General features: G+C 41.5%; 1 protein-coding gene and 1 long non-coding RNA gene across 8 annotated transcripts in view; both read left to right on the top strand.

The window, feature by feature from the left end:
- Positions 1–6,211, top strand: part of LOC144367033 (uncharacterized) — an 11,468-nt gene extending 5,257 nt beyond the window's left edge. The window contains exons 2-3 of the long non-coding RNA XR_013426237.1: positions 3,106–3,162; positions 6,025–6,211. This is a non-coding gene — a long non-coding RNA (uncharacterized LOC144367033). The remainder of the gene's footprint in view (positions 1–3,105; positions 3,163–6,024) is intronic.
- Positions 6,212–56,571: 50,360 nt separating this feature from the next.
- Positions 56,572–269,058, top strand: Sfmbt2 (Scm like with four mbt domains 2). 7 transcript variants are annotated; one of them, XM_021723043.3, is made up of 21 exons: positions 56,592–56,897; positions 87,894–88,045; positions 95,869–95,960; positions 98,152–98,392; positions 164,479–164,567; positions 166,241–166,487; positions 172,526–172,623; positions 190,824–190,925; positions 194,043–194,190; positions 207,415–207,497; positions 213,523–213,649; positions 224,328–224,441; positions 226,700–226,742; positions 228,833–228,903; positions 230,526–230,665; positions 242,639–242,748; positions 252,480–252,655; positions 254,328–254,494; positions 254,869–255,126; positions 256,087–256,215; positions 264,458–269,058. In XM_021723043.3, exons 2-21 carry the CDS (start codon positions 87,946–87,948, stop codon positions 264,596–264,598), a joined length of 2,676 nt encoding a protein of 891 aa, XP_021578718.2. In that variant the 5' UTR covers positions 56,592–56,897; positions 87,894–87,945; the 3' UTR covers positions 264,599–269,058. The 7 variants fall into 7 exon arrangements, 6 of the variants coding, with proteins under 6 accessions (XP_077879307.1, XP_021578718.2, XP_005320352.2 ...); XM_005320295.5 differs by having other exon boundaries at positions 56,595–56,897; positions 95,866–95,960; XM_040276603.2 differs by lacking the exon at positions 56,592–56,897 and adding an exon at positions 59,532–60,415 and having other exon boundaries at positions 95,866–95,960.
- The last annotated feature ends 19,300 nt before the right edge of the window (positions 269,059–288,358 follow it).

Genomic DNA, 288,358 nt, shown 5'->3' with positions numbered 1-288,358 from the left:
GAGATGATTTAATACTGTGAAATCTGTAAGTTCAATCTATCAAATTAAAACTTCCAAGTATTTTAAAAAACATATATGACTGGGTGCACCACTGCACACCTGTAATCCCAGGTACCGGGGAAGCTGAGGCAGGAGGATCATGTTTAAGGCCAGCCTGGGCAACTTAGTGAGACCCTGTCTCAAAAAAATTAAAGGTCTTGGTATATAGCTCAGTGGTAGAGTACCTGGGTTTAATCTTTAGTATGGCAATAAATATAAATAAATAAATAGATTAATTAATTAATTAATACATATGGAGATTAAAAGGTCCAAGAACAGATCAATTAATGATATATATATGTTAAAAGTAAATTAGTAAATAGAAATACATCATGCTAATGCTCATTAAGAGAATGTAAGGGTCACTATGTTAACTTCAGAAAGAGAAGGCTTCAAAGCAGGAAAAATTATTAGGGATAAAGAAGTGCATTTACACGATGATAAAGAGGTCAATTCTCCAAGAAGTTATAATAATCCTTAACATGTGTGTGACTAATAACAGAGCATCACAGTAGGTGAGCAAAAACAGAACAACAAAGAGAAATACATGAATGGACACCATCATTGAAGTTAGAGAATTCAATGCCCTGTATATAAATGAGATAAATGAATCCAGCAGAAATCATCTCAGAAAAGACATAGTTGAAGACAACACTACCATCAATCAATTAATGTAGTTGACATCTACAGATTATTTCAGTCAACAACAGTGGAATATACACCCTTCTCCAGCCTACAGGGAACATTCATCAAGACAGACCACATCCTGGCATATAATACACACTTTAGCAAATGTAAAAGAATTTAAAAATATTTTCTTCACTTTATATAATGTCCACTCTCAGACTACAAAGGAATTAATTATATTAGAAATTAATAGCAGAATGATAAATAGAAAATCCCCAAATACATGGATATTAAACAACATACTTTTATATAACACATGAGCCAAAGTACTTTCAAGAAAATGAAAATAAGCATCAAAATTCATGAGATGCAACAAGAGTAGTACTTAGAGGGAAATTAATAGCATTGAATGCTTATGTCAAAAAAGAAGAAAGATCTAAAATCCATAATCTAAGTTTCCACCTTAGGAAACTAAAAGAAGGGTGAACTAGAGAACTAGGGGTTGTGGCTCAGTGGTAGAGTATTTGCCTGGGTTTCAATCCTCAGCACTTAATAAATAAATAGATATATAGATAAAGTTATTTTTTAAAAAGAGTGAACTGAATCCAAAGTAATCAGAAAAACAAAATAATCAGTTTCTAATATAGGAAATGAAAGTGTGGATATCACGACAGAACCCATGGACATTAAAAGGATTATAAAGAAATACTATCACACTCATACATTGCTGGTGGGATTGCAAAACGGTGCAGCAAATATGGAAAGCAGTATAGAGATTTCTTGGAAAATTGGGAATGGAACCACCTTTTGATCGAGCTATCCTACTTCTCCGTGTATACCCAAAGGATTTTAAAACAGCATACTACAGCAACACAGCCACGTCAATATTTATTATAGCACAATTCACAATAACTAAACTGGAACCAACCTAGATGCCCTTCAGTAGATGAATGATAAAGAAACTGTGGTATATATACACAATGGAATATTACTCAGCAATAAAAGAGAATAAAATCACGGCATTTGCAGGTAAATGGATGGAGTTAGAGAATATAATGCTTAATGAAGTAATCCAATCTCAAAAAATCAAATGCCAAATTTTTTCTCTGATATAAGAAGACTGATTCTTAGTGGGGTTGGGAGGGGGAACATGGGAGGATTAGACAAACTCTAGATAGGGTAGAGGGATAGGAGGGGAAGGGAGAGGGCATGGGGATAGAAAAGATGGTTGAATGAGATGGACATCATTACCTTAGGTACATGTATGAAGACACAAATGGTGTGAATATATTTTTGTGTACAACCAGAGATATGAAAAATTGTGTTCTATTGGTGTAATATGAATTTTAATGCATTCTATTATCATATACAACAAAAATTTGATAACCTTAAGGAAACAAACCAATTCCTTGAAATACATGATTTGCCAAAAATTCCATCAAAAGAACTGCCCAGTCTGAATAATCCTTCAGCAATTAGTAAGATTTCAAAACAGAAAGCACCAGCGAGGCCCAAATGGGTTCCCTGGTAAAGTTTAACAAATTAAGAAAGAAATTGCACCAATTCTCTACAATCTCTTTTAGATGATGGAAACAGGGTGTTCTTCCTGACTCATTCTATGAGGCCAGAATTACCCTAATACAAAAATAGGATTAAAGGTCTTATGAGAAAATTAAATTATAGACCAGTGTATCTCTCATAAACAGATTACCATAACTCTATAGTTTGCAATTAGAAAGTGTGAATTTCTCACTTTCTTCTTCTTTTTTTTTTTTTCTTCTTCAGATTGTCTTGGCTATTTGTGGTCCTTTGCAATTCCACGTGGGTTTTAGAATTACTTTGTCCAGTTTCACTAAGAAGGAGATTTGGAATTTCAATAGCTATTGCATTGAATATGAAAATTGATTTGGGTTATAGCAGTATCCTCCTTGCATTATTGGAAGTTGCTTTTCTACTTTATTTTGTTTTGTTTTGTTTACTAATTTAATATTTTTATATTACAGATCTATTTAGATCTTTTACTTCTTTTTGAATCAATTTTGGTAGTTTGTGTGTCTATAGGAATTTGCCTGTTTCACCCAGGTTATCTAATTTGTTAGCATACAATAGTTCATTGTATACTTTTAAATGATCTTTTAATTTCTGTAAAGTCAATAGTTGTGTCTCTACTTTCATGAGTAACTGAATCATCTCCGCTTTTTCTTGGTCACTCTAACTAAAGTTTGGTCAATATTGTTGATCTTCTCAAGCACTTTTTTTTTCTTTTTTGGTTAACTATTTCTCTAATCTCTCTATACTCTATTTAATTTATCTCTATCCTAATCTTCATTAATTGCCTGCCTTTTGACTTCTGTGTTTAGTTTGCTCTTTTTCTAATTCTGTTTAAGGTTAAAAATGAGTTTATTGAATTAATATTTTTAAAATCTTCTTTTAATATAGGCATTTATAGCTATAAATTTTCTCCAGAGAACTGCTTGTACTGCATCCCATGTTTTGGTAAGCTGTTTCATTCCTCCCTAAAGATTCTCTAATTTCCCTTGTGATTTTTTTTTCTTTGACTTATCAGTTACTTAGGAATGTGAATTTTACAGATCTTCTGTTATTAACTTAGTTTTATTACATTGTGGTCATAAACCATACTTTGAATGATTTCAATATCATATAGGAAATTGATATAAGGAAAATGTAAATGGTATAAAAACCAGAAGTGATAAGGAAGTTCCAGATCTAAAGATGGTTGAGATTAACTATTCATAAAATGACTGTTCACACAAATAGAATAGACTAAAGTAGCTTCTGAATCAACTCATCATAAAAGCCAACTCAGCGAGAGAATAAAAATATTCAGTTCATCAATTTTGCATAAATCTACTAGGAAACAGACACAAACCCACCAGGAAGAAGACAATAGACTGTACTAACCACTGATAGTCTCTTCTTGAACTTGTGAACCTTTGGAGCTTTTTGTTGTTTTATTAATTTGTTTGTTTTTGGTGCTGGGGATTCAACCAGAGGCAGCACCCGTGCTAAATACATGCTCTACCTCTGAGCTCCACCTTCAACCCTAACCTGTTTTTTTTTCTTGTTCTTCTTCTTCTCTTCCCTTTCCTTCTTTGAAGGATCATGAGGCAGATAAAACTGTGGGCTTATTAGATCCCTGTCTGTGTTAGAACAATGTCCCCCGACCCTTTGCAAAGATGCCCACAATCCAGTGTCTAGAACCTATCAACATGTTACCTTGTGCAGCAAAAGGGGTTTGCTTATGTGGTTGAGTTAAGTATCTTGAGATGGAGGATGATCCTGGATTATCCTGTGGGACCCAGTGTTACCTCAAGGTTCCATATAAGAGGAAGATAGGAAGGTCAAGGAGAGAAAAAAGATGTGACAATAGAAACAGAAGTTACGTGCTTTGGGGATGGAGGAGCAGATCACCAGCCAAGGAGGCAAGCAGCTTCTGAAAGCTGGAAAATGTAAAGAAACATTTTTCCCCATAGAGTCTCAAGAAGAACCTGCAATTCTGTTGACACGTTATTTTTAGTCCATGCAACCCATTTCTGACTTCTGACCTTTGACACTGTAAGAAAATAAATTTGTGTTGTTTAAACGACCAAATTTTTGGTAATTAGTTGTAGCAGCAGTAAGAAATTAATATACCCAGGAATAGATAATTTCATTTCGTGATTTGGGAGCGAGGGTTAAACACCTAGCTCTGGTATCAGAGAACTTGAATGAATCCAAACTCTACTAAGTAGCTCTATGCTCTGGGTAAATTACTTAACTTTTTTGGATTTCAAATTACATTTTTGGTTAAATGGATCCATCTCATAAAATAATTTTAAGGATTAAGGGAGTCAATGAAGGCAACACTGTTAGAACAGGCTCTGGCACACAGTAAACATTCACAAATTGTAGCTCATTTTATATGTGGTTGCATGTATCAGCAAGCACTAGAGCTAGGGAGAAGAAGTGCTTTGAGAATTCTATGTTGCTGTAGCTGGGCTGCCGCTGCCATTATCAATTGTTTAAAATCCAGAGAATGGGTCTTTTGAGCACTTAGACACCAATCTGTGCTCCAGGGCTGCAAGATTGCACCCTCAGGTAAAGCCCCAGGGCTCCCCTGCAGCTGCATATTCTCTCTTGGTTCTTTTCTGTTTCTTTCAGTCTCTGAAGAGACCCTCAGAACGTTTGTGCCACATGGTTTTAGTAGTTCTTTAAACCAAGTTTCATTTCTGTTTTAAATACTCTAGGGCATAGTTAAAACAATCTGAAAACCAGCATGACTCTTCAGTTTCTGATTTACTCAGAGAGATTACATTTCCGGCCACCACCTCCTTCCCCTACCTAAACTGAAGCAAGCATAGGATTTCCCCCCACATAAGAGCCCAGACTTTGGAGAAACAGCCAAGTTTTGTGAGTAGTCACAACCAACTTGTGGGTATGCCTGTGCATGCATGTGCTGCTCTCCTGCCATCTGAGCAGATGTACACACATTAGCTGTGTATCAAAGATGACATCTGGAGCTCTGTGTATCAGAGTTTCAGAGTTGTGTGACGCAGGCAGCTGGAAGGTCAATCATATTTCTGGAAGGAAAGAAAACATTGACTGAACTGAGTCACACAGACTTACATTTGTTTCTTTCTAAGAGTTTTATAGTTTTATAGTTTGTGCTTTTAGGTCTTCGACCACTCTTATGTTCATTTATATACAGGGGGAAATGTGGGTTCAAGTTTATTTTTTTATTTTTTACTTATTATTTATTTTGCATCTGGATAACTATCTCAGAATCATTTGTCAAAGAGACTGTTCTTTCCCCATCAGATTATCTGGGCACACTTCTCAAAAATCAGTAGAGCAAAAAAAAAAATAATAATAAAATAAAAAATAAAACAGTAGAGCATAAATTTAAGGATTTATTTTCAAATTCTAAATTCTATTAAACTGATCTGTATGTCTATCCTATGGACATACCACCTTGTCTTGATTATTGGAACTTTGCAGCAAGTTTTGAAATGGGGAAGTGTGAGTCCTGCCACTTTTTCTTCTCCTTTCAAGAATATCTTATTATTTTTGCTCCATTGAATTGTTACATGAGTTTAGGGTTAGTTTAACAATTTTTTTGTAAAAAAAAAATTCAAAATTGGGGTTGTTTTGAATCTATAGATCATTTTGGGAAATATTTCCAGGTTAATATTAAGTCGCCAATCTGTGAACACAAGCTGTCTTCTCACTTATCTAGATTTTCTTGTTTACTTAGAAGATATTCTTTTGTTTTTACCAAGTGAGTTTTATAGTTCTTTTGTTAAATTTATCCAGTGTAAAATTTTTATTTTTATTTTTATTTTTCATTGTTGTTTTGAGACCAGTCTCACTATGTGATCCAGACTGGCTCCACACTCCTGGATTCAAGCAATCTCCTGCCTCAGCCTCCTGAGTAGCTGGGTCTACAGATGCACACTACCATGCCCAGCTTTAACCGAAGTATATTTCTAATATTATTATAAATGGAATGATTTTCTTATTTTCATTTTCAGAGTGTTCATTGCTAGTGTAGAGAAATACAGCTATTTTTGTATATTGTATCATACAACTTTGCTAAACTCATTTAGTAGCTTTAATAGATTTTTGTAGATTCCTTGGGACTTTCTGTATACAAGATCATTTCATCTGTGAAAAGTGATGATTTTACTTCTTCCTTTCCAATTCAGATGAATTTTATTTCTTTTTCTTGCCTCAGTATTCTGAACAAACCCTCCAGTATGATGTTGACTAGAAGTCATGAGGTTATCCTGCTATTCAGGGGAAGAGTTTAATCTTTTTACCATTAAGCATGTGGGCTTTTCATAGATACCTTTTATCAGATTGAGAAAGTTCCCTTCTGTTGCTAGTTTGTTGAGTGTTTTTGTCATGAAAAGATGCTATATTTTGGCAACTGCTTTTACTGCGTTTATTGAAATAGTCATGTGGTTTTTGTCCTAATATAGTTTGTTACATTGATTGATTTTTCATCTGCTAAACCAACCTAGTATTCCTCATGAGAACTTCCATTTCTCATGTGCAACTTTCATTTTATAGTGATGCCCATTGCTGTTGGATCACGTGACCCGATGACTCACCCAGATCAGGATGATAAATCCTGGCTGTGTGATCATTTGATAGCTCTTGGCCAGATGCTCAGTTTTGACCAGAGCTTAGTAGCACACAACTCCTTTGTAAATGATGTGTGGGTCCTTGAGGCAGATTGTATGACTTTGTTCCAAACTCTAAGGATGTGCACAGTGACTGTCCTATAGGGGCTTGTCAAAGCTCTGTATCGTTCCTTTCCCCACTACATATTACCCTACTACTATCAGGGATGTTTGCACTACAGCTTGAACTTGCTACAAAATCAATGTTCTTGCCCCATTCAGAACTATCTGCCTTGCATGTCTCTGGATAAAAAGGTTGTAGCAGTATTATAAGCACAAAGTAAATTGCTTTCAAGTACCTACCAAGCACTGTGCTTTATACTTACTGGATCATGTGACAAAATGCAAAATTTTGTTCTTTAATTTAGAGAGAACAACCCAGCGTGACTCAGGCCACACACTCATGTTCACTTCCCAAATGTGGCAGGTCCCTGGGTCTTTTCTAGTCTCACTTTCTCCATAGTGTACGTTTCTTATGGAACTATGCAAAGTACTACATCTTTCTCATGAGGGCCAGTCGACATAGTGCACCAACATAGTGGATCCATGGGATGATCTGTGGCATGTCCAGACAGTCCACAGCCCTTTAAATTGTGTTATGATGAAAACCAGAAAAATTAGCAGAACCCTGTGGCTAGACTGTTTACTGTTGTCCATCCCATGCAAATATGAGCTGTTTTTGGTGCCTGTAGTGATAGATATGTAAAGGAATACACTGCTCAGGTTAATAACTGTGTACCGTGTGCCCACGACTGTGGAATCTACTCTAACAAACATATCACAGCTGGCCCAGCAGCTGCAATTTGACTTACAATTTAGTTAAGTCTGTGGTGATGGTCCACAGATATCCCCCTAGCTGGCTTTTTGAGGGTCATACTGATATTAGATGAAAATGTGCTGGAAGCCTTCAGTCGTGCACTATCCCTTCCACATTTTAAAGATCCCTCAGGAATGTTTGGACTCCAAGTTTAAAAAAGGAAATTGAGTGCTGAGTGTCCTGTGGTATTCTTCCTTCTCTCCCACACATCGGCCTCCTTACAATCTGAGCATAGCTGAGCATTTTCTGTCTCCCACAATGATTGATTTAGATGCTTGCCCTTTTTCTTTTCATAAAGATCAAGTATGGTTAAAATATCAGTATGTTGTCTTTTAAAAATAATACCAGCTCTGGTCATCATCACAGATGGTAAGATCATGTTTGACTTTCCTCTCAGTTTTTTTTTTTCCCCATTTAAATCTGTCTTCTTCTTTTTATTTTATTTTATTTGTGGTGTTGGGGATTGAATGAGGCATGTTCATTCTCCACCGCGGAGCCACACCCCCCAGCCTTTATCTGTCTTCCTAATCACACATACTGCACTGTGCTCAACATTAGCCTTATTATTTTGAGGACCACTTCCTTTCAGGTTCCTGCTATTTCAAACACATTTGCCAGTGGGGATCTTTCATGGTAAAAATGTGAAAAATGTCATACCATCTAAAATCATTTGTTCGAAGTCAGTAATAAAAATTTCGAATCTATATTTTTTTTAAAAATTATGCCAATTAACCTGTTAGCTGTCTGCCATGAAAGCTCTAGGGAGGCGTGTGCACCTTTGGCCCAATCAGGACTTGCCTCCTAGCAGTGCCCTGTGGATCTTGTCACTGATGCTTCATCCTGATTGTTTGTCCACTGGCAGTAAACCCAAGTGAGAGAAACCTCATGCATGCCAGTCTTCAAAACTGAGCCAGTTTTTATGGACTGGCTTGGCTCAAGAGGAAAAGCTTCTTTACCTTGCTGAGGGAAATGAAAATTTGAAAAGCAATGTGGTACCTATTTATGCCCATCAGATGGGCAATGATAGAAAAGTCTTTTAATGTCCATTGTTGCCCAGGTTCTGGATGGGTGCTCATATGCTATAGCTGGGAGGAAATTAGTGCTTTGGGGAGCGATTTGGCAATTTCCACATACCCTATAACTCAATGTGGCTTGATACACAAATTCCTAAGGAACCCTTCACATACAGACCAGACAACTTGTGTAAGAATTTTTATATGCCTTTAAAAATAATAATAATAATAAGCAGAGGAAAACTGAGACTCTATTAACACATGATGGGTAGAAGAATGTGAATGATAAGTACATGTAATGACGTGGAAAGGCCTCAGAATCAGTACACGAGTAAAGAAGAAAACCGCAGTGACTGTATTTGTTTCCTGTAACAATTTACCACACATCTGATGACTTAAAGCAGCAGAAATTTATTCTCTTATGGTTCTGGAGGTCTGAAGTCCACAATCAGTTTCACTGGGCCAAAGTCAAGATGTTTGGGGGCTGCACTCCTTCCCAAGGCCCCAGGGAAGCTCTTGTTCTTGTCTCTTCTGCCTCTGCACATTGTGACTGCTTTCCTCCCATCTCAGCCTCCTCCTCTTCAGGATGAGTAAAACCGTCTTTAAGGATACGTGAGATTACATTTAATGTGTAGCAGGGAATCCAGGATGATCTCCCCATTTTCAGATCCTGAACCTAATCACATCTGCAAAGACCCATTTTTCTAAGGCAGAATTTACAGGTTCCAGGAACTGCTATCTTTGTCCATTATTTGGTCTACTCTAGCTACCTACAAAGTGATATTATTTAAATGACATTTTAATGCATGTACCATAAAGTTGTTGATTTGGTCAAAATGAGTTTTTTACCGCTCTTAAATCCTTTCTCTTCTTTTTCCTACTTTCCCTGCTTTTAGAGTGTCCACATAGACAAGATTAGGCAAATGGATTTAAATAGAAACTTCCAATTAGCGGCATGCACTGGATTCTCCTGTGGCATCCTTCCTGTGAAAGAGCTACTTTCAAACAGGGATGTTGCTGTCAGAGTATCAAAAGAAAAAAATAGAAGGCATCTGAAGGACCATTTGGAGCAGAAATAGTTTCCTTTTATTTAAGCTGGTATGTTTTAGCTTCTGTTGCTATGACAGTCTTATCTTATCTTAACAAATACTCATGCAAGATAATTATAATATTTTGCTAATATATATTAGTAAGAGAAGCATAAGAGGATGATTTTGCCATACTGAGCAGCAGGGCGTTTGGAGGCAAAGAGGATCTGTGGAGAGTACACAGGTGACTTCAGTTTATCTGTAAAGTGTTTTTATTCTTCAAATCAGTGGTGTTTATTATATTATCTTCTATACTTTTTGAATGCCTGAATCATTATATTAAAAAATCTATACTAATAATGGATAAGAGAGTAAGAATTATAGATGGGGAAAATGATAAAATGTATTTGGAGGGAAAAAATCTATATGTTAATGTGACAAATAATCACAGATGAAAGGCTATTTGATTGTACTGGGCTTATTCCATAATAGCCTTTCTTTCGTGGGGTAATGATAAGAATGAATCATATGTATGAAATTTCTTTCCAGGGGATCAAGGGCAAGAATCTGTCCCTGGGGAAAGTATGCTCTAAATCCACAGATCCCTGACTTTCTTAGTTACTGAAGAGCTTCGGGCAAGGAAGTACCTTCAAAGGAATAGTTAGGAAGTCCCGAGGAGCATTGGGCACACATTTTAAAGGTTTTTGTCCACTCACTGAAACAGCGCTTTTGTTGAGCAGGTTTGCAATGGATCGAGGTTAAGTGAAGAAAGGAAATGGTGTGTAACTCACGTTAGAAAGGAGCAGTCCTCTGATGAAGACTTCTGTGAGGCTTGTACATTGGAGGTTGGAGGTTGAGCAGAATGCCTTCTACCAGCTCTCTCCTCCAGGGGCTTAGGTGAAACAGAACCATTGCTTTATAAGGATCACAGTGGTGCAAGCATTCTCAAGGAGTATGGATAACAAAAACCTTGACATTTGTAGTTGTACCATGCAGGTTAACATAAATCTTTGGTATAAAGGGGTCTCAAGGCCCAAGAACAAAAATTTCCATCCAGGACAACTCAGTGCTCCAGGAACAGATTCCCCAGGGCCAGACCGTGGTTTTGTCTTCCTCTGTTGTTGGCTTTTTAGAGCCACAAGATTACTGTATCTTTTTATTTGTTCTTTTTAGTTATACATGACACAAGAATGAGTTTTGACATATCATAAATACATGGAATATAACTTCCCTTTCTTGTGGTTGTACATGATGTGGAGTTACACTGGTTGTGTATTTGTATATGAACATAGGAAAGTCATGTCCAGTTAATTCTATTGTTTTTCCTATTTCCATCCACACTTTCTTTCCCTAGATTCCCCCTTGTCCAGTCTGTTGGACCTCCACTCCCACCCCCTACATTGTGAGTCAACATCTGCATATCAGAGTCAGAGAGAAAATTTGGCCATTGATTTTTGAGGATTGACTTATTTCACTTAGCATGATAGTCTCCAGTACCATCCATTTACCTGCAGATGCCATAATTTCATTCTTCTTTATGACTAATATTTCATTGTGTGTGTATGTACCTCATTTTCTTTATCCATTCATCTGTTGAAGGGCACCTAGGTTGGTTTCATAACTTAGCTATTGTGAACTGAACTGCTATGAATATTGATGTGGCCACATCATTGAAGTGTACTGAGTTTAAGTCCTTTGGTTATATGCCAAGAAACGAAATAACTGGGTCAAATTGGTTCTATTTCAAGTTTTCTGAGGAATCTCCATACTACTTTCCAGAGTGTTGCACCCATTTGCAGTTTTACCAGCAATGTATGAGTGAACTTTTTCCCCTATATCCTCACCAATATTTATTGTTACTTGTATTCTTGATAATTGCCATACTGACTGGAGTGAGATGAAATCTTGGTGTAGTTTTAATTTTCATTTCTCTAATTGCTGGGGATGTTGATGAACATTTTTTCATATATTTGTTGACCATTCTTATTTCTTCTTCTGTGAACTGTCTCTTTGGTTCCTTAGGCCATTTATTGATTATTTGGGGTTTTATTTTTGATGTTAAGTTTTTTGAGTTCTTTATATATCTTAGAGTTTAATGCTCTGAGGTGCAGGTGGCAAAGATTTTCTCTTATTCTGTAGGCTCTATCTTGATGTTCTTCATTGTTGTCTGAAGAAGACTTGCTGTATTTTTAATATATTTTTGTAGTTGTAGATGTACACAATGCTTTTATCTTTATTTATTTTTATGTAGTGCTAAGGATCAAACCCAGGGCCTCACACATGCTAAGTCCTCTACCACTGATCCACAACTCCAGCCTGGCTTGCTGTATTTTTAAGCAAGACACCAATGCGGGAGGAAACTCCACATTATCTGTGGTCCTGTTTTCGCTTTTTGGGTACCCAAATGCCAAGTCTATTTTCTCTTCCCTTTTCTGAACCGTCTTCTCCTCCCTGAGAGCCCCATGATGCAGTTTCGACTATGGTTTTCTGCTGCCTCTCTGACACTTTTCTAAGCAGCCATTTTGAAGTCAAGGCCATACCTTCCAGGGTAGGAAGAAGAGCACATTCATCCTACACCAACACATTGCCTGCTGCATAGTCTTTCTAATCTGTGCCTGAAAGCCCTGGGGATTTCTATAGAGCTTTTCTCTGGCCACTTTGTTAATATTTTGTCTGATGATTTTGCAGATGCCCTGTTCTATAAAGTGAAACAAAGTTTTTTAAAGTGTCATTTCTTTATACAAACAACATGTTCTACACTCTGATGAATCACTTTGTTTCACATAGGCACCTAGTTCCCAATCCCACCTGCTACATCAGCTTTTAGAGTGATTTCTAATTTTAATTCTTAAGGTACACACTGTAAATGATCATATATATATTAATGTATATATGAGAGATAAATTATATATACATATATATATATACATATGAGAGAGAATATATATATATATATATATATATATATATATATATATATATATATGAGAGAGAAAACATTTTAATGAATTAGTTCTCCAAAGGAGGGCTATGCAGAATATGTGTTAAAATTTCTCATCAGTTCATATCTGGAAGGGATCATCTACTCATTCAATTCTTTTGACACATAAGGAAATGGAGGCCAGGGGTGTGGTCAATCTGGCCATGGGTCAGAGGGATGTCCTGACTTCCTCTGGGCTTCTGTTTATGTAGCACTACCTGGAACACTTTTTCAGAGGGCCGACCCTTCCCACCCCACCCCCAAACTTCCATTGGTCCTTCTGTGTATGGCGGACACCTCCCCTGGAATAGTTTCTGTGAAAATCTCCCAAATCCATAAAGCACAGAGCACCCTATGCTCACGGCTCTTATTCCTACCCAGTCATGACATCATTTGGGTAATTCACCTGCCAACCTCACATCCTGGACAGTGCCTTCTGTGCACACTGGGTTTTTCTTTTGCTCACACTGTATGACATGGGGCTTCCCATAGCACCTGATAGATGTTGAAGGCATATTGGTTGAGAGATTGGATCCAGGTACCCTGATTCTTCCAGAGAGAGCAATGTCCTTTCCCTTTTACCAGACCCTGCAAAACTTCAAGAGTGTACTTTTAAGGAAGTATTTTGTAGGCAAAGAGATGGATGATATGTTTTAAAGTCCTACAGTTGCCTTGGCAAAAAAAAACTTGGAAGCCATCCTGCTAGTCCTGGAGCAGCTTAGAGAAGTAGCCAAGCCATCAGCAGATTGTTCAGTAGCAGTGGCCTGCTGTGTGGTATTCAGATATGATATGCCACAGACTCCTTGCTGCTACCTAGATTCACTTCCACAGGAAATGGTCTCACTGAGAGAGATTTTCAGATAGCACTTCTTCCCATTATGCCTTTTTGGAGAAGCAGGCCATAAATCATTTAAAAAATGCTTTCCCATTTTGTTTTGTACTGGAAATCATTTGTTATTTACTGGCATTTCATCTATGTTAGCTGTTTGCCCCAGGTCATGACATCAATGCAAGGATATTTTTTGATGAAATGTATTTATTATTAAAGATTGGCTTCTGTATACTACCTACTTCTAAATGTCTCAGTTTAGTATATTATTACCCTGTTTAGTTTCCGCAGAACGTTTCAGAACCTGACAATTCTTCTGCAGTGATCTAGCGTTACTGTAGGAATGAAGAAACTGAGGTCTGGGATGTTTCAGTGGTTGGTGGGGTCACGGACTCCTGGCTTTGCTCTCTTGACCTCTGTTCCACTTCCTGGGTCCCTCCTGTGGCTCCACACTGCTGGAGTATTGCAAGTTAGCAATCCATACAGAACACTATACCTGTGGACACTGATCAGCTCCACGAGTAACTACCAAGAACTTCTCAATTCAGATAGGTGAGAAATTACTGTTTTCCTTTGTTTCTTCAGGGTTGTAGTTGTGGATTTTAATAGTATGCTACACCTATTCCAAAACAATACAGAGCCAACCACAAGGATATATCCATGGATGGCTTATTCTCTTCAGTTCAATTTAATTCACTTTGAGTAAATAAATGGCCATTACAAGGCCCTGTGACAGCTCCTTGGAACTACAAAGATGGATGTCATGGGGATTATATTATTGACATAGCAGCTGATAGATTTTTCTTCTCCTAAGTACCTTCTGCCTTTCCCCATGGATTACCACCATTAAATTTATGCTGTAAAGTTATTTTTTTCTAGAAAGAAATAGCAGATACCACCTAAAAATAAGGTGGCATATTGTATTCCAGGGCCTGCATGGGAGCTGAGCACACCTATTGTCTGCCCCCAACACAGCACAAGGTGTGGGTTGGTGTGAAACACATCATACATGGAGCATTGCATCGGTGCAGCAAATTTACCAAAGATGGGATGTCCACTTGTCCTTCAGTTAAAATATAAATTTTTAAACTAACTTTCAGAGACATGGACTCAATGTGGAGCCAGCTCAACCAGTAGCATCTGAAAATCACCAAATCACCAGATGGTGACAATGATACTGGAGGGGTCATGGGAGTGAGTCTCCCAGGCTCCTTCAGCATTTCTCACCAGGCAGAAACCAACAGCCAATAAGTCCTAAAGACCTTGACTGGACCACAGAGAAGACAAAGAGCCGGCTGGAGACTCTTTTCAATGCCTCTCATGACTTCAGAATGTGGAAAGCTGGTGACACTGTTGGCCATCAGCCCTTTGACAGTAGATCCATGGCCTTCCTTGAATGGCAGGCATGTGGCCATGTTATTGGAGATTCAGATCAGCAACAGGGCAAGTTTCCATGATAAAAATCTAGGCTACAGCATTGTAATGGGCTCCCGATCATCTTGACAAATGTAACTTGGCGTGAATGATTTACACGGATGTATCATTGTGAGAAGGGAGAGTCCAGCAATGGAAATGAAAGCTCCCTGGTCAGGGCATTTGGTTGCTATGGAATAGTAGTGTTTGATTGTTGTGGATATAAGGAAAGTCTGGCATATGAATAAAGGAAAAAAGTAGACAAAATGCAATAAGCAGTCACCCCAGAAACCTGGTGTTCATAAAAAAATGCTTGTTAGTTAACACTGATTTTTGCTTCATGTTGATCTAATCTAGTCAGTTAGAGGGTGTCAGATGCTTTGTTTATTCATGCATTTATCCAATATATATTTACCAGAAAGTTTATTGTGCCAACCATTGTTCTAAACTCTGGACATGACAGAATGGAAAAAAAGAGAATCTCTGTTCTCATCAAATTTGCTAAGTAAATAAAGATTCTCTCTGATCTTTGAATGCTTTTATTTTAGTGCACCAAGTAGACCTGGCATAGAAAAAAGCATAATGCTGATGTGGTAGGCGGAGTGTCTCCTGCAGACTAATGGCCATGCACTCCCTAAGGTACACCTGGGTGACCACTGAAAGTGCCATATTTTTTCCTTAAGAAATGAGAAATCAAGTCCCAGTACCATTCATACAATGTGATTTCATTTTGTTCAAACACATAGGTACAGAAAAAAAAATGTCCCCAAAGCTGTACAATTAAACTTTAGAAACAATCACGGGATAATATCAGTTCTCTCCTTTTCTATATGGGCTTATTTTTCTAAGTTTTAAACACAGAATGTGTTTTGCTTTCGTAATCAGAAAATGCTCCTTTAAAACTATGTATTTTAGCTTATTATTTTAAAAAATAACATTCGCAAATAATCGCAAGATTAATTTAGTCCTTGCAGTTTCCCTCAAATATTAGATAAGGAAGGCTTCTCTGACTTACTGGCTTATGTATATTAGAACTATAGACAGAGTTAGAATCGATAATCCTAATTTGTTAGACCACATGCTTTATTCAATCAACTACATTCTTCCAATCCGGGGAAAATGAATGCTATCTTCCACGTATTGATCTGGCCTCCCCAGAAGAGAGCACTGAGGCAAGGACTTAAGTGTTGGGAATTTATCTGAGAAGTGAACCCCAAAATCGGGAGGGGGGAGTGGGGAAGGAGGGAAACATAAAGCTTGCACCAAAGAGAAAGTCCCCACTGGGGTCAGTCCTGTCAGGACCCTGAGGGAACAAGCAGAACATACTTGACAAATGTTCTCTCAAGGGGAAAGGAAGCTGAAATACTTACCCACCAACTCGCAATCCATGTTTGTTAAGTGTTGCTCCTAAAGCCATTAATTTCCTACCACTTCCTTCCTGTCGTACGTGCAAGATAAGCAGCCTGCTATGGCCGGAGAAAGCCCCCAAGTTAGAAACCCGGTGCTTAAGTAAGGATGCCACAGACAGAAGCTGCAGGAGACCCCTAAGGTGGACTGAAGGATATGGGTGGGGGAGCACTGACAGGTTGGGTATGCTTCTGCAACAGCTCTAAAACCCCCGTAGCTTTATAAACTAACGTCTCTTTTGCTGAAATAAATACATTTGCATGTTATACAAATTTGCTGGGCATCTATCTCTTCCTTAAATCCAGTCCACTGTGTAGTCCTCCCATCTCAGAGCCCTCTGCTCCCAGCATACAGATGGGGAGAGGCTGTAGAAGATGAATACAACATGGGTGCTGTGCGGCCCACCCTGCTAGCAGAGGAGGTCACTTGGACATGCATTCCATCCCCCAGTACTCATTCATGGGTTCCCAACCAACTGCCCATTTTGGAAATGCAGTCTTCCTTTATGTCCAAGGAGAGGATGAAGGAGTTCATGAACCTCTAGCAATGCTCTGATGAGCTTCTGGTTTCCTTGTGTGACCTCACAGACTCTGAAGATCCAGTACTCAGTGCATACTGTATTCTTCAGAAGATGCGCTTGAGTTGTTTATGTAGACTGTTTCAGATGCAATTCATTCTATGCAATTTTAAACATTGAGGTATGTTTTAGTCAGCTTTTTTTTAATCACTGTGACCAAAAGACTTGATAAAAATAAGTTAGAGAAGAAAAAGTTTATTTTGGTTCAGAGGTTCAGTCCATGGTCAGCTGACTCCATAGCTCAGGGCCAAACATACGGCAGAAGAGCATCATGGCAGAGGGAAGCAGCTCAGGACGGGACAACCAGAAAGAGAGAGACCTGTGCTCACAGGACAAAATACAAACCCCAAAGACCCACCTCCAGTGACCTACTTCCTCCAGTCACACCTTAACTGCCTACAGTTACCATCCAGTTAATTTAATACACGGATTAGATCACAGTCTCATAATCTAATCATTTCACCTCTGAACATTCTTTCATTGTCTCACACATAAGCTTTTGGAGGACACCTCATATCTGAACCATAACAAGGAACATGGAAGAGAAACTATCCACTATCTGTGCTAGGGTGTGACAAGAGCTCTAAATGAAATCAGAACAACCAAGAGCCAATTCTGGGCCAGTTTTGAAGAACTCTATAATTTTAGATATATTAGCTTCTTGATCTGGAAAACAATAAAGTCTCTTTTAGTTGCACTTATCTATTATCGTATGTATTCTGTGACCATACATATATAGTTATAGAAAGTAGGTGTGTGTGTGTGTATATATATATATATATATATATATATATATATATATATATATATATATAGAGAGAGAGAGAGAGAGAGAGAGAGAGAAACCTAAAGGAACATAGAGTAACCCTTCAGTGTCCAAGGAGAGTTAGTTCTAGGACTCCTCTCAGATAAACAAATCCACAGATGTTCAAGTTCCTTACATAAAATGGTGCAGTATCTGTATATAACTTACAGCACTTTCTCCCACATACTAAACGATCTTTAGATTACTAGATTTTATCTAATACAAAGGCTATACCTCACTTTATCCACTTTTAGCATGTGGTACTTGACATGTGGTACTAGACATGTTTAGAACTTTCTAGAAAAATTGTTTGAGCATTTGTGTTTCTTGGCTGGTCACATCCACAGATGCGTAATCCATAAATAGGGAGGGATGGCTGTATATGTTTACTTTTTTAAAATAACAGACACAATTCTGTATGAGCTGTTTTGTCTCTGTGACTAGAAGACCTGGCATAAACGACTTAAAGGAGGGCAAGTCTGGCTCAGTTCCAAGGGTTTCAGTCCATGGTTGACCAACTCTGTTGCTCCAGGGCTGAGCGGAGGCAGGACATTATGGCAGAGGAAAGCTGCTTGGCTCATGGCAGCCAGGAAGCAGAGGAAGAGAGAGAATGAAAGGAAGAGGCCTGGGAGAAGAGAAGTCCTTCCAGGACATGATTCCAGCGACCTGCTTTCTACAACTAGGTCCTACCTCCCGATAGTCCATCCACGTTATTATGGATTAGTCCACTGATGAGGTTAGAGCTCTCCTGATCCAATCGTTTCTTAAAATCCCCACCTCTGTACATTCCTGCATTGGGGACCATGCTTTCAACACACAAGACTTTGGGGAATGTTCTAGACCGTTACACACACACACACACACACACACACACACACACACACACACACATGTTAGACATATTTAACAAGGCCAGGTAGGCTTAGACTGGGCTAGAATTTCCACTCTAGAATGTTCCATATTAATTGAATGATCCTTTCTGTCAGTCTTACTATCTCGCCTCCCCTTGAGAAGAGCAGTAACGCTGTGGCTCTCAGGCCAGCAGACAGGTGTGTGTCCTCAGGGCTGAGGGACTGCTGGCAGCAGCCCCTGGTGAAATCCCCATTCTAGAAGACTGTGGTTGCAGAAACAACACAGGTCTTGTTGGGAAATCCAAAGAAAGCACAGAGCTGTAGTCAATCTCATCTCACCCACAGGGCCATAAGCATTGCTCAGTTCTAATGTTTCTCGGGTGAGAGGGGCTTTGGCTATTTATTGTACACCAGAGACCAGTAAAGCACATACCAATTAAAAGTCTGAATTTTCTAGCTAACAAAACAGTGCATGGTGCCAAAGGACAGGGAAGTCTTTTCTTTCAGCAAAGTTTACACAGTCAAAGAAGTGGGGAGAAGGACCATAATTTCAGGCAACTCAGCTGAAAGCATTTGATGTTATAATAGAAGTAGTCATCCATCTGGAGCCCAGTTTATTTCAGAAAAAGATCACTGGGAGTAGATTTCCTATCAGGTACGTGAACTGATGACCATGTTCAATAGTTTCAGTGACTTTTTCATTTCTCTTTCATTTATTCATGCACTCCTTTTTTTAAAAATCATTCTTCAGAGATTTATTGACTGCCTGTCATAGACTAGAATCTGTGCTAAATGCTGGGTCACCTCTTTTGGTTGCTTCTGTCTGAACAGAGGGGCTCATTAGGTCTGATCAGCTATTGTGGGTTAACCTGGATTGTTCTCTGAGTAGCAGCCTATGGAACAAGGATCCATCCAACTCTTGTCCCCAGATAACCCTGGTTTATGAATTAAAGCCATAACAGTGCAAACTCATCTCTGTTTTTTTCTGTATCATAAATGATTAAAATACCTCTAAGCAATGATTTCCCATAATTCAATGAGGACATGGGGTCTGATGAGGCATAAAGAGCGAACAGAATTAACTTGTTCTAAGTGCTGTGCTAAGTGCTCTTCTAAGTATATTTCACACACCAATGCACTCAATTCTCCCAACAGCACTACGAGGTAGACACTATTGCAATTCCCATTTGATAGAAATGGAAACAGATGAGAAAAGATGGTTTTCCACTTAATGAAGGAAGCATTTGTTGTTCTTGGATTGGTGACACATGGCCATTCCCTGTGATTCTTCAGAAAAGAGTTCAATACAAAAAAAAGAATGGCTTTTTTCCTACAAAATAATTGGAGAGCTCAGAGTCCTCAAATTTGACCAAAGAGAAGGGACTCAGATCACACTGCTTGAAATACAGGAAAACCATTCACTTATTCCTTCATTCAAAAATTTCCTCTTCAGTCGTGGTATCTGGGATGCAAAGATGAATATGCCTTGAGGAGCTCTCTTAGGAAAGAAGGTATTTGTGTAAATAAATAAGATATGTGGCTGCTAGGAGGGGAAGACTGGAGGATTAGTGGGAATAACTGGTACTCAGTGATCACTAATTCTAGGCTGAGATGGAACTCACCTAAGAACTGAACATGCATTAAATCTTCTAGTTCTTAAAAAGTCCCTATCTTACAGATATTATATCATCATCACCATCATCATCATCATCATCATCATCATCATCTTAACTGAAGACACAAGGAGAAAGAGGTACCAAGAAGTTAAATAACAGGGCCAAGGTTGTTGGGAGAGGCAATCTATGAATCCCAAGTGTTCTTTCATGATCCCTGGCTGCTCTTCAGCTGTTTCTTAGGATTGCATTTGATCAAGAAACCATAAGAGCTGCAGTAACAGCTCTCCCGGGGCAAAAGGAAGCTTGTTTATTCCAAGCTCAGTGTTCCTTTCCTGAAATGCAGCCCACTTCATGTGTATGCATCCAGGATGGGCCCTTGGTCAGCACTTTTAAGACTTGGGGGCATGGGGAGTCACACAAATGAAGCTCAATAAGCTGCTTTTGTTATAAGTGACAAAGTCTTCTGATCCAGAAATCTCAAGTCCTCTGCCAGCATCTGTGAAACAGCCATAGGCTAACTGGACTGTCTGTAAATAGGATAAAAATCTCAAATTCTGTATGGCAGCTTGGGAGGCTGAAGCAGGAGAATTGCAAGTTCAAAGCCAGTCTCAGCGATTCAGCAAGGCACTAAGCAACTCAGTGAGACCCTGTCTCAAAATTTAAAAACAAATAAACAAACAAACAAGAAAAATATCGAAAAGGCTGGGGATATGGTTCAATGATACTTTGAAATGCACAGTTTGAACTAGTACTAATATTGCATCAGAAACAAGCAAATAATTTTTCTTAGTAGGTTAAGGGCAGGTTTTAGAGAATGTGGTGTTTGGATGGGATTTGGAAGGATAAATAGGAATTTAACAGAAAAACAAAAGGAGAAAGAACATTCTAGAAGAGGAGATATGTACAAAGACTCTTCCACCAGGAAGCACATGGCATGTTGAAGACCCTGTGAGATGGCCGGTTGTGAGACTGGAATGCCCAGTGGAATCCTGCTGGGTACTGGATCGAGCATGGTGGTTGGAGAGATAGTCAGAAGCCAGCACACAAAGGGCAGGTGCCCACTCATCTGGTAAAATCATTTTAAGGATCAAAGGCAGGGAGTTGCCATGATCAGATCCATGTTTCTGAAAGATCCTCCTGCGATGGTGTGCAAGATGTTACTGGAGAAGTCAGGGAGGGAGAGTCAGGAGCAGTAGGAGTAACCTAAGTAAGATGTGATGAGGGCCTGAACTTTGTGGCAGGTGCAGTTGAAGTGCCAATATTTTAATTTAATGCCTAATGAGAGCACTGATTAGCTTGGAATTACTCCAGCCAGAACGGTTGTGTGTTTAGCTCCCAGTCTCCATCTTTCTACTTCATTACGGAAGTGAGAGAAGGTCAGCTGAAAAAAGCCACCTCGTTTCTGTCAATTCCAGATAGAAGACACTACTGAGAAGCTGGTTCTCCTCCACTCTAAGGCAAGAATAAGCACAGATGATCCTGTGTGAGATCATCGTGGCCCAGCAGGATGCAGAGAGGCTGACAGGAGTTCCTATGCAGAGCAGAGAGCCTAAAACCTTCGCGCCCTTGTGGGCAGTAGAGCATACCACAGAGGAACATGTCATTCACTTTCTGTTTTTCCTTTCTTTATAGGAAAGATTCTGATAATAATAAAATGGTCGTGGTAAAAGCAAGTTGGAGGGTATTCATGACAGTGGAGAGCATTGTGAGTTTATTTGCTCCACCAATGAGAAATAGAAAATTGACTCTAGGTTCCTAGTGTTCACATATCTTTAAGTTTAGTTATGAGGAAACTGCAGTTCAAATGTTGCTGATGAAAATATGCTTGACTACATATTATAGACTTAGTAAAACAATCCATAACAAACTAAATTAATAATGAACAAACTGTAACTTGTAGTTAAAAAAGCAATAATACAAGTTATTGAAAAATGTACCTGGGAGGGCTGGGGTTGTGGCTCAGTGGTAGAGCGCTCCCTTAGCATGTGTGAGGCACTGGGTTCAATTATCAGCAACACATATGAATAAATCAACTAATAATTAAATGTTCATCGACAACTAAAAAAATATTTTAAAAAATATACTTGGGAGAGTGTATTTTAAATTGCCTAACATCCATTAACCTTTCTTCTTCCTACAGAGCCCAGAATTCATTGAGAAATAAACTTTCCTCTACAAAAACACACTTTAAGAGAGATGCCTAGCCCCACCTTAAGGTGGTAGATTCTAGTTTGTCTAAGTCCAATTCTTCCAGCTGGGATTGGTTTAGGCTTAGCAGGTGGCAAAAATTCTTCTAGACACTGCTGTGTCTGTGGGTAGTGCCTGGAAGTGCTTTATCCACCTGACAACCTTGACACCTGTCAACACGAGGACAAAACCAATACAGAGATGAGGAGGAGACAAGAGACAGGAAGCCAAACTACCTTAACTTTGTACTTGGCTATTGTGTATGTAAAAGGAAGGTCTGAGAGCTAAAGGAAGGATTTCCAATTTTACACCAGTTCTTGGCAGAAGGCAAAGTCTAAACAACATTTTTTAAAAATTTGTTCTAAAAATAAGTAGGAACATCCCACCACTTCCAGAGTTATTGGGGGTAATGTCTCCTACACTGAGTTTCCAGTAATAGCTACACTGCTACTTGTTGAATACAAGGTATGGATAAAGCTCACTGCTAAATGATAACTTCCAGGGGTCAGTTTATTGCACTCATGGTAAGTTTAAAAAAGATTCTCATAAACTCATTTTGGCTTAGAATGCACAAGCTGGTGAAAATTCCTTTACTGCCCTTTTCTCTATTACTGTATGCTGACTTTCTCCTAAGGACACCTGTCTACATTCTACATTTAAAAAGTTTGGACTGTCTCATCAAAGCCAACAATCTGTTCTCTCTGATTTTTTTAAATAAATAGATTCTTCCTGAAGAGGGTGTGTGAAGTTTTTCACAATTTTAATTGAAAGTTAGCTAGTCATCATGTGCAATGAAGAAATAGTTTCCTAGGGGTCTGAGACCCTGGGATATGGTCTAGTGATCTTTTCCTCTTTTGTACTGGATTCTTCTCTGTGCTTTAATATGAAATGTTTGTGAACATTTAATTAAACACTTAAATTATCAATTAACATTTGTTAAATTCTTGAATAAATGTGACATTTGTTAAATTTTTAAAAATATTTACAAGCGTTAAATTATCCAAATCTTAGATTAGAAAACTTCTTTAGGGCTGGGGTTGTGGCTGAGTGGTAGAGTGCTCACCTAGCACATGTGAAGCACTAGGTTCAATCCTCAGAACTGCATAAAATAAATAAATAATTAAAAAGGTATTGTGTCCATCTACAACTAAAAATATATTTAAAGATTTTACAATCAACAAGTACATGAAAAAAATGCTCACCATCTCTAGCAGTCAGAGAAATGCATATCAAAACTGCCCTAAGATACCATCTCACTCCAGTAAGATTGGCAGCCACTATGAAGTCAAACAACAAGTGCTGGCGAGGATGTGGAGAAAAGGGTATACTTGTACATTGCTGGTGGGACTGCAAATTGGTGCGGCCAATTTGGAAAGCAGTATGGAGATTCCTGGGAAAGCTGGGAATGGAACCACCATTTGACCCAGCTATTGCCCTTCTCGGACTATTCCCTGAAGACCTTAAAAGAGCGTACTACAGGGATACTGCCACATCGATGTTCATAGCACACAATTCACAATAGCTAGACTGTGGAACCAACTCAGATGCCCTTCAATAGATGAATGGATAAAAAAAAAATGTGGCATCTATACACAATGGAGTACTACGCAGCACTAAAAAATGACAAAATCATAGAATTTGCAGGGAAATGGATGACACTAGAGCAGATTATGCTTAGTGAAGCTAGCCAATCCCTAAAAAACAAATACCAAATGTCTTCTTTGATATAATGAGAGCAACTATGAACAGAGCAGGGAGGGAGAGCAGGAAGAAAAGATTAACATTAAACAGAGACATGAGATGGGAGGGAAAGGGAGAGAAAAGGGAAATTGCATGGAAATGAAGGGAGACCCTCATTGCTATACAAAATTACATATAAGAGGTTGTGAGGGGAATGGGAAAATAAACAAGGAGAAAAATGAATTACAGTAGGTGGGGTAGAGAGAGAAGATGTGAGGGAAGGGGAGGGGGGATAGTAGAGGATAGGAAAGGTAGCAGAATACAACAGTTACTAATAGGGCATTTGTAAAATTGTGGATGTGTAACCGACGTGATTCTGCAATCTGCATTTGGGGTAAAAATTGGGAGTTCATAACCCACTTGAATCTAATGTATGAAATATGATATGTCAAGAGCTTTGTAATGTTGTGAACAACCAATAAAAAATAAATAAAAATAAATAAATTAATTAAATTAAATTTTAAAAAAAAGATTAAAAAAAAAGAAGTCTAGAGGAATTATATCAACTCTGCTCTTTCTAGTTGCAAGGCATATAGAGATTTTTCACATCTTTTAGATGATGGTGTCATTACAAGTAAAAGAAAACAACAACAAAACATAAAAGAAAGGACTCAGGTAAATACATCAGCCACTGAAGAGCTGATACTCAATAAAAAAAAAAAGAAAAGAAAAGAAACAGAACAATGACTTCTTATCAGCTGGGAGACAGCACCAGCTCTAATGACCCAGCAGGAACTCTGGGGACCAGACATCTTTTTGTGTCCTCAGAACTGGACATCTGTCATTTTTTTACTTGTGATGGTGACACTTGCGACTGTTTTATATCTGGTTTGCCCATCTGTGCCAAGAGAATTCAAGGGGGATGATAATTTTTCTTTCAGATCTTCAAAGTCCTCTGGTTTGCATCACTTGTGATGAGAAGCCAGTCCTTGTTCCCACTATTGACAATTCCTTTGATTTTTAACCTTTTTAAAAACTCTGATTCAATGGAATAATTTTCTGTCAACCTGAATTCCAATTTACTAATACTTTCTTTTGAAGATTTACACTACTGTTAATGCCATCAGTGAGTTTCTTATTTCAGATATTATATTTCATAGTCCTAGAATTTCCATTTTTGCCCTTCTAGAGTTCCTTTTTCTCTCCTGAAATATCTCTATATTTACCCATTTTACCCACCTCTTCCTATAAATTCTTAGAAGCATTGGTTAGAAATTCTTGTCGTAGATGCCAATAACTGGGTTTAACTGGATCTGCTTCTATTGACTATGTTTTCTTGTGATTATCAATCAGCATCTCCCGTTTCTTTGCATTTTTCATAATTTTTTGCCTCTTGGTTATGTGAACGAAAATACAATGAAGATTGAAACATGATAATACTTTTATTTTATTTCTCAGAGAATGCAGGCCCTTTTCCTCCGCCTGATTTCTTCTCAAGTCTGACCTGGATCTGGGCAGAAGCTTGATCAGTTTGTGAAAACCTATTCTTCCTCTCTCACAGCTCTTGCTGTCTTTTGGTTATTATCCGTATTTGAGCTTGTGGGCTTTTCATTTTATGCCTTAAGGTTTTTTGGCACAAACTTGATAAGGTTTTGAAATCCAAGCATTGTGGGAATCTTTTTTCGTCATAATTCTGTTCTACATTTTAGCCCCTTCTTGACTCATACTTTTTTTGTCAAAGTTTGAGGGTAAGTTACGGATGTGAGTTATTGGCCTAATTTGTTGTCACAACCGAAGCACTTGTACAATCAAAACCACCCCTCCAGTCTTCACCGCCATCTGCAGCTCAGCTGATTTCTTCTCCTCCCATCAGCCCCTTTAAGGAGGACAACGCTGCCATACCTAGATCAGAAACGCTAGTCAGGAACCCAGCTCTCCTGGCTGTCTCTTGACCAATGACGAGCTCATTTCTCTGAGAATCAGTTCATTAAGCCTTCCATTGTTCCCTGATCTTTGTTAACCCCTTGGGAAAGTGTGATTTTTATTTTCTCTAGGGGTTTCCAGGTTACCATGGAAACAAAGGTCTTTCATGCCCTTCTGAAGTGATGTCTGAATCAAACATTTAATTTTTTTTTTAAATCACTAAAAGACTATATGAAGAATTTGTTTTTATACTTTTGGAGTAGAGAAAGTCCTTCCAAAGCAAGACCAAAGTTTGGAAACTCATAAGAAAAATGATTTAATCAATCTCTCTTTTCTCTCTCTCTCTCTCTCTCTCTCTCTCTCTCTCTATATATATATATATATATATATATATATATAATACAAATATAGTACAAATATCAAAACAAATGACAGACTGAGAAAAAATATTTGCAAAACATAAGACAAAGTGTACTTTTTAAAAACTAAGAGATATTTACACATAATATAAAAGGAAAATTAAGAAAAGTGACTAGTTGACACAAAAATTATTATAAACAGAGAACCAACATGAAAAGATGTTCAAACTCACTGATAATTGAGAATTATAAATCAAACTAAGACACTTTTCTAATCTTTCAATTTGACAAAGTTCAGAGCTACCAAGGCTCTGGAAAGCAAGCTCATATGCACCGTGGATGAGAGTGTGAATTAACATAATGGCCTTAGAAGTGCTGGCTTCATGTTAACTTAAGAGTGTTTTTTTGGTGATGAATAACAAAATTAGAAAATTAATATAACATTTGACCCAGAAATTTCAATTCTAGGAATGCATACTATAAATATGCTGAAAATGTATGTAAAAGCATAACCATTGTTACATTGTTTGCCAGAGCAAAAACTGAAAATAATTTTAATATCTATAATAGAAGCTGATTAAAAATTTATAATGTATCATCTCAGTGGAATGCTCTTGAAGGAAATTAAGAAAGCTACATGTGCTGATATAGGTGTATTACTAAGGTATGTTACCAGTAGTAAAAAATCAAGGCATAAAATAATATCATTTGTATGTTCTGATTTGTATTTTAAAAAAAATATGAATGTGTGTCTATAGGGCTAATATCCAGAAGGCACACAAGAAACTGCTGAGGAGTGGGACTAGGAGTTTGAGATGGGACGGGGATTTCTTTTCATTTTAAACCATATTATTATTTGAATTTTTAGTATCAAAGACTATTATGTTCATAAGTGAAGGAAGTAAGTTTCGCTCTGTTATGGAATAGGATATTGAGTGATGTTTATCACTAACTGACTTACGCTGCCTGGTGCTCTCTCCCAGACATCTCATATTCCCTTTTGAAAATCCTTCCTGAGCCTGCTACAAAGGATAAGCAATGTGTGGATCAATTAACAAATGAAACTGAATTTATTGACAATTTATTGTTTGAGATATGCAAGTTAGCAGAATCTTCTGATAACCTCACATTGTTAATAAATTTAGCAAGCCTCTTTCTTAGAGATGATCAGATAATAACTTACGTTGCTGACTTCAGCAAAAAAAAAAGCTAGTAGTCATAAAAGCTTGGAAAAATGTAAGTGGACTTTTGTCTTTGGGTGATTGAGCAGTTATTCCAGAAGAAAGAAAGGATGTCTTCTCTTGTGAACTATAGCAGCATTTTGTGAATCAGGAAACTTTGCTCTGGGAATCAAGACATGGGTTCTATTGTCTACTGACTGCTGTGGAGGCTTATATTACTTATTTTTCCTTTTGGGGCCTTATTTGTAAAATGCTGATGCTTAAGTTTGTTAATTCTTCTAAAATGATGTAATTAAAAAGGAAAAGCAAAATAAGCAGCACATTCAATATATTAGACTTATTAATTTTTTTATAACAATCTTAATGCTTATTCACTTTGCCAGAAAGATCCAGTTGGTCTGTGGACCTGGGTTCATCTGAGCTTGGGTGTTGATCATCCGGGGAATTCCTGCTTCTCTAAGCTTTGGCTTCTATGATCACTGGCAGTAGAAACACTGGCTCATAAAAATATATTAAATGCATGTTTATGGTTTCACCCATTATCTATGGATCAATAAATGCACACCCTAAATTTTATGCCAAATGTCATCTTATTCATTCAGGTGGAGAGAGGTTTACCTGATGAGGTCGCCCAGGTCATGATTCAGAACTCCTGAGCTTTGGCAAGGAGCTATGGTAAAGCCCCATTCTTTTTCTTAAAACTTCAAACAAGGTTCCCCAGCGAGTCTGGGGAAGGCCATGCCATTGTCAGAAAAGCCATTCCATATCTGTGTCTCTGATGCTCCAGCCCGTAACTACTGAACTCAACCAATTTGCTGCGATACGCATCGATTGTCGGCTGCATGGGGCTCTGCACTAGGGACACTGCGAAGACGAACAGTGGCTCATTCCGGGGGTTAGTTTAGCTCTAAAACTGGACAGTGAAAGACCATTTATCAGTAGGTGAAACAGAACTGTGCTGGAGCAGAGCCAACGGGAGTTCAATTAGGCAGAGACAAATGGAGGGAAGGGAAGGGCCGGCGCTGGCATTAAGTGCAGGCAGCATCTCCTTAGAAACGGGGCTTTTCTGCAGCGCTTCATGCTCTGCTGATCTGTCCCCAACCCCATCCTGCAGAGAAAACACCAAGGGACAAGACCAGTAAACCAAGGCAGCTTTCTCTGCCACAGAAAATAAAACTGTAGCAACGTGGCAGGCTTAACTATATTTTAGGATAGAAAGGCTGAGACTGGCTTCCCAGGGAGCAGTTCTGTTTTCTTGGCTTGTTTGAGTGTTTTGGCAACAACAACAAAAAAAAAAGTGGAAAAGCCACTCCCCCTTCCAAACACAGATAATATTTTTATGAAGTCATCTTTCCCTTTCATTTGATCAATGGTTTTCCCCAAAATGGACCTTCTGATTAAATTACATTGTGTATATGGAGAAATGAGAAATTCTAGTTCATTTTTGTTTCATCTTTAAAAAAAATCTACCTCCCACCTTCTCTTGGATCTTTTGTTATGCTCCTAACATATTAACATAATAGTGCACGGTCATATTCTAAAAATAAATAATTATGCACTTAATAGGAAGCTTAGGCTTCACCAATTTTTATTCATTTACTTTTACAGGCTGGGGTATAATCCAATGAAAAATTTTATAGACCACTACTTTAGAACCTACAGCCTGAATCATAGCTTCTGCCACTTGCTCCTTCCTACTTACAAAGTTACAACCAAGGGGCAAGGAAAATCCTGGCTATTATGATAAGGTGATTACCTGTAAACCAGGCAAATGTAGGAAATGTTTCAATTGAAAAATATAAAAAGCAAGTACAACAAAAGTTAAGAGTTTAAAGGGAATAAAAAGAAAGATTCAAAGAAAGTTATGAGTATAAAAGTTTAAAGTAAGGACAGGAATTTAAACAAAGTCATATTTCAGATTACATGATGGTCTTCTTACAAAATGTTTTAAGAAAGTACCTCACATTCTGGGATGGAAATATCCTCCAATTGAGGACTCTGGTTCCTACCTTCTCTTTCTCCCGTGGAAGACATCCTGGAGGGCTCAGCACCTGGGAAGGGTACACCTTGGCCTTCCATTTATCTTTCCTAGAAGTTGTCTGAATTTTTGATTGAACATTATATTTAAATTCTGACTTCTTCAGGCTATGGAAGAAAATAAATAATGGGTTGCAAAGCCATGGATGGCCTTTGTAAGAGCTGACCCCTGTCCTCGTGGGCAGAGTCGACTGTCTCCACAGCATGATTTAAACTTTACTGTGTGAGCATTGAGGCCCCAGTTATTTCTTCCACGTGCACCCAGCTCTTTTCCAGGTTGACTTGCAGCCTTTGAGCCGAAGGCTGGACTCCCCTCACTAAATGTCCTCAGCCGATGCCTCCCCCATCCCTCTCACCTCAACTCCTTTACATCCTAAGTCCAAGAGCAGCTTGAGATGCAAACTAACCAAGTTTAATCAGGAGAACATTTGACAAGCCTGCTTGCAAACTCAAAGCTGTGTTTGTTTTGGAGAATCCTGAATAAATGGAGCTCGAGCCATTTCCTGGATATGGAGACTGGGCAGCTGAATCAGGTGCAAAACAAAATCAACAAGAAGAAAATCAAATCCCTTGAAGTAAGGCGCTGATCACCAGCTGGAATGTGGGGCTGAGGTCACCTCACTATTATACAGTGAGATGGAAAGAGGTGCTCTGAGACAGGGAGCTTGACTGTCAGTCAGCCTGAGGTCAGATCAAATGTTCAGGATTTTGTTGCTGGTTTTTACATTTCGACTATCATCCATCTCCATAAATCTCCTTGCAGGCTTACTGTTTGGCTATCGTAGACTGATTGATTGTCCCCAGTTGCGGTTATATTTCATTTCCAGTTTATGACTTATTAATATTTTACACGTTATGGGGATTCCTGGAGTGAGTGCCGTTTTCAGAATGCTGGAAAGCCACAGTTGATCTGTAGGAGTGGTTACAGAGGTTTTGGGGAGCCTTTGAGTTCTAACATAGTAAAGTGTTCAGTGGAATACAGATATCTAAAACAGAGGGGATTTGGATTTTGCTTTGAAGTGGGAATTCATTTTTTTTTAAACTACTGATTTGAACTATGATCTACCTCTTCAGGCCCCAAAGCAATGGCAACCTTGAACAGAATACCCTCACCAATCTGCTACTGAGTCCAAGAAGCACGAGTACACCAAGGAGACTGCATACATGGTTTAAAGAGGGAGCAACCCGGGAGTAGTAAGAATCATCCTTCCTGCCTGCCATCTCCTCTGTTTTCTTGGGATACTTCTAGGAATTGAAAGTGTAAATTACACTGGTCAAGCACTGATGGATCAGGGGAGAAATGGAGAGAGGGACCCTACAGTCTCCTTTCCCCATTTCTGTTCTAATTTTACCTTTGTCTCATTTTGCAAACTCTTCTCTAACTTCCCAATCAGTTTATTTTATAATACATGGGAGAGCTTTTCCACCATGAAAGCAAACCAGGAAATGTGTTTAGAGGCCACTGCAAAGGTCTGAGCCTTGGAGGGACAAAGATCTAGGGTTGCATGCTAGGGCAGTCTGCTCTACTCCCAGCCTCCTGCAGAGAGCTTCACCAACTCATATGCCAGGAGGCATGTTCTTTATTGTCATTGTCACCATCTCTAGTTAGGTGACTGCCATGCATGACCAGAATTCCCAAAGGTATCGGAGAGCAGTGGAAAGAACATAAGCCTCCAGGACTCATCAGATTCATCTTTGAATTCCAGGCTTTGTTCCTCATTAGCAGGCAGGTCATTAGGCTTCTCTAAGCCTTAGTTTTCTGATCCCTAAAATGAAGATGGGAGCAATCCTAGCTTGTCGGGTAGGATTGACAGTGTGGGGTCACTGTCAGTGTCTTATTAAGGGTGCTGGGCATGTACCATCACTGCCAGAAATGAGCAACTCCAATATTTAGACTCTTACAACTGTGTTAAGTAAGAAAATAGATTTCTTTCTTTTGGGGGAGAGAGCAAGGAGGAGCTGATACATTTTTGGAATAATAATCTCAAGCCACAGTTTGAAGATCTGAATAACATGCCTCCACATTGGTAGGATCTTTGACACCTAAGAAATGTCACATGTTTTATGAATACCAACCTTCCTAACTCTCCTGTGTTTGCCCAGCAGAGAGACCAACTCACCAATGCTGACAAACTAACAAATAAAATCTTACATTCCTCAGCTACTGTTATAGCCCTTGCCAATGTTTTAAGCCACAAAAATTAAAAAAAAATCACAAACAAAAACCAAAACCCACACGCACCTTGTCAAGGCTTATAAAAACTGTACAGTAGATGCAGAAAGTTTCCAAGCAAGAAATTTCTCCACACCCCAAATTATTTGTGAGATTTTATTAAAACAGAAAAATATGTTCCTTGCTTGAACCAATTTCCATGTTAAACATCTGCCTTCATCACTCATTTTTATTACCAGTCTAAACACAGTCTGTTTCAATGGAGGCCATTTACAGCATACAATAAAACGGATTCATTACTCATTTTCCTCTTATTATCTTTCAATTGCTCCAGCTCTCGATACTGCTTAAAGTGGACATTAGACCCCAGTAGCCAGTATATTACAGGATGCAATTGATGATAATTCTTAACACCCTCCAGCACACAGACAAGGAACTAACAGCACTTCCCCTAATCTCCTGGTTTGTGCTGCTTTTCATCACATTGATTCCATTTTCATCTCATTAAACTTCTCATTTTTCATAGGAAGTTCCCCTTCTCCTATTCCGTACCATGTCTCCTTCTTGGTCTGTAATGATCCCAGGCCCCATTCAGTTAACTTAACAATTTTCCATTAAAAAAAAAAAAAGTGTACACAAATACCCGCTACATGATTCACATAATTAAATATAATTTCTCTAGAAACAAACTGACAACAGCCACTAAAAATTTAGCCAGAGATTGAATTACAGTGCTGCATGCCAGTGATATTGGTTTTGGATGACTCTCAATGGTTATGTCACAATCCAAATAGAGTTGACAGTCCCAAACTCTGCCCTGCCATTTATTGCATGGATTATTATAGTTTCCCAAAGCCACCTCTACTTCCTCTGGATGGGTCTCACCACCATCATCATAACATTACTTTTTGATACAGCTTACTAAAGTTGGAATTAGTGAGTTCCAGAAAAATACAGTCTGGGAAAACAAACAAACACTGGTTTTAGGAATTCAAGTTAAGGTCACTTCATTCATAGATTAAAAAATTACATTTTTATTTATAATAAACATATGGCTGTTTCTTTTCTAAAACTCCAATACATTTGTAAATCTCACAGTTGCTATGGGTTTACTAAAATGTAATCATTTTATACTAACGAGGATTGGAATCCCCACCTACCATTCACCATCTACGGGACCCTGAATGAGTCATCTAAATTCTCTACATTTATTTCTCTAAGTGTATTAGATGCTTCATAAAGATTAGCTCTGGTGTTGGTACCCACTAGTTATTAGGTGGCTAATTATATGACCTGCTTTTTCTTTTTTCTTCCTTTTTCTGCTTGCTGGGAATTGTATCCAGGCTCTTGCACAAGCTAAGCATGTACTCTAGCACGGAGCTACACCCCCAGTTTTTAGGTGCTATTCTCATTAATCTTCACAACATTCTCTATGGTTGGTGTTACTGTCCCCATGTTACAGATGGGAAAAACTAGCAAGAGAAGTTTCTAATATGTTTCAGGATTGGGTTTAGAATCCATGACACCGTCTTCAATATCTCAGATCTCCACAATATACCATCTAAGAGCCTGAACTCAAGTTTAACTCAAGTGTGTCTTAGGTTTAGAAGGCTTTGGAACCTGTGCCATAAATATCTGGTCATGACCCATGTTTATGTCTATCGTGCTAGTGCACTGGAAGAAGCTCATCCAAGCCGGAAGTGTTATTAGTGATTAATAAGAACCTTGGTGCTAGCTTCTAAGATAAGTAATATTGTATCTTGGGTCATTTATTAGTACTAGAGGTAGGCAAGAAAGGACTTAACAAGAAGGCCTGTACCATGTCATCGACGTAAATGATAACATGTAGTGAAAAATAGGGCAAGGAATACTGTTGGGCTCAACTTTAGTCATATGACTTAATTCAGCTTTTTTTTTTTTTCATGATATAAGCTGAGTTTCAGAAAATATGGTCAGGATTTATAATGGTTTAAACATCTATTTCCTTAAAAGGTTGACTTCCTGAGTCAAAAAGTTAACCTAGCTTTGATTTCTATCCTTGAATAAATCATTACAGATGAGATCACTTTAAAAAATTTTAAATGTGCACAAATGAACATCGAGTCATTTTGAATAGAAGGGACATCTGGCAGCATTTGGATTTAGAGCATCCCTCTAGAAATATCACTGATTTACTGACTCATCATTTGAAAGCAATGCGGCTGGGTCAGAGGGATTTTTAGCAGTTTTATGAGCAACTGCCCCCCTCTACTTTATAGGAAGCAGAAAGGGAAAGAAAGGGGAAGGAAAAACAGAAAGAAGTGTTGAGAGTCTACCATAAGACCAGGGTAAGTTTCTTTCATATGCTGACTTTAATTCTCCCAGCTGCCTAGTGGACTGATGTCCCTTTAAGCCACTACTCTGACCCAGCGTCATTGTGCCCTGTTCTGGCCTTGTCTGCTTGGGCTCATCTTGTGGAACACATCTTGCCACGTGGATGGGATACAGCTATTTTCCCAGCTACACAACAGACTTATTTCAGTGTTCAATCCACCTTTCTCTCATTTCAGATCCCAGTCTTGATTTCACCTGCTTCCTTTCCCCTCCCCTCTACTCTAGCCAGACTTCTTCTGACCAGGTACCACTCTGCAGATCCCACTGCTGCTTGCCAGTTCTCAGACTTGGAAATGATGGGATGTTGCCTCCAGAACTCAGTGAAGAAAGTTAAACCTGGAGGAGTTAAAAAAGGGTTACTCTTGGGGGTTAGGGGAGGCATCATGAAAGTATAAGGGAGACCAATAGGGTAAAAGGGGAGGCATGGGTGGGGGAGGATACAGAGAGGTATCTGGAGGGACACTGATCAAAGTATGTTGTACGCATGTGCCAATGTGCCCCAGTGAAACCCACTGTTTTAATTGGCCTCTTCATTGCTGTGATCAAAAAGATCTGACAAGAACAATTTTAGAGAAAGAAAAAGTTTATTTGGTACTGAGGATTTCAGAGGTCTCAGTCCATAGATGGCCAGCTCCATAGCTCTGGGCCCAAGGTAAGGCTGAACATGGCAGAAGGGTGTGGTGGAGGAAAGTAATTCAGGACATGACAATCTGGAAACAGAGAGAGCTTTCCATCATCAGGAACAAAATATATACTCTAAAAACACACCCCCAAAGATCCACCCCCTGCAGCCACACCCTACCTGCCTATAGTTACCACCCTGGTTAATAGATATCAGGATATTAGCGCACTAATTAGGTTGAGGCTCTCATAACCCAATCATTTCACCTCTAAACTTTCTCTTATTATTTCATACATGAGCTTTTGAGGGATACCTCATACCTACTATTCTGTGTAATTAATATGCAACAATGCATTCTACTGTCATGTAAAACTAATTAAAACAAATTTAAAAATCATAAAAGAAAATAAAATGAAAAGAAATGTAGGCCTTTATATTGAGATAATTGATATTCGGCCAGCTGTTCTCCTTGTAAAATGGGAGGAATCAGGATGGTATTGGCATAATAAGTGCTGGATGATAATCTCAACAGGTGGACGGATGGATGGGTGTGAGAACTCTTCAACAGGCTGGCTCCTGTCACTTCTGGGTGTCCTGTCATTTAGCCCTCCTTCTTACCTACTCCTTAGTGCCAGCCTTCCCACCTGGGTACCCCGAGAAGGGAGACTAGGAGCAGAGGACTCCAGTCTGCATTTAGAGTTGGCATCTTCTGTGCTCAGAAACATCCAGGGCTTTGCCATCAAGGAGATGCAAGTTCATCAGCAAAGTCTTATTATTCGTGTAGCTTCGAGTGAATGACTAAAACTTACTCAGTTTACTTCTTCAGCTGAAAAATACAGGTGATTGATTTCTTCCCATTCTATGGGGGAGAATTTATTAAGAGAATATTTATAAAAACTCCTTGCTTTCACAAATAGACAAGGAGGACATAGTAGATTTTTAACACATTTGCTTCTTTATTTCAAAATCCAGCGGAAAAGGAGAAACAAATGTCTCCTAATCCCAAAATGAAAACATATGCTCAAAAAACCTCAGAACCATCCGTACATCACACCCATATAATCAGAGTATCATGGAGTGGCCAGTCCAGAGTCTTTTGGTACTATATTTTTTTGTCTAACTCAGCCAGAGAACCCTGGAGATAGATCGATTTCTCTTTATGACGCTCTTACCGAAGGAGCCCATGGAAAACACGTTAATAGATTTTCCGGACTGTCACCAGAATGTGGAAATAAAACTGGACTGTTAAGATGTAAAATAAAGTAAAAAAAAAAAAAAACTCTGCCAGATTCCTACCTCCTGGATTTAGGATTTTAAATTTTATTAACCAAAACATTTTCTTAATTGCATACTTCATTGGAAAACTATTGGAACTATTTATAAAACACTTAGGTCTTTTTTAAAATATAGCAAGGATAAGCTTCCAAAACTAGTGGCGTGTTTCCATATGATCTGATCTGCTGGTTACTTCAACAAGGAAAGTGTTTGTTCTCCTCTTTTCAAACACAAATATCTGCCTCTCTCTCTTCATGTGCTTTCCTCATGGAGTACCACTGCTCTCTCTTTGTTTATGCTAATGTAATAATCTGTCCCTAGGGAGTTCTGGCTAAACATAATATTAAATAGTCAACAACATAATCAATTATTTTACCAGCAGGAATGGCTTGTTTACTTAATCTCTCTTTTAAGGAACAGTCATTTCTAGAAAGGCATTTAATACCTTGCTTATTTTGACAGCATCAGGAAACTCCATTGTTAATCAGAAGCATGTTAAATCAAACAGACATACATAAAGGCAACAGCCAAGATTTGTCAGCTGGATTGACTTTTATAGCATAAAGCTGTAAAAACATTTTATAGGAGAGAAAACCATATAGCAGGGCTAGAAGCTCACACTATGTGACAAAGCCCAGCCTCGCTGAATCCAAAGACAGAATTGTGCACTAAATACCCAGTTTCATTTTAAGGCACTATTTTAAGAGGACAGGAGTTCTTGGAAAATTAAATAGTCATGATGGGAGAAAGTATTAAGAATTAATGAGTCTATAGAAGAGATAAAAAGCCATAGATTCTGAATCACTAAATGTGTTGGTTGATTTATTTTGACAGGTGCAGTTTAGTTTTAATGATTTCAAATAACACTTCATAGTAGGATACTAAAAGTCCTGCTGTGTGTGGTTATATGCATGGCAATAAAATCTTGGCAAATATGAATTTTACTATGAGTCTTAGTGGTTAAATCTTCATTAAGAATAACTTGTTCTTCAGGTTTGTAATCATTGAGGCAAAATTACACAGGTCTCCTCTATGCTTGACCATGGGATTTTTTTGGAACATCATTATTTATCTCCAGTTCAGAATACAATTTCTTTCTGGGAATATTATGTATGGAAAATAGCTTCCGGTGCCAAGTTTTTACACAACTTTGATGTTTCACAATATGTCATGCAACTTTTGCCTTAGTTTCCCAAAGATGCAAAAGAGGAACAGTCATTTCCTAAGGAGAGAATGCATTAACATCTGTAAGGAACGTTAAGATCTCTATGAAAGAATACTTCCAGAGAGAAAACGTAGGCCTTGGAGATAAAAAGAGCTGTGACTGGAGATTTCAAACGTTGCGAAAGTTATTGAAGAATAATAAAAAAAAAATACTAAAGGGATATGATTATCTTCAGAAAGACAGATGTCACCAGACAGACTACAATACAGTGAAGAAAGAGATATTAAAAGGGAGTTGGAGGGAGCCTGGAGGGATTTAGGCCCCAGGCCATCAGCAAGACTGAGACTTGTATTGTAAAATCTCAATCAAAAAAGACCACAAATCTGAATGAAATGAAAGCAGTTCAACTGAAACTTAAAACTGAGGCTTCTAGTAATGAACACCAAACCTGTTCAGTCCTGTGTTTTCTTTGTGCCTCTAATATTTCTTTTCCACATTGTAGGGGACATTTAATTATTGCTTCAGGCACTCTGGTTTCATCCTCCTTGTAGATCCCAACAGCCAGATTTACCATCACCGTTCCCTCCTTGGTGGTAGTTAGGTGGTTTGTCTACATGTCTTCAGCTTAAATAGAACTTTCCCATCCCTTGGCTTCACTCTGTGCTTGGTATCTCCTGCTCACAAGATGACTTGGTGTATTTAGAAACACACCACCCACTTTGTGTGAAAAGCCTGTAGCTTTGATGAGGTAGTGGGCAATATCACATTTCATGCTGTCGAAGAACAACTAACTGAAGTTAAAGCGTTCTTTCCCAAGAGACCCTGAAAGCTCCACTGCTGGATGATAATCCCTTCTCTGATGTGATTTATGACGTGGCCTGGCATGGTGTGAATATGTCCTCTTGATATACATTTGCACAGTGACCCACTAGGGAGGCTTGTGTAAGGGTGGACCTGGTGGGGAGGGGGCATCCAGAAATGCCTCAGTTTTTGCATTTTTTCCAACACTCCTTATCATTAACCATAGGGTTACTGAGGAAAATCCTAAGTAAACCCTCCAGTTTTACTTGCTCTTCGTTGACTAAAAATCACCAATTTTGGAGTTGGGCTTGGTGGTGTACACCTGTAATCCTGGAGGCTCGGGAGGCGGAGGCAGGAGGATCACCAATTCAAAGCCAGCCTCAGCAATTTAGTGAGGCCCTGTCTCAAGATAATAAAGTAAAAAGGGATGGGGGATGTGGCTCAGTGGTTAAGCACCCCTGGGTTCCATCCCTGATACCAAATAAAATAAAAATCACCAATTTTGAAGGTCACATAGCTGGGCAATACACGACTGGCGCCCCACTGACTTTGCAGCAGATCACACCTCTGCCATCGGGCTATAATGGTCCCCTCAGGTACTGGAAGGCTGCTTTTGTAGAAAACCCCACTCTTCACTTGGGCCTGTAGATGGAGACAGGGCGGAAACGCTTGGCATCTCTGCCTTCATGTTGTGTCTGTCTCTTTTGTTGCCTTGACTCTTGGCTCAGATTCTACTCAGCTCTGCATGTAAACATGTTGGTCGTTTGAGAAATGTTTTGTCCAGAACTATAGGGCTGACTTCACCTGAATTTGCCTAGTTTCTCTCTCCCTCTTCAAGGGTAAAGACACCTACATGTCACCATGACTGGAAACACTGGGTCTTAAAAGGAATGATTAGAGGTGGAAACAGAGTTCCTGGAAAGTCTCCACCCATTCTCAGAAGGGATGTAAATATTCCCCCTTTTATTAGCCTCTCCCTCTCCCCCATTGCCCCTATCCTTTAACTGTCCTCTCAGCTCCTGTAGCTGACAACTGGTATATGAGCAAAACTCCCCTCTTCTCTCAGATGTTGGTTTTCCTGTGGGGTGAACTTCCAAACCTGGGGTCAGTAACAGTAGAAAATTAGGGATTCTCAAATAATACGTCATGTGAGCAAGAAAAAAAAACCTGTGTTTGAAATAAGTCTTGGAGGAGGAATCATCAATTTTAGAAACTTGAAACTCACGAGCAATTCAATAGGCAAAGCTGATTGGACTGTCAGTGTGGTAATGTTAGTGGAAGTCCTGGGTGCACAGGAGGAGCTCAAAAAATAACAGGTGAATCCTTTGCACAGAGGGAAATGTGCACCAATACTGTTACACACTAAAGGCCTATTCAACAGGATTCTCTTACACAATTGGGATATGAATTCAGGCTGCTGAAATTATATTATCAACCACATTTTTTAAAAAAATTCAGCCTTGATACAAAGGAACATGCATCACAATTTTCAGGCTTACTAATGTACCCTGTAACTATCTTTAAGCATCCAGGGAACTATTTCCATTTTTTTTTATCTCTTTCTAAATACTAATTAATCATTAGCCCCTCCCAAGACTTTAGAATGGAGACCAGACTTGTTTAAATAATCTATAATTGTTTGATCTGTCCCAGGATGGAAATATAAATGTTTCTTTCTTTCAAAAGGAAAAAAAAATATTCTAACTAGTACCTAGCTGATTTGAAGCTGTTTGGAAAATCAATTGAGAAATTGAAATGATGGGTAATCATAGTGTACAGCTAAGATGTTGCATTTAACATTTATATTTTTAGAAGGGGATTACATTTTAAATATGGCAATAATTATCATATCATGGAGAAGACAGCCTAAAAAAATTTTTTTTTCCCTGCGGTTGCACCTGAGAACTGAGGGAAAAAAAACTAATGTTAGGAAAACTACTCTTACGAAGCGAAGACATTCTACCCAAGAAATAGTAAGAGTTTATAGGTCTAAGGCTGGTATGTTAATTTCAGAGTTCAAGTGGGCACATGAAATCGGAAGTTTCTTCCCAGTTCAGCATCACCTGTAATTCCACTTAAAGCCACAAAATTAACACAGAGCAGTGTACAATATGTCAAACAGCACTGTATCGCCTATTTACAGTGTCCTATTTAGGGGATTATTTAAGAATTTTTTTTTAGTTGTAGATGGACATAATACTTTTACTATTTATTTATTTATATGTGGTGCTGAGGACTAAACCCAGTGCCTCACATGTGCCAGGCAAGTTCTATCACTGATGTATAACCCCAGCCCTCCCATTTAGACTTTAATCTCATCAGTATCAAGAATCAGCCATGTGAGTTTGACTCCCTCCGTCACATCGCTCCATTTTTTTCACCTGTAAAATAAGGAGATTAAACTAGATTAGTGCTTCTCCAACTCTAACTTGCAATCCAGTCCTCTGGGGATCTTGTTAAAATGTTGGTTTGCATTCAGGGGTTCTCGGGGTGGGGCTTGAGGGTCAGCATTTCTACTCAGCTCCACAGAGATGTCAGTAATGCTGGTGTGAGGACCACATTTCGGGTAACGGTAATTCATCCTTCTCCTCTGTGTAAGATACTTCTTTAGGTGACCCAAAGATTGCTTGCATTGTTCACGGGGGTTAGATTACTACTTCTCGTCTTGTCTTCTTTCATGACCTAGAAAAGGGCCCAGCTTAGGTTTTGCTTTTTGTGGTTTATAGTGTCTTTGGAATGTCTATCAGATGTTGGATGTAGTCAAGTTTAATAAAAACCACAACCTGGGAAAAGAATCAATTCAACTCAGCTCAGTTGAAGACCACAGACCCAGGGATTTATGTAATTACCTCACTTTCCGGCCACATTCCCTATGATACTTTTTAATGGTCTTTGACTACTCAATTAACACCTCATTAAATGACAAATATTCACTATATTTTCTTTCAGTTTCTTGGACTTGTCACCTGCAAATGAGGCAGCTCTTAAAGTATTTAGGTGAGGGAGTGTAGTCTGGATGGCCAGCCCAAGAGCTGAGCTTCGGAGTGTCAGTTCTGCTGGGATGGTAAGGTAATTATCCTAGGATAGCATTCCGTGCCTTACGAAAGTATTGGGTTCATGTTTATTTTATCCTCTATAAAATATGGGCTTCCTAACTGTCATGATTTAAGCTATCTCCAAAAAGCTCCTGTGTCAATGTAGTAATGTTTGGAGGTAAAATGATTAGATTGTGAGAGCTGTACCGTCATCACTTCTCCTAGTTGGAATGCACTGGGTGGTAACTGTAGGCAGGTGGGGTATGGCGAGAGGAGGTGGGTCACTTAGGGTGTATCCTAGAAAGACACATCTTCCCTGCAGCCCTTCCTCTAGCTCTCTCTACCTCCTGGCTGCCATGAGAGAAGCATGGTCTTCCACCATGTCCTTCCACCATGATGTGCAGCCTCACCTTGGGCCCAGAACAGTGAATTCGACCCATCTTGAATTAAACCTCTGGAATTGGGAGCCAAAATAAACCTTTCCTCCTTAAGTTGTTCTTGTCAGGTTTTTTGGTCACAGTGTTGCAAAGCTCACTAACATACCAATATAAGGAGCACAGCTCTGGAGCATGGATCTGGAGCCTGGCTCAGCCCTTTATCCCATGTAATGATCTTGGACAGGTTACTTGCTCTTTCTATGCTTTGGTTTCCTTATTTATAAAAAAGTGGAAATTTTTCATAGAACTGTTCAGAAGACTAAGTGAGGTAATTCCTGTCAAGTGCTGAGAATTCTACTTGGTACAGTGAGTACAATAACGATTGGCTAACATTACTGCTCAAGATTCAACTGTCAAATCTTGTTTTGAATCATATTCGTTGACTTGTCAATGAAACAAATGTATTTCCTGCTTGTTGTATACAAGCCATTATTTAGCAGCCATGATAATCCCTAGCATTAATAAAACCCTCACAACTTATAAAATCTTGATAAATTATAAGTACTAGAAATTAGAATAGTTCATTAATTGTTGTATTGTACACTTATGGGGAAGAAAAAAGAGGTACTTAAGGAAACACAATATAATAAAGAAAGACAATTAACAGAGAATTGGGTAATATGTTAGATTCTTCCTATCCACTCCTCTATAGAGAAAGAGAGAAAGAAAGAAAGAAAGAAAGAAAGAAAGAAAGAAAGAAAGAAAGAAAGAAAGAAAGAAAGAAAGAAAACCAAGGAGATATATTATATAACTCAGTTCATGCATTTTGTCTAAAGACTTAATTATAATCTTGAAAATTTTGTTTTCCAAGATGGAGCTAGTATTATTGTTTTTGTGATCATAAAAGTTGAATAAACTTGTTGAATAAAAATAATATATGAAAAAGCATAGACTATCTCAGAAAGATCAAGAAAGACAGACGTAATAAGACAATTTTGGGAGGGAGTATGGAAAGGAGGGAAACATTATTTATTTTTTACTCTGGTATCTTTTAAATTTTATACCATATGCAAGCATTGTCTATTAAAATGGTTTTTTCCCTAAATTAAGATGCATGATGTCATTACTACATTACATGATGTAGTTATAAAGTAGAAAGTGAAATTAGTCATCATATTACATTTTCATATTTATGTTTTCAGAGTCTATGATTCTAAGGATTTATAAATGTATTTTGTTTACAAAAATGAGATCATACTTACACAATGCTTTTAAAATAACTTTAGTGTCAAAAATGAATCTAGAACACTTATAATGTCTATATTTGTGTGCGGGTACCTTAGTTCATCTGGTCAACCCTCTACAGATGAGAGTTTTCAACAGTTCTGTGCTGAACACCTTTATGCATACATATTTATGTAACTTTTATTTTCTTAGACTATACTAGAAGTTCAACTGCTGAGCACAGATATACACATAAATTTGAGATTTAAAAGGAGCATAGTCTGAATAAAGAATGAGCATTTCCTCCAGTTCTCCCTCCATGGAAGAGCAGTGTACTGTGGTTAAAATGTAGGTGTGAAAGGGATAGATTCGCTCCTGCCTCCCCATAGCTGGAGAGAGTGCGGGACTTTCATCGATGGCACCATCTGTCCTATGCCAGGTAGGGAAATAAGAGGGATGAAGTTAGGTCTTGGCAAAAAAATCACGATTGACATTCCTGGTTAAATTTTGCTTTTTTTTCTCTGCTTTTCCAAAGGAAATGCCTTGCTTCATCTTTGAAGCCGCTTTAGAGTTATTTCCACTAAGGGATTCATAACCAGTTCATGTTAACATAGCTAATGTTTATTTAATGGTGAGAGGGTAGAATTTGAAGGAGTTCAGAACAGCTCTTCAGATCTCTAAGCCTGAGTGATACCTTGCACCCGAGTAGAGGAGAGAAATGACAAATATGAGATTTAGAAGGGCTCAGGCAGTCTGTATTTGATTTTCTTTTTTTAACATGAGGAAACGTGGACTGAAAGAGGGTAAATCACTCATCTAAGCTCATATAACTGGTGAAAGACTGAACGGAATGACGAATGTCAACTTACATTCTGTGTTATTCACATTATAATTCCAATTCATGATTATGTAGACTTACTAATGACTGGATATTGGCTAGCAGGGAAATTTCCATTATTAGATTCCATTGTTACATGTACAAGCTATTTAATAGTTACCTTTGGGGCACTCAAATGCTCTAGTTCCCTCTAGTTTTGTTTACCTACAAATGGAGTGAGGAAAAATGGCTTGCTCTGGGGGAATATTGACATGTATGTGGAGATATTTCCAACTGAGATGAATGAGAAGCCAAATTTTTGTATTTAAGTTTGTAATTTTTTAAAATTTAGGATCCTGCTTTCCTGAGTAATATACCAAGTAGCCCTTGCTGAGCAGAGTTACTGGGAAGACCTGAACACCCAAAGCCAGCTCAGCTCTGATGTCCCCTACGGGTGTCAGAACTCATGAGATTTTCAAATGATCCTCTCTCTCTCTCTCTCTCTCTCTCTCTCTCTCTCTCTCTAGAGAGAGAGAGAGAGAGAATTTTTTTAATATTTATTTTTTAGTTTTCGGCGGACACAGGTCTGGTGTATGAATGGGGCCTTATTATCAGGAAGAACAATTAAGTAATTGATGAGATTAGCCTGGGATAATGCCTGCAGTATCCTTGGAAATCTGCCAAAAGAAGAAAAGTGAGAAGAATGTGTTTTAAAGTTGTTTTTTTTTTTTGAAATGTGGAATCATTGAGGGAAAAGGAAGTCAATTTCCAACTCTGCCCCCAAATCTTTCAAATCTCCCTCCCCATTTTAAAAGTATCAATGGCAAGGATGAAACAATTTTTTTCTAAGGCAAAGTGTCAGTTTTTCATGAGCTCCTGTGTACTTGTAAACTAGACTACAACCAGCACCTCCCTCTCAGTCTTTGGAAGGTATGTTGCACTTGAACATGTTCCTGCTTTACATAGAAGTAAGTGCAGATCACATGAAATCTATAGAGCTGTAGTTCAAGTTCCAAGCCTTTACTGGCATATTTCCTTCTTGCTTAAGGGAGGTCGGTCTTTTTTGTTCTAGTAAAGCTTTCAACTAATTGGTGGAGGCCCACCCACATTAGGGAGGGCAATCTCCTTTACTCCAAATCCATGGATTTAAATGCCAATCTCATCCAAAAGACACCTTCACAGAAACATGCAGGATAAGGTTTCACTAAATATTTAGGCGCCAAGGTCCAACCAAGTTGACACATACAATTAGCAATGATAGCTGCCTTCCCTAAATCCCTTACACTAACACTTTTGCAAGAGTGGGAAGAAGGCAGAGAAGTTCACTGGTACCATTTATTTGCTTCTAGATTGTACCCCAAGCCAGTGGTCTAAGGGTGCACCATTGTTGAATGAATGTGTGATATGAACTTCTCTCATGATAAAACTGTTACGTTCCTAGCTGTTCCTGCTCCCCTCCAAGACTGCATGTGACCTTCTTACAATTAAAATTCTTGAGTAGAGTCACCATATTGAATGTCAGGTGAAAGCTAAAAAATCCCACAATAGGAAAGAACACGAAAACATCATGAAGAGGCTATCCATCATCGCTCATTCTAGGGCAAAAACAAACAAACAAACAAACAAAAAAAACCAGTGGAAAGCCCCTGCCTCTGAACTCTGCTCATGTTAAACATGCCAAGCAAGGTGCACATTTTATTTCATAAAGCAGCACACTCAAGTTGCTTTGAGATGTGACTACCAACGCACTAGCAAGTGTCCTCCCAACAAGAGCTGGGGCTGAGGCTCCAGAGAGCAAAGACAACATCTTGAATGGTCCACGTTTGAACTGTTATTTGAAGCTGGCAAAGGGCTGCTGCAGAGGCAGGCATGAAAAAGACTCTGTGGTCTCCTCTTCTATTCCTAGGAGTGTTCCCCATTTGAGAGTCACGCAGCAGACCTCAGCATCCCCCAGATTGTTATGTCACTAAGATCTAGTTTCTGAAAATAGCTTTTGATGAAAAGCACCATCAGCCCATCCCTGAGCCCCATCAGCAGGATGCCTCCCCCTGCTTCACAGTGAAGTGACACAGGCAAATAAACCCCAAGAGAGCAAACAGTGAGTTTGTGGAGGACACGGGTCACTCAGGAGCTATGTAAACAACCTTTGCTTTCAAAAAACAAAATCTGCTCGGTCCCTTTTCTTCCCAGAAGCTGAAAAAGGGACAGAACTGTAATGACTTTCATATGATCTTTCAAAGAATACATGTGATGGTTATCACACTCATTTACACAGGGGAAAGGGGACCTATCGCTGCCTAGCTTACATTCATTGCCAAAGCCAGGAACTAATCCCATGAACACCCATTGCGCACCCTCCATGAACAAATTCCTGTGACAAGTATCAAATTCAGCTTCAGGATTTTAGATAATGCATTTCTTTTCACTTCTAAAATTTTGTTAAACATTTTCTCTGACTTGACCAAGGGAATGAGACCAAGGGAATGAAGAAAAAAATACCTGGTATTTTTTTTAATCTGGAAAATATTAGCCTATTCAACATGACTGCTACTACCTAGAATCAAGAATAAAAAAATCATGAAGGTATTTCTGTCTCTAAGAATTTCCTGGTTTTACAGACTTTCTTTCTTCTTTTACTTTTCTATTTTTTTTTTAAAGCAGATTAAGGCACACCAACAAAACACTTGCAAAAAATATCAGTCATACTGAAATTTTGTAGCTCTGTTCTTTCTGTGATTTGAAAGCATTTTGACATAAGGGTACACCTATGACAGCAAATTGTGCCTAAAACAATAACTGAAATAGAACCAACAATGACATACAAAGACCTGGACTGCATACAAGTGGTGCCTTGCAACATGCCCAAGGGGGAAGGGACCAATGTAAGTACCTTTATCAATGTCATTTTGCCCAGGGACTATCTTAGTCAAAAATAGGTTGTTTGCTCAAATTCACATGAATCAAGACTAAATTTGGTTATTGGGACTTTTATTAGCTTCTTCCACTTCTGAATTCCAGGATAGTCTTTTTCTGGGGTTTTCTTTGATTCTGATTTGGACTAGAATTTGAAACTTAGCTTATTATTAAGCAAAAAAGGAAGAATAAGGAAATTTTTTTAAGTACTTTAAGTCAAATGTCTCCACTAGTCCCTGGGGCATTATATATTGCCCTAATTTCATCTCAATTCTACTAAAGTTATCTCAGTTTCAGAAAGGGTAGATCTTTTTAGGAACATGGTTGGAATTCAAATTCAAGTTTCTTTGTTCTTTCTTCTTTTTTACTCCACTACTTTGGGGTACAGTATTATTCTATGGCTATCCATCTCATGTGATTTAAAGCAATTAGTTTAGGAACATGCTGTTGGTGCCATCATCTGCTTTTCCAATTGAACATTAAAATTAGTTATACTTGTAGGGATTAACAAAGATTAGTTTCCCAAAAGTAATTTTGCATTGGTATATATGAAGGCTTTGTTTTCAATGAGTAAAATATAAGTTAAGGCCTTGTAATATGCTATGAATCAGTCATTAGTCACATTTTTTGTTTTGGAATATTTTATTTGCATTTTAAGAAAGATAAAGCTACTGAGCAATAACACAGGGAGAAGATAGCAAGAAAGTAAGAAGGCCAATATCAGAATCACATAGGGTACAAGACCACACTAATATAGAAAACAAATTTGGGATGTAATCTGATTTAGTCATTCTACATATAATTCTGAATTACAAATTCAAAAATGTTATGAGCTTGTAGTAAAATTTATGAACAGGTGGCAGATGAGAGATGGAGAAACTGGAACAAGTAATTTTTAAGAGTTTTTTTTAGATGTTGATGGACATTTACTTTATTCATTTATTTATATGCAGTGCTGAGAATTGAACCCAGGGCCTCACACATGCTAGGCAAGTGTTCTACCACTGAGTCACAACCTCCGGCACCCATAGTTTTTAATCCTCTATTATATGCCAGTCCTGCTATCTCTCTGAGACAGAAATTTAACTTTTATAATAACTGAGGAATAGTTATTCTCACCAGAGAACCTGAGAGAGGGAGGGAGAGGAAACAGGAGGACTAATGATGGCAAAACAGGGATTTAAGAGCAAGTCCTTCTGGCTTCCAAGCTTGGCTTTTTATCACACTGCCTGAGGGACAGATGTGGAATCCACAGAATCAGGTATTTTTTAAAGGCCTCTGGTGACGTTGACAAAAAAAGATAATGAGTAGTTTTAGAAGTGCCATAGTGTGGCTCAAACTTCAATCAACACAACTGTTTTGGCTCTAAACTAACATGAGTATTACAATTTGTACAATGGCTCTGCCACTCACCAGCTGACTGTCTTAAGCATTCACTTAAATTCTACAAGATGTAGTTTCCTCATTTGTAAAATGGATATGATAACAGTTACTACCTCATAGGATTTTACAACAATTAATTAAGACAAATTAATACAGAGCCTAATATGCAATATGCAAACTAGAAATTATTTTTTTTTTAAAAAATTACTCTTACTATTGTCACATTCCAGATATCCTCTTCACTTTCTATTCTCAAATTTTATTTCATTAAGGACTTGGTTACAATTCCATCTATTTTCAACCCATTAAAAACAATCAACTTGGTGTTCTCATGAAGTTACCCCTGGCCTTCTTTTTCATTTTTAGCCTTTTCTTCCCTTGAGAAATGACCCAAATTCCTTCAGTCTTCCATTGCATAGATCATCTTATGCTATAGGATCTCTACTCTCATAATGGGAGTGCAGTTTAGGCATGAAGCCAGGCTGCCCATGTTCTAATTCTGTTACTAATTTTCACTAGCTATGCACCCATAAACAGGATGCTTAATTTTCTTGGCCCTCGGGGACAATGACATTGTTCACCCTATAGGCTTGCTCTAGGGTTAAATGAGTTAATACATATTTAGCTTTTGAGCTTGGTATAGAATATGTGTTCAATAAATGTTCACTGTTTTATTCATTCTTTAGTCTAAGGAAGTTTGCCTTTAGCAAATTACTATATTGTCTATTTGAATATGTTTGTAACTACATTTTCTACATTTTTTTTCATTTCTATCTCTCTTAAGCAATTGATTTTTAATTTTTTTAAAGAGAGAGTGAGAGAGGAGAGAGAGAGAGAGAGAGAGAGAGAGAGAGAGAGAGAGAGAGAGAGAGAATTTTTTTTTAACATTTACTTTTCAGTTCTCGGCAGACACAACATCTTTGTTGGTATGTGGTTCTGAGGATCCAACCCGGGGCAAGCATGCCAGGGGAGCGCGCGATACTGCTTGAGCCACATCCCCAGCCCCGATTTTTAAATTTTTAATTTTTTTTTGTGTGTGTGTATGTGTGGTATTAGAGATTGAACCCCCAGGGCCTTGTGCATGCTGGGTGAGTGCTCTACCGCTGAAATTTGTCCCCAGCCTGGCAATTGACTTTTTGATTCAGCATAATTATAAACCAAGAAAAAAATGAAAGTTGATAAGATGGCTAAACTCTGAGGTTTCTCAGTTGAGTGAACTACTCTATTGCTGTTGTTGAAAGACTTCAAAAAAAAAAACACAGTTTCACTGTTATGAGGATAAGGCTCAGAAACCATCTGCCCTTGAGTTTCTATGTAGGTGACATCAGTGATGAATGACGATGGTTGGATTCATTTCCAGACCCGACACTCACTGCAAAGTCATTACAGAGTCAGCTACAAGACCACAGGTCCTAGGACATGTGTAAAAAGCCCTGTTGCTTGGCTCCTGATCATGATGGTCACCTGTCCAGTGAAGAGGGGGAAGAGGGGACTGTTCTACCTCCCCCTATTGCCATACAAGTCTCCCAAATTAGAAAACAGAGAAACTGTTCCATGTAAAGATGAATTTGCTGAATCAGAGCAGTCCAAAGATGGAATGATCTCTCTCTGGAGGGAGGGAGAGGTGAGATGTTTAAACTGAAACCGGATGACTACTCAGAGGAATAACAGGGAGGAATCAGGCACAAGGGAGATGGTAGACCAGATGACCTTTACAGCCATGCAACTGAAAAATCTGATAAAAGTCAGGGGAATGGGATTTGATCCCTTGAGTTTGTTGTAATCCAGTAAATGTCTCCAACTGATCACTTGCTTGTGATTTCCCATTGAGAGTACTGTACTCCTCATTTAATTTGGAAGTTCAAGTTAACAGTTTCAATTTATGCTGTTAAATTAATATTGTCAAGCTTGTATATAATTTATCCTTCATTTCTCATGGAACCAACACAGCCTTGCCTTGGTCCCATTGTTCTTGTTCTCCCTCTGCCTGGAGCATGTTGCCCAAACGTCCCTGGCTGGATTCCCTTCCAGTCCCCTTCCCTTTTTTGCTGTCACTTTCTACCTTATCTATTAAAAAAAAAATAATATATATATATATATATATATATATATATATATATAATTTGTTCCTTTTAGATATACATGGCAGTAGAATGTATTTTGACATATCATACATACACGTAGTATAATTTTCCATTTTTGTGGTTGTACATGATGTGGAATTACACTGGTCGTGTATTTATATGTGAACATTGGGAAATTATGCCTGATTCATTCTACTGTCTTTGTATTCCCATCCCCCCTCCCTTCCCTTCCTTCTCCTTTGTCTAATTCAATGAACTTCTTCCCCTGTTTTATTGTGTTCTCTTGATGTACAATTTTTCATCATACTAATGCCCCACATGACACATTATATAGTACTTTACCTTTGGTCTCTCCCTGACGAAATGTAAGTACTAGAGATCAGGGCTCTGGTATTTTTGTTCACTGTATTTCAGGTCCTGGAACAGTGTCTGACACACAAGATGTCCTCAGTTAATATTTGTTGAATGAGTAAATGTAAGCAGAGGTTTGTTTTAATTTTTGATTAGTTAATTTCCTGCTATATCTAATTTTGAAGCTTTTACCTCTTCAAGAAATTGGTTTGGAAAACCGTTAAAAATCTTTTGAGTTCCTCCTCTTCATGATATGAATATAAAAGTAACTCTTCCAAGAATTCATCAACCTATATCCACTTCAAAGACACCTGAAAGTGGATAAGAAAAAAAAATCATAGCTCTCTATTAAAATAGTCTAAATGATGCGTTTTTAAAATGCTAAGAAATTTTACTTTTCAAAGAACATGCAAGTCACTTGGATGAAAGACTTCAAAAAAAAAAAAAAAAAAAAAGCACAGTTACACTGTGAAGAGGACAAGGCTCAGAAACTATCCTGTCCTTGAGTTCTGATCCAGGGGTCTTTATAATTATCATTCAAAGGATGAATGATTTTGTATGATCATATTTAAGTTTTTCTTTTTTATAATTAGAGCTTCCAATGCATCATCTGTAATCAAATACAGTACGGACCTCATTCTTCCCTTCCCAGAGATATCTGTGTTTCCCAAAATGCTTTCATTAAAAACAAACAAACAAAAGCTACTTAGAAACATTTGAAAGCAAGTCAGTATTTGATTCCAGTAGATGGCACTGCAAAGCAAGTCTTTATAGATCTAATAACTGTCACTTTTTTGATCATGATAATAAATAGTGATTTATACAGTGAAAACAAACAGGTTGGGGATTTGAAACTAGTGAGGCTGGAGTTACACAGTGCCCGAAACTGATACATCATCATATATCATAGTTTGGTATTTACTAAAGTGCACGTAGGTTGCCCATTGTTCTTCTACATGAAATAAATGACTTTTTGATATGAGATGTTGGTTACTAGTTTTAATTTGTTTAGTCTATTTTACCTTATAAGTAAAAAAAAAAAAAAAAGAGTTATGGAACTCTATACTTTCGTACTCTGCCAAAGTTGACCTAGGCCAACTAGGTCATCTAGGCCAGTGAACATACACAGAGGAAATATGGTTCCAGAGTCACAAGTCACATCTCTAACCTGAGCTGCCTGTGTTTATTTGCTGGTGTGTGTGTTTACCAATAACCTTTGATCATGATGGATTTGATGAGAGAATGTAAATGGCTCCAGACGATGCCAGCTTCACAACAAAAAACAAGACATACCATATTCCAGGGACAGTGGCAGTGGGTAAAGAATTCAGCCTATGCATAAAGGAATATATGTTTAAAACAGTTTCACACCATTTAAAAGGGAGATTATATGTATTTTAAACTAGAAATATTTAAATGATATCATGTATGTAAATACACCTAGAATAAAGTCTAGGTGCAAATTAGGTGTTAAGTGACCCCCTCCCACCTTGTTCTTTCACTGGTCTTTGACAGAGGAGAGGAAGGAAAGGCTAAAAGCCAGCCCTTACACTGCACTACCCATTTAATGACCTCTGTCATTTCACCTCTCTGAACTCCAGCTGGAAAAAGGGCTGGAAAGGAAGCTCCAAGATATATAAAATATTATGCTGTATATAGAGTAAAATTTTCCAGTGAAGTTTATGCCACTGGACACTCATATGCACATGCCAGCAGCCACAGAAGTTGGGAGTGCTTTTTGTCAGGACATTTGTTCTTCCTTAGTATAGAAAGAAGCCATTAGTCAAAACTGGTGCATCTGTAATAAACCATCTTTGAATAAATGTCCTAGGAGAGTTGATATGATGCATTTTTAATATGCCCTTTATGCTGTTTTTTCCCCCATTATTGCCAAGGAAAGCCAAAACACCTTCAAATCTTATGAGAAGTAATAGCAATAGGGAATTTCTGAAATTTCTAGAAACATATGAGAAACCTCTCTGTTTTTGTGGACTACAAGACATGAGTATAGCATACTCATTAAGAACTATGATTTTTCTTTGGGTACTTAGAATTGAGCCCAAGGGTGATTTACCACTGAGCTGCATCTCCAGGCCTTTGTGTTTTCTATTTTGAGACAGTGTTTTGCTAAGTCACTAAGGGTCTCACTAAACTGCCTAGGCTGGCCTTGAACTTGTGATCCTTTGCCTCAGCCTCCCGAGTTGCTAGAATTATAGGCATGCACCAGCTTGTCTGGCTCATTAAGACCTTTGAAATCATATCAACAAGCCATCTTTCCCTCAGGTTTTTTTCAGAATGACTCTCACAGGTATTTTCGACTCAGCTCCAGACACTTTTATGGGCAACTCAAAAGACATACATTAAATGCAAAGACATAACAGTAACCTAAATGAGGGACAAATATAACCCGAGCAACACCTTCACTGCCAGACAGTGGGGTAACATCCTTTTTCTTAATATCTTTTTTCTATAGATTTGTTTACTTGATTTTACTTTGCTCTCTGTGACCCCAGAGTTTACATTTTTGCTATATTGAATTGGCAGAGTTAGTGTTAGAATATTATAGAAAGTAATTTGTGACTTCAGTGAGCAGATTGCTAAGCATTCTTTAGGATCTTAAAAGACTTTGTAGAACATCTAGTCCAATTCCCCCTTTCACCCATGGTGTGGGAGGGAATAGGTCAGAGAAACCACAGGCATTACTGATGAAGAAGTGACAGAGGTCATTAGAATCCCCTACATTGGCCAAAGACTTTGGGGAGAGGGGATAAGGAAAAAGGGTGAAAAAATAACAGAGATGTGTATGCTTAGATTACTTTTAGTGACCTTAGGAGGTAATTAGAAAAATACTATCTTATGTAGACTAAGAGAAAACAAGTTTTGGTTTAAAGCCTCCAGTAAAGAGAAGATTACACAAATTCTTCAAATATTTGTTTTTGACCTTCTCCCTTTCCTGCTTTTGTGTGAAGCTACTAGGTCTAATACCTCAGTAGAGAGTCTTTATATTCAAGTCTTTTACACTGATTCATCTTTTTTTTTTTTTTTTTAGGAAATTTGCTTTTCTTGGTTGGAAGTGATGACTTAAACATGGACTGTGTATGAGCACATGAACAACCTTTTTTTCTTAGCATAAAGATAATGCAACAAGGTTTAACTAATCACATATTTTTCATATAAATAAAATAAATAGTACACATATACTTTTTCAAGTCTTCTGCAAGTTTTTATAATGTAATACTTAGGAATACACAAATTATGAGAAACTTTTCAACTGCTAATTTCCTATTTTATGGTGTATCACCAAACAAGTGGAATAGTACCTAAATATTTGACAATTAACAAAATGACTTCAATATTTTGTATAATTTAGTCTCACTTATATAAAAGAATTATAAAGTTCCTTTGAAGGCATAAATTAGATCTATAGCTGCATTTTGAAAGTGATAGAATTCAGGATCTAACCACAATTTAGGAATGTAATCACATTTATAATTAGTTGGTGTGATCAAAGACTTATTTAGGGAAATATTTTTAGCAAATGTTAACTACACCTAGAGAAATCTCATGTTAATCAGGATGAGTTGGAGTGTCCTATGCATTCTTTACTTTGCAAAAACATTCAGTTTTTACCAGTGCTCTATTGTTGTTTGACTATGGTAGATTTTTTTTCTTTTTTAATAGATTAAAGGTGGATTCCACATCTGGTTATATATGTCCCTAAAGTGTCTGGTTCTAAAATAAAAATAAAAGTTAGAAGGTATTGGAGTGGGATGAAGGGGCCATTTTAATTGCCTCAGAGAATCTACTAACCAACTTTCATTTGCCTCATTGGTGTCCTTGGATAAAGGAGATTGTAGGGAGGTCGAAAAACATAAAGCCAAGGAATCTTCAAAAAATCACGTGCAAAAAACGCAATGAAAAAGTAGATGGGAAGTGAACTCTGAGACGGTTCAAAATATGCTTTATGATGACACTACAACTATTGTGTCTGTGGCTCCAAGATTTTATTTCTTAATCATGATAGGTCAAAATAAATAAACGTCCTCCACCACATTTTCTAGACCCACAGGAAAAGTTTTCCGGGGGTCTGAGTGCTAACTGTATAAAGAGACTACTCAACTACATTGAAGCAATCAGGTAGAATAATGTTTATACAGTCATTGAGTTTGGGATCAGGTGTTCTGCATTTGTGTCTATTTTGATGAAATAACGTTCCGTGCATAACAATGACTTAAAACTGGTAAACAAGACTGGAGACCGCGCAATGGCTGGTTGCAGCTCTAATCGCACAGCTCGTGGAGAGGATAAACTCGATCTCCCTCCGAACAGGAGCCCTCTAGGAATCCAGCCCTTGGGCCAGAAGCGAGGCCCGTGGTCTGGGATCCTTGCTGGTGTGGAGCTTCGCGACGCTCTCAGACCGCCCCAAGCCTGAGCTTCAGGGAGTTGGAGCAGAGGATCTGCGCTCGGGGCCATTACTACCGCGGCGCGCCTTGCGCGCTTGGGCTGTGCATAAGGCGGTGACACGAATCTCCAAGGCTGGTTTGCAGGCTGGGATTTCCATGCTGTGTGTCCTTGAGGGATGACACTGTCCCTCCCCCGCCCCCTTCTCTCCCTCCTGAGTGGAAGAAGCGAGAAAAGATGACGAGTGTCTGAGACCTGGCCAGGGCTTAGAGTCCGGTAGAGTGTCTGGAGCTTACACTCTGGATTCTTTAAGTTGCTCACATCAGGGTCCACTGGAACCACCTCGGGATTCTGAAGGAGGCAGTTCCCAGGGTGCAGGTGGGAAGATTCATGTGCAGGAACCGGGGACGGTTGATTTGAGGAGTCTTTGCCTTTGGTAACTTCAGGCGCCTAGTGCTCAGGGATATGATTTGGTGTCTCCAAGAAAGAGTTGGACGGTGGGAAGCTGCAGAGGTGGTGGAGTAATGTTGGTGTTTAAATTGTGCCGCGCAGCAGGCAACCTTAACCTAGTGGCTCTCTTTTAGGTCTCCGGTGGCTCTAGTGTCAAAAGGAGGAGTGACAGGCGGAGGGAAGGCGCTTTAGATGTCACAAAGAGTTCTCTAAGATGTAAGGAGATGGGATTTCTCTAGATTGGTGGTGAGTGGGCCCTCGTGGCTGCTACCGCTCGCCCTGGATCTCCCCGTTCCTCCAATCTTTTTGTTGGCAGTGTCCTCCGGTGGGTCGCAGAGTGTTGAGAGTAATTTCTGGGCACATCTCTCCGTTGTTCTTTTAGATCAGCTCAGGTCCAGCCATCGGAGAGAGCACTTACTTGGGACCGGTACTGAGCCATCAGTCCCTGTTTCCCTCACTCCACCGGCCATCTCCAGCCTTTTGGATAGTCTACCTCTTCTTAGGGGACCACGGTGAGGTAGCCCAGGACCGTAGTGGGTTGGCAGAGCTAGGAAAGGCAGGAAAACCTTTGGGTGCTTGGAGACTCTCTGGTTTGGGGGAGGGGCGGGAATTTACAGCGAGAGGAGTTCTAGAGAGATAGTTGGACTAGGAATTCGGAAAGTGGGGAATTTTACAGAGCAAAAGTGTCCGTTCTCTATTTTCTAGGCGAATATAATCCAGCCCCACACCAGCATCTACCAGCTGCCCCCCAGTTAAGGCAATGCCCTCGTCCTAAACTGTCGGTCTTGCCTACCAGGGTGTCGCCAGCTTTTCCGCATGGGGACATTTCGTTCTGACTTTGCCCATCTATTGTGCCCAAGGCCTGGGGAGCTCCTCAATGTCCTCCTACCACGTAGCGAACAAAATGTCCACGGGTCCCGCAGACGTTCAGCTCAACACCGGGCAGCACTCCAGACGATGGCCGAGGGCCACTCTCCCCCTCCCCCACCTCGGGCTTGGGCAGGGATTCTTGCCACCCTCCCCCCCGCCATCCGACGAGAACCAGTCCTGACCAGGTGCCCCACGAGACGCGTGGTGATCCCTGTTACCAGAGTCCCGCCAGGCAGATCTCTCGGACAGCCCCAACTTAATTTCCTGGCCCTTGGGGCAAGTTCCCTTAGAAAAACCTCTGTCCTCCGCAAAAAGTCAGGAAACATTAAAATCCCTACAGAAAGTCTCGATTTAATAGCAGGATAGGGTGGAGCGGGCGGGGCCGAGTGGTTCTTGGGATTGCATTTCTCCCCACTTTGAACAATCTCGGGCGGATAAAGCGCAAGTTTGTGCACTTGGTCCACAGAGGGATCGCAAACCCAGAAAACAAAACAGCGGACAAGGAAATGTGGAGTTTGTACAGTTGTCGCTGCAAATGGGTGTGCGGAAATGCTAGCAATGTGAAGTTTCTACAGATCGTGTATGGAGGGAGCTAAAGGAAAGGAGGGAGGGGAGAGGGCTGGAGGGAGCCGCGTGGCGTGAATTGTGCTGGCGTGGGAGGGTGTCTGTGTACTTAAGAGCGGAGGGCACGTCGCGACGGGGGCAGAGGAAGGAGTTGATCACGAATTGCAGGCTAATTGGCTTAAGACATTTTGCAGCGCTGGAAAAGGTCGTTGAAGGAGTTCACTGAACAGAAAAAAAAAAAAATCTTAAAAAAGAGTGCCGGGCATGCGCACAGAGAGGATGCCATATTGGAATGAGGCTGTAGTGGGAGCTGGAGGGACCCGAGCCGGCGCGCGAGGGAGGCGGCGGGCAGGGAGCGAGTGAACCAGGGAGGCGAGGGCGGGCGAGCGAGCGAGCGAGGCCGGCGCCTTTTCCGGAGACTTCCGGGGCCAGGGTCCCCGCCGAGGGCGGAACAAACTTCATCAGGTAGGACGCGGCTCCAGCTACTGCCCTCGGCCCGCGATCAGACCTCCGGCCCGCAGGTTGAGTGCGCCGGTCAGCGTCTTTTTGCTAGCTTCGCGGGGTGAAAAAAAGGGAAGACTAAGCAAGCCTGGTGGGTGTTGGGGGAGGAAGGAGAAAAACAGCCAAAGAGAAGGGCTGGAGAAGAAAGCGACAGCACTTGAGCGAAGCCTCAAACTCCTCTCTGCGCTCTGGGTTGTCATTTTTGCTTCTTCTGTTGCCTTCCCCCGAGACTCCTGGGCTCTGAAAAGCCCGGCCGTGCGGGAGTCGGTCCAGAGTTGCAAAGTGTCCTCCTTCCTCCGAGTGCAGCCTGTCCTCTCCCGCCACACACCCTTCTCGTTTGTGCACTCATTTTAGCGACGAAGCAGTCTCTGCTACTACCCTGCGCTCCCGAGTCTCTTCCGCACACGAGACCCCTTTTGGTGTGTGTTTGGAGGTTTGGGGAGGTGGGGAGAAAGGAGGTGGTGGGGAGGGGAGACTGGAGATAAGCAAAGGTTGAAAAACATCGTTCAGACATTTGGAATCGCCCCTTGGAGGCATTTGCCTGTGTCACTGAAATGAAATTGTCAGTAGTAGTTTCGGAGCGTGCTCCAGCGAGGATGATCTTTTTGTTCATCCCCCCCCCCTTAAAGTAATATCATGTCACTTGGGGTTTTCCTGTTGTCTACTCTTATTAGACCTCTTCTCAAAATTACTACCCAATCAGGCTCTGGAGTTTATTTTTAAATATGCATATGTCTTGCTGAAATTCTCCAAAAAGCAACTGTACGAACTGCTAGATATATTTATTGATTTCGACCCGAAGCGGTGGAAGAGGATTAGCCAGGGGGGGGGGAGATTCTTTGGGGTGGGAAGAGGTTGATTCGGGTGGCCAGATGCACCTCCAGAGCCCCATTTGTACTTGTGTTTCTTGGAAGCGCAGCAACAGCGGGGAAGGAGTCTTTAGACACAGTGCCGGTTTCAATATGGCGGGCTAAGGTGGCTTTTGAAAACTGAAAATAAAGGTTTTGAGGTGGGAAAAAACCCAACTGAAGTGGCCACGCCTGAATTTCGACTCTCTTTGGTTACCCCAGGATCCGCTTTAGCGAATTAAGTGGGAAAAAAGAAAGGGAACGAGTTGCCCCAGTTTTTTCCGTGGTTAGAGTCTGTGTGTCAAGTCCATTGCTAGAGGGTAAAGGGTGGAGGGGTGCCTCTGGCCGGGACGAGGGCATCCAAGCGCAACTGCTATGGGTGTCTGTGGATTAGTGAACACACCTTGTAGGTGCAGTTGCCTGGGGGAGGTGTTACAGAGATCCACCCTAAATGTATGTTTGTGCGTCGCGGAACCAGACCCTGCCACGATTTGACGTGACAAACTGCTGACACGTGGTGCAAAATACATGAGGGCAGACGGAATGATTTATTTTGGCTTTCTAGGAGACAAGCTCGCTTTCTCCCTCTGTGTGCTGGATCCTGTGCTCCTGTACGAGTAAACCCTCGATTAGATGGAGCAAGGAGGTGCTTATTAAAAGGACTGTCCAGAGTATTGGGTGCAATGGGACTGCAGACGTCAGTGGGATTTTGTGTGGGCTGCATTTAGTGGTGGGCTCTTGCTTCCCTTTGCTTCGCGCTCAGGTGGGAAGTTAAGGACCATTGCGGGTGTGCGGAGAATGAAAGTGCAGGAGTACTTGGGTGGGGGCACGCGGACCTCAGCCAAATGGCGTTTTAGGGTCAGTGTGAGGGTTTGCCCTGTTGAGTTTTGGGTTTGGCGCTTTAGGGAATGTGGGGGGTGAGGGATGGCGTTCTGGGAGGAAATCGTCCCTTGCTCAGGTTGGGCACCGAAGGCAAGCTAAGAGGGGCGCCTCCAGTACCTGCGGGAGCATGGGCAAGGCTTTATCCTTGGGGTGTAAATAGGCTGCGAAGTGCTCTGGAAAAGCCCTCTTACTGGGCCTGGGAGGATTTGGGAATGCAGTTTGGACACAAAACCAGAGCCAGTTAGGGAAGTCTTAAGGAACGCTAGCAAGCACGAGCTCGGAGTAGAGTCACCGGAATGCGGGAACGTCGTTTTAGTTAGGAACAGAGGTCCCCGACAGGGGTCGCCCGTGTCCAGGACGCAGCGGCCGTGAGCTGGACGCGCGGCAGTGCCAACGGAAAAGACCCGGGAAGAGGGGTGGGAGCCACGCGGTGGTCGCACGATTTCTCCAGAGCTAGGCGAGGGCAGGTCCAGGGAACCGTCTTCCGATCGTGCACTGGCCAAGAGCTGGGAGACGTTTTTAAATGATATGGTTAAAAGGATAGTGTTGGCTAGGTCTACAGTTACCGCAGCAACATGGTCTCAGGGCATTTAAAGGGGCCCACAAGGAGGGGGTGCGCTACAGGGTCACTTAGATGGACGCTGGGGAGTCGATGGGTCTGGTTCCCTAGCGGTATAGGGGAGGTGGCCGGTAGGGGGCAATCAGCATGGGGATTGGAGACCCCAAGGCAGGTTTTCCCTCCCACCTGGGCGGTGAGGCTGAGCGATTGGCACCGCGCGAACCCAGACGCACCCCCCCCACCCGAGGACGGAGCGCGCGGCGCGTCCCCGGCCCTTCCAGCCTGCGCTTCGGCGCGTCCTCCCGGGGACAAGCTCTTCCGTGGGCTCCGCTGAGGTGGAGGCCATAAAAAATGGCTCTGCCTGGTAAACTGCAGTTTCAGCTGCGTACCCCTCCCCTCGTCCTCCTGACGTCGCCGCTGACAAGGGCACAATCCACTCCAACTCCCGAAACCCACGATTTTGCACTGGGCCGTGCGGTGGACGGGAGTATACAGTCCATTACAAAGAACATTCCACAGGATTCTCGAAGGGCCCAAGTTTTCTTTTTTTTTTGTGGGTAGGAGCGACCACCGCCCCAGCACCGAGGGGGTTTGGGGTGCTCCATTAGTTGGGGCTGGAGACTTTTAGGGATAAAAATACGAGGGGACTTGAATGGTCGCCGTGCGGAGCGATGGCCACTGCCACTGGTGCTCGTCCTTGATTGCGTTTTCAGTGTCCAGCAGTCCTGAGACGACGCCAGGAAGCCTGGGAGACCATTCCCAAACTTCTGGGATCTGCTCGCAGTTTCGCTTTCGGAATTTTCGGGATCTGTGGGTTTCTAGAGTTGGGTGGCATTCCGGGAAGGCAAGGCGACGTTCGCTGCCCCGTCGTGAGGTCCTCGGATTTCTCGCCCATCCCTGCGCCCCCTTGCTTCGCCTGCCTGTATCTCGCCGCGCAGGGTGAGGGTTTGGACTCCCCAGCCCGCGCGCCGCCCCCTGCGCCGCATTCGGAGGGCTTCAGCCGCGCAGCCGCGGCCGATCCGGAGCCGAGTGGTGGGAAACCGTTTTCGACGAGGGCCCGCATCGCTTGGATCCGGAACCATCACCGCAGCCCACCACTCTCCCCCACCCTTCTCCCCTTGCACGATAGCCAGGGGACTTGGGGGGACCGATTGGCGTGTCTACACGGAGTGAATGGATCCAGGTTCCACCAGGTCGGAGGAAAAGAGTAAACAGGCTCAGAAATTCGGCCTCATTTCCTGGGGAGGCGGTTGGGGGTAAGGAGAGAGACTGAGCGGGTAAGGGGGAGGAGGAGGGAGAGGGAAGAGACCTTGGTGGTCAGAAGGAATTGTTGGCCAGGCTCTCTTTTGAGATAGGAGATCTGCTACTTTTTCCCTACTAAGCATTAAATTTGCACACACACTGCTTCTTCCCTGCCATAAATAAATACCGTCTCAGATCTTTATCTTAGCCTATTTGCTGGGACCAAGCCGCCTGCCTGGGGGGGCTGGAGAAATGCCTGCGGACCCTAAGACTCCAGGCCCTAAAGGACCCATTCCTGAGCGAGTGTAAAACACTGCCCAGAGGCAGGGGGGTCTCAGCAGCCCCCATCCTAGGGAAAGGAGCTGTCAAGCACCCTGTTACCCTGTTTTGATGTGTGCCACTCCATAAGTGCTAGCCAAGACCTGCTGAGATGAGAGCTGAAGATTTCCCATTTCCAGTTGGAATACCATACCGGCACCTTGATCCTCAAACACACAACCCCTGGGGAGATGCATTTCCCTAATGATGGGAGTAATTGGTCAAGAGAATTTTTTCCTCTTCGTGTGTTCTTGCAGAAATGGTGGACTATTTTTATTTTTATTTTTTAAAAGCCTTTGTAGGTATAAATGACTAGCTTGACAAGAAGGTGGAGCGGAAAGCAGACTAGGTTCCTGAGTCTTCCCTGTTCCTTTTTGTAAGACTTCTCTGGAAGTATTAAATTCTCATCAAATCCCTTTTCTGTCCACTAAGGTGGCATTTTTTTAAAATTTTTCTTTACATGCCAGTGCCCTTAGAGGACTCAGAAGAAATATTAAGTGACGGAGACATCTCTTTAAGCGCAAGTCCATGAGATTATTTAGTTGATACAGGCTGCTGACAGGGTCTAAGAAGTCCAGGTAATGAAAATTCAAACTTTACAGAGCTTACACTTTAGGTTAATAAGTTTTTCATCAGAGTGAATTTTTTTTCGCCTTTAAAAAAAGTAATTTTAACAAGAAAGGTTCACTGTGAGATTTGAATGACCTCCAGTTTTGGCATAATAGGTTTGGACAACATTTCCTCTCTTTGTGTTTTACTAGTTGGAATTTCTAGAGTTCATGTAATGGTGAGGGGGTCATGAGGTGTTTTTATTCTGCTCTAACCTAGGAACTCCTAAAGTTTATTTATTTTTTATTTTTTTTTACCAAAATGATATTGGGATCTGTAATTGATTAGACATTTTTGTGGTTTTTCTAACTATTTTAAAATCTGCATTACTTTGGCAGCAACTTATTGTCTCCATTCTACAAATTTAAAAATTTAGGGAAGTTATCCTTGGTACAGCAAACCAAAAATTCAACGTGTGCATTTGATTGGTGGTACGGGGATCCAACAAGGAAGAGAGGGGAACATCAGAAGGCCTGGCTTTTAGTTTCAGAGGTGGTGTATTTAGCTGTGTGACCTGGGACAGATGTTTTAGCTTTTCAACATTTTTGGGGGGTATGGGGGATTGAACTTAGGGACCTGGACCATTGAATCACATCCTGGGCCCTATTTTGCATTTTATTTAGAGATGGGGTCTCATTGAGTTGCTTAGCACCGCCTCCCTAAGACTGGGGCTGGCTTTGAATTTGCAATCATCCTGCCTTAGTTTGGAGCCCTTGGGATTACAGGTGTGCACCACTGAACGCAGCTTCAGCATTCTTATTTACAAAAGAACTGGATTTGATTGGAATGTCACTCAGTGATTCCATGTTTCTCTTTGGGAAACAAACAAACAGACAAAACCCTGTGTGATTCAGTACATTTCTGCTGATGTTCATGCCCCTGTGATACTTCTTCTGGACTCATGTCCCCAGAGTATAGTGAAAATACGACTGGCCATAGGTGACAGTTGTGTGACATGATGCTTGTGAAAGCAACTGGTGAAGTTCACTGCAGAAGGAAAGTGCTGTTATTATTAAGTCCTGGAAGCTCCACACAAGGCCACGTTTTCCTTTGTATTGTGGAAAAGGTGGGCTGGAAAGAAAATTGAGGCATGTGCATGTGTAGCTTCACACCTGACTGGTGGCCTCGTGGCCTGGACTGAGTTAAACTGGCATCTCTTTGAATGCAAGCCATGAAAAAATATCTCACTGGATTACTCTTAATCCCTGGGTCCAGCAGGGCCCATTCCAAATAGCACTCTGCGCCCACCATCACAGATAGGAAGATGTTTGGACCTCATTGGTTAATGTTATAGTGTAAGTGGGTGACTGTAGCCTACTGGTAACCTCGGAGAGAAAGAGGCCTCTGGGAAGCTCAAGGTTTTCCGTTTCATGTCTTTGAATTTGGCCACTGGGTAGCACTTTCTCTCTTTGAAAGAGTAATAATTTCCTGGGACACTTCTTAAGGAAAATATGTGTTGGCTGTGTTAAGTTAGTGTAAACAAGAATGTTTACTAGGCAATACTGTATGCTGTTAATAAGGAAAGATGCTCTGGTTAGAACTTACATATTAATGATGAATGTTAAATAATTCATCTAAGGTTATCAAATAAATTTCCTAGATTTGGTTTTGCATTATCAGTTTATCCATGTTCAAAGAAAAGACACCATCATTCTTTACTCATCTGTGGTGAATTCTTGAGTGCTAATGCTTCACTATGTACTGCTAGTTAGGGTCCCTTGTGTTATCCACGAGACCACACTGATAGGCTTCCCCGCATGTGATGAGATAGATGTTTTGGACATTGATTAAAGAAAGGATCCATTGTGCTTTTCTGTTTCTTCTTCTTCTTTTTTCCTCCCTGAAAAAACAGAAAGGACACATTTTGGTAGATACAGCCACTTGTTGTTAAAGCCTTTGGTGAATTGTTCAAAGTAGGGCAGATAATGTTGGCAGCTGTGATTAGACAAGAGCCATGTGGGGCTTGTGTGATGAGGGGAGGGGGCAGTTTTTATCCAGTGAATTTTTTCCTGCATTTTAGTGGCTGAGAAAAATATACAAAAGATATTAAAGTGTACCTTCTCTGCTTCCTGTTGAATTTAGCAACTTTTCTTCTTTTTTTCTCCACTTCAATCAAAACTTACATATGCACTGAACCGTTTTATAAGAGTGAAATGCAAGGTGTAGGTTCCTCAAAGTCTCCTTTACCAGTGAGCTACCTCCCCAGACCTTTTCAATTTTTTTTTTTTTTTAAATTCTGAGACAGAGTCTCACTAAGCTGCCCTTGTGACCCTCATGCCTTAGCCGCCCCAGTTGCTGGAATGATAGGTGTGGGCCAGAGTACCCAGCTTCTTCAAATACTTTTTTTTTAAAATGTTTTTAGCTATAGATGGACACAATACCTGTATTCTATTTATTTATTTTTACCTGGTGCTGAGGATCAAACCCAGTGTCTCACACAAACCCAGTGTCTCTCGCAAGCTCTCTGTCACTGAGCCACAACCCTAGCCCTTCTTCAAATACTTTCAGAAATATAAATAACAGCTGCTTATTTAAATACCTTCTCTTTGTCTGCCACTCTTCTTATTGCTTTATATTTGTATTTCATCTTTCTAATGAGAATTTTATCACCCCCATTTTATAGAGGAGGCTGAGGCTTTAGAGAGCTGGAGGAACCTGTCCAGGAGGATGTAGCCAGTAAGAGAGAGCTGGGATCTCAATCCTGGTGTATTTCATTGTCTTGAGAGGGTGGCTGGCATCTTTGATTGATGTGTGAGACACTGTACCTAGAATGTGAATGGCATTCAATCATTTAATTTTTATGGGTGGTTGCTGTGATATTTGTTTTATTGATAAGGAAATTGAGTCTTTCGATATGTTACATAGCGCCATACAAACAGTTTGTTGTTAGTGTTTAATTTTTGAAATGGAATATGATTAGAGCATTTTCTTTTTGTGTTAAATTTAAATGATCCTGGTAGAGTGGAGCTCTTAAATAAATGAAGCTTAAATCACTGTTTTTAAAGGAACTGAAAATAATCAGTGTCCCTGGGTAAGGATAGAGGCCATTTATCTCCAGAAGGATCGACCATTAAAGATTTGAAATGTGTTGAATTTTTGAAATTGCATCTTGATTATAAAATAAGTGGCATTAATATAAATCCATTTCTTTCCCCACTAAATGTGGGCAAGAATAAGTTTTAGAAGTCCACAAGTCTGGGGGAGGTGAAGAAATTGCAAGCAGGCCTAGGAGGAGAGCTGGGGTTTTTCCCATAAGTAGTATCGCCACCGACGGGGACCATTCTTTTTGATCCAGTGGCAGTTTTGGGCCTTTTATTGTATTATTTCTCATGTAGAAAATGGAAAACAAAAACCACACACTGTCCTTTTTGGGAGCCCCATGTAAACACCAGTCCTGTGCCTGCCCTTTGGTCTCCATGGGTGAGTTGTAGACCCCTTTCCTGGCCTGATTGTCCTGAGGCTATGAGGCTGGAAAATAGAAGGGCCTTTATTCTTTGTGAATGGAAATTAATTTCACTTCTTTAAACTGGAGGAAAAGTTCAATGTTGTCAAATCAAGTGGCTGAATTTTTGTCGAAGTCACCTTTTGACCTTATTTTAGGAAGTGTACTAAGTCACTAATCACTAACTTATCACTAAACTATGGCCTGATGGTTAGTATGAACCACATCCTGAAAGCGCAAGAGTTCAGAGTGTTTTGGTGTGGCCCTAGCTAAGTCACTTTAATTTTAAACATCCCCTATTTTTGATTTTCCTTGTGATGAATGGCCTAATAGAGTTCTTGGTCGGCGCATATATATCTTAAAAACTTGCTTTAAAAGGTAAAAGTCATGTTTACTCTTACAACTTTGTGACAAATACACTTTTTATTAAAGAAAAATCTCTTTGACTCAAGGTATGTGCTTAAATGGTTGCAGAAGCCACATTTGAGTTTGCATTTTTCTTTTTCTCCATCTCCAGATTGGAAAGGACATTTTCTTCTGAATGGAGATATGTGTGTGTGTGTGTGTGTGTGTGTGTGTGTGTGTGTATTTTTTTTCTTTCTACCTTTGGGTTTATTAATACAAACAACACAGGAGGTCACCAGTCTCTGTAGATAGGGACTCAGGGGTTACACCAGTCCTTTGGTCCTCACATTCATAGAGGCATTTATATTGAGCCTTTGCAGGGACCTGGGCACCTTTGGGAGTGGAGCTGGAGCTGGAGCTGATACTGGAGTTGGAGTTGCAGCTGGGTTTTGGCTTGGGTTTGGGTTTTGGCCTTTGACAGGCAGTGCCTGCAATCCCTGGCCATGTGGATACAAGCAAGCTTCCTGTACTTGTGATGGGAAAGCAAGGCAAGGCGATCATACTTTGACATTCTTTGGCATCTTGGGCCTGCCCTCCTTAAGCTTTACAAGGGTCTTGATAGCCTTAGTATGTGACTCATGGCCTTGGTGTTGTTAGCCTGCATCTTTTTCAGGCCCTTCTTGTGCTTCTTGGCAAAATGCATATTTCTCAGCAAGTTGGGATCTGCCCCCTTAAGAGATTCATATCTTTGTGATCGGGGTTTCTTGATGCCATTTCTGTGCCATTTTTGGGATTGGTTGTGTGTGGTGTGGTTCTTGGACTTGGCCGTGGCTGCACCATAAGCTGCTGCTCCTCTGAGTGGGTATGATTTTAATGTTACATATTCGGTAGCAGTTGTCTGGCCTGTGTACCAACAGAGCCACTCACTGGGCATGCAACAGCAAAGCGGATTTGCCACTGGATATAGATGGCACCAGTTGGTGAGTGGCTTATTTTAGAATTCTTCGATTAAAGCTCTTCAGTTAAAGTTTGCAGGAGACTGTTCTAAGCAGCTGAGAAGTTGTTACTGTGCCTGAAAGAGATGCATTGCTTATGGGGAGAACTTGGAGAATTCCCTCCCACCCCGCTGCCCACCATATATGCAATGCTGCAGAAGGATGTCCCCCATCCCCCTAAAAAAGAGGATAGAGCGAAAAGCACACTGCCCAAATTGACCTTGTACTGGGGTGATGGTTGCATTTGTTTCTGCAGGTAAGAAACTGACTGAGCTTTTTTAAAGGCAGAGAAGTGGGACAGAGTCTTAGGAAGGAGTTATGGAGTGAGAATGGGGCTTGATCCTGAGATAGTTAACCTGCAAAGGAAGGCAGAGGTGAAGAATAGTCACAAGGATAAGAAACTCAGAGGGCAACCATGCTGCTTTTATTAATTAATGTTGTTGGTATTGACTCCCTAAGTGAAAGTTCATGTGCTTATACTTTAGCCATAGTTATTTCTTCCTAATGTATATTCTTTTATTTTTAAGCAATTGGTAGGTTTAAAGCTCACCTCTGCTACTTGAAAGCTGTCAGGTAGATCATGTTGTGCTAGCGCTGCTGCCTGGATTTCTTTGCTTGGATTTATACTGACAGGTCAACATGAATATAGTGTTTGGGAGGTTCAGACTTTATCCGGCAGGGTTTGTCCTTATTTGTCTCACTTGCAACCTATGGCCTTACTTTTCCAGTCAGCCCAATGAAGAAAAATCTTTTAAAGTCCCAACAGTGTAAGAAAGGTGTGTGTTTAAGAGACTTAGGTCTAAGGGATGGCAGTGATGTTGATTTTTGAGGCATTTACTTGATGGCAGGCCAGTTTCCAAGGAGAGTGCTTTGCTTAACTGAGTGGAGGAGGGAGCGAGGGAGGAGGCGGCCTTCAGCCAGGCCAGCTCTTCTGAGAAGCATTCATGTCCATGTGCTAATTAAAAAGAAAAAGGAGTTCAGCAGAATGCAGCTGCTGGTGGTTTCCTATTGAAGCTGACAGATTTCAAGAGCCTTTGAGGCCTCCTGCCCTCATGTATCTAATCCCTGCCAAGTGTGCGTCCCCAATTTTGAGTTGGGAGAGGCGAACAGTTGGATGCCGTCATTTTCATAGGACTTGATGGCTGTGGAGCAACTTTTGTTTTTCTCTGCTTGTCTCTTCCCTCATTGACTCTCTATAGCCCCATTATTGAAAAATAACTGACTGTGGAGTGGAACACGCCAGTGGAGGCGCTGATGTTCTGCTGGGAGGAGGAGATGGCTCTACGTGGAGTAGTGACAGCGTCTGGGAGTCTTGGGTGGGTCCTTGTCCTTCATTGTCTTCAGAATTGTGCTGCATTCTTCCCACTAGCTGTCGAATGCCGGACACTCCTTTCCCACCTCTGCCGCCATCAACTACAGTGGGTTGGTACAGTCCAGTAGATGAAGTCTGTCAATAGCCAGCCTGGGCATTTAGAGCCATTTGTCATCTGTCCTCTTTTTTGTTGGATGTCTCCTGGCCATCCTGGGTGGAGGCTCTGGACCCTGGAGGCTGACCTCACCTCTCTCCCTTGCCTCGCCTGGGCACTTCAGACTCCTCATGCCCCCTTTCTACGTTGGAGCTCTGTAGTCTTCTCATGGCTGAGCTCACACCTACCTCTTTCATGAAATCTTTAGTGATCCAACTCGGGCCATGGTGAACATTCCCTTCCTGAGCCCCTGTGATACATCTTTCCCTTTACCCTGTACATGGAGTTTTAATGAGGAAGGGAATGGAGAACCCAGATTCTCTGATGAGCTTGAATGGGAGGTGAGATGTGAAGAGCTTCCAGAACAGTCCCTCTGGTGTGCAGCTGAGAACAGTGTTTCTCCTGGTTAAAAGGCCAGGGGCTCATGCTGGTGCATGGTAAGTGATGTCACCATACTGTGTAACTCTGTCTTTGCTGTCACCCGCAAAGTCCTATGCATTTTCCAAATGTTTTTATTTACTTTGCATAAATTTTAAGTTTGCTGAGAGTAAACTTCCTATGCATTTAAGTGTTATAGTTGATAAAAATTGATGTAAGTTCATTTTTTTTGCATTAAAATAAATGCCTGAAATGCCCTCCATAAAATAAACACCTGCAATGCCCTCTAGTTGTATGGCTTCCCAGCTAGACTCTGGACCTCTGCAGGCCAGGGCTGCTCTCTGGCCATTGCTGCAGAGGAAGGTTGGTACCTCTCATTGGTGGTTTTGGGTGACTGAGTGAGGAAGTGCTTCTTTTGGTATCTTGTACACTATTTCTGTGTATTTGTCTTGAAGCAGTCAGTTTATAAAATTTACCCAGAAAGTTGACGGCTCATTACTAGACATTATCCATGCTTGTCTAATTTATAGAAGACTTCTTTGTAAGTTTCCCAACATTTTGAGTTCTCCTGACCATATATGCATAACACATGGTCTAGCTTACCAAAAAGACTTATATGTAATATGTGTAGTGCAAATAGACAGATCTATTGTGGATGAAGCTTACTTAGCTTGGATTGATGCTATAATGTTCCTCTTAGTCGAAGTAGGTAATGGGGAGATCCTGTTTGGAGTTATCCAAGATGACAGAACCCAGGTGATGACATCTGTGCTAATTCTAAAACTCATGCTTCTTTTATAAGATCCCACGACTGAGTTGTCTTATGCTTACTTAAATTTGGATGTAAATTTCTGGTCTAAGAAATTTCTAGTACAAGAAATCCTAGATTGCTACTTTGGTTACTTTGGATACTGTGCACATTGTAAGCATCCCTAATCTATAAAACTCTGAGGTCCAAAATGCTCTAAAATCTGAAACTTCTTGAGTGTCCAGTGTGATACCACAAATGGAAAAAATTCCACCTCCTGAAATTGTGTTTCATGTAAAACATTATTAAATATATTGTATAAAATCACATTCAGGCTATATATATGTAAGGTATTTTATCTGTGAAACATAAATGAATTTCATGTTTAAATTTGGGTCCCACCTCTAAGATAACTCATTATGAATATGCAAATCTTCCAAAATCTGAAAGAAAAATGCAAAACTTGAAACACTTCTGGCCTTTGGAATATCTCTCATTTCAAATTTGGTTTTCTCAACCTGCAGTAGTATTTAATTGAGTATTTCCCAGCCTCATTCTTCTTTATAGCAAATAAATAACTTTCAGATAAATGATCAATAAATGAATGCACTTTGAAGGTAGTGCACAGCTGGTCTGCATTTGGCTTTTTTTTTTCTCTTGAGTAAGTAATGTGAAAGGCTCTTATTTTTCTTATTTTGCACTTTTGTGAACAAGTGATCGAACTCACCTTACACTCCCTGTAATATATGCTCTTTGAGGGGGAGATTAAGAGGTGCCAGTGAAAACCATGGATTAGAGGATACAGAATGTGCTGGAACAGGTGCTCCCTCCAGCCCTGGTATTCACTGGTCAAATGCCTATTATCCCCAACATATCTTATTTCCTGCTATTGAGGTATGAATCTGATCATCAAAAATTAGCATCAGCAATTTGTGGTGGGATTTCAATCTACTTTGAGTGAAAAACAGTGGAGCCTGGTTGAGAAATGGTGAGTCAATTGCTGTCCTAATCAAGGTAAATCAAGCTTTGAGCATAACATAAGGTGGATGGCAAAATTCCAGGAACCTCCACCCAAACAATTAGTTCATCTCAGCTGGTGATGGAATGAGGCAGGACCTGTCTCTTCTTAGAAAGGCCAAGTTGGCTGGTGAAACTGGCGGAGAGACTAACTAAGGCGTTATTAGCAGAGTGATCCCTGAGAGGTGAAGGGAGAAGGAAGCCTGTGATAACAGTGCCTGGCACTCAGCACTGCTTCTTATCTTCAGAGTTATTTTCAGATCTGGTTTTTCGGAGACTCTTGGGATTCCCTGCTCTTTTGCATGTGCTTCTTAGGAAAACGGAAGTCATGATTTTTCCGGGATCCATTTTTGGTTCAAAATTTGGTTGTGCATCCTTCTGAGTCCTTTGTGATTTTCCATTTTGATTGAAATATTTTGAAAGGTCTTAGATGAGGTTTCCTGTGCTCATTTTGAAATTCCTGGAGTGTGAAATGAGGCAGCTTTCAGGGTGATTTAGACATGCTCGATTTCCAAGGGCAGCCAGAGGCCTGTCTGGAATTTCACAAGCTTTTAGTTCAGACTTCACTTTTTATTTTCTACTGGGAGAATATTATCTTTTTTTCTGAGTCAATGAAAAATAATAACTGTGAGGTAGCAAGCCTGAAATTATGAGCATGTTATTAATTAGTAAAAGTGCCAGTTTCTCACACTACTTAAAGGCAGACTAGTTTGGAAAGCTGGTGTCATGGTATATCTGCAGTGAGCCTTTCCCAGGCAGGAAGGCTTTGGGAACCTGCCCTGAGGAGTGGAGACTGGAGTGATTTCTAATGCTATAAAGTAGCTTTGTTATTTACCAGACAACGATGGTTCACTTTTCCACCTGAGTTTGGATGATTCCAGTTGAAGAATAATAATTTGACACTTTTGTCTACTGAGAAGAAATCAAGATGGAACAGTGATGTATTAGAACTGGATTACAGAAAGAAGATCATTTATGGACTTAGACCCACAGATCTGAAATTGGAGCTGGCTATGCCTTTATTGGTTTGGATGTCAGAGGGAGGCTGATTTCTTCTCACTTGTATTTGTTAACCTTGGGGATGAAACTGTGTGTTCAGGATGCTTGATTCTAAAGTAGGTAGAAGACCTTCAGTTCTTCTGTTTTGGGATATGGGACAGTCCTTTTCTGGGTACTTTGGTCAAGTACCCAACACAAAGAGCAGAGACTTAAAGTCACTGGGGTTTCCAGGCCTCTGAACTGTGGCTCCCATAATCAACAACTTCCATGCAGTGTGAGACGATTCTCTCAGCCTTTCCATTCCCTACTCTGAAACATACGCTGACAACAAAGTATTACTGGTTGCTGAGGCAGGCGGCTCACATAGAAGGTGGGCACCAAAACTAATGAAGGGCGAAAAACAGCTTTTCCTATAGAAAAGAAAAATCTTAAAAAAAAAAAAATCATAGCCTCGAGAAAGAGGCTTAGACTATTTTATAGATACTTAACAAGAGTGGGATAGTATGATGGAGGATAATGTGAGAATTCAAAAGAGCCTTTGGAAATTAAAATACATTAACATCAGAGCCAGAGAGAAAGTTGAGGAAGTACTGCAGATGATGGCGTGAAAAGATAGAGTGATAGAAAGCACAAGGGGAAATTAAGGAGGCTCAGCATTTGAATGAAAGGATATCAGAATGAAAGAGAAAATAGAGATGAGGAAATCAGCAGTAACTTCGTGAAATCCCCCAGCACAGAAGAACATGCAGTTCAGTTTAAAAGGAGTCAGTCAATCAGCACCTGCCAGCCAGCAAATAGATTGCCACTAGACACAGCCTTCCAAGATTTCTGGCCATCAAAAAAATGCAGCACTTAGGACTTGTCCCCATGCAAGCTAGAGAGGGCATGGAGAGAAAGCCCTTCAAATTCTGAGGCAGGGTCTATTTCTGACTTAGGGTTTCTTTACCCACCTTAACTATCGGTTAAAATTTGGAAGTAGGTCCAGGACATTTTTAGCCATACAAGGGCCTCACAAGTTCTGCACATACCTCCTTTCTTTGGAAACTGTTGTTGGAGAATGTGCTTTAACAGGAGGGAGACCCGAGAGGGAGGAAGATAGGAGATCCCATAAAAAAGAGGGGAAGTGAAGTCTCAAGATTACACCCCATGTTCTGGGCATGGAAGCTCTGGTCTGGATTAGAGCAGGAAGGAGGTCCTGGTAGATGCTGCTTCAAATGGAAATGAAGAAAATACCTATATACTTCAATTCATGGATAGGAACTTGAGACAGTTAATGGAAAATTTGGCTTTGAATGGCTGATAAGCATGTGGAAAACCAAAGATGTGGGAAAACAAACCATCTATTAGCTCCAGGGAAATATTGGGTAAGACAGGAAGAGTGACTGCAGTCTACGGCTCCGCAGGGGCCCGTCAAGCAATGTGGAACTGTGGCCAGATCTGGGAGGAGGGAAGGGTGCCTGGTGTTGGAGGGGAGGTGGTGGCATGACTAGTGAGGCATCACCTGGAGACCAAGAAATTGAGAAGTACCCTGTTACTCAGTGTCAGGGAGATGAAGGTCAAAGCAGTGAGTTAAGAGAGTTGGGAGGTATTTGCTTCAGGGAGTGGGAAATGGGGGAAGGGAGAGAAGAGGGCAAGGAGTTTTTTTGGTTTTTTTTCAGAGGGGGAGGGTCAGTGTACAAGTCTTAGACTTATTTGGCTTTTAAAATTATATGCAGATATAAGTAGGATATTAAAAAACATCATCTGCTAGCCATGAAGGGAATAATGAGAAACAGTCCTTGAAGTTACCTAATGCCTTTTCTTTTATATTTGAGACAACTGAAGCCTGGGGGGAAAAGTAACTTGTTCATGTACTTAGACCTCTTATGAGACTGGCTTAGCCATGAATAACATGATCAGTTCTTATCACAGTAACTCTACTGAACTTTTATGGAAACTTTACAAGCTGGTTTAGGCTATTGTTTGGTGGGCCTAGTGAGAGGAAGTTAGTTTGCTGGGGCTGTGCCCTTGGAGGTCATATTGGTATACTGGGACTTGGCCTCTTCCCATCTCTCTCTTTGCTTCCTGGCAGCCATGAAGTGAGGCTGCTGCTCCCACCATGGTGTACTATGCTGCCACAGGCCCAAAGCAACAGGGCCAAGCAGCCGTGGACGGAAACCTCTGAATTCATGAGCCACAATAAACCTTTCGTCTTTTTAAATGGATCATCTCGGGTATTTTTTGCACAGCAGGGGAAAGCTGCCTAGCTTTCTAAAACAGTTATATTGAAATTACTGGCATCCTATGAGGCAGCTCCTATGCAAAACTATTTCTAGAAGATTTGACCTTGCTTTCCTCATATTCAAGTGAATTAGCAGAAATACTATGTTTTCTAGTATACTTGTGGGTAGCTATCATGTGATTGAAGAATTACGTTCATCTTTCTGACAATCCTAATATACTCTGCTGTCCACGTAGCAAGCCATGGTTCTCTAAAGTGTAGTCCCTGGATCAGCATCAGCATCTCCTGGCAACCTGATAGAAATACAGGTAGTCAGACATCACCCCAGATCTAGGGGGCAGCAACCTATTTTGCTCTCCAGGTGGCTCTGCTGTGGGAGGAGTACCCAGGGCTGCCCCTGGCACCCTGCGGCCCCGCCCAGCATGTTAGTCCTGCAAACTTCCTGCGGACTAGAGCTTAAAAGACTTGATCTCATCTAAATGCAAGGAAAGCTGGGAAGTGTCTTTTGGGTAGCCAGTGACTCCTTACTGGAGACATAGGAGAAAAGGGAGAATGTCTCTGACACTCTGCCTGTGTGCACTTTGAGATATATTCTGTTCACAGTAGAATGTGCTTGGATGATAAAGGTATTAGGGCTTGTCCTCCTCAGCTATTGCAGAAATCATTGTCCCTCTAAAAACCTACCTTAAACGACCCCAGATTTAATTATTGCTTAACGAAGGGGTTTATATACGCTAGTTACAGTTCTGTTTCTCTGACTTTTCTCATACTTACATGAATGTTTGGTGCCCTGGAATGTAGTCATGGATATGTAAGAATGCAGTGTCTGATAAGGACAGGATATAAACACCCAACAGGATAGGGAGGCGGGGCAAAGGAGGAACTCAGAGGTGCAGCTCAAAAAATATGCAAGCATAAAATTCACCTCATGTTTAAAGAAATATGTAAAACCTGAAATCTCAAAGAGTGAGGTCTCTAATATCCTTAGGGTTGGGGAGGACTTTTTAAAGTCTTTTTAAACTTTTAAGTCTTTTTTAAGAATCTAAGTTTTAGAGGAAATAAAGTGAACTGGTGGATGCGACTAAGTTAAAACTACACCTAACATTCTGTGTCAAAAGAGACCACTCCAGGGCAAATTGGAGAAATGATGACAATAGTTGTGTGAGATGAAATATCTATAATTCATAAAAATCTGTAAAATAGACCTCAAGTTAAAATACAGCACAGAGGTGAGTGAGGAGGTACCATGTAATCTGACATTGCAGTGTCAGGGTGCTGTCATTTAAATATCAGATTAAAAGATAATCTTTTAATGTGGGCAGAGACTGGGTGTAGACATCTCTTTCTCACTGGATATGACATAAGGCTTGACTGCATTTCCTTGTTGTGATCCTATATCTAGCTTCTGGGATTTCATATATTTTTTTTTTATTGGTTGTTCAAAACATTACAAAGCTCTTGACATATCATATTTCATACATTAGATTCAAGTGAGCTATGAACTCCCATTTTTACCCCAAATACAGATTGCAGAATCACATCGGTTACACATCCACATTTTTACATAATGCCCTATTAGTAACTGTTGTATTCTGCTACCTTTCCCATCCTCTACTATCCCCCCTCCCCTCCCCTCCCATCTTCTCTCTCTACCCCATCTACTGTAATTCATTTCTCTCCTTGTTTTTTTTTTCTCATTCCCCTCAAACCTCTTATATGTAATTTTGTATAACAATGAGGGTCTCTTTCCATTTCCATGCAATTTCCCTTTTCTCTCCCTTTCCCTCCCACCTCATGTCCCTGTTTAATGTTAATCTTTTCCTCCTGCTCTTCCTCCCTTTCTGTTCTTAGTTGCTCTCCTTATATCAAAGAAGACATTTGGTATTTGTTTTTTAGGGATTGGCCAGCTTCACTTAGCATAATCTGCTCTAGTGCCATCCATTTCCCTGCAAATTCCATGATTTTGTCATTTTTTAGTGCTGCGTAGTAGTACTCCATTGTGTATAAATGCCACATTTTTTTTTTAATCCATTCATCTATTGAAGGGCATCTGGGTTGGTTCCACAGTCTAGCTATTGTGAATTGTGCTGCTATGAACATGATGTGGTGGTATCCCTGTAGTACGCTCTTTTAAGGTCTTCAGGGAATAGTCTGAGAAGGGCAATAGCTGGGTCAAATGGTGGTTCCATTCCCAGCTTTCCCAGGAATCTCCATACTGCTTTCCAAATTGGCCGCACCAATTTGCAGTCCTACCAGCAATGTACAAGTGTACCCTTTTCCCCACATCCTCACCAGCACTTGTTGTTGTTTGACTTCATAATGGCTGCCAATCTTACTGGAGTGAGATGGTATCTTAGGGTGGTTTTGATTTGCATTTCTCTGACTGCTAGAGATGGTGAGCATTTTTTCATGTACTTGTTGATTGATTGTATGTCCTCCTCTGAGAAGTGTCTGTTCAGGTCCTTGGCCCATTTGTTGATTAGGTTATTTGTTATCTTATTGTCTAATTTTTTGAGTTCTTTGTATACTCTGGATATTAGGGCTCTATCTGAAGTGTGAGGAGTAAAAATTTGTTCCTATGATGTAGGCTCCCTATTTACCTCTCTTATTGTTTTTCTTGCTGAGAAAAAACTTTTTAGTTTAAGTAAGTCCCATTTGTTGATTCTAGTTATTAACTCTTGTGCTATGGGTGTCCTATTAAGGAATTTGGAGCCCGACCCCACAATATATAGATCGGAGCCAACTTTTTCTTCTATCAGATGCCGTGTCTCTGATTTGATATCAAGCTCCTTGATCCATTTGGAGTTAACTTTTGTGCATGGTGAGAGGAGGGGGTTCAGTTTCATTTTGTTGCATATGGATTTCTAGTTTTCCCAGCACCATTTGTTGAAGATGCTATCCTTCCTCCATTGCATGCTTTTAGCCCCTTTATCAAATATAATATAGTTGTAACTTTGTGGATTAGTTTCTGTGTCCTCTATTCTGTACCATTGGTCCACCTGCCTGTTTTGGTACCAGTACCATGCTGTTTTTGTTACTATTGCTCTGTAATATGGTTTGAAATCTGGTACACTATACCTTCAGATTCACACTTCCTGCTTAGAGTTGCTTTTGCTATTCTGGGTCTTTTATTTTTCCATATGAATTTCATGATTGCTTTATCTAGTTCTACAAGAAATGCTGTTGGGGTTTTGATTGGCATTGCATTAAACCTATAGAGAACTTTTGGTAATATTGCCATTTTGATGATGTTAGTTCTGCCTATCCATGAACAGGGTATATTTTTCCATCTTCTAAGATCTTCTTTTATTTCTCTCTTTAGGGTTGTGTAGTTTTCATTGTATAAATCTATCACCTCTTTTGTTAGGTTGATTCCCAAGTATTTTATTTTTTTTTGAGGATATTATGAATGGGGTGTTTTTCCTCATTTCTGTTTCAGAAGTTTTGTCACTGATATACAGAAATGCCTTTGATTTATGTGTGTTGATTTTATATCCTGCCACTTTGATGAATTCATTTATTAGTTCTACTAGTTTCTTTGTAGACCCTTTTGGGTCTTCTAGGTATAGAATCATGTCATCCACAAATAGTGATAATTTAAGTTCTTCTTTTCCTATTTTTATGCCTTTAATTTCTTTCGTCTGTCTAATTGCTCTGGCCAGTGTTTTGAGAACTATATTGAATAGAAGTGGTGATAGAGGGCATCCCTGTCTTGTTCCAGATTTTAGAGGGAATGCCTTCAATTTTTCTCCATTCAGAATGATGCTAGCCTGAGGCATAGCATAGATAGCTTTTACAATGTTGAGGTAAGTACCTGTTATCCCTAGTTTTTCTAATGTTTTGAACATAAAAAGATGCTGTACTTTGTTGAATGCTTTTTCTGCGTCTATCGAGATGATCATACGGTTCTTATCTTTAAGTCTATTGATGTGGTGAATAACATTTATTGATTTCCGTATATTGAACCATCCTTGCATCCCAGGGATGAATCCTACTTGATCATGGTGCACAATTTTTTTGATGTGTTTTTGTATCCGATTCGCCAGAATTTTATTGAGGATTTTTGCATCTAGGTTCATTAGAGATATTGGTCTGTAGTTTTTTTTCTTTGAGGTGTCTTTGTCTGGTTTTGGAATCAGGGTGATGTTGGCCTCATAGAATGAATTGGGAAGAGCTCCCTCTTTTTCTATTTCCTGAAATAACTTGAAAAGTATTGGTATTAATTCTTCTTTAAAGGTTTTGTCAAACTCTGCTGTATACCCATCTGGTCCTGGGCTTTTCTTGGTTGATTGTCTTTTGATTGCTTCTTCTATTTCATCCATTGATATATTGGTCTCTTCAAATTGTGTGTATCCTCCTGACTCAGTCTGTGCAAATCATATGACTTAAGAAATTTATCGATGTCTTCACTATCTTCTATTTTATTGGAATATAGGTTTTCAAAATAATTCCTAATTATCTTCTGTATTTCTGTAGTATCTGTTGTGATGTTGTCTTTTTCATCCTGTGTGTTAGTAATTTGAGTTCTTTCTCTTCTTCTCATTGTTAGCATGGCTAAGGGTCTGTCAATCTTATTTATTTTTTCGAAGAACCAACTTTTAGTTTTGTCAATTTTTTCAATAGTTTCTTTTGTTTCCATTTCGTTGATTTCCGCTCTGATTTTAATTATTTCTTGCCTTCTGCTTCATTTGCTGTTGTTTTGCTCTTCCATTTCTAGGGCTTTGAGATGATGTGTGAGCTCATTTATTTGTTGGTTTTTTCTTTTTTTGAGGAATGACCTCCAGGTGATGAATTTCCCTCTTAAAACTGCTTTCATTGTGTCCCATAGATTCCGATATATTGTGTCTGTATTTTCATTTATCTCTAAGAATTTTTTGATTTCTCCTTTATGTCTTCTGTAACCCATTGATCATTCAGTAACATATTGCTCATTTTCCATGTGATGTAGGATTTTTCCTTCCTTCTTTTATCATTGATTTCCAGTTTCATTCCATTATGATCAGATAAAATGCATGGTATAATCTCCACCCCTCTATATTTACTGAGGGTTGCCCTATGGCATAATATATGGTCTATTTTTGAGAAGGATCCATGTGCTGCTGAGAAAAAAGTATATCCACTTGATGATGGTTGATATATTCTATATATGTCAGTTAAGTCTAGGTTATTGATTGTGATATGGAGTTCTATAGTTTCTTTATTCAACTTTTGTTTGGAGAATCTGTCCAATGGTGAGAGAGGTGTGTTGAAGTCACCCATAATTATTATGTTGTGAGCTATTAGATTCTTGAACCTGAGGAGAATTTCTTTTATGAACATCGCAGCACCATTATTTGGTGCATAAATATTGATAATTGTTATGTCTTGTTGGTGAATGGTTCCTTTTAACAGTATATAATATCCTTCCTTATCCCTTTTGATTAACTTAGTCTTGAAGTTGATTTTATTCGATATGAGGATGGCCACTTCTGCTTGTTACGATGACCATGTGCGTGGTATATTTTTTCCCAACCTTTCACCTTCAGCCTGTGTATGTCTTTTCCAATCAGATGTGTCTCCTGGAGGCAGCATATTGTTGGATTTGTTTTTTTAATCCATGTTACCAGCCTGTTGCTTTATTGGAGAGTTTAAGCCATTAACGTTTAGAGTTACTATTGATATATGGTTTGTACTGCCAGCCATGTTTGATTATTTATCTTTTTTTTTTTTTAATTTAGTTTGTTTCTCCATGATTAGCTTTCCCTCCGCCCTCTGTCTTTATTGAGGCATTTCCCACTGATGGTTTTGGGTATTGTTTTTCATTTCTTCCTCGTGTAGTGTTTTGCTCAAGATGCTTTGCAATGCTGGTTTTCTGGCTGCAAATTCTTTTGTGTATCATGAAAGATTTTTATTTCGTTGTCGTACCTGAAGCTTAATTTTGCTGGATACAAAATTCTTGGAGGGCATCCATTGTCCTTCAGTGTTTGAAGTATGTTGTTCCAGGATCTTCTCCCTTTCAGCGTCTGTTATGAAAAATCTGATGTTAATCTTATTGGTTTACCCCTGAATGTAATCTGCCTCCTTTCTCTTGTAGCTTTTAATATTTTCTCTTTGTTCTGTATATTGGATATCTTCATAACAATGTGTCTTGGCGTTGGTCTACTGTGATTTTGTATGCTTGGTGTCCTGTATGCATCTTCAATTTGTATATCCGTTTCCTTTTTGGTTTCTGGAAAGTTTTCTATAATTATTTCATTCAGCAGGTTGCTCATTCCCTTGGTTTGAACCTCTATACCTTCCTCTATCCCGATGACTCTTAAGTTTGGTTTTTTATGTTATCCCATATCTCTTGGATGTTTTTCTTGTGATTTTTTTACCAGCCTTTCTGAGTTGGCTAGACTCTTTTCAAGATGATATATTTTGTCTTCATTATCTGACGTTCTGGCTTCTATTTGCTCCACTCTGTTAGTGATACTCTCATTTGAGGTTTTAATTTGGTTTATAGTTTCCTTCATTTCTAGAATTATTATTTGATTTTTTTTATAATCTCTATCTCTTGATAAAGATGCTTTATTTCTTCTTTTATCTGTTTATGTAATTCATTTTCAATGTGTTCTTTCACTGTTTGAATTTGCTGTCTCATATCCTCTTTAAGGTTCCATTCCATCTGTGTAAGGTATTCCTTGAGTTCTTTATTTGACCATTTTTCTGATGCCTCTAGGTCCTCCTGAATATTTAGGCTGTCCTGCATTGTTTGTACTCCTTTTCTTCCTTGCTTTTTCTTTTTTTTTTTTATTGTTGGTCGTTCAAAACATTACATAGTTCTTAATATATCATATTTCACAGTTTGATTCAAGTGGGTTATGAACTCCCATTTTTACCCCATATACAGATTACTGTATCACATCAGTTACACTTCCATTGATTTACATATTGCCATTCTAGTGTCTGATGTATTCTGTTGTCTATCCTATTCTCTGCTCATGTTACTTCTTGTTCTGTTTGACTGCTGAGTTACTGTTTACTCCTATAAATTTATTTGATGCTTGGGAGGAAAAGTATTAGAAGGGAAAGGAAGAAGTCACTAAAGACAATGAGAGTAAGCAGGTAGAATTCAAGGAAGGGGGAATAAGGAATTTGAAAAGAAATGAAAAGACAAAAGAAAAAAATAGAAAGTAAAAAAAGAAAAAAATTAAAAAAAATAATAAAAAAATAAAAATTAAAATTAAAAAAATAATTAAAAAATTTAAAAAAGAATTTAAAAAATAACAAAAAAAATGAAAATGAAAAAAAACCCAAATCAAAAATAAATCAATAAATGCAGTCTTAGAGTTTGATTAACTTCTCTTCCAATAGGTGGAGCTATGCCCACCGGGCCAAGCTTCTCCTCTCAATAGGCGGGAACCAATCACTGTGCAGCAGCTCCTCCTCCCAGACTGGGCGGGTCTTCAATCCTGAGTGCCTAGGGCCTTCTTTTGTATCTAGTCACTTCCCCACTTTTCCTCAAGCCAGGCCCCACTCACCGGTGACGCTCACCACAATACTGGCTACACGCCAGGTCTGCTGCTCCTGGGAGCCCTATTTTCATGAACACCTGGGCACACTCTCCCTGTTTGCCATTCCTTCAGACCCTACGTTTGTGGAGCTTGGGGCTGAGAATCCTCAGCGAATTTTACTTGCCCTCCTGTAGCCACGCCCCCGGTAGCTGGTGCAAGAGACCTCAGTTGTCAGCACTGGTGGGAGCGGTAGCTGGGAGTTCTACGCCGCGGGTCCCGCGCCACTTCTGATTCCCTCGGTCTGGCTTTCGCGCTCACGGGAGAGCTGGGAGGGGCCCTTATGGGAGAGCTGGGAGGGGCCCTTATGGGAGAGCTGAGAGGGGCCCTTAAGGTCCCCCCCCCCCCCCCCCCCCGTGTGGAGAGGGATGGCTAGGGGATTACACACCTGTCGCTGCTGGTTTCAATGAAGTTATCTCCTCCGCTGCATTCTGGTGACGTCAGTTCTCTGCCATGGTGGTATCCCATGCAAATGGCGACGTTCGTTCCCTTTGCTGGGTGACCAATGCAATGGGTGGGTCCTGACTGGCTCTCAAAACTCCGTTTCAATCCTGTGGCCACTGCCTCTGAAGGCTCGGTTTTAACCTCCATAGGTTCAGAAGGGCCGACCAATTGTTTCAGCGGGATCGTTTAGTGCTGAGTCATAGCAGTTTTTCTGCGAGAAGCAGGCGAACGAGAGCTTGAATTCAGCCGATCCGGGCTCGGTGTGTGTTCTGAGAGGCCCAAACTGTTCACCCCAGATTCACTTCAGCTCAGCATTGCCTAGTGATCCTGAGCAAACAGCATTTAGATGGTTTACGACTCCTTATGCCCACGCAGCTGAAGAGGTCAGAGACTTGATCTCTCTGCGCCCGCCGCCATGTTGGATCTCCCTGGGATTTCATATTAAGGAAACATCAAAGATGTACGATTTATGGTTAAGGAGAACGATCACAGTACTGTTGATAATGGTGAAAACTAACCTGTCCCCACTAAAACCCAAACCAAAACCATGTAATGGTCAGAAGTAGAGGCCTGGCAAATAGACTTATCTTACTCATAATAAAAATTATACCCCCATTTCAAGGCCTGTTCTCCAAGAACTGTGATAGTATGAGGAAATGCTTTCTATGTAATGCTAGATGAAAAATGGATTAGAGCTGGACATGGTGCGCCTGCCTGTAATCCCAGTGACTCAGGAGGCTGAGGCAGGAGGACACAAGTTTGAGGTCAGCCTTAGCAACTTAGGCTCTAAGCAACTTAGCAAGACCCCATCTCAAAATAAAAAATAAAAAGATCTGGGGATGTAGCTCAGTGTTAAGTGTTCCTGGATTCAAACCCCCAAACCCAAAAGAAAAGCTCTAGAATTCTAAAGTACTATGAGAACTGACAAAAATTATGCACAGAGAAATGATCAGGAGGTATCATAGCTGTAAAAGTGACTTTCCTGGTTGTTAGGGTTCTGAGTGATTTTAATGTACTTCTTTGTATAATTTAGGTTCCCAGAACATCTTTCAAGGCTGTCTCTTTTATAGGAAGGAAAAAGTGAACATTGTTGAAAAAGTCTAAAGTGTGCCCTGCCGTTTGCCAAAATAAGCAACTTTTACAGCCACCTGGGTGGACATCCAGAAAGCCTCTGAGTGGAAGTGGAATGCCACTTGTTCTTTTAAGAGTGATGTGAGATTTCACTCTGCCACTCATTCAGGTGGCTTTCTGTGTGGTGTTTGTATTGTCGCCCCTGAGTTCTATTTAAAATGATGGATTAGGTGTGTTTGAATCAGTGTCTTACTTTAGGTCCCAGGTGACCTCTCGGTAGTATCTGGTTAGACGCAGGTGGATAAAGGGTTGGATCATCAAGGAGTCATAAAGACTTTAGCAAACTTTTTTTCCTTTTTTTTCATAAGTGTCATAGAAGCCATTGATGCTCAACTGATTTATTAATAGTTATGTTTATAGACTCCTCCACCCCCTTCCAGAAAAATTTTGTGCCTAATGACATTTTCCAGGTGGACTGTTCTTCTTGAATTTACAAATGAATGGGAAAAGGGAATAGTCTTAGTATAACACACACAACTTAGCTTTTAAGATTCTTCCAAATCCCTTGAACTTGTGTGGATCGGAAAGGACAGCCCATGGAATAGAAGCCTATTATGCTAGGAAATTTGCCACAAATCATTTGTGGAATATTTGGGGGGAAACTACATTTTCTTTGGAAGTGTGTTCAGTTTTTAAGTTCCTATGTTCTCTTCTGACCACGTTGACTTAAGTAAAATTAAAAGATTTTAAGAGAGTAAAAACTTGATGGTTCTTAAGGGCATGTCACCATCTCTCAAATATGGCTCATTAATATAGGGTGCAGCTGGACCAACCGGTGCAGCAGACACTGGCCACATATGGCTATTTAGAATTTAAGTATTCATTAAAATGAAAATTCAGATACTAACTGTACTAGCTAAATTTCATGTGGCTTGTTGCTACATGTGGCTAGTGGTTCCCATACTGAACTATGCAGTTATAGAAAGCTAAGAGGTGATAAGAGCCCTACAATTTCTGATTAATTTTAGAGTAATATCCATTGAATATTCTTCCTCATTCCTTTCCTTCCTAACAAGGCTTTGCTTAGTCTTTGCTAAAAATTACTTGTGTTCTGTAAACACACCGCAGGTGAAAGAAGGAGGCAGGCTAGCACGGAGAGGGCAGAAGTCTTACTCTATGAAATTTGGTTCAGATAAATGGTTCTGATGGAGAAAATATACAATGAGTGCTAGCAAGACCTTGTAGGCATTTTAGATTTAAAAAATTCCTTTGATTGAGTCTAAGCAAGCCTCCTTATTTAACTGGTAAGGAATTTGAGGAAAAGAGAGGCTAAGCAATTTGTTTATGTCACACAGCGAGGTAGTGGCCATGGGACTCCTTGCTCTCAAGCATACCCTTCATTTCACTCGGCCAGGTGACTTTCGTAAGAAGTTCTGATGCTGTAATTCTGTTGTTCACCAGCCTTGGAGACAAGAGGAGCCAGTTGTAGTACAGTTTACACAACTGAGTGTCCAAGCCGGAAGCTGCCCTTTAGAAGTCAATCCTTCTGAACCGTCTCTGTGTGTCTTTGGAAAAAAAAATCCTGCTTTAATTAGTAAACACATTTACTTTTGGTCTTGAAGTCACAGTAGTATATTTTATGAATTAATAGGTGGCCTGGGTGTAGCTTGCTGGTAGAGTGTTTGTGTAGAACATGTGAATCCCCAGCACCACACACACAAGCACACACACAATCAAAAGGAAATGTACATCTTTTAAAAATAGCCTTTAAAAAATGAAAGTAGCCTTTTTGGGGTATGTTGTTAGGAAAAGGATTTGCTCTTGAAAATATCATGTTTAGGGTTGTGTGTGTGTGTGTGTGTTTCTTCTCTCACCACTGGGGATCCAATCCAGGCCCTCATGCATGCTAGTCAAAGGCTTTACCAATGATCTGCACCCCCAAGCTAAAGTACCCTGTTTTTATTTTCAAAGCTTAAGGGAACAATTGTCACCAGTAAGACTTGCCCCCACCATATCCCATTTAAAGTAAATGGATTTACAAAAAAGGAGAGTAAATAGAAATTTCTGTGAAGTGGTTTGTCATTCTCATATTTAATATGTTTCCTCTGGAAATACCTATTTCCATGGTTCCATTAGCTGCTGAGAGCTGGCTGTGGAAAGTGAAGTCATTTATTCCCGCGACGGTGGCTGCATGCTGGGAAGAGATGTGTTGTCTGTGAGGCTTGTTTCCATCACGTTCTTTTTTTTTTTTTTTTTAGGTAAGATTTTTTTTTTCAAATTTTTAATATTTATTTTTTAGTTTTCGGTGGACACAACATCTTTGTATGTGGTACTGAGGATCGAACCCGGGCCGCACGCATGCCAGGCGAGCGCACTACCATTTGAGCCACATCCCCAGCCCTCCATCACGTTCTGTTGATGATACTGTCCAGATGCTTCTTACATGTGTTTTCTTCTCCCTGTCTGAATCCTGGCCTGCACTTCCTAGCTTCCTCTTATCCTTCCCGCCTTGCCCTGTCTGTCTGTCTTGCACGTGGCTGTTGGAGAAGGAGTGATTCTTCCAAGACAGATGGGATCCTCTCCCTCCCTGCAGTGACTTCCTGCAGTGACTGCTCCTGCCTGCAGAAGGGCCTGCAGCTTCTGTCCTTATTTTGGAAAGCACTTTTCTCATCTGGGCTCAACCACTTCTCTGTTCTCATCTCGTAGCTTTTGTTCGAGCATCACTTCCTAAGGTCCTGCCTGACAGCCATCTGCATGATCCGCGTCCTTCGGTTGGTCCCCTTTCCTGCCTTATTTTTTCCTATAGTTCTGACCACCTTCCAACAGACCATATAATTTACTAATTTTTAAGAACATTTATTGGCGTTTTCTTTCAATTAGGATGAGACATCCACCAGGGCAGGGTTTTTGTTTTATTGTGTGTGTTTGGTTCTGTGTGTCTTCATGTACCTGGAATGGTGCCTGTCATTGATAGGGGAGCAGCAAGTATTTGGAGGGAATGGCACGAATGTTGCTTGCCCACACAGTCCTGTGGATGTTTTAGGAGGACCTGCTACACTGTTTGCCCTATGTTTAGAATCTTCTACTCTCTGAGTCTCTTAAGCCTAGGCTCCTACTTGACTTTTTCTTTTCCTCTTATCATTAGTTGCTCTGGGCATTTTCCTCTCTGATTTTCTGTTCTACTTCAGTATATCCCCCCTTCCCTCTGCCCACTCCGAGTGACTTGGGTTTTCTTCTTGGACCTGGGAACTAACAGCCTACTGCTATCATGTCCGTCCTGGTAGCCAGGTGGTGTCAGCACCTATAAGATGCTTTATTAAAGGCACACATGTTGTTTATTACCAGCACTTGCTTGTCCGGAGGTAATTATTAATTAATTGATTAATTTTGTGGTGCTGGGGATGGAACTCAGGACATTGCACATGCCAGGCAAGTGCTCTGAATCTGAGTTGTATCCCCAGCCCATGGGCAGTTCTTGGCTGGTGACAGCTTATGTGGAGGACAAGTGCTTTGTAGATTTCATCAGTGACTGCTCCCTAATTGTCAGTGGCAATAGGGATAAACTGGTAGGAACTGCCACCCACTGTGAAATCCAGGCAGGACATAAGAGCTTGTGAATACCCCTGGCAGCCCTTGTTCCCCTAGTGGTCTGCCGTGTGCAGACATATGGAAGGAGATCTCTGGAAGCATCTAAAACAAGGTGTAGCACATGAGCTGCTCCTCCATGATGGTTTAAGCACTGGCATTTGGTGTTAGGTAATGTTTGCCCTCTTTACCTGCTTCCCAAGTGGGTTCAATTTTTTTTAGGGGGGCATTTGAACCCAGAGATGCTTTACCACTGAGTCACATCCCCAGCCCTTTTTTAAAAAAAGTTCATTGTGAGACAGGGTCTTTCTGAGATGCTTAGGGCCTTGCTAAGTTGCTGAGACTGGCTTTGAACTTTGCAATCCTCGTGTCTCAGTCTCCCCAGCCACTGGGATTATAGACATGTGCTACTGTGTCCAGCTCAGATGGGTTCATTTTTGTGGAAGAGGGGGTCGCTGTCTATAGATGCGTGTGTCCTGTTGTGATGAGTCTTGAAGGAAAGCTCCTGGGACAGTGCGCTGTTCTCTCCACCTTTGTGTGGGTCGTGTTAGGAAGCCAATATCCAGAGGGTGAAGTGAGTCAGTCTCAAGAATAAATGACTTGTTTTCCAGTGTCCTCTCTTTTAAATAATCTCAGAACCCATCCATATTCAATATTCAGTAGGTTCCTGTATTTAGTGATGTTTCTATGTAAGCTTTCAGAAATTGAGCTTGTCTGTAGATTTGTGGGAGTTAACTTTAGTTTTTGATTTACTAAGCAGCAAACCCAGTTTCCATTTGGGTTCAAGTCTTTTCTGTGTAGACTATAGTTTTTGGCCCTATTTTAGTGCAAGCTCCCAGAGAGCTGAGACAAAGACTGTCCCAGCTTGCTTTCTCCCACATGGTGCCACTGTGGTATCAGTGGGTCCTAGGCATGGTGTTTACCTATTGCAGGTGGTTTTGAAGCAAGCCAAAGGAGTCATTTTGCACCTGAGGCTCTGCTTTTAACCCATACTCTCACATTTCCTGGACAGCCCTAATTTAAGTTGGGTACATATTATTGATGCCGACTTCATCTCAGAGTGATAAAATATGGCCAGCCCCCATGCGCAGAGGGTGTGGTTGTTCACAGGTGCCTTATGTCTTTGATTGACCTTCCATTGGAGTGATTATGAACTTACCTCTGTAGAATGAAGATGCTTGGACTGGTGTAGTAGGTTATATGCAGCGGGTGGATAGTTAAACATGCAAGCAACTAAATCCCAGGGTTGGGTTCCTAGTATTCTAGTTTCTTCCTGGCAGCAATTTTCACCTTTTTCCTTGCCATGCCACCAAATGATGAACCCTCTTATGAACCTTTGATTTTGATACATCCTCAAAATATTTTCTAGGAAAGTAAACTAAATAGCACCAAAGACGTGTGTGTGTGTGTGTGTGTGTGTGTGTGTGCGCGCGCGCGCGCCTTAAGAAGGGTGTGGCATTCTTAAAGATGCCTTATACTATGTTCTTTTTTTTTTCATCTGTTATTGCCTTTTTTCTGATTTAAAATTTTATCTACAGGAGAAATGATAGAGAACATTGAAAAATAAAAGCTATAAAATCCCACGTGGTTGTGTCTAACCACCAGTCAGGCTGGGATGCTCCTTGGTAGGGACAGCTCCTGGAGTCTCCTAGGCTGCAACTTAAATGAGCTAGACTGTGGGATTCTGTGGGAACTGGCTATGACTTTCTCTGTTTTTCTGCCAGTCATATCAGAATGCAAGTGAGGAATGGCAGTGCCATTACAGGGAACCACTTGTCCCCATTTCTGATTGGCAGAAAGCACACTGTTGGTACCAGAACTAGTTTTGGTGGCCGAGCACTTATGACACATGAGTGAAGACACTGTGTTGTGGGACCCACACATGGGATGCTGCGGTGAGGGGCATCTCCTGCTTCACAGTATCAAGAGGGCAGTGGAGAGTCACCATGGTGGACTGGGGATTGAAATGTGGGTTCTGTTTGTTGGTGAAAATGTGTCCCTATTAGTATGACCTCTAGAAAACTGATGGCTTTGCCATGCTCTGGCCTTTGTTGTTGGCTTGGTAGGGATGCACTCATTAGTCTGCATTCCTGGTGTTTTCTGTTATCAAGATGACATTGCATCCTAGTGTTACAAGTTGGTAGCAACTCTGATGGGATTATAAGACTTTTGGAAAGCTTAGAAACAAGTCAATGTAATTAATGTAATTAAAGTGCTCTGATTTTTTTTGTTTTTGTTTTTGTTTTTGGTTGCTCTTAGATAATTCTCACTGCAGAATGAACTAAGGGAAGAGGACACTTACTCACCAGGAATGGAGAGCAGTTTGCCAGTTCCCAGCATGCAGGACCCTTCATCTTCCCCCCCGGAAAAGCACGTTGGCTCAGCTAATGGCAGCGGAGATCTTGATTCAGGTAAGACTTTGCTTGTTCCATCCTTCTGGCTTTTGGTTTTTTGACCAATATCTTCCCCAAATGTTCTGGAAAAATGAGGGCAGCATTTCTAGAGCCCACAATTCTGCCTGTTCCTGGGGTTTGCCTTCCTGTTCCTAAGGATGCAGCAGTTTTGAAGTTAAATTTGGGGTGAAGGTGAATTCAACTGTACTAGGCAGAACGGGCTGGCAGGAGGGTGTGATGCCCCCTTCTTAATCTCAGTGGTTTCAGCCACTAGTGGTCCTAAATCATGACGCCGTCTCTGGCAGATATCCTGGTGCAGTGTTACACCCAGTCCTTGTGCGCAGGATGGCAGTACACCCAGGGTTAGCCACAATGGAGGCATGTGGAGCGTGTGCGTCTTGAGCCAGCAGTTCATTGTTCTAGCTCAGAAGGGACAGATACCACTTTTACTCAGAACCCTTCGACTAGAAGTTAGTCCCATGTTTGTGCCCCAGGAAGGCAGGCTGGGAAATAGAATTCCGTTCCTGAGCCACAGAGGGACAGGAGAACCCGATCTGCCCAAACACAGTGCTCTCTGAAGGTTGAGCACATCCCTGAGGCTGCAGTGTGTGATGGGAAAGAAATTCCCAGCATATGCTTTTTCTGTGGCAGTGTTACCTTCTTTAAGAAATCTGATAAAAAGCAAAAAACTAACACCCCCACCCCCAAACAGCCTCTGATTAGATTTTAATATTTAACTAGTGGATTTAGAAATGTGTCTGTTTCTAAGTACTTACACACTAAAGGGCTTATTTGAAAAGGATACTTTATTTATACATAGCAGCAAATTAACCATGGACAGCTCAGCCCTGTGATTCATAAACACCTGCCGTGGTGAATTCACATAAATAATGTTGCTCATCAACTCAGTGGGAGATTTGACCATTTGCCTAAAGAAGTTTGTCTTCACAGTTTGATTGGACAAGTCAATGTCAAAATGACAGATTGCTTGGTGTCATTGAATTTATTAAATTAAGTTTCTCAAATTGTATCCTTACCTGGAAAAAAACCTGGAGGCCCCTGAAATAAGGGGGATGCCTTGGCAGGATGAAAGATACTAGTGTCTGTTTCCAAGTCAGCTCCGTTGCCCTCTTTATTTAATATGTGAGTAAGAAAACTTCTACAGGTAAAGTTGAATCATTGTTCCCAGTGTAAATGTGGAGGTTTTCTTCTCAGAGGGCAGGCCCCACAGTTCATCCTAATTATTCTACTTTTGTTGAAATATACTTGTGCCTTTTTTCGGGGTGGGGGTACCAGGGATTGAACTCAGGGGCACTCAATCACCGAGACACATCCCCACTCATATTTTGTATTTTATTTAGAGACAGAGCCTGGATGAGTTGCTTAGCGCCTTGCTAAATTGCTGAGGCTAGCTTTGAACTCGCCATCCTCCTGCCTCCTGAGCCACTGGGATTTACAGGCGTGTGCCACTGTGCCTAGCCATTTGTGCCTTTTAAAAGTCTCTCTTACATTTTCTGAGTGAGGTTATTTTCCATTCTTGGAATTGCTGAGCTTTCGCTGTTTTTTCGTAGTATATCATCTGCACACATCACGTGTGTTGCTGAACCATTGACAGTGGTGTGCTCTCAAAACAGTTTAAAAGCCAACTATGTATTGGCTTTTCATTTTCATGCAACTTCAATATCTTTCCGTACTCTCTCTTGCCTGAGCAGATTCTGAACCTCATCAATGATAATCTGCTGTCAGAAAATTGTTTGTACTGACATTTCCTCGAGGATGGTTCCAACTATGGAAAGTCTAGAGCGAGGGTGGAATCATTGGCCAGGGGGTTCCAGGCCGGAGGCCTGTCATATATACTTACTTCCCAATTTGTTGCTTGCTCTTGTGTGGTGGATGACCTAAAACATACAAGATGCTCATATGTTTAATAAAAACAGCATTTCTAAATAATTGTAAATGATCATTACATATTTCAGACATTGACCACATACCCCCGTTGCCCCTCAGTGTGGGTAATCTGTCACTTGTTTTTGGAGTTTCTATGTGCACTTACTTGTATGGTCATGGTAAGGAGACCTTTTAAATGGTGCTACAAATTTAAAACCAGGGTCTGAAACTTTGTAGAGTGCAGAGGCTGAATTCATTCTAGAAATTCAAATCCAGTTTTGAGCATTTAAATCATGAACAACAGAGTCAAGTATAAGTCTTCAAGTTATTTATTTAGTTTTTGTGGCACTGAGGATTGAACCTGGGGCCTTGCACATGCTAGGCAATCAAGCTCTCTGTCAGTGAGCTATACCTTCAGCCTCATGTGTTTTTATTATTTTTTTTTTTGCCAACCTGTTCATACATAAAATATTGTCAATTCTAGAATCAGTTGTGGGGATATTTGATTCTGGGGCCCACTGGGGATAGTCTTAGTGCTTAGGGTCTATCCCTGAGAAGAATTTTCAGATGAGATTTGTGGGCTAGCTGTTCCAAGAGAAGGGAAGGACAGAGTTCTTCCATGGGTTCCACATGGACTTGGAATGAGGGCCAATCCCTTGTGAGCTTGCCTTCAGACCATAAGGCAGACTCTCAACATTTTGTGTGTGTGTTAGTTCACTTACTCCTTTGACATGCAGTGGAGTGGCTGCATTGACTGTCCACAGTTCCCAGATGAGGAAACTGGTCCAGGTGAAGCCTCAGGTGGTGGTTGGAAGCAGGATTTCATCTCAGGCATCCTCAGGCATCCTCAGGCTGTGGAGTTGGTGTTCTGAAGTGCTGGTGGGGTAGGCTTGTGCTTTCTGTGCAGAGATAAGTCAGGAATCCACTCCCCACTCCTATGGGACAAGGCATAGCCCACATTCTTCCCGGTTCTTTTTTCCACTCCTCCTGTGTCCTCTCCCTGTGTTGTATGACACAGGGCTTCATCTTCCTAGCAAGTGACTGCACTTAAGTGACTGCAACCTTCTCTGAGGAAAGTGTGGGGTCAAAGAATGAAAGACCTAACCTGGTTATTCAGCAGTTTTTTTTGTTGTTGTTGTTGCTCAATTCCCCACAGTCTGCACCCAGCTGTCATTGAACGGACATTTTTTAAACAAACAAACCAAAAAAAAAGAATTTTGACTTTTTTTCCTAAGGAAAATTCAAATCCTGATTGGGATCAGTAACGGATACCCAAGTCCTGCAAATGCAATAGGCACAATATAAAATTGCTTCTCCTCCCAGGGACACGGATTATGTCTCTGGAATAAGCACAGGTAGATGAAATATCCCAGGAACTGCAGGCATTCCCAGCAGATAGGATGGACAGCCTCCTCCTGGGTGTAGGAGGAGCAAAGTGCACCGGAAACCTGATCGTGGGAACTCTAGGTGACTTTGGTGGCTGCTCTAGCAGCAAGCAGAACAATATGCTGACATAGTGATAAATACATTCCCCGACATATTTTTGTAGGCCTGGTAAGTGTAATTTCCTGGTGGAGACTGTGGATGAAGTGGGCTGCATATTTAGACTTGGCAAGCCTCAGAGCAGAAGGATGGGCACTGGAGGGCTTGCCTCCATCTTGTTTTCTCCTTGGTGCTGGGAAAATACTAACTGCAGAGCCACAGGCTCTTGTGTTTGGGAAGAAAAGAAGTCAGCATTCTCAGAGAAAGCCAGGACTGCCATGCTGAGGTCCAGGTCTGTGACCTGGCAGTATTGTTCCCTGTCTCCTAAAGAGTTGCTCTTTTGAAGAGTTTCTGCTTTCCCCAGGGAAGAGGATTTTTGCTTTCTTCCCTCCTAGATAAACTGTGGCCATCTGAGATAGCCACAAGGACCTTTGCATTCTGATGACTGTCTCTCCTGGAGTGCAGGGAGCCTTGGTTCCTACAGTTGCTCACAGCTGCACTACTTTGTACACCTTATGTAGTATGAAATGAACTGGCTGTTGTGTTTGAGTTAAAAGAGATTTAATGTCTTCTTCCTGTCTCTCCCCACATTAAAAAAAAAACCACACACACACACACACACACACACACACACACACACACACACACACACACACACACCCAAGAAGGTCCTCAGTAAGGTTCTGTTCATTCTGAAGGTGCCAGCTCTCAGTTTGTTCATTGGGTGGTGGTTACAGGCTTCAGTACTCAGCCTTGTGAAGTCAGCCTCATTTCAGAGAGTAAAATTGTTCAAACCCAAGATTTTACCACCTAAGAAAAAGACGTGTGGGCTATTTGCGTTTTGCATCCCAAGGTCACTTGTTCTCCTGCTTTTAATGTGGCTTTTTATGTTCATTATGGAATATTCTGGTCCCACAAATAGTTTTCTGTTTTCTAGAACTCTGGATCACCACTAATGAATGTGCCTGCTTTTTCTCTTTAATTGTGAAGTTTTCTTAGTGGCTTTTCATAGACGGTTTTCATGACATCATGGGAAGTGCCTCCCTGCTGGTTCATTTATGGTGGAGGGAGATTGTCAGAGTTCCCTTGATAAAATGTTTATGGGTTTAAGAGGTTTATGGATCAGCTGTAAATATTTGCTCTGGGTTTATGAGACCTCTCCTCATAAACACGGTGTGTGTTTATCTATTGCTCATTGAAATGTCTTTGGAGAATCAGCTGCTTGGGGAGCCCTGGCCTCAGGGTTATGTGGGACAGTTTTTTAAAGGCCCTATTATGACTAACCCTAAATTTTGTATGTGGCTTTTATTATTCAAACAGCATGATTAAGGTTACCAGTGCTGGGTGTAAGGTTTTTATTTTTAAAGTCCCATTCTAAGTCTGACTTTCAGGGTATTTGACAAAGTGTTTTCCCTAGACCAGCAGAGTGGCCGAGCTTACTGCCTCCCTGGCTGCTGGGGAGACACAGTGGACTGTCTAACCTCCTGGGCAGCTGGACTGAATGAACCAGCAAGCACCAAGGAGCACACAGCTGGCTACCTGAGGAGGGACTGGAAATGGAGTTTGCAATAAATTAAAATTTGGTGGAAACATATTTTTGGTAAAATACAAAGAAGCATAGACTAGAATGGTATGAAGGCTAAAACACTGCGACAAATGGTCTCAAAGGTGAAGGGAGAAACCAGCCTTGGCATCCCCTGATCTGAAGTGGTGAAATCACCCACTCTTGGCCTGAGACCCTGTTGAGGTTCACCAGGCCTTTTTCGGATTCCAGGGTAGGCGGTGGCCAGGACCTGCAGCTCCACTGCCCTGTGAGTGTTCCTGATGTGAAGGAACTGGCCCGCCCAGCAGGAGAGCCCCTTCCCTTTTCCACAGCTGTTGTATTCAGGACCTGCAATGCCAGACTCTCCCCTGCTGAGTCCCAGCCTCTTTTTCCAGATCCTCCTCTTCTTCTTCATAAGCAGGTTCCAGACTCTCCCCTGGCTTCTCCTGCAGTGGCTGCTGCCTCCTGCTTACTGCATCGGGTCATCTGGTTGTGGAATGTTTTAATGCTCCCCAACATGGTGACGGGTTGGCCTTGGAGGGTCCCACAGATCAGAGAAATGGGTAGAGGTGGTGGTGGAGGCTTCTGAGGCCTAGTGCAGGCAGAAGAATGAGGGGAAGGCCTCTTAACCCAGTAAGTCCTGTGGTCCCAGATGTGGCACATCTGTAACAGCTTCACTTGGCAACAGATCTGCCACTTATGGTGCCTTTCAAAAATAAATGTTATGTTTTTAGAATTCTGTTCTTTGGAGAAAGTAGGTGAGTGATGAAAACATTTGAATATATATGTGTGTGTATATATATGTATACATATATATATATATCCTATGTACATATAGGATATAGGGTATTTTTTTTCAATGTATTCTAATGCATCTGTGCAAATTTCATTGCATTATTTATGGAATTGAAAACTTGGCACTTAACAATTATTAAGAGTTGCAGCTTCTTAATCAGGAGGCCTGCATTGGACTCTGCCTCTGCTCCCCCTGTGATTGGGTGATTCCCTAACCTTTCTGAGCTTCTGTTAGCTCTTCTGTAAGTAGCCATCTGTTAGGTTCTTGGCGGGATTATGAGCTCATGCTACACTGGGCACCTACCTGGTGTAGACACCCAAGCCCACTGTGGCTCATAGGATGTTCCCATAGTGTGTTGTGATCACAGCTCACAGGGGCTGCAGGAAGGCAGGGTGTGACTGAGGTCAGACAAGTAGTGTGGGAAGAAGTTCTGGACTCTTGTCTCCAGCAGGTTTGCAGTCCTCAGATACTGCACGAGGACATTTTGGCAAATCCCATAGTGCTGAGTTGATATTTGATTAGTGCCTTGGAAACTGCTTTCCAAGATTGAGTAATTGATGCCTAGTACTGTTTGGGGAGAAGGTAGTGTGGACAGAGTTTTCCAGAATAAAACTGTGCTCTCTTTGGGTGGCCACTTGTTAGATATAGTACTCTTATGCTAATCAGCATGTTGAAAGCAGTATTTACCCTTGCCAGTGAAACTGGCTCTTGTTTATAAAAGATAGAAGGATTGAACATCAGCATCCCTTGAATATTGTTGTGGAAGAGAATCTATATATTTGAAGTTCTTGTTTGCATATTTGGGCAGCTCTTATTATTGTATGTTCTTTCCTTATGATAGCTTTGCAAATAGATTCAAATAATGTATACAGTTTCAGAGCTCTTTGGGGTGACATTTATGCCTTCTACTTCTTACAGTGCATTACTCGGTGCTTTTCAATTATACAAATGATGTCTTACATGCTGCCTCAAGTGTTTCGGGAATTGCTTGATTTCCGTTAGCACCTGACCTTGTACATTTGTGCAAATTAAAAGTAGTTTTGATTTTAGCACGACATGGTGGCACATGCCTGTAATCCCAGTGACTCCGGAAGTTTTAGGCAGGAGGATTGCAAGTTTGAGGCTAGTCTCAGCAACTTAGCAATACTCGGTCCTAAAATATAAAATGAAAAGGGCTGGGGTTCAATCTCCAGTACAAAAAAAAAAAAAAAAGTTATGATTTTAAGACCTGTGTTGTGCATTTGACTGTAGTTTTCCTTTTTTTTTTTTTTTGTGATTGGAGAAACTGGTGTGAGTGGCCCTTAGAGCTCTCTCCCAGCTGGAGACATGTCCATAACTGGGTATCAGGAGTGTCTGGCAGCTGCTGTATTTCTGTTGCTGGCTTGCCAGGTGGCTCATAGCCACGGACCTCCAGTTTTTTTCCTTCTCAAAAGTCACTGGAGTCACTATTTCTTTTCTTTTCTTCTGGTACTAGGGATTGAACCCAAGGGCTCCTCTACCACTAAGCCACATCCTCAGCCCTTTTTATTTGTTTATTTTGAGATACTGTCTTGCTAAGTTGCTTAGAGCTTTGTTGAATTGCTGAGGCTGGCTTTGAACTTGTAATCCTCTTGCCTCAACCTCCCGAGTTGCTAGGAGGCATGTGCCACCCTGCCCTGCTGGAGTCCCCGTTTCTAACATCCCTTATGGCACTAATAGTCAAGGAGAGTTGCATCTCCAGGATGCAGTCACGGGGCAGATAGGGTTGGTGTCAGTATCATTGGTATACTCAGTGATTGAATGTTCCCTTCCTCCATTCTTCAGCCTTCCCAAAGCCTGAGGTGTCTATCATAGTTAATTTCAAACAAATACAGTACCTTGTAGCAAATCAGCCTTAGACAGGCGTCATTCATTTGCTGAGAACACCAAGCTTACTCTTGGCTTTGGGGGTGGGGTCAAAGCAGGATCTGGCCAGTTTTCTTCCTTGGTCACCTTCTTCACAGTCAACAAACTGGAGCTCTGCAAAGAATTCAGCAGTGTCCTCCTAAACCACTGAATGAGTTTATCTCTTGGTTTTCTGGTCCCAGTCAAAGGCCAGTGCCTCCCATCCTCTACCCTTGTATTGATGCTCCTTTTTTTTTTCTCCCACAGAAGAAGGTTCAAGCTTGGAAGAAATCGGCTTTAACTGGGGAGAGTATCTGGAAGAGACAGGTGCTAGGGCGGCTCCTCACACATCCTTCAAGCATGTAAGTGAAGCAGCTGTTTCCTGTGACCTGGTGGGGGTGGGGGGGTGGGGGGTTTGCAGGGCAAAGGCCAAGTACTGAACTGATCCAAAGAAGAAAGAAAAGAGGAATTTCAGGCATGGTTTCTTAGGAATAAAGAGATGAGGAAGTTCCAAACCAGGCAAGTAGGTTGCACTCATAATGTCTCCATAATGGTGTGTATTATTGAACTGATATTTTGATTTTGAAAGGACACATACATATAATAGCCATCTGTGGGCAGATGAATCAAAAGAGAGGACTAACCATAAATATTCTGAAAGCATTTAAATCTAATCCGAAGATCATTCTCATTAACAGTGTTTCTTTGAATAGTGCACATAGCCTGTTCATCAGAGGACAAGTCCCAGGAAATTAAAAAAAAAAAAAAATTGAGTTTCTATCAGAATTTTGCTTAGGTGTGAAATACTGATTCAATATCATTAGCAAGGAAAAGATGAGATTTCTAAGACCCAACCAAGCTCAAGAGTCAAGGCAAGACTCTTGTTTTAGTAAATGAAAATTTAACTCTGAGAAATCTGTTTTCCCCTGGGCTCAGGATAGATTCACCTGACATTCCGAAGCAGGTTGGGACACTTTTTAACTTTCTTTTTGGCTCCTGACAGAATGAGAAAGCCAGAACTTTGATTCTTTATTTTAACAAAATATTGAATTCTTTTTGGAGGTGAAGAGTTTTTTTGAAAAGGACTTTGAGACCTTCCTGGATTTGTCCCTTATAAAGGGACACAGCATTCCCGTTTCTCTTTTTGGGCTTGTCGTATTGTAGTTGATTATGATGGTGACCATTTACTGAAATCCAACAGCTGAATATTTTTGTTTTCTTTTTCCTTTTTTCTTGGTACAAGATTGAACCCAGGAGTGCTTGAACACTGAGCCACATACCTAGACGTTTTTATGTTTTATTTTGAATCAGGGTCTCACTGAGTTGCTAAGGGCCTTGCTAAGTTTTTGAGGCTGGCTTTGAACACCTGCTCCTCCTGTCTCAGCCTCCCAAGTCACTGGGATTACAGGTGTGCATGCGCTGACACATCTGGCCCAAGAGCTAAATATTAAAAGATAGCAAGACCAGAGCTTTCCTGGCATAGAGTGGATAATGTCCTGCAAAAGCCATGGTAACACGTGCACCTTGAGATGCTGGGGTGCTTTGGCAGTTTCCTTAAGGCAGTTGGGGGCAGAGGTGCTGGTTGACAGGGTTCCCTTCCTTCCTGTACCAGGAGGGCCTGCCTCAATTTCTCTCCGGGAGTCACCCCCATCCTTGATTCATTAGTTCTCCCCTTCCTTGCAGTCACAGTGGAGTGTCCTGGCAGCAGTGAGGGCCTCTGTCCAGGCTCTTCCCAGGCCTGCGTGCCAGGTTTAAGGGAAAAGTAGCATCGGACCCACGGAGGAGAAATTTTTGATTTTATCATCTCCTCTAAGTGCCTGTTGCTTAAAGCAGCACATGTGTCAGCTTTGGAATATTGATACCTCCAAGCCTGGAAAACTCTTTTTGGAGGAAGGAGGAGAAAGGCTGGTATTTCAGTGCAGTATAACCCTTTATTTTTTTTAAAAAAAAAAGGAGACAAAAGTAAGTGTATTCTCTAGGCTGGGGCAGTTCGTCAGAATCCACTGGCTCACAGAACTGTTGAATATTAGAAAAGTGTGTAGCCTACATCTGGGTGTGGACCATGTGTAGAACATAAGAGCAGATTTGGGACCCTTCATTTGAACAATTTGAAAAAAAAGAATACCTCATTCTCCTTTCTTGTATTAATGACGTGTTGAACAATAATGTGTTGGACATAGGAGAAATTAAATATTTCTGAAATGACTTTTGTAAACATTTTTTATTTTAATTTTTTTAGCTGTTTTATTTATTTATATGTGGTGCTGAGAATCAATCCAATGCCTCACACATGCTAGCCAAGCACTCTGCCACTGAGCCACAAGCCCAGCCCTGAAATTAGTTTTGTTTTATCTTTTCTTTCCTCAAATGTGGCACCTAGAAGATTTAGCATTACATTTGTAGTTTGCATTATATTTCTTTTAGACAAATACATTCCTGTTTTACAGCAACAGAAATACTGTGTTCAAGTGCTCTGTTTTCTGGCAGTTCTTGTCATGTTTTGGAAATGAGTATCTAGCATTAACAATGGTTTTCCTGTTTCTGTTCCTTAAGGTTGAAATCAGCATTCAGAGCAACTTCCAGCCGGGAATGAAATTGGAGGTGGCTAATAAGAGCAATCCAGACACCTACTGGGTGGCCACGATCATCACCACCTGCGGGCAGCTGCTGCTTCTGCGCTACTGCGGTTATGGGGAGGACCGCAGGGCTGACTTCTGGTGCGATGTGGTCATAGCAGATCTGCACCCCGTAGGGTGGTGCACCCAGAACAACAAGGTGTTGATGCCCCCAGATGGTGAGCCCACATATGGACGGCTTTGTCTTACACGGGATTGCCCTTCATGATGCCGAAGTCACTGTGATGGGCACAGAAAACTTGGCAGAAAATCCTGAATGAACTCAGTGCAAAAGTCTACTAGCTTTTTAAAAATTGCTTCTTGGGTTTCATCAGCAGGGGGCGGGCACTGGGGTGAGGGTAAGTGGTGTGTTTTCACTTGTCAGGACTGGTCCTGACCCTTGAGCCAACTGTGGCCTTTAGAAGGTGAAAACATTGGAGTTTAATTCTCAAATTGCTTTTGGAGGGAGGAGAAAGCTGAAAGGATGTTTTCTCGTTAATGATTGGTTACTGATTGGCTTTCCTTCTGCTTCAGAGAGTCCACAGGTTGAACACAACTCTAGGCCTCTTACATACTCTTCTCTGAGTTTTAAATGGCTTTGGTTGTGAGGAGGCCTGAGGGTGTGAAGCATTTGGAGAAGTGGCATCCTCCAAGGGCTAGGACAGAGGTCCCTTGTTCCCTGCTGGGAAGTTCTGCCCCCAGGGGACACATGCAAGATCCAGAAATAGTTTTGCTGGGGGACCTGGCAGGAGGGAGGGAGGGAGGTGCTGCTGACATCTAGTAGGGATGCTGCTAACCCTCCTACAAGGCCCAGGATGCCCCTCAACCAAGCAGGGTCAGCTCCAGCCTGCTGTGGTGCAGAGGTTGAGAGACCCTGCTGGGAAGCCTGGGCTGTGTGCTCCAGAGGCGTTGGAACTCACCTGGTTGGGTAGGTGTGAGTGCAGCCATGGACCTGACCTTTAGTGCACCCCTCTCTGCGTTGCATTATAGACTCCTGGCAGACCCAGTATGTGTCATGTTCTCCTGGTACCTGCTACTTGCTTTTCTTTTGAGGTGACACATATGGTTTAGAAGTATCCATGATATCAGAGAAATTTGAACTTTTTTTTTTTTTTCTTAAGGTTATGATACATTGTTACCCCCCACTGCCTGGGGTTAACAGTCAGTTTTTTGTTTTTGATATTTGTACCACCTTTGTTTTGCATAATCATTAGCCTGCTAAGGAGGGAGTGGTAAAAATGGCGGGAATTTTTAAGAGTTGCATCTAAATGACATTTGTGACATTTGTCAAGGTTCAATCCATCACCTGACCTTGCTGATGTCTGGAGCCTTTGTTGTCTCTGAAGAAAAGAGAAAGGGCCTTCCTCCTGTCCTTGCCTTGGATTTTTGCCTCTGCTCTCCCCTGTGCCTGGAACTTATTTTCTCCTTCTTCCTCCTTCTCTGCAACTATCAGCTCGTCCCTCTCTTCTCCTGACCCTGAGGTTGGACCCTACCTGTACTCCCATGGTTGTGGGGGCCCTTAGTGTTGATCACTTTGCAACCACACTTTTTTTTGGGTACAATTTTGAAATACAATCCACATATCATAAAATCCAGTCAGAGTGATTTTTAGTGTCTTTACAAGGTTGTGCAACCATTGTTATTATCTGCTTCCAGAACATTCTTGCTCCCTCACAGTCACTCCTCGTTCCCTCTCCCCACAACCCTTCATCTGCTTTCAGTTTCTGTGGACTTTCCCTGTGCTGACATTTTACATATGTGGAGCTGTGTCACAGTAGTTCTTTTGGTTGGTTTCCTCAAGGCCCACCCTTGTTGTAGCATATCAGGGTTTCCGTTCTGCTTAAGCCTGAATAGCAGTCCATTGTGGATCTACCACATTGTGTTTCTTCCTTCATCAGCTGGTAGATGTTTAGATCCAGTTGTCCTTCCAGTGTGTGGTTCTTTGTCCAGGCCATCATACGGCCCTGGACAGTAAGCCCCATGGTGTGAGCACCTGTGTGGCCCTGTGAGGAGTTCTCAGTCGCAGCTGAGTGAGCAATGCAGTGATCCCCTGAAGAGAGTGGAGATGCTGCTTCTGTAGGTGTCACCGTCACTGCTCGGGCAGGGAGTGCGCGGACCGCCTAATCCTGCTTCCTTGCATTTTGAGTTTGTACTGCCCAGTCTTTCATCCTTCTCAAGGGGCACCTTTCACAGGAGCCCTGGAGAATGGTTGTTGGTCTCAATTTGAACTCCCATTCATTCCATCTCTGCACCCATATATCCTGGAGTAAGGAGGCACTTAGCCCCAGACTCAGCCTAAGTTGGTCATAAATGCCATTTTTAGATCTGGCTTTGAAGTAAAACTGCCATTGAGGTGAGATGATTACATTGTTGCATTTGCTTCTTTACTTTTCTAATGATTTCTCATCTGTTGTAGAATAAATGTTTCAATGAATGAATTGTACTGATGGATATTGGGATAGTACTTCTTCTAGTTAGAGAATTAGAGACCATCCTCTCTTTTAGCTCTGCACACAGGTGCTAGGTAGCTGTGCCCTACACACTCAGGAGGGATAGACGGATATGGGTATATCCTGGGCACTTGGGTACTCCGGGAGGAGAGAAGCTCAGAGGAAGACCATGGAGAAGAGGCCTGAGAGGCAGGCTGGACCCCTGGCCACAGCCCTGCCGTATCCCATCCTCGTTGCTGATCTCATTTGTGATGCGCTTTTAAAGTTTGATACTTGGGAAGGATCTAAGATGATTGTATTGTGTAACAGTTATTCTGCTGACTATTGTGGAAGTTCAGTGGTACTGAATGTTAAGAGCTCATGGGCTCATTCAGCAAAATCCATGTTGTTGCTTGAGAGAAGACACAGTTTATTCATCAATTCTTCTCTCTCTTGGAAGAAAAATGCGGTGGCAGCCACAGCCACAGAAGCATCACCAGATTTGTACCCTACAGGTTCTGCTATTAGTCAAGATGCGGATGCCTGTAAAATGACAAGTTCAAAATGAAAAAAAAAAAATGGAAAACCTCAGGAAAAAGGGAAACCATTAATGTGACCAAACTGTTCAAACCATAACAACTTATGCTAACTAGAGGATTCCTTTCAGCGCTGTTTCTGAAAGAACTTAAAAAAAATTTAGTACATAATCAATGAGACTTGGAAATCTTTAGTACAGAGAACAAAGTCAGGAAATAGCAGGTTCATGGGGCAAGAGGTTTTATTGATTGCTGTAGGACAGGATAATTATTGCTTTGTAACCAGAGGCAGCAGTTGTTCCAGAGGGAATAGGAGAATCTATTTTTTGAACAGGGATTTTTGTTTGTGTGGTTTTTCTTAGAGAGCTAATATAGTGGTAGATTCTGCTACTGTACCTAGTTGGTCTCTGTGTGGATAAATCTGAAAGACATCCCAGAATATGAAGAGTTACAGCAATCTCTGATCTATTGCTTCTCCTTGGGAGGGCTCCATGGTGATAGAGAAGGTTCACTACAGATCCCAGGAATCAAAGTGGCCTAAAGGAAGGGGCACTGTGGTTGGAACATAGATGCGAATTCTTGCTCTGCATTCACTTAGCTCCATGGGTGAATCCTCCGCACCCAGAGTATCTCACCTTTTTAAATTTTTTCAATTGAGGTGGGGTCTCACTGTGTTGCCTGGCTGACCTCTCTTAGCTTGCCCTCATCTTTGAAATGAGGGGTTGTAGTATATAATCTCTGTAGAGCTTTCCAGTATGAAATTCCTTGGTTTATGATCCTTGTGAGGGAAGGGAGGAAGGGAGGAAGGGAGGAAGGGGCGGGTGCTGGTGTTCCTATTTTATGCTTTAAGAATGGAGTTCGTTTTTCATTGAGGATGCATGCACATCTAGCCCCGGAATCTTTCCAGACAACCAGAAATAAAGTTTCTTGTGTGTTCCTTTGGGGGATGATGAAGTTTTATTGACCGAGGATTGGGAGCTTTTAACTAGGATAAAAGTTATCCCGAATGCCAGGGTAGAATTTCCCTCAGTAGAGACTTGGACCCCCTTTTGGAACCCAGAGGATACTACATGCAAGAAGGGAGGGGACACCTTTCCTGTCCAACTGAGATTGTGGATTCCAGACCCTCAGGACCAGTTGGGATGTCCACCATGGCTTTCTGTCTTCTGCAGTCACTGTGTTGAGAGTGATTTTTATTATTTTACATGTTAACTTTACAGGGCACATAGAACCCTTTACAGTTCCATATTTTCCTGCCTCACTATTTTAGATTAATTTCATGATTGAATTAATGTGAGTTGTCATTATTATGTTAAACGTTATAAGGAAGGAAAAATAGCACAGCAGTGGGGCCGGTGTATGTCATTGCGATGTGATTCCCATCAGCAAGTCAGGGAACTCCATTAACAAGGACATATTCAGAGCGACTGGGTTTGGTGGCCAATCTGCTGTTCAGAGAGCAGTGTTCCTGCCTGGGGGCTAATCGACACTAATCTTTTATATTAAAAGTATTAAGGAACATTTTACATTAAAGCATCACTAAGTGCAGTGGGGGATTATGGCTCTTATTAGTGGAACAAAATGTAGAACATTTTGACTTAGTAAATCAATAAGGCTTGATTTATTCATAAGCACATGCAAAGCTCGCAAAGGGCAACTGCCAAATAATTATTGTTTATGGTGATAATGCAGGGAAATCATTTAATCCAGTGACTGTTTCATTGTTATTTATCGAGAAGTAGCAACATTACCCCTTAATGTCAGGGGTTGGGGAGCTTTGAAGTTCTAGCTGGCGCCTCCTGAGTCCCCGAAACGATGCTCCTAGACGAGAGTGCAGGTAAATCTGTGTGATGATGCATATCCAAATAAAACCCCTCGGCTTATAAATGGAGAAGTATTTATGTGCGCTTTCTACTGTTGCAGTAAAAGTATTGGAATTACAGTGCCTTAGGAATCATGCCACTAATTTTTATTTTCGCCATTATTAAAATTTCTGTAATTTGCATTGCAAACTCTGCAGTCTTGCCAGAATGACTCTATTTACCATTCAAAGTTGAATCACAATTACTGGAGTTAGTTAATATATAACTTATTTGAATAAAGGAATGTTTATTCATGAAGTGTGAGGAGAACGTGTGAAGATTGGCCTTATGTTATGTGGGTAGATTCTGCCAACTTCTGCAGCCGGGTCCTAGGGCTGTTTTTGGGAGTTGCTGTTTTTATCATAGTTGACTGTAAAGGGAGAGATACTGGCAGGTGGTACCTGAGACCATAAAGTCCCCAGACAACAGGACTTAGCAGTCTGCAACCATTATTTACCTGTGGACTCTGAGAAGTAGAATTTGTGATTTATGAGACTATTGATTTATAGAATTTATATTTTATTATTTAAATGGCACTTTAGTAATACTAATGAGACTTAAACCATCACATTGTTGTCTTTGGAGGTCTTAGGTTATAATTCTCTTAGAATTATATCAAAGAAGAAAATTTAATGTATATATTAAAAATTCGGAGAGCAGATTTAATCCTAACTGACCACTTAGGGAAGAATAGAGAGACTCCTTCAGTATTAGATAATTTGATGTAGAGAAAAAAATTCAAAAACATTGGTATAAGAAAGGGTAGAGTGTTTCTGACAAGTATGACAGTTGGTAACCCAAAGTCATGTATTTTATTTTATTTATTTATTTTTTTTTTGAGAGAGAGAGAGAGAGAGAGAGAGAGAGAGAGAGAGAGAGAGAGAGAGAGAGAGAGAGAATTTTAATATTTATTTTTTAGTTTTCGGCAGACACAACATCTTTGTTTGTATGTGGTGCTGAGGATCGAACCCGGGCCACATGCATGCCAGGCGAGCGTGCCCAGCTTGAGCCCCATCCCCAGCCCAAAGTCATGTATTTTAAAAAGTTACTGCCCCTTTGTCAGAAAGCCATTCTTAAAAAACGGTGGTGTGTACAAGAAGGAAACACAAGAATTCCCTCTCTGTAGAAATTTAATGGATCTTTTGAAACAATTCACATGTCTTTGAATCCTCTTTGATCTGGTGGAGAGGCCATGTGGACATTCACTGGTGTAGGCCAGCTGGACCTGGTCGTGTGGGTGAGCATGTATGTGTATACATTTGTGTGTTTTGATCTAAGCACATGCTCTGAAATAATTTCAGTATCTTCTGTTTTCAAATGAGTTATTTAAAAATTTGGATTATTTGCATCTCTGGAAAACAAGAGAAGGTGTAGACATTGGATCTGAATTGCACACAGTGTTGCTTCCTGGAGCAGCCACTTCATTAGATGGCTATCTATTTGTTCTCCATTTTTTTTTTTTTTTTAAATCTGTTTGGGCTCTGCACTGAGTGTCAGACATGGAGCCAAGAGAATTAGGGTTGCCCTTGTGGAGCTCAGAGCTTGTGACCTTAGGGCTCCATCCAGCCCTGAATTCAGAGGCCTGTTCTACTATGAACACTCTTGTCCCCAAGGTCTCTGTTGGCTCAAAATGTTCTGAACGTAAGAACTCAAACACATGCAGTGAATGAGATTTATGACAAGGCTCTGAAATAAATAGGCCCTGTGAACAGAAGCTGAAGAAGTTGTGTCTCAGGCTGTGGAAGGAAAAAGAAAACACACACACACACACATACCCACACACACACACTCACACACACCAGAGGCACATTTGGTGGTCCTCATATAAAATCAGAGACCTCTGGTGAATAATCCTTTGTTAAAAAATGAATGCAGTTTGCTTTCTGTCTCTGTGGTGCAGGTGCCGTATCTTTGGATTCTACCAACCAAAGATGGAAAATATTTTTTAAAAAGTTGCATATGTTCGGAACGTGAACAGACTTCTGTTTCTTTGTCATTATCCCCTACTCAATATAGTATGACCACTGTTGACAGCATCACAGGCAATCTCAAAATGATTTTAAAGTGCTGTGATCTGGAGGTGATTTCAAACACAGCCATGCCATTTTACATAAGGACTTGAGCATCTAGGGATTTTGGCATCTGCAGAGGGTCCTGGGTTGCATCCCTTTGTGTGCATGTGAGGACTGTAGTCTTTTCTCCTGTAAGTCCCTGGTTGGTGTTTATTAATTTATTTATTTTGACATTTCTGTACTCCACACACTCCCATTATCATTGTGTTGCACAGTGAATAAACAGATCATGAATTTTGCTACGTTTGTGCCATAGCTCCCCAATTAAAACACTTCTGGAAAATAACTTTTATCGTGTACCTACTGTACTTCATTACTTCATTTACTGCTCTCCTCAGAACAACCTTGTAAGGTGGCTGGGTCTTTTTTATTTTATATTTGGAAAAAAAATGTGGCTGTTGCCAGGATAGACCACCTGCAGTAGATTTTAAACTGAGGCCGATTTCTCCTAGTCCTGAAATCAGTGTTTGGAGAACAGGAGTGTATGTGTGTGGGGGGAGGGACAGTCAGTATTTGTTTATTGATTAAATTCTGTCAGTAAGATTTTAGATAGAGTGGGCAGACTTGCTCTATTAGGAACATGTCACGGAGACAAGTTGTAGAATTGGCTTCTTGTGAGTTTTAAGAATAGGGTAGAAAGCCGCTTGCCCAGAATGTTTTCCATTTTGTCTTTTTTGGCGGCAAATAAACGGAAGAACTGTGGTCTGGAACTTCTTTGCCGAATGGTAATCATGAAATTATGTAAAGTTATGTAAATTGTATCAGATGCTATTTGGGTTTTCCTGTGCTGCATGAAAACTGTAAGCACAAAGCAGTGACTAGAAGATTTTTCTTTTTAGTGCTAGTCATAAATGAATTTATTTTCTCCTGCTTCTCAATCCAGCAACATATGTAATTTAAATCAAGCATGTGTTTGATTTTGTGTGGACTAGAAGGGCGAGTTTGTTCTGGATGTGTTCTTGGCCTCTTGTCTACACCTTTTCCTTGTTGTTAACTCTCATTTCCTCAATTGTGAGGTCACACCCAGCCTCTCCATCCCGTGAGCATCCCTCATTCCCTGTTGAAGGGTCCCGGCCCTACCTGCTCAGATGACAGTGGCCTCATGTTCATCATGAAGGGCACAGCTGCCCTCTGGTCCCAGTTTCTGCTCTGGGTGGACCCTTGACTATCCTGAGTGATCCTTGTGTACAGCCTGCAAGGAAAGTCTCATGTCACTTTTGGATAAACAAATCCTGGTGGGCACTACTCTTCAGCCTCTGGGTCACATGGCTGTTCTATCCCTGACTCTGCCTCGTTGTCCTGCTTTGTTCTCTCACTCTGAGCCTGGAGTTCCCAGCTCAGTTTCTCCACTCTCTGTCATGCTGCTCACCTTCCTCTAGTCTGATGGACTCCTGAGCTGCTCCCAGTACCATTCCTTCTCTGACCTTCTGAACACAATTCTGACTCTCCAGTGCTTCTTAATAAGTCTGCCATCATGACTTGGTGTCTCAGGTCCATGCTTCCACTCTAGAACCATGTCTCCACCCCAGGTCCATGCTTCTACTCTAGGACCATGTCTCCATTCCAGGTCCATGCCTTCACTCTAGGACATACCTCCATCCCAGTACCATGCTTCCTGTTTAGGACCATGTCTCCATCCCACGTCCATGTCCCTACTCTAGGACCATGCCTCCATTCCAGGCCTGTGCCCTGACTCTAGGACTATGTTTCCATCCCAGATCCACGCTTCCACTCTAGGACCATGTCTCCATCCCACGTCCATGCCCCCACTCTAGGAGCATGCCTCCATCCCAGGTCCATGCCTCCAGTATAGGACCATGCCTCTATCCCAGGTCCATGCCCCCACTCTAGGAGAATGCCTCCATTCTAGGTCCATGCCTTCACTTTAGGAGCATGCCTCCATCCCAGGTGCATGCCTCCAGTTTAGTACCATGCCTCCACTCCAGGTCATACCTTCACTTCAGGTCATGCTTCCATACTAGGTTTATGCCCCCACTGTAGAACCATGCCTCCATCCCAGGTCCATGTTTTCATCCCCGGTCCACGCCTTCATTCCCAGGCCATGCCCCCCTTCCAGGGCATGGCTCCACTCTAGGGCCATGCTGAGTTTCATTCTGGGCTATATCTAGGGCCCATTCCTTAAGCTTTAAGCCCATTCCAGTTTTTCTGGTCCTCAGGGAGAGTCTACTTTTTACATCAGCTCTAAGGGAATGATTAGTTTGCACATAAATGATTCCTGAGTCTAGATCACCTTTAAGTTTGTTAAGTTTCACTAACATGGTGTGATTCAGGGGTGAGTTCAATATTGTGTTAGGGTTCTCCCTAGAAAGACTTGGTAGGATATGTAGATATATAGAAGAAATTTATTTTATGAAATTGGCTTATGCGATTGTGGAGGTGTGGTGAGTCTGAAATCTGACAGAGAAGTTCAGTAGGCCAGGGAATTAGGAAAGAATTTCAGTGTGAGCCCAAAGTCTGGCTATATCCGAAGCAGGAATTGTGGAAGTTGCAGATGAAGTTCATGGCTTTCTCTTGTAGGGGAGGTCAGCCTTTGTTCTACCTGGACCTTCAGCAGAATGAGGAGGTTCACCCACATTAGAGAGGGCTGTCTGTTTCACTCAGAGTCTGCTGATTTAAATACGTATGTCATCCAAAGACACCCTCAAGGTAACTGTCCAGGCACCATGGCCCAGCCGTGCTGACATAGCCACTTAACTATCACAGGAGGACTCCGTGCGTGAGTCAGCAGGTGAGCTGACTCTGGAGAGTGGGAAAGGACTGTGTATACCTGTCATCACATCAAGATTTTATCGAAAATCAGTATTCAGTTGATATTTCAGAATATTGATTCTCTGAATGGAAGGTTCTGATAGAAACCTGAGAGATTGTAGAGTAAGAGCATGGACTGTCTTTGACGTCTAGGAAAGCATACATAGCAGGTGACGCGTTGGGTCAGATTCTCTTGAAAGCCCATGTGAAACAGGTGGGAAGAAGGGACAGGGACATTGACTTACAGGCTCACTGCCTGCTTCCCAGTGAGACCGTCATGAGAGGTTGATGGTTTCTACACAAGTTCAGGGTCGACTCAGTAGAGGTTATGCTAATGCAGGTGATCTTCTGTGTATGGAGTCTGTGACTTTGTGTTTATTAAGGTAGTCGCTAATGCACCTTCATTGTGGGTCTCCTTGAGCTTGGAGGGTAGCACCTTAACGTAGTGAGGCCTTTTCTCCACCCCGACAAGTCACAGCATGTGCGTGGTCTTCAGGTTAGCACCATACCTGCACCGGTAGGGACTTCTGGTATGGACCGTGCCTTTTCCAGGTGCAGTGAATCACAGCACAGACAGCTGTGTGCAAATTAAGGACCCCAGCGCTCCCTTGCTCAGATCTGCACCCAGGGCTGGCCCAGGGCAGCTTACCACTGAAGCCGCTTTCCTGTGACTGACACTGTTCAGGCTCAGGGGACACAATTCTCTGCATCTCTTGTGCCTTGGAACAAAGGCAGCTATGTCTGAAGGCTGTAAATTTTGTGGGTTGTGGCATTACCATTGTCAGAGTGAAAGATCATGAATGGTCAAATCGTTTTTCCAAGAGGGCACAAATATAATAGATTTATTTTACAAAATACATACAACTTTCTGTGATAGTACTGAGAGCCATGTTACCTTTTTTTTTTTTAGTTCCATCTTGAGACTTCAGAGGTACTTAGTTATTAGTGAGAAATGTGTTGTATATATTTGCTGGGGAATGTTTAACAGTATTACACAAAATTCAATTTTGTTTTACAAAATCGAACAAAACACTTCACAGTACTAAGTCATATTGCTCTTATGTGCATAGATATAGCTCCAGAATGATACGGATGAAGTGCAATTGTGGCTTTTTTATGTTGGCAGCTGGCTGAGTGTTGAATGCTAGAATTGTGCATTGTTTTTATTTTTTTTTACACATTTATTGAGGTTAAATTCTGAAAAAAAACTACATAAATATTTGATTTTATTTGTTTTTAGATCAAAAGTTTGATATTCACAAATTACAGTTTGTATTTTATATATTTTAGTCTATAATTTAAAATACTGAAATAGAATATTTGAAATAGTTGGACACTTAGAAGGAAAACAGGTTTTTCAAAAAATAGTGATTTAACATTTGACATTTACATTTTCTTCAGCTTACATTTTTTGATGAAAAAATATTAAGATGATGTGCACTAGGCATAAATACAATCTTTTAATCCTTTAGGTGATTTCTGTTACTATGCATTATATGAAAATCTTGATTTTTAACTAGATAATGATTTGTTGAATTGAAGGCAAGGTGAATAAATTTCTTAGAATAAAGATATAATTGTGAATTATGTAAGTTCTTATTTTACTTATATAAATTTATTGGTATTTGCCCCCTGCCCCATCACAATGCAGGGCCTGTTAAGGGGTTTCAGGTGGTTCCTGAGGTGTGGGTAGAGTAGGGGGGTTGATTTCTACATTCTGTTGTTCTGTTTGCTACATCAGGTTGATCTGCCTCCAGCTGTACCAGTTTGTAAGTTCTTGGATCCCAGTCTTTTCTTCTCCCATGGTGAGAATGCTACCCTGTGCATTGCCCTGAGGTGTAAACTCCTTTGGGTCCCTGTCACTGATGCACAGAATCAGTGTCACACCTGCCCTCCCACCCATAGCCTGGTGATACATCAGTTCACCTTTATATATTTGATCATCACGCTGCATCGCGTTGCTTGTGTTATTTTGAGGAAGACAGCAATACTTTTAATAGTCAACGCCAGAAGAAAAATTTTGCTTTATGGTAAAGAAATTTTTGAAAAGTTTCATTCTGTCCTACTTTTTCTTTTGCGGTGCTGGAGATGGGGCCTCATTGCCTGCCAGGAAGTGATCTACCACTGTACCACATCTCCACTCCCTACATATTTTTGTTGTTGTTGCGGAGGAGGGCGGGATGAGCCATGAAAGACTGTTGGACCTAAAAGGATAGACATGAGGAAAAGAGCCTGGGGATGTGGCATGGTTGGAATTTCAAGGAGAACAAGGAACTTCTTCCAGATTGATGATCAAGTAGCGCCCGTTGACACATATTTCAAAACTCATGTTGAGGGTATCACATCATTCCCTTGTATATGTTTGTGGGAGTGATAACAGCAGTTTCATTCAAAATGTCTTTTTTGCAATATGCAGGCAATTACATCTTTTTAACTACTTAAATGAGTGAAAAAGATTGAAAATACAAGGGGTGTATTAGTTTTTTAAAGTTCTTATAAGGGGCATGTAAGTAAGAAAGTTTGGAGACCAGTTTTCTTGGGTGAAAAAGAAAAGCTTACCCTCAGCTTTTCTTGTTCACCCATTAAAACTTTTTTTTTTTCTTATAATTTAGATGTCTAGAAGTTCTCAGGGCTTTGAAAAGATTTATCATAATTGAGCTTTTGCCGAGTTTTCTATTTAAGTCATTGGATTCCTTTGTTAATACATTTGCAATCCCTCCCCCTTCTTTGCTTATAGGAATACTAGAGCTGGCAGAAAGAGGTTGATGGGTAGAAATTTTCCCATGGCTATCAGCATCTGTTTTTGTTTTCATATTTTTTGGTGCTTTGCACTTGGTAAATGTGTATCTACCACCAAGATAACATCCCAGTCTTCCCAGTGGCTGTTTTGATCTGCAAACTTTATTACTGTTGCTATAGAAATGGAAACATTTTCATGTCACTTAATGGAGAATTATTTATGGAGGTCCTACTGTGTACCTGATGTTTTTTTGGTGAAACTATATGAAATGGCCATTATTGAGCACTTAATATAGTGAAACACATTTGTAATACTGTCAACTTTTGGTCTGTGGCAGGTACTCAAGTGATGATGGTTTTGGAAATGGATGTTTTATGTGGATGCTCAGCTCCTACTGGACTGATTTATTTCTTGGTCATTTGTGCTTTGTCTCACCCCTCTCTCACTCTGTCTTACCAAGAGGCTTCGGAATTAACTCATTTTGAAACTCTGATCTATGGGAACATGGGACTGTCTCCTTGACTGGATGGGAGCTTGTCTGAGACATCACTTCTTTTCTCTTGAGTTTTTAAAATATGTCTTTATGTTGAACATTTCTAAAGGGCCGTTTGCTTGTTGTGGAAATTTACAAGAGCTGCAGACTAGGCTGCTCCTGGAACCCTGAGCCCTAACTTCTACAGTGATCACCCAGAGGCCAAACTAAAAGGTCCCCATGGTTTTATACTCTTGATGCTTAAATTAAACATTGGTGTCTCTAGAACTGAGTTCCCTGCAGTGCAGTAAGAGTGCTTTTCTGGCCTCTGGAGCATCAGGCAGCCTGGGCTGGTGGCTCAGCTTTGCTGATCACTGAACCGACCTTGGAAAAGCCACTTGTCTCTTTGCATGACACATTTCTCATCTTTACAGTGAGCAGTTGATACCTGGCCTTGCTCTCTCAATGACAAGGTGAGACTTCACTTTGATGGTAAGTACTCTCAAAGTTTAGATCAGGTGGGATTAGGTAGGAGGAACCTACAGCATCATATTTTTCCTTTTTTTTTTTTAATGTAAGGGACCCTGGCAGCCCTTACAGCCCTTACAGACAGGGAGGTGTGAGCAGAAGTGCCACTTGCCCTCTGCAAGGGGGAGCCCAGGAGAGCTGTGGCGGCACCTGCCCTCCCGTAGCTGGACTCCTCACTCAGTCTCATCTGTTGTCCACAATATGGACAAAGAACTGCTTTTTATTTCTCCTGGAGATATCAGAACTTTGGTCATACCACCTTTGAAATGATTATTTTTGCCTTGTTATGTTTGCTTATAGGTACACAGTCTCATCTGATTATAAAATAAAAGTAGGGTCTTATGAACATTTTATGAACAGACTGGATCTGCTGCCCTTTAATGAAATGTGTGAACTTGGACTAGGAGCTGCATTCATAAACTGTGTGACCTTCGGTCTTCTCATGAGGGATAAAGACAGTGATTCCCTGATCATTTTGTGTATTAAATGGAATTTGTACAAACTCCTTAGAGCATTCTTCCTCATTCTGGCTAAAGGTGGCATTTGATTTACTTTTTAATTTCTTATGCCTTGCCCATCACCTTTTAGCAGTTGTTACACGGATAAAGAACAAAGCTTCTGAGCTAAAACAACAACTAAAAGACCAGTTGGCACTGGCATGTATTGGAGGATGTTTTAATTTTACCATGTACATATACTGCAATCTTATTATCGGATTTTGAAACCTAGTTCTTATTTGATGCTGCACATTAGAAGCAGGGGAAGACACATGTTAGTCAAACATACTTGTATCACAAATAAATGATAGCCATCAGCTGATTGAAGGAGAGGACAGAGAAGACTGGAAAGGTGGTGAGCTATTACTTAGTAAAGCAGAATAATAGGTTTATATGATTCTGAATTCTCCAAAAAGTTCCTAATTTATTTTATATCTGCTCAATAGGCTACCTTCAGGATGGAGGAATATGATGTGGAGAAAAAAGATTGTGAAAACCTTTCATGTTTTGAAAGCTAGGTGCTCTGGGAGTTGAGATGCCTTATTACTGTAATTATGGTGGAACTTCTTTATGATGCTTGGATAATAAATCAGTCTTTGTAATGGCTCTTTAAATGTGGTAGTAAAGCCCTAGGTCAACATAAGTGAGCCTGGAGGTAGTGGCCAGGCACACAGGTAACTCATCTTTGGTATTTCAAGATCTAGTGTGCTGTTGGTCGGCTCACAGCCTCTTGGGAAGAGGGCATGTAGCAGGTGAGGGACAAATGATGGAGAGCTGCCTGCCATGGTCATGGAAGGAGGCTGAACTGGGAGGGTCCCGTCACGTGGATGTTTTCTCCAGATGACGAATCCACATCCCATGCTCCAGGCCTGGGAGAACAAACAAGATCCTGAGCAGCAAGTTATGGCCCCCCTAGGAAAAAGATCTAGCTCAAAGAACTGGAATGAGTTCTAGGATGGAGCGGGAGTAGGCCGGAAAAGAGAGCTTGGGTGGTGTCTGCACTGATCACCTGTGTTACCGCCAGGTCCTGGGTCTCGGTGGCTTGTTTAATTTCAGGATGTAGTTACGAGGTAGTGATGTGGCCTTCTTGCCTCTTTGGGAAGTGGCTTCCACAGGGCATCCTAGAACCTGGGTGATGGTTGCTTTGGCAGTATAATATATGGTCCTTGGGTGTGGACATCAGTGGAGTCAACTTTGCAGGTCCCAGACCAGCAGGTAAAAGGTGGGAAGAAAAAAAAATAAGAACTGTAGGAGAGTCCTGCAGCATCCTGCAAACACTGTGCTGCTCTGGACGCTTGAAACATGAAGAGGAGGTTCTGGGACCAGAGCTGGGGCTGTTTGGGGATTAAACTCTGGGGTTCACAGAATTAGTTACAGGACCAGTTGAAAGATGTGCTGAGTGTTTGGAAATTGAGGCATAATTATTGAATGGGAATCATTTTGTTTGAGGTGATTTTCATATTTGTGATCTCTGGGGCTAAGGATGGGGTCTGTATTTACCATTGCTGTGACTTCATGAGAGGGAACTGTCCAGTGCACGGGGAGCTTCATGAGGTAGATCCCTGGGACCTCAGAGCTGGAGGGGAAGCGGGGTCAGAGGTGGCAAATGGCTTGGCAGTTGCCCTTGGCCCGTGGAATGTGCTGCCAGGCTCTTTTCCTCTCAGGTCACAAGCTCCTTTGTGGGTGTCTCCTCCTTCTGAGGGTGATGAGACGCTGATGTACTTACCCCTTCTGAGCACTTGAAGACCCTGAGGTCCAGAGGCTGCACAAACGGCCACGTCCAGCATCTTCCATGCAGAAGATGAATCCGAGAGCTCAACTGGGACCAGCCCAAGTGGCATTGGTATTGGAGAAGTTGCTCTTTCCTCTGAAGGGAGGATGGTGCTCATTTTTAAAGAGTATGCCTCTTTCCAAAGAGCAGCGCAAACCTAGTTACATCCAATAGCTTTGAGGATAGAGGAATACAGAATGCCCAACAGTGTGTTTCCTACAATGCTCCCAGGACACGTAGCAAGAATTCACAGTGGCCAGCCTATTTTTCTAAAGAGATTTAATCAGGAGTGCCGAAGAATTGAAGAGAAGTATGATTTTAAGGGTTTTCGTGATTATTTTTCTGATTACCGCTTATCAACCAACGAGCTGTTAAGCATAGTTGATTAAACAATGTAAATTTTTAAAAAGCCCATAATGACATATTTACACAATGGTTACTAAGAGCCCCCCAAAAGCCCATCATAGATTATAGGAGCAAGTAATAGCCATTAAAATAATCTGTAATTATTATTTTTTTTCACAATAGATAGTTATGTTGTTCCATTAGCATCTGTTCAGCTTGCTTTGTAGAAAATTATGTGGTGAATATCTTTTGAAGCATCACAAAGCAAAACAACTCCCCCAATCCACCCTAACTTCCCCTCTTGTCCTCCACAAAAGCAGAACAAAACTCTTTGAAAATCTCCCAAGAAAATAAAATGTATTAAAAACTTCTTTTCTTGTTTAAATGGTTTTTTTTTGTCCTGTAGAGATAAAGGGATGATTTATATGCCCTGTTTAGTGTCATTTGGAGTAATATTTAATCAGATTTGTTTTGTGAAATGAAAGCCATGCTCATTTTTACATTCTTCATCTGTACATCTAATGTGCAATTTGTTAGCACATCAAAATTAATTTTAGATCCCTAATGTACATGGATCTTCAAATTCATAAGTATGGCTAATGGCCCTTTCAGTTAAATGTGTGTATTTATGTGCCCTTCTTGGGTGGATTTCTGTGAAGGATTATGCAGGGAGAATGTTAACATAAATATCCAACCAGCAAATAAATGTCAATTAAAAATTCTATTAACATAGCTGGCAGCAGTCCTCTAACATTTAAGTACAGTATGTTTAGATCAAATTTAATTTTTTTTTTGAGATGGCTTGCCTGCTTAGTTTCCCAATTTAACTCATTTTCCTACTAACAAAAGAAACTGTTTTACATTTAGAGGAGTACAGTTCTATTCTATATACAGATGAAAGCCGTGTGCTCAGATATTGTAGAGATTTTAAGTGGTTTTTAAAAATAAAAAGATGTAGTCAGTTTTGAGGTTTTTTTTTTTTTTCCCTCTTCTAAATTTAAATGATCTCTTTTTTTCCTGGTACTTCTTTCTAATTTTTCTTTCACAAAGTTTCCCTTTCCCCTATGGTTTTTAGCTTATAGCTGATTCTAGGGCTCGGATTGAGTAGTTTGTGTGTTATGCTACAACTACTGTTCCTGAAGGCCCTACATTCCTGTGGCCCACATTAATTTGGGGGGGATTATTGCTTCCCTACCTGCAGGGTAGGAATTGATTCTCTTTCACATTCCGCAGGGTATCAGGGCCTGCTGCTCACTTTTGGCAAGATTGCCAGCTAGCCATTCCTGGTTATAGGGAGACCTAGGGCTGTTCTCCTTAGTTGTGAGCCCCTTGGGCTAGGGAGGCTGCTTTTGGAAACCAGGAACAAAAGCACTGAAGAACCGTCTGTCTCTAACTCATTTAGTTAAAAAAAAGAAAAAATTTAGGATAAGTATTTCATCCTTGGAACACATTTTAAGGAAATGTGTAAAAATCTTCCCCCCTTCATTTGGGAATCAAAATGCATTGTAGTTAATTGAAGACTTTAGATTTTTTAAATTTCTCTAGCTCTTGATCAAATATAAGATGCAGGTCCCCACCCCTCTGGCTTCTAAAGAGAAGAATGTTTTAGGTGCACAATATTTGCAAGAGCCAGTTCTAAAAGATGCATTTAAAAATTGTGTCTTGCTCGCACCCTACGTGATGTCTTCTTTTTCAAAGGTAACTGTTATAACTGTTTGTTGTAGCTTTTTAAGATGAGTATGAGAGAACAAAAAAAAAAATCCCTTACCAGGTATAGCAATAAAATTCTAGAACTCTGGGGACAAAAATATCCTAAAAGTGTCCAAAAAGGGAGGAAAAAGCCCATCATAATTTATAGATGAGACTGTTAACTAAAATATTTTTAGGCAAGTACTTCACAAAAAGGAATAAAAGCAAAACTTACATGGTGTGTAATAAATGTGTTTGGTCAAGTATGAGGCTCAAGATTAGGCCAGAAGCTCCTGGGAATTTGGGGCATTTGATGCCTTTATTTTTACCTAAAACATAGTAGAACCCAAGTGCTCAGCTGAGCAGGGGTGATGGATTCAGTATTTAATAGTATCAGGCTCTTTTCTTGACATTTGAAGTCTAATGTGAGCTAAACAGATGAAGTCTCTGCTCCCACAGGATTTACGTTCCAGTTCTTGTAAGTGTCCCTGATGAAGGGTGAATGTCATTCAGGCAAAAGACAGAACATCAGGTTAGAGTTATATCCCACAGGTGTGGCCGCCTTGTTGATACTTAGACTGTCCTGAAGTTGTAAACTTTGTCATGCAATGTAGAATGTCAAAAAGACTTTTGAAATTACTAGTTCATTGAACTGCAGTTTTCTTATTTCTGTGGGAGGTGATTATCTATTAGATAGTCAAGAATGACCTTGAAGGGATTTGAAGACTCTTTGAAAGGTCATTTGAATCAATGGGGCTCTGGAATGGGCAGTTTGTTTTCTGTAAGAGCCTGGCATGTTCTTTAGTGTCTCCGCTGGGGACCCCGAGGGGAAGTCACCTGGTTTCCTCATGGGCAGGAAGTGGGGTCCTCAAGTCCTCTGGTTCTTCTTTAGCAGTTTCTGTTCCCTCCAGTCTCCTGCTCTACCTCTCTGTAAGCCCTTTGCTCTCCTTTGGATATTCTTCTTCTACTGATCTCTTGAAATCCCGTCACCGCCTGCTCTTATCATCTTTATCCATGTGCCACAGCTCATAAGAAATTAATTATAGGTTACAGACAGGACAACCAAATGAGAACTGTCTCCATTCTTTGTTTTCTTTTACGGTGGCCCCCCTGTACATGGAACCCATGTTCCTAACCCATAAAAATGGGAAAATGCTTAACATTTGAGTATTAGGAGATAAGAAGACAAACAATATTTCTCCTTTCATCACATGACGTGGCTCAGTGTGTGCACAAACAGGACTAGAGATTAGACCAGGGAGGCATGAAAGGCCCCAGACTCATTTAGTCACATTAAAACTTACCGTGGCTTCCTTCAGGAGCGTATGGACAGTTGTGTGTGGTCTATGATCTTTGGGCCAGTGAATGAGAATAACAGTAAAGAGGAACCTTTTCTCATCTCAACCTGAACTCTCAGGAGATATCAGACAACAGTCCTGCCAAGATATTTATCTTCCCCAGAGGAGCTGCCAGAGAAGAAGTTGTGGGGTTGAGTCATGTTTTCTGCCCTCTTATCCCCGAAGTCCTAGTTCCCATGGTCCCCATGGTCCCCAGGTGTGCTTCTAAGGGAGAATGATCGGCCCTACCACCCATGTGAATGTTGGTTTTCCTGTGCCACCCAGTGTCTTTCTGGACTCTGACATAGTCTGACCCTCCCTCCCCCCTCAAGAAAGGCTAATTGAGTTTCCTTGGAAGACGTGTAATTGTTCATGTCATTGCTTTTATTTTAATTTTGCACCAAACTTTTACCTCATTCAAGCAGTTATTTCTTAATATTTTGAATAAAGGAAACATGGACATTTTTTGATTACATGTTTTTTAGGTGGAAAGTTAGGTAAAGAAACATTTTCTTTTGTAGTTGAAAGACTCATTCCTAAGTGATAACCTGAGTTTATGGGCTCATTCCCATTAACTTCCAGAAGGGTGTTGGGGTGTCCCTTTCCTTTCATGCCATGAGTCACACTTGCATCTCTGTGTCTAACATTGGTAGTTGGCTGATACATGTGACCTAGCCCCACATAGTACCAGACTGCGTATCACGTGCTGGCTGGCACATAGGCACTGCAGTTCCCTTTCGACAGGTGCCAAGTTGCCGGTCTGGGGTTGTTTCATTTGGAGACTTTGGAGTGTTCTCAGTGAACACATGATAAATTTTCTAACAAGGTGGTGAGTTGTGGACCACATGGACTCAAGGAGGAAAAAAAAAAAAAAAGGGAATTCATGCGGAAAGTCTTCTCGTGCTTACCTCTGGGTTGGCATGTTCAGCTACGCTGGGGTTCAACAGGATGATTCTGTGGTTTGCAGCTCTCCTTTTTCCTAACAAATGGCAAAATGCCCCTCATCCTGCTTTGAAAACTTTTTGTACTATGAGACATTCAAACATATCCAATAATAGAATAAACACATTGTGAACCTTGTATGCTCACTTGCCATCTTTACCCACCATAGGTTCAAAGGCAGCCTTGTTTGGTTAATATGCCCACCCACTGTCCCTGAATATACTGTTTGGAGGCAGCTCTTCCACATCATATCATTTCATCTGTAAATATTTTAGTATGTGCCTCTAAAAGATTATTCTGCTCATGTGTGTATAGAATAATCAAGAATGCTGCGGTATTTAAAGGGATCTTTTTGTTTGCTTGCAAAATGGTTTTTAAGCCTTAGAACCAAAAATTGATTTGGAAAATACTTTCCTGGTGGAAGTCAGCTGCAGTGCAGGCTTCCACCTCCTCAAAAAATACGTTTGAATGAGTAAAAACTGAAATTAAATCAGCACCCTAAAACCAGACAAAAACTAAAACAAACGAAAAGGAGTCCTCTTCTTTCAGTATTTTAAATAATGACTTGGGGGCTGAGACTTTGCTTGTTTCTTTCTTCTGTAGACCCAGAATGAATATTAGATTGAAACGCAGTCAGTGTGGGCTGAGCTGTTGCAATGACTTTGTGTTGCTGAGCAGCCTAGGATCACCACCTTTTGCATTTCCAAGGGGCCAAGAGAGTCGGCACCAAGGGACATGCCATCTCTGATCCTGGAGTGAGCAAGGGTAGTCTGAAGGACGTTCATCCATTGCCTATGTGGGTTGATGGCCTACTCATACTAGGGTTGCTATTTTTAACTGCTTTCCTTTAGAGGCATTTTTTAGGAGTAGAAAACATGGAACTGCCCTGGGGTGTTCCAGCAGTCAGGTCCCTGCTGGAGAAAAGGTGAGCTTACCCTATCACAGAGGCATGGGCCCTGGCCTTTGTTTGGGATGTGCCCTGGATATCTGCACCAACTTTGCTTTTCTAGTAGAATGAATTGAATGTTACATCAAGCCAGGCCAGTCCACAGTGCCTGCCTTTCGCCTCTGTGTGCCCCGAAGAATATGGCAGTTCTGTCCCAGTAATTTTGCTAACCTACCTACCTTCATTCCTTCCTTCCTTCTCTCCCTCCCTTCTTCTTTCCTCCCTTCCATAACTCACTGTGGGTACCTCATGCTGTGTGGGTAGCTTGGCCTCATTTGTTCCTCCTGAAGCAGGGATCATAGGTAGGCCCCTGAGAACAGGACACCTCATGTTCTGGCTACTCAGAAGCTTCTGCTGTGTAGTTATCTCTCTTCTCCCCAAGGAACCATTTGAAGACCTTTCCCCCAGCTGTTTCATTGCTCCAGTTCTGTCAACTGACCCCACCTACCTTGGCTCTTAGGATCTCCCTTTGCTTTTCACCTGTTCCCCTCACACCTCTTGGGGCATCTTGCATAGAGGGTTCTCGAATCCTTATTTCTTGCTGTGGAAAGCCATGAAGCCTTTTACATCAGTATGAGTTGGAGGCAATTTATCTAGTGGTCATTCTGAACGATAAAGCCTACCTTCCTGAGGATGACCTGGTGCTTCAGCATGCAGCCCTTACTGACTTCAGATCCTGCAAATTCTATGTCTGGTGACTTTTAAGGACCCAGCCGTTCTCATTTGGGGTGAATATGAGACAAGGGGTAGGGATAATGAGCATTACTGCTCTGAATTAAAGCAGGCTCGAGGGCTATTAAAGAGAATCCTATCCATTCTGCCAATCAAAAAATACATTTCTGGTTGGAAGAAATTTTATTTTGCACTCAAATTGCTGTTGCTTTAAAGAGGAGTGAAATAGTCTCTTGAATTTTTCCAAAGTCAAGAATCTGCCCGTTTAGTTTTCCTAAAGAGAATTAACGAAAGCTCAAACTGTTTTTTGAGTGGAATTGAAAGTAAGTCTGAAGTAAAAAGCTCATTCAGTCTTTATGGAGAATTGAAAATTAAGCAAACATCCCTATGCTAGAACCACATCTATCCAGCAATTCCTAGAAGAGCCTGTTGGTTGGAACTCCAAGAGTAAAGCAGTTGGTGAAGAATGGTGTAAGAATGATGTGGTGAGCCATGTGAGTTGGGGAATGGAAGTAGAGCACTAGAAAAGCGAGTAATTCCAGTGAGTTCATGAACTCCTTGATTGTTGAACTCTCGCGAGAACGCTTCTCTTGGGGTAAGTGTCTCTGTGAGGTGAATTGATTTTCTTGCTTGGTGGATGAGCTCAGAACAGGTCTCCATTACCTTTCCTTGACATTTGCCATTGCTGGATGGTGGGAGAAATTGAATTGGTTTTGGAGGACATAAGTGTGCAGGACTGGGTTGACCTTGACATGGAAACATAAAAGCATTAAGAACTTCTGTGGGAAACTGATCAGAGTGCAATCTTAATCCTGTGAGATGAGGAAGAACTAGGTTTTGGGGTTCCACGCTTGCAAGGGTTCACATTCCAAGCAACTTTTCAAGATGTAACATGAAATGAACTGAAAACATGAACAAATGTGTTCAAAGGTGTAAAGACTGAAACCTGCGTGTTCCTAGGACAGGTACCTAGGGTGCCATACAGGATTGAACCCAGGTGCTCTGCTGGAGGCTAGACCTTGGAATAGATTTAAATGATGGACTTGCAAAGCAACTCTGTCCTCATGAAGGGGAGCCGCCTACTTTTTGTATCTGTGAGCCTCATAACAGTAGTTTTGAACAGATATCTGTAAGTTATAGGACAGTTGAGTAGTGGTCATTTTGTATATTTCCAAGCTTTCTGATGAATCACTGAACATACCGGGTCAGTGCACATGTTACATCATGGAATACCTCATCCATGAGAAGAAATGGACTTTTTTATGGGGTTAACTCTAATGGATACAGAAAGTAACAGCCTTGTAAATAGTTGGATCTTATGGTGAATTGTCTTGTCTTGGTGTCTTGAACTTTTCTCCTGGACTATTGTGTTCCCATTTCCTTTTTATCCACCTTATGCTTGGTGTTCGATTTTGTTGTGCTGAAATTGCACTTCTGGGTCACTTGGTACCGCGTCCAGTGGTCTTTTCCTGTCACCCTGCTCACAACCTCTTGCATTTGTCATTTGACGGCTCCCTGCATCAGATCCCTGACCTCTCTTCTTTAAGTTCCCCGATCATTGACTGTCCTGGTATCTCCACATCCGGTTTCCAGCTTTCCTTTGCTCCTGCCCAACAGCACCGGCATTTCAATTGGTTGACATAAAATGACTTAAAGTAACACATTCTCTGGGGTTCAGCGATATGGCTCTGCCATTAGGACCCAAAAGTATCTATTTTCCTTCTGCTATATGTCCCCGTGTCAGCCAGGCCACTGACACTGGTATTCAGCTATGGACCTTCATGTTCTGTAAAACTCCTGCATGAACCCAGGGTTGTTCCTGTGTCCAGATGGAACTTCAGCGAATTCTAGTGTGAAGAAATCAGCGAGAAGTAAAACATAATTATGTAGGAAAGTTGGTTTTTATGACTCAATTAACATATTTTACACTGTTTTATTATTTCAAGGCAATATTTAATGTACAAGTGATTTAGAATTTTAAAAACTGTTGGAAATGAGTTAGGATGGGTTGAATTTTTAAGTACTACAATTTTTATAGGTGTCTGCCTGATATTTTATGCTCACAGGTGAAATATTTGTTAAAGAGGTATTTGACCTTTCTTTGAGGTATCTTATTTTTAGCAACTTAGAGTGTGTTGGAAAGACCTGGGTATGTATCATTCCATAGAGTATTAGGGTCAAAACAATTTGGGTATAGATAGGGTAACTAAAAGCAGGCAGGTTGGAGGGTCATAGCCCAGATTCTCAGCTACTTGCTTTCAGATTACTTCCATGACTATATTTTTGAGAGAAAGAGAGAGAGAGAGAGAGAGAGAGAGAGAGAGAGAAAGAGAGAATTATTTATTTTTTAGTTTTCAGCGGACACAACATCTTTATTTATATGTGGTGCTGGGGATCGAACCCAGGCCGCACGCAGGCCAGGCGAGCATGCTACCACTTGAGCCACATCTCCAGCCCCAACTTCCATGACTTTTTAGTGCAAGGAATATAGTATCTTGTGCCTGAGGTGCAAAAAGTGTTATTTCCAGGTTGGGTTAGGCTTTGGTTCAGGATACCACAGTCCTATACAGGATGGGATCCTTTTCTAGGTTCATGTGCAATGTTTTGTGCAGCTTATATAAATATTTATATCTCTAAATATGCTTTTAAGGGTGTTATGTTTTTAAGAAAGAGATGTTTATTTGAGGTTTTAATTGTGGCGATCAGCACGTTTTCCATAGCAACCTGAGGTGTCTACTCTGTCATGCTTAGAAGCATGTGGCAGAGTCACCAGTGATGCTGTTCTATACATCGTACCTCTGAACTGTGTCTGTCTTTCATATCTCCTAAGACAGTGGGATTTCGTTGAATTGCAAGATGTTGGGTTATTTTTTTTCCAAAATTTTTAATTGTAGAATATATACAACATTCAGTTTACATTTTGGCCCTTTTTTGAGTATGCTGCCCAGTAGTGTCATATAAAAGTCACATTGCTGTGATCTCTACCACTGAGCTCTACAACCTTTTCATCTTACCCCTCTGAAACTTTCTACTCACTAAACATCACACCCTGTTTCTCCCCTTCCCTCCATGACACCCCCATTCTGCTCTGTTTCTCTGAGCTTGACTCCTCTAGGCAGAGGGATTCATCTCTCCTGAACTTTGCCTAAATTCCAAAGTACAGTTCCTTTTTTCCCCATTTCTTTTGAACATCTGAAAATGGATCATGGTGGTTTATGTTCCTGCCTCCGTGCCTCCCTCTCTTCTCTCTGATGATGGGGACACTCTGGCTTTGCCTCTGGTTTTCATTTCTTTCTTTCTTTTTTCCTAAAGAGTATCTTTTTAATTTGTTCTTTTGAGATATACATAACAATGGAGTGTGTTTTGACAAATTCTACATTCATGGAGTGTGACTTACTCTAAGCCCATTCTTTGAACACGATGTGGAGTTACACTGGTCACGTATTCATATGTGAACATAAGGAAGTTGTCCAATTCATTCTACTGTCTTTCCTATTCCCATACCCCTTCCATTCCCTTCATTCCCCTTTATCTAATCCAATGAACTTCTATTCCCTCTCCTTATTGTGTGTTAGCATCCACGTATCAGAACATTTGGCCTTTGGTTTGGGGGGTTGGCTTATTTCACTTAGCATGATAGTCTCCAGTTCCATCCATTTATCAGAAAATGCCTTATTTTCATTCTTCTTTATGGCTGAGTGATATTCTACTGGGCAGAGGGGACCTCTGAGCTGGGTCCTCCTGGCTAGGCAGGTGTGATGGTGACTAGCTGCCTGGGCTGGAGATCACACTCGCCTCTTCTCTCACCTTGCTTCACTGTGGTGATCCTGCTCTCCTCCATCACAGATCCTCCTGCAGGAAGCCACCTGCCCTCAGAGCCTGGGAGACGAAGGCCTGTTTCTACCGCTGCCTCCTCGGGATCATTACACAGAATGTGTATTTTCAAAAGAGCTAAAGTGTGAAGAGTCCTTTTCACGAGTGCTTCTCTCAGACTTGATTTGCTTGTTTGTTCCAAAACCCATGTCTTTCCTTCCAGTGTTTCCACAACACCGGCACTTGCTGCTTCCAGGCTTAAAGATGAGACATAAAGAGGAAAAGAAAGAAAGGAAAAGCAGATAGGAATGCAAGGAAGGAAAGTGAGGAGAGAGGATGAGGAGAGAGCTCATGATGTGGACTAGATGAAAAGACACACATGAGAGGAAGTTAGTTGTTGTGGAGAAGCTTCTAGATGTGTTAATTATAGATACTTTATTCTGCTTTGGAAGCTCCTGTTGACAAGTCCCAAAGTTATTATCATTCACTAGATATTTCATAGATGCCTTTTGTGTGCTAGGTATTACTTTTTAATTTTTTTAAAATTATTTCTTTTAGTTGTACGTGGCAGCAGAATCCATTTTGGAATAATTATACAAGCATGGGATTTATCTTATTCTGGTTAGGGTTCCATTCTTACAGATGTAGATGGTGCTGGGATTCACATATGTACATGGGAAAGTTATATTTTATGTCCTGCAAGATTGACTTGAAGCAGTTATTGGGTTTAGAAGATGGTACTTGAATTTTTCTCTCTATACTTTATTTCTGCCAGTTCTTTATTTTTCTCTAGGTTGATAGCATTATCATAAATCTAAAGCAGAGAGGGTTATTTTCCTTAGTTCACTTTTGCAATTTCTCTTTGGCCCCTTTGAGTTGTTTTCTTGAGGGCTTCCTGTTGTTAAAACACGGTGGTGTGTCCTGAGTCGTGACATCAGAGTCTGGTCTTTTCTCTGTTTGGGTGTGTGGTACATTTTTGTGATAGAGCTTCATAGAAATGCTCAGGTTCTAATGAAGTGGTTTCTCTCCCAGGGGAATTAAATCTGTGGGCCTAGTAGACTTGTTTCCAGTTGGGCTTGGGTTTCATAAAAGCATTTTTATTAGCAGGGGGATATGAAGGTTGTTAAAATTTCTCACACATTTGTTATTTTACCAGGGTGAATGAATAGAAGTTTAATTTAAAAAGCGAACTTATTGAACACTTTCTAACCTTTTTTCCCCGGTTCAAAGCAAATCAGCATACATGATAGAACTTTTTAAAATGGCTCTTCTTATGAATAACACTGCTTTGAATTTCTTTTGTCTCGTTTTGCTTCTGGGTAAACATCCATCTGTTAATAACACAGGTCATAGGTGCACCATCTCACATTTGAGTGTGGATTCCATGCCTTTTTGACCAGTCTTACCCTAAAGTTGATGAACTGAAAAAACTTGAAAGAAACTGAATCAGCTGTAAAAATCTCGGCTCTACAAGCCCAGGGCAAAGCTGTAATTACACACAGCATCTTAATGGTTCATTGGCAAGGAGAATCAGTTCAGGTAGCCCCCGTGAGTGACCCCTCTCTGCAGGGAAGACAGGTGACGTGTAGCTCCTGGGAACACTGGCTGTGGTCTCCCTTCTTTTCACTGATCTCACACAGGGTCCCGCATGAATCCAAAGCCCTGCTTCTTTGGGTTCTAAATACTTTTGTGAAGTGGGAGGATTCCACTGGATCATAAGTTCCCAGTGTTGGGCTGAGAATAATAGATGATCTTTTAAAAAGACGCCCTCCTGCCAGACAAGATCCACACAGTACCACAACAGATCGGGTAGATGAGGTTGTATGTGTGAGATGCCTGCTATTCTGAAAAAGCGCTTCATGTGGGGAGCCCTTTCCGGTCTCCCATCCCCTCCTGGGAAAATGCCTGGATTTTATGAAATAAAATGACTTTCCTATTTGGACATTCTGTATTGATAAGATCATGACCTTCGATTCAGAGGCATAACTGGATAATACATTTAAAGGTGGTTTTCCAAGGTTTTCTTGTGAACTTATGAGGTAGAAAATAATTTCAGTAAATTTCCCTATTAACAGTGACCGATATACACCGATGTGTGGTTAGACAGTGTGTTGAGAATTCATTTCGTGTGGAGGCTGAGTGAGGATCTTTGGCTGTGGGAGATTCACCATTTTTACTTCTACACATTCACATGCTTTCTCATGAAGATTGGATAGGCTGGAGTTCTGGTATCAGAGTACAAATGCCAAAGAAGCCGCACAGAAATGTTAACCAGGGAGGTTTTTAAGGAAGGGAAGCATACCTAACCTTGCGCTTGGCCAGGCGTGGAGAGAGAGGAGCTTTCTCCAGACTTGCTGATCCTGCACTGGGTGTAGCTGGATTTAAAGAGGACCTCAGACTGCTGCCGGGAATCCTCCCCAGGGGACTCTGCAGGAGAATGAGTCCCATGGAGAAGAAGGCATCCGATGTCAGAGGCCAGAGACCTTGTCCTTGTTACCCTGTTCCCTGATGGGTCAGAGATTGTGGATGCAGGAAAAGATAAATGGGCCCATTTAACTAGGGAAGGAGGATAGGGGGGGAGGGAGGGAGGGAGGGAGGGAGAGAGAGAGAGAGAGAGAGAGAGAGAGAGAGAGAGAGAGAGAGAAGAAAGGGGTGGAGGATAGAGACAGAGAGGCAGAGATGGAGAGAGGGAGAGAAGGAGGAAGAGAGATATAGAGGAAGAGATGGATATATATAGAGAGAGATGGAAACAGGGAGAAGGGAGGGAGTGAGACAGAGGTGGGCAATGGAGGGGGAAGGGAGGGGAGAGAGGGATGAGACCTAGGCTAACTCAGGTGGCTCCTAGCTATGGTGATTACTGGTTAACATGGTGCGTCCTCCGGGATGATGCTGGTGGCCTCCTGGTGGCCCTGGGTGGAGGTTGTGTGGGCTGTGTGGGAGGGCGGTGGTGTTGTCCCCCAGGCCGTGGGTGCTGATGTGCTCAGCACAGGCCCCTGTGCAGGACTAACTCAATGCATGAGTGTTGCCTCCTCAGAAGTGAGGTGGTGCGGTTCAAGTTGGTCGTGGGGTACTGCTGAAGTGAGGGTGGGCCTTATAGGGATGGTTTTAATGAGAGTCTCCTAATAGCATCTGTGGAACTAGCTGGACTAGTTATTTTTAAAAATAATGAAAAATGTTATAAAGCGAGCTGGAGGGTATTGAATTATCTACCAGATTGTTCAAAAGCAGAATCTTGAGGACTGGGCTTCTATGCATCTGTTAAGGGGACCGTGAAGAGCTGCCCCTCTTCTCGGGCCTTCACAAACCCTCCTTGGGCAGAATGAGAAGAGATCGCAGCACTGGAGGGTGATCCCGGGACATAGGTTGCCACAGGGGATCTCTGTCAGCTCCTGGAAACCCCAAACGGGCTTCTCCAGGGGCTTCTCAGACTTTAGTAGCTGGCAGCCCTGGTGCTGGTAATAGGTGGCTCCAGAGGGGTCTGCTTCTTGTCTTCTTGCATCTGGGTGGGTTTGTGACTTCCAGACCAGTGGTTTCCAGCTTGAGTGACCACATTTGATTTCCAAGACCATGTTAGAAGGCAATGCAGTTGTCACCTTATTTTCTGGACACTTGCCCCTGGTGCTCTTAAGTTATCACCGGACATATACAACTTCATACTGCAAGGACACCAGGCCATGCGGAGGTCATACCAGGTACTCTGGTCAGTATTCCTGTCTTCCAATTGGACATGGGGTGAATGAGCCTTCAGTGACCTCAGGCCAGCCTTGAGGTCACTCAGAGCCTTAGAGTCCTCCCAGGGAGCAGAGTGGAGACAGCCTTGCTGTACCCTGATAGAACTTCTGATGGAGGTCTCTGTAAGCAGCAGCAGAGGGCACTAAAGGGTCCTAAATGGCTGGGCTGCTTGTTATGCAGCATGAATGTCTGCTACAACTTTTTCTCACCTTTCTCATTACTCACGGGTCTGTGAGCAGGTCCTTGGATTCTTCCATGCCAGGATGCCAGTGCGTAAGCATGGCCCCTGAGGCCCTTCCTGTGGGAAGGGACATCACTTCCTGCTTAACAGCTTTGGTGGAGGCACAGCCAACCAGCAGCAGCAGCTGGTCTGACTCTGTCCACTGTCATTTTGGTCTTGGCCATTGTGTTTGACACTCTGATTGCCACTGTGATTATTTTATTTGATGTCATTTTTTTGTACTTTTTGAACCCTGTTCTATCGAATGGATCCATGCCTGTTAGCCTATTGTAAATTCAGGAGCAGAGCTGGCACTTTGGGGAAGAAAAGAAAGATAAGACAAGCTTTCCATTCTTCCAAGGCTCGTGGTCTGTTTGGGTCTCCCATGGCAAATGTGTGTGATGGTCAGAGGTACTTCAGAGGTCTTCAGAAAGGGGACACCTGCTATGACAGGTTAGAAAGAAGTTGCTTGGCAGAAAAATCACAAATCTATGCAAAGAGCTCGGTTCTAGGTTAAATCATCGGTGAAGGCAACTTTTTTTTTTTTTTTTTTAAAGGTACATATGTCTTTGTGCTTGAAGAAGCCTTTGTATTTTAAGCATAAAAGGAAGAAGACCTCAAAAAGCAAGTTTCCTCTGGACCATTAGGATTTCAGCACTGCAGTTCCTTCATCAAAGAGGAAATTGCTTTATTTAAAATACTGCTATGGCATGGCTGTACGCAGACAAGTGAAAGAGGACGTACACTTCACATTATATAAAATTAACTCAAAACAGATCACAGGCAAAAAAACTGAGGTTCAGTGGTTGTCAGGGGTTTGGGAATAGAGGGAGGTAGGGACTTTGAGAGATATATGAAGGCTCCTTTTTGGTGGATGATGGGATTTCTCTGTATCCTGATGTGTTGGTAGTATCTACACATGTGTTAAAAGAATTGAACTTTATACTCCCAAAAGGTTGATTTTATTGTCTAATAAAATAACAATACCAAAAAAAAAAATAACCAGGAAAGAGAGCAAAGAGACAGTCCTGGTGATTTCTTTGGTTGATGTCAGAGAGGCATGTGGAGAACAGTTCCTTGTAAGGAAAATCTGGTTTCCCGTTGGCCGCTGGTGGCCACATCCAGAGAGGTAAAGGAAAGCACTGTGTATCCCCAGGTGACGGATGGCAGGGAGGTGACTGTCCTGTCATAGTCACTATGGCACAGCAACATTCCCAAGCTTCTGTATTTCCAGTTACCTCTCAAGTTTTACCCAAAGAATTACATGGAGAAATGAGAATGAAGCCCCCTCACCAGGGAGGAGAGCCAAAGGGAATTTGGTTTAGTTTTAGGAACATATTTGGAGAAGAATAGGAGGGTTTGGTTCACTGAGGCAAGGAAGACAAAGGCCTGACTTAAAGTGGTTACATAGAGGCAGAGAGGTGAAGTTTTCATTTTCCAGTTCACTTTGTAGAGATTGGACTACACTATTCAAAATCCAGGCTGGCAGAGTTGAACAAATAAATTGCTATGCAGTGCTGAGAAAATTATGGGGAAATTCAGTAGTCTGATTTGAAGGACTTGTTTTACGACAATGCAAACGGCTGTTACTAGTCCTCATCACTACTTACCTGGCATTCCAGGACTGTTGTGGGTTAAGAACTGTAGTTGCCCAAACTGATTTCAGAGACAAATTCAGAGCTGAAGCTTTGGAGCAATATGTAGCAGCAATTCCCAGGGGTACTGCATCTTGGGAGTAACTGGGGTGTGTGGGAATTAGTGCATTACTTTGGGCCAAGGCTAAGGATGCCAAATGTCCTGCAATGCCCAGGACAGTTGTGTATAAGGAATTGTTGCTTGTCATCTTGGAATGTTCTGCTACACCAAAAGGTGAAATCCTCATGTAACTAATAGAGCCTGAAACTTAATCCCAACTCTAAATCATCTTTGTGCAGTATAGTGTGAATTTTTCAGCAATACAGCTGCCCACTAAGATGAGCAGAGATGGATCTTATTTTGTTTGTAATCTTAGCAAGAATGGTCCCTCCTGGAAAACAAACCATCTTCCACTCACCGCAGTGCCCAGCTGATACCTGAGTACATGCGACACACGTGTCAGTGTGCATTTGCCCTGCTCGCTTACCAGAGAATCTACATACAGCTGCACTTGTCCTCCTCTTCAGAACAGCACAAAAATGTTCGGTTGAATACTGTCTGTATTTGTTCTTAGTCTATTGAAATATGATTTATGTACCACACCATTCATCCGTCTAAAGTGAACCCCTCAGAGGTTTTAGTATTTCATGAAGTTGTGTAACCGTCACCTAAAGCCACTTGAGCACATTTTTGTCATTGGAACAGTAAACCCCACCCAGCAGCAGTCCTTCCCAGCTGTGTCCATTTTGCTACTGTGGGGTCACTTGTTTGCTGGAAGTAGAAAGTAACTTAGACCACACCCACTGCCCTCTGGCTAAGTGGCACCAACCTGAGCATTTATGGATAAAACACACTTTATTTTATTATGAACCATTTTCTGATTTTTTTCTTTGTATCTCAAAGTTAGGGCATTTTATTGATTTAGACAAAATTTATGTGAAGGTAGGTTTTGTTCCCACTGACCGTCATTTTGGAGTCACAGGGAACACTGGCAAGTGCCATATGGAGAGGGCTTTGGTTCCAATGGGGTGGGAAGATGTTGCAGAGCCTCACAGAAAAGTCGGTGACGGAGGTACACTGAGGCTTGAGGTCCTGGCGTGTTTTGTGGTTTCCTAGGAAAACCTCCTTATTGCATTATTTTCTGCTTTACCGAATGCTGGGCCTGGTTATTCACCTCACCCGAGTTCAGTTGCAGCCCTAACCTCCAGTGTGACTGTATTTGGGGTTGGGGCCTCTAAGGAGGTCGTTAGGTTAAATGAGGTTACAGGAGTGGTCCTGATAGCCCAGAGGATTACTGTTCTTACAAGAACTGGAAACCACCCTCACCAGCCCCCAGCTCCCAAAGACCCGGCCATGTAAGCACATGGCAAGGTGGGGCCACCCATCAACCAGGGGAGGCCACAGAGTGAAATCTGCCCTGCCAGCACCACCTTGATCTTGGACTTCTGGCCTGGGAGGCTGGGGGAAGTGGATTTCTGTGGTCAAAGCCACTCAGTCAGTGGTGTCCTATAACAACCCAAGCAAACCATTAGACCAAGGGTGTCTTGTAGGTGATGAAAACAGCCACTTCCAAGGGACATCAGCAACACTGAGAGTGGCCTTGTCTGCTTTTGGGTGAACTCAGCACTTAGGAGAAGTGCCTCAGAACTAGGCAGAGCAGTAGAGCATGGCTTCTGGAATCCTCTGCTGTAGCGTGAGCTCAGGCACTGGGTTTTCCTCTGGCCTCTCCTCTTCACTGTCACTTCTTCTTTTTTTCTTTGGGTACCGGGGCACTCAGGGGCATTCAACCACTGAACCACACCCCCAGCCCTATTTTGTGTTGTCTTTAGAAACAGCGTCTCACTGAGTTGCTTAGCGCCTCATCATTGCTGAGGCTGGCTTTGAACCTGCGATCCTCCTGCCTCAGCCTACCGAGCCACTGGGATTATAGGCGTGCACCGGCTTCCCTGTCACTTCTTACTGTCCTCGTTCTATTGTTTTCCGACACTGCATCCTCACTCACTGTGCTCTTTAGCAAACCTTTATTTTCAGATCCACTCAGTATCCTGCAGAGACCTTTTTCTACAGACAAAAAGCCAGATGTCTATATTTTTGTATGTGGTTACAGTAATGATTCATACTCATTGTAAGACGTACAGTGATTCAGGAAAGGAGAAAAGGGAAACATCACCAGACAGAGATCACCACTATTGTCATTTGGGGATTTTCTTTCCTTACAGCCAGGCATATGCAAGCTGGGACCCCCCACCCATACATACTTACACACCACATAGTTTTAGGTTCATGGAGGCCAGTCAGAGTCACTGTTCAGGAACCTGCTTTGCAACAGCTTTGTGTGGATATCTTTGGCAGTAAATATGGATGGAAGCATAGAGTGTAAATAGCTACATAGAATTCTGTTGTATGTGTATGTTAGGGTGGAAGGAATTAAAATCTACTCGCTGGACTTGGGGAGAAAAAAAAGAAACCTATCTCCATGTAAATTTTTGTACATTTTTGATATGTCTGGGGTATATATCATTTCAAGAAAATGTTTTGCATCTTTTCCTAAAACTCTTTAAAAAAAAAACCTTTCTGGAGATAGCAGTGTAAACAAGTACAGAGGTTAAAACACACACACACACACACACACACACACACACCCAAAAACAAAAAACCAAAATCTGTGTAGCTCCTGTACAGGTCTATCACATTCTGATACTTCAATGTTCTTCCCATGGAGAAATTAATGTCGTTGAGCCCCTGTGTGTCTAGTCTCATCCTCTTGAGTGGTACATGCCCTGAATTTGGTGTTCATTTTCCCATACATGTTTTATATTGCAGGTACATTTTCCCATAATAATGCATAGCATTGTTTCTACATGTTTTAAGATTTTACGTATGCTGATGACACAAATAATTCTTCAATTTGCTTTCTATGCTTATATTGAAACTTACCAGTTTTAATCATAGTAAAGGTTTAGTTTTTTTCCCCAGTGTCTAACATTATAAAAAAATAGTTTAAAGCATACTTTTGGGTGGGTTTTCTGTTTTATATGTGAATTTCTGCAAGGGCGATAGACAGTTGTTTTCCCTAGTGGATGCACTCGCAGGAGCCTGGTTCTTGCCGTCAGGTAGATGGGAAATGTGTCTTATAGCTTTTCTCTGTTTTCCTTGATTCTTGGTGGGATGTGTGTCTCTTGGCTGTGTTTGATCCTGATGGGTTTCCGTTGCCCTTCTCCTTGTTACTGCCTCATGACCATTTTAACAGTTCCCTTAGCTGTGTTCTGTTTATGTGTTCTTTGTGTGTGTCTTCTATGGTCATTTTTTCTCTTTTCCAAGTTCATAAATTTTTTTTCTCATGTATTTCTTCTAGAATTTCTAGAATTATTAAAGTTCTCCATTTCCTCTGGAAATGATGCCTGTGTAGACAGCGGTGATTGCTCAGGCTTTAATCCCTTTCAGCCAGAACCTTCCTCCTCTGGTATGATGTGCATACCAACATGACCACTTCCCAGGTGTGACAAAGTTTGGAAAGTACTGGTTCCAACTATTCACAGTTCTTTGACATTTCACATGATTTAGAGCTGAAATTGGTGATGCTCCCTGAAAAATCTCACTGGGATTTTGGAGTTGAATAGAACTGATTATTAATTGGGGAATTGAAATTATTATGACATTGAGTTAGTTCAGTTTGCTTTTTCTTAAAAAAAAAAAAAAAAGAAAAGCTTTGCAAATGTGAGCTGCCCTATTTTAGTTGTCAGAGACTGAGTGCTGCGTATTGGAAAGGGCTTCAGGTGAGTAAAAACCTACCTTCAAGTAGGTCACAGTTTAAAGCATGTCTTTGGAAGTGGACAAGGTAGAGCCACAAGGAATTAGAGGTAAAATGTTTGTGATTATCCTAAGAAATACGCAAATGCTCATGTTGGAGGATTTGAAGGAAGAAGGGATGCCCGCTTACTAAGGGCTTTGCAGATATTTCTGTTGAGCACCTTGAAATTGGACGTTATCTTCCCCACGCCGTTTAACTCTGAACCACCGAGAGGTTGCTCAAAAATGCTATGGTGAAACTTTGGGTCACTCTGTCCTTTTAAACGGGGAGATAGACATTTTCTTTTTAAAATGAGAGCCTCCTTTCTAATCAGAAAATTGTTAATTTGTTTTATATATGAGTAATCCTGTAATAAAACTTGTCATATTTTTAATTAAAAAGAATGCATTCTGGGTCTCCAGGGAGCTCGGTTATGGAGAAGCATGTCCAATGAAACTTTGAATAGGATTGCTTCGTAGATGATTTATTTAGTTTTCTTTCGTTATCCAACCAGTGGAGGAACTGGGTGCTTGGCAGGTCTATTATGCTCTCAAATGGGAATCGCCGACTCTTTAATAAAAGGGCGGTTTGCAGTGACAGAATCAGTAATTTAAATCTCCTGGTAAAGCATGGTGTTTGGAATTGGCCCGGTACAGTGGAGCAAGGACCTCGTGATCAGAAGGACGCACGTGTTGAACCTGTGCGTTGAACCCCCATGCCTCAGCCCCTGAGGAACTGGGAGAGACTCTGCACAAGTCCCTGCCTTCATCTGAACAGCCCGGGAGGCTGAAAAGAGATTCCACGTGTCGTCATGATCCCAGCCCCTGGCAAGTTGACTTGTGTTTTTCTGTTTTTCTGTACAATTTTTTTAAACTTTGGATTTGACAGGAGAGGAAAACAAGTTCCAGGGTTGTGAACGGACTTCCATGTGTGAGGATGTAGTCAAGTCACGAGGGCAGCTCATCATGCTGACCTGGGGTCGTCACGCTTTGCTCTTCTTCTTTTCTCTCCCTGTCTCTCCACACCAGCCTAATTCCTATAGTTTATGTACTGTCAAAGGATAAACCCACAACAGCACCCAGGACAGAACTTCACAATGTACCTCAGCAGCTATCTGTGACTCTGGGGATTTAGGATAGTCAAAAATCAGGTTAGCTTCTGGGAGGATGTTTTTCCCAAGGTCAAGGTCAAGGTCAAATAAATCAGGGCTCTGTGACCCATGTTTGCAGCATTGTGACCGTGTTCAATTTTAAACTGTGGATTTATCTTACCTGAATGGGCAAAAATAAGGCTTTGGCAGACACGGAGGAAATAATCACTGCTAGGATTTGAAGAAAGGCAGCTGCATGGTCCCTAGCTCTGTGTTTGTATCCTGGGACCACTGAGAGCTTGATGATTTTGGCTTGGTAACTTCTGTAGAGAAGATTTATGTTTTTTTTTTTTAATTCACATATTTATCATTGTGCCTTGAATTCTGAGATGCTGAGTTTGAAAACGTCTTTCTGTGACATTTGAATCCCCCATGCCTATTCTGCCCCCACATACCTGATTTTGTCTGCTGGAATCTATACTGTGACTTATGTAGTTGGTTTGACTTCCTTTCCATTTTTCAGACATGCAAGTTCATGTTTACCCCAGGGCTTTTGCACAGGCTGTACTGGGACACCCTTTCTCTAAATAATTGCACATCTTTCTCTCACTTGAAGACTCTGCTTAAGTGTCATTTTTTCAATGACATTTAAGAATCATATACAGGTTCAATCTGCCCAGTCTGGCAAAGTCATCCTTTTTTTTTCTTTTGCATTTATCACTGTCTGACATAAAAAATATTTGCAATCGGCTATTCTTCTCCACAACCCAGAATGGGAGGATGTGGAGACCAGAACGTTCACCGCTTCTCATTGCTGTTCCTGCAGCATCCAGGCTGTTTGTTGAAGGAAAGATTGAGTAGATATTTTTGGATTGATGTGTCATATTGTGGATCAAGACATTTTTAATGGAGTTACTGTGTTTAGTGCCTGCTGATGGAAATTAAATGTTGTTTAACTCTTTCTTATCAAGAAAATTTATGGCAGCCTCGGTGCCAGCTCAGTACTTGGGCATTAGCTATCCTAAAGATTCAGGTCATGCATTTCCAAGTGGGGTCCCCAAAGAGATGCAAAAAAATAATACTTTTTAAATATGCAGAGCACAGATGCGTAAAGAGATATGTAGCATATCTGTGGTTTCCAAGTTTCATCAGGAAGAAATGTCCAAGAGAGCTTCTTACGGGAGCAAAGAGACAGTTGATCAACCCTGATCTCTGGGCAGAGAATATCCATGAAACAAGCCAGAGCATTCTGGCAGGTCACCTCTGCACCCCATGGATTTGCTAGTGCAGGTTTCCCTCCCTGGCAGTAACCAGAATTCAATAGTCAGACCTATACGTAACAGGACCAATATGCGCTTATGTTTTGCAATATTCAATATTTAGCTAGTCAGTATTCATTGTAATTCTCAAAGCCTTTTTTCTTTAGCTGGTGCATGACTTTCTTAAGTCCTGCTATGATGTTGGATTATCTGCTACTTATGATTAGGATGATATTGCATTGTGGCGATCTTTGACTTGCTAGTTGATCCTCAGGAATTTGTGACAAAATCAATTGTCTTTTCTGTGCAGAGGTACACTTTTGTCCTCGTAATTCTTACCAGGGATCTTCTTTCCTTTCCTTGTTAATTTAATAGGACTTGAAATCTAATGTATGATGTCATTTTGATACACAAATTAGTATTTTGCTTAACTGGGGGACCTGACGCTGGTCTCTCACATCCTCCTCTGTTGATAAGGTCAGCATGGCCATGAAATTATAATATTGCCGATATGTGCATTTTTATTTGTTTTCTAATGATGCAGTCTCATGACTGTGCCAATAACTCTTCTTTGTTTAAATAATCCACTTCATGCGCCGTGTGGCAGCTCTGTCTGAGACTGCCTGGTGCCCTCTGCCAGAGCCCAGTGTGTGTCTGGTTATGTGATGGCAGCCCTCGCAGACCAGTGTACATAGTGACATTTTCTGTTCCCTTCTGTTCCCTTTAAAACATATAAAATTCAGCCGGGACAGAGTGGGTGAATTCCTTGACTGCCTGTGGATTATGATCCAGTTTTGAAATTATAGGTCCCTCTGGTTGCATGGCTGCAGTCACAGCCTGGGGACTCTGGTTCTGAGGAAGGCAGTCGCTCAGAGAGTCCCTTTGCGTGACTTTCCTTTTTTGCAGAGGCTTTAAGACCTGGGCTAAGAGCCTCCAAGATGGCCCATGGGTCCCCTCTGGTGCTGACACTCTGTCCAGTGTCCCCTGGAGTGTGGACAGGACTCACTGACTTGGCAGAGGTCACTTTGGCATTTGGTTACTTTAACACTTTAAACTTGTTCCTTTAACATTTGGTCATAAAAAGATGATGGCTTCTGTCTTGGGTACCTGTTTTTCCTCTTTCTTAAATCTGGTGCTTTGGGGGAAGCCAACAGCCCTGATGAGGTATTGGGGAGCGGGGTGCAGTTGGCCACTCCTAGGGAGAAACTCACTTGACCATGGACTGAAGCTTCCAGTTAATAGTAAGTGAGCAACCTGGACTTCCTGCCCTTTGTGTGAGTGGCCTTGAAGTGGAGTCTCCGGCCCTGCACCTGACGGAGGTCCCTGCAGCCTCTTTAGAGACCCTAGTTCAGGGCACAGACTAAGCTGCTCACAGATCCCTGGTTCTCAGAAACCACGTGAAATAGTGGTATGTTGGTTGCTGAGCCATGAAATTTTGGGGATAATTTGTTATGCCATAATAAATGAGCTAAATCATGACTGAAACTTCCTAGAAACAAATGCTGTTGCTAGAAGGGAAAGTGTTCTAGGAAAGCAAACAATGTTCTGAATTAGCTCCAGAGGATTAGTAAATATGGAAGCCCTGAGTACAGTCAGCTGTGATGGGCACCCACAGAGCTGCACAGTATGTGTCCTGTTTCCACCTGAGTACCTCATCCCTGTTCTTCTCGAACGAACACACGAACTTGTCTGTAGAGTTAAGGAAATCTGTGTTAGTTCTCATTTTTGTTTGTTCCATAGTTGATGCAGCTTTACCTGGTGTCAAAAGGAGATGCTTCTGTTGACAATGAAGATCTTAAATGTCATAGGTTTAGTTTTGTTCAGTGATCTCTGTTTTCTAACCATGAGATTGTGGCTTCCCACAGCTGCCCCAAGGGGTTGTTCCCCAGGTTTAATGTGAGTCAATCCCCTGAGCAGACTCAGGAAAAGTCCCCTGCGGAACAGGACAAAGCCCCCTCTTGGAAGAGCAACCCTGTCAAAGGTCTATCAAGACTAGAATGGATGGAGGTCACAGGACCAGAATTGTAGAAGGAAGTACTTGCTCATCTAATAGTAGTGTTGGAGTTCCATGTGCCATACACTAGAAACCAACTTTATCAGTCGAAAACCAAGTCGACATATTCCCTGTGTTTAAGGAATTTACAGGCACATGTGTGCTAGTGGTGTGGGGTGTGTGTATGTGTGTGTCTGTCTGTCAGGTTTATCAGCAGCCTCCCTAGTATGACCATGAACCCAGAGAGGTGCATGGGAGCATTTCCTGGGAGCAGCCGTCTTGGAGTGACAGTGGAGAAATCCTTGAAGTGAGGCACATAGCCTTGACCTTGGCAGACTGCCAGCATTTAAGCAGGCAGCAAAGGGTGTGCTTGTCACTTACTCTACCTTAGGCACCGTGTTGGTGACCTTTGTGGGTTTCTTACTGATCTACACATGAACACCGTTCATACTTTGGAGAAAAAACTTGGAACTGTGTAAAGGGCTCAGGTGCCTCACTCAGAATGTGGCAGATGCAGGATTTAACCTCCGATGCAGAATCACAGAGAGAAGGGTGTGCTAAGGCGATGGGCCTTCAGTGGGACCCTCCCGGCCAGCCCAGGTTCCTCTCCTTAATTATGCCATCTCTCTCTGAGTGTTTCCTGGTCTGCCTTCCAGTGTCTGAGGACATCACTAACCCTTTGGTGCGTTTTCCTTCCCTGGTTTGCTGGGCTGACCAGCCTCTGCCTGCCCCAGTACTGCTCATCCCAGGCCCAGGATGCTGGTTGGATCCCCAGTGGTAAAGTCTTTCCTGCTGGCCTCTTTCTGGGCTGCATGCAATCCTTCTGGGTTCTTCTCTCTGCCCTACCCCAGCCATCAACATTGCTATTTTTCTTGCCATTCTGATAAAAATTCAACAGGTCCATTCACTAATTAGAGCATTGCATAAACATGGGTTTTGCCGAGGGAGGACATGCATTTTGGACCCCTAGGAGGTTTACCATCTGTTCTCAGCATGTTCCCGAGTATCTTTCCCTCTGTAATTAAGTAGGCCAAACACAGCTTCCAGTTTACCCAAGAATTGAGAAGTTCTAGTTCGCGTTGCTTCTAGTTTTCCACGGGTATACGTCATCCATGTTTGTGTGCTCCTGCACCCGCACATCTTGTTACTTACAACACACATTTTCCTAGAGCTCACACTCTGTGCAGTGGTATCTAAATGACTCACTTTAAGCCTCACAGCAAGCCTATGACATGGGAGCTGTTATTGTCCCTCAGGAAGCTGAGGATCAGAGGAGCGAAGGAACTTGCTGAAGGTCACGCAGCTAGGAATTTGTGCATCCTGGTCTTGAGCAGTCTGCATTCAGAACAGTTGGAGAGCACTCATCATGTGTATCAGTCAGTGTTCTACAGAGAACCAGAACAAGCGGAATGATGTTGCTTAAAGAGATTGTGAGAATGAATCTGCTCCTGTGATTATGGGCTACAAGCCCAGGACCTGCGGTGACCTGAGACTCAGGGAAGTGATGTGTGTGTTGTACTCTGAAGTCTCGAGAACCAGAAGGATGGACAGTGTAGTTCAGTCTGAAAGGTTCTAGACCCTGGAAGAGATGGTATTTCATTTCCATGCAAAGGTAGGAAAAAGCCACTGTCACAGATGGAGAGCAGTTAGTGCCAGGGGGCTCCCTTACTGGGGAGGGCTGATCTTTTTGTTGTATTCAGTCCTACAACTGATTGGATGAGGCCCACCCAGTTTAGGGAGGGCAATCTGCTTTACCCAGTCTACCTACCAAACATTTGTCTTACCAGATACACCCAGAATGTTTGACTGTGACCAGGTTGACTCCCGCAATCGCCCTCAAAGTGTGTCCACACATCACTTTTTTGGGCTGGTGAATTAGGTCTGGTTCTTCATGCATCCTGTAGTGTAACACCCCTGCCTTTTTGGGGTGCCAGAGTTGGAGAAAGGCTGGGATAATTAACTTAGGTCTCATGGTGAGTGTGCTCAAGATCCGAGTCCCAGATCACAGAATCATTAAGAAATCCACAGGCCTGCTGGTTGTTTTCAGGCCTGGAGGTGCGGCCTGGTAGAGTTGCCACAGTGTAGAGGCAGTCCTGAAGCTTCCTGCTGGTAGTGTGGATTTTTCTGTAACTGATACATAGTTAGCAGATGACATCATTTTGCAGCTGAGAAAGTGTGAAACAAACTGTTAACTATGACATTTTGATTGGCCCTGTGCCTCTCAGTGAGGGACTTGTCCCTTCTTTATTCTGTTGGAGGCAAATACAGTTTGGGAATAAGACAGAAACCTAACAGATGAAGATTCCACATTAGTCTTACTGAATGTTTTGACATGCGTATTTGAATCTAATAATTTTCCCCATTTTTTCTTTTTAAAATTTTTATTTGTTCTTTTTAGAAATATATGACAGTAGAGTATATTTTGACAAATTATGCATTCATGGAATATAACTTATTCTAATTAGGAACCCATTCTTATGACAGGATGTGGAATTTCACTGTTGTATCATGGTTAATGATTAATAATTTTGATGGGGGTTTAGCCCTATTTTTTTACAATTTAAAAAAATGGCATAAGTGGTTGAAATGAGAACAGTTGATAAATATGTAAAGTAAGAAGTTCTCCTTCCTTTCTTCTCTTTGAACTGAGTTCTCAGAAATAACTGCTGAGAAGATGTACATTTATATTATCCTGTTTCTACAAAGATAGTCTCGTGAAGATCTTTTTCATTAGAAATTGAAGTGAGAAAAGCAGGGTCTTGTCCCACGTGGCTCTGGGGCTTGTCGGGTGCTGTCCACCTTGGGAGTTGGGGTGGGCCTTGTTTCCCTTCATTGCTACTAAGTATCCAGGATGTGCCATGTTGTGTATTTAGTGAGCATCGGCCTTTGCCCCTCCTGGGTTGTTGTCATACCGGGTGCTACGGTGAGAACTCTCAGTGTTTTACACTTCTCTGTACCAGACTTGGTGCGTGCACCAAGGTGGGGCGTGGTTTCTGTGAGGGTAACACTTTGAGTGGTAGTGTCTTCAAGTCCGACTTGGGATCAGAATCCAATCTCTCATTTGGTTTTGTTCCAGTAAGTCTGCCCAGTGTTTCCTTTTCCTCTGGAATTAGGTTTTATAGAGCATTGACCTGGCAGGTCGTTAAAATCTCATTTTCAGGGCTTTATAATGAACCATAGGGAAATATAACCCCAGCATCACTTTCTATTTTGGGAGGTTTAGTAAATGCCATTTTGATATGCTACACCCCTTGAGAGGACCCTGATCAGCTATGAACAAAGTGACCTTAAGCTGAGCAAGGCAGTTCAAAGCATTTCCAGCCTGTTGATTTGCTAATTATTCATGTGTTTTTCTGTAAGTTTGCATAGAGCAAGCCTCACACAGGGGGTCATTTCTGCCCTATTGTGTGGTTTGGGGATCTAGGGCAAAGTTTCTCACATTCTCCTCGATATAGTCCACTTTACCCCTGGCTTGAACAACCCCCATCTCCCCCTTGTGCTGCTCCACTGTCTCCTGTCTACACCCTGTAAAAAGGCGGATGATGGGCTTCCCGATTCACTGAGTCCCCATTCTGTTCCCCAGGAGCAGATGGGCTGTTCTGGAAATGGCCATAACCTTGGCCCTCCAGGGCCCCATTGGTGCCATGATCAGGTCAGGACCGGAAGGAAACTGTGCAGCTTGCTTATGTCTTAAGCATGGTCCAAGTTTTGTAAGTTTTTTAAAAAATTTTTGACCCAGGGCAATGAAAAGTCTTAAACTAGTCATTTCTACAGTGAAAAGAATTCAGATGAGTTACAAATGATCTTTTCAGTGGCAGTTGTACTAGCCTTTTTCTTCAACTGTCTGCTAACATAAATCCTTTTTTTTTTTTTTAGAGGCTTTAAAAAGTGCTATGACAAGTGTAGTTACAGCAGATAGATTTAGCTCATGTATTTTATCTACATAATCTGATTGTAATTTATATATCTTCAGCCCAGATAAATCAAAGCCATTTCTTATTACTGAATTTTTCTTGTTGTCAACATGATGTGAGTGGGATATTGACTCTAACTGAAGGGTGGTGATTCGTCACAGCGGCTTGCAGGGAGATCATTTATTGCTCTGTGTAGCTGAGTGACTGCTGGAGGAGCTGTGAGTCAATCAAGATAAACCTGAGTGGGTTCCTTGCCCTTGGGTGACGAGGGATGATATGATGGATTTATTAGCCAAATTCTGTTTTAAAAATCACTTTGCATTCTTAGCTGATGAATTTGCAGGTAGAAAAATGACAAGTCACCATTAGCCTAAGAATCAGTTGGTTTGCAAAGGAGAGTTGAACCACTTGACTGTTGAAGGAAAAGATAAACTACCAAGAAATAGGCACCAGAAATGTTCAACTCAAGATTAATTCTGTCAAGTTCAAAGAGGGCAATTGTGTTCTTGGTAATTTAGGCATATGATAGATGGGGAAGAAGAGATTCGTCCTGTGTACAATTACACAGATTGTAATTTAGAATTAAATATTAGTTTTTAATATAGAATTAAATATTAGTTTTTTTTTTTGACCAGGGAAAATTTGTAACCTGGCTGAAATCCTTCTCATAAAAAATCTGATCTACTTTTTTTCCTCTCCAGAGCTAGAATGCATCAGGAAGTGTACAGCAACCTGATATTAAACCTTAGGAAAAGAAAATTCTAAAGAAAATCCATTGAGGAGGGGGGAAAAAAAGTTAGACAGACCTTGCCTAAGGTAAATGTCAGAGATTCCTGAGTGAAATAGTAAAAAACTTGGGAGTTTATCTTTTTCTTCAACAGTCAGGTGGTTCAACTCTCCTTTTCATCAGTCTCATCACTAGTTGTTTTTCCTTAGATTGAGAGTGTTTAGCATATCAAATTGTATGTTTGTAAATGACCCTTAGTCACTGTCTGGTGCGGTTGTTGCTTGGCCAGTGAGGACAGTGTTCATAAGTGGATGTGCTTTGAAGTTGAAGAGCATTTACTGAGGGCATGGTAACTATGGGCCCGAGGTGGGGCAGCCCTTAGAATGGTCATCTCATGACTGACGTCTCAGCTCCTGGCATCTTGTTCCAGAGTGGGCATTTCCCCTCTGGCCTGGAGCAGTGAGCTGTGTGCTTTTTGGAAAGATGTTTCTAAGGATCAAATGTACTTGTGGCATTTGGCTAGATGGGAGTCAGGTCATTAAATTAACATGTACCTTTGAAACTGTTTACCAGGTGCTCTGTCTAAACCATTAGTTTAGACAACTGGGACGATTTTGCCGCCAGGTTACATTTGGCAATATCTGGAGATGGTTTTCGTTGTCACAACTGGTGGGACAGGGTGTTATTGCATTCATGGGTAGAGTCCAGGGATTCTGCTGAGCATCTGTAGTGCATAGAACAGTCCCCCACAACAAAGAATGTCAGTAGTGCTGGGGTTGAGAAACTGGTCTAAACCTCTGGGTTTGAAAGGGCTTATTTAGCTCTTTTGGTCTTGACTGATTTTCTTGCCTGAATGAGCTTTGGTTTCTCCTGGTTACAGATACCCCACCCCCCTTTGCTGAAATGATCATGTGGATATAAGAGGCTGTAGTTCTTTTAATGAATTATTATTTTAGCAATAAAATATAGTGGTGATATATTTCCTATACAAGTGTGTTAGGGTGGAAAACTAGGGGAAGCCTACAGGGAATCCAACTGGCTATTGAAACTGACCCCCCTGCAGTCTCAGTGTATCCGGGGGCTATTGCATTTCAGCTTAAGGCTTGTATTAGTCAGCTTTACATCCCAGTGATGAAATACCCAGGGCAGTGAACTTATAAAAGAGAACACGTTTGTTTTGGCCAATGATTCTGGAGATTCCAGTTGAGGATTAAGTGTCCCCATTGCTTTGGGCCCCTGGGAAGGGTGGCGCATCATGGAGGAGCATGAAGCAGAGCAAACTGCTCACCTCCTGAGCCAAAGAGAGTCAGGAGGGGGCGGAGCCTCCTTACCTTGGAGGGTACGCCCTTAACTACCTAAGGACCTCCCCCTTAACTACCTAAGGACCTCCCACTGGTCTTCGTCTCCTAGTGCCACTCTGGGGACCTATCCTTTAACACATGAGCCTTTGGAGGACATTCACTTCCAAGCGGTAGCCTTGCTCATCTCACAGTCTGGGGTGAACTGACAACCTTTCTGGGGCCCAAGTGCTTTCATCCTGTGGCTCTGCCATCTTAAGGCCATCTCCTGCTCTCCTTTTAGCTGGCAGATGGGAAAGAGCTGGGAGAAAGCACAGCTTCACTTTTCATTAGTAAGAACCAGTCCTCTGACCTCAACCTGATGCAGGAGACCTGGGACAGGGGTACGGAGCTGATGAAACCATAGATCTGAGCAACAGGGCCAGACTTGGAGTATGTCATTGGTTATAGGTTAGTCAACACATGTTGATGAAGTTCCTTCATAAGATTGAAGACACATGTCCCAGCTCAGGTAGGAAGGCTGGAGGAGATGCCTCTTGTTGTGGGAAGGCTGTGCATTTGTTCTAGGTGGGTCTTTAGCTGGCTAGAAGAGGCCCGCCCACACTAGGGCTGGGAAGACATTTGCTTTATTCGGTCTGCAAATTCCAGTGCTAATCTTGTCTAGAAACACCCTTCCAGGAAGACTCAGAGCAATGTACATGGTTATCAGTGGCCCAGGCAAGTTGACAAATGAAATTGAGCGTCACGGCCATTGCGCTCCAGGGTCTTTTCTTACATTTTCTAGCCATCTGCATACCCTTTTCTGTGAAGTGCTTGTGTAAGCATCTTGCCCATTTTCTCATTTGTTTCTTCCCTTTCCACTGGTTCACAAGAGTTCTTAATTCTGCACTGGTTCTATATTTCAGGTGCAGTTAATTGAGAGTGCAGGCTTCTGTATTGTGAGAATCACATGTAACCAGTAAGTAGGGCATGTGCGTCCTCACAGTGTAAACGTGGGTTCCTTCTGCTGCTGTTTTCCCAGATATCGATGTTTTACACCAAGTAAAGCAGCTGACCACAGCTGGAGTGAGCCGGCTGCAGGGGAAGCCGGGACTCTTACACTCACCATTCACCTCATGTTCTTCATCTTGGTGATGCTGGGCCTGGGCTTTGTCCTGGAAGTGCATATTGTCACCATTCCCTCCACCTCGGTCACAGTTTTGCAAAATGGGGAGCCTTTCATTTGATATTATAGCAGAAATTCCCATTTCTTCTCATAGTTTGTGGCTTGTAGTTTTGCTGTCTCCTTAGTGACTTTTTATTGAGTGGAAACTCCTAATTTGACTACACTGAATTTGTCAACCTCTTGTGCTCCTCGCATCTCCAGGAAGGACTCCTTCCTTCCTCCACATGGTCGGCATAAGTGCATTTCCCACTGTTGCCACCAGTAGCTTTATGGTCTTGCTTTTCATGTTTGAGTCCTTGGCTCAGCAGGAAATGGTTTTTGTGCAAAGTATGTGGCACAAGAGTCATTTCAGTTTTCCTCGTATGGATAAGCGGTTGTCCCAGCACCATTTATCAAGAAGTCTGTTCTCTCCCCCCCTGATTTGTGGTTCTAGATGTAACCATCCATCATGTTTCTCTATTTCTACTTTGTCTTATTGATATGTCTATTCCCTTTACCAAAACCACACCTTTAGAATTATTATAGTATCACCACTTTTTATCTGCATGGCAAGTTCCCACATTTATTGTTGTTGTTGCTTTTTAATATTTTTTAGTTGTCAACAGAACTTTATTTTTATTTATTTATATGTGGTGCTGAGAATTGAATCCAGTGCCTCACACGTACCATGCAAACTCTCTACCGCTGAGCCACAACCCCAGCCCTGTTTTTGTTTTCTTTTTTTTAAAAAAATATTTTAGTTTTAGTTGTAGTTGGACACACAATACCTTTATTTTTTATTTTTATGTGGTGCTTGAGGATCAAAGCCAGGGCCTCGCATGTGCTAGATGAGCTCTCTACCACTAAGCCAAAACTCCAGCCCTACCCTGTAGGTTTTTTAAAAGAGTGTTTTGTTTCTTAAAAGAGTGTTTTGGCTATTCTTGAGACACTACATCTCTATGAATTTTAAAATTGTCTCATCTAGTTCTATAAAAGTAATGTTTTGATACTTATTTGGATAGGAACAGCTTTGACTACATTAATTTTAAGAAAAGTTAATATCTTTATAATATTGCATTCTCTAATCCATGAACATAGTACATATTTCCTTTATTTATAACTTCCTTAATATCTTTCTATAAAGTATTGTTGTTTTCTTGGTGAGGATCTTATACCTTTTGTAAGAGTTACTCTTTCATATTTTACTTTTTAAAGTTAATGCAGATGCTATCTTTTAAAATTTACATTTTTCTGAGTTTTGCTTGCTTGAATATTTTTACATAAGTTGTGACTTCAAGGAAATTTTGCCCTTGGGTATTCCATATTCACTACGCATTGTCATTGGGATGCGTAAGCATGAGGATGTAGGATTGGTAATTTTAGTTAGTTTAGTTTTCCCCTACATAATAAAAATTACACAGGCACTTTTAATTTCAACCTGGGTAATAAGATGCTGACTATCTAGCAATTTATAGCATTGTCCAGAGTATATTGGAGCAATGACAATGTTTCTCTTTTCTCCTTAGTCTTAGTCTCCAATGGTACTCATTTTCTCTTTGTCTTCCTTTCATTTTGGCTTCACTTTAATATATTTTTTTTTCTTCTTTTTCCTGTTAGTTTCTATTCACGGTGAGTATTAGTAGAGGATTATGATAACTATTTTAAAACATTTCTTAATTTTATGAATCATGAGCACTGTCTGATCCCTGTCTCCCACCCTTCTAATGCCTGTGTCTTCTGGGACCTTTATAGCAGGCATTAGTAGGCTTTTCCTCTGAAAGGCTGGAGTCAATATTTTGGGTGATCTGGTCCCGCTGTAGCTGCCCAGTGCACTGTGGCTGCACCAGAGCAGCCATCGGCAGTCATTCATGAACACTGAAGTTTGAATTTCATATAACTTTCACATATCACGAAGTAGTGATTTTCTCAGCATTTAAGATTGTAGGTGACACTTGATTGTAGGTCACCTCTGGGCCCTGCGGACTCAGGTATGTGGAGAGGCTTTCGTTCACAGCTGTGCTTTGCCAAGGCTGCTGTGCAGCGTCCCAGGTGACACTCTAGCTAAGACTTACTCCAGGAACTTGTCAGTGGCTCATCTGGCTCTACTGGCTTCTTTTTGACCCCTATAGTCATAATTTGGATCTTTTAAATGTTAAGATATAGTTGTATTTTAATAATTGACCTTCTTTCTAAGTCAGTGGGAAAATGAATCAAGTTGAAGTTATTTAGTAAATAAATGAAATAAAACAAATTTATAATACTGAAGCTTAGTTCCTTAAAGCTGTCCTTTTGAGATTCAGTAACGTGTAGAATTTTTGTGTTTGCAATTTCTTTTTTAAAAGAACTTGTAGTTTAGTATCTTATTAATGAACATAGATGCTCTGTGTAGAGAGTGGGAATCTGAGCTAGCAGCGGATACTTCTATTTTTATCCTTAAAAAGGAAAGCAAGGAGGGTCACTCTATCCATTTAGCCTTCTTTCTTGCCGCTCATGAAGCTGTTCCTGAAGGTGCAATGTACGAATTTCTTTTTCTTACATAATTAAGAGCTGACTGTCATGGAGAGCTGCCTTCCCACATACAAGGTGGGAACCACCTTTTTTGGTAGGGTTAGTAATGTTCTGGTACCTGGGGGTGTCTGTCCTTCTTCCCTGTTCTGTAAGAGAGGTTCTGTTCTCCTTTCCTGAATTGATTTCTGACCTGAATATTCAGAATTGAAGTGTTCCTTGGGATGGATAGCATGCGCAGGATAGTTAGGCAGAGCTGATATTATCCACTTTATTTTTGTAGACTCTGGGTGTTCCTGCAACATTACTTTTAGTGGAAATGCGTCAGGGAGTTCTGAAACTGATTTATTAAGGGTCCCTTGGATCAAAACCAGTTTAAGGCAGAGCCTCCTTGTAACTGCAGTGAGAAAACCAAGTCCATCCATGAGCGATTTGCTTGGACTCTTTCGCCCCCGCCCCCGCCCCCGCCCCCGCCCCACAAATGAGCCATTGCTGGGGCCCTGCTTTATCTATGTAGTGAACACTTCTCTAACCACGTCTGCATTCTGTCTGCACCACCCCTTAAGCTTCTGTGACATGATAAAAGATGACTGAAGTGGAAAAAGGAGGCAGTAATTCTGTTTTCTCCATCACTATGCAATCTGACTTCTCACGTGGTCCAGCAGGGTCAGCTCCTGTCTGACTTTTCTGTACAACTGTGCTTATATCACTGCTTATAACTGAGATGGGACTAATTGTGTTTCTTTTCCTTCTATTCATGAAGAAAATATTCTAAAAATATATAAGAAGTTTGATGAGGAGGGGTTGTAGAAAGAGATATTTTTTTCCATATTATTGCAACTTGAGGTTGGTTTTAAATCTCAGTGGTTAATTGTGATGGGGTTATAGAAATACTGGGTAAGCTGAAAGAAGTTGCCAAAAACTTGATTTTGGGGGCCAGCATATTCTAGACTGTGTTTAGAGTAAATGTCTAAACAGGATCTTGTTTTAGTACACCATTTTTGCTTTTTTTTTTTTTTTTTTTTTGAGTCTGAGGTTGCCCAATCTTCCCCGGGTTAGAAGGAATAATGGTTTCAAAATGAGTAGGAAATTTATTCCTCTCCACTCATCTGGCATGAATTGTTTGCTCCATATAAGTCGATGAATTACTGCTTCCAAGCCTGACATAATAGTTTTTGTTTTGTTAAACAGCTATAAATCTCATCTAATGTGGTCTTAGTGTTAACAGGAAGAAAACCATAAGTTAATATCTGTTACATTTCATTGCTTAAAAATAATTGTTAGTAGTAAAGCTTCATTTTTACAAACATAATTTGATCTCGTGTAATTGATAGGAGAAAATTCAGGGAATTTGTCCAGGCTCTGTTTACAGCTGGCTTTTTCAAGAACTGCCACATGCAATAATCCAAATGAATTCTGTTTATGTAATAAAGCAGGCAGAATTTATAGTCAACACTCAAAATGAATTACAGCACCAGAGTGGCATATTCTTTTATATATTCTAGCCCTTTTGCAAAATTTTTGTTGAAATATCACGTGATGTACTCAGTTGTATTCTGTGACACATTACAAAATGTTGTAGCATTTTGCTTTGTTTTAAGAATCGCAGAAGACAGAACCTTAAGGACCTAATCAAAATTTCCAGTTAGTTCTTTAGCAGAACGAAAAAGAAATCTATCATACACGCGCGCGCGTGTGTGTGTGTTTGTATGGAGGGGAGGGCAGGCAGGCGGGAATGAAGGAGGGGGAGAGAGAGAGAGACTCAGATATACTGCCTCTCGTTGTAACCACAGCTTGCAAACCAAATGCAGCTATTGAGTTAGGCACTGTGGCTGCTCATCTTTTTCCTAACCTGGGTGGGAAGGCAGGTCATAATTTCTATTCTTTCTGAACTTTTTTCCTCTAATACTTACCTGATTTATGGTTTTGAATCACAATTCCATTACTTTGAATTGTTCTTTATAATTGGTCACTCTTGGTAGACCTTCCTGCTCATAATAACAAAAATCAAGCCCTTTATTTGTCCAAGTGTCTCTCCTTACATTATAGCCATGACAACCCTTGTTTGTCCTGGCCAGGAACCTCACCTGGGTCATACAAAGGGTCAAGGGTCCAGGGTCCAAGTCACTGCCAGCTCTGGTGCTGTGAGCTCCTGCTGAGGTACTCAGCCCATGGAGTGGCATTGCTCTCTTATGGGTGACTGGTTACTGTTCATTGATTCCTGTAGCATCCCTGTTGAGGCAAGTACCAAGGCTGGAGTAATATAAATATAAATCTTGAAGATAAATTCAAACTATGAGAGCTGAATTTATTATTGAAATATTTCAACCACCCGAGTAGACAAGGAAGAGGCTTATTAGCAAACTAGTAACATATGTGGTTAAAAGTTGTGCAGGAACATTGGAAAGAAGGAGATGGGCTTGCTTTACAAGTAAGATGATCTTGGTCAGAATCATGAAGGCACTCTCTGCAGGTGGAAAAGTGGAGGTGAGTTGCAAAGGTGGTCCATGAGGTTATTTGCCAGGCTTGTTTTGAGCATACAATATGTGATGGACTTGGAATTACCCACTTACCTATGACTGAGGCCTGTTGAAGCTTTTACAGATGTCCCATCTTCCCCACGTTCCTCAGTTCCTCGTGAGGTTCCAGATCTCATACCTATATTGGGTTAACTCTTGATGTTTGCTACCCTCAGCCCTATTTTCAATACAGTTCTAACCCAGTGATGTTCCTCCCTGTTGATAGGTAGATCTGTTCTGTCACACTCCCTTCTCAGCCTTAGGAAGGGGCCGGGCGAGGACTCCTAGGATAGAGAGGCATGACTGGGATGCTAGTGAGCTTTCAGGGAACTTACTTCAAGAAATATCAGTTCTACAGCTACGGCAAGTAAATGGCTCAGCTGGGAGCTGTGGCTTCTCCCTCCCAGTATAGTCTCTGGCTTGTTTTGTTGAAGTGGTGTCCGTTTCTCTGATGTCGGTTCTGTGATGTCACCTGTTCCTGGTGCTGCCTTCACCACCCTAGACAAACTTGTGTCACTAATTGTTGGTGATTAGATTTGGAAGTACAGCTCAGGCCTGGCCATTGTGGGCCAATTGGGCCTACTGACCTGTCCTTGCCTGGACCTGTTCCTGTGACTCACAGGGCATCTCCTTTCAGAGGTTCTCCTCCTCTGCCTCATGAGTTCAGGTGTCCTTCGTTTCACTTGAACATCTGGAAGAGCCTCTGGACCAAGCAGCCTTCCTCCAGCACCTCCTGCCTGTAGAGCACCAGAAGGTGACCTTGTTGATCTGCACACCACCTATGCCAAATGCTCCCAAGGCCCAGCTCTTAAGGCAGCTCCAGTAAGATGCCACCCCTGCTCCTGGGCTCAGGGCTTCTACAATACCTGGGGTTCCCTCCTTCCCTCTGAGTTCCTTGCTGACATGCCGTCTTCCTAATCGAACTCCTGCAGCACAGGAATCATGTCTTGGTGGTGTTTATTTCCTCTCCAACTCTCTGGACTTTTGTGTGACATAAACGTGACACTACACATGTGTGCTTTCAAGGGATGCTCTAATTTTGTAATATTAAATTCCGAAGGATATATGTAACCTTTTTGGAGTGTGTAAGTAGTGGCAGAAATAGGTCTAGAAAGTCTTTTAACCCTTAATCCAGTGCTCTGTTACACTTGACATTCTTAAAAACACATTTACTTATCTACATAGTGTTTATTAGGTGTCTCTGTGCACCAGAGACCATGGTGGGTCTGAGGAGGAAGTTTGAACCAAGAGTGACATTTCCCCCTCATGGAGCAAACCATCTGAAGGAGGGCATAGGTGAACAGTGGGGCAGATCTATAACCTGTCACATGTGCCTTGAGGGAGCACATTGGGCCTGGCCTGGTGGGTGAGGGCTGAAGGTCTTCCTTTCAAGTACTGATAAGGAGGCAGAGTAAGAAGTGCCCAGCCCAACTGGAAGCTGTAGGCCAACTGGGAGTGTGGGCAAATCGGCTCAGCAGGAGCCCAGAGAAATGGGGGCAGGCACCTGTCATCTCCATTGCAGATACAGTCTTGAAGATGTTTGTCTCTGTGAATACAGACCTACTTAATCTCTTTGAGTCTTATTAGCAAAATGGGGATGAGAATAACCAGTTCATTGCACTTTGGAAGCACCAGGGAAATGTAGACCATAAGTGCCCAGCACAGTGTTTGGCACATGGAGTACACTTAGTAGATGATTTTGGAATCGGAATTTTAGTATCTGTGTTGAGGGGGAAGATAATAAATTGCTTTCCCTAGGAGAGTTGTGTGGTAATGTTGATTGGCATTGTGTCAGGTACAGGATACAGTAGAGCTTGAAGTTTTAGGGTGCTTACAGTCTGGTGGTCACATCCCAGCTGTATTTTGGTGTAGTAACATTTTTCTGTACACTAGTCCTTAATCTTTTGAAGGGTCATGGAGTTCTCTGAGCATCTGAGGAACCCGGGGAAGCTTCTTGGAAGAGGTTTTACACACACATACACATAGACACAGCTTTGTGTTCCATTTTGTGGGCTCCTGAGCTCCCTGGAGCCCAGGTGGTTGGCAAGTTAAGAAGATTTACTTCAGAGGACATAATCACTGGTTATCAGACTTTAGCAATGGGCCTGTCTGTGAATTGGCTTGGCTGTCGGGCTTTTGGTGAGCCTATGAGACTGGAGCCATGCGTGAAGGGTGATTCCATCTCCATGTCTCTTTGAAGGGTGCCAGAGACACAAGTGGTGGCATCAGTCAGGGTTTGCAGCAGGACTCCAGGTAGAAACTGAAAGTGTGGAACATGTTGTTGCTGCTTCCCAGGGTGCATCCTGCAGAGGCTGGGGGCAGAGGTGTCTGTGAGAGAACAGCCTCTCCAGGTGGCCCAGAGCTCTAATGTTTTTCTGAAGCAAAAATCTACTGCTCCTTGGTTAAGGGCAAACTATAGTTTATTTTGGGTAAAGTGTGTAGCCAATAGCAGTGACCCACTCACGACCCCACTTCCAGCCTCACCCAGGATGGATTCAGCCTTTGGGCACAAGGGAGAGCCCTCTGGATTGAACTCAAGAGTGGGAGATGTGGGGTGTGCTGGGGGTGTTGAGGAAGGTGAGGGCGGAAATGTGCTGCAGGTGTCCTTTGAACCTGGCCATTCTCCCGGGTGTGTGGAGTATGCTGTGGTCATCAAGCCATCAAACATGCTGGAGTTATAATGGGTTGAATTACCAAATTCTCTTCCTATTTGAAGTATTTATATGACTGATCATTATTTGGGTTTAGCTTTGAAATGACTTCTCAATTAACATCTATTTGATTAGTTTTAAAAAATGATTTTAATTTTATAGGTAAGGACAGACCTAGAGAGGTTAGATGGCATTTCTAATGTCACTCGTCATTGTGGGATACAGCTGGAATTCCAGCTCAGGCAGCACCATCTGGAACCTGTCATTTCCTGTCTCAGGTGGCTTCTCAGTGGGCACAAGTTTATCACAGGCTTCTTCTCATGCCCTCCTGAAGATGCAACCTGCAAGAGCTGTCTGATGACTGAGTCACTATTATTCCCCCCACTTTTCTGTGACTGTTTTTGTTGTCCTTTTTTTTTTGTTGTTGTTCATGGAACATTTAGAATTGTAGTAATAAGATCCTGTATTAATGAGCCAGTGTTCTAGAGAGAAACAGACCCGTAGGATGTATGTGAGTGTGAATGTGTATGTTTTAGTTAGCTTTTTTCCCACTGCTGTGACTAAAGGATCTGACCACAACAATTTTAAAGGAGGGAAAGTTTGAGGGCTCACAGTTTCAGAGTCTTAGTCCATATAAGGCCGGCTCCATTCCTCAGGGCTTGAGGTGAAGCTGAACATCATGGCTAGAGAGGGTGGCAGAAGGAAACAGCTCACACCATGGTGATCAAGAAGCTGAGAGAGAGAGACTCCAGCTCCTGATACAAAAAATATATACCTCATAGCCACGCCCCCATTTAACCACTTCCTCCAGCCACACCCCACCTCTGCTAGCCAGCACCCAGTTAATCCCATCAGGGATTGATTCGCTGATTGGGTTAAGACTCTCACATCCAAAAATCTCTCCTCTGAACCTTCTTGTATTGTCTTTTGGGGGACACCTCACCTCCAAACCATAACTCTGTGTGTGTGTGTGTGTAAGTGTGTGTGCGCGCACGCGTGCGCGAATGCTTGCCAGGTTGTACATCTAATGGTCGAGGCAAGGAGGCTGGAGACCTAGGAAGACTGATGGTTCAAGTCCCAGGAACATCTGCTGGGGAACAGGGAAGAGCTGATACTGTGGAGAAAGACCCAAGGTCATCTGCTGGGGAATTTTTTTTTTTTTTGAGAGAGAGAGAGAGAAAGAAAGAGAGAGAATCTTTTTTGTAGATGGACACAACACAATGCCTTTATTTTTATGTGGTGCTGAGAATCAAACCTGGGTCCCGCCCGTGCTAAGTCCCGGTCTTTTCTTTTATTCAGGCCTTGAACCATCATATGAAACCCTCTCACATTATTATGGAGGGCAGTCTTCTCTCCCTGAAGTGTTCAGACTTACATGTTAATCTCATGCAAAAACACTCTCACAGAAATATGCGGAATGATGTTTGACTACATATTTGGGCACCATGGCACATCCAAGTGGACATATGAAGTTAACTGTCACTGACAGCAACGCAAAAACCTTTGCTAGGCTGACTCATTTAATCAGATAGATGCGAAGGGCATGGCAATGTAAATTTTTTGCAAGCCTGTCTGTTGTTTTTTTTTTGTTTTTAATATATCCCTAAGAATAATATTGGGGAAAATTTGAATGGAAGCACTTTTGCTCCAGCAAAGAAATAAATTTTACAGAAAGAAATCAAGTTTGAAAAAGAGAGACTTAAGAATAAAATCTTTAACAAGAAAGTGACTCTTCCATTGCACTTGGAGCTCTGGACTCACGTGCTGTGTTAATTCAGTTTTGACAGTTTCCTCTGCAGAGGGATCTAGTAAAAGACCTGTAGGCAGTTTTTCCTATGTGGTGGGGAAGGTGGCTAACTTTTTGGAAGGAGATTCTTTAAAAGCAGAAAAATGTTTAAAGCAGTAGCAGAAATGTCTATAAAGTGAGATATTGGTGGCTAGAGGAGAATTAGAGAAACTGTGCAAGAAGAGAAATTTGATAAAAATTCTCTGACCAGAGAACAATGATAAGACTTTAAACTTCTAATAGTTTTAGAGGTTATTTATCTTTGGGATCTTTGTTACTTTGTGCCCAGAGTTACATGGCTTATACTTTGAGAATGTCATAAGTAGTGTCTTGTCTTTTATGACTTTTCTATTGCATGTCTTGGTTATTGTTAGTGCTGAGAACTTCTTGGGAACATCAGAGAAGGGTGAACTTGGTCCCGTGGGGTTCAGGTACTCTTAGTACCTTGAATGTCTGTGACCCCTGATTGCCTGCCTCATTTACAGTGAACAGAACCAGTGTTACCTAGTGGACTGATAGTGTCAGTCATGCAGAAGGAAAACATCAGACAGATGTTGAGTGTTGTCTCTATCTTACAAGGTATTAAGTGCCAGATTAGTTAAATGGATCGATCCCTGGTTTTCTAGGCTATATAGGCTGAACTAACATTGTAAATGATAATTTGCTTCATATATATGCAGTTAAAAACTGGCAAATACAAAGCAGAAAGAAACAAAAGGAATACCAGAATATTTTTAAAGACTTCTGATAAGATATTGAATTAAATTATATTTTAATGAAAAGTGTGCATAATATTTATGGCAACTAGCTCCTAATCTGAATTGAGCAAATGCTATTTCATCAAAAGATTAGTAAAACAGATACAGTTTATAAAGCTGTTTGAGTTAGCTTTTCATTGCTGTGACTAAAATATCTGGCAAGAAGAAGTTAGAGGAGGGAAAGTTCATTTGGGGCTCATGGTTTCAGAAGTCTCAGTCCACGGATGTCCAACTCCACCACTCTGGCCGAGGTGAGGTGGCACATCATGGGGGAAGGGCCTGGTGGAAGAAAGCTGCTCAGAGCATGACGAGGTCAGGGGCTGTAGGGAAGATGCACCCTTTCAGGGAATGGCCCAGTGACTCACCTACTGCCTCCAGCCATGCCTCACCTGCCTGCCTACAGTTATCACTGTTAGTTCATTGAAAGTGGGATGTACCCAACTATGTATGGCTAATGAATTCTAATCATTTCACCGCTGAATATTCTTGCATTAACACAGGAGCTTCTGAGGGACATCCCCTATCTACATCATAACAAAAACCATTCAATTTTTTTCCTTCTTCGTGTCAAAATTCAGTAACTACCTACATATGCCTGTTGTTCCAGGAATTGGGCATAGAATTTTGCACACAATGAGAGTGAATTGTGTGTAGCTTCCTGGTATTGATCCCTGGAAATGGTGGACAAGTGATCACAAATGTGGAATTATACCCTGGAATATGTCTGAGAAGGGGAAGAATTTGGGTCTGTGGGAGATGCTAGTGTGTGTCCCGGATCAGGGAGGACTAGTAAGGAAGTACCGATTCAGCTGAGGAGGGGTGAAGGGGGCCGGGGGGATGCTCCAGGAGAGCCCTTAGGAGATGCATTAGAAGAGAAGATCTTTGAGGAATTCAGGGTCAAGAGCAAAGAGGAATAGTGGAGAGCTGCCCCATCACAAAGGACATTGAGCCAGTCTTTGGAGTTTGAAATTTATTCTGAGATTCAGTAGCTGAGTGTCTTTTTACTGCTGTGACCAAAGGACCCAAACCAGCACAATTATAGAGGAGGAAAAGTTTCTTTGAGGGCTCACGGTTTAAGAGGTCCTAGTCTATAGATGGCCGGCTCCATTCCTTGGGGCTTGAGGTGAGGCTGAACATCATGGCAGAGTGTGGCAGAGGGAAGCAGCTCACAAGAGATCAGGAAGCAGAGAGTGAAACTCCACTCTCCAGATACAATTTTATACACCAAAGCCATGCCCTAATTTCCACCTCCTCCAGCCACACCCTATCACTTAGTGTACCATTCAGTTAATCCCTATTGGGATTAAATCACTGATTGGGTTAAGATTCTTACAATCTAATCATTTCTCCTCTGAACCTTTTTGCATTGTCTCACTATGAGCCTTTGGGGTTCACCTGAGATCCAAACAATAGCACCAAGTGATATGATCTCATTTCTGTTTGTAAAAGGCTCATGCTCAACACTGGACCAAGTCAGAGTCATGCTGTATCCAATGAAGAATTACTAACATATATGAAGAGTTCCTGAAAATCAATTTTTTTAATAACATGAAAACCAAAGTCACAGATATTTTCATATTCTTGAGATGGGTGAAAATTTTAGAGGTCTGATCAGATGAAATATTAGTAAGATGGACAGAAATGAGAATTTTTGTGTACCGATGATAAAGAGTATAAATGGTAAGAGCAGTTTGTCAATACCTGGTAAATCCTTTGCAGTTCTGCTCCTAGGAATGAATCCTGGAGGAGTGTGGTTATAAAATAAAAAGCCTAATGTCAACCTTCACATTACTCATCAGTCAGCAGCCTCTGTCAAAGCTGATCGTTCCCTCCTTGAGCTTCTCTCATCAGTTGGTAATCGACTTACCTGGATTTGGTGCTGCTGGTGTAGATATGTGGATACCGCAGAGTGAGTTCCATCAGGTTTCTGTGTTGTGCACTAAGTTTTAGGATATGTTTTATAACCTCATATGTTATAGGTTTAGGAGGAACTTTCACTGGAGGAAAGGATAAATATGCATAGACTGAGAATCTATAAAGAGAAGGCCCCTATAAGATGGGGTCCCATGGGTCCCCATATTCTTCTCTCGGAGGCATTGCTGAATGTGTGAGTGGGCACTTTGGTGAGGGATCCTCCTACGTTGTAAATTTTCCCCTCTTGTAATAAAAGCCTGGGAAATAGTTACTGTGGCACTATCTTGACCCAAGTGGAAGAGGAAGCATCATTGCATGGCAAACATGAGTAAACTTGGTTCCATTCCTCCCACTGGGTCCAACCCAGCTTGCTCCCCATCCCAGAGAGCTCCTGTCATTTCTTTGGGACTTTTCTTATATTACGAGTTAGACCTGCACTTGGCTAAGTGTGGCTGTTCATCTGGGTGACAGAACACCAGGGCAAGTGTTGTTTGTGATCTGTGTGCAACTGATGAGGTGGAAAGTGCTTACCCTTCAGCTAGGTTCCTTCCCCGCTTTCTGGCTGGAATAAGGGTTGAGCAGCTTGGCTTTACCCTTGCTTGTATCAGGACGGTAGGACCACTGGGACCCAGGCACCACCACTCCTATTGAAGCCGAGCTGCCTGTCATGCTGGATTGCCTGCCTTGGCAGTGTATGGAGAGAATGAAACTTGCACTGTGTTTGTACCTTGGAGCGTTTGGGTTTCTTTGTTACAGCAGCTGAGCAGCTATGACACCATAGCTGTGGTCATTGTGGCCTGAACGTATGTAGAACTGGCCCTGCACTTAAGCTTCTCCCGAGTTTGCCCTGCGAGGTAAGTGGAAACTCCATTCTCCCATCTCTTGACCAGGTAGCCTTGGTGACATCCTCACCTCTTACTTTTCATCTGTCATGTCAGCAAATGTCATTGGCTTTACTTTCATGGCTTTTAGAATTAATTAAAATTTTAAATTGAAAAATAATAAATGGATATATTTTTTGGGTACAATGTGATGTTTTCACCAATGGATTCATTGTAGAAAGATGAAATGAAGCCAATTAATGTATCCTACACCTTATCTATTCACAATTTTTTTTTGTATGTGTGTATGTGAGATGTTAAAAATCTACTTTTCCAGCAATTTTGAAATGTACAGTGTATTAGTATTAATGGTCTCCATATTAACTGTGGTCACCGAACAGTGCAGTAGATGGTGAAACTGTATTCCACCTTTTTAAGGGAAACTTTGTACCCTTTTGATCCGCATCAGTCCCAGCCTCTGGTATGCATCTTTGTCACCGTTTCTCTGGGTTGACTTAAATGCAGAATCTAGACACTCTCATCTCCTGGTCCTGTGTTTGCTGAGCTCTTGGCTGAGTGGTTTCAGCAGTCTCTTGCCTGGTCATGGTCAAGTAATCATGTGGTTGGAACAGTCCTTTCACTGCCTTATGTCATTCTGCTTCCTCTCTGTGGTGGCTGTGATTCATATAACTGCAACTTTCCCATTGATAACTATGCCAATGTCTAAGATGCAAGATGCTGAAAATACTAGTGCTGGTGGTGAAGTGAGACCTCACTTTGTGTCCCCTGGTAGGGGGACTGGCCCCAGCTGCAGCTCCTAGAGAGGGCACTGAAGCCAGTGCAGAGTAGCTGGCCAAAAAAAAAAAAAAAGCTACACAGCCTCTCGCTTCCCTTCACAAATACATCGATGCAAACAGGAGTGTATTGAGGTACTTGCTTGTTGAAATAGACAGTCATTAGAATGGATTCACTTTTACTAAGGTGTGACATTTGCACAAGTTATAGGAATAACAGAACTGATGAGAAGTGAATTCCCAGAGCCTCTGCTTGCCCAGTTGGAATGTAGGAATCTGGTGTGAGTACTGAGTTCTGTGACCATCTCTAAGACCCTGCGTTTCATGTTTGTCTGTGCTCTTGTGCACAACATAGAAAAGAACAGTTTTATTTGGATGTGGAAAATGTCCACACTTTGGGAGCTGCAGAATGATCTGTAGTATAAATTTTAATAATAAGTAAATAAGTAACTGGGTGTCTAAACTTTCATATTGATGTGAGCACTGTATTATCTATTCTCCATTGATCCTGTTTTCATAAAAAGCATCAGTCAGTAACTGAAATAATGATCTTTGTGTATAGTGTATCCTACTGTGTTAAGAGCATTAATTGCCAAGTTTAGCCACAGAGACTGTGTTTTCCACCATATAACAAGTGATAAATTTTATAATAACAATAAGAAGCAGATTGAAGCTTAAAATGAATTGGATTCCCCTGACAGTTTACATTAGGAATTATTTTCCATTAGACATACTTGATTTTGGTACCAGTTTGCAACTGTTTGAAGATGTGATAATGGTGACAAAATTACCATTAGTGTACAAGTCAGGGAGGGGCAAAGAGGGGATTAGAATGCCCTACAAGGATATTTTTACTGAGTCTCATTATAGTTTTTCAAAACGATGAAATATTGCTGTATGATTTTATGTTCCAGAATGTAATTTTATACCATGACCCATGCATAGGTTTACTAAAAGTTAACTTTGGATTGCAAGAAATCATTAGCCTGTAATGAAGACATCAGTTTAAAACACCTCTTATTTGCTCCACTAAGAGAAAACTTGGTATGCCCTGTAAACATTTGGGTGCACTAAAGAGGGAAAGATTGATCACATTACTTGTGATACTTCACTTTTTATAGTCCTGAGACTTAGTGCCCAGCTGAACAGTGTTAGGAAATTATGTCTATTTTCTTGTTTAATCCTTTGGCCCCATGAAGTAGTTGTCATCAAAAGTCATATCTAATCCCATAATAAGCTAATTTCAACTAAAAGCACCTCTCATTCCCAGTATGCAGGGAAACTTCAAGCAATGTAGAGGTTGCAAAACTTTTTTTTAAGGGTCTGTGTAAATATGGATCAAAATTTTAATGATTATGGCATAAATATTAATATTCAAATTGTGCAATTATTCTGAGACCTTTATACCATTTATTTTTCCTCTTTCACCACAGGGTTATCACTATGAGATTTATTTCTTGCTTCCAACAATTCTCAGATTCTTTGTTAAATTCAAATTTTTTAGAACTAAATGCTACTATTCCTTTTTGTAATCATATAACTGTGTTTATAAAACTGAATGAGTCTTAACACATTGATTTGAAACTTTTCTTTCAACAATCTATGTTAAGTTCTAAGGAATTGTATCTTTTTCTGACTTACACTTATTATTAAAGATAGGAATACTTGTAGTATATTAAACACCAACATACACAATGTTCATTGCACATAATAGGAACTTATCAATCCTATCAAATAATTGTATGGCCTTTTATTCTGTTTGTAGGAACAATTTAATTTTAGCACAATATGAAAAATTAATACATATTCTTCTTTAAAAGTCTCCATAGGAAGTCTGAAGCCTTCTTCATAGTAGGAGGAAGTGCTTCCATTTATAATTCAGGATCTACCATTGCCTCCTCTTTCTTTAGCTGGGTCAGTGTTAAAAAGTCTTTTTCTGACAAGCCAAAGGCTGCTGCCCGACATCTCTTTGTAGGGTCCAGTTCTCTTGTAAACCAGGAGTCTCCATGAACTTCGCACTTTTATTTATCTCCTTTTCCTCATGAGAGTAAAGGAATGAAAAATGCAAAGACCAGCAACCCACAGAGTCAAAGGGGGACCAGCATAGAACAGAAATTTCAGTATTTCTGGCAGCTTGAAAGCTAATGAGGACTTGGTGACTATAAAGTTATTGGTGGGGGTGGAGGACAGTTGCCACCCAGTTGGATTTGGGAGCTGCAGCTTAGAGGGCACTTTGGGATCTCTTGAAGCTTGTGACTTTGAATAGCAGGAAGTGGGAAGCCCCAGTCCCAGATGGGCTGAAAATCACCCAGTTTCATGGGATGCCTGTAGTCAGCAGGTTGAGAACCTTTCCTGGAGAGAAGAGCAAAAAGAAAAATCCTGTGGGTCTAAACTCCAGAAGATGGGTGGACTGCAGCCCCTTCCCTGTTGCCTGAAGTGTGTTCCAGTGAAAGTAGCCTTGCTCTTCATTGTCACTCTCCTCCCTGTCTTCAGAATAAGTACAAAGGCACGTTTGTGATGGGCTTCTCTGTTTCACTGGGGCATGGCGTTGAGGAGCCTGGGCTGATGTGGGTCCACCTGACCCCCCACAGGTCTCATGTTCATGGTCTGCTTGAATGGGCATCGTACCCATGAGACAGTCTCTGCAGAAGAGGACATCACTGAGAGGTGACACATCACTGGACTCTCTGTTGACATTAGCTTGATGGGGTGATGTCCAACCTTAGTGATGTTTTTTCAGGTTCTGAAAAATGATAGTAACCTTAAGGCTGTATATATAGCTTTCCAATCCAAATGAAGTTGTCTTGGAATTTGGAGCCGTCTCCAAATATCCTCACAAAAAGTGTATGTATGTGTTTTCTTTTTTCTCAACTTCAAGGTCATGATTGTTTCTTTCATGTGTTGTGAGTATTTGTAAAATAAAACAGAGTTTTACTTATGTAAATGAATAGAACTTTGTTAGTTTTCATTTTAGGATAATATTTATTTTAGTAGGTTTGTTGTACGTTTGAAAATTGAGCTCTGAGAACTAACATTGACTGAAGCAGGTTTTCTTTCAACATTAGCAAAATTTCTGAGGATTGTTTCATCTTTATTTTTTAACCTAAAACGGTCCGTGTATTTTTATAGCTTTATAGATACATTTTCCATGGAGAGCAATTTGTCTAGATATTCCGCGGCACATAAAAGATTGCTTCAGAGTCTTATGCTGAAACATATTAAGGGGAAGTTATGGGACCTCTGGAACTTAGGGCTTGAAAGATATAAATTTCAGACCATCTCCAGTGCTGTCTTGCTGGGACTCTCACAATTTAAATTTTAGCATTGCACCGTGTCTTTGCTGCTTGCATATTAAGAAATTTTTAACTTAAATGTTAACTTGAATTGTGTGCATATGGGAACAACTCTTGAGAGGTGAGTTGATCTTCTCATACAGAATGTAGATGTAAATTCTATCTGCGTAGGACCACTTATTGCTTGACCTGTACTTTTCTAATGAGATGTGAAATGAATATTTATCGGGTACAGTTGTATATTTTGCCCCAGTCTTGAAACTTTATGGGTAGACAGTTGTTTTCATGGTATCACCATCATACCTACATTTTGTTGATTTAACTTTTTGCAAAAACTTTGGAGCGTCATTAATTCTAGAGGAAAGACTCCATGTAAGATTAGGGTCTAAATACTTGGAGGTTTTTGGCCGGCTCTGACCCTAGATTTTTCTGTGAACTTGGTTACAAGTTAGTTAAGAAGAGCCACCTCATTAGCCTTGTTACCAGGGTCAGAATAGATAAAGTCAATGAAAGGTCTTTGTAAAGCATAAAGTAAGTTTTAATTAATTTATCTTGTACATATTTGCTTTTGATGTTTTAATCTTAGTCATGCAAGAAGGCTGGATTTAAATGGGGATAACAAACTCCAACCATGCCTGTAATCCCAGCAGCTCTGAGACAGGAGGATTGCGAGTTCAAAGCTAGCCTCAGCAATGGTGAGGCACTAAGCAACACAGTGAGACCCTGTCTCTAAATAAAATACAAAATAGGGCTGGGGATGTAGCTCAGTGGTTACCCCTTAGTTCAATCCCTAGTAGCCCCCCTTCAAAAAACAACAAAGCCCCCCCCCAAACAAAAGGGAATAACATTGAAATAGGATAACTACATTTGCTACTGATGGAAGAGAGTACAAAGTTGTGATATTTTTGTCCCCAAAGGTATTTCCATATCAGTATGTATGTCTAAAATAAGGACAGTGGTATTTTATTTGGAAAGAAACCCTAGAGATAAAAAAGGATGAATGGACCCATTGCTCTTACAAGTGGAGGCTGGGCGGGGCACTGTTGTGTGACGTAAAGCTCTGTTTTCCATCCTTGTTTGCTGGAGTATCCTCTGTGTTGGTGCCTCTCTCAGACTCTGATCATCCTGGGTGATGGGCAGATATTGATGGAGATGCATGTTAGTGCTGCCATTGTGCCTCATTCTAATGACAGTCCTGCTTCAGCTTGTGGAAGGTTTCCATTGGGAATTATGGGAGTGAGTGATAAATACATGGTGGAAATACGTGATCATCTAATACATACTTACAATAAACCAAGATAAAATGTTTACTAATTGCTTAGTGTTTGCTGGGCATGGTTTTATTTTGTTTATGTGTGTTTCTTCTTTAATCCTCTTAGCAGCCTATAAACACTATTTATTGATGAGAATAATGGAATGAAATTACCCTAAATTCTACATGCAGTGTTGGCAGAACCTGCCTTGGAGCCCAGCTCTGCACCCCCACCCTCTGTAATAACTCTCTTTCTGTAGGTTTGAGCTAGAAGAGGTTTCATCAAGCCTTTGAAGGACCTAGGCTACGCATAAACCTTGTTTTAGTCAGTTTTGTGTTGCTGTGGCCAAAAGACACCACAAGAGCAACGCAGGGAAGAAAAGTTCATTTTGGCTCATAGTTTCAGAGGTTCAGTCCATGGTGGGCCAACTGCATAGCTGTAGGCCTGGACATCATGGTGGAAGGGCATGGTGGAGGAAAGAAGCTGGCAACAAGGCAACCCTCTGCCCACCTGGGACAGACTAAAAACTCCAAGGGCACAACCCCAGTACCTACTTCCTCCTGCCACACCCGGCCTGCCTACAGTCCCCTCCCAGTTAATTCATATCAGTGGATCACACCACAATCAGGTCTCACCCTTGATAATCTAATCATCCCACCTGTGCATCATATTCTTGCACTGTTTTGCACACGAGCTTTTGGGGGATACCTCATACCTAATGCTCCTTGAGCCCTGGACCATTACCAGAAGCTCAGCTGAATACTGGGTGGATCCTAGGCAGCTCACCTGTGGCTCGCTGTCCTCCTTCCAGGAAGTTCAGTATCATGGTGTGAGTCAGAGGAATCCAGGGAACCATGTTGCTCTCCCATCTGCTGCCCTATGAAGGCTGAGGGTGTCCCCAAGCCTCTGGGGACCTGTACTGTGGAAGAGTCATCGGGAGGGTACATTTGGGTTCTAAGCACTTATAGGATGTCAGCCTCCAGGGTCTGATAGTTCTTTTCTTTTCTTTTTTTTTTTTTTTAAGATGTCTCAAATTCGGTCCTTCCTTGCTCACAGGCTGTCATCCCTCTTTTGGATCCTGTAACTTTTCTACTTAGATAACAGCAGCAGCCTCAGTTTCCCAGCTTTTAGAGTCTTCTGTTTCCTTTCAGACCTTTATGGTATTTCTAGAGATGTCCTGCTTCTCAGATGTCAGTGTCACTTCTCAGCTGTCAATTCCACTGGCTTCCCAGCCCTGCAGGCTTGGACTGTGCCGTGGTTGGTCCAGTAACTGTATTTTCTTTCTCCATTTCTGTTTCATTTCTATCCCTCTTGTTAGCATATGCTGTTTCCTCTCAGTCCAAAGAACCGTTTTTATCCTACCCCATCAACCTTTTACATAATTCAGGGCCTGGCTTTATGTTCCCATGGTAATTTTCTCTAATTCCTCCAGTTGTTGTTGGCCTCTTTCTGCTTGGAATCTTGTTGTCAGTTAAGATTTCTAAATAGCTTGAAAGACTTCAGCACCTCAGGTTTTTTTTATCTTTTAGATGACCAGTTGTGTGCTAGGTAGGTCACTACTTACTGATAGACTCTGTGATTTCAACTGTCGTACTTTTTGCTTAAGCATAGTGCTTAAAATTAAGAAAAAAAAATCAAAATAACGAATATCAAAATAACACCAACATACAGAAAACTACAGTGATTTTAAGTTTACTTGATATTTTACTGATGTGTTCAAGTGTTTTTTATTCTCCCTTGTCTTACCAGCAATCAAAGAGAAGTATGCAGATTGGACCGAATTCCTCATACATGATTTGACTGGTTCTCGGACAGCACCTGCCAACCTGCTGGAAGGTGTATGTATTGTTATTATACATCTCTTATATCTCTGAAGCATCCAGTCCCATGAGCTCAGACCAAATGGCACCTTGCATATATCCTTCTGCAGATCCATGCGTGGACACAGATATCTTTATGCATATAGCCCCACTTCCTGTTTTGTGCTGAATTACTTAGGTGATGGATTTGAATGGTGTTGACTAATCTGTACCCTGTGGTACAGTCAGCGAGTGGAAAATTTGCTCTATGTGAATGCATTTTTATGTTAGGATACCTCCTCATTATCCTATAAGTTTGAGCCTTTCTCCTTTATTAGTTAAAGTCAATAAAATCACAAGAGTGATGAATAGTTGAATAGGTGATGCCTAAGCATGTGTGTGCTCTCGTGTAATCTCTTGGGGCACACTGAGCAGTGGTTCCATCCAGTATTCCACTTCAGTCACGTAACCCCAAGATGAGAACGCCCATGTTAACAAATAATGGAGTTAGCTTCCCTCATTGGAAGAAAGGAGAAAAGGCTGACTGTATTTAAATATAGTTAAGGTAATTTCAAGGTGCTGAAGAAAACATTTAAACTGAAATCTTTATGGTTCATTTCATAAAATTATGATGAAACATTAATATTTATCATGTATAAAGAAACAGCAAGAGAAAGATTCTGTGTCATAAGTAATTATTGAATTACCAAATGTGCTTTAAGAGTGCCCCTGGAAGGGGGAAAACTTAATGAATGACTGGGAATTAAATGTGGATTTTGACAGTGCCATTATTATTATTTCAACCCTAATGTTCCACCTTCTCAAAAAAAAAAAAAAAAAAAAAAAGCCGGTAGCACTGCTACACAGTTAGCAGGTTTTGTTTTGTGACTATTTTTGCCTGATGTATTTGTTTATCTTAATGGCTATTTTATTTGTTTGGTGAACAAATCAAAATGATGATTGTTTGCCCTTTCCAAGGGGCGAATTGTCTTACTATGTGAATTTTTTTAAAGGTATCTGCCTGTGAGGCTGACTGAACAAACACCCTTTTCATATGTTAATGTATGCTAAGAAGGGACAATAATTATATATTTTCCAAACTAATTATCAGGTTAAGTGGTTAAATGTAGAAATAACTGTACATAATGGTTGCACTTAGCTGACCATCACGTGAATTAGATATATCACCTCTGCACGTGGTGCTGCACTCATCTAAGCAAAGTGGGAGAGGGTCTTGTCTGCTAAGAGTAGTGGCCATTTTAAGACAACTCTGTTGAGAAGTCATGGTGAAAATTTATAGACCCCTATGAGGTACATCTGTCTATTTGAAAAGTAGACATTTTGCTACCATGTTTTTTCTAGCTCCAGGCAAATTTGCGTATAACTCTTCTTAAAAGCACAGTAATTTTTTGTGAATGCAATTTTATCTGTGAAGGGTGATTTGTTTGGTGAAAACCTAAGACAAACTGTTGTTTTCTATTTGTTTGTGGATTTTGTTGCTGGGTACAGCACTGGGTACATGGATGTGTGTGAGGAGGAAAGGGAAGGGGGGGGCGAGGGCTGTGCAGAGGATGGGGGTGGAGGGAAACACCAGATTGTTTGCCAATAGCTTGGATGATGGTGTGAAAAAATATTATCTTCTGCTGTCATCTGTTTCCATGAGAACTTTAAAATAAAGTTTAAAATAAGGAGTTTTGCTTCTGTTTAAACAGCCTCTGCGAGGGAAAGGCCCTATAGACCTCATTACAGTTGATTCCTTAATAGAACTTCAGGATTCTCAGAACCCTTTTCAGTACTGGATAGTTAGTGTGATTGAAAATGTTGGAGGAAGATTACGCCTTCGCTATGTGGGATTGGAGGACACTGAATCCTATGACCAGTGGTTGTTTTACTTGGATTACAGACTTCGACCAGTTGGTTGGTGTCAAGAGAATAAATACAGAATGGACCCACCTTCAGGTAAGGGCCAAAGCTTTTGCTGCTGTGAAGTACTGTAGGAAAAGTTGTGATATTTTCTGGGATGTGTCTCTGTGCTATCTTTTACATCTGAGCATGTGAATTTTAAATATGTCAACTTCAGAATGCTTTCTACAGGGAATAAAATCTAAAACCTCAATCAGTGAAAACCTAAGACAAACGGTTGTTTTCTATTTGTTTGTGGATTTTGTTGCTGGGTTTAGCACTTTTTTTCAAAGAAGAAAGTCATGTTGGAAGCCCTAGGGAAGTTGATCTAGTTCCTTTGGAGTCACTGGTTCGGAAATGAAAGATGCAATAATTTGGGATTGAGTATGTGCTCCCCTCTCTTCTTTAAGGATTTTGATGAGACTAAGTAGGTTCCACATCATCTATCATCTCCCTAAATCCGTCAATCTGTCCATTCATCCTTGTAGTTACGGTAGTTACAAGATGAAAACCAGATTCTGTTGCTTCATTCAGCAAAATGACACCCCTGGGAAGAGAGACAATTATTACCTAGGTTTTATTTTATTCATCCATCCATCCATCCATATCAACTCATCTGTCTATTTATATATATATCCATCCTTCCATCCTTCTACCCATCCACCCAGTTTGAGTAGCCAAAATACTTGTTTATCATTATACAATCCATTCCAACCAGGAAATAGCATTAAGAGGATCATCATGCTATTTTTCTGTCATATCATCAGTTTTAGATAATTTTAAATGCAGTGTCAAGTGACATCACATGGGCTTAATTGAGTAGAATCTTGCATTATGCTTTCTGACATATCTAACTATGTCAAAAAATCTCAATATTTAAAAAATAACCATTCTTGAGTGTTCACTACGGGCCAGGTGATTTTGCATCTTCTGTGTTGTTTATTTTGGTTCCAAAAGAGTATTACATGTTTTAGTATCAGTTTTCATAGCAGAGAAAATTGAGACTGGGGTTAAGTTAACTTGTCCAAGATTGCTAGCTTGTAGGGAGCAGGTGCTATGCTTATTCCAGTTCATGCTCTTGCTGACTCATACTGGTCTTCCCAACATTTTGATGGGAAACCTCAGAATAAAAATGTTGGCTTATTGTACAATTAAAGATACCCAAGGAAGAAATATGTATTTCTGATCTTCCTTATGGTCAGTGTTACATGTTCCAAGCAACTACTTAGCTCTTGGCTTGATTAGAATCACCAGGAAACTATTATCCTCTAGCAATTGCTGGTGTTGCCTTGAAGACAGGAAGGCAAGGAGTTGTGTTTTACCTCTTCTGTCACTCAAGGGCTTTTTAACCAAAAGATTCCTGGTTCTGGACCCCTTGTGTTTGCCTCTGTGTTAAATCTGACAGGTGTGTAGACATTCACTCTGTATCTTATTATATTTGTATTGTCCTCAGTGTTTTGAGAAGCAGCCAAAAACTAGTTTTATATCCTGGGTAATTTTGGATGATGATCGAAGGGCCTGTCCACAAAGATCTGAGCTCAGGTTGCCTTGGGATTCACAGGCTGGGAGGAAAATCTCCTTTGTGGGGAAAGGCGTGTGTGTAAACCCCAGCTCAGGACATAATTGCTTTATAAATTATAGAGGAAAGATGGCCTGGCTGTGTAAAAATGTACAGCAAAGCAAAGAATTTCTGGTAGCTTCTGGTGTTCTGTCATGCTTTTTCCCTGTGAAATCCTGGAACTCAAACTAGAATGGAAAGTGTCCTTGTAGAAAATTAGGACATACTTGCTCCTGAGCTCTCCCTCTTTAGGTAATTTCATATCTTTAGGATATGAAACTAAATTTTGCTTATTTGTCTTAGAATTTTCTGGACACCAGTTGTCCATTTCATATCATGCCGGGATCACTAGGGTCCCTAAAGTCTAAAAAAGATAGTCGTCATCAGAAGCAGGTTTCCTCAATACGTACATTGTCAACAAGAAAGCTTACCTATGGGGGAAAGAAAATAGGAGGTGAAAAGACATTCCAAATAGGACTTTAAGTTCCTCACATACGGTAGTTACAAGATGAAAACTAGATTCTGTTGCTTCATTCAGCAAAATGACACCCCTGGGAAGAGAGACAATTATTACCTAGGTTTTACACATGGGAACAGAACCTGATGCTTTGGATTTACGTCAATTAATTTCAGGTCCCAATGGGACTTGTAAAACTCACGTGTAGCACTACTTCCTTAATATAGGTAGGATTAAAATTTGCAGATTTGCATAGGAAATATTAGAATAATTTTGTTACTCCCAAACACTGTTAAGCTTCCAGCATCAACTGGCAGTTAGGATCAGAGTTGGAAGGGTGGTGGCAGGGGCAGGTGGGTGGCTCTTGGCCCTACTTGGAGGGCAGGCCGTGCTGGCTGAATTCTGCTCTAAGGGACCCTCATTCCCCCTCAATGCCACTGCTGTTGTTAAAAATAATCCTGACTCCTCCCTCTAGTTTTACTTTTTAAAGGGCACAATATTAGGTGGTAGAAACAGATAATGGGAAGTTACTCTTAGACTCTGTAGGAACAAGTACTGGATTTTATACACTGTGTCCACCTCTGAGGATATATGTCATTGAGCCTTTTCTTATCTGGCCTGAGTCAGGGGAAGTAGCATTCTAGTGCTTGGGACAGGGGATGGTTATTCATTTGCTGGGCTGCTGAATTGTATAAGGCATTGAGTGCCATTTTCTGAGATACCTGTTGTGATCAGAGGCTTATGCTTTGGTTTTCCAGAAAGTTTTGGTAGTTCATTGAGTTCGGGGGTCCCTTAGGTGGCTCCCACCTCCTTTCTCTTTCTGAATGTTTAGAAAGCAAGATAAGAGTTTTAGATGTTCTTACAAAAGCTAGAAATTTTCTCTGTATTTATTTTTTTCCAAGGCCTTCTCTAAACTTTCTTTAAAAATTTTTAAAAATTTTTGCTTTTAATAGTTCCCAGAGTCAGGATGTTTCTGAGTATAACTTAAATGTTTTTGCCTAAGTTGTTTCTTAGTCCACAATGAGTTGTTGCTTTCAGTATGGGTCTGTTGCGGCTGCCGTAACAAAATATCACAGGCTGTGCACCTTAAACAGCAGACATTTCTTTTCTCATAGTTCTGGAGGCTGTAAATCTAAGATCAGGTGCCGGTGGGGTCAGGCTGGTGAGAGCTCTCTTCCAGGCTTGCAGATGGCCAGGTGCTGGCTGGGTCCTCACATAGTAGATTGAGAGTGAGCTCTGCTGTCCCTTTTTATTAGGACACTGCATCTTGGGGGCCCTTTCCACATGACCTCCCCAAACCCTAAGCACCTTCCAAGGGCTCATTCTCCAAATACTGTCACATTGGTGATTAGGGTTTCTACGTATAAAGTTTTGGGGGGACAGATACTCAGTTTATAATATTTCCCAATGGGTGCTTTCTCTTACCAACCGAATAGTGGTTATTCCTCTCTGGCAGCACCTGGTAGAGGAGAAAGGAACAAGATGGGCCCCCACCTCAAGGCCTCAGTTTATTTGTGGTTATTTATTTATTCATGGTTATGTTGTGCATTCCTGCTTCCTGCAGTGCTTACTAGGAAAAAACTTGTCAAACACTGGCACCAAAGGAGACCACCCCGTTTTCCTGTAGGCTTTTAGTTACAGATGAGTGCGGACACATTTTAATTGCTTACGACTTCCCCACAAACAGAACTGGGATGCTGCACTCCATTAAATTACCTGCAGCATGATCATTTTAAGAAAATGTTTTATGTTCTTTTAATGGTGTTATTTATTGTCCATAAACTTGCTGGCGTAACCAGAGTGGCTCTATCTTGTGAAGCGCGCACAGGGACCGTAGTTCTCTGCTTCCTGCTTCTCCGAGGTGTCTGACTCTGCAGGTGTTGTGCAGACGGGCAGAACTGCAGCTGAGGGTCACCTTTGAGAGAGGAAGGATGCCTAGTTGTAGAGTTAGATTCCATTTCAGGACTTCATACCCTTAGAAGGTGGAGAATCATGAGCTGGTAGGACAGAGGCACAGATCTTGGGAACTGCTTGGGGCTGCTTGTTCCATGTGTCTCTTCTGTGGAGGGACAGTGGTGGCATCCCATGGTGGAGAAGTCAGCTTTGAGTGGATGACTTGGCCAGCCAGACCTCCAGTGCCAGTCTGCAAGACTGGCTTTAGAGGGGCGTGACAGCGCTGCTGGTGTCTGCTGCATCTGGGCACCAAGTTCGGGTAGCATGGGTTTCCCTTTATATTGGCCTTGTGTCTTTTTTTTTTTTTTTTAAACCACTCTTCTGCCTTCTCTTGTCTCCAGGGCACCCTTCCCCACTCAGAGTTCACAGTCAAGGGCATAACTGGACAGGATTACAGAGCAAGAGAGTGAAGGGTGCCAATGTGGTAGACCGAACTTCTCCTTTTATTCATCCTCTGTGTTCTCAGACTTTCTTTGCTCTTGACTTTGGAAATTCCCCTTGTTTTTCAAAACTGGTTCTTTTTTCTACCACGTGTGGACTGAATTCCCTATCACCCTACTTGCAGATGGCAGGAAAAGTGAATTTGCCCAAGGAAGGGGTGCTGGTGTCTTGTGTGCTCTTTCTCTCCTGACCCTCTTGGAATGGCTGAGTGGTGTCCTCTGGCCTTTGCTTCCTCTAGTCCTCTGCGTTGCCTCCCCCTGTACCAAGGTTTTGATGCTGTGCCCCTGGTTTGAGGCTCTCCTCCTCATCCTCAGGGAGCAATTCACAGAGCTCTGTGGACTGGTCCCTTGGCATACTCTGTGGGACTCTGTGAGAAGCCACAGGTATCTCCCCCAGTGTCCCTCTCACCAGTGGGGGGATGGTTCTTTTGGTCTCTGCACTCACGTATTTGCTGAGGCTCCACTATTTGTCTTTAACTATGTTAGATACTATTAAGAGGAGTCACATCTGTTTTTTGTTCTGACACAGAAATGCCGAATTGGGAATTTTTTTTTTCTTTCTGCCAGAGGTGGAAGTCTTTAGGAAGTGCTAGAACGGATTATGGACAGTGCACACAAGTAGAGGATTTTTTGTCCTAGAGCAGCACCCTTTGTGTGTCTCTGTGTAATGAACAATGGCAGGGGACAGGGCATTGATAACTTGTCGAGTTCTGTAATTATGTCCTGAAAAGACTAAATAAACTGCTCAAACAGAGAAGTTTAGAGCTCAAGGTGAGTCCAGAGGCACCGAGGGTTCAAATATATGGCTCCATTGCTAAAAAGCAGACATGCAAGAAATTAAAAATATAGCCCAAAGGTTTAATGTTGCCTTTTAACTGTGCTTAAATTCATATTCGTATCCTAACTGTCTGTCTGGAGTAGCTGAGTTGATATAGTGAAGGTATAAACATATCTACTTCCAGTGAGTGCGCCTACAAATCCTGTTTTGATAAGGTCTTAAATCTGTTGAGATCAGGCCATAAAAATCCCTCTGCAGTTTCAGCAATAGGTAAAAACAGTGCTCAACAATTTTTTCCTTTTAATTTTGCATTCAGACTGTGTAACCTCTGTGTGTAAATCTTTCTCTCCCCCACTGCCTGGGGAGAAAATATGGGTAACATGTGGTGTGTTAGCAACATTTCAAGTGTAAATATGAAACTTGGTTGGTAAATTTTAATTTACCTTTTAATAATTTTCTGACTTATAGGGACTATTTTTAGCATATGAGAGCTTAGAGATTTAGTGAAAAATATGTTGTAATAACTGCAAAAGCCTGACAAGAGTTTAGAAATTTATCAGATAATAAGTTCCTCATCTGTGGTTAGTACATCTTTGGCGATATATGGAATTTGGGGGCCATGAATGACTAAAGGTTTGGCTAATGTGATTAATGCTATTAAATTACTTACAGAATGTGCACAAAATTCGCACAAAATTTGTACAAATGTTCCCCGAGGAAGAGTCCTATTGAGTTTGTTCTTCATCTCTGATAGCAGAATCCTGAGTTGCTATTTAATTTTGGAAAATCCCTTTAGCAGGTGGCGGTTTGTGGCAGACTGAGGGTGCTGGGGCCTGATAAACTCAGGAAAGAGCCACCAGGCAGAACATTCCAGTCCTTAAACTCTTCTGTGGTTTGCTGTTGATACAGAAATCTATCCTTTGAAGATGACCTCTGAGTGGAAATGTGCTCTGGAAAAATCCCTTATTGTTGCTGCAGAGTTTCCTCTTCCAATGGAAGTATTCAAGGTAAGCTGTGTGTTCTCAGCAGCTGAGCTCCTCCTTTCAAGTGCAAACTGTTGAAGGAGTGCTGTACGCTCAAACCCTTTCCCACTGTTAAAAGTGTTACCTTCTCAACCAGTTTGTGTTTAATATTTTTAAAATTGTGTGTTTCCTTTTGCTATTTTTAGAACAATCTTCTTAAATACCTGTATTATAAGGTGCTGGTAAAATTGTTTAAGTCACTGTTTTTCTCTATAATGTACATCTCATTTTCATCTTCTTGCCCCTTACCAAAGAAACAGAAGGAAAATACAGCAAGATTAATTTTAGCATTTGATTCGGAAAAACCATTGACAATGATGTTTCTCCAGATGGTACAATTTTCTTGAAGGCACGGGCAGAGACGAAGGGCCTGGAACATCCCAACTGCAATGGATCACCAAGTTCTTAACCCTTTTTAAAAACTATGCTTAAAATTTACATGTTTCTGTCCTCCTAGGAGAGGACAAGGACAGGGTGTTGGTCTTTTAGAGTGGGCTCAGGGAGACTCTCTGGGGTCTGACTGTTCCCACACAGTTTCTCTGTTCTTATTTTATGAGCTTCTGTTAGCTGGCGAAACTGGCTCCTGAGCCTTTGAGGATTCTGCAGTGTTAATTGGGCCAGCTCTCGGCTTTTCTGCTGAAGGCCTCGATTTGGTTTTGCTGAATATGTTAAATTAGTCCCTTCTTGGTCATCAGCTGTTTGGCTCTACATACCTTTGTTGTTGCTGAGTTGGCTTGTGTATTTTTTTTTTTAGTATGTTATAGTTTGGGTTGGAGTATAGAAAGAGATAAAATGGGATTTTTCTTTTCTTTTTTTTTCTTGATACCCTAACCTGACACTGCCATATTTAAAACACAGCAAACTGGAGTTTCTACACCTCTCTCAGACCTACCAAGCCTGGTGTGGTTTCATGGTGCTTCCTCTGTAGTCTTGGGTCATGGAGTGTCTCTTCTGGTCAGTGTACCGGGCTGCCTCCACTCTGGCATACTGTTTTTTTTGTTTGTTTGTTTTTAATGTTCTTCAAATGTTAAATTCTTCTTACTCAGCCTTCTATCTCAAATACAAGTTTTTTAAAGAATTGAAATTGGCAAATTGTGTTACATGCATGTAGGAATATGTGACAGTGAAGCCCACTATTGTACGATTGTAAGGTGCCAGTAGACAAAACAAATAAAAGAAAGAAATCCTTTCCAGGGCCTCTGGACCCTGATGAGCGTGAACCTCCTCTTGGCCTCCTGTTCTGTTGTAATGTGGTCAGTTGTTCCTGTGATTCCTTGTGTAATACCCATCTTGCTTTCCCGTTGAAGTGCCAGTAAGACAAGGACCATATCTGTTTTGTCCAATGTTTAAAACATAATTCCTTGCCATTGATGGTACTTTATAAAGATTCATCAAGTAAATGAACACATGGACATATGGACTTAATACATTGAGCTAAAAAATTCTGATTTAATGTTATAGATTAATTGGGTATGCAGTTATTTAAAAGTGTGAATACTAAGACTGCAAAGGTACAAGCATTAATAATCTTGATATATCTCTAATTAACAATTAACTAATTTATTGAATATTTATGAAGCAGCTATTCTTTGCAAAAAGTGTTATGTGCTGTTGACCTGATTCTGGGATTTAATAGTTTGTTCATATTTTAAAAAATACAGTTACCTTCTTCTCTCACCTATGAGAATTCACACAATTATTTTGATAGAGTACATGAAAATTATCATCTCATTCAATATTTGTTCATAATTAAGCATTGTCAAAAGAGTAGATATTGAGTATTACTTTTGGGCCTAGCCCATGGCAGGGTGTATGGTGTATGCTGTAGGCATGTAAATGAAACTTGGTTGCATTGGATATTTTGTGTTCTTAAAGTTTGTGAGATACTTTTATAAATGATTTCTCTTATTCTGATTTTATGGAAGAGAAGTGGGCAGTGAAAGTTTATATATTCAATTTGGAGGCCATGGGAATGACCGTTTAGTTTCCTAAGGCTGTTGTAACAAATGACGGTGGACTGGGTGATGTGAAAAACAGGAGTTCACTCTCCCGTACTCTGGAGGCTGCAGTTGGGATCCAGGTGTCAGCTGGATGGGACTCAACCTGCACGCCCCCTGAGACAGTCCCGGGAATCTGCCCTGGCTTCTGGTGGCTGCCAAACCCTTGGCATTCTTTTGCTGGTATAGCTTCACTCTGTGTGCTGCCTCCATCGTCACCTGGCCGCCTCTTCTCTGTGTTCCTGTCCAGATTTCCCTTCCCTTATCAGGACAGCAGTCCTTTAGCCCATGCTCATCCTGTGACCCTGTCTCCTAACATAGTCACATTCACAGGTTCCAGGTGGATGTAAACTCTTAGGGGACACTTTCAAGCCAGTTCCACTGCATTGCATCTATGCTCAATAATTTCAGAAATCAGATGCTACTGTTCTCTACTAGGTTCCTGTATTTATAAGAAGGTAATTAAATTCAGAGAAACTGCATGAAATTGTATCAAACTATGTTTGTAGTTGCTTCATTTATGAATAAACAAAAGAGAAATTCTCTTTTTTACAAGTTCTAGCAAGTGGTATTCCTCTGTAGGGTCCCAAAATAGAGTCCACAGACACACATATGTACACACATATATAATTTTATTTATTTTTTTCTCTTTTATCACTTCTCATCAGTATTTCTGGACAGGGAGACAGACTTCTTATTCCTTCATTATGGTTGAAGGAATATATACGTTTGAATTCAGCAATGAATCATCTGAGATGCATGTTGTTATGGAAAATTGCCATAGTGTTCAGCTCTTATGAGACAGAAGTCAAAGCTAAGCACATTTAATAGCTAGGAACGAGCAGTGTTTCCAAGCAACTCTTTTTATTATTTTTACACTTTAGATAAGACTGATGTTTTGATGGAATGAATCTCATTATGTTGCATTTTCTGACATGGGGGCTGGGCTTATGATGTGTATCCGTGTTAACGTGAAGTCAGATCAAATTGGTGGGCACCCTTCCCCTTCTACCTGAACACAAAAAGAAATAGGGCAAAAACAAGCTCAGAGTTAGGATTTTTGGAGAGAACATTCCAAATACCTTTTGGACACTGCATTTTTCAGGGAGTTCTGACTCATCTTACTCAGAAAATGCAAATAATCTTTAAAGTATACACTTAATTGAAAGAAAAATAGTTGATAAAATGGGTTAAAAAAGAAAACCCTCAGAGATGAGAACACCTGTTTTTTAAAAATAATAAATACTAAGTTCCCCCTAGGAACCAGCTTCATTATTTAGAGACCTAAAAGATTGCCAAAGCCATTCTCTATAGTAGTATTAATTTACTCCTCATGAATAATAAGGAAATAGAGGCAACCCCTCTGTGCATTTCATGATCTCACTGGATTCTCACATGGGCACAGCTGGGTCATTATCAGCTTTCATAGCACAAGGAATTGGCCTCCAGGAACTCTGTTTCAGGAATCTAAGTGTGGACAGAACCTTTCCTCAACACGGTCATGTCTACCTGTTCTGCAGCCTCAGCCATCAGGTGATTAACCTGACTCATCACTGTCTGCTAAGGTGAAATGCCCCCATTGCAGTAAGAGCTTTTTTATTTTTGTCTTTTGTAAAGAGCTGCTAGAAAGTTTCTCTCAAGGTTTGTTTCTGTCTTCAAACAATGAAGTTATTAAGGCCCAATTCAGCTTTTTTGGTCAACAGGGTCTCTGTGGCCTCAGTTTTCCAAAACACTGCCTACTAAGATACCACTGAGAGGTACAAGGGAACTTAGTAAGTTTAAAAATAAAACCAAAGGAGAGGAGAGAGAGTGTTGGTATTGATACTGTGCTCCATCCGGGTCCAGCATCGAGGAGACTCACTACATCCTGCTACTCTGTGCTCTCTGCTGTTCTTCTAAATCGCAATTTACCTCTGCTAAATCATTCAGGTTTCACTGAGAAACTCCCATATCCATCAAACAGGTCTACAAATCAAAAGTAGTACCTCGTTCCCCAGTTAACACAAACCAAGTAGTTTTTCCTTAGAAGACTAGAAAAAATACAGGAAGCAAAGGTTTTGCCACCAACATCATTCATCACTGGGCCTCAGGATGGAAGGAAGTGCCAGCCTTGGGGTGCCACTGAAATCCGTGATCCATTTTTATCCCTGAAAGAAGATAAAGTTCTTGAATATTTCTGTTTAAAAAGTGTTGAAGATTTTAGAGGGTTTGAAATTCCAAATCAGCTATTTTGAGATCTGCAGTGGAGTGCCGGGAACTATAGATTAAGACAACTGAGGCTTGAGGTCAACACCCCTGGCACCTTCCTGGAAGTCCTCCTGTCCATCCTGCTAGGAGCTCTCCATGCCTGTCCCACATTGATGACCCACCAGGACTCTCAGGATCCACAGGTCACTTCCTCACAGTTATACTTTACTACGTCATCGGATACACAGTAAATCCCTGAAGGGTGCAGGTGCGTGGAGTGAAGTCCAGAAAGCCAGTTCATCCTCCTGGAGTCCTATGGGGGACAGGGGGTGGTTCTTACGAGGGTCTGGTCACGTAGGCACACTTTGCCTGGCACATTTCCTGAGTTCACAGCTCCCAGAAGGAAACCCAGTGTTTAGTATAATGTCTATTGTTTGCAGAAGCAGCTTAGGCACAGTGAGTCATTCTTGTGTTTAGGAAAAAATTCTATGTCCTTTTAGGGATAAAACTATCAGCCACATTCCCAGATGCCACCCAAGGACCAGTCTTCAGTCCTTCTGAAGGACAGAAGCCTTTGGCCCCCTCTGTTCCATCCATCAGCAAATGCTCTTGACTCTCCCTTCAAAGTGGCCTGAACTCACTCCTGTCTGCTCCATCGCGTTCGCCTGGTCCCAGCTGCCACCTCTCTCCTGGGCTGTTATGTCAGTCTCAGAATTTACTTCCTGGATTCTGGTCATTGTACCCTAGAGCCTGTTTTTGACAGAGCAGCCAGAGTGAATCTTTGAAACAGAAGTCAGATCTTGTCCCTCCTTTGCTTGTCCCTTCCTGGGGTGTGCTGGATTCCATGTGTGACCTCCACTGCTCTCCGAGTCCCCTGTCCTTGCAGCTCTCAGGTGCTGGCTTTGGGCTGCCCCCTGCCCCTTCCCTGCTGTCCCTTCAACACCCACGTGCTCCTGCCTCAGGCATTTGTATTAATACTCCATTTGCTCAGAAAGTCAACCCCTACATTTCTGCATGGCTCCTTCTGTCACTTTCTTCAGGTTTGCTTAAAATCAGAGATACAGGCCCCCATGACACCCCCACAGCATGCAGAGCTGTACTTGCCACCTCACTTTATTTTTCTTCATAGTTTTCCTACCTCTGCCTGTTATGTATTAAATGTGCACCTTTTTAAATGTGATCTGCTTCCCCAAGTTAGAATGTAAGTTCCGAGAGGCTGTAGTGTTTATTTTTATGGTTGCTTTACCCTGCTGCCTTGAATAGTGCCTGGAACATAAATATTCTTGAATAGATCACTGAAGAAATAACTCCAAAAAAACAACTAGGAAGAATAGAAGGCCCGCAGAGGTCACTGGCTTAATTTAAATGGACTAAGTCCGCCGTGAGTGCTTCTGAATGATTGCATGGAAAAGAAAAGGGCTCAGTTGTTAGATGACAGTTAGGATACAGTGACTTCACAGCGACGGCTGCATCTTCATGATCAGCTAAAGAGACCCCAGGCTCAGAAAGGGAAGGAGTGGAAAATGCAGAGGAGCATGTTAGGGTTGGATTGGAGGTAAAATATCTCAGTGTGAGAATCCCACAGCTCGTTTCGTCCAGGTTTGCATCTTGCTGAAGGTGACTGCTGGACTTCATATTGACTCCTATGTGAGAGTTTTTTTCTTTTTAAAGGCTCTATTCCTTATTATTGCTTTTGAGTCTTTCCGAAGCTAATTATGTGATATTATAGTGTGTTTCCTCATTGGATAGGTAGTAGAGATGCACAAGCTTTAGTAATATGTTGAATACAGCACTTGGTTTGGGTGACATAGTGCTCTGTAACTGGTTTCCGCTCTCCAGCCACTATTTTCTGGACTGTTTTGCTTTCCTTCCCTAACCTGACACATTCCTCAGGTATGTATTAGAACAGACTGGATGAGATGTGGCTGGTGCTACTGGTAATTTCCTCTCATTTGAAGCTGAGGAGAGACGTGGTTTTGATGTAATGTGTACACCCAGCACTAGAGCTCTGAGTCCTTCCACTACGGCCCCCTGGCCAGTTCCCAGTCAGTAACGTGGCTACAGGGAGGTCCTGGGGACTGAGGCTTTGCATTCATCAAGACTCACAGAAGACGAGGTACCAGCTGCAAGTAGAGTCACTCCTCTCCTGGGGATGAGGGTGTGTCTAGGCAGTGTGTCGCCAGCTGATTATTTACACAGTCTGAGGTGGTGCAGGTCACTTGACGTGGCCTCCTCCTGCCATTAGAGGCTGCAGTAAATATGAGACATGTGGGGCTGCTGCTGCTGGTGGAGCACAGAATTCTGTTTTCCAGGAGACTTTTTTTTTTTTTAAATATGTAGAAGTAGTAGACTCTAAAATAATGGTAAAAGCATAATATAGTAAATACATAGTCAGTAACATCGTCGTTGTGAAGTCTTACGCGCTATACTTTTATACGCCTGGCAGCACAGTGGGTTTGTTTAACAGCAGCATGGGCACAGACCCCTTGACATAATGTTGCGTGTTGTCATTACAATGGTTATGATGTCCCAAGGCAGAAGAAGAGGCTCAGCTCCGCCATGATCCGGGACCAGTGCTCTATATGCAGTCCATTGTCATGTGGCTGACATTGTCTGACTGTACCTCCATGAAATGCCCAGTCTGTTGGTGTCCTGGGCTAGCTCAGTTTTTGTGATGTTTGACATAATTATTAAACAGATCCAAAATCATATCTCTGTAACTGATAGGAGTTAAACGATGCCCTGAAAATCTATATTTGAGCTTGGCCTAATGGAGTGTGGTTAGGTGACTCAGGTTTGCACCTATGACACGCTGTTCTTAATGTTTCACAAGCAGAGAGAAGGGCCTCCTGGGGAAGGCTAACTGGAGAAAGGAGATGCTGTGTGATAAGGACTTTTTTTTTTTATACCCACATTAATGTCATTCTCCACAAAGGGTGTTTAGTCTGTTCACAACATGCTGAAGACCCTGGTGGCACATGCCTGTAATCTCAGAGGCAGGGGAGGCCGAGGCAGGAAGATGGCAAGTTCAAAGCCAGAGGCCAGCCTCAGCAACAGTGAGGCTGTGATTTCTTTAGCATTTTTTAAAAAATATTCTCAGTTGTATATGGACACAGTTACCTTTATTTTATTTATATGTGGTGCTTTATTTATATGAGGATCAAACCCAGTGCCTCAGACATGCTAGGCAAGTGCTCTATCACTGAGCTACAACCTCAGCCCAGCATTTTCGTTCTTTTTTTTCTTTTTCTTTTCTGTATGTGTGTGGGCGTGTACCAGGGATTGAATTCAGGGGCCCTCAGCCCTTTCATTTATTTATTTTGTATTTTATTTAGAGGCAGGGTCTCACTGAGTTACTTAGCACCTCGCTGTTGCTGAGGCTGGCTTCTGGCTTTGAACTCGCGATCTTCCTGCCTCAGCCTCCCCTGCCGCTGGGATTACAGGTGTGTGCCACCATGCCTGGCTCATTTTCTTTTCTTTAAAGCTGTGAAGTATGTACTTGTCAGTATGATTGTAGGTTTAACCCTGAGGAAGGAATCTCTTCTACATGTTGGCATCTGAGACCTGGGTTTGAGGCCAGAGAGAGTTAAGTGTGGCAAAGGGAGAAAGTTTTTCTTTCCCCTCTGTCAGGTATAGCCAGTGGCAGGGGAGAATGTGAGTGGAGTATGTGATTGCAGTTTCATAGGTGCCTGCTTTCCTTTTCTCTGGTTCAACAGTTCAATACAGCAATAGTAAACTTGGCCTTCAGGTGGGGTTCTTAGTCTCTTCTGGAATTTGGGGACAAGACTTCATTTCTTTGGCCACATCACTGAGTTGGGAATGTTTGCGGGACACATGATCTGTATCTCTTCACCAAATTATGGCCCAGTGGTTCTCTTAAAGAAGGGTACAGGTGACTCACCTGACATCAGGCTGATGCTGTCCCTCCAGTGCGGTGCACTTAACTTTTAGATTCTCTTTAGTGGAGCCTAGAAGCTCGGGTTCCTTAAGGCTTATGAGACACGACCCACTTCTGTCGTTCTTACTTCTTTACCGACTCCAAGAAGCATGTGAAGAGAATCTCTGGGATGGCAGATGATAGAGAAATTGAGTTTCTTGAAGGCCTGTGTTTTGCTACATAGAGGGACGGAAGGTGGAGCTAGTTGGTGCTTATTCTGGGATTTCGAACTGCAGCATGTGAACTATATAGCAAAATAGGGCCACGGTGGGCCATATCATTTTATGGGTATTGGAAAAAATCTTACAAGAGGCATAATAAAGGAGGCATATCTGGTCAAACAATAAATATAAAGATCACAAAATCTATGAATATAAAGAGTTCATTGTGACCGTCACTTGACCACAGGCTGAATGCTGCTGCCTGCTGTCTCCCAGATGGTGGCTTGCCTTTGCTTCTGAACATTACAGATTGGAGGCTGCAGTCAACTTTGTGTTGTCCTCTCTGGGGCTCTTCACTCCCCAGCGGCTTCTGTTCACCACAGTAATCTGGCTTGGATCATTTTCTGTGGTTGTGGAGGATGCCATATGATATTTACATGAGATGTGATATTAGCATGAACTTCCCACAGTGGCCTATGGGTTGTTGGGGTGCCAGGGGAATAAAACCTTCTGTTTATTAAACTACGCAACATTCCAAGTGATGGTTGTACCACATTTCAATGTTTTAAAATTGAAACTCTCCTCTTCATTAAGAGGAATGATTAAGAAGATATTGCGATTCTTTAATCTAGGGAGGATTTTATTGTGGATTTAAGCCACAATAAAAATTATATGCATGTATTATATGCATACAGATCTTTGCAGATTAGGCTTTTTTTTAAGGTGCTTTATACCTCTCTTGAGTAGGCAGTTGCAAATAGTGTCTTGGGTAGGGGAACCAGTGTGAAAAGAAGTTTGAGTTTCTCCTTTTCACTTTAGGTCTTCAAAGGCTTCCGTGAACGCCACCATCGCTATCCAGTGGGACGTAGGATGTTGTGGTGGTTTTGATGATCGCTCCTTATCATGGAGCCCCAAGAGGGTGACAGACATTGCTGAGCCCTTGCCATGTCATTATCTCACTGTCCTTCCTATAAGCTGACTTGGTGGGTGTTTTACTTCTTACTGTAAAGGTTGAGGGAATTTGAGGCTCAAAGAAGTTGATTTCTTGACCTTCCTATTACAGAGAGAGCTCCTAAATAGAACTTGGATTCAAACACAGACCTAGCTGAACCCCAAGGTCCTTTTATTTTTATTTTTTTTTTCTCTCTTGCTTTTTATTAGAGTTCAACAATAAACTAGGATATTGAAAGATGGAGCAAAGTAATTATTACTGTAACAAAGAACCAGAAGATGAATGCTGAGAGCATTAAGTGCTGCCTGTCCAAAACCATATTTGATTTTGAATATGTCCATCAACTCATTCTTCCCTTGCTTTCAACAGAGGCTCTCTGGGCCTTTTGAACAGGATGATTCTTTATTGTCCTAATTACAAATATTTCTGCCCTGTGCTGATACCAGTACCGTAGAAGGCAGCAGTTCTCTTCCGCCAAGTTAGAACCACTGGTGTAAGCCAGGATTAGATGCCCCATTCTTCTTGACAGAGATTTGGTTTAGGCAGAGGCTGTTGCTATTTGGGTCAGCAAAATGATGAGGCACTTTGCCAGATGGTATTTGAAATCTTTAAGAAGAAGCACAGAGAAGAGGTGGCTCTCTCTTCTTCCTCTGTGCTTTATTTTGGCTGGCTGAGACTCCTGGAATGTCTGCAGCCATCTTGAGACTATGAGGGGACTGGACTGGGAAAGCTGTCACAGTAGTGGTGTTGAAGGACAGGAAGAATCTGGTTCATTTCTGATGTTGCTGGCTCTTTAGTGTGTATATGATGGTGGTGGTGAGGCAAACATTACTCCATGACAGCAAGGAGTTCCTTATGCACAAGGCCTAAGCCATCCTTCTCAATCCATGAACAAGCAGAGCAGCCATCTGGACTCGGAGTGGCCCCTGAGGAACGTTTCATCCCTCCCTTTGCCTTCACAAGTAAAGACAGACACCCCTGTCCAACCTGGTGTAAGCCATAAGGGAATCCACTGCCTCTAGCAATAAGAATTGCAAAGAAAGGGCTCAAGACTGGCTCAAGACTGCAGCCAGCAGTGGTTCTAAGGACAGGTACAGAGCATCTGCCCTTCAGGAGATATGTGACAATGTCTGGAGACACTTTGATTTTCAGAGTGGGGTTGCTGTTGGCATCTAGCAGCTAGTGGACTATAGATTCAACTAAATATCCCACCATGCATAGGACAGTTCTCCTCAACGAAGAATAATCTGGTCCCCAAATGCCACTAGCACCAGTGCTGAGAAATCTGGTCTAGGGAGTGAACACTTTCCTAAACCAGAAACAGGTTGGCAGGTTGGAGCACAGGGCAGCTGTGCCCTGGCAGGCTCTGGAGACCCTAGCAGTTGTTGTTAGCCCTGGAGTCCCTCCCATTTGGAGTCCTCCCTGTCTGTGGCAGAGCATCCTCCAGGAGTGCCTGTGTTCTCCAGCCACAGCTTCAGTGGCTGGAAGGGACAGAGCAGTCAGGCAGCTTAGTGGGGCTTCCTTCTTTCTCTGGAAGGTGGTGTCTGCACACAGGGAGGGAGCTCAGACTCCGAGTCCCATTTCTATGACAACAGTGGGGTTGCAGTTAGGGCTTTCAGCAGAAGGGGTGACCCTGGCTAATTGCATCCACCACATTCTGCCAGTGGGGTGTGCAGCCGGCCCCCCAGCTTCCGCTTTGCTCTCTTCCAGCCCACAGGCTGCCCAGAGTGTTGCCGTGGGAACCTGAGGAGGCTCCGTGGCCTGTTGGAAGCCAGTTAAGAGGGAGGAGGAGGTGACAGCAGAATCACTGTCCCCCCGACACACAGCCCAAGTGGGCGCTGGATTTCCTGAGCCCTGCTGGAAAGAAGGGTGGATTCCTTGCCATTTACTAAAGATTGTTTAGCATTAATCAGTGAAAGATATTCTCATTGCCTGTTTTGCTGGTTTTTTTTTTTTCCTTTAAACAGTTTGATACCATTTTTCTTTGGACTTACTGTGAAATAGGCCTTGCTTAATCACCTTTTATAAATTGTGTGGTTCAGGTTGAAGTACAGAATACCATAATGTATTTCTCATTGCTATTTTTTAACATCATTGAATTACCACAAGTAGATAAAATTGCTATTTACAGCTGTAAATAAAAAATGGAAAAGCTTATTACTTTTCAGCTTATAGATTTTTTTATTACATTCTTGTTGTAAATATTTCACTGGCTAAATTTAAATCAGCATGATGGAATTGAAATGTAATAATACTATTGATTTAATAAATGCTGGCATCTTAATGTCTGTTTTTTGATGAAATTAATATTACGAGAGCAATTCTCTAATGAATATATGAGCACTAGGTCATTGGTAGAATAAAGAGGAACAGTATGATAAATGGCACTGATTTTTTTTTAGCATGACATATCATGCTGATGTGAATAAAGGGATTAAAGTGTAGTTCATTATATATCAATTTGAATGTAATACTAATTAAAACCTTCCTTTGACTTCACTGAAGCCTAGTCTTAGAAATTATGCAAATTATTGAGGTCTTGGAAAGAAGTCTGTGCAATGTTTGAGTTCCCAGCAGACTCCCCAAATTGGCATGTTGGAACTGGAAAAAATTAATACTGTGCAGTATTTTTGTGTAAGTACAATCTGCCACAAGATTTGCATCCTTGAAAAATTGGGGATGTGTGAAATGCCTATCTGTTTCTTTGTCCATTTTATTTCCTATCAACATAAGCAACAAGGGATAACCAAAGAATTAAAGACTGATGTTCAGATGCTACCACTGGGAAGAAAATTGCCTGCAGCCTTCAATTCTGGAAATCAGGTTTAAGACTTTGGCCTTTGCACAGCTAAGATTTTTCTGTTTTTCTTACATTAAAATCCTCATCGAGTACATTTTAATTTTATTGTGTTAATTAGTTTGAACTTGTTCTCTCCTGTGCCACATTCTTCCTAATTGTGTCACGTGAGATATGTTTGTCTAATGAAGTGGGGATGAGTAGATGCATTAGCTATTTTTGGAGGCTGTGATAGCCACAAACTACGTTTTAAGAGCAGAACTGCAGCTCTTCAAGTCCCTGTAGGAAGTGAGATGAGTGAAGTTCAAGTGGGCGCGTGGGACACAAGTACTTCTTCTCTTTGGTCTCTTTCTTCTCTCTGCGTTAATAATCCTCATTGCCCCCCGCAGGTGAGCACCTAGCCAGGGAAGTTGGGGTGCCATTTTCCCACAACCACTAATCTCAGGGTGGCTCCATGTCAGGCGTGTTTCCTGCATAGCTGCTGGATTCTGCAGAATCAGGGAGCATCCTTTACTGGGAATGGCAGCCCCCTTACAGGCAAAGACGTCCCCGTGGCTGATGCTCATAGCAGTGGTGACCCTTGTGTAGCTCGGACACCCAAGGCATGCTTGGAGCTGAGGGGGCCTCCTGACCTCCTTTCTCACGTGGGAAGGGCGAGACCTCTGCTGGCACTGTGAAATGCAAACGCTACCTCCAGTGGTTTGCCCATATCTTCACCCAGGGAGATGCTTCACATTTCTCACTCCTCAGTTATTTCCTAAGCTTAAATTTGAAACTTCTCCAAGTCAGGATGCACATTATCTAGTGTTGTCTTCATTCAGTGCCATGTTTAATACACAGATTGAGATTAGTTGGGGATTGCAGCCAATCACACGTACGGGATTAGCCACATAGAACAGATCGAGCTCTCTTGACTATCATTGATAATTTAGGAGGAAATTCACATCAGCAAGCAATGATCTATGAGGGGCCAGAGATATTTTCCTCCACATGTTGCTTTGGTCTTTATTGCTTACTATATCAGCATATGAAAGCAGTAAAGATATTTGTTAATTTGTTTTATTTTTGGTTTTATACTGGGGATTAATCTAGAGACATTTACCACAGAGCCACAGCCCCACCCCACCCCACTCCCCTTTTTAAGTATTTGAGACAGGGTCTCACTAAGTTGCTGAGGCTAGTCTTGAGCTTGCAATCCTCCTACCTCAGCCTCCTGGGCCGTTGAGATTACAGGCATGAGCCACCACTGCACCCAGCAAGGTATTTGCTAATTGTTGGTGACTGGCCATTTAAAAATGTTTTGGGGATATAACTTCTTATTTCAGAATTTCCTCTGACATACTTTTTTTATGAAGCCATTGAAGAATGTTATGAATTAACAGCAAAACAGGGAGGTTCTAAGTAAATGATTAGTATATTGAGGGCTGCCACTTTTCAACTTGGTAGTAGATGTCTTTGAAGTAAGATTATAGGAGCCTATAGACTGTAGAAATTTTATGTTTATTAAATTACCAATAAAAAAATCCTTATTTGTTCCTTGCTCCCAGTCTGTGATTTAGTCTGGTGGCTAGATCACAGACTTAGAGTCAGACTGCTTGTTCAAACCTTGACTCTCTCCTTGCATAGATAACTTAAACCTCTCTGTGACTTAATTTCCTCTATAAGATGGTAGTACCCCACAGTCTTTGTGAAGGGAAGATCATACCATCGGGCAAGTGCTTGCCAGTATGTATGCCCAGCCTGTCCCCCGTCCTCACTCCCACTGGCTTGATATTATACACCAGTTCAAATTAGTCTTAATGCTGAGTCACAGAACCGTCCCAGGGGAGAGTGAAGAACACCTAGATCCTGGAGGGAGTATGACCAAAGAGCCCTGTGAGAAAGGAAGTTATGTAAACAGATTCTCTTCTACCATGTCATTCCACTGAAGGCAAATTCCCTGAAGAAAGATTGGTAAGGTTGCTTACTAAGACAGCCCTCCAATAAAATGAATGGCATTTTACTTTTTATCAATATAAAAACTCTTTTAGGGCAAAAATAAAAATGGGTAGCCCTGAGCGTAGCTGGGAATAGCATTGCTGGCATTTATGATAGGAAAGTAGTTTTTCAGTAAGCAATTTAACTGGACTCCAGTGCATGTAAGCAAACAGTATCTCTTGAATGTGATGGGCTATTTGTAAATGTACTGTGGGTTTAGTAATGTGTCCCCATATCACGAATAGCATCATCCGTGATACAGATATTGGGAAGTGCGAATGATTCTCTAGAGCTTTGCAAAGACCAGAATGTCTCTTTTAAACCACAGTGAAATTTCCATTAGCTCTCAGGAGATAATTGATTTTGAGACTCATCTTTGGGAGCCAGGAACCCTCTTTCCTTCTCGTTGAAGATGATTAGCTGGGTGTTTGTGTAAATGAACTCATGTATTTGCACTGCATTAACAGCCCAATGTAGAGGGACTGGCAGTGATTACACTTGTTTTTCAATGAGAAAATCTGCACCTTTTCTCATACAAATATGGATGCTTAGACACATACACAGAACTTGACTAATTTGCAAATTCACTGGTGTTGAGTTCTTCAGATGTCATAAATGTGGCTATTTCTTAGAAGTGCCCAGTGATTTCTTTTGCCTTTTCCATCACAGTCGCATGCCTCCATCCGGTACACAAGTCCCAGCCTCCCTGATTGCATGTATTGTGCTTCCTCTCCAGCATCTTTTTTTTTTTTTGGAAAGGGTACTGGGAATTGAACTCAGGGACACTCAACCACTGAGCCACATCCCCAGTTCTATTTTGTATTTTATTTAGAGACAGGGGCTCACTGAGTTGCTTAGCGCCTCACTGTTGCTGAGGCTGGCTTTAAACTCATGATCTTCCTGCCTCAGCCTCCCAAGCTGCTGGTATTATAGGCAGGTGCTGTAGCGCCTGGCCCAGCGTCTTCTCTGTGTCATTCTGAGTCACAGGCTTTTCACAGTTCAAATTAAGATTTACCCTCATAAGTCCTTTGACTGTCATAATCACAATGCTATTTAGTTTTCATATTCTAGAAGTAAAAGAATTACTTTTGAAATTTCTTCTGGCCTAGGTCTTCCTTAGCTGTTCCTTGTCTTTTCCTTCTTGGACAAATGTAGGTTTGTAGAATGTCCATTCCAACACCTAGTAGCCTACTCTGTGGTCCCCAATGGTTTATAATGAACGAATGGTAGAACATAGAACTAGAGTGGATGTCAAGAGATCATCTATTTTTTCCCCCACAACCTGCAGTTTAATTTAATAAATATTTATTGAGGTCTTTCTTGGGTGGACAGCACACCACAAATGAGAGTTTGGCATCTGCCAAGAAGCACTGCACAAATGACGTGGCCGTCTTCCATGTCTTCCAAAGTTCTCTAGTGGCCAGAAGTTTCAGTGGTGAGCCTCTTTAGAAAATATTAATTCTGCTTCCGCAGTAAAAAGTTCCTGGCATTATTGATCATGGACAGCAAAAATATTAGAGGATATAGTCAAACTCTCAGGCATTATTTGTCTTTAGTCTTGAATTTCTTTAATTTCCATTTTTTTGATTTACCTTTGAAACTGGTGGGATTTCTACCTGGTCCGGTAAGATTTTTTTTTTTAGTGTTGATTAGAAAAAGGACCTTAAGTAAGTGAAAATGAGGACTGGAAGATACAAGATTGTACTTTATAGTTACTGGATTAATTTCTGAAATTTGAAATTCAAATTTAATAGGATAGTACAGATATATGTGAACATTTAAGGTCATCCTACAATACCTGTGCTTGGATGTGAATGACTTCAAATCAGTGATCCAGGCCAAACTGAGAGCTGGGGTTGAGAAAGGGCCTCAGGTCTCTGTTCAGAAAGCTGACTCCACTCAGAGAGCAAAGGCCAAAGCAAAAGTGTATGAAGTAGAGCAGGTGTGCACACTGGACCTGCTGCAGGACAACAGGTAGACCAGAAGCCTCCATCGCTGGTGCTCGAAGGGTGGGGGCTCCCTCCAATGGGGACTTGTGAGAGGCAGAAGTCCCAAGAAGAGCCTTGGAGTGGAAGCCATCAAGGAGCCAGGACCAATTCCTGTGAGTAGTGACCTGAAGCAAGTTTAGGTATGTAGCTGTGGGTGTTGAGAGAGAGTGACATCAGGATATCCCATCACAGATCTGGAAACAGAAGGGCTTCTGAGAAGCGACTCACCTTCACCTGGGCCAGTGTCATTAGTGCCCGAGGGATTTCTGTATTATCAGATGGCGTAATACTGATTGCTTAAATTAGTTGAGTGGGCCCAGGTAGTTTTTTCATATTATAATTGTAGAATAAAAGGTTAAAAGGTTTTTGTGCTTCAAAAGGGAAATATATTACCTGCAAAACCCAAGCATGTGACTCAGTTCCCACTGGTAGGTACTGGGGCTGTCAATGCCCGACAGGAGCTTAACTTTTAATCTCTTAATTCAGACATCAATTAGTCATTTTCAATTTACTTCTTATGCCTCTACACCTGTGGTTTATGGCCCTGCCTTGGTATTAAGGTTGGTGTGTGTTAAGACGTATTAACTCCTTAGACTGGCTTCTCATTCCTTTTCTTTTGTGACCCACCTTCACCAGCCACCTTCAAAAAGAAAGATTTTATTTGCAACATAAACAATGAAAGTCATCACCTGCACCTAAGAATATCACCCGTGCTTTTCTTTATGCATACAACTTTTTATAAAGTGTTGATTGTAAGCTCTTAAAGAATTTATAAAGGTTGCAGCATAAACAAAGTCATTATGGGCACCTAAGAATATTTCCTTGTGTTTTTTCCTTATGCATATAATTTTTATAAAGTGTTGATTATAAGTTCTCAAGGAATTTGTAAAGGTGTAGAATGCACTCATTCCTTTGATTCATTTTTTTTTCTTGTATTTAACTACCTCCCTTCTCGCTCTGATTAACCCCCTCCCTGGATGTGGCATTAATCGTTTCACTCAGACCCAGCATTTATTGTGCATCTTTGTGTACAAAGATTTTTGCAGACTGCTGTAGGGACATGAAAAGTCAAAGGTTCTTTGTGGTTCTGTAGGTGTTTATAATCTGTACTTTCTCTGGCCAAGCATAAAGCAGTGGAGAGTTTTATGAGCATTTCCTCTTCCCTGGTCTCCTATTGGATGACAGTATTGACCAGCTTTTGGGGTCGAGGATGGAGGGAGCAGGGATAGCACAAATGGGCTCTCTACTGTCCTCAAAGCTGGGTATAGAATGGCATCAATGAATTAATTAAAACCCACTTTGGATTTTTTGATAGAAGACAGCAGTAGTTTCTCAGGTATTTTTGTACATCACATGCAACTGATGTGTTTGGAAATAATAAGATTTATGCAGCCACTGTTTTCTCAGGGACAGACTGAAAATGCATTTATTTATTGGCTACTACTTATACAGAATGAGTTAAGAGGTGACCTCCATTTCAGCAAGATAAATTCTTGGATCCAGAGTCCAGCCATCCTCATTTATTCTGTGTAGCTGAAGTGGATATTGAAATTTCTTTCTACAGAAGACGGGGAAGCCCCAGTTCTCACACTCCAGGTTGCTGCAAGCGCCTCATAAAATTGCCAGGCATCTATTACAAAGGGGTGCTGCTCATCTTTATTAAATATGAGTCAGGTTCTGGTTCTATAGGGCATCTTTGGATTTGTACACACAGCTCCAAGATCATGGGCTCCCTAGCAGTAACTGCTAAGGCCATTAGAGTTAGGAGCACAGGAGGGGGGCAGACCATCTCCCAGCAGGTATCACTGATGCCCTATGATGTAACTCCCCTAGCAAGAGGCCACATTTTCTGAAAAGTCCCCTGCTGTGTTTAAGATGACTGATTGCCTCCATTACTCTGCTGTGCTTCAGTTGAGAGGACCTAGGAAGATCAAAGCAATGTAACGTGAGTTTTTTTTTTTTTCCTAGTGTAAATCTCAGCGTGGTCACAGCGTGCCTTGGAAAGGCAATTTAGCCTGCAGAAATAATTAAATCCTCAGTATCTTGCAATAATTAGAAATTTGAAACAGGGAGGGTTAATTATTTCCATCAGCTTTCAAAAACCCAAGAAAATGCTCAAGGATAGCACCCAGACGGTCTCTGTATTCACAGTACCAGTGCCTTCAATATTTTTGTCTTCTTCCCTGCAGGATCATGCAGACTTGCGAAGCCATTTCTTCACAGTTGGGATGAAGCTAGAGACAGTGAATATGAGTGAGCCCTTTCATATCTGTCCTGCATCAGTGACTAAGGTGGGTTTTGCTCTTCTGTTCTTGGCCTTAACCCCCACAGTGAATCGGCTCCATGCCAAGCAGATGAAATATACTCAACACAAGAATGTGCTGCAGGACCAGATAAGCCAAAGGGACATTGCCGTCCCCCCAGTCCAGTTCTGTTGGAAGCTCTTTCGATCCCTAGGTGCAGAGTGATTCTGATCAGGTGCCTCTTCGTAGAAGAGATAGGTTGAATTTCCCTTCTGCTAGTTGTCTGTGGGTGAATTGTGGGTAGGAGTGAATAGGATCTATTTCTATTTTGAAAATGCCTGAAAATGCTGGGAAGCAAATTCTCAGATCCCCATGAGCCAGCATTTCTGCCTCCTTTTGCATATCTGCTTCCACTGATCGAAGGAAAACTCATGCTTCTGAAACTTTCAGGTCTAAAATGAAAGACTTTCTCATGTAGAGGCATTTTAATGATCTGATTATTCTTTAAGGTTATAATATCTCTTCTTAATCAGAAATATCTCCATGACATCACCTGCTGTAAAACTTAAATCGTATGTTTCTACCTTAAATATTCCATTACTAATGGTGGGAAAACCCAACAAACTTAGCATTCTTAGCCCATACATGGCCTTTTCAGAAGGAGGAGTTAAAGATTCAAAAATAAATTATATTTTAATGTTTTTTGAAAGAACCTCATTTGTTCATGGAATGATAAGTGTTTCAGCATATTTGAGTTATTTTTTTAATTTATGATTTGGTAGAATCTTAGGAATTCAGTGGTGGGTATGTTATAGAATGTGAAAAGTGGTTACAATTCTAAGTTGCTATTTTCCTCTTTTCTAATCGTTTCCTTTAGTGAACAAATTGTTTTTATAACTGTTAAGGTGAGTTCTTTAAGGAAAAATTATTGCCTTGTGCTTTATGGAGATCTTGGGATTGAAACACAATGCCTTCCCATTTGTGCATCATCCATTAAAAACCTTATTATTGGAAATGGTCTTTTGGGGTTCTTTACTGGTAGTCTTCAAAATTTTTTCAAAGCTGAAGAGTTGTACCATTTTGAAACCTATCCAGAATTTGCCTTCATTGCTGCAGAGGTTGATGTTCATTCTCTGGATACATGGCACATTGCCCTTATTCTGAGAGGTGACAGTGACAACTTTATCTGGCATTTCAGAATAAACTAAATAGAGCCATGTGCTGAGCCATCCCTTGGAACCCTGAAACACAGCTTCCCAGGCCCAAGACTGCTCTTCATGCAGTGTGGTATCAGAGCATTCTTGGTGTAGAAGATATTTACAACAAGATTATTTTCTCAAAACACTGGTAAATGTTTTAGAATATTATGTTTGAGACTATAACACACTATGCTGTCATGACTCATCACAGTGAAGATTTCATCTCCCTACCTCCCCCTCGAGATTTTTCTTCATGGCACGACTATGGGAGATGTGAGTAAATATATTAAAGCAAACAAACAGGAATGAGGATGAGCGTGTGGCAGATACAGTATTCAGTGACTAACCTTCAGCAGTCCAGCGGGACTATGATTTTTTGGTGCCCCACAACGGTGAGATGTCAACAGAGGATGAAGATAGTGTCACCTGTGACGTGGACTGTATTGATGAGAGGAGAGGGCACTGGAGTTGCAATCTGGTTTTGGGTTTCTGTTTCTGTAAACTCGGAGATGTGCAGTTTTGAGCAATTTGATTAACTGCCCTTGAGCATTGGTTCTGAGATCTTTGGATTCTGGACCAGATGGAACTCAAACCAGCAGTTCTGACCATTTGGGAATGTGAAAACCAATGTGTGTGCCCACATGAACCTGCATTTTAATGGGTTTTAATGGGTTTTGGAGATTCTTGGTGCATGCCTTTGCTGAGTCTTGTGTGCCTAAAGATCCTGCCACGAAATTTACTTGTTTGTTTTAACGTGTGAGTGTCTGTGTATGAACATTATAGAATATTTTTGCAGATATTTACTGAGCATTTATAGGCACTGTTCTGACAATAGGTTGTGAACAAAGTCTGATATTTTAATGAGGGAAAACAGACAATAAACAAAAATAATGAATAAATAAATGTAGTGTTTATGGGTTACTTGCTGAGGTGGAAAACATATCAGGGAAGGGCTAATGGAGCATCCGGGTGGAGGGAGAATGTAATTTTAAATAAGACTGTCAGGATGGCCTCCCTGGGAAGGCTGGCCATGTTGGATCCTTTGCTCTTTTCAAAGGCTTAGAACTGGAACTGTTTACTGGAATGAACGAAGAGGAGCAGAAAAGCGAGTTTCTGCTCCTGTTTAACTTTAAACTTGGCTACTCCCAGGAAATACTTTATAAGCTAGGTACCATAGCTTAGTAAAAATGTTAAAGTTCCCTAAGAAAGACCAGTCAATGTCTGTTGAGTCGGGAAAGCAGTCTTTTTTCCGTCCTGCTTTACATACAGGGATTCAAACCCACCATGGTTTTCAGTGTGGGGGACCGACTGATTTTTGCCCTCTTCTTGGTTTTTTCAGCAACTTGTTCCTTTTTCATCTTTAATGTTTTCTCTTATATTCCTTGGGTATTTATTCAGTTTCTCTATACAGAGCATTTGGAAATACTTTGATGAATGTCAAAGAGCCATCAGTTCATTATGTTCTCAAAGAACTTAGGATCTGTTGGTGGAGACTGTTAAGTGATTAGCCCAGGAAAGAAACCAGGATCCTCAGTACAGAGTTTGTGTCTCATGCTCTGGGAGCACAGAGCAGGGACTGTTTATTCCAGCCAGGCCAGTAGCATTGACATTTGAGTTGCACCTTGAAAAACGCAGCAAGTTTTAATAGACTAGCGAGGTGGATGGGGGTCGTAGTCTGTGAAGCAGGCTTCCGGATAGTGATCACCCCCTGGGCTTCAGGTGGGGTCTCTGGAGGGTCCCGATGCAGCGTAAGTCTAGAAATTTCATGGACCAGATCTTACCGATGTTGGGATGATCTGAAGGGAGGAGTTTGGTGCCTGCTGTGGACGCTGAGAAACCAGCTGGTCTTTTCAGCACCTGTCTTAGCTTTTGTGCGATCACTTTGATGACATATCTGTTTGGAAGCAGTGCCAGCATTACATATGAAATACCAAGGAATTAACCTTTGCTTTTTGTTTTGTTTCAGGTTTTTAACAATCATTTTTTTCAAGTGACTATTGATGACCTAAGACCAGAACCTAGTAAACTCTCAATGATGTGCCATGCGGATTCTTTGGGGATTTTACCAGTACAATGGTGCCTTAAAAATGGAGTCAACCTCACTCCTCCCAAAGGTTTGTATCCTGTGAAAATTTGCAAGATATTGGTGACTCCTGATGGTGTCTTGTCATTGAAGCCATGCTGTTGTTCACCTGGAGAAGTTTGCCCTATAGAGAGCCTGTGTGCAGAGGAAGTAGAGTGTTCTTCCTGGATAGCTTGAGGCAGGTGTCCCTCAGCCTGTCCCCTACTGTGATGTGTGCCCTTGGGCTCCCCAGCCCACTTCTGTCAGCTGCAGTTCTTCCACCAGTGACCCTGCATCGGCAGCTTCGCTGCTCCTGTGTGGCGGTAAAGGGAGGATGCGGTGTTGCTAAATGATTGAGTTACGCTCTTGAAAGTGTCTGAGAAGTGGCTTTATAAGTGCAACAAAATGCTAATAAAGCATTTCTTTAGATTTTTATTTCCAACCCATCAAATTTTCCCCAGGGCCTAGTTGCTCTCAGATATACATCAATTTGTCGCTGTAATACATTAAAATCATTTGCTTGGGAGTCAGGATGCATTAAATTAGTTTTAGACTGGGATCCAAGAACCACACTTTGATCTGTCCAAGAAGTACCTTTCTCATTTAGTACCATGGCTTGTTGTCTCCCCTTCAGGTCTGAGGTTCGTTGAGGCAGGACAATAGTAAAATGAAACGTTACAGTGTGAGAAGGAAAGTGAAGGAAGTTATAGGAAAGAACTGGGAAAAGAGTAGAAAAACAAACTTTCTTGGGGGAGATTTTAATGGACAGCATCAGATTTAAAAAAAAGTTTTATGTTTGAATCCTTAGGGATCAGATTACTTCCGGTGTTAGTTGTTTTGGGATGGTAAGTTTCTGTTGCCCCTGTGGCTGTCTTGTGCCGTATGCATCATTTAATTGGGCTATGACAAGCTTATCTGTAGCACAACTGTGTTTTCTGGGCTTTTATCTCCTCTTTCCTCCACACTCATCCCCATGGAGGAGAGAGATGCCTCTGGATATTTCCGTTTCTCCTGCTGACCCCTTAGATTAAAGATTGTGTAATCATGGCATGTGGTCTAGTGATTACATGGTGAACTTCCTCAAAATGCTGCTTACCAGCCATGGTTTTAAATGTCTAACTCATCTACGCCTCAAATTAATGCTGTGAGAAAACTTAGTCATGAAGAGTTTATATATAATATGTCCAAGGGCCTTCAGGTGGTGGGCAGCAGGCAGGAGGCCTGGCCCCGGAGTCTGTGCTAGATGCTGAGGGAGGACCCCAGTCCACGAACCCACCATGTGTGTTGCCCTTTTGGACTTGAGCCAGATCATGTCCTCAGTTTTCAAGACTGTCACCAGGGGTACCTTTGGCAGTCCCTAGGTATTCTGCAGAGTCAAAGAAATGATAAAAATCTAGGTATTTTTATAATCCTTTAATGTGACCTCACTTATTGTCAGAGATGTATATAGTACTAGATAAGGAGTACTCCTGCCAAGTTGGAAAGCCCCTAAGGGCCATTTTTGTTTTTTCCTAACTTCCTCAGTGCAATGTTTGGGGAGGGGTCCCTTGTCATCAAAGGAGACTTTTTCTAGATATCTAAAAGGCAGCTGGTTTAGACTTTGCAAATTCCTAGTTAGTTGGAATTGGATCTGTTAAAGAATTTAAAAAGGGAAAGTGTTTATATCAGCATCTGGCAGTTTGATCCATCCATTGTGGCACAGACTTCATAGCTATCAATGTTTTTAAATACATTCTTTTTTTAATATTTATTTTTTAGTTGTGGTTGGACACAATAACTTTATTTATTTTTTTATGTGGTACTGAGGATCGAACCCAGGGCCTTGCATGTACTAGGCGAGTATTCTATACTGCTGGGTCACAACCCCAGCCCCTTTAAATATATTCTTATGAACTGTATATAGTCAGATTGCTGATGTAGCTTGGATATTTACTAGAGAAATGGGTGTGCCTATCTGGATACTTGAATTTTATGATATTAAGAAAATTGTTGTATATTAATGTAATTGAACGACTAAACATGCAGTGGAAGGACTGCACAAATGTATTTATAAAATCCAATATTTTCCATGTCTTTAACTTTTTTATGCCTCTAAATATCTACCATTACCAGTTTTTTTCTCGGTCATCCAAGGATGAAATTGTCTTCATCCAGCCTTCCCCGCTCTTTCTTCCCCTATAGGAAATGAAGTATGCCTTTTGTATTTGCAAAGAAAAAGAACATTTTTTTTTTGTGGATGTGATAGGTTATTTTTAGCAAATCCAGTATGATTGATTAGTGAATGCCAATTAAAAAATCTCAGGGATAACCTTTTAAACTCTTAAAGCATTTTAAAAGTGATACATAGAATTAGTTCAGGATCCACTGGTAATATGCAGGAATTTTCAGGCCATGGGACTGTTCTCTTGAAACAATAGAATTTTTACTTATAAACAGTGCAAAAAGATGAGAAACTTACAGAAAAATGGACAAGCAATATGAACAAACTAAAACTAGGTAAAAGAATCAATGATTAATATGCAAAACTCATCATAATAAGAGAAATACAAGTATAAATCATGTGGAGATGCTATATATTTATCAGAGGAGGCAAAAATCCAAAGGATAAAGAACGGAAGCATTGAGATTTGATAAGTGCAGGTTGCCAAAGATGCTCCAATGTCACTGTTCAGGTGCAGGTGCAGGTGGTGCAACTGTGTGGAAGGTGGCGAAGGAGATGCGTTTACTCATTGACTCAGAAGTTTCACTTCTGGAAATTTCTCCTAGAGGAATAGACTATACAGAAAGTGTATGCATAAAAGGTTTTTTTTGCCACATTATTTTTAATAGCAAAAGACTAGGGAGGAAAATCCAAGTGTCCATCCGTAGGATATTGGTTAAGTGAATTTTGGATATCCATCTAATGAAAGCTATGCAGTTATTGGAAATAATGAAGGGAATCTATGTAATTGCATAGAAAGCTCTATAAAATGCACTGAATGATAAAAGTTTTATCAGTATACCATAATATCTTTCTTGTTTGTTAGAGAAGAAGTAAGTAAGAGAACTTTACCATGCTTGCTCATGTTTTTGTAGGTAAACTCCTAAATACTGCACAGTAAACTAGCTGGAGCTGTTGTTTCTGTGTGGGCTTATGGCTTATGGAGGTGGGTAAAGGAGCAAGGGTAGGAGTGGGACTTTAATGGAAAGCAGCTGGCCTTTCACATCCATGTGCTCTGTATTTGTGGATATAACCAACAATGGGTCAAAAATATTTAGGAAAAATTATACTGAACATGTACAGACTGTTTACTTGTCATTATTCCCTAAATAATATAATAGAACAACTATTTACATCTCACTTACATTACACTGGTTATGATAAATAATCTAGAGACAATTTAAATTTTGCAGGAGGATGTGCCAGGCTATACGCAAATACGCCGCCATTATTAGTATAGGGATTTGAGCTCCCATGGATTCTCATGTCAATCTGGGGTCCTGGAGTCAATCCCCATGGATGCCAAGGGACTATGATATTATTTTTAATCTTCTGAATTTAAAAATTGGTGGCCCTAAACCCGACTAGCAGATGTTAATGGACCATGACTTTTACATGATGGAAATAATCTATATATCAAAGCAGTTGGCAAATTATAATCCTAGGGACTCATTTTCCAAATGCCGATGTAAGTTATGATACAATTGTGATTTTATTTATTGAGCTCCTTTCCCTTCTCATGAGAGTGGAATATATTTATTTTTGTAATTAAAGTGAGTAAGAAATTAGAGGTGGTGGTGGTGGTGGATTTTGTAGTGTAGTTTAATGGTTTCCTTTTGGGGTAATTTATTACCCACCTTATCTCAACACAAGGCCTGGGAAGCTTGCTGTGGAATTTTTCAGATAACTTTCTTTGCTTTATTAATGTGTGGAAGTAGAAGCTTTTTAAGCAGGTTTGTTGTTTTAAACTTGAATTGTGAGGTTTCTATCTAGAATATGTTGGGTTGATTTACATACCTAATCTCCAAAAGGTATGAAGTGGAAGCAGCAGAGGAAGCAAGATATTTGGTGGCAGATGAGAGAGAAGCATAAAGATCACAGATACTTATTGCACTATTTTGACTCTATTCCTACTTTTATATATATATATATATATATATATATATATATATATATATATATATATATATATATATAAATGTGACATCCTGCCCCAGGCCTTAGGGACTGGACATCTAAGGTAGAGTGGACAGAAGTTCCCAGTTCCCAGGGGATATTCTGCAGCAAGTGCTTTCCTGTTAAGACAAGGACAGAACCTTGGAGATTTTACCTGAATGGCTTAAACTCAGTAAACACCAAGTCGGTATTACATGACAGGTGATTAAACAAGGATATACATAAATAAACTAAGCGAAAAGGTATATAGGTCATCGACCGTGGATTGCTATATTTAACTTTTTCCGTTATCCTTCATGGTATGTGATATCAAAATTAGAGGAAGAAATGTTCCACCCAGAGGGATCTTTTGTAGAAAATGTTCAACCTTTAAATTTCTGTTGTAAAATGTTGGAGCAAAGGCTAAAGTCAATGGCTCATTTTAGCACTTTCATATATAACTGTTAGGTTGACCATTTAATGGACACATAAACTGTTAGTGGAATTTAGGAAGTCAAGGTGCTTAATTATTATCAGAATACAAAGCATCGAATGCTAATTCGTGTACTCTTTTCCTAAAGAAAAGCTTCAATCACTTACTGATGGACTTAGTCCATTTTGTCATTCATTTTATTCAGAAAGGGAACAGAAAAAATATATAGATACTCATGGCCTACTGCTTTGAAAAGGTGCTAACGTTTTGCCATGTATGATTCAGATTTTTATAAAGTAGAATAAAGCATTATTGATAAAGTTGAAGACGGAGTCCTCCTTGACTCCCCCACTTATCACATCCTGAATCAAGTTACTTGGTGAATCCTGTCACCATTTTGAGCATTTAGGCTGTGGGCTGTGTGATCACCTGGCCCAAGTCACCATTGGGTCTCACGTGGTTACTGCAGTGGCCTCTTGTTTTCTTCAACAGACTGATCATGTCAGAATATCAGTCACACACATACCTTGTCTGCGTGGACTCTGCACTGTCTTCAGGCTCACTGTGAGTGCAGGTCATGACTGTGACAACAGATAGCACCTCCTAGCTGTTGCAATGTCCATTGCCCATCTGGTCCCCAGCCTCTTTGCCATTCCTATGTCATGGTGGCACTTACTTTTCCTTCTGCTCAAATGCTCTCCCCAGCTTCCTGGCTCACTCCTGCTCCTTCAGTCTTGACTTAGTGTTGCACCTTCTTGGTATTGTCTTTATGGGCTGCCTTATAGAATATTGATAGCAAATTGCTACCCCCACCATTTTTATCTCCTTCCCTGTACTTCTTTTTTTCCACAGAATTTCTTTCCATATAATATACAAGTAAGAATATATATATATATATATATATATATGACTTTTTTGTCTTGTTCTTTATTTCCCCACTAAGATGAAAGCTCCACAAGAGAGAAATTTTTCCCCCCTCTTGGTCACCCACTCATGCCCGGTGGCTAGAATAGCATGTGGCATCTGCTAGATACTTGTTGAATGTCAAATGAATTGAAGCTCTGTCCCCTTCTGTCACCAACCATATTTTTATATATTTATTTCATATCCAGCAACCTTTCTAAGCTTTCTCAAGAGCATGTTTGTATAAGATATAGATGATCTGATTCCTTTAGATTTGCTAAAGCAAGCTTGTAAAACCCTCTGCAGCTAGTGCTGTTGGTCTTTTATTGAGCTTGAATTTACTTCCTTTAGCAGTTATTGATTTCGCTGGGGCTACCATTTCTGGGTACGACTGGCTGGGTAATGGATATGTACTTAACAGTGGAGTTTGTTTTAGCTGTTTTAAATTTACTGTCAGGTCGTTCGGTTCGATCCAGCTTATTAATTAAATTGTTCAAATGTTCTACATCATCACTGTATTTTTGTCTGTTCTTTAAATTTTCAAAAGAAAAAGCGCTTTTCTCGGAGGAAAGTAGGGAGAAGAATCCATTTGTCTGCCCAGTTTTTCAGCATTTTCACTACTCTGGAGGACTTTGTGTGACATTTTTTCCTGCTCCATCTGCCCATGGGAAAGGACAGGGTGAAGACTTATGTTTTAGAATCTCTGTTTCGTGCTATATCTCCAGCACCAGAGACAGTGTCTGCTCCATAAAGATGTCCCTGGTTATTCTGAGCATGGATGGCTGAGTCTTGCACTAGCTCTCAGATGGTACCATGTGGAATTGTGAGATTAGACAGGGCATCCCATGTGCAGCTGCCTTGGAGGAGCACACCATGGTTCCTTCTTGACTCCCTCCCTTAATCAGAACTGCAGGCAGGTAGTGGCAATCTCTGCTGCTTTCTTGTTTCAGTGATTAGGCTGCCTGGGGTTGGGGTGGTTTCTGCAGCAAGGGGTCCTTCTGCTCTCTCCCTGAGCCCAATCTTCTTCCACTCTAACCCCCATAAGCTCCTGGGCTACTCAGCTATGACTTTCTGAGTCCTTGTAGTTTTTTGGCATCTGCAGATTTTCTTTCATTTTTTTGAGTTTTGCTATGTAATTAATTTTTAAAATTATATTTCTTCTGGCAGTAGAGAGAACACTTTTAGATTTTCCCAGCTAGTTACTGGACTTGAAATATGGTCTTGTGTCTATATTTCTGATTTGTTCCTGATCAGGAAAAGTTTTTTTTTTCCCCTCATTGTGGGGAATTGAAAACAGAGTCTTGTACGTGCTAAGCAAACACAGTCACTTTAATTGAAAAGAGCTGGGAGAGTACAACTTTGAATCATTTTTAGTATCTGAAAATATTATTGGCTGTTGACAACTTGATTCCCTCTTCTTCACTTCTTCATTCTTCAGTATTTTGAAGACGTTTTCTGGTGACAGTTGCTACTTATTGGATGTTCAGTTCTATCCTGGGGATATGTCTGTATCTCTTAACATTATGGTTATAATTCAAAATAGCATGTTGTGCTTGCTCCCAGAGAGAGAAGGATATTAAGTGTCACATCATCACCTGTATTAAATACTTCTCAACATAATTCTCTGAAAGATAAGGAAGTAGCATGGTTACCATTTCTACTAAATTTAATTGTTTCCCTTCTCTCTGCTTACTGTCCTTTTTCTTTTTTTCCTCCCTGCTTTATTCTGTAAACATAAAAAGGAAGAACAGCCCAATTGGAAATGAGTGAATGTGTAGATGTTTAAGACCTGCCCCATCAGGAAGGCTTAAGACTGAATGTCAGCTAAGAATATGGAAATAGCTGGAAGAGTTCAAGAGGGCCTTTAAGTTTTAGTAACCAGGGGCTGGGGTTGTGGCTGCGTGGTAGAGCACTTGCCTAGCACGTGTGAGGCCCTAGGTTTGATTCTCAGTTTGGATATAAATAAAATAGAGGTCCATTGACAACTGAAAACAAAATTTAGCAAACAGTCAGATGACAGCAAGTTCTGCATGATCGTTCTCCCTTTTGTCCCACGAGTGTTGCCATTGAGCACGTGGCTTCAGGGAGTATTCAGGGACTATTGGTTGTTCCAAACCAAGCCTTTGTAAGGAAGAGAGATCAGCTTTAGGTCAGTGAGGTGCATAGAGCAGGTAGGGGCCCAGCATTGGTGAGATTTTCTGAGCAAAACTGGGAACCTGTTCCCAGAAGGTGGGTTCTGCTTTTGTCTATGTATCTGGGTCCTGGTATTTGAAGATGGTTGTATCACTTTTCCTTTCAAAAGAAGGTTGAGCTACAAGCTAAGGAAACTTGTTACTTACACTCACAGTTCTGACATTTAACAAAGGAAACTTGCTCTAGTGTAGAAGAGCTCTCCTTGGGGCCATTCCCCCTTCAGCTTCCTGGGTGAGATTCCTCAGAGCTTTCTTCCTCACTCTCCAGGTCTCTCTCCACCCTTGCTTTCGCTCCTTGGTGCTATGGGTGTCAGAGGGGACACTGCTCTTGGAGCTGCTGGGGCTCGAGAAGTCAGGGTCCATACCCTTTGCATTCTTCCTCTAAACAGCAATTAACCAGTTCAGCAAACTGGATACGAAACGCTGAAGAATTCTTGAATAAATACATTTCCTTCTCTTAGGAAGTGTTACTATTTTGTTGGACTTCAGTTCATTTTAAAAAGAATTCTTAAATCACAAACTAATACATATTCGTCCTTCAAACTTTGAAAAATAGAAAAGTCTAATAATCTGTTCTTTTTAATAATTCTATTTTGATGGAATAACTTTTGGTATGTATTCCTCCCAGTTTCTGTTTCCTTGGGTATACAACTTTGTATACCTACTTCATTATTTTACACATCATACATTAACTTATGTGTTCACACTTTGCTTTTGTCATTGGTTAAGCTGTGTCATGCCAAAATATTGATGACTTTAAATATGGTGCATCCCAAAATCTGTGGGTGAATCATTCAAACACTTCCCTGTTGCTCTTGTTTATAGTTGTTGTCTTTATATACAAAACTCTTGCACAGTTGTCCCCTTTGACCCGAGCATAGGATGGCTGTTCTCACCTCCTCCCTCTGCTTCAGCCTCCCCATCTTTCTTGCTGATCCATGAACACTCCAGACTTACTCCTGGGCTTTTGCGCTCAGTAAATCTGGGGTCTGGTATGCCCTCTTCCCCAAAGAGCTGCATGCCTCCTTCCTCCGCCCCAGGACACCCGTGCCACCATTCACCTTATCAGGGAGCCTCCTTGACTGCTCTGTAACAGGAGCGGCCATCTCCGTGTGCTTTCTGCACTTAGTCTCTTACTATTTGGGAGCATCTGGGTTTTTAAACTGAAGCTTGTTGTGTCTCCCCTCACTGCAGGTGAGCCCTGCTAGGGGAGGGGTTTTGCCATTTTGTTCACTTCTGTATCCCAAGTATTAACACCTGCCTTGCACATAGCATGTGCCAGGTCCATAGATTTGAATAAAGGACCATGTGAGGGAGCAGCTGTGTAAGCTGGAGGTGGGTATATTCTTGAAGATTCTGACCCATGACACCTAATGAAATTGACACCTGTCTCCGTGTTTTGAGTTGTTCTCCAAGAAGAAATGCTTACAGAGGCCTCTTTCCCAGCAACCTCCAGTGATGTCTTATTAATGTTTTTCATTTTGCAAAACCAGTAGTTGGCAAAAATGATATTCTTTTCCTATTTTCTATTACAATTGCACATTTTACTTTTATAGCCACCTGGTACAAGAATTTTAGTCCCGTATGTCTCCTTTATTAGAGAAAGAAATCTTTCCATAAACTTTTTCCAAACTCCTATCCCAAGCCACAGGCCAGGGGCATGAGGCCACCGTGATGGTCTCTGGATAGCCAAAATTCACTTCCAGGTGCCAAGGAGGGGCCTGACCAATGCCAGAGAAAAAACTGTTAGCAAATCCAAAGACAGATGGCTGTGGAAAGGCAGTCCTGGGGTCTTTCACAAGCTGAATAGACCCTTCCACTGATTGACCTGTGTCCTGATTATCTGCTGAAAGTGAGCAAAGATGCAATGTTTTCATCTGACTTTTTTTACTGAAATAATTTCATAATCATTATTGCAAACTTGGAAAACACAAAAAGGTTACAGAAAAAAGTAAACAAGAGTCCAAAACAATTTTTTTGTGTGTGTGTGTGGTGCTGGAGATTGAACCCAGGGCCTTATGCACACAAGGTAGGCACTCTACCAACTGAGCTATATCCCCAGCCCTAAAACAATTATTTTTGATATTTATTTTTTTAAAGTTTTTCTCAACACTTTTACTGATCTTTTCCTCAGCATATTTTTATATAAATATAATAATTCAATGTAAGCTTGCAGCAGTGTTCACATCTAACGCATAACAACTATTTTTTCATTAAATATTTTTTTTTCAATATACTCTTTGAAATTTCATGCCTGCGTGACATCCTGTGCATTTGGATAAGTCTCACATCATTTCTTGTTGTTGAATGGAAAGTCATTGCATAATCCCATAAGTATCTTAATGTATCACCCTTTGTCAGGTTTTAGGGTCCCGTTTATGGGATAAATTCTCAGAAGTGAATTTGTTCTGTCAAAGGGCTTGGATATTTTTACTGATGTTATCAAATAGTTTTTCAAAAGAATTGTCCATTTGCACAGTCGATGGTAATGTTTGTAAGTGGAGCTGGTTTATGACCATTCATTTATATCATGTGAAAATGGGTCATCTGCCTTATCCCTTTTGGACCTGGAACAGTTGGAACTTCATTTAGAATAAACACTGATAAAGGCTAAAATAACTCTAATGGTTGTGGTTCAGCAGTCTCCCCTGGCAGCTTGTTGCAAATTTTAATAGCCTAAGGGGGTATATTTCCTTTTATTTTCTTTTCCCCTCTGCTATTTTCCTCCCTCCCTCCAGGTTTAAAACATGTTTTCCTGGCTATAGTTAAGCCCCAGTACTTCTTGTTCTGTCTTTGTTGATTAATGAGCATAATTGACCCCTGTTGTCTCTATTATACGATCCACAGCAATTTGTTTTTATGTAGCAGTTATTTTCTGAGCTGTCACAAAAAATGCCTTACAAAGAGAGCTCATTATCAGCTCAAAGGAAAAGAATTTTAAGTGATGAAGTGAATAAATGTCCCCAAGAGGAGGAAGAGGAGGAGGAGGAAAAGTCTAAGCCTTTCCAATGTTCAAGAAAAATAGTGAGTTTCGGGGGCAGAATCACTAATTATTGCTTAAACTGTACCCAGCAAGACTTGATTATATCTAGAAATTATTTGATTAAAAATGGCTCCCCACAGTCACTGTGGGGGCCTGGGCATATGCAGGGTTGAATGTAGACCCAGGCAAACATGGAACATGACATTTTGTGGAGTGGGTTGAAATCCATTAGAAGCTGGTTGTAGAAAACCCCGCTAAATGTCCATATTTAAGAAATAGAATGACAGAAAGTTGGAAGGTTTTATCTGAATAGATATTTATTGTATAGAATATCCAAATTCGGTGTTGTATCAATATCAGAAAATGTTTTACTTTGTATCTGTTTAGCACCCATGATCTCATAAGCTCACAAAATTAACTAAGGAAGGAACAGAGGTCCAGTGAGGAGACACAGAAGGAGGTCTTGACCCTTACAAAGCCAGCCTGCCAGGCAGATGGGATCCTGGTGTTGTGGGCATTCACCTGGTCTTCATGGATCGAGTTGGGATGTTTCTAATCCTATTACACTCTTCTCCTAGTAGAAGAAAAGAAAATTAATCACAAAGAGATGGAAAGAAAATCCTAAGTAGCAAGAGTAAAATCATTAGAAATGGCAGCTCTGAGTCATAGAGTATGTCAGCCAGAGGGAGCCTTGAAGCTTTGCTCTTTATTTTGTGGCCTCATAGATGCAGAAAGTCAGGCATGTGTTTATTTTCACTGTGGTCCACCCAGTGACCCACAGAGCTGAAGCTAAAACTAGCCCTCCTCTTTTCTGGTTCAGTGCCTTCTGTGCTGTCAAGAAACTTGTGACCATACCAAGTGTCTTGAGGCTCACGGTCCCTTGTACTCTAATACATGAACATGCAGATTGGCTCCAAAACAATTCCAAACTGTGCTCACAGTGCAGTGTTCTATCAATTGTAAAACAAACTCAAATTCCATTACCTTATTTAAGGTATTCTTTGTTTTGTGTGAAAATATTTGAAGTACCTTAGTTTTGTCCTTCCAGAAACCTCTGATGCAAGAGCCATTTAGCAGGAGGGATAGCCCTGAAGAGAAAGGTTAGTGGAAAGACAGGCAGAAGAGCTTCAGGAACCACTTTGAAATTACCTGAAAAGAGAATATAGTATTTGGAAGTATCGTGACACTTTGTTGAAAGAAATGAGTTGTCAGTCTTTGCAGAATGAAATAGATGTCTTAAGAAAAAGGAGGACATCCCTGCCACTGCTGGTCAGTGGGGCATGGGTGGGTCAGAGGTCAGTCTTTGGAACCAGAGGAGAGCTATTTTCTTGGTTAATAGCTCTTCCTGCAATCCCGGGTCGGGGGTGGGCAGTAAATTGAACTTAGCTAATGAAAATAACACTTTTGTTTTGGGAGCATATCTTTTTTGTTTTGGCATCCATATCTTGAGTTCCTTTAATAATTTCTGTAATTAATGAATCTCTGCATCTGTGGGGATTTAGTAACTTAAAGTCCCAACATGAAGTGAATCTACAGTAGTGGAGTTTATGACACTATGTATAAGAGAAATTGGGGGACTAGTGTCAAAAGTATACTTCAGAAGTCTCTAATGGATTTATCTTGCACATACTTCAACTAATAAAGAAAGCACACCGAACCAAGTGTGTGACAGTGACATTGCTCACATTGTAGTTTAACCACTGTTGGTCTGTACTTCCCACCTCCGTCCATTGTTAACTGGAGAAGTTTAAGCACCTCACCCCTTTTCCTTGGCGTTGGCTCATTGGCTTGACTTGGAGGCTTTTCCTCTCTGTGTGTCTTTCTCATTTATGAGCCAGTGCTGTTTTCCCTCATCTCCTCCTCCTGTGGTTGCCGTGTGTAATTGCAATCTCCTCTCCTCCAGAAATGAAGTCAGTAAAAGAAAGAAAAATCACACTGCATTTAATTAAATTTAGTGCATGTGAATAGTCATTTCTCAAACCCTTTCCTTAGAATCTCCAATTTCTCCCCAAAGCTTCAAGCCAGAGAGGCCCATCTTTCCCAATTCTCTCTTTCCTTCGTCCTTGCAGTTCAGTTCCACGGCATGGTTTATATTCTTCCTCTTCCTTTGTCTTTGAGGGTTTTGACTCCTTGTTTGTCTTCTGCTCTTTCTTCATTTATTCTTCTAAGAACCATCTCCCAACTGTATTTTTCCCCAATAAATGCTCATTATTTCTTTGAAGATACTGAAAGTAAAGTTGCTGTGGTCTTGGCATTTATAGAAGGGGGAGGTGTCTTTGTCTGTTTCTGCAAAATGGATCGTAAGAATGTTCTGTGACATTCCTTCTCTCTGCTGTTCTGTACCTGCCAGCAGGTATCCCGTACTGCAGCAGGTAAGTTCCCCCTTCTTCAGCTGGTTTCAGGTCCTGCATTGTGATGATGGCACTCCTTGCCTATATTAGATGTTTTGCATTTTCCAAAATATTTCATTTGAGCCTCATGAAATCTGATGCTGTGAGGCTTGAGGACTCATCCTTCAGGACTTAGACTTGCTCCTCTTATGATTTCAACCACTGACCCATGCTAAGGTTCAGCATTCGCCTGGGATTTGGCTCAGCTAACATTGGCTCTCTGTGTTTCATCATTCACAGGTTACTCCGGCCAGGACTTTGACTGGGCGGATTATCATAAGCAGCACGGGGCGGAAGAAGCACCTCCCTTCTGCTTTAGAAACGTAAGAAACTTTCGTCTTAGCTACTTTTTTAAATCATAGATATTGTTCACAGTAAGTTTTAAGATTTGCTTTCTATTGATGGACCATTTTGGAGTACCACACATGGAATGAAGCATCAGGAAACTTTGTTTTTGAAAAGTAATCTTTCTTTCAGGTTGTGTATTTGTTAGGATAATGCTGGGTTTGTAACAAATTGACACATAAATGCACAGTGTCTTAAACACATGAAAAGTCCATTTCTTGCTTAAGGAGGAGTCCAGGGTGTTCCTGATTAGTGGAGTCTTGGGCTCCATTGGTCACCTGATTGCAAGCAGGTAGGAAAAAGGCTAGGAGCTAAGGTCCTGGTTCCAAGCACATTAGCCTGGTGCTGAAAAATTCTTCTCCACCTTCTGTTGGTGAGAATTCTCTGGACTGCTGTAAGTGAAGTCAAGAAATGGGTCCTGGGTTTCTTTTCCCAGCTGCCATTCCATGCTGTGGAAGGAGGAGGACAGATATTGGACAGCTACCATCTGTGCCAACATTAGATGTACACTTGCCATGTATTGTAATATTGACCAGCTCATTGATAAAGGACTTTTTTGCTCTTAAGGCTTATTAAAAATAGTGGTTTTTCCCCCTTGATTGCTTTATGAAATATTCTGATTGCTAGTAAGATTCAAGTTAAATAGTTTTGTGCTCTGCTTACTTTAAACTACTTATTCAAAGAGAGCTTATTGGCATGATAATAGGATTTATATGACACATAAAGTAGCAATAAGTCATAAGAGGTGGTTCTTGTAAAATAATCTATAAAATTATTCATTTAAGCTTCATCAACCTTAGGAACTATGACAAGAAGGAGTATGGAATATTATCTACTTTAAGAATGAAGTGTAAATAGATAGCCTGGTGTGTGTAACATAGTGTTAGTGATGAATGTTAATCTCTTAGGCCGAGAACAATACATACAGTTCTCTTGCTTGGAACCTGTAGACACAGCAGTGTGAAGGAGAAACTTGTTTCTGAAGGTGCTGCTGACTCGTTGCCTCCCCCATGGTGATTTGTGCTCCAGGGATCACAGAACAGGAAAAGTGAGAGGGGAGAGTGTTGGCTTAAAAGAAGTTCAAAACTGAGCATATGTCAAATGCAGATTTTGAAAAATTAAGTGAGTTGATGGCTGGGTCAACTTGTACTCATAAGTACAAACAAAGCAGCTCAGTGGTAGAGGTGGGAACTGGAAATCAGGGCCCCTTAAATGACTAACTGGCCTCTCCGCTGGCTATCATTGCCTTCATACATAAGCGGTTTCTCTGTAGCAGTCAAGGACTGTGTGGTATGTGGTCAGGTGGTCATTGGGGACAGCTGTGTGGCCATGCCCATGAGGATTGCAGCTGAGGAGCCCCAAAGGCTTCCTAGGTCAAGTGTCGCCTTGCCTGACTTTTCTCCATGCTGCTGTCACTATCTCAGAATCCACTGGCCTGACTACCTTTCATTTAGGACCGTGGACACTCCCTGTATCACTCTCACACCTGTTTGAGATTGTGCTTTCTATCTCACAAGAGAAATATTCCTTCCCCATTTCTTCTCTTTGGGAAGCAAAAACATCGCCCCTGTTTCTGTGGTTAGGGAGTACCTCCACTGTGACAGCGGTGCTCCACCAAAGCTTCTCTTTGTCTGTCCTTTGCTCTCATTCAGCCTGGAGTCCTCCAAGTGGCTTCTAATGGTGGAACAAGTAGCCACATCACCAGTTGACTTCTGAGCTGATCCAGGATCTAGCTACCAATATTAAATCTGCTGTAATGAATTTGCTGCCATGTTCATTAGGAATGCCTTTGTTTCTGGCTCTCCGTTTATTTAACAGACAGAATTGTTGTCTGCCTGTTGGCATATGCATTGCATTACTGGTACTTTGCTGAATTTGTTAGCTTGCTCCACGTGCTCCTTAATGGAATGCTTATTATGAATTCATTTTTTAATCACACATCTCATGTGTGCTAGAAGGGAGCCGGTGTGGAATTGGATGCATGGAAGACATTTCCCCCGGGATGTTTAACAATCAGAGGCAGTTAGGAAATGGATCGACACAGCCAAATGCTTAGTAAAATAAACTCATAGGTAACAGTTTTGCTATTGATCCTTTAAATTACCCTCAAGCAATGAGTTGAAGTGAAAATTGGTTGCATGGTTGTAGCTTTCCCTTATTAAGTAGAATAAAATGCATTTTAACTTACTTAGAGGTTTTTCAGGCAGCTATCGAGTTGTGTTATCAGAAAGAAGCTCAATACATAACATGTGTGGATGAGACAGGATGACTTGCAGAAAAAAATAGCCCACCGAGAATATCTCTGGAAAGGGACAAATTGATTTTTTAACATAACCATAGCTACTTCTCTTCAGATTATATAAAGATATAATTTCATTTTTCAACTGAAGTTTTATGAAGGGCAGTAAATATGAATTACTTTGATTCCTTTCCATGAGTCACAGAAATATGTAGTCTCTGTGGCTTAATAGGAACCTGTTTACCTTAGTTTATATACTTCAAACTAGATCTGTTTTAGAGAGTATTACATGTCCCATTATAATTTATCTTTTGGGGGGAGTACTGGGCTGGGGATTGAATTTAGGGGCACTTGACCATTGAGCCACACCCCAGCCCTATTTTGTATTTTATTTAGAGTAAGGTTCTCACTGCATTGCTTAGGGCCTTCCTAAATTGCTAAGGCTGGCTTTGAACTCGCCGTCCTCCTGTCTCAGCCTCCTGAGCCACTGGGATTATAGACATGCGCCACTCTGCCCATCTATAATTGTTTTAAATATTTTTTTTTAGTTGTCAGTGGACCTTTATTTATGTGTGGTGCTGAGACCCAAACCCAGTGTCTCACACACGCCAGGCTCTACTACTGAGCCACAACTCCAGTCCTATTAGAATTTATAGTAGCTAATGATTGGGGAAATTTTTCATATTTACTTAAAAATAATGTTAGGAGGGAGTTTTGCTTCCGGTATTGGCTGAGTCCGCTCATACTGAATTGACCCTCCTGTAGGTAGCAAGTGGACACTGTACTGAAAACCCCATATGGGGGCAGTGGAGGACAAATCAGAATAGGCCATTGTAGTCAGGGGGAGTGGTCAGAAGGAAGCAGCAGTGTGGTCATTTGTCCCATTCTGAGAACAGCCAGAGTTGGCAAGGTGCGGAATAGCTACAAAGGGATGCAGACCTCACGGTCTTCTGCACTGGTGAAGCATATTGTTGAATTTGGGTGATCACAGGTATTGGAAGTTGAAGGGAGTTTCCCATGGGGAGCATCAAGAGGGGAAAGCATGGATCCTGTATGTGGTGCCCCTGTTCTCTTTGGTTGAATCATGTCTGTGCCAGGATGAGGACAATTACACGTGGTATCATCCCTCAGACCCTGCTAGTCTAGATGAGGACAAAAGAACAGGACTGAGAGCTTTCTGCTTCTCAAGATGGACTTTGAAAAATTGGCATCCTTGGTGAGAATGTAACACAATCCACTGTCTCCATACCATAATGTTTATAATGTACAAGTTTCAATCCAAAGTTGCTCAAGACAGGGAAAAACTGGAAAATTGATTCATTTCCAATAGGAAAGATATATAGACCAAACCTAGCATGATCCAGATGTTGAAAGTAGCAAACAAATATTGAAAACCCTTCCTGTGACTATTTAAGCTCAGTGATGTGGAACATGGTTCTCAATGTGGTCCCTATACCGGTAGCTGCAGGGTCACCTGAATATTTGTTGGAAATACAAATTCTTTACCTCCACCTCTAATCAACTGCATCAGAAACTGGGGAAGGCCCAGAAGTCTGCTTTTTCAAAAGCTGTCAACGTGATTGTGTGATATACCTTAAAGTTTGAGAACCATACATGTAAAGGAAAATATCCTCATTATGAATAAAAAGATAAGAATTTCTAAAGAAAAAGTAGAAAATACAAAAAAGAGAAATTTTGAACCAGGTGTGGTGGTACACACCTGTAATCCCAGTGACTTGTGAGGCGGAGGCAGAAGGATTGCATATTTGAGGTCAGCCTAAGCAACTTAGTGAGACACTGTGTCAAAATAAGAAAAAAAAAAATGGCCCGGGAATTTAACTCAGTGTAGAGTGACCCTGATTTCAATCCTTACTGTTGCAGAGAGGGAAATTCTATAATTGAGAAACACAGTACCTGCAATAAACGAAATTAATAGCAGAATGGAGATAATAAAGGAAAGAATCCATGACCTTGAATGTAGAAATCATCTAAAGAGTAGAGAGAGAAAAAGATTGTCAAGGAGAAAAAATGACAAGTGTAATATCAGATGTGTGAGGAATAAGACCATGTACAATTGGAAATTCAGTGGAATAAGAAAAAGCAGCACATCACATAAGAAGCTATCTAGAAGACAAAGAAATGGGGGGGAAAAATGCCCAGTGTCATTGCTCAATAGGATAAACCAAGTATAAAACCACAGTGAGGTGCCACTAGATCCCGTAGAATGGCTAAATTGTGAAAAGCCAGCAACACCAAGTGCCAATGAGTATTTGTAGCAGTACGGTGCTGGGGGAATATAAAATAGCATGGCCACTTTGGAAGACAATTTGACAGTGCCTTAGACAGTTAAACATTCATCTACCATGTGATCCACAATCTGATTTCTGGAGAATTGAAAAATTAATGTTAATAGTTTAATTGCATCCTCCCACAATTCATTATTTTTTACCCTTGGGTGTCTCATAATGTGGAGGAAGGATCTTCAAAGAAATAATCAGTGTAAATGAAGTCATATGGCTGAGCCCTAATCCAGTATGACTTGGTGTTCTTATAAGAAGAGAAGTTGGAAGACAGACCTACAGAAAGGGAAGACCCCATGAGGACACAGGGAGAAGACCTGCACCCACAAGCAGAAGACTTCCAATCTCCAGGACCATGAAGAAATAATTCTCTGTGGTTTAAACCACCCAGTCTCTGGTGTTTTGTTATGGTAACTAGAGCAGCTTAGTGTACTTCCTTTTCCACAAAATCTTGTACCCGAATGTTTATAGCAACTTTGTTCACATTCACTGAATATTGGAAAGCCCTCCAGTGTGCCTTAACTGGCAAATGGCTGAACTGTGGTACGTCTGTGTAAACTACTCAGACATAAAATGGAGCAGACTATTGACTCATGCAGTGACATGGGTGGATCTCAAATGCAGTTTACTTACTAAGGAGCCAGGTTCTAAAGCCTCCACACAGTGTGGTTCCATTAATATGACACTGTAAGATAAAAAGACAAATTGATAGGAATTTTTAAAAAGAGTTTGGTGTTTGCTAGGGATCCAGCATTGAGGAGGGACTGATTATCAAAGGGCCAGTGCAAGGGAGTTTGAGGGTTGAAGGAACTGTTCTTTCTGTCCTTTGATTGTGGCTATAGACATGTGCCTGTGTGTTAGTCTAACAGTCCTACCTTCAGGGAACAGCACACCCCAAAGAGTGAATTTTACCATAGGTAAAATTTCAAAAGTTAACTTAGGAAGCAAATATGAATAAACAGAAGGAAAATAAAAGTGAGTTCAGATTTAAAAAACCAACGGTGGGTGGGGTGTGGATCCATCACCACTGTACTTTAAGACATGCTAAAGGGCAGTCTTCAAAGAAAACAAGGCCAGATGGATACTCCATGTGCCCACTTCAACACCCTCAAATATGCCTAGTTACAATTTTTAGCAAGGAATATAGGAAAGCGGAAGAAATTATGTGTGTATCTGTAATCCTGTGGAAGTAAGGGCATGTGCAGAACTGGAAAGACTGTATTCATATCCTGATTCATTTATCAGGCGCCCACTGTTTGCCAAGCAGAGTTCTAGTTTTTGGATTGCCAAAACGAAACATGCATTGTTCTTTCTTCACAAATGGGGGGAACAGTGAATGTGCAGACCAGCCCTCCTCCTGTCCTGGGATGAGACGAGGGCGCAAGTCTATCTTCACCCGACGTGCTCTGCCTTTATTCTGCTGGGGTAGCTCTGGTCTCAGTGCCACTTCTGTTTCTCTTTCAGACATCCTTCAGTCGGGGTTTCACAAAGAACATGAAACTGGAAGCCGTGAACCCCCGGAATCCAGGAGAACTCTGTGTGGCCTCTGTGGTCAGCGTGAAGGGGCGGTTGATGTGGCTTCATCTGGAAGGTAGGCCCAGTTGGTGTGCATTCAGCAGAGCTGGGGCCTGTCTGGAGACGGCAGGGTGCAGACATTCACTCTCAGGGAGGGGGGTGAAGGGGTGGCGTGTGGCTTCCCCTGTATTTAAACAGATCTTAAATTATTCAGTGTTCTTAAATAAGTGAAACAAATCAAATATAAATTCTCTCGGAGGCACTCATCTTAACTAATAATTTTGTGAAATGAGATGCTGGTGAGATAATTATGTTTGGAACACAGTGGTCTTTTTACATCTGTGATTATAAAAGCTAATGTCACAATTAAATTAATATGAGTCACTAAAAATGGTATTTGAGGTCTTGGTTATTATGAGAATAAAATTATATGTTTGCATTTTAATGTGAATAATACCCTTTACTTTAGTTTCTTCTGTGGACGTTTAATTTTTTTCTCAAAATATTATTGGGGGATGACTTTCTCCCTAAATAGATAATAAACAAGATTTATTCTTATTTCTTCAGTGATGTTGAAATTGTTCTTTATAGCTACAGTTTATTTACAAGTGTTCATAAAATTCACAGAACAATTTTTTCTTTTTTCTTTTTTTTTTTTTTGTGAATAGAACCTTAAACAGATTTTAGATTCAGGCAGAAGACCTTGTTTTCAAGATGTATATTCTAAGGTTTTCCCATCTTTCATTGATTTCTGTAATTTTGAGGTCTTTTTAATTTAATTTCATGGAACTCAGTAGTTATTTCAAATATATATATGCAAAAGATAAGAACAGCTAATGAGTAGTAAAATATTTAGCTTTCCTGTATAGGCATAGTTTAACTCTTGTAAGTGCTGATACCACCAGTGGAGCGTGAAGTTTGGAGGGAAGGTCTAGAAATGGGTCCTGATCTCTTCTCATCTTTATTTCTTTAGTAAGCAAGTCTAAAAATGCATGAAAACTTAGATGCTCCTGCAACCTCATAAATATTGTAGTAGATTGGAAAATGTAGAGAATGGTCATTTTAGATGTGATTGTGTTGTTAATTCCCAGAACATAGTTTAAAGCACTGATGTGGTTTAGGGTTTCACAATCAATGTGAAATAAATGGTAATTCTCAAAACATTTATTGCTTAGTGGATTTTTCAAGTAGAGCAGCTTCTGTTTGGAATGAACAAAAATATAGACACAGGCAAAATAGTGGTATTTCTGTAGCTACTGGAACAGAACGTGAATGTCTTCATTGCTGCCCGAGGAGTTAAGTCATGTGCTGTTGGAGACACAAGATCCCTTCTGTGATTTCTATCACTAAAGCTAACTTGCTCTCTAGCACTGTGCTGAGCCATGGTAATAAGATCAGTCTTATTTGCATTATTAATTTGAAAACAAAAACGATAAAGTTAGAAGCCTATGTTTCATCATTATTACTTAGCACATTATGGTTCAAATTCTTTGGCAGTCTTTATTTATTTAGCAGTTTCTACTTTCAGTGTGCATTACAGCTGTTAATTACCTAACACAAACAGCACTGAGAGTATCCTGATTTTTATAAACGGAGAAACTAGCAAAGCCATTAAGATGTGCCTGGGGTTCATGTCTGCTGCTCTTGATATTTTCTCAGTTGCTTCATCCGCTAGGATCATAGAGCTTCCCACTTCTTAAAAAGAGTGCTGGGCAATGTAGAGTATGTGTTTAATATTTTTTGATAGTATTTCTCCTTTTTGAATATAAAGTTCTGGTTTATAGCAAAAAAAAAAAAGGAAGTCAGCTCATGTCAGTTCTTCTTACTCTCTGGAGTACTTTGTGCAGTAATGAAAAGGAGTTAACATTAGGAAGCAGATCAGAAAACAGATGATTCGTGTTTCAGAACTTAACTCATATTTTTAAAAAGTGCTTTTGAACAATCTGTTGAATATTATGGTATTGCTTATTGAATGTCATCAGGAATTATTGGTCAAAATCTTACATCTGTCTCATCACTTAAAAAACATGCACAGATAAGGTAAAATTCCAGTCTGTCTGCTTGGCTTCGCTTGAGTTTCGTTTTGGGTTCTATTTGTTTTTCGCCTTTATTGAGAATTTGGTTTTTATGGTGGTTATTTCTTGTTATTTTATGTGTATATTTATTTATTATTATTTTATAGGTACATATAAATAATAAAATTGTATATAATTTATATATATGTATGTGTGTATATATGTGTATGTGTGTGTGTGTATATATATATATATTTATATAAAATAACAATTCTGGGGCTAAAATGATAGGAATTCCTTATGGTCATTTTGTTGCTATTAAATTATTTTATACAATGATTATTTTTCTGATAATTGACCATTTATTTGACACTTGAAACTTAAAATGTACTTTTAACAATTTTATTCATTATTTTTATGCATTAAACTGAAATCTTTTCAACACATGGCTTAACACTTTAGGTAATTAAAATGATCATTTCTCATTCATATTTGACTATTCTGGAAGTTCATTCATTCATAGGTATCTATAAAGGGTCTGTTGTTGTAAAGGAAGCAATGAATAAAGGATCTGAGATTAAAGTCGTATTATTTAGGTCCACATGGAGGAACTCTAAGCTCTGACAAAGCACGCATAGGAAGGGCAGTGTGTGATGCTGGGGGTTAGTGTTTGGGGACGAGGTGGAGGTTCTCTTATTTTTGCCTTCCGCTGTAGATACTCATGTCTACAGTCAGATACTCATGTCTACAGTCAGATACTCATGTCTACAGTCAGGACGTGATTGTGTAACGTGGGTCAGGGATATTGCAGGGGTGCATGCTGGCTCCCACACCTGAGCCTCTGTCTTCTCTCAACCAAGTAACTTCGGATTTGTTCCAGGTTGTTCTCTCATGGGACGAATGTCTCAGACATGACACGAATGTTTCCCTCATGCTACAGGCTCTGGCTCTTCCATTAGGAGGGTTCCCATCATGGTGTTGCCTTCTTTAGCTTCTCTCATGAGCTGCACTTTCCCAGACAGGTAACTAAACACAGATAGAATGTAACACTTATGCCTGGGACCAGAGGTGTTTCAGACTTAGGGTTTTTAAATTTTTTTAAAATATTTGCATGTACATTATGAGATATCTTAGGGATAGGACTCAAATCTAAACATGAAATTCATTTATCTTTCTTGTACACATAGCCTGAAGGTAATTTTATATGTTCTTTTAAATAATTTTGTGCAAAAAATAGAGATTCCTGATGTGGAATTTTCTACTTACGGTGTCATGACCATGCTCACACAGTTTCTGATCTCAGGGTTTCAGATTAGGGATGCTCTGCCTGTGTGTACACAAGCACAACTTCATTTTACACCTCAAACAGACCCAGTGGAATTGCAGCCTGCATTTCCAGGGATTAATGCAGTAGATCAACAAGACCTTTGACCAGGTCAGCTTTTTATCCATAGTTCCACAACAGAGAGATTTTATTGAAAAAAAAAAAACACCATTATTTTAATTTTAAATAATTGTAGTAAAGTATACATGATGTAAAACTTCTCCATGTTAACTAACCTTTTTCAAGTGTGTATTCAGTGGCATCAAGTATGTCCATGCTGTTGGGCCACCATCACCACCGTCCACCTCCGGAGGTTCCCTCTTACAGAATTGAAGCTGCACCCATGAAACAAAACTCTACTTCCTTCACCCCAATTCCTGGCAACTTTTGTTCTGCTTCTTGTCTCTCTGAAGTTACTACTCTAGGGACCTTGTGTGGATGGAATCATACAGCATTTGTGTGAGGACAGCTCTTTGCAGGATTTGCTACTAGTAATGATGCTTTTATGTTTACATACTGATGGTTTATATAGTAACCTATCATATGGTCTTCTTAATCTTCAAAACCTGGCTACCTCATCAGCATGTAGGAGGCTCATGGCTTAGTCAGGGTTAAAGAATTTGTTGACAGTGAAATGAAATGAAATCTAGAGAAAGTAAAAAAAAAAATTCATGATCAATGATGGCAAAGCAATTCTAGAAAGTTCAGTCTGTGAATTCATGCTTACATATAGCTTTAGGCGGTATGTTTTTAGAGTCCAGGAATTGCATAGGTGTACCATGAACTTCATATTCCACATGGGCGAGCAAAGTACATGTATGGCCCAGTGCCTGTGTGGTCCCGATTTCTTCAGGAGCATGTCGGAGTTCTCTAAGTCTATAGGGTATTGGGGATGGTGCTGCATTCCTTTTCTCCACCCTTAAAGATTGGAATGCAGCAAGACCCCAGGCAGGAGAACATGCCTGCACTGCCTGGGTTTCTGCACCTGTGTTCCTGGCAGGGATGGTGGGAGGCTGCTGGGACTTCCTCCTTACCTCTAGGTAAGAGGGTTAGTGTGTTCTCCATCTCTTGCTCTGGTTGGTTAGTTCTCCCTCTCTCTCTCTTTTTTTTTTTTTTAAACCTGTGATACTTTCTTTTTCTCTCTTTTTTCTCTTTAAATCTCTCTATTGTCATTTGTCATCATCTCTGGAATGTTTCCTGTCCTCTCATCAACATTTGATCTTCATTGGCCCTCTTTCCAAGTCTCTCCTCCTGTTTTTCAAGAATTCTGGGGCAGGCAGTTTTGTCTTCCCTCAGTCTTCCCCTTCTTAGATAAGTTTTCTTGGCTTCACTTTCGTTTTGAGTTTGGGACTCATCAAAGTCCTCCTTCTCACCCCTCTGCACAGCCCCACTTTCCCCATGACTTCAGATGGCCACTCTGTCAATGAATCCGAGTACCCCTCACTGACAGTGAGCATGTTCATCACCCCATCGTATCCCCTGCAGATGCCTCCATGTGGGCATCGATTTAAATACAACCCTGCCTCTGCTCCTCCTGACCGTCCTGCCTGGCTCAGTGGGACCATTTTTCTACCAGAGTTAGACCACGAAATCTTCCGAGTTAGAAGCTCTAAAGTAATTTTTGACTGTTGCTCTTCCAGGACCCTTTAATAACACATTTGTTACTTGGTCCTGATCTCGTGTTTGTTGTCTTTTCACTACCACTCTGCAACTCAGGTCTCTGTTCCCTTGCCCTCACAATTCCCTTGGTCTCCTAACTGCTTCCTCTGCCATCTTCCTGGGGCTCTGAGAGTCATCTTTATGAAATACACTCATGCCTTCCTTGTAATATTCAGTGAGAACATTTCTTACAAATTCAAGTCTAAATTCCATGGTGTGGCATTTAACTGCCATGCGTCCTGGATTCAGGGAGGGTCTTGAGTTTTTTTCTGAGTTTATAGTCTCTCTTCTTATTTGTACACCTCTGTAAAATGTGTATAATGATGAGGACTACCTTCCAGGACAGTCGTGAGATTGGCTGGGTGTGTTGAAAGTCATCGTTGGCATGTCATAGTAAGTCCTCAGTCATCAGTGGAAGTGGAGTGAGCTCAACTCATTTTTAATCTGCTGCCCTGAAGGAATCTGTGCTCCATCAGGAAGGACCTCTCATTGGGCTTTTAAGCACCATGAGGTTGGTGTGGTGCTCTGAGCCATTACACAGGACTCTTCCTGTCTTAGCATCTCACACAGCAGTACCGCTACAAGACATCGTGTGCGCTTTGATTACTAAATGCTCACTGAATAGACATGAGGAGTAAGTAAATGTGTGTTTCTGAACAAAATGCTGTTTTAAGATATAGCAGTCTCCGAAGAACTGCTGCTTTTCCAGTTGAATTTTGAGAGGGTGAGATATTTTACACTTTGAGGCTGAAATTCAAAAACCCCTTGATGAGTTTTTCCCTATGTTTGGCTTGGTTTCAGTGAAAGACCCTCCACATCAGAATCCACTTGGGTCCTACAAAATGCACATTCCTGAAAGGGCTTCCAAGTCCCTGGGAGCAAGGGCTAGGAATCAGCGCCTCCAAGCCACCCTCCCCCATGACTTTTGCACACACTAGAGTTTCTAAACAACTCTAATAGGTCTAACAGGCAAGGTGTTTCAGCTGAGAGATATCTGTTTGACCCAACCTTTTGTGTTTAGGAGACTAGGGACAATCAACTGCCTGTTATTAAGCCTTTCCATAATTTGTGAAGAAGACAAGTAGTTAATAAGCATTTTGCATACATTTGCAAAAATGAGACAAGGGAAAATAATTATATTTCAAGCCAGCGTGGGTGGTTTTAACATCTTTCAAAAGAGGTATGGCCTCCGGGAAACATTTGTGGGAGAAACTGCTTCCTCAGATTAGGCTGTGGGCGCAGTATTACGTGGACACATGGAAAGTGTGACCCCAGAGCAGGAGCTGCCTGTGGGAAGACATGGTTAATAGGACCAAACTTGTTTTGTTGTGGCCAGGACCAGAGCCGACTCTGGCTGTCTTCAGCAGGACATGAGTAATTTGTGAGGCTGTGGATGACAGTTTGGGACGCACACCTCTCCAGAGGTTTGACAGAGGAACTAAAACAAAAGTTTGGGGTTCCTAGCTGCCATTGTGATAAATGTGACTTTTAGGTGACCAGGTTCTCAAGACGCCAGAGCCCTGGAGAGAGAACCTGAACCTGTGTACCTTCCTGCAGAGACAGGTTATCTGGCTCGATCATCTGCTTAATATGGGAATTCTGCACATGAGACATGGGGATCTCCTAGGAAGAAAACAGATGCTAGAAAGCCCCACCCAGGGGTAAGAAACTAGAACTACTCACCTCATGCCTTCTAAGGCTCTCAGGTAGATTGTCCAGGTTCAAATCCTGCATCTTCCACTGACCACTGGATCATCTTTTCCTGTAGTTCAAGTTTGCTCATATATAAAATGGAGATGAAAATTTAAAAAAAAATTAAAAGCATTGTTGTGAGCCTCAAACCTATGGAGAAGTGAGTGTCTGGCCTGCAGTAACTGCTGTAAGTGTTTGCTGTTGTGGGAGTGTCTCTGGCTCTCTCCACCCACATGCACACACATGCACACACCCCACATAGACACCTTTTATTCCCTTTTCTTGTTTACTCTCAGACCATCTTTCCTTTGATACCTTGATCTTGCCAGCCAGTTTTGCCCATGTCTTCTTCCTTAGGAGTTGGGCTCCAAGGTTGACAAGGGGGTGCTCTGAAAGTGACTGGTAGCTTGGCATCTGTGCAGGGGACAAGCCTGGCAGCGGCATGCAGGGTGTCCAGCACCCAGTCCTTGCTTGCTCTGGGACAGTCAGACCCACTTTTCATTCTTCTCAGGTTTTTCCCTTTCACTCCCGAGCCTGCGGGCATTTGGCGAACCCTGTGAGTTGCAGTGGGAAGTTTAGCAAGTTGGCTCTTTCCCTTAAATACTCTCACCTTCCTTTCCATCCGGGCTTTTAAACAAGATGAAGAGGTTGTTCCAATTCCATTACCAAAGTGAATGAAAATAATTTTCCTTCCTCGAGGTTGACTCTGGGCCACTCTACCCTCCGATTTCTCTTGACCATGGCACCTGGTAGCATGTCCACTCTCGAGTCCACCCCCACTTTCCCTCTCCTCTGTGATTTGCTGAAAGTGAGGTAATTTATATAACTGCATGGAGTCAGCTAGGATTGTGTTCCTGGGAACACACCGAAGTGTCCTTCCAGGTCATCTCCATTTTTTTTATCCTAACCTTCTGGCTAGAATAGGTCATTGACCTGAAAGCACTGTTCTTTGGTTGGGTTGAGCTGTCCTACAAAGCCTCTCCAACAGCAAGGACAAGGAGAACTTAGTCATTTGCTGAATTGAGAACAAAATCCTCTGAAAATGGGAAAAAACAGAATTACTTTAAAGGTTCCACTGTGATTCTCACAAAAGTCATGTTCTTATCAGTTTATTTTGTGAGTGTGGAGTATCTTGTAGCAGTGAAATGATTCGTTATTGCTTAGTTTTATTTTCTTTAATGGTAACTTTATCTTATTAGTCTGATCTCAGTGGAAATACCACATTTATGTGCAGGGTTCTTCCTTTCTTCTCGGGATGTCTTTTGTTGTGGTATTGTCATTTTGGAGGTTATGAAGTTGTGTCTGTGAAATAGATAACTGGCAAAGGCACATAAACAGTAAAAGTATCTTTGGTCATATTCTCCGTCCTGCTCTGTGATTCGCTGTTCCCTGGCAGCATGGTTCCTTTCCCAGTGTTAGTATTTTGCATTTTCCTCCAGATTTGTTTCATGCACATATGAATATATGTTATTTCCCCCTTACCAAATAGGTAAGTGCACACTCTGCTTGCATACTTTTTCTTACTTCACAATACATCTTGAAGATGTTTACATGTAAGTTTATACACAGGTTTCTCATTCTTTTTTATATCTGGGGAACATTCCATCATTTGGACAGACCCTAGCTTTTTTTTATACATTTTACCATAGAAGGAAATTTCAGTTTTCTAATGAATTTTGAGATGAATGTTCTGGTTAAGATTGGACATGTGGAATCTGTACTGATAGTTGCAGTTTAGACAATTGAGTATGATTTTGAGTTATTCATAAGGGATTTTTTCTATAAAATGATAAAAATGAATTGATCTTTAGTGACACATCCAGTTTTGCCTAGGTGCTTTGCATGTATCCTGGAATGAGCAAGGAGGAGCTTTGTGCTCATTTCAGTGGATGATTTTGTAAGCTATTGGGTCGCCAACTTGGAAAATAATGATTTTTTTTTAAAGATATATTCTGAGTCTGGTCAGAGTTATCTAGGTTTATAAGGTTGATTCAAGGAAATAAGAATAGGACTTGAAAAGTTTTGGGGGGTTGGGAAAACTTTGCTGGTTGTTAAATCACCCATGTTTCTATCCACTCTCACTTAATAGATGCCTTCATAGTCTAGATTGGGATGGAAGGAAGGTAGGGCTATTAAGTCTCTTGAGAAAAGGGGGGCTGGCCTCTCTAAGCTCAATTGAATGGGAAGCATGATCAGACAATTGTAAAGATGGTAAAACAGCTGTAATATGTGGCCTTGTTAATGCATTCGTCATATGTAAGTATATACTAAAGCATTAATATGATGTGATGTTTGCACCAACAGAACATTAGAGATGAAAGACAGTTTAGGAAGAACTTAAAGCTGAAGTTCACTATATGCTTCCTTTTGAAGTGCTGCTTCGAATGACATTGAAAATCTTATTTGTAACTAAACACAAATCTGGAAATACGAACACTTTTGGTGAATGAATTTAACCTGTTAGCAAAATGATCACATAGCTAAGAAACAAGCAACCTGGTACTGGGAAGTGTTGCCGGGCCCTTGCCCTGGTCCTCTGGAGACTCGGGAGCCCTGCAGGACAGGGCAGTCACAGCCTCGTTGGAAGCTGCGGGGAGCGTCTTCATCTTTGGTCTATTTGAACCTACTGTTTGATGTTGACTTGATGATTCCTTTAGCAATTAGATTCAATACTGACCAAATCTTATGATATTAGACAGAAATGATTTCTGTTCACTTCATTGAGAAATAAGCCCTATAAAACTTTTTCCATTCCTTTAACTTATATATCCTTGAAATTATAAAATTAAGCATATAGAAAGTTGGTTGGTTTCTTGGAGAACCAGTCAAAATCAGAATAACGAATGATAACATGTATGTATTGGGGTTCTAGATATTCAACAGTACATTGATTTCACACTGAATTAGCAGCTTGTCCTTACCAAATAACATGCTTGGTTTTCACGGTATCTGCGTTAGGGTGAGGAGTTAGGAGGAGTCGTGGTGCTAACGGTGCTGTTAGGACCATCTTGTATAGTTAGTTTCCTGAAATGATAATTTCATGGGGGGAGGGGTGGTTGATTCCACATTTATCAGGTGACATGTGGTGACACAGAGTCTAACAGGGTTTACTGTGGTGTTTTCACCTTGGTTCTCAGGAAACCAAAGCATACTAGATTAAGAGGTCAGAGCCCGGGAATCGCGCTCTATAAACAGCTCTTATCTTTTGATTCTTGGTTCAGGAGTTTCTCCCTAGCCGTGTTTTTCCTTAAGAACTATTGATCCAGGGTAGAATTTTCTTCTTATAACAAGTGGGCTGGGTTCCAAATTTGTTGTGTGGCCAGCCCTCCTTGAAACATACACTGCTGTTGTATACAGATTTCTGGTCTTTTTATTTTCCTGGTTGTGATGCCAGTTTATCACAAGGCATGATTGGGTTTATGAGACAGGACGTGGTGGTTGGACAGATTCCCCCGAAAAAGACATTCCTGCATAAACAACTTTGGTGTGACTTGGCCAGACTCTGCAGACCACAACCAAGTTCAAAATCAGCATCTCGGGTCAAGCTGGGAAGTTAACAAGTTCCTTGGAAGCACTGCCTCCTCACCTGGCTGGGCTCCTAATCACTGGAATCCATCAGCAGCCGTTTTGAGCTGTCATGTTGGACTATTGAGGTGATCTTTGCTTGGACTTGGGGGAAACATGGCATGGTGGCTTACGTGTGTGCCCTGCGGCCTCCACCCCAAGCTCCCCCATTTTCTCAATTTCATAGCTGCCCTTAGAGAAGGAGGCACTATTCCTTCCAGAGAACTTGGCTCTGATCCATTGTCTCCCAAGTCCTTCTCCCTCCCCATCTTCAGGAGGAAGTGTCTCTCTTTTCCAAACTCCCACTTTTTTGGAACCCCTTTATCTGTTCTCTGTTGTATAATTCTAACATTTATATCTATCACAAGACTATAGACTCCTTAAAGTCATATCTGAAATACTATTGATTTTTTTTTTTTTTAACATTTGAAGGACCATGTTTCTCAGTCCTAGAGATGCTCTGCTTTTGGTACCTATTGTCTCTGTTTCTTGCCCTGTAGGTCTGCAGACTCCGGTGCCAGAGGTCATTGTGGATGTGGAATCCATGGATATCTTCCCAGTGGGCTGGTGTGAAGCTAATTCTTACCCTTTGACGACACCACACAAAACAGTCTGTGAGTGTTGCCCAGTTAAATAGATGGTGGATAATGTGTGATCTGGTGAATAGCTAGGTAATTTTGTATGGAAAGTCATAAAAAGTAGAGAAAGATTTTAGATGGCCCAAATAACACCAATTTTTTCTCTGTTATCCTTCAATTATGTGCATGAGAGTAACATTCAGATGCATTTCATAGGTTGACGATCCAAGTAAGGAGGCCATTGAGAGTCCCAGAGAGATAAATAGAAAAAAATAGATATATCTTAAATCTTCACTCTCAGTTTCATGTGCAATCTATAATGTTGATGGGATAAAAATTAAATTAGATACCATGTTTTTGTATTATCATTTCTTAGAAAGATCTAATTTTTCTCTTGCAATGTCCTGTAAAGGAATCATACATAGTCCAATAATTTACGGAAATACTTAGAAATATTGAACCTACTCATAGCACTAATTAGTTGGTGAGATTTCAACTGTATATTAAAAAGTGTGTTACTCACATCCTTGTGATCACAGAAATACCCAATAAAACCAGTGTCCATATTTGTTACATCAGTATGCACACACAGACACACAAACACACAAACACAAACACTCATGTACATTTTAATACATACAACAGTGGTGGTTTTAACATGTTATTATAGGTGAGGATGGTACTGCTTCAAAATCCTAATAAATCTTTGCATTTGTTATCCCACCCTAAAGCACATCAAAGGCTATGAGTTCTCAAAGATTGTGGGCTTCACCTTTCCATTAAAAAGATTGCAATTTCCGATATTTTCTTTATAGAATTTGCATGCCATCTCTACTTCTTCTCGGCACCCTGTTCCATGGTAACTTCCATTTCTTCTCCAGACATAGCTATGAACAAAGTTCTATCACATAATGGGCTTCGCATCCCTGATGTCCACAGATTTTGAAGGATTTCCTTCCCCCCATATTCACCAAGAGCAGTTTAGAATGCTGTGCTTTACTCACTACCAAGCTGGTTAAGAATCTGCATCAAAAGTGGTGAGAGTGTGTCCCTAAGACCCAAAGAACATTCATTGATTAAAAATGTTTTAAAGTGAGGGGAAGATAATACTCTAACTGGCTTAAACTTATCAAGTAATATCTTCCCCGAGGTCTGCCAGGGGGTTGGATTCAGTCCTTTTTGTCCTTGTTTTCCCTTAGATAAGACTTAATAGCATCCTGTATCTTTTTCCTCCCTCTTGCACATGGATGTGGGGGGCTGCAAGTGCTTTTAGTTTTTCTGGAGCAAAATCACATGTTGGATGAAACATTGTAGTGTTTCTGCTTTATTTTTCTGCTGTGCTTGGCTCCTTACCAGGCTACCATATAATCAGGCTTCCCACCTCCAGCCCCAGACTGAGTTAGGCAAGTCGTTCTATACTCCTTTTTTTTTTTTTTTTTTACCTTGGAGATCATAAAAGTTTATACTTTTTAAAGTAACAGCTAGAATCAAATGCCAAATAAAGTCAAGAATAGGTAAAGATTTTGTCAAGTATTTAATTAATTCTTGCATTCATTTATTAACCATACATTTTTGCTGTGAGCAGGCAAACTCTGACTCTGTCTTGCCAGACTCTCACAGCTTTTGAAGTACTGGTGGAATTAATTTATGCTTACATCAGAAGACACAGGATTATCTGAGCCAAGATTAATAGGTGCCAAAAGCTCTGGTCTATTTTCGTTAAGGTGATAGTAATATAGAAATATAATTGGATAGAGATATAAACTGTGTTTTTATCCAAAAATATCATTATTTGCTGATTTATGTCAATATTTGACTAGATGTATTTGTTAACCACTACTACTTCTTCCAGTAATTCAATATTCTAGTTTAAATGCAGGCCTCTGGGGCTCATCTAGGGGACACTGTCAATGCAGCATTATTTGCCTTATCACAGCTTCTGAGGGGAAAAATCATTCTGGATCCTCATGCTTGCAACAGTTTATCTTCACATGTTCACTGATGTACTCTTTTTTTCTTTCTCATTAAAAGCACCTTTCAAAATAAAGTAGCCAGCGTAGTGATAAGATTAAATGCACCAGGTTCTATTAAGATCTCTTGTCTGATGACTTCCTGTTTTATGCTAGAAGAAATTAATATAAAATTGTGGCTTGACTACAATAACTCCTCAGTATTTAAAGTCCTGCTTTAAAATTGACATATCCTTACACTAAGTCATTTTTTAAAAATACATCTGTCCCACTAACTAACAATGTGATTTTCTTTTTTTCTTCCTATATTTTGTCTGTCTATAGCCCAAAAGAAGAGAAAGATTGCAGTTGTGCAGCCAGAAAAACAGTACGTTGATTATTTTTTTTTTCATTTTTCTCCAAAACCGTATGATAAATTGTAAAGTTTCTTTGTAGAGGATAGGAAGTTTGACTTGTTCTTAGAGAGTAGCTACTAGTGGTATGGAGTAAAAGTGACAGTCAAGTGTAGCTGCTATTACTTATTGTGCACCTACGATGTGCAAAATGCAGTGTCAGCTCCCAGAGAACTTGTAGTCCTGATTGTCATTGCTCACTTTCTGTTTCACCCCCGAAAATTATCCCAAACCCACTCACTGACTCTGGGTACCCTCAGGGACCTGTGTGACAGTGTGGTTTGGAAGCACAGCTCCTCTCCCTGAGCTGGAGATTCCTCCCCACCTCTTCAGCCATGACCAGGAATGGAGACAAAGAACGGACTCAGTGTCACCCCAACTCTGCTGCTTCCCCACTGGGTGCACATGAGCCAGCTGCTTTAGTTCTCCATATCTCAGTAGCCACCCTGGTAAATACCTATTTTTTAGGGTTTTGTGAAGATTAAATTAGATTCCCATGTGAAAAAAAGATTATGGAATTTGAATTATTGAACAAAGGTAGATTACCCCTCCTCGACCCATTTCACTTGTACTGTTAGGAGGAAAGAGGGTTTGGGCGAGAGTGGACGTGCAGCAGTATGTCTCTGAAAAGTTATAACTGGCTGCTGACCCTTATATATGTTGTGAAATATTTACAATACACCAAAATGTACATTCCATTGCAAGTAATTGTGTTTTCTTAGATCAATAAAAATACATGCATAGAAAGTTAACTGCAACCAGCGTTTATCACAAACCTAGGTTTAAATTTAAATGCAGTGAAACTGAGCAAGAGCAGCATTGTTATTTGAATAACAGTTTTGTGGATTTTTTTAATGCATTTATTTCTAAAACATAGTGTGACAGACTCATAACCCAACTTCATTTTATCCACCTAACATGAAGTAAAGGGATTAATAATAGACCCAAAATCGAATCCAAATTTGTAGTCTATGGATGAATGGTTCTCACTCTTTACATATGTCAGTCATGTGGAGAGCTTGGGAAAAACAAAGGTTGCTAGGTCCCAGTCCCAGTATTTCTGATTCAGGATGTCCAGGCCTGAGGTTCTGCATTTCTAACAAGTTCCAGGGTGACGCCAACACTGTGAGCTCGGGCACCACACTTTGAGAACCATTGCTGTAGATGACTCCTCTACGATGGATTGTGATGTCTGCTGTGATTATATGAAGCTTTTCAGCTGTGTGGTTTCCATGCGGGCCAGCCTGAGCGTCCCTGTGAAACCTGTCTCAGTTCTATGTTTCAGAAAATATATTTATTTGCTATCTTTTAAACTGAGCTGTCAGCCCAGCATGTTGGCCCATGCCTGTAATCCCAGCAACTCAGGAAGCTGAGGCAGCAGAATTTCAAGTTCAAGGCCAGTCTGGACAACTTTTATCAAGAACCTATCTCAAAACACAAAGTAAAAAGGGCTGGGGATGTGGCTCAGGGGTACAGGGGCCCTGGGTTCAATCTTCAGGATTGCAAAATGAGTCCATAAACAAACAAACAAACTGAACTATAACAGAGCTCTGTTAGAGTAAGCCTGTTTCACATTTTAGGAATCATCAGTTTATAGGATTTTTCTAAGTTCTCCTTTTTAGTGTGGCTGTAATTCACAGAAGTCAGAAACTCGGGGGTTAGTAGAAAGTGGTTTTCAATTAGTTACCACAGAGGAAAAGTCTGACTTTAATTAAATGTAAGTGTGTTTTTCCTCTTGTCTAATATAAAATTGAAGCTGTTATGACAGTTCTATGACAAGAGACATGCCCAGCAGCAACCCAGAAGAAACTCGTGGTCAGTGATGGCTACTCAGAGGCAGATGTGCCTCCTGCTTTTTCTGGTCATTAGAAGGATTTGAGAGTAACTTTTCTGAAAGGGTCTTTTTATCTGGTCTTGCTGGAACATTCTTACGTACACATCCTATCTTATAATGCTCTTGTCTTTGATTTCTGAAATATTCATTTTATATTCTGAGAAAACTTCAGAATGTACTTGTTTCTTCAAAAGCCTGTGACCCATGGTCGTTTGCTCTTTTTATCCACAGATCGCCATCCACAGTGCCTGTTGAGAAAATACCTCATGACCTTTGCTTATTCCCTCACCTGGACTCCACAGGTAATTGGGTCCCATCAAGGGCTTTCTGTCCCTTCCAGTTTGTAGCTGTGACTGGAGACATGCATGTATTTTTAGGTCTCCATGAGTATCTCTCAACTTTTGAGTCTATTCTCCTTTTTCTAGTACAACTCATTAACAGGTAGCTGCCTTTTTAAAATTTCTAAACTAATGTAGCTTTCCCTCTTCTCTTCTGTTCTTGGCCAATAAGCCCTAGAGAGGTCTCCCGATCTGCAGGAAAGGATCCACATGCTGGTTGGAATTAGGAGCCAGCTTAGTATGGTGTAGTATATATGGATGTCCATGCAGGACAGGAAAGCGATGAAAATATCAGCATTAGGCACTCCTTTTTTGACATTTTGTCCCAGTGTCACTTGAATTTTCACCTTAGTGATTATTCCTTAAGTCCCCACTGGCTTTTGAATTCTTTGTTAAAATCCTGAGTTTGAATAGCTGGTTGTGAGGTCTTCTGTGAGCTATTGTTTGACAGCAGACATGTTTTTGCATTGAGTAATACTTGATTAAGAATTTTGTTTTCTATGCTAAAACGAAATCCACTCTGAATTCCAGGATTAAAAACTATTTGCCACGGAAGAGTCCTATTAGTTGAACTCATCTTTGTATTGAACAGAGCAATTTTATGAGTAGACTTAACAAAAAATGTTTTTTCCTAAGGTTTGGGCAGCATAATCCTACCAAAAATTTATGTATAAATGCACTTGTGAATTTGATTTTGCCTGTGATATTGAATTCAAAATTCAGAATGATCTTAAAGGCACCATACAAGCTACGCTTTCATATTCTGCAATGGTAATTTCACTCCTTTCCTCTTATATCCAGAAGAATAGCATGTCTACCTCCTACCCATTGAGTTTTATGAAAAACAGGACTTCCTGTCACATTGCCATCCCGAATTAATAGCAGTACTTGTCCAGAAATACCGCTGATGGTGTAGCTTACCTTGGGGGCAGGAGCTGCAGTGAGAGGGAGTCTCTTAGCCAAAAGTAGAACCTCATTCTGTTTTATAAACATCAAGAAACATTAGAGTGAGAACTTATCATTTAATCACTCTACTTTTTGCTATGGCACCTTTAGATAGAGTAAAACCGACAGTGTGCCCTGTTCACTGTTGAAGTTGGAAGACTAAGAACAGGGCAGATGGAAGCCAGAGTGAGTTTCTGCTTGAGCTGTGTGATGGCTGGGTTGACATCATCGTAGTCTTTGTAGCTCTGTGTATCTTGAATGCTGCCCTGTCAATAGTGAAATTTGTGAGTATGGTGGAAAAAAATCATTGTAACTTTTAAGGTATCATTATGATTATAAAACATCCTGATGTTAGGATACCCGTGCCTCTTTCTCCAAAGAAGAAAATCATCTGTTTTTCTCCACTGTGTCACAATTTGGAACAGAGTGAGGCTCCCTAATTAGGATTCCAACAGTGCTGGCCCTGGGGTCCTGACTGTTCACAGTCCTCTTTCTGTTGTAACTCTGGAGTCCCATCAGTCAAGACCCTGGACAGCAACTCCAGGTGACTTCTGCTGACTAGCAGATCAAGCATGTGCCTCCTTGTCCCCCAAGTCCCAGAGATGAGATCCAAAGCCTCTGCTGTGTTGTCTCCCCCGCAGAAACCGTCAATGGGAAGTACTGCTGCCCGCAGCTGTTCATCAACCACCGGTGTTTCTCAGGCCCCTACCTGAACAAAGGCAGGATCGCGGAGCTACCTCAGTCGGTGGGGCCCGGCAAATGTGTGCTGGTTCTTAAAGAGGTAAAACACAGACACCATCTCGGTTGGCTTATGTGTACAGGACCTGTGGGCCCCAGGCGCGATGTGAGGAGGCCCTAGACATTTGAGTCAGTTCAGTTCTCATTTATCCAGCACCTCCTGGGTTTCATGGCAAGGGCTGACAGCTAGAGACAAATGACGTTCCTGCCCACGAAAGGCACACAGCCTAGCAGACCGCCTTTCCTCCCATGACATTTGGGAACACGTGCTTTGAGAAGACAGGAGAAGGAGTAAAGTGAGGGCTTCAGCCAAGAAGCTGGGGCTTCTTAAGGAGGATCCAGCTTGGAAAGGCACAGAGGACCTCAGGAGGCAGCCGAGAGCACATTGCTCCTCAGCCGAGTCCTTCAATGGCTCATGGGGACCTTTTTTATCCCCTTCTTCCACGGCACTTTAACGGGTCTCTGGGTACACGAGTGACATTTGTGCCATGGCTTTGTCCAGCAAAACTGGGGCCACACGTCACTGGGAAGGGGCTTCCCATTTCTCTCCTGACCTTGGGAGGTGACCTGCAGATAGAGGCAGATCCTGAGGATGTCACGCTGTGGTGCTTTAGGAATCCCAGACATTTTCTGGACTCTTTTTGCAAGTCTGTCTCTGCTCTGTATTTCTGCATGTTGGTGCTTTCTTTTGAGAAAGCTCCCTTTATTGTTGGCTCCCTTTATTGTTACTACACCCAGATGAATGTTTTTTCGTTTTGTTTAAATTTTGTGGCCACAGCAGTCCATTTATCTTGGAGCCAGGTGCTGTCTGAACTGCTGGTTCAAAAACAGACCCCCTCTGGTCTCTCTCTGGGTTTCATGTTATTACTAGGAGATGATGTGAAGCAAAGGCATGCCAACTGGAAGGGATTTTTAGAGAGAGATGGGAGCAGTGTGGGGAGGAAGTGACAAAAATATGACAGGTGACATTTGATCTGGCTTGGACAGAGTACGTACAGTCTTCATTGTGCAGCAAAGGCAAGGTCACACGGGTGACCTTTTGACAAAGGAAGGTCAGGTATGGCTGGAGGACAGGGACTTAACTCTGGTGATAAGTAACAAATACGAAAGTGTATGTTACATTTGAACAGAAAAACAGGGGAGTCTGGCCAGCACCGTGCTTCAGTGAGCAGATCAGAGGAGGCCCACTGTGGGAGGCCTTTGAAAGCATTCTAGGCAACATGGCCTTGAAGCTCTGGGTGACAGGGACCCCTGAGAGTGACCCTATGCTGAAGCATCTTCCTTAGCCCAAGAACGTCTCTGTGGTTTCAAGTGTCATTTTCTTAAAAGAGAAATGGTCAGAGGCCATTGGTGGTCTTAGTAGTTAAAAACTTCCATATATTTTGGGAGACACGTCTGTTTCAGGGAGAATGTGGGTCCTGTGGTTCAAAGGAAACCTGTAAGAAATGGATCTATTGGGCTATTGTGGTTATTTCTGTGGGAGCATTTTGCACAGAGAATATTTGACAGGTGGTCCCATCCCTAAGAGAGCTTCCAGCCAAGGGGAAAGATGAGAAGATGAATGGAATGTGACTGGTGTGTCCCACAAGCCGTGGCAAGGGCTGGCGTAGACACCGAGATAGCATTGGGGTCACATCCAGTGAGTGGGAAAGTGACCCAGTAACCTGCTGCAGATGTAAGGCAGGTTGGAACATCGAGAGTCTGGGGGATGAAGGAACGGAAAGGCGGGAAGGACACTTTCAGCACCATGGTTGAATGGAACACCAAAGGCCGACACAGGCAGTGCCCACATCTACACTGAGAGTCTTGTGCAACCCTGGCCATTGGATGTGGCCTTTGGGCCACGCTTACTCAGCAGCAGATTGGAGCTAATTTCATTTTAATACAGCGAGGCATTGTAGATTGTGCTCATTCTGAGTAGCAAGTGGACTCCATAGATAATAGATTCATAGCTAAAGAAAAATGGTGGCCAGGCGCAGTGATACCTGTAATCCCAGTGTCTGGGGAAACTGAGGCAGGAGAATCACAAGTTCAAAGCCATCCTCAGCAACAGTGAGGCGCTAAGCAACTCAGCGAGACCCTGTCTCTAAATAAAATACAAACTAGGGCTGGAGATGTGGCTCAGAGGTGGGTGCCCCTGAGTTCAATTCTCAGTACCCAGCTGCTCCCCCACCACCACCAAAAAAAAAAAAAAAAAAAAGAGAGAGAGAGAGAGAGAGAGAGAGAATGATTATTGTGGGCAAGGGCAGCATATCCAGCACTGCTCTGGGTGTACCAAAATGGTTGTACCACTGGTTAACCCTGAATGTATACATTGGTACAGAATGAAGATCCCTGCAGTTAGGAAACTCCATCCAAAAAGAAACGAAGCCAGAATTAGGCATAAAAATTTCTGCCTCAATATGATATGGCATAGGGATGGACTGCTATCAGATCCATGCTGTCTGCCTGTGTTGGTTATGAGTGACAGGTTACAGGCACAGAAGGGGAAAATACAGTGAATGGGTGGGTTTCTTCAAAGTTGGCTGCAAGCCTGGTTGGCATAGCACATTCCAGTTGTCAACAGGAGCTCTGTTATCTGCGAGCTGTGCTAACAGACAACAGGACTTTGGCCTCAGCTTCTCTGTAGGGGCTGGCCATTTTAATTTAATAAATGATTTTTTCAAATCAAAAAATAGTTACTCCTCATCAATTCTCTGATGGGTGCCAGCAACCAAACTTAAAAGCCAGGCCAGAGCAGTTTTCTGATGACAAAAGTGGTTTTTTGCTGATGTTTAGAAAATGCAAGCAGCAAGAAGAAAGAAAGAAAAAAGCAAGCGCTTGCTTCAGTTCTGTGAGTTCAAGAAAAATATAAGTTCCATCAAGCCAGTATTTATGCTAATGCTCTTCCTTCAGCACCAGAACCTCTGTGTAGCTTCAGATTCCATTTTGTTTAAAGAAAATGAGGTAATTGAAGCTAAGTCAGAGTACGTTGTTTTTCTGGGCCATTGATGGTATTAGAAATTTAAACACTTTTGTTTCTTCAGAAAATGTAAAGTGAGGGTTGTTTCCCTTTCCCTCTGCATGGTCTGCTAGAGCTAGATAACGTCTGTGGGCGGGATGCAGAGTGCTCTCTGGAGAGGTTGGCCGCAGGCTGTGAAGTGAGGTCTGAGCTCCATCTGAGAGAGCCATGTGCTGGAGAGGAGGAAGCTCCTGACACAATGATTGCCAAAGTCTCTCATGTGTGTGAGACTTGAGTGAGGTCTGGACGGAGCCAGAGGTCAGTCCATGTCTGGCCTCCATTCTAGAATGGGTGCCTCGAGAAGAGGTAGGTGACCCGTGAGAAAGTGGAAACAGAGTCAGTAGATTGTCCAGTCAGCTGTAGGCATCTCCTATGAATGAACTCAGGTTGGAGCACTTGTCCCTCAAGATCCGAGACATTTAATGAGATGTGTGGGGCCAGGCTCATGGAGGGTGGGGCCTCTTAGGTATAGATGTCAGCGATGATGTTTATCATAAACCAAACCTGCAGGCTCAGTGGGATCATTGCCGTCCATTTCCATCCCAGATCCTTCTTCTCTCATGCCCAGGGTGTCAGGGTCCCCAAAAGATGGACAAACTATTTACCTGTGTAGGATCATGAGATTTGTTGCATCATGTGACAGTGGGGGCATGGGGGGTGCGTATCATTTCAATTCAAGCAGGGAGTCTGAGGAATCCTTTTCCATGAATTGAGCTGGTAGCTGCTCTGTAACTGTGCTTTTGGGCAGCCTGGGTTCTGGAATCTAAGAAAGGAACATCTCTAGGGGAAAAAAACCAACAAATTTTATGTTTTGATTCAGTCAGCTTTTCCATTGCTGTGACCAAAATACCTAACTAGAACAACTTTGGGGGAAAAGTTTATTTGAGGCTCACATTTTCAGAGGTCTCAGTCCATAGATGGCTGACTCCATTGCTCTGGGTCTAAGATGTGGCAGCCCAGAGGAGAAAAACTGCTCAGCTCATGGTGGGGTCAGGAAGCAGAGGGGGTGGGGAGGGTGATGGGGAGGGCTTCCAGGGATATATGCCCTTCCAGGACCCACACCGAGTGACTCACTCCTCCACCACATCCCACCTGCCTATAGTTACCACTCAGTCCATTCAAACCAGGACGAACCGATTGGCTTACAGCTCTAGTAATCTAATCACTTACCTCTGAATAGTCCTGCATTAAGAAGAACCTTGGGTGGACACCTCATATCCACACCATAATGCATTAACACCTGGTGATCTTTTTTTCCCCCCCTTCTTTCTGGTACTTGACAGAAGGCTTAGAAGAAAGATATGGACCCTGGACACACTGGAAACTTGGAAGTGATGAGCTTCTGTGAGCACATCCCTTCCTTCCAGTTTAAGGTTTCATCCCAGTTAGTGAAGATCATCAGAGAGGCTAATAAAATCTGCAGATTTAGTTATAATCGAGATTTTGAGTTTGACAGGGGAGAAGGATAAGACAAAAAAGTGAGACTAGAATGTGCTTCTGCTGTGCTGAGGCAGGAATCTTGTTCCTGATGGAAAAGATATGCAGATACACAGTACCTCACACTCTTCTACCTCATCCACTCAATTATCGTTTACATACCTATCTTCTATTATATATATATATGTAATATATATAATATATGTATATATATATATATATATAGAGAGAGAGAGAGAGAGAGAGAGAGAGATTAATGCATCTGTCTGTATCATCTGACTCTCCAGCCATCCATCATCTACTCCATCATTACTATCTATCATCTACTTACCTGTCTACCATTTATCTATCTATCATCATCATCTATCATGTGTCTCATCTATTTCTATATATCTGTCCCTATCCTCAGTCTACTACTGATTGTGTCTTCTTAGAGTCACTTGGATACCCTCATCAGCAGCCTGGTCATGGAATGCACAAGTGTAGACAGGACACATTAAGTTTTTCTAGGTGTTTAATAAAATAGGTTCTAGTAAACTAGAACTTTAACTTTGCAAAAAGTGACCATGGAAACAATTCATTGCTGAGAGTGCTGGTCTGAGATGTCAGCGTCAGGGTGGCTGTTCTGGTACTTGGTTTTTCATCTCTGTGTCTCTGCTGCTTTGATCTTCCTGGCTCTGCAGAAAGTGCAGGAGAAGGTGACGTGGGGACTGCAGGAGCCACTGCTGGCCAATACGTATTGCATTGTGTATACAGATACACACTACCTCACATTCTTCTACATGTGTCTTTTCATGTATCTGCCACCTCTCCAGAGCTTTAGATACTAAGGTGTTCAGTCAGTCAGCATCTAGCAGACAGTTGCTGACTCTCAGACCATCCCAGATGCCTCTCTAGCTCTGCAACCCAGCGGTGAGTAAGATGTAACCCAGTGGTTCATGCATCCATTCACCCTCCTGGACCTCAGTGATTCTGTGCCAGGCTCTGTGCTGGAGCCAGGGGTCGTGGTGAGCAAGACCTTGGTCTCTACCTCTGTGGACCTCCTGCAGATGGGAGGGGCTTACTGCTTCCCTGCTCATTCACACAAGCCCATGTACCTACGTATATACTGGTGGAAATCAGAGTGGTCATGTTAGAACAAAGACCTCAGTTCTGTATCATCCAGGGTTCTTAGAGCAGTTGTGGGCTCTTTTTAAAATCCGGAGTTCAGTGCTATTTGGTGCTTTGACAAGAAGCCGAGGATGGAAGTTGGCTTCTTGGAGAAGCACCCCTTACTGGTCCTCCTCCCTTGTTCAAGTCTCCCTCCAGCAAGCTTCACATGCTTCATATTGCTGGTTTTGTCTTCCTCCCGCCTGGCCCAGCTGGAGGAAGACAGGACTGTGGTGGCCCCAGGCAGAGAATGATATGACCCCTCACTCTGCCATTTTGAAGAGGTAAAGTGACTGCAGCTCTGGCTGATACCCCACCTTGGAACCTTCTAGTGGGCCTAAGCAGTTTAGAATCTGGCTTCAGTTGGTGTTTGTAGTTTATATTTCTGCCACTTGGCTCATCCTTTAAGCTATATCCTTCAATCTCTGTTTTGATTGTTTTTCCCCCAGATTTGGTTGAGTTCTTAGATAGCTTGTTTAGTTTCTCTTTCGTTTTACTTCTCTGAGCACTTTTTTTTTTTTTTTTTTTGGAGGATGGCTCTCTTTTTAACTTTTAACTAGAAAGCCCTTCATGTGGGAACCCAGAGAGCAGCAATCTGAAGCAGCCTTCTCCGTGTATGGAAATGTGGAGGAGGATGGCTGTCACTCCTCAAGGTAGCCATGTGTCTGTCAGTGGAAGGGAGGGAGAAGGTACTGAGGTAGTAGTAGTTGTGGTCTCACACCAGGGAACTTTCCTGGGAATACTGGACGGAGGAAATGTCTTGCCTAGCCGACACCCCATTCAGTCAGAATCCAACACAGATGCTCACATGCCTCTTGAAAGTCTTGTTTCTGTTGCTGGTGTCTTAAGTTTATGCTGGACATTAGCTAATCCATTAAGAACAATGTGCCATGCTCGTGGGCGCACGCCAAGGGTAACACATGCATGGTCTGTGATAATGCCGGATAATGTCTGCAAAGTTGGTGAAAGAAAAGGGCAGCAGAGTTTTTACTGTTATGGCTCTTTATTATTTTCCCACAGAGAAGACAAGTTAGACTTGTTGAACTTTCTCATCACCCCCAGAATGGGACTTGGTAGTGATGAAAATCAGTGGCAAGTGATACCTCCTGGATCTCCATTCACATGGATCAGATGGGATCAAGTAAATTCTTGCAGTGAATTAGTTTTTAGATGAACAGAATGGTTTTATCTAATTTCTGGGACCATGTTGAAATTCATTGAACAAACTCAAAAACATAGTCTCTTGGGGACCTCCTATTGTCACTTGTATTATGGCTGCTCTGAATTCAGCAGTATTAAGTCTCTGGTTTCTGCTTATGTTCTAGTGAGGGTGGGTGGAAAACAAACCAGTAAGCAATATTATGAGAGGACTGGAAATGCCATCTGGGATGATGCCATTGTGGGGCCACATTCAAGGGAGGCCTTTCTTTTGGGGGACTTTTTGAGTTCTTTTTGAGTATAGAAGGGCTGTAAGGATGTTTTAAGAACATTAGTCAGCTTTCTGTCACTGTAACAGCACCTGAGATAATCAGCTTAGAAAGAAAAAAGGTCTATTTTGACTCATGGTTTCATATTTTCTATAGACTGTGAGGTTCTATTGGATTGAGTACCAGGGAGGACGAAGGAGAGCAAAGAGCCTATGGGTGTAGTTGATTCTGAAGGATTTTACCATAAGAGGGAGTAGAGAAATGAGGTGGGTGAGATAGATAAGGAATGAAGGGGAACTTTTTTATTGGAGAAGGGAATGTTACTGCACATTTACACATTAAGGGAAATGACGCAGTGGAGAGGAGCACAGTGGCCGTGCAGGAGGGGAAGGTGTCCTAGTCATCTTGGGATGCCATAGAATCTCAAGACTGGGTGGCTTAGGCAACAGATATGTCTCTGCTGAAGTCTGGAGTGTGGAAGTCCAAGATCCGGTGCCAGCATGGTTGGGTGAAGCTGATGTCACCAGGCATGCTTTCTCTCCAGGGGTAGGGGCTGCCCATGGGGTCATCTCACAGAGAGCACTAACAAGGTGGAGAGCAGAATGTCTAAGGCAGTGGCGTTCTAGATCAGGTAAGATGTGTCAAATATCATTATTATTAAAACTTTAGGGCTCAAAGGTGAGAGGAGAGATGAGTGTGATGGCAATCCTTGGGTAGTTTGGGGAGTGGATTCAGTGCAGCAACACCAATCCTGGGTCATGCCCAGGCAGCAGTCAGTGTTGGAGAGACAAAATGGAAACACCCTCTTTTAGGAAGTTTTCTTTTTAAAACTATCTTGCTTTTCTCTGACATCATCAGAAGGTATGTTGGGCAGAAGGAGGTTCCTCTTTTATCTCATAAGCACATCTTCCTTCATTTCCATGGCCAGGAGTTGTAAGGCCAGGTCTCAACAGCACTGTTGAGGAAGTAGGCCTTGACCCACGGTAGGGTGAGTGCCACATGACTTAGGGGAAAGGGGCAGCACCGCAGCGAGGCTTCCAACCCCCCAACTCTGCTTTCCCAAAGGAGCTACTTTTAAATTAGCGTTCTCCACTTACATGTGGTTACGGAAATAAAATCTCTACAGTTCACACCAGGTGAACCAAGTGCGCGTCTTTTCTCATTTCATCCCTCTTGCAACTTCCCACCTAAGATGCCCTTCTGCAGGGAAATGCCCTCTAGGGAAATATGGCTGAAGAAGCAGAGTATTTCTTTACTATTTGACTTTAGAAATTTTTTTTCCCCATAAAATTAGCTCCATTCCCTCTGATTTTGAGGTTGAAAAGAGAAAATCTTTTGGGTCCATGACAGCCTTTGATGTATCCTGATTTCTGCAGAAAGCTTGTTTTTATAACTATGGCCCCTGGAAAGCAGGGAAGGCCCATTGAAAGAGTAGAGGCTCTTTTGGGCTTGTTCCTTTCTGACTCTTCAAGAGAAAGAATATTTTCTGTCATGTTTCCCTGCCTCTAAAATCTACTCCAAAGAGACCTGTCCCCGTGGTCACTACAATTCCATCTATAGATACAAATTTGCAGGCTGGGAATCTTACCCATTCAGTCGTCTCACTCCAGCTGCGGGAGCCATATTTGTGTTTCAAAGTGTGTTTCTGACTTAGACACATAAAGAAATTACTTTCTAATAAATGGTTACCTGTACTTTGAATCATTGAAACTTTATAAGATCTCATTGAGGTTGGAGATCTCAAACTTTTGGTGTTCTATGAGCTTTCATGAGAGGGAAAATGGAAAGAAATCATGAGGCCACAGAATTTCATAAGATGAACAGGAAAAAAAATCCCATTCCACTTGTGTAGACTTTTCAGTGGTGACACTGCACAGGGAAGGGAGTGTGAGGGGACAGGAGGTTCACATTTACAGGGTGGCTCAGTCAGCTGAGCATCTTCTGGGTGCTTGTTTCTTGCCCTGTGGAATTACCTGCAACAACACCCAAGCCTGTGCTCCTGGGCCTCCTTCCCCCTCATTATCCTGCCCTCTGCCCCATACTCCCACCACCCCCACTTTCTAAACACATTTCTGAGCCTGGTTGAGCTAAGGCAGGGGAACCAGGGGTATGGAGGGTTGGCCCTCTGGAGACACTGTGGGGTTACTCAGGTCCAGAGAGATGGAGACCACTGCCTAGATTTGCTCATGAAGTTCTTGGGGCCCTTTTCCAAAGCCTTGTGTGTGTGTGTGTGTGTGTGTGTGTGTGTGTGTGTGTGTGTGTAGAGCTGGATTTGGGTAAGTTGAGAATTGAAGAATTACCATACAGACTATTTTTTTGAGAATTTTTTTTCTAAAAATGAGAGTTATAAAAACCTCAAGGAACTTCTAAGGAGAGTTTATTTCCAAAAATGCAGGACTAGAAACAGATTCAAGTGGAAGGGCCAGGAGAGAGTGAGAAAATAGAGATATGGGTCAATGAGGAGACTGCTCACAGCCAGAAGAGGACTACCCTTGAGCATCTTTTGTAAGCCAACATGGTACCTTGTGTAATTCCCATAATAACCCTGTGAACTGGGCAGGGGCAATGCCCCATGTACAGGTGAGGAAAGTCAGCTAAGCATCTTGCCCAAGGACCTGTAGCATCTAAGGGGCAGAACTGTGATATGATCCCAGATCAGTTCAACTAGAAAGATTATTGCTTTTCCATTGTAACCACTGGGGGAACTTGGTTTTAGAAGTCTGCTCTGGCCACACTTCTCGAGCTCCAAGAATGCAGCGAGGCATTGCTGTCTAGTGTGACTTTCCTCTCTGACTTGCTCACGTTGGTTTATTGGGTATACTCTTCGATGCTCACACCCAGGGCTCTGTAGGTTGGGGGCAGGCTCCCTGCGACTCCCTGATCAAGAGTGTGTTGAATTGTATCTCATGCTTTGCAAGGTGCAATGGTTCACTCAAGCTCCAGATAGTGACAGCCACTGCCTGCTTGGTTCTTTTCGTGGGAAACTACAATGCCCTCAAGGTGTCACATACCTGCAAATAACACAGCTCACAATTCCCATGTTTTATAGAGACCTTGTTGAATTTGGAGGTGAGTGATGTGATGTCAGGAAAAGCCGTGGGAAAAAATATTCAATATCGAATGCTTTTTATAATTTAATTGCTGCCTGTTCCCAGGCTGAATTGAATTCTGGCAGACGTGTTCTTTTCATAGTCACAAAATACATTGCGATATGCAGCAAATAAAATGTAGCTCTGGGGTTTTCTCTGCTAATCACAATGAAAAGAATCTGGAAATGTTATTGTCTGTTGATAAACACTTTGTGCATTCTTGCAACCAGTTCTAATTAAATTTATCTTAAACTCAGTTTCTTAAATTGTACAGACAATGAAGAGAATCAGATGATTATTCTAATACAGAAGACATAAACTCACCCAAACTGCCTGTACTGCCTCGTGGCTTTTCAGTGCCTTGGCGTAGTCCTGCCTTGGATGAGGGAGCCCTTGGAATAGGGCACAGTGCCCAAGGGGTCTGAGTTCCCGTTCTCTTCATTAAAGAAGCACATTGAAGATTAACGGGAACATCTATCTCCTCAAAGCCTGCTGTTGGGACTCTGAGATTGGAACTGCCTGGTCTTTCTGGGAGCCCCATAGTGGGCAGGGACCACATCCTTATTTCCTTGAACTTGGAACTTGGGAATGAGGGGAATAGGATAATAGGATAATGAAGGGGAATAATGAAGGGGAATGAGGAGGCGCAGGATACTAGATGGTCCAGACTACCTTTGAAAACACCCACTTCTCCAAGAGAATTGTCCTAGTGTTAGATGTACACAGATTGAGCCAGGATTAAATGGATTTCAAATGATTCCTTACCCTCCCTATAGGTGTCTGAAGTCTCTCTGGAAGTGTTGGCCTAAGCGTATTGTCTCAGTTTCATTGGTTCCTTATGAAATACGTCTTTTAAAAATAAAATGAAATCTCCATGACCTATCCTAGTGAAAATACTCCTGTTGAAGAATAATGAGCTGCTTTTTGGAGGAGATGTTCCATTTCTCCACAGCCAGAAGAGTTAAAAACACCTGCCCCCGTCTTGAGCCATTCTCATTTCCTAGCCAGAGGGATTGGATGCAGCATCCTTACTTTCTTTTTTAAAAAACTTGTTCTTTTTAGTTATACATGACGGTAGAGTCTATTTCGACATATTTGTACAAAATGGAGTATATCTTATTCTAATTAGGATCCCAGTCTTGTGGATGTACATGATGTGGAGATTTACTGTGGTGTGTTCATATGTGTATATAGGAAAGTTATGTCAGATTCCTTCCACTGTCTTTCCTGTTCCTTTCTCAGTTCCCTTCCCTTTGTTCCCCTTTATTTAATCCACCGAACTTCTATTCTCCCCACCCCCTTGTTGTATGTTAGCATATACATATCAGAGAGAGTATCTAAACTTTGGCCTCTTGGGATTGGATTATTTCACATCTCTAGCCATTAGAGAAATGCAGATTAAAACTACACTGAGATTTTACCTCACTCCAGTCAGAATGGCAATTATCAAGAATACAAGTAGCAATAAATGTTGGTGAGGATGTGGGAAAAAAGGTACACTTATACATTGTTGGTGGGACTGCAAACTGGTGTAACCACTCTGGAAAACAGTATGGAGATTCCTCAGAAAACTAGGAATGGATCCACCATTTGACACCTTGGTATGTATCCAAAGTAGTTAAAATCAGCATACTACAGTGATGCAGCCACATCAGTGTTTATCGCAGCTCAATTCACAATAGCTAAGCTATGAAACCAACCTAGGTGTCCTTCAACAGATGAATGGATGTGGCACCCTTTCTATCTCTGTGTGTGCGTCAGCTCAGCGTTAGCCTACAGTGTTCTATCAGACTTGGTCACAGCACTTTAATGGGGTGTTGGGTGAACACCTTTGAAGTGTCAGGGTATGGCCTTCTTTTTTCAACAGGAATGCCCACGATTGCACTTCATCGAGGGTGTCTTTTCCCCAACAGGTTCTTAGCATGATAATCAACGCAGCCTACAAGCCTGGAAGGGTGTTAAGGGAATTGCAACTGGTGGAAGATCCACACTGGAATTTCCAGGAGGAGACGCTGAAAGCAAAGTAAGTGCTCTCAATCCTCGGGCACAGGGTTCTGCTAATTTGCTGCCACTTTGCCTGCTGTTGTGAAACCTGGCATTTCTCATTTTGATGTATTTTATAGAACTGGAAACAAACCCGAGGACCATCATTCTGTAGTTCTATGTGCTACATACAGATTTATTGGTGGTTTTGCTGTATTTTATAGTTGCCTTACGGCTTAGGATTTCTAAGTGAAACAGGAATTTGCTTACATAATTTTTTTTAATGTTACACACTCAAAATATATATTAATTGCATTTCTGAGCCCAGATTATTTGTTCATAGGAGAAACAATTACAAAGAAAGGATACTTCTTGTCATGTTCATTAATAGCTTTTAATATTTGATATTATGCAGAGTTTGTACCAAATGCAAGGGCGCTCTACTCTGGGATTTGAAGATTTTTAAAGATAAAAGGAACTGATTTATCTATTTAATTTGACTTTAATTAAAGTGGCAGTCGGCTCTGGGTTGACATGTAGTTGTGTAACTTTCCTTTCTTTGGAAGCAGGCTAATTGGAAAGGTGAGATTTTTGCTTTGTTTAAAGTTTCTTGACCTCTGAAAACAAGAGCAGAAACTGTATCAATGTGCTTGAACTTGGTTATTGAGAAGTTCATAGAAAAGATTGATTTCTTAAGGTAACTTAATGTTCAATAATTACTTGGAGTTGTCAGGGCTTTTAATAATCATTTATGGTTTTCCGATAGAGAATATCTTACTGGTTGATTTCTCTTTATAGTGTCCTAAAATATCATTGATATATAGTATTTAGGAAATGATGCTTCTTTGGAAGAATGAGCCACTTTTTGATGGCTCTAGTATATCTATCTAAGTTTAAACAAGGTGCCTGCCACATTTATAGCGAAAACTGTGGAATTCTTCATAATTTGACAGCCAAGATGGTTTTCTTGGTAGTGAGCTCGCTGTATCTCCCCATTCCTTCTCAGTCACCCACTCTGTATTCCCAGTGTCTCTGTAGAACAGCTCTATCATTTTAGGTTCTGCAAAAGTCAGGTAAGGGCTAGTGGGACTGCCAAATCACAAAGGCTACAAGGGTATGCATACATAAGGTGAGGGCTTATAAAGTGGCAGTGAAAGGTATCACTGCATGACACCATCCCTTCCTTACTGAGAGACTCATATGAGCCTTGTCTATAGCTCAGAGAAAACCAAGTACTTTCCTGTCGAGTATTCCTTTCTCTCTTACTTTCTAAGGGAGTCACCAGCCACTGAAGCAGATTTTCTCCTAAGGATTTTTCAGTGGTGAAGGTGGAGATCTTAATCAAGTATTCATACATAAATTCTTTCTTCTTGTTTCAAGTCTCTTCTGTAGGGTTCGGTGCAGTCCAGACACACCTAAAGGATATGGTAAATAGTGAAAGCACAAAGATCTTCCATTCCACGAGAAGCTCTGCTCCTAAATCAGCCAGAAACTTGCTCCAGACACCATAGTGACAGGGAGAGTTCATTTCGCAAGTGTCGGCACTTATTTTTATGTGACCAGGTCCATCAGAGCTTTTATTAAATCCAGCCTGATACAATCAAAACAGACGCGGTGAAATCCAGCTCTGCTGAATTGTAAAGGCGACGTATTACCTATCATATCGGAGATGACAGGAAGTTTCATAGCAGAATCTTACGTAGCAACTTATAATGAGGAGATGTCTGAATGGGGTTTCGACTGTGTGATCCTAGCAGTGTTTCCCAGCAGCTGCTAATGATGACAGGTTTACAGTCAGCAGGGGCCTTCCTGTGACAACCCTGCATGTTGAGCCACCTCTTTCCTTCTGATGGAAAATGACAACATTTTAGATCGTGACAACTTTGCTCTTTTCTTTGGTGCAAATGGGAGGAGAGCCGAGCTGGCTTCTTCCCCTCCAAGCAGAGGCAGAGATGTTTTCTGTCATGAATAAATTAACTGAGCAGAGGGGCAACCTGCATTTCAGGCAGCTGTTGTCTTAGTGGGTCATGAGAGCTGAACTGTAATGTTTCAAGGAGTGTCTTCAGGAAGCCAGGGCCTGAGGACAGTCTAAAGGGCAGCGTGATTGCTGTCTTTTAATGTCTGGGACTGTTGATGGATTTTTCCTTTAAAAAAAAAATTACTTGACAAGGTGCCTTTGAAAAGGTTTTGACCTGCAAATGTAATAAAAACGAACACTGTCATGGATGGTCGTCTTTGGCGTTTGGCTTCTATTTATCCAAGCAACCATACCTTCCCTGGTACGAAGGAAACTATTGCAGTATTTGAATGTCATTCATGTTAGCTTTGCTTTGCTGTGACCAAAATACCTGAAAGGAACAACTTAAAGGGGGCACAGTTTATCGTGGTTCATGGTTTCAGAGGTTCTGTCCATGGGCAGCTAACTTCATCCTTCTGGGGATGGGGTGAGGCAGAGCATCATGGTGGAAGAGCATGGAGCAAGAAGGCTGCTCAGCAACAGGAAACAGAGAGAGAGCAAGGTGCCAAGGACAAAATATACACCCCAAAGACAAACGCCTCATGACCTACTTCCTCCATCCACACCCTAACCGCCTATATTTACCACCCAGTACCGTAGTCCTTTCAAATTATTAATCCACCAGTGGGTTAATCCACTGATTATGTCACAGCTCTCATGACTGATCATTTCACTTATTGCTATATTCCTGTGTTGTCCCACACATGAGCTTTTGGGAGATACCTCGCATTCCAAACCATGACAGTTTTTAAGGAAGAACTCTCTCATATCATTAGTCCTCAGCATGGATCGGAAAGCAAAAATGTACTAGCTGTAGTGCAAAAGGAAAAATGGGTTCTGTGTAGTTCTGAAGAAGAAATTTTCCTTCTTTCTGATGAATCTGGGTTTTCTAAATTGACCTACAATATTTTGAATTTAGGAGAAATCTAGGCTATACCTTAGGGGGATTTTAAAAAACCCTTCCAGCTCCATGCATCTAGAGACATTTTAGTGTTTTCCAACATGTTATAAAATCTTCTGAGGAAGAAAAGAAGACCGGGTTAGCTGTGCTTTAAATGCTTTTGAGCATGAAAGCCAGGTAAAGGCCTAACAGATTTTTCCAGTCCATTGTTACAGATATTCAGACTATTTAAAAAGAAAATGTGCTGGTTATCATTTCAAGTAAATTAGACTTCATTGTCACTTAGGCAAGGAGATAAGGTCAGATTTTTACTTAAAAATCATCTCAAGACGAGACATGGTAAGCTCTGGAAATATTTGGTTTCTTCCTTTTTGTGAATATTGGCTAATTTTGTATGTACTTTTGTTTATTTGCCCTTTCTTTGGCCTTTACTCAGGCCTATATTGTATGAACAGTGAGATGTAACAATGGCCTTAAAGTGATTTGTGTGAAAAGTATTCCTCACCTGTTCCTGTGGGCTCAACTGGCTCAGATGGTATGGTTTGCTCCCCTGGAAACCTGTACGGTGAACTTCAGGTGAGGTGAGCAGGGGGACCGGTTCTGATGGAAAAGCAGGCAGTTCCCTGTGTGTGTCCTTAAATTCTTCTGGTTATGGCACAGTATGTCTGGGTTCAAACTCAGATCGGTTTAGGAAGTTCTGAATGAGTCTCTCCTAAAATAAACACCATGAGGCTGAAAAGCCAGAGGCACTGGAGTGGGAAGGTTAAGAAGAGGAGACCATGAAGTCGAAGCTCTATTCTGAAGGAAGTCAGAACCAGGCCTCTCCCCCCATTCCCGCAGGGTTAGTAGAGGTCCCTTTTTTCCTTAGCTCTTTCTCCTATTGGAGGATGTGAACTCAGTGGGAGAACTGGCCTCGACCTCCGCTCCCTCACCCCATCACTACCTGGGAGGTCTTGCCAATCGCTCCTGATAAGGGGTCATCCTAAAGATGAACGATGGAACCCAGGCTGGACTGCAGTTGTCCCCCTGGACTGTGCTGTCGCTTACGAATGGATCCTTATCTCATCCACATTGGTAGGAAGGAGAGGAGACTATTCAACCTGCCACTCTTTCTCTGCCCCCTCTATTCTGCCATGTACCCTCCTGCGTGGAAATAAATGCCTACTTTGGTTAGGACATCCTTATTGATATCAGGGAGGGGAAACCTTCTCTTGTACCCTCTTAGGTTCAGAGACTGCAATCCCCTGGATTAAACTGGCAACAGAGGCAAGGGGGGTGGTGGAGGGGGTTGAACACTCAGGAGCGGGTCAAAGAGGCTGTTAGAATCAGGAGTGTCTGGAGCGGGCAGAGAAGGCTTCTCTGCAAGAGTAAACAGAGTTCTTTGAGAAGGAGAAATTGGGTAAGAGAACCAATGGGAGATAAGAAAGTGCGAGATAACGCTTGTTTCTGCAGGTGTGAGTGGGCTCTTCATCTTTGTGGCCATGGAGTTTCTCCAGACAGGGGGTTGTGGTGGGTCTACTCCTGCTGTCTCTCTCTGAGTAGAAGCTGCCCCAAAGAGGGGATTTATGGTCATCCTCATTCCTCAGAAGTTTTTGCTGTCAGATAACAGAAGCTCCCAGAAGGCCTCTTTTTCTGTATCTGTCAGCTTAAATAATCTGTCTAGTTACTCTGGGGATCCAAGTGGGGTCCCCACATGGACCAGGGTCAGCCGCAGCATTTCCTTATGTGCCCAGTTTATAGTGAAAGAAGATGATTTTCCTGCTTCCAGAATCCTCCAGAACCTCAGAATGCAAATGTGCTAGGAAGAGAGAGTAGAGGATCTTCTAAAAAATGGGGCAGGAGCTCCTGTCTGAGGACTGTCAGGCATAAAGAGTCTCCTAACAGGATGCCTCCCCTCCTCCTGTCCTTTCTGTTCTCTTGCTAAAGGCATCATTTCCAACCCCATGATCCTTTGTTTCTTGCGTTTTCCTTCCTCCTTTGGAGATGATTTTCACGCCAGGCAGTCCTCTGGTCAGGTCTCTTAATATCCTCCCCCTGTCTCCTCCTCCTCTGAGGTCTTGGAATATGTGCTGTGAATGTTTCTCTGCACACTGCCGTGTGGTGGGTGGCCCACAGTACATGGGGGTAGTATCAGTATGTGGTTTGGGGTTGTTCTCTGCGCATGTCCTGCTTACAAAACCAAGTGTTCATTTGAATTTTACAGAAAAATCACAAAACACAGAATAAAGGTACTGTTCTTTCCTCCTGATCAGCTTGAGAATAAATTGCGTTAAGCCATCATATCATCCCCCAAAACCTAGTCATATATTCCTTACTAACCAAGGCATATCACATAAGAAGGGCCGCAGTCTTTGGTGCCTCTTTCCTAGTGGCACACTGTTCACATTTGTCTCATCCCTCTGATGTTTACTTTGATCATTTAATTAGTGATGTCTACACACTGCTCCAATTTGGAGGTCATCTGTGGGGAGATACTTGATGTTATGCAATGATGCCATTCCCTGCAAATTTCCAGCTCATTTGTTACTGCCTTGGTGTAATTGGTAGATTGCTGTTTACCAAGTGTATTATCCTCCATTAGTATCATGTCTTATTTTGATGCTCAGATTGCCTTGGATTTGCCTAGTTGGAGCCACCTGTACCTGTTTTGTTTTTGTTTTTGTTTTTTTTTTTTGGTCCTTTCAGCATGCCTCTGTCATTCTTTGATATGCTTTTTCTTTCTGACCCAACAAGATATTCAGAATGTATCTTCTTTCCTGTCCCCAATCCTGGAATTAGCCATTTCTTCAAAGAGCCTGATTTTTCCCTGTGGCCTTGTGGTGGGGGCGTTATTGTCCGGGGATTGGTAGAAAATAGCTTCTAGAACCTAAGACCTGGCATTAGCTACGCTCACTGCTCTTAGGGTGTCGCTGCTGCCTGGTTCTGGGAACAGAGCTAGGGTGTTGATGTGCATGTACCTACTAACCCTTGCTGGAGTCAGGATCCCATCCAGGTTCCAGTCCCCACCCAGCATGCCAGCTTCCTGTTAGCCTTTTCTTTTTCCATATTTGCAGCTCTTCTCCTGGAGGTGGAAACCTGGCTCAGGCCAGCTTCAATGGACTTGTTTAGTTTTTACTTCCTCAGGCCCAGATCATCCCAGTGGACTCTGCCTGCATGCAGATGGCCTCCTCTCCATGTGTGGCCTGCTTTCTGCCTGTCACAGGCTGGGTGCCTCCCACACGGGCTGCACTGCCCTAAAGAGGTCCTTGGGACCCACTCCTTTGAAAAGGGACAAGAGGCTGTAGGGTTGGGCAGGTAGAGTGTCAGCTGAGGCAGGTCCTAAAGGGGCTACACTGAAGGCTGTCTGTCTTTGATGGGAGGGTATACTGGCCACATAGGTGGGTCCCATACCACCCGTGCACCATGACTCCTAGACAGCGTTGTGCAGGGAGGGCGGGAAGTCACCCGTCATCTGTAAGCCATGCTCTAATCTCATTTTTATTCATTAGTGGGTTTTTTCTATTCATGAGAAGTTTTACTAAAGCACTTCTGCTGAACCATCCCAAATTAAGGAGGGAAAAAGCCACCCTCTTCCCGTTTCCCACAGGCAAGTGCTCCCGTTAGGGCCTTGTGACTCAGAGGCTTGGCCAACTCAAGTATCTGATACTCTTTGAGCGCTCCTGCTGCAGTTTGACATCTGACCTGGTGTTTACATTTCTCCTGCTTTTTTATGTCTTATTATTTTATTTCTCTAAGAGACTTTAAGAATCTTGATATTGAGCTCTTTTAAACAGAGCCCTTGGACCACCAAACACGTCATGGATAAATCTGCAAGGGAAAACATACCCATTAATTCTTTGTTTCCCACAACACGGGGGGATATACAGTGTTCGCATAGTTCTGCTGGTTTGGGGGCACGAAATGTATCAAAAGCAAAAACCTCCCCCTCCCCAAAAGCAAGTCCTAGAGACCACTCCTCTGGGATAGGGATGGGGAGGTTTCTACAGTAGGATTGATAGAGGTCCAAGAAGAATCAACCGTTGTGCAAGGCCGGAGGATTTAAAGCATGATTTTATCTACAAAGCATGGCTTTTTAGTTCTTACTCCACAGAAAGTCAAGCTTGGCACATCAGAGAAGTTAAAGAAAAAGGAGGGCAGAGGTACTGGGATATGAAAGAACACTGAATAAATATAAAGTACGTTTTTTCAAGTTAGAATCTAATTTTTTTTTCCTGTTGAGACTTTAAGAAGTGATTTATTGGGGGAAAATGAGTTTTTCCAGACTCCAGAAAGACATTAAAAAAAAAAAGAAGCTGAAATACGACTTAGTAGCAGTTTTTTCTATTTATGTCTATTACCACATTGTTCTTTATGAACCGGATCAAGGTTCTTGAACTTATTTTTCACCAGTAAGTGACAGAAATGATGGTCTCCTTGTTTTAGACTCAGATTTGCACAAATTAACTTCCTGCTCTTCCTGTTGTGTCCTGTCATGGACTGCCGTGTACCTGAGTGTACCAGCGTGAGAAATGCCACAAATAGTATGTAGTGGTAGCTTTGGTAAATAACATTTGTACTAATTTTGGGGAAAACAACCAAAATCAAGAGGAATCAACTTCCGGGGTAGACCAGAAGGTTAGGTGAAGATTTGAGGTCCTTACCTTACTGGTTGGCATTGAAGGCCTACCTTGGAGGTTGATCCCTCTTGATTTTGGTTGTTTTCCCCAAAATTAGCACAAATGTTATCTGCCAAAGCTACCAACCACTATGTACTATTTTTCTACAAAATAAATTGCTCAGGATTTCAACTTAAAAATTGGGATCCACATCAAGAACAGTTTCATGGGCACAGCTGTTCTGATGCAGCCATGTCATGGCCTCTGTGTTTAGTGAATGTGAACTAATCAAAGACCAGTGGTCCATGCCAATGGGAAAGTTTACCGCTATTCTGAGCCCATGATAGCTTTAAAAACGTGTGGAAAGGTGACCGAAACTGATTTCCAAGTGCTCGTGTTTTCGGCTGGGCTTCCTATCCCGTTAAATTCTGGGTAAAGCCTCCAGGAACTGTTTATAAATCAAGAACTGTCCATTCTACCTTCTGTAGATCTGTGGCTAGTCATTGCTGATGTTTTTCTTAGGAAAAAGGTTTCTTTCCTGCAGGTGAAGAACAGCTTGCTATCTGTATCTGAATCTCAGAAGCATCTATATTCTCCAATCCCTTGTCGTGGGGAAAAGCGAGAAAGGACAACCTGGATTTGTCATTATAGTTAAACAATATCGGTTGCACTTTCCTCTGTTGCCACCAGGTCATAGGGAAGACCCTAAGAGAATATTTAAATACCATGGCAGTAAAGATGGCATCTCTGTAAGCAATGTTAGTTGGATGGTAAGATTTTCATACCCTTAATAAAATTCATTGTAGGGAAAAAGAGGTTTGAGTTTCTGGATCTCATTTTTCTGGTGCCTTGAGAAAAGTTTTGGGAAAACATCAATATTTACACTCTAGACTGTTCTTCCCCTGAAGGAAGAGAAAAACACTTAAGGAAGCCCTTAGAGAATCATTGCAGAATGTAAACCAAGAAAGGGCAGAGTGCATGGCAGGCAGTAGCCATGATCAGAGGAGAAGCAGATTTGTAGGTGACAGGCTGTCTAGGAGTCCCTGTTCTTGTCCCTCTCTTTCCTCTTGAGGTTGTATTAGCCCAGACACCATAACAGTAACCCCAGGCTCAGTGGCATAAACAGTAGACATTCATTTTCTCATATCCTGGGTGTTGGGAGGCTAAGGCGAAGGAGTCAGCCAGGCAGATGTCTGTGGATGACTGTGGATGGCCATTCTCTGTGTACATGCCTCTAGAGTCTCCTCTTCTCCTGTCGACACCAGTCCTGTTGTTTCATGGTCCATCCTCTATATGATTTAACCTTAATTTCTTTGAAGGCCCCGTTTCCAAACACAGTTGCAGTATGAGATAGGGCTTTAACATGAATTTTGGAGGGGACAGAGTTCAGTCCTTAACAAGAATGAGGTATCTTAGGTGAGGTCCTTCTGTTAAATTTACTGCTTCTTGTTCTCTCTCTTTAACTTGAAAAATGAATTTCATTATTCCTGATATACAAATAAAGACTCTTAACTTCCCAAAGACTTCAGTGTGCCCATTTTTGCTCCTGACACATAGAAGCTTTTTCTGTACCCGTTGGCCATTCCCCTGAGGCCTGTTCTGGTTCTGTGACCTCCAAAGCCATGCGCTGTGGGGCGCCCGCAGTGCCAGGAATCCTTGTGTGTGGTCTCCTCATCTTGTGACTGGGCTGCAGTTGCTGGATTTTGTTTTTTGTTTTGTTCTCATAAAATCCATTGTGTTTCTCTCCTTTTAAATGTGACCTTGCTTACGTATCACCATTCTGCACAGATGCCATTTATGAATAATGGAAATTGTCCCCCGTTTCAACAAGGTGATATGCAGTCTTGGCAAAGATGTCATTTCAGTGTTCTGAATTTACATGGTGTTTCAAAGCAGAATCATGATCCCATATACACTTGTGCTGTTCAAAAATGAAATACAGCTGCAGCAAAATATCCTTTAGATTTCATGAACTTCATTTTGAGGACCATGCTGGTTAGGTATGTATCAAACACTACTGATCTTTGGCATGAGGTTATATAGAGAACAATGAGAAGGAAGTCCTTACTGCAGATTTAGTACCATTCCCACACATTTTTAAAAAAAATATTTTTGTGAGATCGTAAGGAAGTATATAAAAGCCAATAAAATGCAAACCACACAGCATACTTTGTTATTAGAAAATGAAGTGGCTTTGGAATATGCTGGTCCTAGTAATCATTTGGTTTTACTATTGCTTTCCCTTCCTTATTTTCTAGGTACAGAGGTAAAACGTACAGGGCTGTGGTTAAGATCGTGCGAACATCTGACCAAGTAGCAAATTTCTGCCGACGAGTTTGTGCCAAGCTAGAATGCTGTCCAAATCTGTTTAGTCCTGTGCTGATTTCTGGAAACTGCCCAGAGAACTGTTCCATTCATACCAAAACCAAATACAGTAAGTACAAATGATGAAAAAAACCTAACAACATTGGTCCGTAAGCCGGAACTGCAGCATAATATAGTTGGTTTTTGATTTATTTTTAGCCTTCTGAGTAGTGTTTCATAGGAGCTGCTCTGGAAAATTGTTTTTAAGATTTGTTCTGGAAGATTCCTCTGTGTTTTTAGCCTGGCATTGAGGGAGGGATGGGGTCAATTCAAAACAAGGTGGATTGTCATCTTCAGGCTTTGGAAAAGGAGAAAGGAGAATGTGTGCACTGTCTTGGATTTTCCATAGATCACTTACTCCACAGCATCTTGTGATGCTCAGAAACCCAGATTCATCTCTTATCCTTATGCTGAGAAGCCAAAGAGGTCTTTTGATGCCTTTCTTGCAGATCCTTGTCGTGGCAGCTTCTCCCCTGGTTAGATACATGCCCAGTACTCTCTGAGGGCTACCGTAACTAGAGGATTCTGGAACAGCCGTCCCCCCCCCCTTCTTTATCCCCAGCCGCCTTTGCCTCTCCACTGTAAGGCAGGATTCAACCTGGTACCACTTTTCTGACTGGGAGGGAGCATGTGCCTCTGCCAATCCCATCTCATTCAGTGATCCTGCTGTGGGCCGACAGCCACACTCTGCCCTGTGCTTCCTGTGTCTTGGTGGCCTTCTCCATGTTGGTAGCCACTCCAGATGTCTCTCTCTCTGATATCTCAAGCCCTGAAAACAGCTTCTGAGCTCCCCAGTTCTCTGTCATCCCAGGGGCAATTGGCTCTGCCAGCCCACATTCCAGCCCCCTGCTGGAGAGGACAAGGACCCACACAGTGTGGCCAGTACTCTCTGAGCCACAGCCACCTGTGACTCATCCATTTGGGTGTGGGAACCAGGAATCTGGACGTGTCTGAGGCACTATTCAGGGTGTGATGTCCTTCTGTCTAAGCACACTCATCTGCCTTCCACTCGTGTTTCTACTAAAGCTCAGCCACGCTCTGTGGCAATGATCCCCATTTCAGTGTACCCACATGGTCTTGGGTGAGAACCCAGGTGGGTTCATGTCTTCTGCTTCCTGAAGAACTCATCTCCACAGCCTCTGACTTTTTCTGTGGCAAGAATTCACTAGGTACCAGCCACTCCTGAATGAGGAATGATGAGGGTTAAACTTAGCCTTGAATTTTAGTGTACAAACGAGCTTCCTCATATGACTGGGGAATGGGAGGGAAGGAGCAGCTATTAAAACTCAATTAAATGAAGCCGAAATGAACTTGAAAATGATCCTGGATCTGGTTTTATAGAACTTCAAAGTCTGAGATTCCTTACGTGGTCTTAGAGTGAACATTGCTACAGGCAGAACCTGAACTCCAGTCAGAGGAGCGCAGAACAGTATTTCGATGGAATCCAGAACAGCAGGAGTTGTTCAGTCTAATTCTAAGGCCCCCCAAAATGTACTGACCTCTGGTTACATTTAGTTAAACCAGGTCTGACCTCTGTAGCCTGCTTCTAAGAGGCTGAACCAGCCTTGCCCTGCCTGCTTGGGATTTGGGGCGTGAGAATGGTTTTTCTTTCCCGTCTCTCTCTCCTCCTCTCCCAATCTATCTCCTCTCTAGAGCAGTCACTTCCCCTCCTCTTCTCTTCCTTTGTCCAGATGTGTGTGTGTCTGCAGCCTAAAATGTTTTAAATCTTCTTTCTTCCGTAGCCTACTATTATGGAAAGAGAAAGAAGATCATTAAGCCCCCAATTGGGGAAAGCAGCATTGAGAGTGGACACCCAAAACCAGCCCGAAGAAGGAAACGACGAAAATCCATTTTTGTGCAGAAGAAGCGGAGATCTTCGGCTGTGGACCTAACTGCAGGCTCTGGGGAGGTACCGTCTGCTTAACTAGAAGCACCTGCCAACATTGGGTTTTAAAGTATGGCCCTTCCTGGCAAGTGACTGCTTTACAGGGAAGATTGGGACAGAATGGATAAAAGTGCAAAATAAGTACCCTCTTCCTGTTTGATGAACACAGCTTAGCTGCTTTGGCTAGAAAAGGGCCACCAAGCACTGACGTTGGGACTATGGGAGGAATGTCAGGCATCCCTGGACAAACCTGGCACAGGTTTTTACTGGCTGTTCTGGGGAGGAAACCATGCTGGGATCTGAGCCTGCACTGTGGCCTGTGGCATAGGCCACCCTGCTGTGCTCAGCGAGTCCCATGCCACCCACCCCCACACATAAATCTTTCCTCTTATTCCCAGGAAAGCGAAGAGGAGGACGCAGACCAGCTGGACGAAGATACTGCAAGTGAGGAGACCGGCTCTGAGCTCCGAGATGACCAGACTGACACCTCGTCGGCCGAGGTCCCCTCGGCACGGCCACGGAGGGCAGTCACCCTGCGCAGTGGCCCAGAACCCACGCGGCGGCCAGTGGAGAGGGCACGCAGGGGCCGCGTGGTGCAGACCACCCCTGCAGAGGAGGAGGACAAGGGTCCTGTGGCCAAGACTGAGGGCCCTGAGGTGAGCCCCCGAGCCTGGAGCACAATCACAGGGGCGATTTGGGAGGATTACAAGTTCAAGGCTAGACTGGACAAGGAAGTGAGACCCTGCCTCAAAATAAAGAAAATTGGGTCTGTGGCTCCATGATGGAGCCTCTGGGTTCAATCTGCTGCTACCAACCAACCAAACAACAGGTGAAACAGCAGCAGCCGATCTGGTGAAGCTCCCAAGTTGTTGGGGTCAAAGGCTTTGATGTCACTTGGGCAGACGAGTCCTGAAGCATGAGAAGGGAGCAAGGACTGGAGGAGCTCCCTCATTTCTGAAGGGTTTTTACTCCGCCAGGGCTTCTAGTCAGGAAGAGGGCAGAGTCTAGTGCTCCAGGTCCCTCTGAACACTGGGCTCCCCAAATCTCATCTCCACGTCTCCTGTTTCTGCCTGGCTTTTTGCTTCCCACTGCCTGTTGAGGGGTCACCTCTATGGTGTCATAAAACGTGTACCAGACCTCCCCATGGCAGATGGCAGCTGTTCAGGTGGTATGTGTCATTGGCCCCACCGTCACAGACATCCTAAGGAAGCTGGCTTTCTTGTGCACTTTCTCCCTGTAGCTTGTGATTATGAAAAGAGAAGGAAGATCAGTGAGTTCAGCACCCTAAACCAGCCAGAAGAAGGAGCAGGGTCCCCTTAGCATCCTTGTATCTAAACAGAGATGCTTCGTCCATAAGCAGGCCCAAGATTTCCCCGACCTGGGGCTTCAGGATGGGCCGTCAAGGCCTTTCTTGTATCTAACCTCTGAAGGCACAGGGGTCATTGCAGATGCAGGGGGAGTCACCACTGGGACACTTATGAGGAAACTCCCCAGAGGCTGTTTCTGTGGCTTGTTCAGGTGCCCAATGAGAGAGCCAGGGCAGTGATGACAGCATTAGAAGGACCCAGTGGCCACACAGTGTGCAGTGATGGTCTCCTGCCCTGCTTCTCCTGCAGGAAACCAAACAAGAGGAGGAGGGGAGGCTCGTCCTGGAGAGCAACCCGCTGGAGTGGACAGTCACCGACGTGGTGAGGTTCATTAAGCTGACCGACTGTGCCCCCTTGGCCAAGATCTTTCAGGAACAGGTATGGCGGCTGTGCAGTTATTGGTTCATGTGAGACTCCAGATCTTAAAGGAACACCCTGTCTTACCTGGCTTCTTCACGACTGCTAGGCGGGGATAGATGTTTCGGGTGCCCATTCAGCTGCAGTTGACACCTGTGAGGGTGTTCTTTGGTGCTGACAGGCAGGTGTGGGAAACCTGACACCCCATGCCCCAGAGCCTGGTTCCTGCTTCTCACTGTCTCACTGACCCCATGGGGATGAGACTCTTCTGATGGCACCCAACAGGGTAGGGGTGAGGGAAGTACTATTAACTGACAGGTGAGTAGTAGTGGTCCAGGCCCCATCTTCATTCTACACTGACCCCACAATGGTACACTTGCTTTTTTACTGTCCAGCAGGATGAACATCTAACTCCTGCTTGTACTTCTCAAATGCCACCTAGCTGGGGTGTTGGGGGTCCTGGTTGCAGCCTGGCTGGACTGGAAGTCAAGGCTGATTGCTGGGCCTTCCCTGGTGGGGAGTGGGCTGGGCCAGATCTCCCTAGGGCCTTTTCCTGCAGTACAGCCATTAGTTCTACAAGTGTTTTGTTAGTGCCTGTTGGCCAATCTGGGTTTCAAGCGTCTAAACTCTAAGGTTTGATTATATGAGGCACAGAAACAAATGACAACCACAAAAATAACCAAGAAATTCAGCACTGTGACATTAATTCAGGTCCCCAGGGTCATACCCAATCTTCCCTGTTTTTTCCAACATTCAGATTCCTTCTATTTGGTTTATAGATGATGGCCAGTGCTCTTAGTTCTGCTTGGCAAGAGAATAAGGAAATGTGTGTCTGCTGGACCTTTTCTGAGGGGAAGCCCTCCATCCAATGTGTCCAGGTTAATGCTGTTTTCGTCACTGTTTGCTTACTTTCTACATTTCTTTCATCACAAAACAGTTTAAAACCTTTAGTATTATGATGGACAATGTACAATCCATTGATGCAGTCTAGACCTGAAGGGAGTTTGTAACCTAGCAAATGAAATGGCTGTAGTTAGCTACAACAGCCAGACAGGTGACAGTGTGCCCTGACAAGAAAGGGTTTTCATTTCCATTTTTAAGTTAATCTGAAAGCAAACTGCCAATCTGCACACAAGCCACCTTGCATCATTCTGCCTCTGGCCTTGTCTAAAGAGTTCAAGTGTAAGCCTGTGGCTCAATTGACTGAAATCCTTGCATTGTTCCACAGTATAATCAATATCTGTCTTTTCAGAACTTGCATTAAAAAATACTGTTTTCCATATAATAAATTGAAGATATGTTCATCCAGTCTATTTTTAGATTTAACAAACCATAGTCTAGAAAGAGAATTTTTCAAGCATTAAGTCAGAAAAATACAAAAGGAAGGGTCTCTGGTTTCCCATGGAATTTCCCACTTTTCTCCAAAATCAATGTTGTAATGAATTGTGCAAAGCAAATTAATTCAGTTCCCAGCTCCCTCAAGTAGGGTAGTTCTTGACATTCAGACTTTTCTCCGGAGAAGTCCTGGAGGTGGAGCGATTCAAAGCTGTGTGATAAATTCGGGCTGAAGGAATGAATGGGACAAGACAGGCGAGTTCCCTCCTGGCCTTCTGACACTCGCTGACACTGGGAGGGGATAAACTGGGAGTGATTTTTTTTTTTTAACCTAAAGAACCCAGGGTAATGACCTTGTCCTTTATTACAACACACAAACAGAAAGAGAATTTCATGTCAGAGTTTAGGTGATGGGTTTTTGTGATAAGCCAAATCTTGGTCTTAAAAATAAAAAATAAAGCAATAGATGAAATCCTGTGAAATTTATTGCATAATGCAACATTTCCCCATCTGGCATTTATTTATTTATTTTTATTAGGGAATATTTTATTGCATATGAAGCCGACTGAAAACCCCATTTGTTCACATAAGTTCCCTGTGGCTGGTTGATACCATTTAAATTGATGAAATCAGCAAAGTTCACAACTTTCACAGGATTCATGATGGCATTGCAAAAAAAAAAAAAAAAAAAAAGGAAAGAAAAAAAACATTGTGTTAAAATATGTAACAAATGCCAATTATACAGGTTTTAATATGCTAATGTGTGTCTGTTGGCTCATTTATTTTTTCAACAATATTGACCACCTGTTATATGCTTTATGATATCCTACAAGTGTTTATGGAATGTGGTCCATTCTATATTGGCATTAAGTTTTGTTTTTGTTTTTTCTTGATTTAGCTTCCAGTGCCCACATTTAAATAAGAAATATTTTTCAGTTGAGCCAGAACAAAGGACTGATTGTCTCACTTCTAGATTTCAAGTTTCGGGAGCTCAAGACCATTTGTGCCAGGAGAGGTTAATAGGCTGGCTCATCCATACCTTGTATACATACATCCTAGTAAAGGAACGTGAAGCAAAGCTGGTAGAGAGAAAGGCTAAGATCCCACTGGTATAAAGTCCTCTCTTCTTCTAATCCTAAGCCCAGTTTCGAATAGAATCTCAGAACATTTCAAAGACATGAAATGTGACAGCAACATCCATGCTTGTAGACTAAAGCAGTCACCCCCCTCCCTCCAGCCACCTCTTCTAGCGTCACTGAAAAGCTTGGTCCTTCATTCAGACTCTCTTCCTCTTCTGAGAGCGAAAATAGGTAGGCTTTAGTTGATAAGAGTCTTATTTCCACTTAATTTTACATTCCGAATTAGGCAGTTTCACCTGTTATAATAAAAAGCTGTTGCCCGCTGGGCTGTGTGAAGTGCATGGGCACTTGAGTCCTTTTCTGACCATCAGACATTTAATTACTAATTTTTACTAATTTGTTCTATCATCTTTTGGCCCAGATGACACAGCTCTGATGTGGTGATGCCTCTGGTGGGTCACGGCAGGCGTTATCTGAGCTCTGAGAGGAACTAGAAGGAGCCCGGAGGCTTGATTGGCCTGTGTGCAGAGATCACAGTGGGCAAATGCTGACAGCGGTGTGCATTCCCTCCCCTGGGTGCTGTCAGTTCACAGACTGTTATAATCTTTAGGAGCGTTTGCAAAAATTATAAACTCCCCATTAACAGCACACATGCCTTTTATTTCTGGAATGTTATGGCAACCACTTAGGAAATCTATACTCTATAATTTTATGCTGCAAACATGTACATTATGTAGTAAAAATCCACACATCTATAACTAAAAAAAAACCAAACAAACACAAAACTCTAAATAGTGTTTAGCCTATTCGTTCACCTTTTGTGAATTAATCTGTTCACATACAATAAGCAGACTGCCCAAATTAGCGATTTACTTTTTTAAAAAAAATTTTCAGGATTGTTTATAAGTTTCCTTGCGATTGAGACTGTTTCCTCCTCTTTTTACTTCTCTTGACCTGAGCACTTCCATTGAAGAACTGCCAAGTCCTAAATGAAATGCTCTATCAAAATAAATGTAAATTTACCACATGCTGAGCATGGCTTTCATGTTATATGATTTATTATATTCTATTTCTTTAAAATTAGTAGTCCAGTATAACCTAATGAATGTTCTGCTAGCAATTCTGAATTCTGTAGGAGTGTATTTGTAAGAATTAAGTCAAGTGTGAAGTCTGGGGTGTTATTTGTGTAATCTTTTAGTGCAAAACAACTTCTTCCAAACCAAAGGCTAGGTAAGAGGGAGAGTAGGGGGATCCCTCCCTTGATCCTTGATGGCTGGGGATGTCACACCTATACTCTCTCCTGACCAGTTTTTTTTCATTCACCCATTTCCCTTCCTGCCCATTGTGAGGTGGACTAAGTGGGTCACATGTAGTCTGCAGCATGAGCAGGTCTGACACGGGTTAGGCATGTCTGTCAGCCACGATTCTGGGGTCCCTGAGGCTTTCCACAGTCCTCCCAACAACCCCAGCAGGGACTACCTGATAGTCGGCCATTAAACCTGACTTCAGGGCTGGGGTTGTGGCTCAGCGGTAGAGCGCCCATCTAGCACGTGCAAGTCCCTGAGTTCGATCCTCAGCTCCACAGAAAAACAAATAAATAAAATAAAGGTATTTTAGTTGTTCATCTACAACTAAAAACTATATATTAAAAAAAATAAACAAACAAAAAACCTGGCTTCTTCCAGCAAGCATTGTGGAAATCAGGGGTATGAGCTTATTCTCGGTGGCGTGGTCTTTTCAAAGTGATAATACCCAGGAGTTCTATTTTGCATCATTTAATGAGGATAGAAAATGGGTTGAAAACCTGAAAACCTAGAGGTGGCAGCGGTTGGGCTCTTAGGTGGCTCAAATAGGGACAAGATGCATTTTAACCACTTTTCCCCCCTTTAGTAATTGGTCCAGTTTTTAGTTAATTCTAACCAGACGGAGCCAGAATGAAGGAAGGAACTCTGTAACAAACCAGGTGGTTTAGCCTTGGCCTCCCTCCATCTTCCTGCAGATAGGAATTCCATTCAGTTCTTGTTTTCTCCTCACTTCTTAGTACCACATGCACCAGGTTTTCCATGTGGATTATGGGTAAATTGACTTCTTTGGGGGACAGGGGTGGGCATGTACTCAAAGGCATGGCCTCCCTGCACTTCTGTTTCAGCTAGCAGTTCACACCAGGGCATGTGGCCTCTCCTTCACCCTCTTCCTGCAGCATCAGAACAGAGACCTTTTTTGAAACCTATAGTGTGCCCCTCTGCTGCTGACTGGGCAGGGGGAAGTTGGGCCCAAGGCACTCTCATTGGCTTTTCTGCTTGGGGAAGTCTGAGGACAGGACAGGTGACCAGGTGGTTGGGTGGGGTGGGAGGGACATCTGGTTTGATAACGTCAGAGAATGCCATTTTGAGTCCCCAGACCTTTCAACACTCAAAAAGCATTTGTTGAGAAAATAAGTGATGATCCTCTACTTGAATGTAGTATATATTTATGTCAGTGACCTTCATTGAAATTGTCTGTAGAGAATGAGTTACATGTTAGGGCTGATTTTCTAATTGAATACATATGTCCAAGGAAGGCCATCATGTCCAAGTGTGGCTGTTAGAGACTTCTGTTGAGAGTTTAACATCAGAGAACCACAATTCTAGTTCCAATGTTGTCTCTAACCAGCTGTATGATCTTGGCTAGATCAGCTAGCTTTTCTGGTGGTTGATTTCCATCTTAAAAACAAACTTCTCTTTCCTTAGGCTCAGTTGCAGTGTGAGTCCCTTTCCTGTTCTGTTGATTTCATTGAACATGATGGTGAAGCCACCTGCACCACTGTGGTGTAACATCAGCCCACTGCACACTAAAAGTGTATTTCCATGAGACCCAGGGTGCTTAGAAGACTTGGTGTCCCTAGGCTGAAGCCTGTCTCTACTTTGATTTAACATATGTAGGTTTGGCTCCAAACATATCCCTGGCCAGGAAGTACCCTTCCTAGCTTCATGACCTTGAGCCAAACACTGTTTCTTCCAGTTCAATACTTTTTCAATACTTTTGATTCCTCCTTAGTTTAGTCAGCCTTATCAGTAGCCTTTGAAAAGGAATAAAAACAGCATGTGAGAGCAGTACAAGCAAAGGAGAAGAAATTTAAATGTAACCTAAAAAGTATATTGACATTTTATTAGTTTATCTTTCAGGATGTATTCCAGACTGATCTGTTTATTTTGTGGTTTGATAAAGTCACAGGGGTCTTTGTTGAGACATGGTGTCTAGCACCATACCTCATAACTAGTGTTCATCTGTGATTTTAAAATACCAAATTGCACTCATGTTGATACTTTTAAGTTAATGTGTAATCGTTTTGCCTTTGTACTTATTAGGGAGTATTGTGGCTTTTGAATCTGATCAGATAATAAATTATTCTTGCTCTTATTGTTAGTCCTTTGAACCTGATTGGATGATAAATTATGCTTACTCTTGATATCAGTCTTCTCAGGCTGCCATTTATACATACTTCGGTTTTTGCCTTAGATATTTTCAAGACAGTCAAATAAAACATTAGCTTAGGAAAACAACTCTAGTGTGAAATTCACTGATAGGTGATGTCTGAGTCTCATGCTCATGTACTGTTAAATGACTGTTAAGTCCTTGTGGTTTATGGAAGCCCTGGGCATAAAACTTCTCCACGAGACAGAAATTCTGGTATGCTGAGCTCAGTTTACTTCCACTGATTTTTATCAACACCTCAGGACTGTAATCTTTTTGAGATTACCTCCCTCCTCCAGAATTTGAAGACTCTTGGTTGATAGAGCAGATTGCAGTTAAGCATAATAGTCCAATCAAATGGCATCTACATAAAGATTATCATAGGAAGCAAGCTGGCTAAGAGACAGAGATGTTCCCCCAGTAGAGGTCAGGGCTTTGGAATGAGTCTTCATGTCCCTCTTCCTGTAGCAAATTACATTTAACAATGACTTCATGAATATCTTCATGGTACGGGACCCTGTGTGTAGATAAGGAGAGATAAGTAAAATCGAATGAGCAAATGGTCCTGTGTACAAGTAGCAGCTTACTCTGGACAGTTGTTTGTATGTAAATATGAGTGCGTGCGCAGATGTGGTAGTTATCTTCCTTTTACTTCCAGATGTAGGATTCCCTTGAGCATCTTTTGTAAGGTGGTGGTGAATTCCTCCAGTGTTTTCTTGTCTTGGAAGCCCCTTTTTCTCTATTTGTGAAAGATAGCTTATTAGTAGGTATAGTGTTCATGGTTGGCAGGGTTTTATTTTTTTTTTTTCTTCTGGCAGAATTTTGAACACTTCATCTCTTTATCTCCTGATCTATAGAGTTTCTGCCTAGAAATCTGTTCTCTAGTGGGAGATTCCTTAAATGTGATGAAGGAATATACTTTAGCTCTTTTTAGAATTCTTTGGATTTTGATGTCTTTTGAGCCTCCTGGATGAAAGTTCATATATTTCCTAAGATTTGGGACATTTTCAGCTCATATTTCATTGAATAGACTATGTATATATTTTTCCTTCTCTTCTCCTTCTAGAATACTCATTATTTGAATATTTATTCATTTAATGATGTCCCACAAGTTTTAGAGGTTTTCCTCTCCTTTCCTCCTTCTCTCCCGCCCCCCGTACTCTTGTCTCTTGGGTATTTCAAAAGACATATCTTCAAGTTCAGAAGCCCTTTCTTCTGCAGGATCTAGTCTGTTGTTGGAGCTCTCAACAGTTTTGTTTTGTTTTTGGTAATGAGCATTGAATCCAAGGGTGCTTAACCACTGAGCCATATCCCCTGCCCTTTTTATTTTGTACTTTGAGACAGGGTCTCGCTAAGTTGCTAAAGGTGGCTTTGAATTTGCTATCCTCCTGCTTCAGCCTCTGGGATTACAGGCATGTGCCACTACATGCAGCTCTCAACAGTATTTTTAATATAATTTACTGAGTTGTTCAACTTGAAGACTTGTTTGACTTTTTTTCATGATCTGTATCCCTTTGTTGAGTTTCTCATTCATATTGTGAACTGTTTTCCTAATTCATTGAATTGCTTGTCTGTTTGCTCTTGTATCTCATTAAGTTTCCTTCTAATTCTTTTTCAGGCATTTCATCAACTTCCTTTTCTCTGGTGTCTGTTGCTAGAGTTACTGTGCTCCTTTGGAAGCACTGGCTTTTTTATGCTTCCTGTGTCCCTATGGTGATATTTGTGCATCTGTAGATCCATTGACTCTACCAGCTTGGTGGCTTGTGCATTAAGAGATTTTCTCAAGGTGTCACTTCATTGGCTTTGGTTCCAGTTGAGTACCATAGTGTCATCTCTGTATAGCTTCTTTGGCTATATGATGGCTTTGGGTGTAGTGTGTGTGTGGCAGTGGGGACATAGAGCCTATCTGTTTCCATGGGCTCTGGTGGCTTGGGTGGGTGTGTCACCCAGAGCAGCGTGGGTGTTGTCCTCTGTGGAGGTCCATGCTGTGAGGTTGGCATATCTGTCTTTAACCTCTTCTCAGCCATCCTGATGGTGAAATGTCAGAGCTTGACAGTAAAGTTAGAGAGCTTTCATGTTTGATAGAGAGCCCTTTTCTAGTGTTCAAATTGGTAGAGGAAGGACCTGGCCTGGGCAAGGGAGAGGTTGCTTGGGAAGCCATGTCTGAAGCAGCCTACCACTTGAGCTCTTTATACCCACCAGAGTGGGCATGTGAATTTCAGAGCAGTGAAAATGTTCTTAGCAAAAACAGTATTTTACTGACACAAAGGTTAAACAGAATTTGATGGAACAAAAGTAGCACCTTCCCATAGTTGGCCCCAGGCAGAAGCCTGATGTGACCAGTGCGCCCCAGGTGTGGGATGCCACTTCTCTAACCTGGCTTTATTTTCTGGCAGGACATTGACGGCCAAGCGCTCCTCCTGCTGACTCTCCCCACAGTGCAGGAGTGCATGGAGCTGAAGCTGGGACCCGCCATCAAATTATGCCATCAGATCGAGAGAGTGAAAGTGGCTTTCTACGCCCAGTATGCCAACTGACTCCACCCCTGGGGACCTGGCCTGTGATCTTTTGTGATGCTTTGTGAAGGTTTTCAGGACTGAGAATTTGATTTTTTCCAGGATATATAAAGTGGTACATTCACTAAGTATTACCAAGAAGCCAGAGCCCAGCACCTCCCTCATCCACCAGCCTATTTGATGTTTCCGTGTTTTGAAAGCACACTGATGTCCTACAGGAGCAACTTCTACAGAGCATAATTACAGTTCTGCATCAGACCCTGCCAGGATATGGAAGAACTGCTCTGGATATCCACGTTTGGCCTTTCTCCCACCCCAAACCAGGCAGCTTCCTGAGAACAAGTTTTTCTAACCCAAGGCCCACGTTCTTTGAAAGCTGGGCTGAGTACATATGTGGCCAAGGAGGAGTCCCGACACCTTGCCAGTAGTTTTTACTGTACTTGTTCTCAGATGCTTCCTGTCGATACATGTGGCCCTGGTTTAGTGTCATGTATGGCACTGTGGATTGTTCTTGGTGGTAACTCCCTTCTCCATCACAGCTGTGGACACAGATGTTTCAGGATGTCGATCTAAAAAGACATGCTAAATGTCCACATCCAATTCTCTATCAGAGGTGCCTTTTAGACAGTACAGGGGGACAAAAGGAGGCTGGCATCTCATCAAATGACATCCTTGAGTGATTGAAGCCTAGAACATCTGTGAAGGCAAGCAGAGCCACACTATTACCATCATCCTAATTTAATGTTAAACAGGTCTGTGAGTGACTACTTTAGGGAAATGTGAAAATGTATATTGAAGGAAATGCTTAATTTCAGAGAGCAGGAATGGGAAGAGGTCTGGAGGAAGCATTTGGTGAACTAGTTACCTCCACTTAGAGGGATTACTGCAGCAGGTCACTCTGAGTCACTCTGAGCATTTCTTCTGACTTTTCCAGGCATGAGGAGGATGGAGACCCTTGAGCAGTTTGGTTAAATCAGCTAAGTTGTTTGCAGACAAATTGATGGCTCTGAGAGCTGGCTGTTCTTTTACACCCAGCACCTCCATGCGTTCTCATTCTCAACCCAAAGGGACTATTATTCTGATGTGGCTGCCTGCTGCCTTTTTAAAGTTACGCAAGGAAACCATACCTTCATGTTGTCCCAAAGTGAACAGAGGCTTTGTCCCTTTTTGTTTGTTTGTTTTACTTTGTGGTTATTTTGTTTTAAATAACTATGTTGATATTTTCCTTTGACTGGCATCTCAACTGCTCCAGTAATATGGCACGGTGGGCTCATTAGCTACTCATGGTTCAGTGACATTTATAAGGTGTTTGAACTTCAATTGGTTGAACTTCAATTCCTCCCGCTAACCTTTCTTAATATTCCGTAACAGTTACAGATGAAAATGGAAAACACATATTTTATGGCTGAGACTTTTTAGTCTCCCCTTTAGCTGATTCCTACCCGCAAGTTTTATAAACATTTGGTGAATGGACCTGCCTGGGGACCTCTGGTGGAAGGAGTCCCACATGGTGTTGGAGGATGGACATGTCCTTGGTGATTGATGGTCAGCTTGCAGAAGGATATCTGACTTCTAAAGTCTTGACCTCTCTTCAGTTTCCCACTTCTGCCTTCTCAGCCACCTTATTGTGGTCTTAAGAGCTCAGTCCTATGGAGTTAAACTTGGTCTGGTGATTGGAAAGGGTGTCCATTTCAAGATCTGTGGCATTTTCTCTGTGCTCACTCCTTTATGATCCTTCACTGGGGTCCTTTCGAGCTGAGATGTTTCTACTGCATTTGAAAATGGGGATGAAGACATGTGGCTACAGCATCATATTGTACTTTGGGAACAAAAGTCACCTTCTTGTGCCCTTTCCAGTAGTGACATGGAGGAAGAGGTGCTACATCAGAGTAAGGAGGTCTTCTGGAGTCTCCTGAGCTCACCCAGAGAGCCAGAGGACCACCCATCAGGAAGCCCAGGGTAGAAGCAGCCACCATTGCTGGGGAAAACTTCTTGCTTCCCAGGAGCTCACCATCCAAAACTCTCCTTATCCTTTTGACCTGGAGATTAACTTCATTCTTTCTTTGTGGTACTTCAGTTTTGTGTCCACATACTGAGGAGACGGCTGTGACCAAAGCAGAAGAGAGCCCAGTCACCCTGGTGCCATCATGGAGGTGTCTGTGTGCCATCTCCCAGCCCTCCAGGAGAGCTGGGAAACATTTGAGGACCAAGGAAATGCATTTCCTCTGAGAGTGACCAGTGTCCCTATGAACTTGGATTCTCTAGGGATTCCACCGTGTTTCACATCAGCAGCAATTCTGTCACAGAATTGTAACGTGGTTTTCATTTCTGTCTGGATTCACCTCTCACCAGCTTCTTTCTTAAAGATAGGACCAGTTTCCGGAATATTTTGCTGTGTTGTGTCCTTGTTGCTTACGGCAGAAAAAAAAAAAAAAACCCAAAACAAACAAAAATGGATTTTACTCATATACCCCCAATGCCACCACTGCCCAGAAGCCAAAAATGTCTTGGTCTAAACAACAGTAGACAATGAACCCTGCTCCTTCCCTGGATGGCACTATTTCTTTATCTCTCTTTGATCATCCTTTGGGACCAAATCCTTTCCTGTATGCACCTGGACTGTGTGTACATCACGCCACTCATTACCTCCTAGGCTGGCCGAGCAGACCCCTCGCAGGCTGTACCGTGTAAGCAACCCAAGAAACAAACACCACCTCAGCTGTAGGGATGAGAGTCCATCGCGCAATCCCACCCTGAAGCTAAGGGCACATGTTTCAGCCCCTGACTTCTTGACTCATTTGTACAATGTTGTACAAGAGAATAAAACCTACCAACCTGAAAAGAGCAGGGTACCACCGGCATGACGGAGCTGCTTTGGTTCTCAGCAGCAATCCTTCATCACGGAGCTCCTGGGCTCGGAGAACTCATCTGTCCTTTGATCCAAGTTTGAGTCAACAGAGTATTTGAGCTGTACAGCAATTTAGATTCTTCTACCTTCTTTGATCATATTTGAAAGATCATTTCCTGGGTTCACTTTGATTTGTTGCTCCATAAATTAAAAATGATTCACACCCCAACACTGCCACCTCTGACCTTTAGTACAATCTCTAGGTTGATTTTGGTCAGCCTTTTGAAGATTGGTCTATTTGCTAATTTATCTCATAGAATTTTGAGTGTTGTATGAAGCAAGTGCTGGGTTTGCCTTCTTATACAAAACACCCCTTTCTAAGTTTTGGAAACACTAGGGGTTTTCATACTTATTTTCTAGAACACCCATTTATATTTATTTCTGTATATAGAACTAAAAGCAAAGCACAGTAGGGTTAAGGTCCTCATTGTGGGTTGAACATTATGGCTGCTTTCGGGTTAGGATGATAACTTCTAGGCTCCAGTTACTCTGTATTCTGTCCTTGAAAGCTGTGATTGGGTGTGCAGTTATTTGGAAGGAAAAATAGTAAATTCAGATGTCTGTGGTGTATAAGGAACAAGTCTGTAGAGAGGTCCATCCTGCCCGTGTCTCTTGCGATGTAACAACAGCAAGGGAAAGCCGTGTTGGCACCTATTACATACAGTTCAGTGGTTGTCTTTTTTAATTCACTGTTCATCTCTGTTTCAACGTTTTCTGAAAATTACTCCCTTTAATTTGGCGAAAACTCCAAGTTTGATCAATTCTTGAAGCTTTCATCACTAGACTGGTTTGCCACTTATCCTAACTATGGGATGATAAAATCAAATTGTACTATTTTTGAACTGTTTTTAACAACAACAACAACAAAATAATTATCTAAAAATGATAATTGCTAATACTTGGTTGCCACTTTGGGTGTTGGCTCTAGTTTAAATGATAGACAATAACTCAAGCAGCTTTCGGAGCTGTAGTCTTCTGGGGTTTTTGTTTTGTTTTGTTTTTGTGTGTTTTGGTGGCGAGGGATCAGCACCAGTGAGCATACCGATGGCTTCCCGTCACCAAAGCAGGTGAGCGCTTCGCGTGGGCTGGAGAAACTCACTGAAGAATAAGGAACATTCCAGGACAGTCGTTTGCTGAAAAAAAAATTCCCTTTGGATGGAAAGTGTGAGGCAAATGTTTTAAATAATAGCAAGGATAGTCATCCCATGTGTTGTTCGCAGTGGAAGCTAGCATGATATATCTAGAAGCATAAACTCCCTCATTGTGAATGTCGAAAGCCCTGTTAACTTTTCTGCATTCCAGTTCAAATAGTTTGTATTGAGGTTTGATTTCTATCTTGTGTAGGTTTTGGTGCATAAAAGGGAAGAATCAGTGACTTTACTTTTGAAATTTGCAGGACGAAGGGCATGCTGTTAGTTTGCTGTAAGATTGTATTCTGTATATATGTTTTCATGTAAATAAATGAAAATCTATATCAGAGTTATATTTTAATTTTTATTCTAAATGAAAAAAAAACCCTTTTTACTTGAAAAAATTGTAAGCCACATTGTTAATAAAGTAAAAATAAATTCTGTGATTGTGTTTGTGTCTTCATGTTGAAGGTTATTGAATATTATATTTAGAGTCTGTGTCACAGTTGTTTTGTTCTGAAGTTTTGGTTTTGCCATGAAATAAACATCTGTTTTTAGGCTGTCAGCAACCGTGGCACTCAGAGTCCTATGTGACCTTGCAAAGTCACTTCTTAGCAACTGGTATTTATTCTTTTGTGTTGTTCAGACATTACTGATATCCTCACATGACAGCCCCTGGCCATCTGGATTTCAGTCATATCGTTTTTCCTATAATTGTCTGGTGCTTTAGTAGAAGTATTGATTTATTTTTACAAAAGCCATAATTAAATAGCTGTGTTCACCTTTATCTTTTCTTCTTCCAAATTAGGTCTTGGCATCCAAGTTGGAAAGGGAAGGGATCCCTTTGCCCCGAGCCCCATTGTGGGGCTCTATTGTGGTGGAGTGCACTCCTTCCTCTCACCACTAGGGGGACACCACCCAGGGACAGAAGCAAGGAGGGAGGGAGTTGAGGCACCCAGGTGGTGCAGGTATGAGACCCAAGTCACTTCTCCTTTCTTCAGTCCAGTCAGTCTCCAGTATTTTACTTCACTTTTTCCTTTAACTGCATCTTGGGTTTTGTTGTTTGTGGTTTTGTTTTGTTTTTGGTACAAGGGATTGAACCCAAGGTGCTTTACCACTGAGCCACATTCTCAGCTCTTTCTATATTTTATTTAGAGACAGGGTCTCACTGAGTTGTTAAGGCCTCCTTAAGTCACTGAGGCTGGTTTGATCCTCTTGCCTCAGCCTCCAGAGCTGTGGGGATTATAGACGTGTGCCACCCCACCAGCTCCATTTAAATATGTTCTTTTACCCTGCTCACAATCAAGTTCTGCATATGGGAGTTTTTATTTTGTTTTAATTATGAAATCATTTTTAAATAGTGAAGAGTTAAGGAAGGCAAACAGGAAAGTATTGTTCATTTTCTCAAATGTACCAGAGCAGATAGATAAAGGATTGTGTAGCCCAATGTGGTCCTTGCATTTCTATTTGTACTTGGAGATATTTGAGAACAGAAGTTTAAGCACTGACTATGTAATAAAACAAAATGCAACCTGCACCACCCTTCCAGGTTCTAAATTGAATGAATCAAAACAAAACAAACTACTTTTCCATGTTGCAAGCAAAAACCTACTTTTAAATTCTGCCATCTGGCCTGGCTTTTTACAACCTTCTGTTCACTAGGGTTACTTCCCCTTTACCCTAGGGTTTGTGATGTGGCTATTTTAAGTTTAAGGAACGTAATCCTTGCTGGAGGTTCAGAGACAACATTGAGAAAATATTATTTAGGTGGACATGACCCAGGGTGAGTCCACGTGAGACCAGGCTGTTTATCAGTGAGATGAAATTCTACATCAAAATAATAGATGAGCCAAGAAGGTTTATTAGGGAATAATTTCACCGAGAGGTTTTTGTGACATCAGCCCAAGCACATCCCATATAACCTATCTCATCTGTTGCGTCAGAGTATATGGCTCAGTGTTCTCTTGCTGTTAGAAATAAATGACAATTTGTAGTAATAAACAAAAAGCTTTACTTTGTTATTCTGAAATGAGACCAACACACGATGACCACTGCCACCATGCCTCCCCAGCCAGCCCCAAGTATTTGTTTTGTGACAGTAATGCTGTCTTTTTTTTTTTTTTTTGAATTTTTGGAATAGTGGATATACTACAGTTAGGTGTACATTGTATGTTTGTGTAGAGAGTGAACAGGATAAAGACAGACATTGGCGAGGAGGAAGACTTTAAGTATTGCACTTATTGCTGGGTTTGAATACTTTTTACCACTTGCCAGGTATGTAACACAAATCTCAGTTTTCTGGAAAAGGTAGGTATTAATACATCCATGTGTGGTTGGTAGGAAGACTAGATATTGGATAAATACTGCATGATTCTAAGCAATGTTAGCACATGGTAGCTAAGTCAGGTATCCAGCTTCATCAGGCACCGTCAACTCCTTGGCCATTTGCTCATCAGAACATCCTGGCCACTGTTGCCACTATGTCTTTCATGCACACCTCAGCAGGAGCCTGGACCACCCAAGACACCCACACTCCATCTAACCCTTGAGAGTTGTTTACTACCCATCATTTCTGAACTGTGTATCATTGGAAGCAGGATGGACTTCTCCAGCAACTGACCAGCAGGGTGGGTGACGACTCATAGATAAGAGGCACTTAAAGTTCTGGAGTACCCACCTGGATCTGGAAGGGAGAGAGGACCTCCTGTCTCCCCTGCACGGTGCTTGTGTATGGCTGCCCTGCAACTTTTTTTTTGGAATTTTTGTGACATCCAGATGTTGGGCCTTCCAGATGTTGGGCCTGTGACATCTCACTTGATGGAGAAGCCACCTGTGTTTGCTCAAGCGGAGGCCATCACCATAGTATATTACCTTGTATTTGCTCTCCTTTCACCTTGCCTCATTTTCCACTTTGCCTTATTTCTGCTGCCTTGGTATTTTATTCCACAATAAAATACAACAATAGAGACTTTGCCTGAGACAGGGTTATCTTTTGCATTCCAGAGGAGACAGTTTTTGCCAAAGGTTTTCTAGAAAACGGTCCATGAGGATGGAAATCTGGAATCATTGCCACCTGTCTGAAAGTCACAGGGACGGACACCTTTGCTCTTTATAAGTAATGAATAACACAGTCAGACACTGAGAGGTGTCATGATCACTAAAGCTTTTGCTTCTGGCAAATTTGAATAAGTAGCAGGTGGAAATCAGGGCTGTGGGAGATTACATGCCATTGCTTATGGTGGGGGCAGTGTAATGTTAATAAAGGTGGTGTGTAGGTAATGGTATTTGGCATCCTCAAAAAGGAAAATGAGAGGCTTAGGGAAGCAATTTATCACCTCAAGAGTCTCTAAGGCAGCGTTCAAAGACTCTTTCATCTTATGAAGCCAGAAGGAAGACCCACTGAAAACCAAGCCCAGGACCTGGTTAATAGAACGGCAGAGTTGCAAAAACAAAACAAAATGAACAAAAACATGTATCCCTGACAGGTATCCTTTCAAAGTCAAGGCCCTGCTAGGGACAGAATAAAAATTTAAAAATTGAAACCCAAATGAGTCACTTACTATATAAGTCAAGAATCTTGAATTTCAAGTTCCCTAAACCCTTCTGGTTGGAAGAAACAGCCACTTTCTCTAGACAGAAATACTCCCTTTGCCTGCACCATAGAACAGCTCCACCTGACACAGATGGCGTTTGCAAAATGACATTCTTCTTGAGGTGTGTTTCCCTTTAACTCCTTATTGCTTTCACAGCAACAGATTTAGGTCTCAGCAGAGCCAGGTGGAGAAATGCAAACCCTGATCTAAGACGATAGTCCAAAGGCCACAGAACTACAGGATGTGGCTAATGTACACTGTGGGAGTTGATGAGGGTGCTAGAACCAGTAGGACAGGATATGAGACTCAGTGTGGGAACATTCGTAATACTGAGCACTCACCTGTGACCTGGAATTCAGCATTCTAAGAAGGACTTGGAGCCAGTCTAATGGTTACCTCAGATGACTTCCAGATGTTGGGCCTGCAGTAAATGAGATGGAAATGCCAGCCTGTCCTTATACTATTGAGGAAAGGGGCAAAGGCTAGAAGTACAATGAATATGCCATATAATTTAGGAGTAGGCTCACCTGTTGACCATCTTCACATTTGGCTGGTCCATGGTACCGATGACATCATGCCAATTGGACCTGGTGAGCAGGAAGCTTGGCAAAACACACTCATTTTAGAGGGTGGAAGGTAAACATCACAAAAACTTAAGGACCTGTCCCAGTGATGAAGATTTTAGAAGTCCTATAGTTAGGGGCACCCCAAGAAATTCTCTCTAAGGTGAAGAATGGGTTATCCTTTCAAATTTTTACTTGTAAGAAGGGTATAATGCTTGGTGGGAAAGTTTGGAGACAGCACATATGCACCTACATATAATGGTCTGAAATATTTATTGCATGATTTGGAAGACTGCCAATTAAGTGGGGTCTGGGGGAAGGTGGACTCGGGCAAGTTCAGGTTGCACTGCCAAACCTGTAACCCAGCAGAGTCAAAGGAGCAGGATTTGTCCACAGTGGGTAAGGATTATGTATGACATCCCTAGTAAGGCTAGATAGAAGACTCCTAGACTTCTGGAATAAGTTCAAGCCTTCCGTGGCAAGAAAAGGAAAAAAAAAAAAACAAGACAAACTCTCTTATGTTGGAAAGAGCTCTGGGATGCTTCGGGGCCCTGAGAGGCTATGACTGGCTCTCCATGGGACACCACATGAGTTTTCAACCTGAAATACTCACCACGGTCTATGGGCTCTAGGATCTATCAAGTTAAAAGATAAGACAAACAAGAACAAGGGCAATCCAGGTGTGATGGCACTTGTACATTAGACACCAGGCTTGAGAAGGTCCGTTAGGTATGAACCTGTGTCAACTACTGTCTGTTCCTCAACTCACCCCATAGCTTCATGAGGAGGAGGCTCTTGAACCAATCAGTGGAGGGCGAGAGAAAGGACTAGGGTATGGTTCATGGATGGGTCCATGCGATATGTTTACCAACATATTGAAGGACTGAAGGATAATGGCAGGTATAGCTATAAGCAATAACTTCAAATCATTCACTTCATGAAAAAGGGGATGTGGCTTGAAGTACGGAAGTAGCACTGACTCCTGGGCCATGACATGATGGCTGACCAGAGGGGTCTGGGAGTGAATACTAGAAAACTGGGACAAGAAGGGCTGCAAAATAGATAAGTGAGTGTGCCAATGGGAATGGGAAAAATCTTTTTGTAGCTTTTTGTGTTATGTTGATGTTCCCAAGAAAGAATCTGTTACAGAGCAGATCTCAACAACTAGGGGGCTGGGATAACCTGTTCTGAGGCTGTCGGCCAGTGTCTTTCAGGGATCACCACTGCTTGTGCATGAGTTCCCAAAGAGAGAGGACCCATTGTGATGGGAATGAATGTTCTACATGGGCCCAATCACATGAGCTTCTCAACAAGGTTGAGTTAGCCACTGCCTCAGCTCACCATTCCATTTTCCAACATCTAGGACCTTATCATAGAATCATTCTTTGAAGAAACCAGCCAGTCACCTCTTGTTGCAATGGACTTCTTTCACCCTATAAAGGAGAGTAATTTGTCTTTATCGGAACTGATACAGATTCTGCTAAGGTTTGCATTCTCTGACTTCAGCACTCCTGTCTTCACTGCTTGAGGATCACAATGCTCAATTCATACACAAGGTAGCTACATATACAGTATTGCATTAAGTCAATAGACCCATTTTATGGCAAAAATATTACATAGTTATTTAATCCTATTCATAATAAATTTGCATAATTATGAGATTTTATGATAATTCACATGCCTATGGGATTAGCTGGTATCAACATGTACTCCATCACCTAGAAGCGGTCAGCCTGGTTGACCAGGGGAACAGCTATGGTATCAGTTGGGAAGTGCCTGCTGTAGGTATGGGGTGCCATCTTCCCAGCTTTTACATTTGCACTGAACTATTGGTTCCTATATAGTACTATGCTCCCAAAAGCCTAATGGTGCAGGTGGACCCAAAAAGTGGAAATAAGATTGGCTCCTATCACCAGTGAATGACTCATTTGTTGACTGTTTGCCATGTGGGACACAAGGTACCGTTGAACTGCAAGCTGTGGCACTACCCCTGGCTTCTTTGACTTTCTCAGACAAGAGGATTGTCAAGCAAAGAAAACAGTCATGCGCTTAATTGCTATGAAGAGCTAAGGTTGGTGCTACACATGGAGACAGGGAAGAGAATGTCAGAAGCAGGGGATTCCCTGGGACATATCATATGTTCATGTGGTCACTAGTAATTTTGAATAAGGAATTGAGACACAGGGCTGAACAGAGACAGGCAAGACAGCCTAGAATCCTTGGTAGTATAAAGGTCTGGATCATTCCACCAAACGAGAATCCAGACTGATCAATGAACTGACACAGGGTGAATCCATAATGCTTGGTAGAGGAAAGAGCTGATGAGTTTTAATTAACAGTCCTGAGACTTGCAATGTCAAAGAGGAACTTGGCTTCCTAACCTGTATGTCCTTTTATAGAAGATAACTGGCTAACACACCTGGAAGAACTAGACTTGTGCTTCCCTTCTTGGGGTGGGGAGACTGAGGGCATCTTTTCAAAGGAAAAGAAAGTTTCAATACACCTGAGTGCCTGGGGACTGGGGGTATTGTGTCGATGCCTGCACTTCTCCAGCTTCCCTTAGCATCAACTGCAGCTTTATGAGCCTAGACCCAGCCTCTGTTATCTCCTGTCCCAGTTCTGCTAGCTGTCTTGGTTTCCCCCAAGGTCATTTCTAGCTCCCGCTTGACCTCTCTTCCTGTGGACCATGGTGCCAGCCACAGCTATTGTGGTGCTCAGAACCCACTGTACCTGATCTATCCAAGCTTAGGTCCGCCATCATTTACAGACCCAGTTGAAGCAAGGTGGTATAGAATGTGGCTGCTTCAGGTAACAGATTTGGAAGTGCTAAGGAGTTACTATCTCATGGGACAAACTGTCATTGATATACAGGATGCAGCCAGTAAATAAATTCCTCTTCCATACTCTCCCAGATGCACTTTGTCCCATATGGTGGCTCTGCAGTCTGTCCAGGGACATCCCATGTGTCTGAGCAGCTACTTGTGCTTTCTGACAGAACCACGGCCAACTCCATGATGCATAATTGGCATTTGGCTTCTCTCCTTTCATGCCTAACTTTTGTTAACTTGGGAGAGCTTCCTCCCCTCCAATGAAACATCAGTTTGTAAACTTTTTCTTGGGGTCAGTTTTCTAGGGAACTCAACAGAAACAGTAGGCATTTGAAAGTAGCTATTATTACACTTATATACACAATTTACAAGTAATAATGACAGAATATTTTAGTGTCATTCAACAAGTCAGTTGGAGCCTGGGAAACCTTCCAGCCTTCTGCAGTTGGGACGCTCCTAACCTGAGGCCTTTCTGGAATGGGTTAGAGGTTAAAATAAAAAAAAAATGTTCTTTCTGATTATTAAAGTAATATGTATGCATTAGAGAAAATTTGGGAAGTAAAAGATGTTATTAAATTGCCCATTATCTCATTATGTTCAATTACCACTTTATCAGCTTTTCATCTACATTTACAACACAATAGTAAAATCAACTTGTTTATACCGTTTGAAAAATGTTCACTAGTGTTTCGCAACCATGTTCCATGAGGTGGAGTCAATATTTTTATATATTAGCACTTTCCATTTTAAATGTTTAAATAAACTTTTAAATAATTCATGTGCTATGACAATGCATATGTATTGCTCACTCAGCTTCTAAAAACATTGACATTTTGCCATTTTTGCTTCACATTTCTATATCTTTCTCTCACTGATCTCCTGGATTCTGTTTCCCTCCTTTATATTTTTTAATGAACACTGTTCTGATTTTGATGCTTCAGCTTCCTAAGTGTGATTGTTATATTGCAGCATTTGAATATAAACATGAAAATGTTACACTATTTTCATGGGTTTTTACATTTTTGGTTAGTGTTACATCTTATTGTTCTTCATCCTATTAAAACTTGCTCTTTTTGCTCTATATTATGGTTATGACATTAATACATATTAATATACATATCTCTAATTCACTGAGTTTTCACTGTTGCATAAATTTCAATGATACATCACGATTTATTTATTCATTCTTCTATTGGTAAATCTTTCCCAGGCTTTCACATTTTGGAGACTATTGCCATGAACCTTTTGTGTATGTCTTCTGAAGACAGGTGTCAGTGTCTCTGCAGGACACCTCCCCAGGTGGGATTGCTGGACCTGGGAATAGATACTTTGCCAACTTTACTGGGTGTGGCCAGCGTTAGTTCCGGTTAGGGTACAAGTTTACACTCTTTCCAGTCATGCATGAGAGTTGTTCCTACCACATGTCCTTGTCCATACTCAGGGGAATTTTTACTTATTGTTAGTCTGACCGGTGGGGATGGTAACTCAATGTAATTTTGATTTGTGTTTCCCTGACCATTGGTTATATTCAGCATCTTTTCATCTGCTTATTAGTCATTCAGGTTTTTATTTTTAGTAAATTACCTTTCCATAAATTTTATTGATTCTCATGGTGTGTCTCCTCTCTCTTTCTGATTTACAAGGGATATTTTAAAAATCACTTGTTGGCATCCCATATTAATTATTGTTAGCAATTTTGTTTCTCCCTTCTCTTTTTTTATTTTGTCCTTTGCAATTCAGAAGTTTTCTTTTTTAATTTAATGTATTTCGATGTATCAATCTCTTTGTGGTTTTTGCTTTTTTATTTAAGAAATCTTCTTTACTCTTTTTTTTGAGAGAGAGAGAGAGAGAGAGAGAGTGAGAGAGGAGAGAGAGAGAGAATTTTTAATATTTATTTTTTTTAGTTCTCGGCGGACACAACATCTTTGTTGGTATGTGGTGCTGAGGATCGAACCCGGGCCGCACGCATGCCAGGCGAGCGCGCTACCGCTTGAGCCACATCCCCAGCCCCGTCTTTACTCTTAAAAAACATTCTTTATGGGCTGGGGATGTGGCTCAAGCGGTAGCGCGCTCTCCTGGCATGCGTGCGGCCCGGGTTCGATCCTCAGCACCACATACCAACAAAGATGTTGTGTCCGCCGAGAACTAAAAAAAATAAATATTAAAAATTCTCTCTCTCTCTCCTCTCTCACTCTCTCTTTAAAAAAATATTCTTTATTATTGTAAAAGTTTGAAGATTTTGTTTTTTCAATTTCTGTAGTTTTTTTTGTTTGTTTGTTTTTGTCTTGCGTTGCCAGTGTTACCCAGAATAGTGGTACCAGTTCATGTCCCTACCATGAAAGAATCATCTCTGCTCTGCATCCTCACTGACACTGGGCAGTGGTTTTATTTATTGTCCATCTGATGAGTACGGAAGTGGTATGATGCAAGGTAGTGAGATTGCTCAGCTCTATTTCAATTGCCCAGGCCTGGCCTTCCCCTGCCACCCGACCATCCCACCTGCACCATGTCCTAGGCCCGGCCTTTCCCTACTGTGTCACATTTCCAGTTTACATTGTCATGTAGGTTTGTGTGTGGCTCTGTGCTCTGTTGCCTTCTTCTGTTCGTCTGTCCCTAACTAACGATTATGGCTTTATAACAACCCTTGAAACATGATAAGGGAAATCCTCCTGTATTATTCTGGGCTATTCTGCTCTTTTATTTTTTGTTACAGTTTGTAGACTCAACTTGTTCAATTCCATAGAACATTCTGTAAGGATATTGATTGGGATCACATTAAGTATATAGAAAACTTTGGGACAATTGACTTTCTATATCCTGTTGAATCTTTCTGGAAGAGGCCAGGGACCCAAATAGTTGTAAATGGAAGCCCAGTATAATTTTTTATTTATTTATGTCTTTTATATATCCTTAAATAAGGTGGTGATATTTTCTGTATGAGGCATATATATATATAGCTAAATATATTTCCTAAACATTTATAATTTTGACTGACTTTTTTTTTCCTCTTATATTTTGTTCACTATTATTGGGACGCCTTCATTTTTATATGCTAATTCTATCTGGAAACACTAATGAACTCAGCTAAAAGGGATTTTTCAACCTAAATTTTTTGGTCTTTTTGTTTGTTTTCCTTAGGATGAAATGATTTTTATGCTTTTAGAATTTTGGTTTGCAAGACAACTTTTACTGGGAGATGTTATTTTAGACTTGTTTTTCTTTCTCTTTCCTTCCTGTTTACTTAATTGATGGTCTTATTGTTCTTCTATTCATCCCATAGGCCAAGTAAACAGTCAGATCTTTACATTGTCTGGGACGGAAACAGGGTTAACACTGGGGCTATTGATTATCCAGTCACCAAGCCAAGGGTCAGCCTGGTTCACTTTCCAGTAGTTAAACTTTATCTTCATTCACCTGCTTCTCCAAGCCTGTTCCACTGGGGTCGCTATTTGTGATAGTCATCCTTTTCAGTTTTAAGGCTGGAGAAAGCCTACCTCAGCCCTTGGCTTCTAGCACTGAGCCTGGCTTACGCGCCATCTCTCTTGGAACCTTTTCTTCCATAAGAACTGGGCTTCCATTTACAACTGTTTGGGTCCCTGGCCTCTGGCCCCACTCACATTCTTCACTTGGTCCTTCTGTACCATTTCTTGTTTTTGGAGATTTTTTCTTCAATTTTTTATTCAGTTATATCTTACTTATGTTTTTTTAAACTGTGGCTCTTGTGTGTTGAGAACAGAGATGTGCTTAAATTTCAACATATAGAGCCATTCTCATTAAAAGTCTTTCCTTGTTACCTTTTAGAACATTCTTCCAGGCAGCAGGTGGTATAAATGTTCCGAGAATGGAACTGAATCTTGCATAACTCAGACTATTTAGAAATGAGATTTTTTAGCCTATGTAAAAATTCATATTGGCATGGGGTTCCTTTAAGCTACAATTCCCAAAATGCTCAGTTAGTTGACATATCTAAGTGTCTCTTCTGCATAGTCTCTAGTGAAACCTTAGATTTTATATATATTTTTTTTACAAATAGTTTGAAAATAAAACATTTGCATATTATCCCCTTGGACTTCTTGTCATAAACCCCTGCTGCTAAGAGAGATGTGAATTTGGAGAGGTGTGAATGTGAGGTCTGTTTTGTTCTAGGCCACACACTAATAGTGCTTAGAGTGAGCAAATTGGTCCACTCTCTCTTTGTTATGAATGATTAAGTCATAACTGCATAATTGAGACACGTGTTCTGTGTGTCACCTGTCCACTGGAGTCACCTGAAACAGGCAGCTTTAATAGGTGAATGGGCTGATGATTAGATTCGTCCATGTCCATTTGGTCCCAAGAGTCCCAGATAGTCTATCCAAATGAACTGAAAAGAAAACATTTTATGAAACATTTAATAACCATAAGTGAAGCTAACCCATCTTATAATAAACTTAAAAAATTTGAATTCAAGCAACGAAAACATTCTGTACCTACAACGTGTGGTGTGCTATGCTGACGTGGGGGAAAAGAACACCAGTGTCGGGGCAGAAGCAGCTGACAAGGACCACAGAAGACGAGCAACTTGCAGTGAGGGTTCCAGCGGTGCCAGAGGAGGGAAGTGACATTCAGGATTCTTTTCAGTTGCCTGCACAAGGTCCCAACCTTGTTATTTGCCTGGAAGCTAGGATTGAAGCTCAGTTGCCTCCAGGGGGCAGGCAGGAAACGGAACAGAGTGCAGTGGGTGGTGGAGACCCTGGGGGCCTGAGGACACCTCAGATGGCAGCAAGAACGCCACCAGTTGGTGCCTTACTTCTGATTTTTCAAAGAGGGACCAGAAATCCAGGAGTTTACATGGAATCTCAAAATTATTAAGTGCTGGCACCAAATTCAAGTATTTTAAATGTGATGATGGCTGAAGACAGAGTCTTTAGATGGGTTCCAGAACACCAGGGCAGGACCTCCAGCTTGCTCAAGGCATTGAAGTGCTTCATGCAGAAGCAGCTACCTGGAAACACAGCCGGTACTAAGTACGAACATTCACCTAGGAGATGTGTGATCACTTTTTCTAAAGCAGTCAAATTTTGATAGTAGTTAAAACTAATTAGATTTAATTTATACCCAATCTAAGGCTTATTTATAGTGAATATCTCAATATTATTTTATTTTATAACAAAATTGTATATATATGTGAGTGTGTGTGTGTGTGTGTGTGTGTGAGTGTGTGTGTATGTGTACATATACACATACACACACACACACCACATTTTTGCTTTGGGGACAGGGGTCCCTGACGAGGGTACAGATAGCTATGTCACCCTTAATTCATCAGAGAGAAGAGGCTGTAAATCAAGGAGATCTAATATTTGGTTTGTTTTGCTTCCAACTACCTGTCCTAGGTCAGGAACACTAAACTCACTATTTTCTCTCCCCCCCTTTTTTTTCCAGCTGTAAAATGAGAAATATAATGATTTGATGATTTAACATCCAAGGTATACTAGTCTTTATTCTAAGAACTTTACACATACTACCTTATTTAACCCTTAAAATTTCACAACATCATTTTTATAGATGTGAAAACTAAGGCTCATAGAGGGTAAATAATTCATGATTATAGGACAAGAGCTGGGATTTAAACCTCCACAAAAGGAATGTGAGGATTCTTGGGACAAAATCTGAACGGCCATGTAAGTTGATATTGTGGGCCAGCTTTTATTAGGGAACCAACACAAATCCCAATTGAGTTGGAATTCCCTTGAGCGTGGTAAGCACTAATTCAGCATCTCCTACATATTAGGTACAATTTGAAAAAAATGTAATTAAAGGATAATGTGTGTTCTTATGTTCAAGAAATTTATGATCAATTAGAAAAAAATGACAGTACATAATATGGGCATTAGATATCTTCTCTCTGGGTCAGATATTTGGGGAATTCAGGTATAATATTTTAGGCTCTAGTATTTCTCCGCTGATTATTGTACAAGGTTTATTTATTTATTTTTTAAATCTCTTAAGAGTGCCCCTTGTATTTAAAAAAAACATTACATATTTTTTCTAGTAATAAGGTAGCCTGGACCACAGCATCTGATAAGAGGCTGGAAAAAACATAGCATTTTCATTGTTCCAAGTTTAAAAATAGCAAATAATTTAGTTCTGAATGGCTTCTACTACCCTGCCCCGCCCCCATGTATATTTTATTTAAGGCAAAAGGACAAGAAGATAGTCTTTTTAGCATATTTTTCTAGAATATCTAAGGAATGCCATTAACTCTTTTAATTAGCATATGTGAAATACTATAGGAGGTGCAAAGCACTGTCCTAAATACAAAGTTTCCTATGAATCAATCACTCTCTCTCTAAAAGAGTCAGTCTCCTGGGGGTACATGGGACACTGGGTGGTGGTGTTATGAAGCAGTAGGCTCTCAAGTCAGCAGGCTGGATTTGATTCCCCGTTCTATAACGTGGGCAAGTGATTTAACATCTCTGTGACCCTACTTCACTATCTGCCTCTTTGGGATAATAATAGCATTTGGATCATTTGGTAGTGATATAGATTAAATAAGATAATCCACTTTCAGATATACACCCTCAGAAACACATTGTTCTAGATAGCAATATACACAGATGTTCATAGTTTCATTGTCTGTAATAGCTCCAGATAACCCATATATACATCATTAGCAGAACCCATAAGTCAGTTGTGGCCTATTCCTACAATAGGGTGCCATGGAACAATAAAAATGAATGATCTGCAGCTGCCTGCAAAGCCCTGAATGGGTATTTTAAAAAGAATACTGAGTAAAAGGTGCCACATTCGACAAAATAGATGCTTTATGATCCTGTTTCTATAAAGTTAAAGAAAGAAAAGGCAAAGTCACAAAATTCAACCACATGTTTTAATGAAGGGCAAATGTATAAAGATGAGCAAATGAATCAATACCATGAAAGTAGTCCATTAGAATCTGTAAGAGGTGGAAGTTACTGAGAAAGGAGGAGTGAGTTGGCAGGAGCTCTTGGGAGAAATTTCTTGGCCTTTGGATGGGACCTGAACCTAGGTGTTTGTATTCTCAGAGAAACAAGAACTTCCAGACAACTTCTGTTCCAAGACAACACAGAACCTTGCCAAGGTATGGAGTAGGGGAGGCTGAAGTGGGGAGTGGGGATGCAGACGGGTTCAGTAGCTACCTGCGCTGCAGGTGATGCCGTCATCAAGGGAGGGGGATTTCTGGAAGGCAAAGCAGGCCCAGGTGTTCTGGAAGGTTTTCCTTTCTCCTTGCAGGTGCTTCCTTTTGAAGCTTCTGTCCCAACTCTTCCTGGTGAATCAGGGCTCTTGGGCAGTTTTTGCTCCACTCCCAAGCCTCAGCCTTTCTGTGGTCTCTGCTGAATGCTGCACCTTGGCATAGACAGCTCTCTACCCTGGGTGGCAGAAACTAACAAATTCACACGTTTTTGCAGCCTGGAGACCATCAAGACTCAGGGATTCTTGGTGGTATCTGGAACTCTTCCTCTGCATAGCTCTGTCTCTCAGTTCCTCTACTCCATAAATCCTAACTTCTAGGTCTCCCTGGAACTCAGACCTCTGGATTCTGACTTAGTGAGGTCATTGGACTCTTGAGTTTCTTTTTCTTTTCTTTTTTTTTGAAGGAACTAACTATCCCAGCTTCCCTGGTGCTTAAGGGAGTCCCTGGTCACAGAACTTGCAAATGCTGAAACCAGGTAGTCACCAGTTATTGTCAGGGTGTCTAGTTGAGGTCCAGGTCCTTGGTGTCTGAATAAAGGATAGAGCAAGACACACAAAGTAACAGGCAAAGTACAGATTTATAGAAAGTGAAGGCGGAAGTAGCTGTCTGTCAGGTAGAGCTGAGTGGGCTGAGCAAGAGAGAGAGAGTTCAAGGCTCCTGGGTCTAGAAATGAGTATCTTACAAACTAAGCTGTGAGGCCTTCTCTTCCCTACCTGGTTGAAGACCTTACCCTAATTGTCCCCAGTGTTTAACTTTTGATACCTGATTAGAATATTGTCCAATTTCCCCCTACTGGTTACCTTAGAAAATCTAACTACAATACTGTCCACTTCACCCCCATTGGTCATTTTAAAATAGTGAACCTGTGTTGGGAGTTGTCAGGGTGATAAGTCCTCAGGGGTGGGGGTTGTCAGGATGATAAATCCTCAGGGGTGGGAGTTGTCATGGTGATGGGACTTGTCATAAACAGGGGTATGACTTGTCGCCCTGTTTTGTTCTCTAGCAGCATCCTGCTAATACCCTGCTTCCGCCATCTTGGTGTCCCCAAACTCCAGCTACCAACTGGAAATAGATGGAAGCCTTCAGATAGAAATTCAGGCATCACAGGCACCACCTCATGCATTAACTACGAAGTCTACTGTGCGTGGAGGTCCTAAGTGTGCCCTGGATTTTGTCCTCTTTAATACTGGCTTCTGATGGGAGACTGATTTCATGTCCCTCCTTTCTTATGGCTGGAAGCAAAAGTACATTTTCTTTTTACCATTTTGAGCCTGTTTAAATCTCATATTGTTGTGAGATTGACAGAAAATGTGCAGATGTTTTAAAAATAATTAAATGCTAATAAATGCTTACATTTTTATTTATCTAAGACACTGAATCCACTTTTCACACTTCTAACAACAGCCAAAATAAATTCAAGAATAATTAAAGACTGGAAAGTTAATGCTTACCAAAACAGGATAATATTTTCATAAAAGGTACTCTTTGTATAACAGGAAGAGAGAATAAAATAAGAGTGGCTTTGAAAGGCACAATAAACAAATTTTTAAAAGTTTTAAAAGTATTTGTGCTATTATGACAAAGATTAATGTAATTAATAAGCAAATTTTTCTTTTTCTTTTTTTTCTTGAGACAGAGTCTCTGGGCTCAAGCGATCCTCCTGCCTCAACCTCCCAAGTACTGAGTCGACTATAGTCATGCTCCTCTGCATCCAACTTAAGAAATCATTCTTTTTTCTTTGTGGTTCTGGGGATTAAACCCTGGGGCACTCTCCCACAGAGACATATCCCCAGCCCTTTTTATTTCGAGACAGGTTCTTACTAAGTTGCCCAGGCTGGCCTAGAACTTGAGATCCTCCTGCCTCAGCCTCCCAACTAACTGGGATCACAGGCATAAGTCACTGTACCTGGCTACAGATCATTCTTAATAAATAAAAAACATTGACTCCTGAAAGAAAAATATTGTTAAAGAACATGGACAAGTAATTCAAAGGGGAAATTTAAGTAGCCAGTAAACATGAAAAAGTTTTATATATTCAAAATTTTCAAATTAGAGTTGAAGAGCTATGATTTCATTTCTCTAGCCAACTGTCAAAAATGAAAGGGTCCCTCACCTGTTGGCAGTGAGACTATATAGAAAAGTCACACTTCAAATGAACTGTTGGTGAAACTGTCATCCTGTAACCTACTAAAAGGCGTTAGAATTGTAAATATTCATTTTTTTTAACCTGGAAATTTATGGTAAGGAAATAAAAAGATAAAAGGATAACATATTACACCATTTTCATACTTAAAACAGCTTTACTATACTTTAAGACATTAAGACAAAATAAACTCAAGAGGAATTGAAGAGTGGATTGTTAGAATAATAAAAATGTATGAAAAGATATATAAAGAGGTTCAATGAAGCATTGTTGACAATTCAGAAAAGCTTTACAAATGTCAGCCTCGGGGGATTGCTACTATAGCTCTATGATAAAACGTTGTGCAACTATTAAAACCAAAAGGATAGATTTTTTTCTTTTTTCTTTCTTTCTTTTTTTTTTTTTTAGTGCTAAGGATTGAACCCAATGGTCTCTGCATCTGAGCTACATACCCTACATACCCATCCTTTTTCATTTTTTGAAATAGGGTCTTGCTAAGTTGGCCAGGCTGGGTATGAGGAAAGGCTTGCCAACCTCTCCTCGCCCTACTGGGATATCAGGGGCACCATGCCCAGACGGGAAAGGTTTTTCTATTGCGGTTTCCTAAACCTGTGAGATATTATTATATACAAAGACTAGGTTGTCAAATAGTATTGCAATATTGTAAGAAATATTCTGTGTAAGAAATAAATTTGTAGGCACACAAGCAATGTGTATTGATGTTTGCATAAAAAAACCTAAAACATAAAATAAACTGCCACAGTACAATTTGCCTTTGTAACTACAAAATTATTATGGTCATTTATTGTCCAAAGAGATAACAAATATATTTCTATTTTTAAAAGATACAAAAGGAGCTTACCCCTTGCTCCCATCCAGGTACTTACCTTCTTATGCTAATTCAGTGTCAGGGAGGGAAGAGGCTGTAGAACCATCATCTGTTTTGAAATCATCCATCTCTACACCTTAGCAACTGGCTGTGTGGTCTTTCTCTCATCTGTGTGTTCAAATCGTCTCTTCAGCTTTCCAAGAAGCCTTTGAGAGCTGATGCCTGGTGTCGTCAAACTTTGCTCAGCTCATGGTCACCACCCAGCGAGGAGTTCTCATTCCCATTTCACTGAAGAAGTGACTGAGACCTGAATGAGTAGAGTGACTTGGTCAGCGTCACACAGCGTGGTCCCATCCTCAGTGCCTGGGGGTTTCACAATTATTAACTGAAGCAGGATGGGCATGAAAAACAAAGGGGAGCAAAGAACACAGAAGAAAAGAGCAGATCAAATGATTTCTTCTAGGGATTCAGGGAACTTGTTTGGCAGGACAGATGGGAGAGAATCCTTTTTGTCTTCTCCTCTCCTGGGCCACCATGGACAACTGTCACCACTGTGCCCCTGGCCCCCCGACTGTGGCTTGATGTTAGCTCAGTAAATAAGCATGCTGACACTGAATGTTTCTACCTGGAATCTGTTGTCATGTAGAATGTCAACTTTTATGACAGGCTAAGGGTCTCCCCCTCCAAGCAAGCCCTGCAAATCCCATTAGCAACACTAACCATATTTGAGCAAGTGACTTCCCGTGCTCCGCTCGGAACACGACACCCTTTTAATGTTATTCAGCATTTGATGAGAAATAACTGTGGGAAACAAAGTAATCCCTTTATGGGGACAGTCCCTTATGAAACATGCAAAGGTTTAGTTGGTCCTCTTGGCAAGATCACCCCAGAGGGCACGATGCACATTGGTTTTTAGAAAAGAAAATTCAGATGTGATAGACCTGCGTCAGGAACAAGGAAAAAAAAAATCAGAGAATCCAGTGTCGCAGGTGAGACAGATGACAAGTAAATTTCATCACAAGAGCAAAGTGTGACAAATCCAAGTCATCATCTCAAATCAGCATTCTCCGTGATGTGTTGGCCACAAGGTACTCCCCCTCCAGAAAACCAGGATAAAATGCACACTAATAAAGGAGCTGACAGGAACGCAATGGCACATGCCTGTAATCCCAATGGCTCAGGAGGCTGAAGCAGGAGGATTGCAGGTTCAAAGCCAGCTTCAGCAAGAGAGATGCTGTCTCTCAATAAAACACAAACTAGGGTGGGATGTGGCTCAGTGGTTGAGCAACCCTGAGTTCAAGGGATATACTAGGGAGTACCCACACACACACCAAAAAATTAAATTAAAAATGAAGGAGCTGAAATTTAGCCCGGGTTTGCCTGTGCCAAGCGCTGCCTGTTCGATCTTTATTCAGACAGACAACGCCTTTCCTCACTCTTCATTTCGTCAGCCCTGCTTCCTCTCCCTTTCCTTCCAAGCTCTCATCACTAACATACTATAAACTGTGGAGGTGATTCTGTCTGTTTTATTCCCCTCTTCTCCTGTATCTTTGGCATCCAGCATGGAGTAGGTGCTCAGCTAACAGTGGTTGAGGAAGTAAGTGAGATCTTCCCATGCATCACCTTCTTGAACCACCATGACAATTCCTGGAGGGGGGCACCGATTTCCCCCACTTACAACTGAGGAAAAACAAGTTTTAGAAAAGTAATTTACCATGATCGGAAAGATTAGAGAATCAGGATTAGAACTCAAGTGTCTCTAAGTCCAGAATATTCTTATTTGCCCCTCTGGAAGCTGTGACATAGGGGAACAGGAGCATATGTCAGGATCCAGGATCGTCACACAGATCCTTCATAGAGATTGTGACTCCTCTTTCAGAATGATCGGATGGGGTCAGGAGGTACACTGTGAGGTTGATACAACACGGCCTGCTCTGGACCTAAAATACTGGATCCTTCATTTCTACCAGGGCTCCTGACAGGAACCTAGTTATCTTCCAGCAACAGAATGTTTTGCAGTAGGGATTGGAGAAAAGGAAGGAGAATTCACGTGAGCTAGCATTCATGAAGCAGGCATGCGGGCCAGATTCCTTTATTGATTACCCCTCGACGTTTTATTCCATCATCCATTCCTGACTACCACCCTAAGAAGCATGTGAAGTATGTTTCCCTCTCCTTCATTCACTCAGAACACCTGGAGGGATTACCCAGGCCTCTCTTTATCCACAATATCTCAATTTCTGGCTCCTGACTCACCTTTCTCTGAACACTGTGAATTTCCTGAAAGCACTGGATCTTGTTCTGTGTTGAATCTCTGAGTTCTAGCATTTTGCCTGGCTCTTAGCCCGTAATAAATGTTTAAGTAATGTAATGAATTACACATTGTATACTTTCCAATTTAGAAAATGGAGTTTAACTAAACTTGAGGGTTTTAAAATTAGAGAAATGAGAACATATACACAAAAGAATTATGTGAAAATCAGGCAAGATCTTATGCAGACTTATGCTTGCTCATATGGCATACCACCTATAAGAAGCAAAGACTCCAGAGAATGGAAGGAACATTGTGGG

The sequence above is a fragment of the Ictidomys tridecemlineatus genome, chromosome 10, assembly GCF_052094955.1.
Source record: "Ictidomys tridecemlineatus isolate mIctTri1 chromosome 10, mIctTri1.hap1, whole genome shotgun sequence".
NCBI lineage: Eukaryota > Metazoa > Chordata > Mammalia > Rodentia > Sciuridae > Ictidomys > Ictidomys tridecemlineatus.
Note: the sequence above shows the minus strand (reverse complement) of the source record. Positions and strands in the feature narration are given on the sequence as shown.

What these genes read in the sequence shown, in the direction of transcription:
- Sfmbt2 (XM_005320295.5), top strand. Translation starts at nt 87,946, where the DNA reads ATGGAGAGCAGTTTGCCAGTTCCCAGCATGCAGGACCCTTCATCTTCC. An exon ending in CAACCTCACTCCTCCCAAAG is followed by an intron (nt 194,191 to 207,414) that starts GTTTGTATCCTG and finishes CATCATTCACAG; the next exon opens with GTTACTCCGGCCAGGACTTT. An exon ending in CTCCCTTCTGCTTTAGAAAC is followed by an intron (nt 207,498 to 213,522) that starts GTAAGAAACTTT and finishes TTTCTCTTTCAG; the next exon opens with ACATCCTTCAGTCGGGGTTT.